This window comes from Pantherophis guttatus, chromosome 1 (assembly GCF_059756535.1).
Source record: "Pantherophis guttatus breed Tessera chromosome 1, ASM5975653v1, whole genome shotgun sequence".
Lineage (NCBI taxonomy): Eukaryota > Metazoa > Chordata > Lepidosauria > Squamata > Colubridae > Pantherophis > Pantherophis guttatus.
In genome coordinates this window covers 121,661,899-121,888,723 of record NC_142063.1, presented here as the reverse complement: position 1 = coordinate 121,888,723, position 226,825 = coordinate 121,661,899, and the positions used below count along the sequence as shown (strand labels likewise).

Genomic DNA, 226,825 nt, shown 5'->3' with positions numbered 1-226,825 from the left:
CAAGAATTGTGTTTTTTCTGGCAGCTCTATTTCATGTTCTTTCAATTTAGTAGGAATGTTTAAACAGGAAGAAAAGCTACTCCACTAACTGTTGCTCTTATATCGTCATAACGCTCTGATGTTTTCAAATTGTTCTGGAGAGTTTAGAAACTCCAGCTTAACCCTTTTGTTTTTCATTGACTTTTCCAAATTATTTGTTTATATTTTTATCCTGTCTTTCATTCACTCCATCCTTCAGTTTTTCCATATAACAACAATCCTGGGGGGAGAGAGATGGAAATTAAACCACATGAATTGTGAAATAGGCTGGTTGATGGAGGCTCTGTGTAGATGAAGACATGGACCCCATGACTTTAAAAAAACACCCACTGGCTCTTTTTGGGATGGCAAAGATTCATTGGTAGGTAAGACTTTGGCAAATTCCTGATTTGATGTGACACTTCTGTTTCATTGTGTCACTTTACATTGGATTCCTTGATATCTAGTTGGTTGAATGAATAATATTGAAGTATAGTCTCATTTAGTATCAACAAAAAGGAGCTTTAACTATAAAGCGACTTGCATTTCATGAACTCTGCCCTTAATTAAATCCAAGTGCTAAAATACATAGAGACTCAGAACAGAAGCTAAGTTTCATAACTCATTTCCCGAAAAGGAATGGTGTAGCTTATTTAAAGTTGATCATTAAAATTACCAGTGGGTTTACGATAGAGCCACAGAAAGAGAGGGAGCCATTCAATTTGGACTGGGATTGTGGAAAAAGCAAAAGACAAAATACATTTACACAAATAGCCAATTTTGTTTACCCCTTGGAAGGGCATATCTACATATCCATACTTACCATTTAAACTGCTTCTGTCTTGTACTCATGCTGGCTTGACTTAAACTGGCCTAAGAGATCCTTTGGACACAGCTTCCAAAGCATTCAGTCTAGACTGCAAGGTTCCTATGACCTCCTACAGGGTAATTCTTCTGCTGCTGTGCCTTCCTACCTTTGTATATCAGGAAAACAATAGTCACTCACTTTCTTTCATATAGGCAGGTCTTCTTGGATGTTCATATGTTAATCTGTGTTTGCAATATTAGTATGTATGCATGCAATGTAAAATTTATACTTTATGTACTTTTTTGTTATTGTTTTATCATTTTAATGTTTTAATGTTTGTAATCCACACAGTTGCCCCTAGACAATACTAGATGGGCAACACATAAATCTAATAAATAAATATTTACAGAATTGCAGTGTCAAAATGCAGGTGCCAATAGACCAAACAAGCATTTTGCATTTTTCTTCTTTCCAGCATATGGCTCTTATTGGTTCTCTATTCTCCTCCCTCCAGCATCAAGGTAAGAAAATAATATGGTGGTTAAGAGTTTCCACAAGGGTTCTTCCATATTCTACAACATTGCCTTTGAACAAATTATTAACACAGCTGCCTGCAATTACTGCTGGTTCGAATCTCTCCAAGGCTCAAGGTTGACTCAGCCTTCCATCCTTTCTAATGTAGGTGAAATGAGGACCCAGTTTGTGGGGGCAATAAGCTGACTTTGTATAAAAATATACAAAAGTATGAAGGCTATTGTTTAACGCATTGTAAGCCACCCTGAGTCTCCGGAGAAGGGCGGCATATAAATCAAAATTAAAAAAAAAAAAAGATAAGGGTGCCCCTGGAATGAAAAAAATATACACTGCTCAAAAAAATAAAGGGAACACAAGCAGAAGACATCCGAGATCTGAATGAATGAAATAGGCTTATTAAATACTTTGTTACATACAGTAGTTTGGTGTTCCCTTTAGTTGTTTGAGCAGTGTATAAACTACTGTATGTAGAGAACAAAATATTTAATAAGGCTATTCCATTCATTCAGATCTCGGATGTCTTCTGCTTGTGTTCCCTTTATTTTTTTGAGCAGTATATATGGAAAGCAGACACATATATCACTGCATCCAACACCTTGCTATCGGTAGCATAAAAGCAATCTCCCAAAGCATTAGAAGGCCAGAGAAGAAACAATGGTTGGAAACTAATCAAGGAGACAAGCAACTTGGAATTAAGGAAAAGCTTCCTAACAGTGAGAACAATTAACCAGTGGAACAGCTTGCCTTCAGACATTGTGGGTGCTTCATCACTGAAGGTTTTAAGAAGAGACAGGACAGCTACTTATCTGAAATGGTATAGGGTTTCCTGCTTGAGCAGGGTGTTGGACTAGAAGACTTCCATGATCCTTTCCATCTCTATTCTGATTGGCACCCTTGGGCAATGCTCAAGCTGAGCAATCATACTGGGAAGCCATTGCTTTGCTTTGCAGGAGAAGATTATACAGGTAGAGAACCTACTTTTCCTAGACATCTGAGGTAGAAAGCTCTCTGAGCTGAAAGGCCCATATAAACCAAAGAGCTAATTAAGGAGTAATTAAGGCTCTTCTATTCATGCAGTTTGATTGCCTGCAAAATATGGTTCATAGGCCAGCCATATAGACATATATCAATTAATGCAATCAAATAGTGCATTGGCAATGCTGCTGCAGCTCAGAGTATCTCCAGCCTGCTTTTTGCCTACTCTGCTAAGTAAGGAAACCAGTAGACATCATGCAATCTCTTGCAATTAAGCACTTCTATATCAGGTTCCTCTATCCTAAGTTAGAAGATTAATTAATTACAACAGCAAATGGATTACAAGGGCCTCAAATGCTAGTATAATTAACTAATTCATTATCCTGCTCACTTATACAGTGACAGCTCTTAAAGGTCATCATTCATTTTTATGCCTCCCTTTATCCCTCCCATATCACTATAGTTTCACCTCTATAGTAAAAGTTAAATGAGGAATGTTTTTTATGCCATATAAACTTGTTCAATCTGAAGGGATCATCACTGAAGATATTATCCTTAACAGCAAATATTTTGGATCAGTATCCTACGGTACTTTTATTGCCTTTTTGCTTTGCCATGATTTCCCTCCAAGGTATCAAAGCTGCTTTGAGGTTGTCCTTGGATATTGTGAGAAAAGAGAAAGCACTAGTACATTAGTGGACATTACTGCTAAGGATGATTTAAGAATCATTATTTTGAACATGAGCTGAAGACAAGATTTTGGACACAACATGGAGACACTACTACAAGCAGAACAGAAGAAATTACAAAATATGTTTAGGCCTTGGTTAGAAGCAAGAGAAGAAGAAAAAATAATCCTTGGATATGTACAATACATGTCTTTGGGAAAATGGTACCCAAAAATTATCAAAATGTTGCTTGAGAATCTCCCATTATATTTACAAATATACAGTGTATTCCTTGTGGCTCATTTTACTGCAAAATTCTGGAGTCCAATTAATATTTTTTTTTCTCTTTATCAAATGGTTGAGGAAGCCATAACATGCTAAGGGTCATAGAAAATAATTATTTTATCTGTTAAATGCCACCCAAAAAAAAAAGAGGCAGAGAACAATTCTGCAATAACTTCAAGTCATTGTGAAGACTCGTTTCTCCTGATTTTGAGTCACTAATTAGAGGAGAGGACATGATAATAAGCTAATTGTAGCATGACTTTACATGATATAAAACCACTTCCTATGACTCTCCAAATGGTGATACTCACACCTATAACTCTGAATGGCAGAGTGCCAGAAAACAATTATGTAAACTCTTTCAAACAAATTCATAACATTGAAGCAGGGCGGATAGCCTTGGTTTTTTTTTTTTGGTGAACTGGATTAAAGGAAATTAAGACAAAACTAGGGGACTATGGCATCTTAAAATGGTGCGGCATAAAATCTACTGCTAGCTCAAGGCAGTTGGTCATTGATGAAGGAGTCTGGGAGGTGTAGCTTTTAATACTGGATAGACACAACTTCCCCATTGCTGAACTGAAAGCAGATTTAAATCTCTCTTTACCTGCCAATCTCATGCTTTGCTTTATTACTTTGATTACTTTGCAAGAATGGGCTAGGCACTCTGGTTTCTAAGCAGCTTCCTCTAATGGGTAATACAATGAAGTAGATGTAGGACAAGTGAAACTCAAGGAAGATTACATGGGTGCAATAAAAGAAAGTGTCTTCATCAATGTGAATGGATATAAGGCTATCAAGATATGCCAGGGAAAACGTTAAAAAACATTATTTTTTTAAAAAAGGCATTGGTTCTGTGTCCTCCCTCCTCCCAAATGCATACCTCAGAAGGTGGCAAATCATTTCAAATTGGGTCAAGGCAAAGTTGCCTACTGCTATCGTAGGTTCTGCACATACTTTGCATGCAGAAAGATGCAATTATATCACCCCATCACAACCCTGTTAAATAATGTTATGTCAAAAAAACTGGGACATTACTGCTTAAAATAGTGGTAAGGAGACATCACTGGACTATAACGAGATAATTTAATAAACAAATGCAAAATAAAACATCTGTACGAACCAATGATCCTTTCTTAGACTATGCAGGCATTAGCTCCACATCTATTTGTACTTGCCTTTGTATAAACCCTGGGGAAATTGTCATCAAAGGCAGTTCTACAAACTCTTTTGTAACTGATGCATATTAACAAAAAAAATAAATAAATCAGATTTTAAATGAGCAGGGATGGCAAAAAAATAAGTAAAGAAAAATAGATTTCTATCATGCATAACCAACCAGTCCCTCAAGTGTAGAGTTCAAACTAGTTACTTTATTATTCTCCATCTATAATACAGGAATCTCCTCTGATCAGCAGCTTTCACCTTGGAAAGACCTAGATAAGGTCCAAAGGCATTTGCGGTGTGTGTGTGTGTGTGTGTGTGTGTGTGTAAGGGGCGTGTGTGTGTGTGTGTGTGTGTGTGTGTGTCAGACTCAACTTTCTGACTAATGAAACCAAAATAAGTAAACAATCTCAGGAGCTTTGAATTCCGTAAAGTAAAACTTTATTGGATATATCATTTTTGTACTGAAAAATCAAAACCAGCTCTGGTTTTCTCGCAAAAATGCTGATTGTTAAATGATAGCTTCCCTTTTCCCCATTCCTGGACGATCGCATTGTCCAATTATGGGACATCCTTTTATTATGGGAACAATCCACCTCCTTCTCAAGCCCCTGCAGTGGTGACCTTCATGGTTTCCAGGCTCTCACGATCCGTGCACAACTTCTCAACACTCCACTTCCCCCTTCCCTCCCCCCAGTTCAATGGCAAAATTGTATAGCAATGAAGTTTGCAGAAGCAAAGCAAAGGTTCAATCTTGACACAGGCATTGCTCCCTTGTGTTTACATAACGAGTCCAGACTAATTCTCCACTTGAGCCCTCTTCTTGACTGTTGCTATCCAACAATTTCACAGTGTAACGTCACAGAGATGTGGTGGTGGTGGGGAATGTTGCTCTGTGTTGTCTTTTCTTTTTCATATATTAGAACAGAACCTTCACACATGCCAGAATATCAATTACGCTTTTCTCCTTCTTGAATCAGGAGCCTGACAGGAAAGCAATAAATTCACATGGTCAATAAAGATTTGAGTCACTTCCCCAAGTAGCTTATTTGGAGTGATAATACAGCAGCCTTTTCTATGAGCCCTCCTCTGTTGTCCCACAGCTATCTGGAAAGCTACATCTACTCTGACTTATATGTTTTTTTCTTGAATGCACAAATTAAAATTTGCAGAAACTAAATTAGTCATTGGTATATAAAATGCTGGGAAATTTTTCTTAGTGTGGCCATTGTTCGTGTTCTTCCAGAAATTAAAATGTGGTTGTTAATGAATGCAGAATTAATTGTGTATGAGATATAAAATTCTACTAATTGTAAAAGGATAAATGCCTGATGTGGCATCAATGAGACGTGGTTACCTATTTGTCAAAGGTAAGTAAAAAAGCCATTGGGAAGCTGCCTCTAAAGCACAAAATTGGTATCAACACAATACAGATAACAGCAGAGTGAAATGTGTAGGGCAGGACTCATACTGGGTGTTGTAGTCAAAAGAAATAACTCTGGAAAAATAACCTCAGAAATCTGACTCTCAACCTTGCTAGCAATTTCTTATTTATGTGATTTACCATCAGGATGAGCCACAGAGAGAGTGAATGCATGTGAAAATCAATACTAAGAGGGGGAATAGAAAAATGGAGTGCAGGAGGAAAGTATCAGTAAAGAAACAATTTCTTCCATGAGGAAACTGTTGATGAAGCTCTCCATCCTGGTCTACCTATTCCATTAGTAACAGAGATATGTAGAAAAGTGGATGTGGTTATTCATTTGTGCTTGAGATGACCCTTTTGTGTTAATCCACTATTTGTGGTTAATGTCTCATAAATAAAAAGATTTAACAGAGAGGAAATGCAAACATTATTATTAGCTGAAACTTTTCTGCATATTTCTTTCTATGTCTTGTACAATAACTTCCGCTCTGCGTTATACTATCAAAGTTAACAATGTTTACTTTGTCCAGTGTTCTTTCTTCCAAGCAGATGATGATAGGAATACTAAGTAGGGCATGAAGGCAAAATCTTTCCTATCTCAACTATAAGTCTTCAGAATTGTCATAGTAGCAAGGCAAAGGATGTTCCTAGTACATTCTTACTACACTTCTGATGATATGATACTTCTGTTAATTTCTTATTCTCACATTCAACTAGAGACAAAAATTGACCTAGACACATAGGTCCATCAATCTAACCATCTCAACCTCGGCCTTCCCTTTCTCCTTTTGCCTTCAATCTTTCTTAACATCAGAGTCTTTTCCAATGAGTCCTTTCTTCTCCTTTCGTGGTGGCACAATCCTTTGTACCAGAAGAGGTGGATAATGCTACTAGAACTCATTTAGCAATGTTGAATGAATATCTTTGTAACTCTTCTCTAGAATATGGCCAATCATGTGAAACTGACAAAGCTGAAAATGATAAGAGTTTCATGTTTATTTCTCTCTGCTTGGCTACAAACCACGTACGAGCTCTGTGTTTTGATATGTTGCATAGAAAACACCCATTGGTCTTTCAAATATATCACAGCTAAAGCATAAATAAATCAACTTGCTTCTCAACACTGCCAACTTGAGGCACAGCTTCTGGACTTTAACTTAATACCTCTGGGGCTGCCACTCAAGAGTCTTCACTATTGTTTCTGAGAGCTAAAAAGGCTGAGGAAAGAGATAGATAATATAGGCTTCCAGCCAACCAATGGAAGAGCAGAAAAATTGAGGCATTAGCCAGCACCCTTATTTCCTTACTATGTTAGCCTTCCCATCAAGACAAATTTGGACAGGGCAATAAGGCATCAGGAAGAAGTGGGAAAGCCTGGAACTCTGCTGGGAATTCCTACCAATGGGAGACCCTCTAGGCCAGGGCTGTCAAACTCCTGGCCTGTGGGCCAGATCCGTCACGCACTGGCCATGCCCACACCCGGTTTAGCAAAAGGGAAAAAAGTTCTGATACATCATGTGACCCCGCCGTGACAACGTGAGTTTGACACCCCTGCTCTAGCCCACAAATCCAGAGGAAATGCTACAAAGCCTTTACAATGGCAGCTGAAGCTTATAAGTTCTATTTATAAAGACTTCAGGCAGGTCTAGAGCTGCTTTCAAAATAGCACTGAAAAAGAGGTTTCAACTAAGCTAGCTCAGGATGTTGGGAGAATCGGTAGAGGAAATTTTGAGTAGTTCGGAGAACCGGTAGTAAAAATTCTGACTGGTCCCACCCCCATCTATTCTCTGCCTCCCAAGTCCTAGCTGATCAGGAGGAAATGGGGATATTGCAGTAACCTTCCCCTGCAACGCCCACCAAGCCACACCCACAGAACCAGTAGTAAAAAAATTTGAAACCCACCACTGCTCAGCATACCCATGTGACACCCTGCTTTCAAGCTGCACTGGTTGCCAGTGTGCAGAATACAATTCAAGGTATTGGTTTAAAGGCCCTACATGGTATGGAGCCTAGTTATCTGAGGGACCATCTATTCTGTGGTTTCTATTCAGCCAGTTGTGAGTCAAGAAGATCTCTGGGTTACATACCACTCCTTAATGGGGAAGTGTGACTCCACAGACCCAACTAATGGTAATGCCCCCACTTGTCTTAATGCACCAACATGGGGCCTGGATGCAAGAAACATGTGGCCGAACTAATAGCGCAAAGAATTCTGTCCACTTCCTTAAGAGTCACCAATACTTTTAAATTTTTTTAATGGAAGTAATTTCCTGGTCAAAAATACCAAATAAGAAAGCCCGATTGTTTTACAGGAAGTCATCTAAATTAACATACTCTTTTTATTTATTCCTATAAAAAAAAATTCAGGATAACAGGCAAAGCAAGGAGGAAATTTTGAAGGACAAGAAAGAAAATCTTGAAAAAGAACTTTTGTTTTGGGCATGTTTGTCTCTTGTCTTGGTTCATAATACACACTGTGTTTTATCCCCCAGGCTGTATTATAGAAGGAAAGAATACGTAATCTTATTTTGCTTAGGCAATTTGGAAATCCTTGTATCTTCTACAACACCCCAGAAACAAAAAAAGAGAAGAGCAGCATTGTATTATCAACCCAGATATGCTAAAAAGAAACTTCCAATCTTTCCTAGCTGTCAGTTTAGGAAAGAATCAATTATTTCAAGTTCTTCTTGAAGAGGAATAATTGTGAACATTGCCCCTAGCACCTCTTCCACTACTTTAGTTAGGAGAAGCAATTAGCCTATGTAAAGTTTATGAACCATTACAGACAGAGATGGGGACATCTGGCTTTTCAAAATTGTCTATTAAATTTGTTGGCAGATAAATCAGCTGGATAACTTCTCCAAATTTCTCTAAGGGAAGGAAAAGTCAGCCAACAAGAGGTCCAGTAAGGAGGAGGTCCTTCATAATGTTTTCTGTTGTGTTCATCTGAATCATGGGAAGCCAAAGGAGGCTGCAGACATTTCGAAAGGTTGAAATGTGTTTGAATATTATTAGTTCGGGTTGGTAATTAAGCTGTTGGTTTGAGCTCTGAGCTTGGCAATTTGTCTGCAAACGTTTCGTCACCATTCGAGGAGACATTGTCAGCGCATTTTGAATTGTGCTCGTCTGTCAGAACACAGGTCTTTAAATACCTGTTTAAATACTGTATTTAAATAGGTATTTAAAGACTTGTGTTCTGACAGCCAAGCACAATTCAAAACGCACTGACGATGTCTCCTTGAATGGTAACAAAAAGTTTGCAAACAAATTGCCAAGCTTGGAACTCAAACCAACAGCCTAAATTCGAAAGGTTAATGTACATTTAAAAGATGAGCTTTCTCATATATAACCAAATAAGTGCAAGGAGACCTGATTCTACCCCCACAAATTTCTCTGAAAAGTTTCTGAAAGCAAATTCTATTGCCAGGAATGAATGAGAACGGAGGGAAAAATTGCAGGGATTTTTTTTCTCACAACACCACTTTCATTTGCATTTTGGAGAATGCAAATGAAATACCAAACTAAGGTCCCCTTAAATGGTTAGCACATGTTTACGAAGACATTTAACTGGCCACTTCTGAAAGCCCTCATAGTGATTCACAGCCTCTGACATGAAGCTCCTGTTTGTCATCTTAACAAGACAAAGGGTTTGATATTTATAGGAGAGTGCTCCTGTTGGATGGCACAAAAGCGATGAGGCTGTCTGTAAAGTAGGGGCACATAAATTCATTGCAAGGAAAACATGCACATGCAGACATATATCGTTCGAACAAAACAAAAAAGACAGGGTGGTATCAAGAGATAGCATGTTGTGGGAAGCCCGGGAAGAATTCTTAATCCCCTTCTGCTCACAATTAATCCAGAGCCAGTTCCACAAGATGGGAAATGGATTTCTCAGAAAAGTATTTCAAGGATTTAATATTAAATCCTTACAATGCTTTTCTGAGAAATCCATTTTCCATCTTATGGGAACTGGCTCTGTGTTCATTGGCAAGAAGGTGTGTGTTCCCACGCTAATTAATAAATTACAAATAAATTAAAAAAAATTATAAATAAATAAATAATTTATTTTTATTTATTTAATAAATAAATACAATTTACAAATAAATTTATAAATGAATGAATTAATTAATAAATTACAAATAAATAAAATAAAATATAAATAAATAAATAATTCTCACAATGCCCCCTGTGGTAGGCAGCATATTATTATCCCTCTTTCCCGAGAAGGGAATGAGTTCAAGAGGGCAGACAAAGCTTTTGTCTGAATGAGGATCTGAAATTTAAACTAGATTATGGAGTCTGTTCCTTCCCTCCATAGTAAAATAGTGGTTAAGGCACTAGGTTAAAAACCAGGAGAAGGTAAGTTCCAGTCCTGCCTTAGACATGAATACCAACTGGGTCAGAGGTGGGTTTCAGCAGGTTCTGACCAGTTCTGGAGAACTGGTAGCGGAAATTTTGAGTAGTTCGGAGAACCGGTAAATACCACCTCTGACTGGCCCCGCCCCCATCTATTCTCTCCTTTCCGAGTCCCAGCTGATTGGGAGGAAATGGGGATTTTGCAGTATCCTTCCCCTGGAGTTGGGTGGGAATGGAGATTTTACAGTATCCTTCCCCTGGGGTGGAAATGGAGATTTTACAGGATCCTTCCCCTGCCACGCCCACCAAGTCACACCCACCAAGCCACGCCCACAGAACCGGTAGTAAAAAAATTTGAAACCTACCACTGAACTGGGTGAATTTGGGCCGGTTACTCACTCTCTCAGCCCACAGGGCTGTTGCTGTGAGAAAAATAGGGGGAGAAAGGAGTACTGAATATGTTCACCTCCTTGACTTATTTATAAAAATAAAGGAGGGATAAAGGTAAAGGTTCCCCCTGTCCAGTCCTGTCCGACTCTTGGGGGAGGTGCTCATCTCCGTTTCTTAGCCAAGGGAGCAGTGTTGTCCGAAGACATTTCTATGGTCATGTGACCAACATGACTATACACTCAGGCTCTGTGGTGTTATCTTCCCACAGCAGTGGTACCTTCCTATATGCCAACATTAATCTATTTGCATATGCATGCTTTCGAACTACTAGATGGCCAGGAGCTGGGGCAAGCAACATGAGTTCACCCCTTTGTGCGGCGCTTGGTTATCGAACCCAGGCTGTCAGCTTTCCAGCTGACAAGCTCAGCATCTTTGACCGCTGATCCATTGTGGCCCAAAGGAGGGATAAAAATCATAAAGCGATTGAATTTCAATCGCTTAAGTGAGAGACATAGATTTGAGTGTGCAACACAGATACCTAACTTAATATTTTATTTGCTGATCCATTACAGTGGTGGATGTGATTTCCTACGCCTAGAAATACCATACTCATCGAAACCCAGTGGTGAACTATGATGAAATAGAGCCCTGGTGGCGCAGCAGACTAAAGCACTGTTATTAACATCAGCTGCCTGCAATTACTGCAAATTCAAATCTCACCAGGCTCAAGGTTGACTCAGCCTTCCATCCTTTCTAAGGTAGGTAAAATGAGGACCTGGATTGTGGGGACAATAAAATGACTTTGTATAAATATACAAAAGTATGAAGGCTGTTGCTTAACGCATTGTAAGCCGCCCTGAGTCTCCGGAGAAGAGCAGCATATAAATCAAATTTTAAAAAAAAATGCTTTCAGTACCTTTAACTGGATGGGCAATGGCTCATGTTCTTACTTCAGGCATATTTTTCTTTTCTGATGGGGTTCATGCATCTTGCTAAGCCAATTTGTTTGACCATGATTTATTTAATACATCACGTAAAGCTGAGTTCACACATTATGATAAATTGTTTGGGAGGGGGGTGGTCACATAAGAAGCTAAGTCAAAATCAAACAAACCAGTTGTGGTATATGAACCAGGTCTAGATTTACACTAGCATTTTGTTTCTTTTTGACTTGGTTCACAATTTTTACAAAACTATGCTTTGTTTAACTAAGCTTTATTGGATAAACCATAGTGAGATGGCTGTGAACCAGGGGTGAAATCCAGCAGGTTCTGACAGGTTCTGGAGAACCGGAAGTGGAAATTTTGAGCAGTTCAGAGAACCAGTAATGGAAATTTTGAGTAGTTTGGAGAACCGGCAAATACCACCTCTGGCTGGCTCCAGAGTGGGGTGGGAATGGGAATTTTGCAGTGTCCTTTCCCTGGAGTGGGATGGGAATGGAGATTTTGAAGTATCCTTCCCCTGCCACACCCACCAAGCCACACCACACCCACCAAGCCACGCCCACAGAACCGGTAGTAAAAAAATTTGGATTTCACCACTGCTATGAACAATAGACTTTCAAAAATAAAATACATTTTAATTTTTTTTCTTTTAATGGTCAAAGCCTATCAGTGATCTCATAGAAGGTATGTGAGGGTAGATGGGTTATGGGTTAATCAGATGCACATACTGTATACATCTAAATATGAATATTTCAAATTTGATAATAGCAAGAATCTTTTATTGATAGAGCATACTTGAGAATACTCTGGCATACCAGAGTAAAGGTCTTTTAAAAGGACAAGATTTTTGCCATTTGCAAAAATAAAATAAAATAAAAATAAATTACCAGTAGAAGATGATTTTAATATACACAATATGTGGAAACAATATTTGGATGGCAAATTGCCACCCACAATATTGAAGTTTGCCTTGCGTCTTGGAAAAACCACCTGGATTTGACCAGCCCTGTGCAATATAGACAACACTGAACCAAATGAACAACACTGAAAAAATCATGATAGATATGCAGATGCCCTCTATAAGTGGGGCGTAATCCGGGGTGAAATCCAGCAGGTTCTGACAGGTTCTGGAGAACTGGTAGTGGAAATTTTGAGTAGTTCAGAGAACCGGCGAATACCATCTCTGGCTGGCCCCAGAGTGGGGTGGGAATGGAGATTTGCAGTACCCTTCCCCTGCCATGCCCACCAAGCCACACCCAGCAAGCTACACCACACCCAGCAAGCTACGCCCACAGAACCGGTAGTAAAGAAATTTGGATTTCACCACTGGCGTAATACCATCACTGAATTCTGACAGTGGGGCTGAACAACAAACTATCCAACATATAGTGACAAAGTGCCAAAATAGAGTCTATAATGGAGACATTCTGATTTCCTGGCTGTGACAAATGAAGCAAAAAAATAATATCTGTAAGCTAAACGTATGTTTATAACATTTTAAATTTTATATTTTTAGCTCGTTTTTAATTGAAATGTGATGTGAATGTGCCATACAATAAATTAATGACTGACGATGATGATGATAATAATAATTTCCAATTGCAGAGCAGCAACATAAACTTGTCAGACAGTGTTGCATGAGTTCCCCAATTAAAAGGCAAGAGACTATCTTACCCATAGTTAATTTCCTTGCCCTGTGGGAGAGGTTGCTCATAGTCCAGCCCTGGCATGAAGGAAAAGGAGTGTGAACTTTTAACTGGTACTCCCCACATTTTAGAAAATGCTGCCCCAGAGATGAGCCTTTTGATCAAACTGAGCAGGGTTTTTGATCTGTGTATTATGTACAAAGCATATTTCTCTCTTGTTTGCCACTTAAGATAATATTTAAGATATTATTTCTGAAGCAGAAAATTACTTCCTTTATGGTCTATTGAACGGAGTTTTTAAAGTCATTCAATATTCTAATATCGAATTTGAACTCAGTAAAAGGTAGAGTGCATAGGGATGAAAACAAGTTTATTTTAAAAAGTGACGTTCTTGCCATTTTCATGGGGAAAAACAATTCATTACGCTTAATGACATTATAGATATTAGTGACCATCAGATTAACTAGAATCAGTGTCCTACAGTATCCATTTCCCTAAGGAGTTAGCAGAAGTCCTCAGGATCTGTTTGTAACAACTGTCAAGAGAGGATAAATCCTTTTGATTCCACTTTAGATGGACCACTGCATTTAACAGCACATTTTTTGCAAAAAAACCGCTACCAATTTAATTGCTTTCTCTGTGGTAAGCAGTTGAAATCATACAGAGAGTCTTCCTGAATTAGCAATAATAGCTTTCTGCCATTCCATTCCCTCAACTGTCAAAATGCATCCCAAGAACAAATTAAAATGAAAAGTAGTTTGTGGCTTGTTTGGTAAATTTAACATTTCATAAAGTATTTTTTGACGAGATTTCCAAGAAACTACAGCTAGAGGGCTAAATTAAGAAATACAACTTTGGGCAGCTGTTTCACACCCTTTAATAATAGAGATCAGCTCAAGATACTTCATTATGGCAATTTGTCTTTTGGGGGAGGGGGGTTGTTGTAGAGTGTCTTCATGAATTGGTGACATAGTCTTCCCAGATATAGACAAACAGCTTCAAGTCTGTTTAATAGCAACTGACAATTATGGGTCCCCCCTCCCCATTGTATTCTTACAGATTTCAATAATTGCTGGATATGCATTGGTATTCATATACAGTGGTATCTCAGTATTCAACTGCTTCAAAATTCCTTAAATTTGGCTCTCAACGCATTTTGACGTAAAAATGTTGTCCCAGTACTCAGCCTTTGTTTAGTACTTGACATGCTGCTATAGAAAGAGGGGGATGGCTTTGGGGAATGGACAGGAAGTCAGCCATGCTGGGAAGGTTGCTGCTAAAGGAGGGGGACAGCCACAGAGGGCGGACAGGACATCAGTGGGAAGGTTGCTGACATAGGAAAAGGGACCGACAGAAAGTTCTTCCTGGCCGAAACAAAGGGTTACATAGTAAGCCATGTGGTTTGCTTAGGACTCATCCTGTTTAGAACCTATCTCACCTCCCAGAATGAATTAACACTCTGAGTACCAAGGTATGGCATTCTTAATGCTTTCTTTTGGTCTTTGGTGCACCATGCTGACTTTGATCAGGATGTTTATTACAAACGGACTTAAAATCCATCTTCAGCAATGTTTGATCCAGCTCCATAGAAGAAGGCTGTTATAATGAAACAGTTGCTTCTTAATAGGAAAGTCTTCCTTCTTACCTTGGCCCAGGCTGACATTTGGGATAAATGTGCCGGCTGTTATCTGGATGACTAGGTGTTCAACAGCAATTATGAAAGAACCACCATAGCAACACAGTCTTGTGATGTTTCAACTGCTGTTAAAATGCCTACAGGTAGTCCTCGACTTAAAACAGTTCATTTAGTAACCGTTCGAAGGTTCAACAACATTGAAAAAAGGAACTTATGACTGCTTTGCACACTTATGACTGTTGCAGTATTCCCATAGTCATGTGATCAAAATTCAGCTACTTGGCAACTGACTCATATTTATGACGGTTAGAGTGTCCCAGGGTCATGTGATCATCTTTTATGACCTTCTTACAAGCAAAGTGAATGGGAAAACCAGATTCACTTAACAACCATACTGCTAATTTAACAACTACGGCATAATAGGTTGAAAAATAAGGCAAACTTCACATAACAACTGTCTCGCTTAGTAACAGAAATTTTGGGCTGAATTGTGATCATAAGTCGAGGACTACCTGTATTTGCAGGGATGGCCAAACACTAACAAAAGAGCAACAAACATCCTATTTTACAAAGAGATTTATCTTAAACCAGAGTGAGAAAAAAACAATCCCTTCACACGTTTTACACAATTTGCACCTAGAATATTTCACTGTTTTCCATAGTTCCACTATTTTTTCAATACAATACAGTTCTTTTCTAATAATTTTGAGACTCGTTAGATAAGACCAGCAAGTGCTTTACCCCCAAAATACTTGGAGTACAATTATTTGTGCCTTTCTTCAAAAGCCCATTGAGTTCAACGAAACTGGCTTTTTTTTCACCCAACAGCAGGGCCTAAATCTTTTTTTGGAGGGAAAATCATGCAAAACATTTCACCCAAATTTGTGTATGTAATTTCTCCACAGTGAGAAAAAGTAGTTTACAAGTGATAGAATTCACTTTCTGACTACCTTTTCTCCTATCCAATGGAGAGCTTATACCAACTTAAAACTCTGAGTAATCATCTGATCCATTTGGATAGAACTTCTTTTAACTTCATCTGATGGTTAAACCACAAAGGAAATCATGGAAAGGTTCCATCGCACAACTATAAACAAGCAGACTATACAGGCTCATTTTAGGTGTACCGCGTGAAACATGATGACCTTATTGGTTTGGGACAACACCGTTAACAAAATTAACAAAAAAGACATAGCATTTCATTTGAGGCATATTTCACTGTGCAAAATATAGGGTTGCATAGTTCGTCATTCAGCATGAGTGTATCAATTGCCTTAAAGAATCACCCAGCTTTTTGATCTGATGCTGGGTGATTGCTCTTCCTATACTGTGGTCTAATTGCACAGCAATGGCTGAAGGATGCCGCAGGACAGCACAGATTATTAGTGTGAAAACTGTATTTTCAGCTGTGCAACAGCCCTTTTCATATGTGAATACCCCCAAAGTAAAACAGTGGAGTTTTTTAAAGCTCTGGCTTGAAATTATGGGGTTCCCCTCTTGCTCTCATTATGGTGTCTTAATATACACTGTATATTAATACAGTACTATCACTGCCCATTCCTGCTGAACTAAGATAGCAGTTCAGACAGGCGATCATTTAGCTAATATTAAAATGGCTTATTGTCTCCCATGGAGTATCAGTGTAGCATAGTGGATGAGGAATAGCAGGGATCAAGGAAAAATAGGACGTCTTCCCTCGACCAAAAAGCTCACTAAGCTAGTTGGGACCAATGACTAGCCTTCAGACCCATCTCTTGTATTTATTGTTTCCAGGATAAAATAAGGAGACACCTCTATCCCAATGTGTGCCATTGTGCTGCCAATACAGTTTCTATGCTAATGGCAGAAGAAAGATGAAATATAAATGCAATAACAAATAAGTTAATCGCTTTATGGACAATCTCACATTTAACAAATTAATCTATTACAATACCTGTACATTTGCAGTCATTTTCAGAAGTACAGGTAGTCCTCGACTTACAACAGTTTGTTTAGTGACCATTTTTTCACACTTATGACCATTGCAGCAGCCCCACGGCCATGTGATTTACATTCGGATGCCTGACAACTGACTCACATTTATGACGTTTGCAGTGTCCCGGGGTCATTTGAGACCTTCTGACAAGCGAAGTTAATGGGGAAACCCGATTCACTTAACAACCGTGTTACTATTTTAACAACTGCAGTGATTCATTTAACAAATGTGGCAAGTAAAGTCATCGAACAGGGCAATACTCAGCAAATTTCTCACTTAGCAAGATAAATTTGGGGCTCAATTGTGGTCGTACGTTGAGGACTACCTGTGGTTTCTTTGCAGCAAAGGATGAGAACTGGCAACCTTAGGAGTAGTTGAGTGGAAATGCCTTCAGATACTAAAGTAAAAAATTGCTCCAAGAGTCCTGGCGTAATTTCCTGATTTGAGCAGCAGGTAAACTAGATGGATTTTTAGATGACTTTCAGTTGTATGATTCTCTAAGCAGCCTTGCCATTGCTGTCTTGCTTAAATGATATTGCACTGGTCCCTGTGAAAGAGGTCAGTTTAGAATGGATAATCTTTAATGTTCCTTGCCCTCTATTTCACATGGACTATCCTTACGGCCAACAAAAGAATGTGTCTAGGCCACATCCTATTAAAATCTATCCAGTTCAATTGATTCTCCTCAGGAGGGTTAACCAGCCTTTTTTCCCCCTGTCAGTATTACAATCTAAACTGACTCTAAGGCAATATTAAAGGGATTCCTCAGGCCAAACTCTACAGTTATGTTCTTTATTTGGGGGAGAGGGGGGGATTGAGAAACATAAATATTGAGTTTTCCAAGTGATGTCACAAGCTACTATATGTCCAGGTGTTCACATGTTTACTTCGACGTAACTGCCAACCTAATGAATCAACTTGGGTGTATTACGTATATATATATACATATACATGTATATGTGTACATGTACACAGGCACATATACACACATATATACATACAGACATACATAGATGGTATATATTTATCATAATTCAAGGCAGCTTGTAGTGGCACTTGTGAAAATATATATAGAAAAATGAGTATCGTGGTCAATTTACTCAGGAGATAACTATCAATATACATCATTGATATCAATTTAAATAGGATGGCTTCCTTAGAACAGTCTGGCAATTGTATCTTAGTGAGAGTTGTGAGAAGGCGCTTAGGAAACTCTGACTTAATTCATAGAACTCTAGTCCTACGCTATACGCCATGATTTTTAACTATGGCTGATGGAACAGGACATTATGGCCTAATCTGCACACAGAGTAAGCCAGTGTTTCTCAACATTGGCTCTTTGAAGGCTGGCAGATAGCTGGGGAATTCTGGGAGTTGAAGTCCATACAACTTCAAGTTGTTAAGGTTGAGAAACACTGCATTAGGCCATTGTGTGTGTTCACACATAACCTTACGTTGAAGACAAACAAGCTGAACGCAATGAGTATATCCAGCTTAAATTAACTTGTCAGTGCAATCCTGAGCATGCTTACTTAGAAACCCCCATAGGCCAGAAAACAGGGTTGTAGTGTGGGTGCTTAAACCCACAGGGTAGATTAATCAGAACTCCAGTTTCTCTTAAGTACAACATTTTTGATGAAATATTAAATGGAGAAGATTGCAAAACAACTTAAATGGCTGCAGACTGAAATCCAAGTGGATTCCATCCCTCTTTTTAAACAAAAAAACAAAAAACAAGACAATCATAGGGAATTGCACCAAATTACTCATACAGCGAAAAATGAATTGGCTTTGCAGAAAATGGTTGAAAGGTTAAGTAGAAAATTTGATATGGGAGAAGCCCATTTCGACAAATTTCTAAATCAAATGTCCATGATGAATCATTCATCTGTATCTTGTGCTTTGTCAGTTGTTCATATGTTTGTGGTTCAAGTGGAGAATTCCCTCCCCTTCTCCTCGCACTCCCTCAAAGAGGGCTGCTAGCTGATTCTATCTGAAGAGGAAAATAGAACCAGCAGGGGCATGTGCTATGTGATAAAAGCCTGGGCAACATTATTTCCTTTTATAAAACAAGAGCAATCAATGAATTGCAATTTCAGTGTGAACATCCTGGGGCGCACAAGTTGGCATATGCCACAAATAATTTCGGGATTTGAATACTTAAACCTCTGGTTAATACATTAAAAAAAATACCCAGACATACCTTCTTTCCCTCTTCTTATATGCATGTGTTTGGGTGTGCAATTCTTTAAAATCTTACTTATTCCATTGTATACATGACAAATTAAACCTTTCTGCTCCCCCGTGCCCCTTTTTTGAGGACTTGGTCCTAGTTCACTGTTTGCAGTATATATTGCACTTCATTTCACAGCCAAACTTTTAACCTCTTTTTGTGCTGAGCGGCTGGTCTACCTTGCCCCCTCTTGGCTGGGGAAAGGCCTCTTGTGCTCCTTGTGCCACTTCAGAAAATGGCGCGGAGAGGGCAGAGAGCCCACATGCCACTTGCTTTTGAGTTCCTTTCCCACTCGGTTGCATTAAGGCCTCCTAAATACTTTAGCTTAGACTGTTGTGACTCTCATGACAAGCTCTCTGTTTGTGCTAGAATGGCTTCGCTGTTCGTTAGGCCTCAGATGGCTGAGTATATGCAAGATGGTATAAGCACAGTGATGATCAGACAAAGTACCCGTGGCATGGCCAGCTCCTCGGGCAACACTGTCTTCCGCAGCGGAGTTGCTAGCTGCGCCATTAGTGGAGGATGAATGGTTGATCTGAGAGGAATTTCGTTGATTGCTCCTAGACCCTGATTTTTGATCCTCCAAATCCTTTGTTTTGTCATAGTTCAAAACTTTCCACTGTTGATTGACTGCTTGCCACCTTTTAAAAATCCGGTAAACCGAGGGTCCTTCGTGTATTATGAGACCTGCAGGACAAAGAGTATATGGGTTAGTAAAGAAAGACAAAGGAAGAAGGGTCAAAATTTAGTGTATTTCTCCCTGACTGCTTTTTTTCTCAGCATGCACAGCCTGGGGCAGCCTTCCCCAACCTGAGCACCCTCCAGATGTATAGATTTTAATTCCATAAATTCTTAGCAATGGCTTTTCTGGATGGAATAGAAGTCCAAAGTTTGGGAAGGTGTTGAGATAGGGGAAGCTGTGCTTAGAAGCTTCTCAGAGCATAAATCTCCCAATGTCATTATTTGGTAAGGTAAGGTTTGTTGCATAAGTGGTTCCCAAAAGAAGATTCCTAATCTAATTCCTAATGCTCATAATCAAAAGACATTCAGCAGGAAAAGATGCATGGTTCCCTGGAAGAAAAGGAATAAGAAGGAATGGATGTGGGAAAACACAGTAGGGTTACATATAATAGACAATATCATCTTTCTTCTATATAATTTCATGAATGAAGTAGAGTGACTTCCAGTGCTTCCTTGCCTGGAAGCAACCAAAGTCTTAATTCTTTGTATTAAAATAATGAAAGCGTATTGCAGAACCTTGAAAGCATATTAATTGCCTAATTGCCCTACTAGATCAGATAAAGTTCCCTCTAGATTATCATTTTTTTTCTTCATACAACAAAATATCTCCTGGCATTCTAAGTAAGGCATTTGTTTTCCAACATTCAGTATTCAGAAGAACAATGTTTCTACATAAAGGAAGCCCTTTATATTAAATTCAGCCATTATTTTTTGTAGCTATAATGGTGATTCCAAAAGAACGTGGGCCAAGAGAAGGACACATTTGCTCCAATTTTTAAGATTAGTGATTTAGCTTTAACCCTTCACCAAGTTATGGATTTACGACTCTTGTTGGCTTTCTTCAGAGAAATATATGGGTTACAAGCCTTAAAGACTTAAATAGATTCTCATTCCATAATCCCTAAGTGAATATACAATGTACACAATATATTACTATTTTACTACCTAGCTATTTTTTAAAAAATTGGTCATGAAACAGTACTTTGCTGCATAGTTATATACAGGAGAAGTGATAAAAACTGCATCATAATCCAAGCTCCATGACATACAAATAAAAAACTGGTGTTTGTGATGCCATGCCATACATTTTATTGTATTTTAGCTATCTCGGTTTATAGGGAATGTGCTTTGGTAAAATGTAAGTAAAGGCTTAACTAGCCTGAACTAGAACTGGGAGTGAAGGTTAAGAAAGAAGAGAGAAAAAACTATAGTTCGACAGAGTAAACATACTCAACAGATCCTCTGAATAAATGACAGACTGAATATAATACCTTCTTGTACATATCTAAGGTACTATGTTAATTAGAAAGAATGGGAGAGGTCAGGAAGTGGTCTCAATATAAAAATTATTTTATACTGCAGAGGTGATAATGACATTTTACACTATATTTATAAATCTCCAGCATAAACTGAGAAGAGATTATGCCACCAAATAAACTTGATTTTGCTTATGGTCAATTTAAAGAGTTTAGATATTCATCACTGGATTAATGCCCCCCTCCAAAAGTATTTTTTCCCCTCAGAATATAATTTCTCAGGTCAGATTGTGATTGTATGTTGTTTTGTTTTATAAAATTCTCATGTTGTTACATCTACACTCTTAACTTCCATCTCTTTCCTTTGGAATATAGGATGATTATATAATTAACAGACAGAATTACGCTTTCTGTGTATGTAGAAACAATAGTAGATTTCTTCCCAAATTCAAAGTCTGTAAATAACCTAAGGACTCCAGAGGATGGTAGAAGAAAGGAATACCTGGAGGAATGCTGTCCATGGGGTCGCAATGGGTCGAACATGGCTTCACAACTAACAACAACAACAACAAAATAACCTAAAACAGTATATAGTCAAATATGTCTAAAACCTAATTTTGTGAACCTACTCAAACAGCAGCCCTCATGATGTGCCAGAGTACCTCAAGGTGTGGAAAGTTGCAGTCCAATCTTTCTGGTGCTGAATATTTACAAATCAAAAAGCAGGAAACTCTACGGTCTATAAACAAAGTTTGCTGATAACAAAGAGAATAACTGAACTTCCTTGTGGCAAGCAGCACACAAAGGAATAGCAGCGACAGTCATCCTAAGAAGCAATAATAACCTTAATTCCTCCCAGTGTTCAACTACCAAAGCTTTACAAGTAACGTCATCTTAACTCCTTTCACAATACACAACTTCAGAATGCTGTGGCCACGTATGCTATGTGCTGCTCCTATACTTTCAATTTCATCTTTAGTTCCAGTACACAGCTGGCTATGTACACCATTATGTGCAAACAACTCAAAACACTTTCAGAGCTGCACAGTGGTAGGGCTTGAACAAAACAGAGAGTTTGTTAGCTGTTTTGGATTCCTAAAGGTTATAAAGCAGTGCCTGTTCTGAATGGTCACTCAGTTTATGTAAGCTCCATATCTATAGGGAAGCTGATTCTGCAAGAGACAGATGTACTATTTCAGTAATGTTTCCCTTAAAAGAAACATTTCAGAAATATTTCCATTAAGAAAAACAACACAGCAGTTGCTAAATACATCAGGCATTGTGTATTCCAGATAAGGAATATAAGCCATAATTCACAAAGATATCATCTGTCCATTTCCCATTCTGCTGAATAGATCCAACAGGTATGCATTTTAGCAAATCAGTTGTTCCCAGAATTCAAAAATTCATTTCAGAAGCCAAATACTGATTCTGAGGCAACATTCTATCTTCAAAATTAATGAGAGCATTCCTACAGATCAGTTAAGAGTTTGATAGGAAATTGTGAACTCAATTATTTAAATTCAAATACAAGTTCTTAAGAATCTGCTTTAGCAGATTATGGGTTAGATATTGAAAGTTCAATTTATTTTATTCCTAAAGCTTATCACAAATGTTTTATGTTTCTTTCTTTCTTTGTTTCACCTTCTAAACAAGCATATATGAATTCCGTGCAATTTATAATACAGCGTTGATGAATGGGTTAGTATATGAACTAAGCGCCTGTTTTCCCAGATAAATCAAGTTTCAAAATATTTACTAAAAGTGCAAAACATAACTTTCTTCTCCTTTGCCAGGATCCAAATTACTTATTGATTTCCTAGCACTCAGCTCAGGAAGCTGTAAAATTAAAAAGCAACAAGCGATGAAGTCGGCAGAAAGATGGAAATAATAATGCCAATCTATTTGCACTGTAAAAGATGAAGATTTAGTAAGGATATCTATCAGTTTAACAGTCATTAGCAAGAAGTTCCAAGATTTCATCAAAATAAGCAGCTTTAGCAAAACAGGCCTCAGATTTTCAACAAGTAACTGCGGCTTTTAATACTGAAACTGTGTCCAGATCTTTTTTTTTTAACCTTTTGCTTCAGTTATAGTTATCCACCTCCATCTCTATCATCTCTATTATTTCTATCTAACAGTCTGTGTGCCTAAAGATTTTGCAGGTGGTCTTTGATTTGCAACCAATAATTCAGCAACTGTTTGAAATTATGGTGAAGGGACTCATGACCAGTTCACCAAATTATAGCTGTTGCAGCATCCCTGCTGTCATGTGAACAAAATTTGGGCACTTGGCAGCCTACTTGCACTTACCTACAATCACAGGGTTGCTTCCACTCTTACCTCCCCCTCATCTATGCCCTTTTGGCCCCCTGCAATCTGCAGCCCTTGCCACCCTAGCTGACTTTCTCCATTTTCTTGCCCCCGTTTCTGACCAAGCACGTTTGGCATGGTCCTTCATGAGGCAGCTGCTGGGCACATGAGGCTTTCTTTTACAAGGTTGCATGTGGTGGTTTCCTCACAGGACCTGGGTCTCACATGGTTTCCTCATGGAGGGCCAGGGCAAGCGTGCCTCATCAGCAGTGGGAGCAAGAAGAAGACAACAGTCAACGGGGGCAGTAGGGGTCTTGGAGTGCAGGGTGGGGAGGGCAAATGTGACTGGGAGTAGAGTGAGGCACTTCCCAGATACTGTGGCTTTGGGTTGTGCTGATAGAGCTTCTTGGAGCATGGCGGCTTTGCACTGTGATGCTGGACTGTGTTGGGGCAGCTGAGGCTTTGAGGGGCGGCTGCAACGTTGTGCTGTGCTATGGCTCAGGAGCTTCTTTCAGGCCCAGACCCATGGTACACCAGGAAGCCTCTGAGCTGCAGCATGGCAAGCAACCCCAGAGCAGTGTGTTTCTAAATCTGCTTACTGCCCCACAAAACAAGGTGCAGGGTGGTCAAAAGGGCAGAGATGGTGAGGAAATAGGCAACTGCAAGGAGTTGAAGAGGAGGCAGTCTGTGAGAGAAAACTTCTCTCACAGTTTGCTGTGCCTATTGATTGGCTTTGATTGGCTTCTGGTTTGAATGTTTAAATGGGCCAATCAGCGCGTAGCTATTGACTCTAAGTTTCCCGGGCTTTGTAACTGACACTCACTTAGTATATAAGGAACTGCTCTCCAGCGGAAAACCGACCTAGCTGCTAGCTGCCTTCCCGGGTCAGAGACAAGAGCTGAAGTCTCTAAAGCCTCCTTCTGAGGAAGGAAGACCTGGGCTCCAATCGCATGGAGTGACTCCAAAAAGAGCTGAACAGACATTGCTGAAAGGGAGCAATAGATGACTACTGATATTCTTTTGTAGATTTTGTTTTGTTTGTTTTATTAAACTAGTTTGTTTTAAACCCCTCTAGCTTGTTTGTTTGATGCATTTGTAAGCGGATAAGGTTACGGTCTACAAAACTTCCACGACACAGTCCCTTACTTTGGAAGAATCAAGGCTGAAGGCTGGGAGGGATCAAGCCCGGATTGGGGCAGGTCCTCACCAAACAACTAATGGTATTCATTTAATGGCAGCAACAGGGAATGCCCAGATTGCCATTGCTAAGTGATGTGGTCTCATGACGTCACATTTTATGACTGTATCGCATAGCAATGGAAATTCTGGCTCTCACTGTAGTGGTAAGTCAAAGACTATCTCTCTACCTCTACCTCTATCATCTCTTTACCTCTATCTCTGTCCTATCATCTAACTACCCTACCCATATAACTTCAAGTTAACTCTCATATGACCATAGGAAGTGGTAACAGTAGGGAAGTGATTCACCATTGTTGGATATTATTTAACTTCCTACATTAAACTATAGCTCCAGGGTGACAAGGTCGTCTCCCACTGAATCCCAAAAACAGGTTTGACCCTGGGAAAGTCATTCCAGCTGCCCAGCTAAAGCCAACAGGCACCTATGTCTGGGAGTACCAGTAGCAATACAGCAGCAATACAGAAAAAGCTGGAAATGGGTGATTATTTCAGTGACAACTGCGAAGATATCATTTCATACTGCAGAGGGGAAGGCAATAGTGAAACACTCCTGTATTTTATATATAAAAAGCACATGGTTAGCAATATAAAGTGATTGATGATATAATGACAGATTATGAGTTGCTGAAGTTGGATGGCAGTCAATATGCTACTGAGGAAGAGCTGAAGATTTTTTGGAGTACTATTTATGAGGCAGATAGATTAAAGCCTTCTGGATGCCTAGTCATCAATACTGCCATGCAGAAAAAAAAAAAAATCCAAAGAAAGAATTAGAGGCGGAATATGGAACAGAGAAGGCATGAGCACTGGAAAGCTCAACCTAGAAAAAAGATGAAAAGAATTGACTATACATTAACATCTTAGGCGTCAGTGAATTTGAATGGATTGGAATTGCATAGTTTCTGTCAGACGTTCACAGGGTTTATTAGTCAGATATGAAAAATAAAGAATTGGCATTACTTTCATAATAAGGAAAGATATGGTAAATACAGTACTTGGATACAATGCTGTCTAGTAAACTTTGTGGACAACTTTTTAAAATGAGAGTTATTCAAGTTAATGTTCCTGTCGCTAATGTTCCAGAAGAAGAGTTGGTTGATGAGTTTTATAAGACTTTCAAATTGAAATTGGTAGAACATGCAAGGAAGGTATCTACTTATGACTGAAAACTGGAATGACAAAGTAGGAATTACTTTAGGTCCGTTCAAGCCAGTTTTGTCTCCTAGGAACTGCCTGGACCAGTCCCTGCAGTTTTCTTGGCAAGATTTCAGAAGTGGTTTGCCCTTGTCTGCTTTCTAGATCTGAGAAAGAGTGATTGGCCCAAGGTTCCCCAGCTGGCTTTTTGCCTAAGGCAGGACTAGAACTCACAGTCTCCTGGTTTCTGAACCTGACCACTACACCTTAACCACTACAAGTGGGCTTGTTAAAGTAGGAAATAGTAAAGAAGAAAATGTAGTTGGACTGTACTGTCTAAAAACAGAAACGAAGCAAGCGAATGACTTATCAGTTTCTGCCATTCAATGATCTCAGTGATAAGATAGCTTTCCATCAACCCCAAAAAATCTACATATATAGGCACTGATAAAGTATCCAAACATCAGACTAATTATATTATAGGTAAAAGGAGGTGGAAAAGCTCAACTACAACAGCAAAGATATCAACAACAAAGATGTCACAGTCAGAAGCCCACTGTGGTACAGATCATGAGCTGCTCATGTAAAAGTTTCAAGAGGAGGAAGAGGAGGAGGAGGAGGAGGAGGAGGAGGAGGAGGAGGAGGAGGAGGAGGAGAAGAAGAAGAAGAAAAAGAAGAAGAAGAAGTAGTAGTAGTAGTAGTAGTAGTAGTAGTAGTAGTAGTAGTAGTTGTTGTTGTTGTTGTTTCCAAGATAGAACTGGCTAAGGATAGATTGCATGGAGGAAATTCTACATGTTAAAAAGGAGTTGGTGGCACCTAATCAATAAATAATCAACCAATATGCCAGATTGAAACAAGATGAGCATGGTTTTAAAATTTGAAGACGAATAATCAATAATTCAACTCATGCTGATGACAGTATTCTGTTAGCTGAAAATGCAAATCGAGAAACTCGACAATGGAATTCATGCTTGTATCACAATTCAAATGTCAAATGCAAAGCATCGGCCAACAGAACTCACCATGACAGAAATTCTGGAAAGGTGGGAATGTTGAGCTGGCATTTTATATACTGACAAGAAGGTCACCAATACGAACGTCAGTGGTGCCTAAAAGCTATGGAAGCCAACAGACTGATAGCTTTTGCATTGGATGAAGGTTATTCAAGTACTGATACTTAGCTGGACTTCAAGAAAGCTGGACTTTTTTTTTTAATGAACCTTTTTATCAGTAAAACTGATTTGCTTGAAGTCAGATTGCCCTAACCTACCCTTAGCCAATTTAGGCCACCTTAGTTCTTGCAAACACTTCGTTTTACTCATTCAATTGACAGATACCACAGGCAATGCATTCAATACACATTAGGAAGAGCCCTTTATCGTGCTGTTTACGTATCAGTTATGGAGTTCTCTGCCACGGAGTGTGTTGATCACCAATTGCTTAGGGGCTCCGATCTATACAGGATGACTCTATCAATGCTCGCTGATCATTATGACTAAGTGCAACCTCCAGGGGAAGGCTATTGCCTTCGCATCTTTCTCTAGCTCATGAATTTCACAGAGACCTTTCACAGTGAAAAATAGGATGCTGGATTAGATGATTCAGCCCAACTCTTTTTATTTTCTTGGAACCATTTCTATCTTTGTCAGATTGATTGTTTCTTAAAATGGAAGGCTTCTTCCTAATATTAACCTAGAAGAACATTTCTTAGAGAATTTACTCATTCTTGGCTGACAGTGAATTGAGAAAATAGATAAGTACGTCACTGTGGAAACGCAGGAAGTTACATTGGTAGTGATATTTTGACTATGCAATAATATGACCAAATTTGGGGAATTATATGATGAAGTTTTTAACTTTGGTTGTATTTCACATAACCCTGAAGTCATAACTAGTATTCGAGGTACTTTTCATTTAAGCAGTGGATGCGTTCTTATTTTGGACAAAGACCAAATTTGGCTCCAAGACATTATAATTTGATTCCTATTATTCCTCTGTTACAAAATGTATGGTCAATTCCTTCCACCCTTCCCTGAATTCTTCTAAATTTGGGAGCCAATAGAAAAATAATCTAAAACTAATTCAGGAACTTATTTATTTAAAAAAAAATAAAACATCATAGCATTCTATTCCTTTACTAATTTCTGCATTTTCTTTCAGTTCCACTAATCTGCAACATTGCAAATAAAAATAAATTGAGGATTGTCTGTATCTTTGTATGAATACTCTACATTTTGGTGAGCAGACATATGTACTGCTGTATAATGGTAAAATAATACTAAGATTACTTTTTTTGTTTTAAGAACATTTTATCAATTCTCACAAATACACAGCACCCGAGGAATCTGCTGCCATTTCTGTGTATGATTATACTAGAATCTTCTCTACATGTTATCAATGTACAAGGAGGCATTAATAGCATTTCAGAAGAGGCAATACTGAATCCATACCAACCATGGTCTTCCCCTTTGAAGTAAGCAGTGATTTATTTTCAGTTAATGGGGTAAAAAAATGTATAGCTAATCTGGTTTATGCCAATGTAATTCATTATACTTCTCTATAATTTTCTTTTCTTCCTAAATATACTGTATATAATAGAAGAGAAAAAACTAAAATCTCAGGATAGAAACAAACCTTCAGAACATTCAGTAGAAGAAAAGGTAATAAGGAGTCTGGATAGCTCTGCAGACTAAGCACTGTAATTTAACACCAGCTGTCTGCAATTAAAGTAAATTCGAATCTTGTCAGGCTCAAGATTGACTCAGCCTTCCATCCTTTCTAAGGTAGGTAAATTGAGGACCCAGTTTGTGGGGGCAATAAGCTGACTTTGTATAAAAATATACAAAAGTATGAAGGCTATTGCTTAACGCATTGTAAGCCGCCCTGAGTCTCCGGAGAAGGGCGGCACATAAATCAAATCAAATAAATAAATAAATAAGAAAAAAAAAATGGATTGGGGAATAATAACCAGTTTGGTAGCTCTAAGCTGCATAGTTACATACTAAGATTCTATCATATAGGCACATCACAATATCGTTTTTTTTTAAAAACAACAACAACAACAACAACCCCATAATAACTGAATTTGGTTAAAGTCAAGGGTAATCTTTGAATTTTGGATATGGATTTTCTTCTACCTAATTTAAAATAGGTCACTTTATTTCAGCATATGCTTGAATTGAATGGCATGGTTGGAGTTTATTTTAATAAAAAGGAATTCAGACCTATCCTTTGAAGATGTTTCTCTGTGTTATTTTTTTAAAACAGTGTCCATGGGTATTTTATTATCTTATTTCTCAGACCATTTTAGACAGATAACACACTAAAAGTTAGAAGGGGTCTACACAGGGGTGAAATCCAGCAGGTTCTGACAGGTTCTGGAGAACTGGTAGCGGAAATTTTGAGTAGTTTGAAGAAGCGGCAAATACCACCTCTGGCTAGCCCCAGAGTGGGGTGGGAATGGAGATTTTGCAATATCCTTCCCCCAGGAGTGGGGAGGGAATGAGGATTTTGCAGTATCTTTCCCCTGGAGTGGGATGGGAATGGAGATTTTGCAGTATCGTTCCCCTGCCATGCCCACCAAGCCACGCCCACAGAACCGGTAGTATAAAAATTTGGATTTCACCACTGGGTCTACACTAAAGTTTTATCACAGCTCTGGACTTTTTAAACAATGCAATAAAGCTGCCATTAATCTTGATCCAGAACCTGAATTGTAAATGTCGAAAAGGCAGCAATTCCATTAATTACCCTTCACATCAAGCCACAAATGATCAAATGCCACGTATCAGTTTTAATTGGCTATCGATCTTCTCTTCTATTCCCTGTGGCCAGACAGTGATGTCTTTGGGATTTATTGCATGACTCTGGTTTCACTCAGCAGTCAACAGCCCTGCTCGGATCATGCTTTGCCTATGATTCCCATCTTGAGACAGATTATTCTTTATTCCAAGATGAATCATTTGTCTGAATAGTTCCATGAATGGCAGTGGGACTCTATCCCAGGCTAGTCGGGAGAAGGTAACAGCTGAATCTGGATTCTTTTTTACATGTACAATAACATTATTGCTCTGGATTGGTCCTTCTATTAGATAGAACTCAGGCAATGCAGCTTTACAATTCTTCCTCCTGAGCCTGGTTGACCAAGAACTTCTCTTTGAGAAAAGGGCAAAGGTAAAGGTAAAAGTTCCCCTTGCACATATATGCTAGTTGTTCCTGACTGTAGGGGGTGGTGCTCATCTCCGTTTCAAAGCCGAAGAGCCAGCGCTGTCCGAAAAGGTCTCCGTAGTCATGTGGCCAGCATGACTAAATGCAAAAGGTGCATGGAATGCTGTTACCTTCCCACCAAAGGTGGTCCCTATTTTTCTACTTGCATTTTTTACGTGCTTTTAAACTGCTAGGTTGGCAGAAGCTGGGACAAGTAACGGGAGCTCACCCCATTACGCGGCACTAGGGATTCGAACCTCTGAACTGCCGTCCTTTCAATCGACAAGCTACAAGCTGCGCATAATTTGAAAAATTTTCAGAAGTGCTTTGGGTCTTGGAGTCAGCGAAGTACCTCTAGGGAAGCCTGTATTTTCTCAAGCTTCCATGCAAAGATGTGGCTGCTTTAAGAGTTGCATTAATTTTAAGACAATTTCTTAAAGCAGAAGTCTGAAAAAAAGGTTGCTTTAATAAGGTGCAGAGAGATCCTGTGCCCTGTTTATACAAATCCAAAGCTTTTTTTTTTCCCCTCCCAAAACATGCACATCCCTAGGGTAGAGGTGTTCTGCATTCCCTGAAGCAGGGCTGGATCTAGTCTTAGGCCAAGTAGGCACCAGTATAAAAGTTCCAAATTTCAAGAAGTGACAAAATTGAAAATTCTTCCCAAAATCCAGTAAGGGTACACTCTGTGAGTCAGCACACCCACCTGAAGGTTAAATGTAATTTTGCAGAATTGTTGCCATATGAAAGCAACGGATGCTGGTGTAATTAAAATTACTTACTGTGCAAGTAGGGAGAAAATGTCTTAAGAAAAGAAAAAAGAAATGCCTGGGGCTGAAAATCATAAGTGTGAAGCTCAAAACCTCAAAGGAAAAAAAAAATAAACAAGCAAGGGGTTGTTTTTTTTTCTGAACTTCCTAACAAAATCAGAAGATGAGTCAAACAATAAGGGGCGCTAGGGTGCCAACATAGACAGCGCTATCCTGAAGTTCAAGTAGTCCTCATTTTACAACCATTCGTTTAGTGACCGCTCAAAGTTACAATGGCACTAAAAAAAGCGACTTGCGACTGCTTTTCTTGTGACTGTTGCAGCATCTCCATGGTCACTCGATCAAAATTGGGGGGCTTGACAACTGAATGGAGGAATAATAGAGTTGGAAGGGACCTTGAAGGTCATCTAGTCCAATCCCCTGTCCAAGCAGGAGACTCTACACCATTTCTGACAGGTGGCATTCCAGGCTCTTCCTGAAAACTTCCAGTGATGAAGGCAAGCTGTTCCATTAGTTGATTGTTCTCACTGTCAGAAAATTTCTCCTTATTTCTAGGTTGAATCTCTCCTTGTTCAGTTTCCATCCATTATTCCTTTTCTGGCCTTCAGATGCCTTGGAAAATAGCTTGACCCCCTCCTCTCTGTGGCAGCCCCTCAAATATTGGAAGACGGCTATCACGTCTCCCCTGGTCCTTCTCTTCACTAGACTAGCCATGCCCAGTTCCTGTAACCGTTCTTCATATGTTTTAGCCTTCAGGCCCTTAATCATCTTTGTTGCTCTTCTCTGCACTCTTTCTAGAGCCGTGATGGCGAACCTATGGCATGCGTGCCACCAGTGGCACACGGAGCCATATCGGTGGGCACACGAGCTCAGCTCCGGCACAGTGATTTTCAGGCTTTCTGGGCCCACCAGTCGGCAAACAGGCCATTTCCAGCCTCCGGAGGGTCTCGGGGAGGGGGGCGTTTTTGGCCTCCCCAGGCTACTAGAAAGGCTCTTGAGCCTGGGGAGAGTGAAAAACGGGTCTACCAGGCCCACTGTGCCATCACGTGCCAAAAGTGGGGGGAGTATGGGGGGGTCGTGTGCACAAGCGTGGGGGGGCGCATAGAATTATGGGTGTCGGCATGCGCACGCGTGACCCCCCCGTGCTCCCCCCACTTTTGGCACGCAATGGCAAAAAGGTTAGCTATCTAGAGTCTCAACATCTTTTTTTATAGTGTGGTGACCAAAACTGGATGCAGTATTCTAGGTGTGGTCTTACTAAGGCTTTATATTGGCATGTATTTATGACAGTTGCACTGTCCCAGGGTCATGTGATCGCCATTTATGACCTCTGCAGTCATCTTCTGACATGCAAAGTCAACGGGGGAAGCCAGATTCACTTAACAACTGGATGATTCACTTAAACTGCAGTGATTTGCTTAACAACTGTGGCAAAAAAAAGGATTGTAAAATGGGGCAAAACTCAGTTAACAACTGTCTTGCTTAGCAACAGGAATTTCGGGCTTAATTGTGGTCATAAGTCAAAGACTACCTGTAACCTAATCGTAGAACACCCTTGCTCCTTCTCAGTGGTGAAGAAGGACCTCAGCAGAGGGAGACAAAGAAGTCACAGCACAGTGGAATCTCTGGGTTTGTCCTTTTTTTTTGTATGTGTAACATGGTCCACATATGTTTAAAACACTTCGACTGTGCGGTTTTGGCCACCATCTTAACTTTTTCATCCTCGCCCTCCTGAGGCGCTCCTACTGCTGAGGTGTGTTTCAGTGGCCAGATTATTGGCCCTCTTACAGGGAATAGGAAAACGCTCAGCTCCATCCAGTTGCCCTGACTCTACTCCGAATTAAGGATTACAGGGTCATAAAAAGAAGACTTTTACAGGGAATAGAAATTGTATTCTTTGCATGGTGTCTTTGGTCGGCTCTGCTAACCCCCAGGTTGGTTTTCCCTTAGATAATTATGGCACTTACAAAAACTGCCAACTTGCAGGGAGAGAGAAAGCTGATTTATGCTGTTTTCCAAACTGTCAGATTCAGTAAAGATGTTTTTATAAATAGGTAATCTTCTGACTCAAAGAATGTATATTTCGTAGGTGTATACATATAACATATGAACAGATACAGAAATGCAAATGATGGGAGCTAGTGAAAGGGTCACTAGTGACTGAAATGATATTTACTCAGAGAGTTGTTGCTAATCAGAGTATTCTAGGTGGGAGGGACAAACAATCTGATCTGGGTTATGTCTCTATAGCTTCCCCAAATATGGTGGTGGTGGATGGGTTGAAAAACACAATTTTACAATTGGAGAGAATGTTATAAGCACTCAAAGAAATTACTGCCATAGGAGGCTTACTGCCCATTTACAAAATGTAGATGTGGTGAATCAGTCAAACAACACTGATCCACAGGACACTAAGTTGGTATAGTGGGTCCCTGTCATTCTTGAGAGCAGGGGGGAAATCCAGCAGGTTCTGGAGAACCGGAAGCGGAAATTTTGAGTAGTTTGGAGAACCGGCAAATACCACCTCTGGCTGGCCCCAGAGTGGGATGGGAATGGAGATTTTGCAGTATCCTTCCCCTGCCATGCCCACCAAGCCACGCCCACAGAACCAGTAGTAAAAAAAATTGAATTTCACCACTGCTTGCGAGTACCCCAATGGATGCTTCACCAGTTCAAGCATGTCTTTTTTTTTCCTCCCTGGGAAGAGGGGTACATTTGCAAAGCTACGGGCTGCTATCACTCCTCGTTCTTATTTTCCTCTTATTTATTTATTTTATTAAATATATATGCTGCCCATCGCACTATCCAAAGCAACTCTGGGCAGCTTACAATGCATTTCTTATTTTCCACGAATGCTTATAAGGCTGAGATTCAATCTCCGAAGGCAATCATGGAAATAAAAATAATTTCTGAAGTGGCTGTTTTTTTTGCCAGCATCCCACCTTGCTTTTTAATTAAAACAATTTGCAAACAATTAAACAATAACAACCACCAAGACTTGAGACATGAGGGTAGCATTCTCCAAAAATTGCTACCCATGGGGATCTCATCATTAGAAATCTCTAGTCTCCTCCGATTCCATGAGGAAAGGAATAACATAGAAAAACAAAGAACAGCATAGAATAACAGAATTGGAAGGGATCTGGGAGGTCTTCTAGTCCAACCCCCTGCTTGAGCAGAAGACCCTATACCATTCCAGACAAATAATTGTCTAATATCTTCTTAAAATCCTCTGGTGATGGAGCACCCACAACTTCTGAAGGCAAGCCATTCCACTGGTTAACTGTTCTAACTATCAGGAAAATTCTCCTTACTTCTAAATGGCTTCTCTCCTTGTTTAGTTTCCATCCATTGTTTCTTGTCTTGCCTTCTTGTGCTTTGGAAAATAGGTTGACTCCCCTAGGTGGTTCAGTGGCTAAGACGCTGAGCTTGTCGATCAGAAAGGTCGGCGGTACGAATCCCTAGTTTAGTATGGTCTCCTGCGTGAGCAGGGGGTTGGACTAGATGACCTTCAGGGTCCCTTCCAACTCTGTTACTGTTACTTCTTTGTAGCAGCACTCAAATATTGAAACACTGCTATTATGTCTCCCATAGTCCTTCTTTTCACTAGATTAGACATACACGATTCCTGCAGCTGTTCTGCATATGTTTTAGTCTCCAGTCCCCTAATCATCTTTGTTGCTCTTTTTTTTGCACTGTTTGCAGAATCTCAACACCTTTTTTTTTTAATATTGTGGTGACCATAACTTGATGCAGCAAGTTGTGTAAACTAAGTAAGTTGTCAATGAGGTTTTTCCTCATTTGCTCAACCTGACAACTTACTTAGTTCTATTCTGATTCAGGTCTGTCTAATTGCTTCATTGCCAGAGGCAGAGAATTGTTTCTGAGGGCAGAAAACTTCTGTCTTCCATTAATCTCCCAGTCTTGTCAACCCAGCTACAGGGTTAATTTATGGTCCAACTCTCAAACGCCTTCTGCTTTACTGAGTTATGTCACCTTGAGTGTTCCTTCCCCCTTGGGACAGCATGCTTCAGTTTCTGGAAGCCTGTCAGGAGACCAATAATCCACTGACTGCTTTGCTGTACAAAGAAGACTAGATTACTGGGACTATTTGGGAGCTGTAGGTGAAACCCTTCCGCTTCAGATGGCTGGAAAAATAGTGAATCAATACACCAGTACATCTTCTTCTAATAAAGAAAACACAGGAAAAGAAGGAAGCTAAGGGGGGGGGGAATCATTAAGAATAATTCTGTCAGGTTTTGAATCAGCCCCTCTGTACTAACAAGGCAAAAATTATAACTATTCTGATATTTGAGCATTCCTCATAAGGAGAGGAGAGGTCTAAGAACAAGAGAAGGAACAGAACAGTAAGAAAGTATTATTTTTTTTAATCGCTATTTGTTATCTCTGGCTATACAGTGTATGAATTTTGATTCTTGGTACACATACATTCAACTTAACTTTGCATACATATATGTATATGGTATATGAATCAAATAGATACATTTTATATTTGTGACCAACAAGACCTGTCCTTAAGGAGGAAAACAACTTACCATTGCTTTCAAGTAGAGAAAGGTAGAGATCACAACAGAAGTTACCAGTCCAGTGGTGGGATTCAGCCAGTTTGAGAGAACTGGTAGTTAAATTGCTGGCTGGTCCCTCCCCCCCTTTCCAGGAATCCTCACACGCCCCATTTTGTTTCCCAGGTAAGTGCAGGGAGGCCTCCTAGGCCCAAAACAGGGCACGGGGGAGGGGGGGCCATCCCCCTGCGGCCCGTTTTTGCTCCCAGGGAGGCTGAGTGCTGCCTGTCACACTCCCTGGCCATGCCCACCATGGCCACGCCCACCCAACCAGTCATTAGGGCAGAGAACCAGTTGTTAAATTATTTGAATCCCACCATTGTACCAGTCCTATGGGACAGTGTGGGTGCTCACAGACTGAATACCTTGCAACGTGCCACAAGAGTGTTTCAGACCAGACTGGAATTTCTTAAAATGGTTTAGAGTTCAGCAGAGACCCCTGCTGAAGAGGATTGTGATAGAGAAACAAAAAGCACCATCTGATAGTCAGCAAGAAGAGAACTTCGTGGAGGGATTTTTGTAGATATTCCTCCCAGCCTTTCTGGAAGGGGCCTTGGGTCAAATGTCCCTATGAAGAATGAGAGAGCCAACCTAGAACTAAGGTGAAATTTCCTGACATAAGAATTAATCAGTGGAACAGTCTGCCTCCAGAAGTTGTAGGTGCTCCATCACTGAAGGTTTTCAAGAAGAGACTGGGTAGCCATTTGTCCAGAATAGTATACGGTCTCCTGCTTGAGCAGGGGGTTGGACTAGAAGACCTCCAAGGTCCTTTCCAACTCCGTTATTTTGTTATTTCTGAAGCCAGTAAGAGCCTAGAGAACAGCAACTTAAATGGTAAATATGGATATGCTCTAAAAATGGAATATAGTGGTACAATTGTCAGAAGCACTTGCCTGAGGATATCTGTGACGGGCATGATTTGTAGAGAGGAAGATCTATTTCCCGACTTTGCTCATTAGGGACAAATTGGCTACACTGAGAAGGATCTTTGCTCTCTACAGTTCATGCCTGTGACAAGCACTCTAGGGCAGGACCTTGTGACAACTTCACCAACTACATTCCTATATATGTTCTTCCTCCCAAAAGATGCCCGTGCTTAACTTTCTTGCCATACAATCTCCTCTTAAGCGTGTCACAAATTGAGTGAGCCAGTGTGTAAACTCTCATCCAGCAATGTTCTTTCACGATAGGTCCTCACCTGAGGTGGTTCCATGATGCGCCACAATTTTTCACTGTACATTTTGTTATTTAAGATGATGCATTTTAGAGGGGAAAAAAAAACACCTTTCTATTTCATGCACTATTTGCTCCAAATGTATTTACAGGCATTTCCTTCCCAATCTGTTACTGCTTGTGGATGGAGAGAATAGACATTTATTTCCATTACTAAGGCAACAAGGCAATCACTCACTTCCATAATTTTCTACTTTGAGCGACAGGACCCAATTGGATGTGCCTCTTGTTGCACAGAAAGGTTAGCTTGTCATATAGGAACCAGGGTTCTCAGGATAACTCCAGGTACATAATGCAGGCATGTGAGCAGCTAAGAGTTTTCTAGTTGTAACAGACTGTACATGGGAGTCTGCAGTTCTGTCTGTTTTTGTCGATATCATGGAAGAAGTGTTGTGATTCATGCTTGCCATTTTTTTCACATGTGTGCAAGATCACTACACAAAGGACTAGGTCAGAGGTCGGCAGTCTGCGGCTCTGGAGCCGCATGTGACTCTTTCATCCCTCTGCTGTGGCTCCCTGTCGCCAGTCAGCTCTACAATTGATGGGGCTTTCAATTAGAATAGGTAGAGGAAAAAAGACGCCATACTAGGAGGAGACTCTATGATGGGGGAACCGGCTGGCTCCAGAATTGAATGGGGGGCTTCCGGTTAGGACCTTTGTGGCTCTCTGAGTGTTTAAGGTAGCCAACCCTTGGACTTGGTCTTGGGCTGCAGTAGTGCAATGCTGCTTTCGTCAGACAGTTTGACCCCCATCTTCACCCTGAGGTCACTGCTGAGCCTTCTAGCTCCTGCATCTCACCTCTTGGATGTCTTGAGACTACTCTAAGAAGTTAGGTTATATGCCCAGGTAGCATCATAATCATTTCCTAGGTCTTCCTAATGCTGCCATGAAGCAACAGTCCTGCTGACCATATGAGACTTTCTAAACCCCCCAATTCTTCTCTTTTTTGTATATAAACCATTCAGATTAAAAAAAAAATTCAGAAATGCATGTCCCAGATCTTGGCAATATGACAGTAGCACACTTTCCCAGTTTTCTAACACTGCTATTAATTATTTTGCATGCTAGCCTTCAAAGCACTTAGCCTTGATTCCTCACATTTCCAAAATTGTTTGGCCTTTGGGAAAAGCCACACATATTTTATACTTCCTGGAATTAAAAGCAGAAGCAATGAACTATAACTTCGAATTAAAATGCCTTGCTAGGAGGATTCCTTTTCTGACAACTAACTGTAAATGGAACAGAATCTCAGGCTGCAATTTTTTTTCCTCTTAAAATACTGTCTTATCTATCAGCAGTTTGAGATATATATTTTTTTTAAATCAGTAAAACTTTAGTGCATGATCCAATTTTTAATGCTCTTCGGAAAACACATAAAGGTTGCAATCAAATGAAGTGGAAATTAAGAAATCACACCCAGTTCTTAAATGCAATCAAAACATACCTATTTTCTGTCCCCCTCCAATTAAGTGCTGGCTTAGTTTGCTCCTATGGCATCCAACTCATGGATGAAAGGGGAATGTTTACTTCCTGCTGACAGATGAGCTAACCAGCTGCTTCCAGCCTTTCCTTCTTTATCAAAGTTATGTTAATCATGTAACTTCCTGACAGCCACTAGCTACCCACTTACTTCCTCTGTGTTCTTATCAGCAATCAAACACATAGGCACTACAGCTTTGCCTCTTTCCATTCCCTGAGAAGAACCATTGGAAAGAACTCCTCCCCCCCTCCTCCTCCATGAGGCTGCCATGCTGCCTAATGGGTGCATCACCTCAAACAGTCTGTGGTGGGCAGCAGATGGAGGAGAAAAGTGCAGGCTGTGCAGCCTGCCTGATACCCTTCAAAATTAATCTCACCTCCATGAACAACATTTGCCAACGTTGCAAGAAGACTCAACTGTTTGCTAAATCAGCTTTTATACATGTTAATAGGAGGTAATACCATCTTATGTGTTGTCTCTTGGGATTCTGTGTTTGCCCAAAGTGTTAGTTGGCCCTGCCTTTTGCTGTAGCTTTCTTAATGGACAGTCACTATGGCACAGTGGTTAGAATGCAATATTGTAGGCTGATTCTGTCCACAGCCTGGAGTTCGATCCTGACAGGGTTCAAAGTTGACTCAGCCTGCCATCCTTCCCAGGTCTATAAAATGAGAATTCAATCAATCAGAATAGAGTTGGAAGGGAACTTGGAGGTCTTCTAGCCCAACCCTGTGCTCAAGCAGGAGATCCAATAAAATTTCAGATACCCAGTCTCTTCATAAAAACCTCCAGTGTTGAAGCACCTACAACTTCTGACAGCAAGCTGTTCCACTGGTTAATTGTTCTCATTGTTAGGAAGTTTCTCCTTAGTTCCAGGTTGCTTCTCTCCTTGATTAGTTTCCATCCATTGTTTCTTGTCCTTTGGTAAATAAGTTGACGCCCTCCTCTTTGTGGTGACCTCTCAAATATTGGAATACTGCTATCATATCACCCCTAGTCCTTCTTTTCTCTAGACCAACCAAACCCAAATTCTACAACCATTCTTCATATATTTTAATCTCCAGGCCTTTAATCATCTTAGTTGCTCTTCTTTGCACTTTTTCTAGAGTCTCAACATCTTTTTTGTAATGTGGTGACCAAAACTGGATACAGTATTCTAGATGTGGCCTTGTTGGGGGCAATAAGTTGACATTGTAAACTGCCCAGAGAGTGCTGTAAAGCATTCTGGAGCACTATTATATAAGTTTAAGTGCTATTCCTATTGCTACTGCTAGTACCATGTAATTCCATGGCATCTAGGCTCCCAAAAAGAAAGATGTTTGTTAGATACTAGTTTGTAACAAAATGATTAGATACATGCAATTATACCAGCTTAAATGTGCTTTGTTTCAATTCACCATGGTATACAGTCGTCCTCACTTAATGACCGGTTGCTTAGCAACCATTCAAAGTTACAATGGACCTCTCCAGAGTTACTTAAGACACTTTTCCAAAGTTTTGAGGGCCACACCTCCCCCAGTAATTACAGGATTGCATTTTGGGCACTTGGCAACCAGTTTGGCCAATTACAACATCACATAATTTTTGGCATTTTTCGCTAGTTTACTTCTGGTTTCCAGCAAAAAACACACACTGAGGAAAACAAACTCATTTAACGACCATGGCACTGTCTTCATGACTGTCGCCATAAAGGTCATAAAATCAAGAGTGGTCAATATGATGATCTGCTTAATGACCACCACAATTTATGACCATAATTCTGGGTTCAAGAACTACCTGTAACGTGTGAACCCTAGTCATTCAATTCAAATGATATTAACCATTATATATATAAAAAGGAAGGTTAGCAAACCTAGTGAACCCAGCCATAGAATTAAACTTCTCTTTTGCAGTAAACCATGTCCTCAGCAGAGAGAGTCCTGCACAGAGGCGATACAATAATCTTAAGAATCAGAATAGACTGCATTTCAGTTATGCCATCCAGGACAATATCAGAATTTCCACTTCTAAGATGCTGAAGGAATAAAATTAAAGCTCTCCTTAACCAGCACTGCAGAATAGAACAGAATTTTGATTTCCAGCATCAAATATTTTTGGATCCATTCTGATATCTAAAACATCAGAAATTAAAAAGTGCATTCTCCCCAAATGAAGCAAACCTATTTAAGCTTATCTGTATATAAAGATAGGAGCATAAATAAGAATAACCACAGCTTTGAATCTTAACTATTTCATACCTTATTTTATGGAATTTAAGAGAGAAACCATAGGCCTGTGATGGCGAATCTATGGCACGTGTGCCACAGGTGGCATGCGTAGTCATATCTGCGGGCACACGAGCATTGTCCTAGCTCAGCTTCAGCGCGCATGCACATGCTGGCCAGCTGATTTTTGGGCCTTCTGGGCCCACCAGAAGTTGGAAAACGGGCTGTTTCTCGCCTCGGGAGGGCCTCTGGTGGGTGGAGAAGGCTGTTTTTGCCCTCCCCAGGCTCCTAGAAAGCCTCTGGAGCCTGGGGAGGCAAAAAAACAGGCCTACCGGGCCCACCGGGCCAAAAGCGGGGGGAGTGGGGGGGTACATTGAATTATGGATGTGGGCACGCATGTGCATGACGCCCCCCCCCCCCCCGTGTTCCCCCTGCTTTTGGCACGCTACGGCAAAAAGGTTAGCCTTCACTGCTATAGGCTATTCCAGCTAGGAACTATCCAATTTGATTCTGAATTAATACATTTAGGTTTAATCTCATACTGGGGAAGAGTTTTAGATGGTTTACAATGATTGACAAGAAGGGATACCATGTAGCAGAGGGGTTGGTTAGTCTACTTTAATCCACATGTTTTAGTTCGCTCTAAGAAAATCACCTTAGTTTCTACTTTCTCTTTTACACCTTGTCAAGAGGATAAGTAGCAATTGCTCTCCCCAAGGTCCTTTTAGAGTCAAATATTCCATTGGCCACTTCCCATACTTTGAAAGATTTATTCACCCACCTATACAGACAATATCCATGAAGCCATACATCCCATAACAGATCTGGAAGAGCAGGTCTTGGCGCTGCCACTTAGCAGACGGACTGAAAGTTGACCAGATAAGCCACGAGATACTGGCGATAAGGAAAAGGGAACCCAAGATGGCTGCTGCTATCTGAACTTTTTCGATGACGGTCAGAGAAATGGTCTGCCACTGCGTAAGGCCCCCGGCAACAGGAAGGCAGCGACAAACAAGCCAGAAAGAAAAAGAGAGATAAATGGAATTAGTTCTTGATTCATAGGCACCAAATCATGCTAATTAACATCCAATAATGTTTCCACATGGATTTTTTTGTACAAGATTGTAACAGCAATTTAAACAAAATGGACTTCATTGTTATGCAGTAGTTCCCAGAAGAAAGGGCAATTCTGAATTTGCGACAGCATCTGGAAAAAGACAGTATTAATTCCTGCCCTGGTTATCCCTCCAGCATTAGTGTTCCCTGTCCTGTCATTTTTCTACACTTTTATCCTGCTGCTTTCTTAATGATTTGTTAGGAATTAGTTGAACTCCATTGTTTTTAAAAAAAGACTAATAAAACATGAAATGTTAATTTTGATAATAATAGCCATGATTTTGTTGCATTATATTCTATTATATCTTGGTATTCATACCTCTTTTGCGTCATCTTGATATCTCAGCATTAAGCAATGGTTAAAACTATTTTTTACTAAACAAACACACATACTGTTAATTAGAGGAAATAAAACAGCATTTGGAACAATCCCTGGAGATCAGATTAGTCCTGATCCTGTTGGCTTTTGCAAGGCCTTGAAGACACAGCTCTGTTCCTGGGCCGGAGGGTGGTGGTGGTGGCAAAATGAATAGTTTTGCTGAAATATCTGTAGTATATGGGTTTTTTAAAAAAATCTGGTCTGCCAATAATCTATTTCTGTTGGCTTTTTGCTGTTTTATTTAATTATTGTTAGTCATCCAGAGTCATTTGTTTGAGATATATCAATTGAATGCATGAATAAATAAAATGGAGTTTTTTTCATTAGCTCATCTATTAACTTCTGTGATATTTAATTCTGAAAAATGAGAATAAATTTACTTCCTGGGTTATCTTGGAGATATCCCACAGCCCAAACCTACCATTAAAGGATTCATTAACACAGGAAAAGAAAAGCATGTCCTTGTTTTGGAGTACTAATAAGATAACATTAAAAAAAAAACCTGTTTTTTTCAGTTTCATCAGTTACCAGGATCGTATTAACATATGTGGTGGACATGTCCAGAAGCGAGGAATTATTGGATGAAAATTAAAGCATGGTTAGAAGAAATGATACAACAACATATAGATTTAAAACCTGAACTGTTCCTATTGGGTATTTTACCAGAGAAATTTAGTAAGGAAAATATATACTTGATTGTACATGTGTTAACTGCAGCAAGGATAGTATTTGCGCATAGATGGAAAGCAGAGAAAATTCCTATGGAGGAAGAAATAATTAAGAAAATATTGGATTGTGCAGAAATGAATAGACTGACTTTGATACTTAAAGAAAGAGAAGAATCGGAATATTATCAGATTTGGGGGCAATTTTATTATTGACTGGAGAAGAGATATATATAGAGTAATAGTGTAAAGAAAGGTGGGAGAAATGTTATAACAAAGGAAATGACAAATATCAAGTTATGAGAAATGATTTAGGAATAGGGAGAAGACACAAAAGATGTACTCAGATGATACACTGATGGATTGATTATGTATTGTTTGTTTGTTTATAAAAATAAAAAAAAACTTTTTGGAAAAAAAACTGAAGTAGTCGGCTGAAACAGTAGCACTTTCTTTGTCCTTGACCTTCAGCTTCTTTCCAAATTTACCATTCTCTCATGAACTGCCTCTTTTTGCTTAGGTGCCATCAGTAATTTTAGTACGGAGCCTGCAGAGGTCATTATCTAGTCTTTGTCCTGATTTTTTAAAAAATAGAATTGTTACACGGACTACAATGTAAAATCAAGATTCTTAATTGCCTCTTCCTCATTCCGCTGAAAGGGACGGAATGGATGGAAGCGAGAGGGAGGTTTAGCCCAAAAGGGGACGTGTTGGAATAAGTTGCAGAGTCAAGAGATACAAAGATCTGTATCAAGACCAGAGACATTGTGACTATTTCCATTGCCTTGGAATTGATCTGAAAAGCAAATAAAATGGCTTACCTAAAACAATAAAAATGAAGGTGCATCTTCTATCTGCAGAGGAAAGGAACCAGTTTCTCTCTTTCTTTTTGCTAAAATTCCTCTATTAACATCAAGATTAACTATTCACACTTGGCCAATAAAGAGTTGTGTTATGTTATGTTATGTTATGTTATGTTATGTTATGTTATGTTATGTTATGTTATGTTATGTTATGTTATGTTATGTTATGTTATGTTATGTTATGTTATGTTATGTTATGTTATGTTATGTTCTACTCTATTCTACTCTACTCCATCCCACCCCATCCCATAGGCTGCTTCATTCTAACTTGTCCCATAAGCCTTGCTCATTCCTCCTCTTGCTCCAATGAATATTGAAAGTACAGAATCATTCTTTGCCTCACGTTTGGACCCAGGAATAACCTTTTGTTCTTTCATGAGCCTTCCAGTCTGTCATGCATATGCACAGATAGCTCGCTTATTAAGATTATGTTTTGATTAGTTCCACCAGAGAGAAATGCAAGAACATTACCTGTCCCACAGAGGTAAGGGGTTTTTTTTAATAGCTATTTGGACTAGAAAATGCTCATTTAGTTTGAGCATTTCAAGTTAAATGGCCACCTCACTGAAGCAAGGAGGAATTTTCCCAATATGCTTTGCCTCGTGTGCTACATGGCTATACAAGGCTACTGGGAAATGTAGATTTCTTGACACATTATGAAGTTTCCTTGGAAATCATTGTGGAACCCATACAATTGGTTTTATTGGGAGTAGGGAGGAGGGGGGTAATTGTTTTTTAAGTGGAAGCATTGTGCATTGCGGTAACCCAAACTAATTTTTATCTCAAGCTGGGTATGTTTACAGCTTGCTATAATATCTCAGGCAAAACCAATTTCCGAGACTGAATTGGTACATTTCAAAATACAAGCAAGTATTATTTTGATCCTAACCAGTGGAGCCTAGAAAAGGGCATTGAGATCATATTAAACTCTACTGTTATTTTTGATGCTTTAGAATACTGGTAGGATGACAAAAAATATTATGACATTTTATAGGCTAATCTTTGAATAATGCCACATAGAGATTGAAACAATGTAGTGGCTATTTCCTTCCCATAATCTAAATTTTAAAGCGTAAAATCTTTGTGTAATTTGGCAAGTTTCTTCTCAAAAGTCATCATTACACTGTCCATCAAAGAACAGGGCTGAAAAACAAAACATCCACATACTACTCTAAAACTGTGAAAAATGTTGTACAAAACTCCTGGCACCCACCAATCAGAAACGTGCAAGCTGTATTTTACACAAGTGGCAACTTCAGCTTCAAATGCAATTTAATTCTATTTAATATGTCAAAACAGTTAAAGGACTTTCTATGTTTTAAAAAGCCTTTCAAGATGATGTCATCAACAGTCACCTGATTCTTTCAAATTTCATCCATTCAGATTTTGTCCCCTCAGAAAGATTTATGATGCCTGTATAGTCTACACAATTTTATTAATAAGTGTATTTATAGGAATGCTTACGTTTATATTCTCTCCTGGTCAGTGGTGGGTTGCCCCTGGTTTGGACTGGTTCTATAGAACCAGTAGTAAAACCGGTAGCACATGCGCGCTCTTCTGATGACATCGGGGTCAGTGGGTGGAGCCTCCCACCGGTGGGAGGCTCCACCCACTGATCCCGATGTCATCAGAAGAGCACGCATGTGCAGAAGAACACGCATGCGCATGAGCGAAACGAGTGCATGCACAAGGCCCCGTTGCGAACTGGTAGTAAAGGTAGGTAGAACCCACCCCGGCTCCTGGTACTAATACACTGCTCAGGGCAGCTAATAACAACAATCAGTAAAATATGGGGAAGAAGAAGAAAGAAAAGGAGTAAAAATCAAGCAGCTAAAAGAAAGCATGAAGTGAACATTATATTTCCTATAAAACAAAAAACTTCTGGAAGACAAAGAACAAGGTCTCTTTAACCAAGAAGAGAAGTTAGAGAACTTCCAGAAAACTTCCAATCCTAGAGAAGTACTGAGTAAACCTTCGTGGTATACTAGCTTCAGTGCATCTTCTTCACTGTCCCCTCTGATATTCTTCCAAAGCCATTTTTTCTTCTTTAACTATCTGATGTACTTGCAATATTCCATACCCACCTATTTGCCTTGGTAAGTAGTTCTATCAACATTACTGCCTGGGTGAAGGGCATGATTCATTCTCATTATTTTTCTGATCTTCCTATCCAGGGTTTTTAGTTCTGCTTGAGTCCAGTCCATTAATCCAGATGTGTATCTAATGACTGAATTTGCCCAGGTGTTAATTGCCTTGATGGTATTTCCTTCCCTGACTTTGGACTTCTTCATTCTTTTGATCTATTCACTTCCAATTTTCTTCTTGACATTAGTGTCCTTGATATTCGCAGCTTGAAGGATGCCCAGGTATTTATAGTGATCGTCTTCAAGTAGAACCTTCATATTTCCAGAGGAAAAATGGATTCTTCCAGTTTTAACTGTTTTTTCTTTGTTGAGGATGGGTGTGACACATCTGTCCATTGCAATATCGTGGCTGAATATACGACATGCTGAGAAGCAATTCTATTTCATAAGGTTTGGTTTTTTTCACACAGGTTTATATTGTCCATGTAAAGGAGGTGTGATAGCCTGGCAGACATGTTTGATTGCAGGGCTTGACTTGTTCAACATTGTTGACAGAGGAATCAGTACAATAACAACCAATGTTAGTGGTAGTGAGTCTATTATTATTAATCACACTGATGAAGTTTTGTTACCAAATTTCAGCAGTATGATCTCGAGATGCTGCCCTTCTGAAACTCCTGGTAAATCCATTTCTGTTATCCCCACCACTAGGCTTTTCATACAGTTTGGGCCAGTGGTGGGATTCAACCAGTGTAACAACCCGTTTGCTTTGTGCGTGCCAAATGGGCAATCTCCACGCACACAGTACATTTGAAAACAGCACCTTCTACTGCAGCTCTGGTGAATAAAACAGCTGAGGGGCGGCAATCTGCACTGCCGCGCCAATCAGCTGGGCTTCATACAAAGGAAATTAAGGTAGGTATAACGCAGGGGCGGGCAGGCCCAGCTAATCGTCAGAGCGAACTGGTTCGCTCTCAGCTGATCATCGGAACTACTGGTACGCCCGAACTGGAAGAATCCCACCCCTGATTTGGGCCAAATTAAATAATTAAACCTTCTGGGGAATCTGCTAAAACAGTCAAGTCATGATGTTTGCTCTACATTTAGCTCCGAGTAGAATGAGAGAATCTTTTAATTGGTCAAAGATACATCAAGCATTTTTTCCAAATCACTAAATCAAGCCCAAACAAAACTACAGAGCCACCACACACATCCAATGAAAAAACCTCTTCACCTATTTTCAGCCTCAACTGTTTTATCTTTCTGTGAAATGGGCTGAACTTGGAGCAGAAACTCCACCACCTTGTCTTTTAGCTTCACTGTTTACATTTATCTTTCTGTTTCTGTTTTGTCACCAATAGTGCCCACCGTGGCGATTATTTTATGAAATGATATATTTCACGACAGTGTCATCAGTCTGTTTTCAAACTTATGGAGGTACTAAACAAGACCCCGAAAGGTCAAGATTGAAGGAGTCAAACACAATCCTTTGATATGATTTTTCTTAAATTCCTTTCTCAGGGGGATGACATTTTTAATCTTTTTCTTTTAAAACTAATTGTTTAGAACTGCTTATTCTATAGAATTAAGAGAAGTGGGGGTGAGGAGAAACACAGGAAGATTTAGTTTATCCTGTAAATTAAGATGTTGATTAAACACTATAATAAACATTATATGTGGAAAAGAGATCACATTCATTTGATCTATTGACTGTTTGTAGGCTTTGGTGTGTGGGAGTTGTTGACATGTTATTGATCATTAATTTAGGCCTTTAATGGCATTCTAATTCAAAATGACATATTTCTTACTGGCGATTTCCTCCATTCTCATGCAGCTACGTGTTCCTGCATATATCTTCCCTCCATGAGTGATGATGTGATATAGCACACAGAGGACATATAAGGGAGATGGTTTCAAACTGCTGAGATCTGTTGAAGAGACATCCCCCCACCCACCCACAGCCACAAAATCTCCCTCCTACCCACGAGAGGTTATTGTGATGACCCAATAACGACTTTGAACATATGTTTGCTTTCAACTCTTCAGAAGAAAAGTGGGATGCAAATACAATTTGTGAAATACACGCTGCCAATGAGGCAGAGGGCTGCTTCCTTTCATTAAGAATGACAATTTCCAGTTCCTGATACACGAACTCTGAATTCAGCAGGGATTTGTGTTCTGAACAAGTTAAACGGGAATAATATTGCTGAGGCCACTATTTCAAGCAGGAAGGCAGTTGCCTCCACACTGTGTGCCTCAGAACCAAGTGGAGTATGTCTCAGGAGTCTCTGTATTTTGGCTGACTTGCAGTTTCTAATAGATCAAATTGTGCAGTTGCTATAAATTAAATTGACTGGGGCAACACAACGGCATGTATCCTTTCCACTAATTCAGTGCTGGCTTCTAAGAGAGCTACCTGGCAGTAGCTGGAGATGAAATGCTAAGAAGTCTGTAACATCAGCACATGGCGCTTAATATTTTGCTTCAATATTAGGAGTTTAGTGCATTTCGCTATTTATTACAAACAGAAGAGAGTATCTACAGTTCAGGGTTGAGTTTTGGCTTCTGGATCAGTGGTGGGTTGCTCCCTGTTCGGGCCGGTTCGGCCGAGCCGGTAGTGGTGATGATGTGATGTCACTGAACCGGTTCTCTTTGACTGGGAGCTGGGCCCTCCCACCCGCCCCCGCTTTATTCCTACCTTTATTTCTTGTTTTTTAGCCCAGCTGATAGGCGTGGCAGATTGCCGTACCTGAGGTGGGCAGAAACCTAACGCGCTTGCGCAGAGCGCAAGTTCGGCGTGCGTGTGAGAAGAGAACCAGTGGTTACACTGGTTGGAACCTACCACTGTTCTGGATACTCTCTGAGCTTGATTGTTTTCTTGCAGACGGTTCATTATCCACACTAGATAACATCATCAGTGCTACTAGTGAGTAGGGTTTGCTCTCATTTTATAATCTAATGGCTAGGATATTCTAGGCTATTAATTCTTCATTCTGCTGCCCCTGGCTAAGATCCAGACTTGAATCAGAGTTCTTCTGTATTGTCCATTAAATGCAGACTGGTAATACTTCAGGAAATGGATTTACAGAATATGAACAGATGATCTGGCCTTCAGCTCACCTCATCACTGCTATCCCAAATGTGGCTCATACCGGTGCTTTCTCGCTTCACTGCAAAAATGTCATGTTTTGACTTCTGTCACAGTATTTGACCATTCAGACACATAGTCGAGATCACTTTGCAAAACAACAGAATTATCTGTAGTATTGAATAATTTTACGTCATGGGTAAAAAGGACGCAATTGCTTTTAAGCTGATCACTTAAATCGTAGATGTAGAGCAGTGGTTCCCAATTTGGGGCCCATGCCCCATAGAGGGGCAATTTGATTTTTAATGGGGGCAATTGGAACCTTGTTTAAACCAAACTAATGGCCTTTTAGGCTTCCTCCAGGTGAGTAGAGTTCACTTTTTGATTAAAGTAAGAATTATATGTCACAGGGGAGGGCATCAGGATTTTAGAGATGTTTAGGTGGGGCATGGCCAAAAAAAGGTTGGGAACCACTGATGTAGAACAAGAAAAGTATGGGATCTAAAATGCTGCCTTGCAGAACACCACTGTCAACTGATGCAGGATTAGACTGCGAGTTCCCTATTTTGTCTTTCTGCAATCTATTAGACAGAAAAGCAGCAATCCACTTGTGCAAAGGTCCAGAAATGCCGTAAGAGTTTAATTTCAACAGCAGTTTATCATGTACTACTGTATCAAAAGCCTTACTTCATACTTAAGTGGTTAGTAGAGGGGGCGTGCATAAGTGCACTAACGTGCCTATCATCCTTGTCACTGTATTTTTATTCTTTTATTCTTGCTCGCATTTTTGTTTGACAAATTCTAATAAATAAAATAAAATACATTTGCTCTGAACTGAATCTTCCCAAGTTTAAAGGCAGAGGCTTGACCTACTCCTATTGGCCACCTGCAATGGACAATCCTTTTAGTCCTCAGCTGCTTGGCTTTTGGCAGCAAGAGAGTCAGGACTCTACCAGTATGGAAAAGAGGCATACCAGTAATATTCAGAAGTCTACTCCTATTTCTCTTGCCAACTCCTGGAGAAATAAGGGGAGAGAAGAGGAGAATGGACCTCTTCTATTTCCCCTACTTCTCTTGCCAGCATTTTGGGAGACAAAGATGGAGAGCCAATCAATTGGCGGCCTTCAGCAGCCCATCATTGCTGATGCTCAGACAGAACAGTTTCTAGCATCCGGCATCATCCCAAGCCTGAGGCAGGACCTGAAATCCAGACTTTCCAACCAGCATGAGCAGAACTGCTCTCAGTCTCCCCACCATCTCAACCTCAGGGCCTGCTGCTGACAATGGAAGGAAACTTTTTTTTCCTTCCCATTGCAAACAGCAGATGCTCTGATTCAGACCTATGCAAGTTAGCAACTGCGAAACTAATTTTTACTGTGGACGATGTGGCCCCTGATTAAAGCCACAGTTGGCAATCTTGTGGAGGCAAACGTTTGTGTTTGTTTGGCAAGATATTTTATTTCGAAATCTCCATTTATTTTTCACCCTGGTCACCTTGATGTGTTTTCTAAAAAGTAACTAAAGTGAATGGACCATTTCTTCACCACACACACAGGGCACCATATAATGAAAAGCCACACACGCATAATTTACTTTGAGGGGGGGGGGGAACGTCTATCGGTCATTTATGTATAGTATGAAGCATGTTTAAATTTCTCGATTGCAAAAAATATGACTTCAGCAACAGAGAGGTCAGTGCACTACCTGACTCTGTGGTTTCATCCCCAAACCCCCAAAATTTTAACCTAAGACTGTCTAATGTTGACCTTGCCCCATTCCTAAGAGATCTATAAGGGGTGTGCATAAGCGCACCAGCGTGCCTACCGTCCCTGTCCTAATGTTTCCTCTATTTGTATCTATTTTATGTATCCAATCTATGTTTATACTTATTACCTAATACATTCTTGACAAATAAATAAATAAAATAAATAAATAATCAACAGTGCAAATACAGGAAGCAGGGAAAAGCCAAAACAAGGAAAGGAAAGGACTTTGGAATAATCTCTAGTACCTTTACCTGCAGGGGGTTCTTTGTGCTTATGGCGATGACGTGATACTTGTAGTAACACAGCTCACAGCTCCAACATCCCCTCTCGCTGATCCATTTGATCAGACAAGGTTGATGTGTACATTTCACTGACCCGTCACATCGACATGGACTCAGCAACTCACCCTGGAAAGAGAACATTACATACTTAAGAAAATTCCTTGCTGGAATGTCTCTTTTCTTCTTATGGAGATGGTGGATTAAACATTCACTATAAATATGTAAATACAGTATATGGTATATAAATACATAAGAAAGCCAGTTTGGTGTAATGGTTAAAACACCAGGCTACAGATCAGGTTCTGGACCAGTGGTGGGTTGGTCCTGGTTCTCACCAGTTCGCAAAAACTGGTAGTAAAAATTTGTAGTAGTTTGGAGAACCGGTAATAACATTGGCTGCCCACACCCCCAAACCAGTTCCCGGCCCGGTCGCCACTCACTTACCCCGCCTACCTCATTTGAGGCTTTTTTTTTTACTTTTACTTTTAAAAGCATTTTTTCTACAACCTCTTCAGCCGAAAAAATGCTTTTAAAAGTTTTTTTAAAAAAAGCCTCTGATGATCACACAGCTCAGCTGGGATGTCAGAGGCTTCTAAAAGCATTTTTTTCTATAGCCTCTTAAGGTTGTAGAAAAAATGCTTTTAAAAGTTAAAAAAAAAAAAAGGTTGGCCACGCCCACCCAGTCACATTATCTCCAAGCCACGCACACAAAATAAGCCACGCCCACAGAACTGGTAGTAAAAATTTTTAGAACCCACCCCTGTTCTGGACCTGCTATAAGCATGAAGTCAGCTTGGTGACCTTTGGCCAGTCACTCCCTCTCAGCCCTAGGAAGCAAGCAAGGACAAACCAATTCCAAAATTCTGTGAAGAAATTGTCCAGGGTGAAGGGATTTGTCCAGGGTGTCACCAGGAATCAATACTAAAACAATAAACAGTTTAGATACAAGGATTGTGTTTATTTACATAAGGAAGGGTCTTAAGGGTCTTTCCTCATGCTGAAGTGCTATCACTCACCTTTGAATTGGAGGAAACTAGACCAACATTAAGTTTGTTAGCCTGGCTGGACTATCTCTGTTCTTCCTCACTCTCAGTCCTGCAATTTCCCTCCAATGTAATGGATGACAAAATCTACCAGATTTAACCTCCCCACCCCCTTTGAGGCTGCTGTCAGTTAATCTTTGAATAAGGGAGAAAATCCTACTAAGGATGACTTAAACCCGTTTCACTCCTTGGCTGGGGAGAAGACAGAGGAAAACTCATGGGTCCATAGCAAGAAATGATATTGTCAAGGCATATTCACTTGAACCTAACCTTGCTGTTTTTTTCCTGTGCTGTTCTTCTCTCTCTCTTTTTTTTTTGTTAAGTCTAACTACACTTGTTTCTTTGCAAAGCAAGCATGCAATATGAGGGAGCTGAAATGGAAAGGATCAGAAGTGTCCTAACTAGCCATACTTTAAACATTTTCCATAAAATGATTGTCCAACTGCATAAAGGCAGCAATTAGATTCATAAATATTAGTAAGCCATGATTTAACTATCAATACCAAGGCTGGAGGCTAAACTGGGAAGTGGAAAAGAATACAAGAAGGAGGAATGGAAAATCGCTTCTCTACTGCTGCCAAGAAATTTCCCATGAAATCAACAGCAACCAATCTCAATTTGAAGATGCTAAATTAAAAATGGCAAGACATTGGATTCCCATAACAGACTAGCTCATAGTTTACAAACTGGATTCTGGCAGCGTGCTAAACCCAAACTGAACAAACAGCCATTATAAGTTTTAGACTTGTGAAGAATTGAGTATGATCAATCCTTTCATTTTCCTGGAATTTGGAGAATGTGAGGGATATTTATGGGATTCATACAATCAGCTGGGTCAAGTTCCTTGAAAAAAAAGCTTAGCAATACTTCGTAGATACTTAACAAGCACAGCTGAACTGGGCCTTTAGGCTCAAACTCAGCTAAAGACTGTTAGACACAGAACAGAACACAGAAATCTAAGTATTTTTTTTTTCCAAATAATTGATTGCTCTCGGTTGACAAAAAGGTGCAGTCCCTTCAAATACCCTTTGTAATCTCACCCCCCTTCCCAGTTTAACACACTTTTGGGTTTGTGTGTTGTTTGGCCTTGGAACTGAATGAGTGTTCGTTGTTGCGCAGTGGTTAGGGTCCAATATTGCAGGCTAGCTCTGCTCACTGCCAGAGCTAGTCTTCGATCCTGACTGGCTCAAGGTTGACTCAGCCTTTCATCCTTCCGAGGTTGGTAAAATGAGGACCCAGATTGTTGGGGGCAATAAATTGACTCTGTAAACCACTTAGAGAGAGCTGTAAAGCACTGTGAAGCGGTATATACGGCTAAGTGCTATTGCTATTGCTATCTTCTAGAGGTCAACACACTGCATTCTTGTTTTAAAAATAAAATATATTCTTCTAAAAAGGTTACTGATGATTCTGTTGCTGATCCCAGACACTGGATAGAAAGACCAGAGATCCAAGAGTAATTCATTCCCTTCTGCCTCTGATATTATAGGCCAGGGGTCTCCAACCTTGCCACCTTTAAGACTTGTGGACTTCAACTCCCAGAGTTCCTCAGCCGGCTAAGCTGGCTGAGGAACTCTGGGAGTTGAAGTCCACAAGTCTTAAAGGTGGCAAGGTTGGAGACCCCTGTTATAGGCTGTTTACTATAAGCAACTGGCATTACCATCACTGCCTTTGTTTAGGCAAATCTAATTTCTTACCCCAACTCTCTAGATCAATTTTCTCAACCTTAACCATTTTAAGATGTGTGGACTTCAACTCCTAGACCCAGCCAGCCAGCAAACACCCCAGCCAGCAAAGCCTAATCTCTTATCCACTAATTCTCTAGGACAGTTTTTCGCCACCTTAGCAGTCCTGCCTGGAGTATTCTGGGAGTTGAAGTCTGCGTATAATGAAAGAGCTAAAGTTGAGAAGCACTACTCTAGAGGTGCTCTGAACACTCACTTGTTCTATATAACATGGAAGCCAGTGAATGTTATTATACAGCTAACTACATCAGACTGTTCAGGCTAGTGAGTTGAACCATATTGAACAGGGAATGGGTTGCCATCTTCAGTCACGGTCAACAGCTCTGGAAAATTATCCGCTGGAATATACATAATGGCAATCAATTCAGCTGAGAGCTAATTTGGTGAGAAATATATTATTAGGGTGCTATTTTCCGGTTCTGAACTCTCACCCCTCCGGGCTATTTGATTAACTGACTTAAAACGCTCAGACTCTGCCTTTCCAAATGCATACACGGCTGCTTGCAAATATTAGACACAGATATAAAAAGAAAAGAGGCAACCACTTTACTATTTCAGGGTTTTCACCTCGATAGCCCAATATCTCTTGCATGTGAAAACACATAATACTTAACGCATTGTAAGCCGCCCAGAGTCTCCGGAGAAGGGCGGCATATAAATCAAATTAAAAAAAAAAAAAAGAGGGAGGAGGAGAGACCAAATTCTTGAGGAACACCGCTTCATAGATATATAGCCTCCGGATTTATACAGGGGACAAAATATAAGTCCAATGGAAAGTCTGGCAATCTTTTCAGTATCTTCTGTTGTCCTTTCAAACCTGCGAGAGCAAATGTGGTGCTGAATCAGAAAACCAGCCAAAGCTGCTCAGCATTCAACTGAGATCACCATCAAGAAATGCCATTAGTATCCATTGCACAGTTCCAAATTACAACCAAGCTATAATGAGAAACTGTAAATTCTGCCATTCCTGGTGATATACACTCAAAAGCTCGGTAATGAATGGTTCTTACCATCTGAGACTAAATGCACCAATTTGTGCAATAGAGATCCAACATGGGAATGAAGATAGCGAGGTTATGTTTTCCTCAGTATGGTTCACTGGTCAGATGAGTTTGTTACTATCTACCAGAAGAAATGGAATGTCATCTGACCCAGTAGTGGGTTACACTTACCTTTGCTACCGGTTCGGAACTGTGAGCATGCACACACACTTGCTTCACTCGCACATGGCACTTCTGCGCGGCAGAACCTTCTGCACATGTGCAGAGCGTCCGTGATGACGTCTGGGCAGGTGGGCAGAGCCTACCACCACTGCCACTACCAGTTTGCCCGAACCGGGGTGAACCAGTAGAAACCCACCACTGATCTGACCCCATCCATCCATAGTAGCACTAGTCTGAATGAACTGCTGGTAAGGAGGCCACTCTTGAAATTGACAGAAGTTCAAAAATGGTTCTTACATGACTATGTAATCTGAGATCATGTGGTAGTATTTGCAAAGGTGAATAGAAGAGGGGCAATTTATTTGAAAAGAGCAATTGAATGTGTGGGATGGAGGTACAGTATGTGTACACGTGTTTATATATCTGAACATGTATACATGCAACCCAACAATTTCAGTAAAGTTGGTAAAAGACAGGAAATCTGTTAACATTGTTAAATTAAATAGTTAAACTTCTGGGTACAGGAATTGGGGCTCTTGGAAATGGTAGATAAATTTTGAAAGCTTTCCATAGGTCTGTTGATTCTAGATTAATACACCCCAACCAGTGGTGACATGTAAATTTTGTTACTACTGGTTCTGTGGGCATGGCTTGGTGGGGGGTGGGTGGGTAATATGACTGAGTGGGTGTGGCCAACTTTTTTTTTTTTTTTTTACTTTTAAAACCATTTTTCTACAACCTCTTCGGCTGAAGAAGTTGTTTAAAAAATGCTTTTAAAGCCTCTGATGATCCCAGCTGGCTTGCCTGATCGGCAGAGGCTTTGTTTTTACTTTTAAAAGCATTTTTTCTATAACCTCTTTGGCCGAAGAGGTTGTAGAAAAAATGCTTTTAAAAATAAAAAAAAAAGCCTCTGATGATTGCGCGGCTCAGCTGGGCATGGGGTGGGGGTGGGGGGCAGGGATTTTTGCTACCGGTTCTCTGAATCACCCGCCTCCATCGCTACCGGATCAGGCGATCTGGTCCGAACCGGGAGCATTTCACCCCTGACCCCAGCCCCTAACCTTGACAACTTTAAGACTTGTGGACTTCAACTCCCAGAATTTCCTCAGCCAGCTTTGCTTTCTGGGAGTTGAAGTCCAAAAGTCTTAAAGTTGCCAAGGTTGGAGACCCCTGCCCTAAAGGTTATTTGTGGCAGAGAGGAACAGAATGAAAAAAATAGGCTAGTTTTGGTGAGACGGCTGAAAACCAAACTATCTAAGATCCCAACCGTTAATTGAGAAGAAGAATAGAAAAAGAGGAGAAGAAAGGAAAATTATTTGAAAGCAGAAGCCCCTTCCCTTGGCTGGCAAAAAGACTATATGTGAACAAGAGGTCAAGTATCTCTTTAGAGGTAAAGGCAGGAGGCTCAGAGCAAAGAATTCTAGTTCAACAACTGAAGCAATGTGGAGAGTCAGAGGAGATGGAAATTCAACATGTGAAGGAACTGCCAATAGATCTGGCTGGAGGAAAAGTGGAAAGAAGGCCCAGTCAAGAAGATAATCAGAAATGAACAGTTATGTGACACAAGTGCAATTACAATCAGTGCATTTAAAAATGAGATGGGAGAGCTGGATAGTTTCAACATGTACTGGGTTCTTTAAATGTCCTGCATCTTTTAGGAGACTATTCAATATACTCTGTGTAGGACAGAGAGACTGGCCAAGACAGGGGGAGGAATCAAGCAGGGACTTAGTCTAGAATCCTTACGTGGGCACAAGAGGGTGAAGTCTGGCCATGCCTTGAATGCCATTGAACCTTATCTAGTTTCACTCAGTCAGAGAAGATAAAGGGTATAGACTTGAGCAATAAAACAGCTACTTGAACTCAAGTGTGGAACTGGTTGTTTGTGCTTGACACCGTGTGTGAGAAGCTCGGAGCATTAAATTCAACACCCAGCATAGTTTAGAGTTCTTCTTCTGTCTGTTCCTATCTCTGTATGCTGTTTCTTCATGATAAAAGTAAATACTGTAAGAAGTTCACAACTGGGATATTTTTTTTCCCCTTAAAGAATAGCCCAGGGAAGGAGGAGAAATCCCTCCTTCTGCTCGAAGATTTAGCAGTAGGCTTGATACGAATAAATTGTTTAAGAATGGAAAAAGACTCTGTTTAGGGGAGTCTTTGAAAGAATTCAGCTTTCAAATATGGAACTGGCTTCTGTATTACACCCAGGGTGGTGGTGGTAGGAAGTTATACACATACATACATACCCAACAATTATTTAAAATTGGTTAAATCAAACTTGGTTTGATGCCCTTCAAATAAGGATCTCTTACTCAATTCAGAGATACTTGGGTTATTTTCCCATCTCATGCCAAGATAGCCAATGCCCAGGGTGCCTCACCCGACTGAAACCTCATTAATGCACATGAAACTTTGAGGAATTCTGAAGGAATCAAAACTCAGACTTCAGCCAAGGTTCAAACAGTCTCAATAACACTATCTATCACCCGGAGTAATTCTTCACTTCTCCTCTAATTTATTGGCACTGGTGTTTCAAGCAGCATGTGTCTTCATGGTTCAGTGTAAACACTGTAATGGTCTACAGAGCAGAAGTACCATCGAGTGAACCAAGCAATTTTGTTTAAATGAATATGAGGAGAAAAGTAAACCAGATCACAAGGAAGAGGCACAGCGTGACTTTCTCAGCTGTTGTGATTACTCTGCCGTGAAAAGAAACAAGAAACTTTCTAAAGTTTTCGCATTCCTAGATTCTTCCGCATACAAAGAGTGGCCTCTTACTATTACCAGTAAGGGAAAGAAGGGCAAAAGGGGTAAGGGCTTACACAGTATTTGCCTCTGCTCATTTAAATACAGGTAGTCCTCGACATATGGCCATAAAAAGGTAAAGGTAAAGGTTCCCCTCGCACATATGTGCTAGTGGTTCCCAACTCTAGGGGGTGGTGCTCATCTCCGTTTCAAAGCCGAAGAGCCAGCGCTGTCCAAAGAAGTCTCCGTGGTCATGTGGCCGGCATGACTAAACAGCAAAGGCGCATGGAATGCTGTTACCTTCCCACCAAAGGTGGTCCCTATTTTTCTACTTGCATTTTTTAGGTGCTTTCGAACTGCTAGGTTTACAGAAGCTGGGACAAGTAGCTCACCCCGTTACGTGCCACTAGGGATTTGAACCGCTGAACTGCCGACCTTTTGATCAACAAGCTCAGTGTCTTAGCCACTGAGCCACCGTGTCCCTCAATAACAATTTCTGTTGTTAAGTGAGACATTGGTTAAGTGTGTTTTGTCCCATTTTACGACTTTTCTTGCCACAATTGTTAAATGAATCGCTGCAGTTCTTAAATTAGTCACAATGGTTAAGTGAACAATGGGGAAGCCAATTGTTAAATGAATCCGGCTTCCCCACTGATCTTGCCTGTCAGAAGGTCGCAAAAGGTGATCACAGGACCCTGGGACACAGAAAAGGTCATAAATATGAACCCGTTGCCAAGCATCTCAGTTTTGATCACGTGATCATGGGGATGCTGCAAAGGTTGTAATTGTGAAAAACAGTCATAAGTCGAGATTTTTTTCAGTGCCATTGTAACTTGGAACGGTCACTAAATGAACTGCTGTAAATCGAGGGTTACACCTGTGTATGGATGCACATTTAGAATTAAGAACTATACAGTAGTTCAAATGGAATGCAAGACCTTTCACCAGTGGTGAAATTTAAAATTTGTTACTACCAGTTCTGTGGGCATGGCTTGGTGGGGGAGGAGGTAATATGACTGAGTGGGAGTGGCCAACTTTTTTTTTTTTTACTTTTAAAACCATTTTTTCTAAATGCTCTTAAAGCCTCTGATGATCCCAGCTGACTTGCCTGATCGGCAGAGGCTTTTTTTTCCTTTTAAAAACATTTTTTCTATAATCTCTTCGGCCGAAAAGGTTGTAGAAAAAATGCTTTTAAAAGCCTCTGATGATCCCAGCTGAGCTGCGTGATCATCAGAGGCTTTTTTTTACTTTTAAAAGCATTTTTTCGGCCAAAGAGGTTGTAGAAAAAAATGCTTTTAAAAATTAAAAAAGCCTCTGATGATTGCGCGGGTCAGCTGGGCAATGGGGGGGGGGGCAGGGATTTTTGCTACCGGTTCTCCGAACCACCTGCCTCCATCGCTATCGGATTGGACGATCCGGTCCGAACCGGGAGCATTTCATCCCTGCCTTTCACCCTAGCAGGGAAGGCTGTATCCTTGCACTGTATTTTGGCAGCAGATACCCTGGCAAAAGACAAAGGGGTCCCGGTAGACCTGTGTGAAGAATAGGCTTAGCAAATGCCCCTTCATGCTAGGTATTGGCATTCTCTGGATGGGCAGCTGGTAATTGCTTTCCAGTGAGTGTAGTGCAAAGGATGGGATGCCAGTTCATGCCAGCTGTGCATATGGAACTATATACGTGCACAAACAGATCTCAGGTTATTTGGATTTCCTCCAGAATTCAATTAAGAGATGTGAACCATCAGCAGTCTTGGTAAGTCTCTATACTGGCCAACATTTTATGACCTGCTTCATTGAAAGCTTTTAAGTGGCTTGCAATAAATTCCCAGGAAAGCACAATAAACAACCATGGTAGCACTGCCCATTTTAAAGCCACGATTCATATATCATTTTAAAGAACTACGGTAAATATCGATGTCTGACTTCAGAACAAAATATTAATTCTTTTGCTAGAATTGAAACCCCGGGCTTAATTCTCTTTCACTATATTTTTTTCCCCCTGACTCTCTTGAGCATTGGAGAGCTTCCACAGCTCACTCTACAACTGATATCCCTTTGCATGTTCGCAGTTTATATGTTATAATTGTTCTTATTTCAAAGCCTGGTCCAAAAATGAACTCGCTGTTAAAAACAAACAAACATGAGCTTTCCTACCTGGAGGTTTTGCAATAGAACATGAATCCTTGCTGGGCTTATGTCTTTGGATGGTCCAAGAGAGTTTCCAATTATTTCAGCAAAGAAAAAAAAAGGCTTATGCATGTTTAAATTTAATAATTCTGTTGCATTATAAAATGTTTTGTGATCTAAATCCAACAGCGTTTTAGAACCAAAGAAGTCTCCTAACTTGATGAATATGCACCATATACTCATGTGGATAAAGAGGGAAGTAGATAGGCAAGGTTTTCTGGGCTTTTTTTTAAAGTTTCTACAGACTAAAATGGATGCAAACCAGAGGGGAAATGCTCCTGGTTTGGACAAACCAGTAGCGATGGCGGCCGGTGGTTCAGAGAACCGGTAGCGATGGCGGCGTGAGACTTCACCCACCCGCCCAGTAGTCGTTACTTACTGGTTTTAACCAGGAAGTGACCTGTTTTTTAACCCTCTGTGCATGCGCAGAAGGGTTTGAGCATGCACGGAGGGTCTGTGCAGCATGTGACGCGTGCGGGCGTGCGAAGCGAGAGTGCATGTGCAGCATGTGAACTTCCAAACCGGTTGGGAAGGTAAGTAACTTTCACTCTGATGCAAAGTTCCTGAGTTTTATGCCCAAAGCTTTGATAAACGGTTTGATGGATTTATCTCAAGTACAAAAAACAAAAAAAAAACCCCACTGTGATTTGTGGTGGTGGGATGGAGCAACAAAGCCTTGAGCTAGGAATAAAATGTAATGAGTAGCTTTAATGATCTCCACAATGTATGAAAATCCATGCTGACTTTATAAAGAATGGCAAGTGGAAATAGGCCGTTTTCTATGCTAAAAATATATCAATACGGTCTCTCACAACACTTTTTCTGCTGCCAATAACCATTTGATAAGAAAGTGTCATAGCTGAAGGTGTTTGGGGATAAAAGCAGGATTTTCCCTACTTGCATCTAACCACAGCACAAACATGTCTTGACAACATATTTCTTCTGCATATCCTAATGTAAGGGTTTGTAGCAGGGGTGGTATTCACTTACCTTCGCTACCGGTTTGCAAACGTGAGTGACTGCCATGCATGAGCAGATCATCAAAAACGGATACGTGACTCAGAAAAAGTGAAGGGTATTGTAATTAGACAACAAGACTATAGATTAAGAGCTTTCGCAGATGACCTGGTTATTACTTTATCCCAACCTATAGAGTCGGCCCCACATATATTGAATTTAATCAATCAATATGGGAAAGTATCAGGATTTAAAGTTAATCCATATAAGACAAAGATGATAGTTAAAAATATGACTATACTGGAAAGAGATAAATTAGTAAGATTGACAGACTTTGAAATAGTTAAAAAGGTTAAATACTTAGGGGTATATATAGCAGCTTCAAATGCAAAATTATATAAAAACAATTATGAGGTACTTTGGCAGAAGGTACAGAAGGATATGGAAAATTGGAAAAAACTACAGTTGTCTTTATTGGGAAGAATTGCAGCAATTAAAATGAATGTTTTACCTAGATTCTTATTTTTATTTCAAATGATACCTGTGCTTAAGAAAGACGAAAATCTAAAAGTATGGCAGAAAGGTGTTAATACTTTTATTTGGGCTGGGAAAAAACCCAGAATAAAAATGAAAATTATACAAGATATACGTGAAAGAGGGGGTCTTAAAATGCCTAATTTAAGATTGTATTATGAAGCAGCGGTGTTATCACATATTAGTGATTGGTTTAATCTAACTGAGGGTAGAGTTCTGAATGTAGAAGGTTATGATTTGTTATATGGATGGCATGCTTATTTGTTATATGATAAAAAAGTGGATAAAGTATTCAAGGTTCATATATTAAGAAATGCTTTGTTAAGGGTTTGGAAAAAATATCAGTATAAGTTAAATTACAAGATACCTGTATGGGCAAATCCTAGACATGCAATAGAAAATATAAGTATAGAACAAAAACAGGAGGTGATTACTTATAAAGAGCTTCTTACTATGGAAAGGGGGGTAATGTACTTGAAATCTCTAGATACGTTGAGAGAAGAAGGTATAATTTATACATGGTTTCAGTATGGTCAGCTTCAAGCTAGATGGAAGGAAGATCAAAAAACTGGCTTTGTGCAAAATGAGGAGAATTTGGTAAAACAAATTAGAGATCAAAAACAAATGCATATTAAAAGGTTGTATAATGTTTTATTAGAAATAGATTCCGAGACGGAATTGGTTAAAGACTGTATGATTAAATGGGCACAAAACTTTCAGGAACCAATAATGATGGAGACTTGGGAAAAAATTTGGATTAGAAATGTGAAATTTACACAAGCACAAAATTTAAGAGAAAACTTTTACAAAATGTTTTATAGATGGCATTTAGATCCCAAAAAGTTATCATGTATGTATCCTAATGTGCAAGCTAAATGTTGGAGATGTGACTGTGATGACGCAACTTATTATCATATATGGTGGACTTGTAGAAAAATCAAAGCATTTTGGATAAAGATTTGGTGGGTGATGCAGAATATTCTTAAAAAGAAACTGAAATTTACTCCACAGTTGTTTTTATTGGGTATAACCACAGATTGTACAGTTGTAGAGACTAAATTGATTTTGAACTTGATAACAGCAGCAAGATTGTTGGTTGCACAACATTGGAAGAAGGATTTTTTGCCTACTATTGATGATTGGATATTGAAAGTAACTAATTTAGCTGAAATGGCTAAAATTTCAGCATTTTTGAAGGATCACACACAAGAAAGATATATACAGGACTGGAGAAGATGGATTGATTATATACAAAATAAGTATCAGACCAAAAAATATCAAATAGCTTACGAATGATTTTTTTTTCTTATTATTTGTACAAGTGCTATATAAGTGATATTAGAAATATTATGTTTAAGAAATAGGATTTCATATATGGGGGGTTAAGGGAATTTTTCTTTTAGGGGTGTTAGCATAATTGGTTATGCAATTTAGCTTACTGTTAAAGCTTAATAGAAATACCTTGTGTTCTGCTCTGGGAAGTCGGGGAAGGGGAGGGGGGGTGGGGGTTGTGGGGAAATTGTATTTGTTGTAAAACTCTTTCAATAAAAAAAAAAAAACGGGACGTAATGACATCCGGGTGGGTGGGCGGAGCTTCCCGCAGCTGCCGCTACTGGTTGGCCCAAGCCGGATAGAACCGGCTGAATATCACCACTGGTTTGTAGGGATGATTTTGGGAAACAGGAGGAAGAGGTGTCACCTAAACAGCCATTGTGCAAAAGTTATCTCAGCCCACAGAAGGAAAAGGGAAGCGGGAAGTGACTCAGAAGAGATATGGTTGTTGTTTTGTTCCATTACCCAAACTAGGTAACATCATCAATGATACTAGATGATGCCGTAGCACCAATGATGTTACCTAGTTTGGGTAATGAAATGTCTGCAAAACATCAACCAGAGACCACCAAGGACCCCCCATTTCAACCCTGAGCTCCAAATATTCTCCTTTACTGGTAACAGAAGAGACCCTTCTTAGTTTTCTGGAAAGTAAAAGTAGATATAATGTTATCAGTGATGGGATTCAGCCGGTTCTGTCCGGATCGCGCGAACCGGTAGTGGCGACTGCGGGAGGCTCCGCCCACCTTCCCAGACGTAATGCACGACTACTGCGCATGGCACGCTCACGTTTGCAAACTGGTAGGGAAGGTAACTGAATCCCACCTCTGAATGGTATGTGAGAAAGATCTGGAGAAACAGGGTGAAGAAATGCTGCCTAGGGAACAGTCAGATAAGAATGGGCATAGAGATGGATGAAGAAAAAGGCTCAGAAGGAAGTCTCTGATTATGTTCTGTTTGCGGTTTTCCCCCCCCTTTCCTATATGATCACTATTTAATCTAGACTTTTTTTTATTCCACTATTTTAACAAATAAAACTTTAAAAAATTCTGACAAAACTGTTGGATTCTGCACATTGCGGACTAGGATAAGGGAGACCCAGGATCAACTCCACAATGAACTATGACAGTTGTGAAAAATTGCAAGAGTAATATCACCTTAGTGTAGTTGTCATTTTTATCAGCCACTACTAATATAAATAAGTGACAGTCTTTTTGCTGGAGAGCTAATATCATCGATTGTTCATTGCAGAGCCTGTCTAAAGGATCATCCTTCACTTAATCTAAATTTTCTTCAAAGAAACATACATTTGCTGTACAGAGAGTATGACTGACTTCATACCTCATATATGGTTTGCTTAAAATACCATTTTTATCCATAGAATCAAAGGTACATGATGCAGAAAACTTGCTGAAGCGAAGCATATTCTAGGCTCATTTTTATTATACTAGAAATCAACCTGCCATAGAATCTTAAGAGGTGGAGGCGACTATTCTAGTAATAGCAAGGCATTCACACAGAACCTTTGAGCAGCTTTTTGAAACAACTTTGTCTTTTTCCAGGCTACATCAGTGGCGGTGTATTGCCAGGAAAAGACATTTAAAATTAAAACAATCTGCCACAGGAGCTACATGCGTGTTTTTGTACATGCTCTGATGTACTTTCTCTCTTTGGAACATGAAAAGCTAAACTGCCCTATTAGTGTGTTTCTATAAAACATGCAATAAGACTTGTTTTTGACCATGCCAACCTAAAATTTGAAGATGTCTACAGAGCGATTTTTCATTTTCTCAGGTACTGATATTAGAGTGGTTGCTCTATAAGTCTCCAGGTGTGTCTTTTTTTTTTCCTTTTGAAGACAGGGAATACATTTGCTCTCTTCCAATCTTCCTGTTGTGGTCCGCCAGCAGCCTGCGGAGCTGGCAGCAGAGTCGGACAGTGAAGAGGCTGGGGAGGAACATGAGCCAGTCCTGGAGTCTGGGGAAGGCTCAGATGAGGGCTCTGTGTCGGAGGCAGAGAAAGGGCCATCTGGGAGGTACGTGCTCCCTCGGAAGCCTTCCGAGTCAGACCTCAGCGAGGCAGAGGGACAGGGGGAGCCTGTTCCCAGTGCGCACATACGCAGAACTGCCAGAAGGCAAGAACAGTTAAAACAAAAGGGACAACTCAGGAGTAGAGCTTGGAGATAATTGTCCCCCCCCCCCCAATAAGACTTAAAAAAGGAGCAAAGGCACGTGGGCCTTTGCAGGAAGCAATGTTGTTAATTCTGTGCAGTTTAAAGTCGGAAGCTTTGTTTGATTCTGGACTCTGCGGGGCTTTGCCAATTAGATGTTTGGCAGTGTGTCAAGGGAGATAAAGGTGGGTGATTATCAGCCTTATCCTGAAGGATTCTTTACAACTATTTGGGACTCATCTGTGAATGAACAGAATTCATAGCTGTTAAAACAAAAGGTTTTTGGGACTACTCATGTGTTTTACTGACTCAGGAAGTCTAGGTCAGAACACTTCCAGCATTTTACTCATTCTCTAGAGTTTCTCAAAGTTAATAGATAAAAAGTTTGATCAAGCCACCAGCAAGTTCTTTCAGTGCCTTGGGGGGATGGAAGAGGAATCTGAACTCATTCATTGTCAGAAGGTACTTTATAACTATGTTTCTGTCAAGGTCAAGCTTGAACTCTACCCAACCAGTGCTAACAATCTCTTGTTAGAATGAATACTGTTTTCCTAAGGAAAATCATTCTAACCTAGCATCTGCTACCAAATTGTTTGGTTTTTCTTTTTATGTGGGTTTGCTGTGAAACTTTAAATTAACAGACAGTGTTAATCTGTATTAACCCCACCCGCAATTTGGTGGATTTTGAATGCAATGGATGACATTTCCTTTGGACATTCCCTCAAATTCCAAATATCCATTGTGTCTGAAGAAGTCCAGATGAGGCATTAAAAATAGCAATACAATTTTTAAAAAGCAAAAATTGGTTTATATATGCTTTGTGTAATGACATGATTTGACAAATGTTGCAAACCAAGTAGTTCACAATGATTTGTGTCAAGAATACAGGTATATGCCTCCTTCCACTTCTTGAAGAAGAAAGTTGTCAATATGATAAGTCAAGAGTTGCCAAAAGTCTTGCTTGAATTTCAGTGTAGGACCTTAGATTGATTGATCATAGAACATAGTAGGAGAAAATGTTTTCTGAACTGGCGTTCTTCAAATATGAAATGCTTTAAAAGTGGGTGAGTTTCCTACCTACAGAATTTCTATTATGTGATTTATCATTTTTGTGCAAGAATTTGCTTTATAGGAAAAAGAACCATCTTTATGTGATTAATGCCAATATAGTCAATTTGTGCTAAAGGTCTAGAAACATACGAAGACATTTTTGCACCAAAACCACTTGGAAATTTTCCCACCAAAAACCCTTTCTGCCTTCAGTCATACATTTATCATTGAACTGTGCATTTTACTTTCATACCTACAATAGCTGCAGTTGGATGGGATTAAAGCCATCATCAACCTCTTGTCCAACTACCCCCCCTCCCCGATAAAAAGGAAAGGAACTTTGCTTAGACTAGAAACAAAGATTGACATATTATGTCATGCCAAAGCTGATGAAGGATCCTCAATCACAGGATGAGCATGGATAAATCTACTGTATACAACAAAATGCTAAAATAAGTTGCTTTTTAAATATATAATTTGTATTAAAACTTTTTAAAAGAAAGATGAAAACTAATACAAACTAATATATAGTAAGAAAAAGAAAAGAAAAATAAAGAAATCAAAGAGAAAGCTAAAAGCACAAGAAAAAAATAAGAAAAACAGAAAGCAAGCAAGAAGAGGCTTCCAATATTCTTCACAGCCATTATGAATACAATAATATTTTAACCTCTCTTTAAATCATGATTCTCTTCTTTCTATAACCTAACTCTGTCTGATCAAGGCCATAAATCACAATTTCATGTTTTTCTTTTTAATGCAAAATGTCTCCTGTCTTGGCCATGAAAGCCAGCTGGGTGCCTTTGGGCCAGTCCCTCTCTCTCAGCCCAGCCCACCTCACAAGGTTGTTGTTGTGGGAAAGTAGGAGGAAGAAGAAATATTAACCATATTTGCACCTGGTAAAAACAATAAAGGTAGGATACAAATAAATATACATAAACAAATTCTTCCATAGTGTAAGTCCAAGTCCATTAATAATTCTGTCACTATAATCATATATTGAAATAATCTTCCATGACTTTTTTTCCAGTTTATTCATCAATTTTAAAAAGAAACGTTCTGTCTTCAATAGAATATTAATCTTTAAAATCATTTGTATCAATGTATGTATTGTATTTGAATCCATATCTTAAAGATGCTAATCATTTCTATCTTTGTCTGACATAACTGCGTGCATTAGAAATCCATCTGTAGAAAAAAATTGAGAAAATGCTTTCATTCTATGTAGAACATGACAGAAGGAAGAATATATGTTCAAGTGAGATAGTGTTTAAGAATAAAGCTCTAAAAATTTATGAGCACTTTTATAAATACATCTGAGTTACTCCCCCAACCCTCCTTTTTTTCCACTGGTTTTCCACGTGTCTCACTTTATGGGAGTTGGCTATATGTGAGGTATAAAGCGGAACATAACTCGGCATAAAGTGAGAGAAGCTTATCTATGCCTTAGTATCTCCAACCTGCACGCCTTCAATTGTTCCATTTTAAATGGGATCACTGATGCATATTTTAAACGTTCAAAGTCTAAAGTTAATGCTTTCGACATACAAGCACCTTATAATATGCTCCTTATCGGCGATGCTTTTACAATTTCACCAAATTGAACTTTACAGCTACTTGTACGGGAAGCTGTTAGCAGAGAAAGCCACTCGCTAATGGACATTTTGGAAAACAATTCATGGGTCGGAGCGCTGAAAAAAACCAGCCAAAGAGAATTTCAGAAAGGGATACTTCTTAATGACCTGCGATGCCAGCTCTCCATATACAAAAGAGCCAAATGAAAGCAGCTCAATGCTTCCCCCCTTTCTTTTGTGGAAAGCTGGAAAACTGTTTGATAATAGAACACAAAGGATCATGGAAGAACCTCGGCGGGAACCCAGTCTGTTTTCTTTCATGCTTGGTTTATGTTCCCACTTTCATAATAAATTATCTAAGAAGACAAAGCGAGTGGCGGTGCACTAGCTGCTTGGGTGGCTCCATCCAAATTTTACTACTATGAGGAGGTCTGCTTTTGCTGCCACTGTTTTACTGCTTTGGAAAGCAGCACAGCTTCTGCTAACATATCCCAAGAGTAAGAGAACGGGAGGGAAATGAGTTTTGTTCAGCTGAGCGATGGCGAGTAGCAAATTTAAGATGGGAGCCTCTGGGAGCAGCCACAGGAGACTTTCTGGTTGCCCTAATTCAAGGGCTGGTTGATGGCTTCAATAATGCTGTTGTACTATACACACTTACCTCTGACCATTGTTGGGATTTAATGGCCCATATTTACGCTGGGAAGAGCAGCAGAATATTTTGTTGGGTTTAAAATAGTTAGCCTAAGCACTATTCTTTTTAAAAATAATTTTTCATTCAATTTTATAATATAAAATTCAAATGAAAGAAAAGATAGTAGGGAAGTGGGAAAGGGGAAAGGGGAAAAGAAGAAAAAAGCATGAATTACAACTCATTTCAGCAAAGTAGGATGAAAATAGTATGGTACAGCTTCAAATTTTACTTCTACATACTGAGTATACTAGCTACTTCTATAACAACAGACTTATCTTACCCGCAGATCCCAAACTTTTTTGCTGTCTCAAGTACAAAGTCTAGAAGCATTTCCAAGTAGAAACAAAACTATTGTTTTCTTTGATTACAGAAGCTAATTTGGACATCTCTGCAAGCTCGTTTTTTCTATCCATCATTCTTCTATTGTGAGGATTAATATATAATCCGCCCACTGTTCTAAAGATCTCAGGGAAGGTTATAATGAAACAAAAAGAAAAACATTTTAGAAAACTAACACAATAATACAGAAGTACACATTTGTTGCTATTTTAACATTCATGCAACTTGGGGCCACCTGACTGGGGCAAAAAGGCCCAGATTAATTGAGGTAAGGAAGTTTTGCCCTGACTTCATCCATGAGGACTTTCTTTGGACCTCTGGAAGGTGGGAATGAGTAATCTGGAAAAGATGAACTAAGTCAATTTTGGAGGCTGTGAGGAGACCTCAAAATGCCTTTTGGCCTAGGGACTAAATGGTGGAATTCTATAATGGCAGTGGTTGCTGGAGAGATGGCAGATGCCACCTCCCCCCACTTCCTGCTTCTGCTCTGCTGTCCACCCATCCATCTTTTTGGTTATCATATCAATTTATTCTCGTGTTCTTTTTCATTGCCTATTTTATTGTTCTATTAATTTATTTCTGTTTATACTCCTTTCATTTTCTTCTTTTTTTGTTATTGTAAGCCACCTAGAGTAGCCCCACAGTGAGATAGATGGCAAGTAAATTTAACAAATGAATAACAAATAAATAAAATATGGCTGCCTCGTGATTATCTTGGACTATTCACTTAAATAGCAGAATGAACTGAAGTAGTGAGAGAGTAACTAGTGTCCTCGGAACATAGCTGTTATAAACCTCTATATCACTATTTGAGATCAAGAGGAGAGAATATAAGTAGCTGAGCATTGAACTGTGGAGTCCTTGGTGGTCCCTAATGCATCGGGTTAAGGTGGCGCAGTGGTTAGAGTGCAGTATTGCAGACTACTTCAGCTGACTGCTAGCTGCAGTTCGGCAGTTCAAATCTCACCAGCTCAAGATTGACTCAGCCTTCCATCCTTCTGAGGTGGGTAAAATGAGGACCCAGATTATTGGGTGCAATATGCTGAATCTGTAAACCACTTAGAGAGGGCTGTAAAAGCACTATGAAGCAGTATATAAGTCTAAGTGCTATTGCTATTGCTATCTTCTTCTTGGTGCAAACAACCAATCTTAGAGAGCATCAAGGACTCCACTATTTGAGATAATTCCTACTACTATTCCTTAATTAAAGTAGTGCAATGAAGGATATGATAGCTGCCAATCTGAGTCCATTGTCCTATTGGTTTAATGGACTAACTCTGACTAAAGGCTTTATTTTCAGGCTCAGAATAAGCAAAGTGAAAGTGAGCCAGGATGCAGTCCAGGAGGGAGGAGACGAAGGGAGATGAGAATTTGTAAAACTGGCAGCAGATCTGAGGAGGCCTCTGATCTTCTAGCAATGCAAGGCAAGCCAGCTTGGCAAAGGATCACTCCATGACTGAACATTTTATATGAAGCTGTTGGAAATGTGCCTGAAGAACGCTTGCCAAGCAGGAAGAAATGCTACAGTAGTGGAACATTCCATCTTTAAAATCATCGTTGGATGAAGAGGAGCACAGCTTATCAAGGGAGAGAGACTGGCTGAACATCCCGGCTTTGGGAGTTGAATGAGCTCATAGTTAGCAGCGAGAAATTCTTGATGCAACAACAGCGACAAAACCGTGATTGAAATAGCAATGGCAACAGCAACAACTAAATGTAATACAGACATGGATGGGCACACAATAGATTTCTGTTGATTTTTGAAGAATGACCAAATAAGGGCCATCCTGTAATAGCGCTCATCAACTATTTGCAAATATTCTCCTTTTTTCAAGACATTAGAAAGGAGGGTAATAGACTTCATACATGTTTTGGGAATAAAACACATTGTTTGGATTTATTTCAATCTGGATTCAACTTTTGCTTGGATCTTGTCAAGTCTTGATTCCATGATGGGTGATGCTCAAAAAATGGGAAAATGTGAGTTCTTCATGATCTTTCAGTGGAACTGGATACTATCAAACATGGCACCTTGTCTGGCCCATTCTGAGGAATGGGTTTCAGTACGATAGACGATATGGTGTTTAATTTCTACCTATAATCATTTCAAGAAAATAATATTGCAAGTTTTGCTTCATGGAACCTTTGCAATAATTCTCCCATACTAGATAAACTCCTACTAAAACGAGTCATACCAGGTTTTAGAATAAGCATCACTGAGGTAATAACACCCTCAGATCTATTTCTTTGTCAACTGAGGTAGGTGATCCTATGCAAAGGATGACTCAGAGACAGAATTTAGAATAGACTGGATAAAGTTTTAGTTGACTCTTCATTTATTTATTTATTTATTAAATCCCTATGCCATCTGACTCCCAATGACTCTTATCCTTAGACTCTAAAGTAGCATATGATTGCAGGAGGTACTGCTAATTTCTTTGGTAGTAAATAGTTTAATCGTATTCTTTACAAAATTATGCTTTTGAAGATAGCTCAGACCCCTCACCATTGTTTACAGCAGTGTTTCTCAATCTTGGCAACTTTAAGATGTATTGTGTTTGATGTATTGGCTGGGAAATTCTGGGAGTTGAAGTCCACATATTTTAAAGTCATCTAGATTAAAAAGTGCTTAAGAAAATCTCAATGCAGAGTACGGCTACCAACACTTTAACTAGTACAGCCAGTTTTTCCTTATCATATCAATTTTAAAAGAGCTGCACTGGTTCTCTGTTTAGATTGGAATCCAATGAAAGATACTGGAATTTACTTTTAAGGCCATATATGTCTTAAGATCCCAATTCTTAGAGTCTCTTTCGTAAATCCAATATAGGAAAATTATTCAGGTCCCTCTCTTGGTTTGTTATTTATATACCCCTTTTAATTATTAAACTGGTGTAGCATTTTTCCATATTACTCATGTAGCCTGCCATTTTTAAATCCACTTTCAGATCAGACTCAGTCTTGTCCAGTAAAGCCTTCCATAATATCTTTTTAAGGGACATGGTGGCTCAGTGGCTAAGACGCTGAGCTTGTTGATCGAAAGGTTGGCAATTCAGCGGTTCGAATCCCTAGTGCCATATAATGGGGTGAGCTCCCGTTACTTGTCCCAGCTTCTGCAAACCTAGCAGTTCAAAAGCACGTAAAAAAGGCAAGTAGAAAATTAGGGACCACCTTTGGTGGGAAGGTAACAGTGTTCCGTGCACCTTTGGCATTTAGTCATGCCAGCCACATGATCATGGAAACGTCTTTGGACAGCACTGGCTCTTCGGCTTTGAAACGGAGATGAGCACCGCCCCCTAGAGTTGGGAACGATTAGCACATATGTGCGAGGGGAACCTTTACCTTTTTAATATCTTTTTAACAAAATGGTCTATAGAGATAGAAACTGTTAAAATTAATTTCTGGATTCTCCATTCAAAATTATCCTTCCAAAAGTCCAATGTTAAAATATTTTACTCCATTGTATATTAATAGGTTTCTTTTTAAACTTACTTTAGTTCTTTCTACTTCTCTTCACAGGTAGACCTTGATTTATGACCTGACAGTCATTTAACAACCGTTCAAAATTACAATGGCCTTCAAAAAAGTTACGACCCATCCTCAAATTTATAAGTATCGCACCACTCCCAAAGTCAACTGATCACATTTTGAGTGCTTGGCATCCTTGCATTTATGACTGGTTGCAGTATCATATGGCTACATGATTGCATTTTGTGACTTTAAGAATTCAAAACAATTTTCTCATGGGAAGGATTCTTATAATTAATTCAAAAATCTTATTTCAAATCCATCTGGACCTTTAGTCCATTTGTAACTTTTCAAAATCAAACTTCTAATTATCCTTTTGCTTTTTATTTGGGAAAAAAATAGTTTTTTATTTAAAAAACCCTCTTAAACTTGTATTTAAATTTTTTTTTGCTGAGGATTGAAGGAAATTCTCCTTGTGTTTTCAGATTTGCCAATCCAAAAGGTACTAACAGCTGAAAAGCAGTTAACAAGCAATTTCCAAAAATGATTAGAAAAAGAAGTATGTGAACCCAGTGTTCTTTTGAAGGTGTTGAATATGGTTTGAGTAAGTTCCCAAAAGTTCTAACTTCCCAAAGTTCCCAAAGCTCTAACTCTACTAGAGTCTGCTATCATGCAGTTTGCTGATGAGGAGCAACAGTCTGGAGCACTTATGGATGATCTCCAGTCCTCTCCTTGTCCAGAGAGGAATTACAAAGAGCCAATCTACTTGCTCACTCTTCATTCCACCATGATCTTCACCATTTCATTCCCAAAAGTGGAATTTTAAGATATTTTGTTTAGACTCTTACCTGGGTGCCTTCCTTGGTGGGAAATATGTACAAATTAACAACAGAGAAGAGGTTCCTTTGGTACTGACTCCATGCAATGGGAAAGCTTGTTCTAAAAATTGTGCCTGGAGCCTGTAATTAAGGCACCTCATTCAGAAGTATTTGGTGGTGGTGGGGATATAATTTGAAAAAAACCCTAATTTTCAATATATAGTTCCACTACTATTTTATTTTAGCCTTAATATAGTGATTTTACTTAACAGTTTATGATATATGGGTTGTTCTCAGTACTAGAACCTACTGAATGAAGAGTGGCATAAATTTTTTTTAGAGAAACAGTAAATAATAAAAGTTTGTGCCCCAGCAGAAGATAAATCATATTCCACAGAAGACAGCATTGCTTTATTGTTGCTTGAACAAACTCTTTTTGATAGTTCAATAAAAGATTAAGGTCTAGGATGTCTTAAGAATAAATGTCAGGGTATCTTTGGGACAGCGATATGCCCTTTTAATTAAATCTTATGTGCTGATAAAGCTAACTTAAGGGGAAAAAAATCTGAAAGCCATTAAAAAAAACCCTCCCATAGAAACAAATGTTAATGTCTTAGGTCTTAGTTCTTCTCCTGACAGTGCAAGAGTAAATTGAATTTTTATATCTATTTCTTCCCAGGTCAGTAGAATTTATCTCTATGGCCTCATCGAAGAGAGTTCAAGATGTGTTTTGCTCTGAGTTGGTTGAATTCCAATTTCTTGTATTGCTTTGCCTCTTTGGATAGGTTGTCTTGTAATGTGTGTTTTTTTGTGGATGCTTCTGAAAACCCAACAGGTCAGGGCTAATGTATTCTAACATTTCTTTTAGTACAGAGCAGGGGTGAAATGTAAAATTTGTTACTACTGGTTCTGTGGGCGTGGCTTGGTGGGGGGGTAATGTGACTGGGTGGGCGTGGCCAACTTTTTTTTAAAAAAACTTTTCAAAGCATTTTTTCTAATGCTTTGAAAAGCCTCTGCCGATTAGGCAACTCAGCTGGGATCGTCAGAGAGGCTTTTTAAAAAAATGCTTTGAAAAGCCTCTCTGACGATCTGGCAACTCAGCTGGGATTGTCAGAGACTTTTCAAAGCATTTTTTTTACCATCTCTTCGGCCAAAAGGTTGCAGAAAAAAATGCTTTGACGATCCAAGCTGAGCCGCGTGATCATCAGAGGTTTTTTTTAAAAAAAAAAATTTAAAAGCATTTTTTCATCGGAAGATGTTGTAGAAAAAATGCTTTTAAAAGTAAAAAGAAAAAGCCTCTGATGATTGTGCGGCTCAGCTGGGCATGATGGGGGGGGGGGGCGCGGGGATTTTTGCTACCAGTTCTCCGAACCACCCACTGCCATCGCTCCTGGATCGGGAGAACCAGGAGCATTTCACCCCTGGTACAGAGGTAGGTAAGATCCTGTGATACTGGAATGTTAATTTAGCTGGAGCCCTAGGATAATACACTTCTGTGGATTGGCGATTCCGGGTCTGGTGCCCGATTCTCTTGATTTTCTTATTGCTAATTCTTATTCATGTAGTTGCCCAAAGTTGTGCTCTACAAGATGGGCAGCTGCATTTTTTTTTTTAAATCAAGGGATGTTTGCCTTCAAGATTCCAGGCTCTTGTTTCTCACAATTCCTTATATTTAATCATCGTATAGAAAATGCCAGAGGACTATCTATCTGCTCTTAAGCAGAGATCTGTCTTCTGTAAAGTAGAACTACTCTATTGGTATTATAAATATGGACCATCTTGACTCCATTTGCTTATTCTGTATATCATTTAATATCATTTAATAAGGATCTATCATTTGGCAGAAGAAACTTGAAGTACTTAATGTCCAAAGTCTACACAATGTGTCACTGTGTCAGGTTAAGCTCAAGAACAACATAGAACAATTCAGCCAGAGTTCAGTTCTTTATTTCCTTACACACAACAGACAGAATCTTGCCAGACTAAACCCTTACTACTTTCTCCCTAACAGATAATCCCTGGGTGGTTCTAGGAAGTGCCTATCCTTAGCTCTTTTCCTCTTCCCACAATCCAGTTCCACTGTACTGTACTGTACTGTCTCTTGTCTCACTGCCCTCCTTGGAATGTGCCCCCTGGGAAAATGTCGCTTCATTGTAGTTCATCGATTCCCCCTCCATGGAAACACACATTGTTAGGGAGGAACAGAACATTTTCGACTTTTGAATGTAAATGTTGAAAAAGAGAGCCAACACATAAGGACAATAAACATAGTGGAAATCAGTGGCGAATGGCAACCCAATTTTTATCAAAGTTGCTCTCCACTGAAGTCTCCCTCAATACATATTTCATGTATGATAAACGTTATTTTATTACATTACAAAATTACAAAGTTTCCATGGTCACACCAAAAAACGTAAACTAAATTCTGTAAAGTTTCCCTTGCACTCGTGACACATGAGGAGAGCATAACATTACATTGCCACAGCAGCGTTTCAGTGTGTCTTGTTCCCTGACTTTCTGTAAAGTTGGGATACAGCTAGTCCTTGACTTACAACAGTTCATTTAGTGACCATTGAAAGTTACAACAGCACTGAAAAAAGTGACTTATCACTGTTTTTCACACTTACAACCGTAGCCGCATCCCCATGGTCACCTGACCAAAATTCAGACGCTTGGCAATTGATGCATATTTATGACAGTTGCAGCGTCCCAAGGTCATGTGATCAGCTTTTGCGACATTCTGACAAGCAAAGTCAACGGGGAAGCCAGATTCATTTAACAACCGTGTTATTAAGTTAACAACTACAGTGATTCAGTTAACAGCTGTGACACAAAAGAGGCAGAACTCACTTAACAAATGTTTCACTTAGCATCATAAAGTTTTGACTCAACTGTGGTCGTAAGTCAAGGACTACTTGTATAAGGTTCTTGGGGAGACTCAAATACTTACTATTTTCCATGTCATCATCGACCCAAATCTTTTGTCCGAGAAGTAACTGAACTGGAGACATATGTCCTTAATATAATTACTCTGCATTACATATTAAGGGGTGCTAGACAGAGCCATGTGGCAGCAGTTCTAACGCAACTAAGAAAATGATATGGATCATAGAAATGGACGCACCTTCCATAAATACTAAAAACGTATACAGGAAGGAGAACCTTATTAGTTTCAGCTGCCCCTCGAGCATCAACAATTGCTCTACTTCCTAACTTCCTCCACACTACCGGAAGTCTTTCTTGATTAGGATTCCCACTCATGCAGAAGTGTGTTGAGGTTTATAGCATAGTTCTTTATTCGGACCTTGAGATGAGCATTCAAAGGACAGGGCAACACTAAGTATAATTGTGGTAGAACTAACTGCTCCATTAGTAGTCTGCACTATACAATGAATTCATGGGAGATACTTGGGAAACAGCTTAGTGAGAGACAAGAAAATAGGCAAAGAAGAATGCTGATTTGGCACTGCTCTTTCAGTATTCTTTAATATTTTACAAAGGAACCTATCCATATTTTCATGCTTGACCTAGTTGGCCTGAATCCAAGAAGAAGAAGAAGCAAGTGCACCACAAAGCATCTGAGCAGCAATTTATATCAGAAGAAGGCTGGAAGGTGAGAGAAAAAAAAACCCTTACGTTTTCTTTGTACTTTATGACTGGAGGATAGGATTTATTTGCAAGAGCAGAGAGAACTCTGGTAACCTTGCTACATTTTTTGCTGGGCAGCAATTAAGTAAGTGTTCAAAATGGGGGGGAAAAACAAGTTTAAAGAAACCTTTATTCTCTCAGATATTTTTTATTTACTTTTCACCTTTTTAAACTGCCCATCTCCCTTTTGTATACTCCCTTATCGGTGATGTACGATAAAATATTAAAATATAAAAACGGCATATAAAAATTAAAAATTTAATAGGAGGCAAGGATGATTAAACCCTGTTAAAAATTAGTTTAAAAGGCAAAGGGAGGTTTCTCAGCGGAGGTGGGTTTCAGCAGATTCTGACCAGTTCTGGAGAACCGGTAGCGGAAATTTTGAGAAGTTCAGAGAACTGGTAGTAAAAATTCTTACTGGCCCCGCCCCCATCTATTCTCTGCCTCCCAAATCCCAGCAGATCGGGAGGAAATGGGGATTTTGCAGTAATCTTCCCCTGGATTGGGGACAGAATGGAGTACAGTATCCTTCCCCTGCCACGCCCAAGCCATGCCACGCCCACCAAACCACACCCACAGAACCAGTAGTAAAAAATTTTGAAACCCACCACTGGTTCTCAGGGTACCAAAGGGAAGCTGCAGAGTCATGGTTTAACTCCTTTTCAGAAGGGGGGAGGCCTGCCTCACCTTGGGGGGGGGATATTCCACAGGGAGGAGGCAACAGCAGAGGAGGCTGTCTTTCTAGAACCCGCCAGTCAGAATTCTTTAATTCTTTAATCAATGTTAACGAGGTAGTAAGATAAGGTGGGCAAGTAAATCGAAGAAGTTAAATGCAATGAAGACACATTACAGACATTAAAAAAAAAACACCATCCTGTACATTATTTCTGTTTACAGGTAGTCCTTGACTTACAACCACAATTAAGCCCAAAATTTCTGTTGTTAAACGAGACATTCGTTAAGTGAATTTTGCCCCATTTTGCAACCTGTCTTGCCACAGTTGTTAAGTGAATCACTGCAGTTGTTCCAGGACACTGAAATCATCATATGCCAAGCTTCTGAATTCTGATCCACATGACCATGGGGATACTGCAGTGGTTGTAAGTGTGAAAAATGGTTGTAAGTCACTTTTTTCAGTGCTGTTGCAACTTTCAATGCTCATTAAACGAACTGTTGTAAGTCGAGAACTACCTGTATTTTATACCTTCTGCATTTAAATCACATTTTATCCAGTTATATTGTAAACCTTCCTGCAAGAATAACTAAAAGATGAAGGTTCTTTTCAGCTATGACGAGTTCCTCCATCTCCCCAAAAGGTGATGCACACCAGTAGTGGGTTCCACTTACCTTCGCTACTGGTTCGGAATTGGGAACGCGCATGTGCAGAGCATCCATGATGACATCCGGGCGGGTAGGCGTAGCCTCCCACTTCCGCCGCTACTTGTTCGCCCGAACCGGGGTGAACTGATAGAAACTCACCACTGATGTATCTAAGGTGAGCCTCCATCCAAAACATTTACCTTAAGGGAGATACTCATCTCCCTGACCCTTGCCAAAAGAGGCAGCAAAAGAAGAGAGGTCCTTCAGTTCTTTTCAAGCTCTTACAATTCTGGAGCGGATGTATAAAGCTGAGTTCTTATCTGCATGTTAAATATGACACAACATCAAATGGTGCCTTGCTTGTGTTCGGCATTCAGCCCAGATAAAAAGTTCCCTCACATTTTACTTACAATGCTTCTCCATGATCTGTTTGATTATTCAAGAGTCACCAAATAAACCTTGATGGTCTGGATACACACTGTCCCTTAAGTCATACCTCATTCCTCACAGATCCCATTGCCCAGGTTTATACAACAGCTTAAATCAAAACAAAATGAACAGAATCAACCTACTTAATGTGATATATGAACTAAACTAGTACTATAAATTGCAGTCAACACTCCTATGCTGGATAATCAATATGATAGTGTGTAAGAACTAAACAATGGCATAAATTGACTGCCTATTTTGCCAGATATTTAGGTATCTTACATTTATCAGCATCATGCATTACGATCCTTATACATTCCAAGATGTAGACAAACTTTTATTAAGGAAAATGGACAAACTAAATGGAATTTGCACCCAAAAGAAATAGATCTATCTTTCCGATTTTCTAAGATCTAATAATCATAAGTACAAACTTAGTCTAGAAGGCAACTGGAAGTGCCAGAATGGCCAATGTAAGTCAACACTGTCATGTGGCAATAGAGTTGCCAGTCCCAATTATTGTTGTTAAGCGAGGCCTATATAATATGCTTTATTGTGATATTACAAAATTCTATTTTTATAGTACCTATATTTGATAGGAAAGCCTGTACAAGATTTGGTAGATTATGTGTCATAAGCCTATTCCTTTTCAAGAAACTCGATAATTATTCCAGAATTTGACAATTCTTTGCAAGAATTGCAGGAGGGCCACCTGGAGAGGAAAGCCAAGGCTGGGCCTATCTTTAAACAAAGGACGTAGACATCTCAGGTATCATGGGAATGGAGAAGAGAAATATGGTCAGTGACCTGGCTTGCCATTTCTCATCCAGTTTGCTGCTTTAAAATCCAGCTGTGTGACTATCCATCACCAGTTGATTTTGAACATTACATGAGAACAGATGCCATTTTGCTCCTGCCTCAGGCAGAGCAACAATTTGGGCCGAATGTAAAAAAGCAGCAGAAATCTTTCACTACCAAATTAAAAATTGAGAGGCTTCCATCTGGGTTTCTTCTGGTTTAATCAACATGGCTACATTGAGATTAAAGATACTCCCACTTAGTACTTAGTTGATCTCCTCCAAGTAATGCTCAGCCAGAATGGAGTCATAACCCAACTTGGCTAGAAGGCAGCACACTGAATAAAGTTATAGTCTAGAAAATAAAAGAGATGCTTGTTCGCAGTAAGTCGATATTCAAACGTTGCTTAGTTGTCTTTTAGTTTATTAAGCTGTAGTGTTAATAAATGTTCCCAGAATATATTCTGGCCAGACGCCACTAGTACAATCACGTCACTTTACCACTGATTTTAGCTGTACACAATCACATACCCGGCTACTAAATCCCATTTGGGAAATACAGCCTCCCCACCAAATTTCTCTAGAAAGGGCCTGGTATCTTATGAACCTGTCAGGCTTCAACCCCAAGACAGACATGTGGAATTACTTCTGAGCAGTTTCCTTTATTGTTCCTCATGTATAGACAGAAATCTTGTCAAACTAAAGCAACCATTCGCATCATCACAGATATATTCTGAGAATTGCTAGGGAGGAACTGCCTTAACTCTCTTTCTCCTGACCAAATTACCTAAGCTTTGCTGCCTCTTTGTGCTCTGGTACGCAGTCCCTCCCTCCTGGGAATCCAGACTACATTCCACCACACAACCCTTATATTAGGAGAGCATAAATAATGTTTTATGACATCATCAATCACCTCCCTACTAGCCAGGTGAGCAGCAATCAAAACGGAAAAACAGGCTGATATAACGAGAAAGAAAACAAAATGGAAGTTCTTCAGGTTTTGCGACCCAGATGCAGTATGCCTGTTGTCTTTTCCCTCCTATCTTCACAAGCAACAAGAAGCAAGAAGCAGCAGCAGAGAGCATTGGCAGCAATCGTAGGGGAAGCTACCAGGACCAAGAATTCCACTTCCAGCACATATCACCTTTAGAGCGCTCCATGGCTTAGGACCTGGTTATTTACGGGACTGCCTGCTACCACCAATAGCCTCCCACCGGCCAGTACGCTCCCATAGAGAGGGGCTCCTCCGGGTGCCGTCGGCCAAACAATGTCGACTGGCGGCCCCTAGGGGGAGAGCCTTCTCTGTGGGGGCACCTACGATCTGGAACGAGCTCCCCCCGGAGATACGGAGGATCCTGGATCTGCACACCTTCCGTCGTGCGCTCAAGACTTTCTTATTTCATCAAGCTGGCCTGGCCTAAATCTTTCCCCCTTTTAAATGTAAATTTTAATTTGTTTTTAAATTATTGGGTATTTTAAATTTGTCTCAGCCAAATTATTTAATTCATTTTTATTCTATTTTAAATTTTTGTATTTATGTGTTTTATTCTGTGCCTGTTCACCGCCCTGAGTCCTTCGGGAGTAGGGCGGTATATAAATCCAATAAAATCAAAATCAAAATCAAATTGCTTTACTTATAGAAGAGAATATTTGTAGTTCAGAGATGAACTATGGGGTCCTTGCTGCTCTCTCACCTTGGTGCTCTTCTTGCCAAAGTTTCATTATCAAACTAGGTAACATCATCAGTGCACCAGAAAGAAAGCCACCATGCTCAGAGACCAAGGATACCAGATAGTGTTTTTTCATACATGCTGCTGCATGACAATGGAGGAGAAGGTGGCATCAGCAGTGGCAGACTTCCCTTTAGTTGCTCCCTTCTTCCTTCCACAGTGCTGTTGTGTACAGCAACTTTTGGGCTCAGTGTTTGGACGACAGAAACCTGAACAACTATTAGACCTGATAGCAAAGAGTTACAAAAAATGCTAACCATAATAATGCACTCTCTTTCTATTTGGATGCATTCTTAAAAAAATTGGACAGGTGGAATAAAATCATTGTAGAGTAGAATGACGTCACAGAAACAAGAGAGAATATGCCAATTCTTAAGGGCTTCCATTCAGACAATACTTATAATGAATTAAATTACTTTACAGAGACCCAAACTTCTTTAGAGCAGTCCAGGTTTTACTTCTTATTTCTCTTTCCATGAATGCAGGTCTAATGCCTCTTAGAAAGACAGGATAAAGTCTCCCTTGAGTCGAGCTCAGCTCCTGGTGATGCTTTCTTGGCAACCATGTGGAAATGTTTTCTTGTTGCCTTATTCCAGGAATGCAGTTTAAGCATGATTCAGATTGACCCATGGAAAATACCACAGCGCAGTGTTTCTGGGAAAATGGAGAAAAGGCCAGCCTCAAATGAGAAAACCCACACTGCTCTTTCCCAAGATAGCAAAAACCTTCCACAGAAATGTCTTCTGTCTTCGCCACTTTTATGCTTCTTCATGCTTCTTAGCGTAGAGCAATCAGTGAACAGAAGTTTAGATGCGGTGTGGAAGGAGGAAAAATCATTTTGTGTCAACAATGGAAACAATCTAAGGAATGCATAGATAATCCTCACAATTTGGACCAGAACTTTTGTTCCTAAGCAAAACAGTTGGTAAGTTAGTCGCACCTGATTTTGCAACCTTTTTTTGCTGTAGTTGTTAAGCAAATCCAGCTTCCCCCATTGAGTTTGCTTGTCGGAAGTCAACAAGGAAAGTTGCAAAAGGTAATCACATGACCCCAGGACCAGAGGTGGATTTCAGCAGGTTCTGACCAGTTCTGGAGAACCAGTAGCGGAAATTTTGAGTAGTTCGGAGAACCGGTAGCGGAAATTTTGAGTAGTTCGGAGAACCGGTAAATACCACCTCTGGCTGGCCCCATCCCCATCTATCCTCTGCCTCCCAAGTCCCAGCTAATCAGGAAGAAATGGGGATTTTGCAATAACCTTCCCCTGGAATAGGGAGGGAATGAAGATTTTACATTACCCTTCCCCTGGAGTGGGGTGGGAATGGAGATTTTCCAATATCCTTCCCCTGCCACACCCACCAAGCCACACCCACCAAGCCACACCCACAGAACCGGTAGTAAAAATTTTTTGAAACCCACCACTACCCAGGACACTGCAACCATCATAAGTATATGCCAATGACCAAGTACCTGAATTTTGATCTGGTGATGGTGGGGAAACTGCAACAGTCGTAAATGCAAAAACCAGTCATAAGTCACTTTTTTCAACACCACTGTAGCTTCAAATGGTCACTAAACAAATTGTAAGTTGAATAGTACCTCTAATAGGTAACTGTCACAAGGCTCAGTAGCCTGTCTGATAAAGTATTGATTGTTGCAAGCTAATTTGTAGTCCCTTTAGTAAGCAGAGAGTTTTTGCAGCATGCTCCTTATCCTCTGTAGAGCAAGCACGTTTCCATATGGGAAATGAATCTTTTGAGTACCTGAAGTGGAAACTCATTGGAAGCAAAAGCAAATTAGGACGCACTGACTAGATATTGAGAAGATGAAGTCAAATTCTCTGAATGGGGACAGCCGCTTCTGTCCAAGTTGCATTTCCTGAGCGCTTGTTATTATGTATATATGTATACCTTATTGTATATCAATCATTCAATATTTCGCATGGCTGATTTTGGAGCAGGGAATTTCAAGAGAAGTACAGAGTGTTGACAAATGCGCACTGAACTTCATTGTTTGATCACAACGATTACTGTGGAAAAGCACAAACGCCAGGCTGTTCTATTAGGAGTCTGTCCAAACCCCATCTTGTATGGGAGACGATTTCCTTCCTGCATGCTGGCAAATATGATGCTAAGATGGCTAACAGCTCAGGCAGGGCATATGTTCTGTTTGAAAGCCCATATGCCACATTGATCAGGTCCTGTCCTAAAACTCTTCCATGCACCTACACAGACAAGAAACAATCTCAATCTTGCCTACAGAAGCCTCGTCATCTGTTCTAGCTTGGTTATGATTTGAATAGATTCAAGGACAAAAATCCTACTTGCAAGATTTTCTTCTTCTTTTGTGCTAATCATTCAGTTGTTATTGAATCTTGAACCTCAGGACTAAATTTTACATCGTTTAATGTATCAGTAGAAACCATGGCTTTGGGATATTTTTAAAAGACACTTTAAAAAAAAAGAGAGAGACATGGGAAAGCCTATATGTCAACTGCAGCTTGTAGTGAAAGGATTTCATGATCTCTTGCTCCCTAAAGTAAAACTAAAATTCTCTTTGAACTGAGCTCAACTTCTGATGACTTATCTGGATATACTCATATGGTTTTCTTGGCATGATACAGAAGAAGCTTGTCACTGCCACCTTCTAGGATGCTTTTTAACTTCCCAGGCTACTTGACATCTTGGACATCCTAAGCAATTCCTATCTAAATACTAATTGGTGCTGAACCTTCTTAAATTTCTAGATCAGCCAAGTATGGTCAGGTATAATTGTCACCTATTAAGGTCCTCCTTTCCACAGCCTTGACAAAAACGTTGCTTATTTGCTCAGAAAAGTCACAATTTGTTCACACCTTAGAACATCTTAAACTATAATTTTGGTTAGCTAAGCATAAAGGTTTAGCTAATTTAGTATACTTTTATCCATCTTAAATGTCCTGCTGTTCAGCTTCATATTATGAGTCTGATTATAGTACTTGCAAGAGAAAGGTCTCTCTGTTGTGACCGTTCATTAAATACACACACTGGGTTGTATAGAAAGTTCACACTCACCCCTTTCCTAGAAGAATGAAATATTCTGAGGAATATTTTAAAAAGGCAGGATAAAATATTTCCCCTAAAAGAGAAATAAAAATCTTAAAGGGAGACAGAAACTCAGAGCCCCAGCTCCCTGCCCCTCAGCTGGGGCAGTTTAGAAATGCAGATTTGGTAATCCATTACTCCCTGCAGCAAGGTCTGAACAAAGATAGGATTAACCCACTACCATCTACCAGCAGAGTTCACCACATTGCACAATCTCCTAAGGACATTGCGTCACCCTCCAAATTTCAACCAAACTTAGCTCAAACAACCTACAAAGCCTGGTATGACCCCTACAACAGCCAACAGAATACATGTTCTTGCACAGGAACAGGAAGCTCAAGTTCAAAGCCCAAGAGATGATATAAAAAACCCCATTCTCAACTTCATGTGGTCAGCTGCCCAGAGCCAAGTTAAGCAGAACTTGATGGTTCTGCTTAATCATTAAACCATCTTTCCAATCAGCCTCCATGTTTCCAGTGTCTTCCTCCCGGCTTGGAACTGAAGCAGATGGGTATTTCTTCCAACAGTTGATAATGGGAAGTTTACATTCATGCTTTTGTGACTGTGTACAAGACAGGTAGTCCTTGACTTATGACTACAATTGAGACCAGAATTTTCATCGCTAAGCAAGGCAGTTGTTAAATTGAGTTGTGCCAGATTTTATGACCTTTTGGCCATGTGTTTTAAGCAAAACACTGCGGTTGTTAAATGAATCATGTAGTCATTAAACAAATCTGACCGCTTGCAAATCATTTTTTTTCCAGTGCCGTTGTGACTTTGAATGGTCACTAAATGAATGGTTGTAAGTCAAGAACTACTTGTAAGTGGCAAATACGAGGAAGGATTTGATGCTCTATGAGCAGTGGTGGATTTCACTTACCTTTGCTACTGGTTTGCTTGTGCAGAGCGTATTTGATGACATCCGGGCGGGTGGGCGGAGCCTCCCGCTGCCACTGCTACCGGTTTGCCCGAACCAGGGTGAACCGGTAGCAACCCCCCACTGACTATGAGGCAAAACATTCAATGAAATTCTTGCCATCTGAATTCTTGCCATCAGTTCTAAAGCAGATACAACAGAGCACACCTGTGCTCCCAATACCTTTATATCAGAATAACAGAATCAAATTTTCCCTTCATAAATTAGAAGAAAATTTAATTCAAAGTGGGGAGGAGAACCCTGAGTTCCCAGCAGACAGCTCTGAACCTTCTTCATCCTTTCTGCCTATTCTAGCAACACCAGTGGCATGACAGCTGAATTCTTTTGTTTCCTCTTTATCCTAGTTACGTTATCAAAATAATAGCTGCAATACAAAAGGGAATCCAAAATAAGGGAAAGCTAACAGGCCTAACCCATTTCTTTTTTTTGCAATAATTGTTTTATTCCCAGGAAACCCTTACTATAGTATAATTTAATGGAGGCAAGACAAATGTGCCTATTCACTCTCCACCGCTTCTAAATTTACGCAGCTGATACTACAATGTGGAGCTTAACCTTAGCATAATTGAATTGAAATAGCATGCAGTTCTCTGAGGCAGACTAAGATATGCATAATAAATAAGAAGGGTGGGGGTGGGGGGAGGAGGAGGAGCTGTAGCTGTCCTGTTTGGTTTTCTCTCCTGAAATGAGAGGCTACATAATATATGAAATACAGAGAGCGCCTGGATACTGCATGGTGAGGTTACTTCTTTTATGGGTAATTTTTGCATGATTTGTTCCATTATTTAATGATTGTGGGGCTTTCGCCCAATGCAGTGCTCTGTCAAGAAGTGTTCTTTGCTTCCGGGTTGTTCTTTTTCCAGAGGAAAATTAATTTCTCAAGAAATAGCAATAGCTGCCAACCACATACTGTACCTTAGACAAGATACATTCAGCCATTTGGACAAAAGTTTCACAATTCCTACAGTACAGCGTAGATTTGCCATTTCCTCCGTTTTGCAGAAATTTGACATTGCTTGTGTGTGCCCGTGGGTTTCTCACAAAAACAATTCAGTCCTTAGTACCAATTCTCATTCATTCCCTGCCACTACCAAAGTAGGAAGGGCAAAGGAATATTGTCTCCTTCCTTGATGGCAAAATGAAAAAACTGAAAAAGTCTCAGAAATGAGTATGAAGGGCAAAGGTTAGGAGGTTATTTTAAGTAAAGGATTGTAGAAGTCAAGTAGGAGTGGTGCGGTGGCCTAGCGGTGGAGCTCTCGCCTCACAATCAGGAGGCTGTGAGTTTGATCCTAGGTAGAGGCAGATATTTCTCTCTCTGGGCACAATAATGAGGAACAAATCTTCGCATTGGCGTCAGGAAGGGCCAGTAAACACTCTGCTAGCTCCATTCAGTTGCCCAGACTCCACCCCGCAAGGGATTATGGGGTTGTTAAGCTAAGATGATGATGATGATGATGATGATGATGATGATGATGATTGTAGAACTCAAGTATAGAAGAATGAAAACGGGTGGGACGAGAAAGAGGAAAAATCAAAGGGCAGCAGAACCAGAGCTTGGAAAGTCATCATAGAAAGAGATGATGATAGGGCTCCAGATAAGGGATCCCAGGCCAGAGATTTGGATATTTTGTGAACCCTGCATGGAGTCTTTCTGAATGTTATTGTTGCTGTTTGCTCCAGTGGTTGTTTTTAATCGTGTATTTAAATTATGTATTTGAAATATTATAAGATGCTCAGAATGTTTTTAAAGTTGGGTGGCCTTCAAAAACAAATAAAGTAAAAAGTAAAGGAGAAGCAACTTGTACAGATAGCAGTGAGTGAGTAGTTTTGTTTTGTTTTTCCAAGAAAGCAAAGAAAAGCTAGGCGTCCTGGTCTTTTTATACTTTTAGAAAAATAAAGTTATTTTCTGACTTTAAACAGAACAGTCAATTTACCTTCAGGTATTTTATGAATACTCTGAACATAAATCTGTTGGAACAAAGGCCTGTCCTACAAAACAGACAGTAAAGCAAGTTGGATTTATAGCAATCTGCACTTCCGCAATCTGTTTTTCCTGAAGCATTTTACTGGCTGTAGAGGTAGAATGACATAGAGAGACAGGGGAAAAGAAAGAAGAAGGAAATAAGGAACCATAGAATAGATGAGGAAGAAATGAATAGATTTTGGATTTGATCCTACCTACCTCTAGTATTAACCTCTGACAGATTTTCTTAAAAGGGAGGTAGCTCGTAAGAGAAAAACAAAAAAAAACATTGGACAAGTGAGAGGCTCAGGTTAAATTCACAATGCTCAGTGAATGATCTTGGCAACGTCTTCTTTCCTGGTCATTGATGGGCTGTATGGTAAAATAAAGCCAGATCATAACACATACTTGAAAATAAATCAGGAAGCCTGTAATTGGGGACTGTGTCTGGCAAGAACAAAAAATGCTTATCCACAGGGAATATGCATGTGTAAACCTTGTAAAAGTAACAAGAGTTGGACAACTTGCAGATCTCTGCTAACAATTAGGAATACAGATGGCCTGCAGCCAATAAAATGTGTATTAGATAACTCTTGGGGCATTCATTAGCCAAGGTTTAGGAATAGGGACAGCTAGAGATCAATAGAACAAATTGTAGAATTATTACTCAAACGTTTATTAGATTATATTTCTTATTATCTCGCCTTGTCCCGCTTTTTCTTTTAGTGAAAATGTATAAAGCTTACTTAATCCTTGGTTCTTGGTTCTTGGCATTTTGGTCAGGAGCCTTTTTCCTTGGAGTACTCCTTGGAGTACTTCCTTGGAGTACTCCAATAAAAAGCAATCAGAAAACCTGCACCTCATGTCTGGCATCCATCATTGGCTTCGGCACCAGGCTCAGACCCGAATTGGGGACAACACCATGTAGTATCTTGATGTGATAGAATATATTCCTTGCCCTCAGGATAGTTTCTAATCTATTTCTCAGCCTTTATTTTCCTGATGTTCTGCAGCAGCAGTTTCTTCCTTTTTCCTTCTCTGTCCCTTCTCTATCCCTTTCTCTGCTCTCTCCCAATTGTTTCAGAAGCAAATCCAGAAAAGATGAGGTAGGATGAGAAAGGTTAGTGGCTTTAGATTCCATTCACTGTGCGCAAGGTATCTATATAGCTCCTAGATATCTTTCTGTAAGGTGACCAGACGTCCCGCTTTTGGCGGGACAGTCCCGCTTTTGAGCAATTTGTCCCGCGTCCCGCGGCGTTTCAAAAAAGTCCCGATTTTTCTTGAGCCCCAGCTGATGGCTAGAAGAAAAAAAAAACTGTTTAAACTCTTGCCCGGGGCTTCAAAGGGCCGCCCTACAGGCAATCAGTGTAAAGCAGTTTTTTTTTCCCCTAGCTAAGCTTCAGAAACGAAACCGAAACCAGGATCTTTGGTGCAGCGTGACAAAATGAGGCAGAGAGAGATTTATTTTTATTTTTCCTCCCCAAAAAAGGTAGGTGAAAAACTGCAAACAATGGGAAATTTAGGAGGAGAGTTCAAGATTTTAAAACACAAAGGAAAAAAAGCTGTATTTAACTAGGGAATTGTAATAATTGAGATACTATTAATTGTATATTGTGTTGAAAGCAGAAATGGTTAAGTTGTGGTTCGGAGGAATATATGGGAGAAATTATTTGGTTTATTATTATTGGTAAATATAATTAATTGATTTGTAAGAAATTGGATTGCATGGAAATAATTGGAATATTCATGTTCATATTGATTAATATACAAAAAAGATAGTTTTATAACTAATTGATTTATATTAAAATGTTGAATTTGTATTAAACAACTGTATTACATAATTACATAATTAAACAATGTGAGGATGGATATAAAAATAGATGACAATGGGAAGGGGTATAATATAGAATAGAAGGGAAAAATTGAATTTGATTAAGATTAGAGATGAGGATGAAGGGTAATATTGGTTTTTTTAAAAAATAGATGAGGAATAAATATGGCAAAAAGGAAATATAGAAATTGTAAATTTAATTGAAATGACTAAACGCTGTTTAAATTTGTGAACCAGCCAAATATTCTGTTCAAAGAAAATACATTGTATGTTTGTATGTGTGTTTCTAATTATTGCTATTTATTCATATTTGTTCTCTTTTATTCTTTAAAGTTTAACAATTCATTCTTTATCTTAATATCTTTATATTTGCTTGGGGTTGGCTTTCTTCCCTTTCATCTTTTTTATTGTACAGCAATCTTTCTCCTCAAACCTACCACCTCTCTCTTTTCTTTCCTTCTTACTTTCTCTTCCCCCCACCCTCTTTTTCTCCTCCCTACTTCCTCTTTCTTTCTCCTTCTCCTCCTCTCTTCCTCCCTCTCTTACCCTCACTCCTACTCTAATTTCCATTCCTTCATCCCTCTCTATTGCTGTAATCCTTTAATGCATATGGACTACTCAGAGGGCTGAAAAAGTTATTTTTGACTGGTCCTCACACTTTTGACCAGTCCTCGAACTTATGACTGTCCTCACATTTTACATTTTTGCCCTATCTTGTCATCATGGTGAAGAGAAGCAGTTGTGAAATGAGTGACATGGTTGTTAAGAATGCTGCACGGGCATAAATGTGAGGATGGTCATAAGTGTGAGGACCAGTCAAAAGTGCGAGGACCTGTCAGAAATGACTTTTTTCAGCTCTCTGGTTAGTCCTTTTGTGCATATGGACTACTCAGAGGGCTGAAAAAGTTATTTTTGACTGGTCCTCACACTTTTGACCAGTCCTCGAACTTACGACTGTCCTCACATTTTACATTTTTGCCCTATCTTGTCACCATGTTGAAGAGAAGCAGTTGTGAAATGAGTGACATGGTTGTTAAGAATGCTGCACGGGCATAAATGTGAGGATGGTCATAAGTGTGAGGACTAGTCAAAAGTGCGAGGACCTGTCAGAAATGACTTTTTTCAGCCCTCTGGTTAGTCCTTTAATGCATATGGACTACTCAGAGGGCTGAAAAAGTTATTTTTGACTGGTCCTCACACTTTTGACCAGTCCTCGAACTTACGACTGTCCTCACATTTTACATTTTTGCCCTATCTTGTCACCTTGTTGAAGAGAAGCAGTTGTGAAATGAGTGACATGGTTGTTAAGAATGCTGCACGGGCATAAATGTGAGGATGGTCATAAGTGTGAGGACCAGTCAAAAGTGTGAGGACCTGTCAGAAATGACTTTTCAGCCCTCTGAGTAGTCCCTATACACATAGCCATGGCCACCCGGTCACATGACCAGGTAGCCACGCCCACCCAGTCACATGGCCTCCAAGCCACGCCCACACAATAAGCCACGCCCACAATGGTGTCCTTCTTACCAATGTTAAAATCTGTTCACCTTACCCTATAGACATAGCCATGGCCACCCGGTCACATGACCAGCTAGCCACGCCCACCCAGTCACATGACCAGCTAGCCACGCGCACAAAATAAGCCATGCCCACAATGTCCCTCTTTACCAATGTTAAAATCTGGTCACCTTATCTTTCTGGAAAGTAGGAAGTAATGTTAAGGAACCTCTCCTGATACTAATTCTGCTCTAAAGCTTAGAGAAACTAAGATTCACACAGAAGTGGTAATACAGAAAGCATGTTTGAAGATAGGTTAACTTCACAAACTTGCAGTGACACATTAGAAAGAGGATAAGGTTAGATTTTGCATTGTCCTCCAGATCTATCCCTTTAGATAGCAGTTCTAGTTTTCTAATGTCAAGGCCAATTTCACCTGTATTAAGAAGATGGATTTTGTTCCTGCAAATTTCTAACTTAATCTACTTTATGTTTCTACTGCAAAGCATATTGTGAAATGTGATGTACTATGAGACTAGGAGATAATGATTTTAGCTCTTCCTTTATGTGTTAACAAAGCGTTTAAAACTACTAGCTATATTTCAGCTGAAGAAGAAATTCGTAACACAATTTGTTTTAGTAGGATAGACTTTGACATTTTACTCATTACATTAAGATGTAATAGTTAACAATAAAGTCCTGTATGTAGCTATTCTTTTAACAATGTCCAAGACGGTTGAGGGATCTTTGTGTGATTTAGTATTAGAATAAGCTATTAAAGTGGGGTAAATGCAGAACACTTGCTCCTTGTTTATTCTGAGGATTAGGAAGATATGGATAGAAGATTGTGTCAGAGGAAAACTCAAGAGTCCTAGCCTTGGGAAAACCTCCATCTATCAGGGATAGGTTTATGGGCATATTTTAGGGAAGGCCTTAAGACAGGGGTGTCAAACTCAAGGCCAGGGGCCAGATCCAGCCCACTGGGTGCTTAGATCTGGCCCATGGGGCCATCCTGGAAACAGCAAAGGACTGGCCCCCGGTGCCACTGCCAGTGAAAACAGAGCTCGGGAAGGCCGCAGGAGGGTTGTAGGAGGCTGTCACAGCCAGAAACGGAGCTCAGGACCCCATTTTTGTTGCAGATCACTTGGGCCACCACAGGCGCCCCTGACACGAGTGATGTCGAGCTGGCCATGCTCACCCAGGCCACACTCACCCCAGCCCCCCAAGGTCAAACACGGCCCTCAATGAAATCGAGTTTGACAACCCTGCCTTAAGATATTTACTCATGCTATGGTTGCTTTATGTGTGGATTATTTGTGGATTACTGTGATGCATTCAACATGGCACTGACTTTGAAAACCACCTGGAATCTGCAACTGGTCCAGAATGCAGTAGCATGTTAGCCCATGTAACATCTCTGCTCTGGATGCTACTTCAGGTTAACTTCCTGATGTGATTTGAGATGCTGGCTATTATGTATAAAGCCCTTCATACTAAACGACCTGGTTACTTGATGGATTGCTTGTCTTCACAGCTGCTGTCTGCCCTATACAATTAAGCAAAGACACTTATTGGGATCCAGGAAGTGTTGTAACACCTGCTCTCTGGAATGACATGCCCCAGAAAGTCAAGTGCCCACCACTGGCTTTATTTAGATGAGCTCTTTTCCCAGAGCTAGAATAGTCCCTTGTGGAGATGGTGGTTATTTTTTCTGGACATCAATTTTATATTTTTTATTCTGTAGATTTATAAAAAAAAAAAAATCTATGCCTTTTGTTGCCCAGAGTTGTAATTATATTTGTGTGACTTATACATTTAATAAAATTAAAACTGAATTGAATTTAGAGCCAGGGAAGGCAAGAGCTGATGGTAATAATTGATGGACAGCTATAAAGCTTGTTATAGAAATGAGAGCGTCAGCTGCAACAATGCAATGGTTCTGAATGGAAAAATCTTTCACCTTCAAATCTGTTCTTCAGGTTCCTTAAATGGGTGTATTAAATAGGTATATATACACACAACGTATACCAACATATGCTGCAGAAACTACAGTATATATTTCCTTATGGGATAATTTTAAAGCAACTAAACTTGTGAAGGCCTCTCAGAAATAGACCTAGAAAACAGCTTTGGAGTTTCAGGATTTCATCACTTGTTTACTCTCAGACAGTCAGTTGTTCTAAAAGATTCAAGGAATTTAAAAAATGGTTAAGGTAGATCTCTGCCCACCTAGCATTTTGAAAGCATGAAAATGTGAGTAGATAAATACCGTATTTTTCAGAGTATAAGATGCACCTTTTCCCCGCAAAAAAGAGGGTGAAAATCTGGGTGTATCTTATACACCGAATGTAGCCCCACCCACCTGCTGGCCCCCACCCTTTGGAAGTTGTCGGCCTCCGCGCGTAGCATTTTCCGGTGGTTCCAGGTGGCGGAGATCCTCATTTCCACTTGGATTTTGATAACTAGCAGCACAAATCTTTTTATCTGTTTAAAACAAATCCTATCACCTACATGCATTTAACTGGAGGGGGTAGGGTGGGGTGGGGGATGATTTTCATGGGGGCAGAAGAGGGATTTGGCACTGAAGACGTTTTTGGATTTGAGGAGGGGATCTCTTTCCCAGCTAACTTTGTTTATTCAATAAACCATATTTAAATAAACCATATTCAGTCTGGCATCAATCTAGTCTATGTGAATTAGGATTCCCTTGCAGCTCCTTTCTCCCTTTTTATGGATTGTCTGTGATAGGGGAAAACATCAAGGGAGAAAGTAAGGGGAAAGCATGGTTATTCTAACTCTCAGTATAACTCCATCATCTAGAAAGAATGGTTACATGCAGGGGTGAAATCCAGCAGGTTCTAACAGGTTCTGGAGAACCGGTAGCGGAAATTTTGAGTAGTTCGGAGAACCGGCAAATACCACCTCTGGCTGGCCCCAGAGTGGGGTGGGAATGGAGATTTTGCAATATCCTTCCCCTGCCATGCCTACCAAGCCACGTCCACAGAACCAGTAGGCAAAAATTTTGAATTTCACCCCTTGTTACATGGCAGAAGAATACTATGGACCACCATCAAAAATTCTGTAGGGTTCATGTATGAAGGATTATCCAGTATAATTTTACTCTACTCTGTATACAGGTAGTGCTCAACTTACAACCGCAATTGAGACTGGAATTTCTGTTGCTTAAGTGAGTTGCACCCAATTTTATGACCTTTTTTTGCCGTGGTTATTAAGTGAGTCATACGGCTCTAAAATGACTGAAGCTTCCCCCATTGTCTTTGGTTGTTGGAAGCTGGCTGAGAAGGTCACACATGTCTTCATCGTAAATACATGCTGGTTGCCAAGGGCCTGAACTCTGATCATATGACAGTGTGTGTGTGTGCAGCAGTTGTAAGTGCAAGAACAGATGATAAGTCGGTCCTTATTATCAGTGCCTTATCATCAGTGCCATTATAATTTTGAAAGTCACTAAACAGATGGATGTAAGTGAAGGACTACCTTTATATGGAGAGGTGAATCCTACATTGGAATTGTCTTTCTGTCTAGTAAGTGTTTCTAGACATGCAGTTTTCAATTATTTTAATAGCCAGAAGAATGGCTGGAATTTTAAAATAGAATAGAAAGTGTGATAGAAACTTTCAGAACCATGAAAATTCTCCACAAGAAATCACTAAATCGACTGTTCGATACATTAAGCAGGCAAAGATCCAACATAGATTGAAATACGCCCTGCCAGTCCTGTTAGAACCTGAACTCGCTGTTGGATGATACGGTTATTGTTTCTGAAAATTCTTCGGAGGCCTTTTAACTTCTTTTTGCAGATATAAGAAATTGTATCTACCAAATGAGACTGAGCATCTCTATCTTCAATTCATCTCTCTCTCTACAGCAGACCTTGGTGAATAAATGTATGCAGATGGGACTGATCATTTTTTATTTAAATGAGACCCAGACAGTCATTTATACGCATTTCCAAACTGTGCCGGCACATTTACACGTACTGAAAATGGTAGTAATCTTTCTATGGTATCCTATTACATGGGAAATGAGGAAATAAAATGCATTTTCAGTTCCATGGCAAAAATCAGTTAATTCCCCAAAGCCCCCCAAATACACATGTTTCTGTGGATGGACATCTGGTAAGAAAAAGGAGGAAAGACGAAACTAAGAATAAATTCCCATTCTTTTTTTGAGATTTCTTCTCTCTAAATACTGTTTTCCAAGAAATCTGACATATGAAATCTCAAATCAATTTACGCACAACAATCATGAGAGCATGCAGTGCAAATCTGCACTCATCTTCAGACTATAAATGTGCAGGTAGTCCTTGACTTACGACCATTCGTTTAACAACAATCTGAAGTTGTGGCGGCTGCAGAAAAAGTGAATGGCAACCAATTCTCGAAGTTGACTTTTGTGCCACCTCCAAAGGCATCTGATTTCAATTCGGATGCTTAGCAACAGGCTCACATTTACGACGAATGCAGCATCTTCGGTTACGTGGTCAACATTTGTGACCATCCAAAACAGCTTCTGACAAGCAAAGTTAATTGGAAACCCGGATTTGTTTAATAATTACATGGTTCACTTAATAACCATATGATTATCTTAACAACCACCGTGATTCATTTAATGACTGTGGTAAAAAAATGGTTGTACAATGAGGTCTGATCATGCGATGACTTGCTTAACAACTCCATTGCCTGGTGACCAAAATTTAAATCCTAAATATGGACGTAAATCAAGGACTATCTGTATCTTTGAAAAAGTTCTGTTTAAAAGGAGAAAATAAGAAAGCTCTGCTTTCTCCTTAAAAAGAAGCATTAATCCAAGTTGCTGAGCCAAGATTTAAACTGAACTGCTTCTTGCTTGACATTTATTTCCTGCATTTATATTGCTGCTCATTAACATGTACTCCAGGTAGTCTACAGGGTAGAGCATAAAATATAATGCAATCTTTTAAATACCGCAAGGCACAATAACAGCATCCTAAGGCACCTTTTCCCTTTTAACAACAGAAGAGTGTGACCATTTAAGACTCATTTAAGGTCTTTGTAGATAGAAAAATTCTCACTTGTACTGTAGCGATGTGTGCTCCTTGGCCTTAGGTTTCTAGACTCTAGCCTTGAGGGACTATATCAGCAAATATTTGTTGCAGCAATATCTAATTTTGGAATGTCTTTCTCAGAAATTAAATTACCTCCACTTTATTTTCTGTTTTAAAAAATGGTCAGACTTCTATTTCTCTGTAAAATTTTGTTCCCACCTTGTTCCAATTTTCAGGCTGCTCTTGAATATTGCAGTATTGTAGCAGCATATTTTGGATCATTTTTTTTTTCTAGCTCTGGTGTTTTGTTGCTTCTTAATACCACCACATTTAAAGGAGAAATCTATTGCATGTTGCTCCAAGCTTAGAAGGTTGAACGTATAAATTACATCACGTACAGGTATTTATGACCATTCAATCAGCGACTGTTTTGAGCAGTCCTCAAAGTTCTGGCCATCCCATCATCTTCGTGGTCATGTGGTTGCCATCTGGGCACCTGGCAACCAAGCCACAGTTACGACGGTTACAGTATCACATGATTGTCACTTGTTCCCTGCTGGCTTCCTCCAAGCACAGCCAATGGTGAAGCTGGCAGGGAAGGTCACAATTTGCCCTGGGAAATTGCTCACACCCTCCCCTGCTCAAAAGCAGCCACTCCCAGCCCTGCTATGCTTGTGGGTCCCCTGTGCAGCCTCTCCCACCTGGGCCACAGCCTCCCATGGCCCTGCCACACTTGGACTGCACCAGGGTTCTGGTGGGTTCTACTTACCTTTACTACCAGTTTGCAGCAGGATCACGCATGCGCAGAAGCTTCTGTGCAGATAGCCTGTGACGACATCCAGGGCGGTGGGCGGAGCCTCCCGCCAGTTTTACTACCGGTTCTTCCGAAACGGTCCGAACCAGGGGCAACCCACCACTGCACTGCACCTTACCTGCCTAAGCACCCAGGACTTGCTTAATGACCTGTAATCCTCATTTAAGGATAGCAGTGAGGATTGCTTGCCATCAGTAAGGGATTGTGGTCGCATTTTAAGACAGCATCACTCAGCAATGGAGATTCCAATCCCAGTTTCCATCATTAACCCAGGACGACCTGTAATGCAGTGCTCCCCAGCTTAGCCATCTCAAGATATGTGAAGTTCAACTCCCAGAATTCTCCACCAGAGTGATTAAGAATTCTGGGAACTGAAATCTATAGCTCTAGGCAGTGGTGGGATTCAAATAATTTAATAACCGATTCCCTGCTCCTCCTCCTCCCCTCGCACCAACCGCTCCGTTTCCCGTTTCTCCATTGCTTGCCCCATCCACTACTGCCCAGATGCCCTCTCTTCCCCCAAGCATTTCTTTGCTAACCTGATTTCCAGCTCCGTTGCATTTCTCACCATCGTGTGCAGGAAACAAAAGTTTGCGGGACAACAAAAAAAAGTTCAATCAATCAATTCTAACTTTGTGAGACTTTTCTTTTTTAGCGAGAAGTTGGAATTGATTGATTGATTTTTTTTTTAGTCCTGCAAACTTTTGTTTCCCTGCACACAATAGCGAGAAACGCGTCGGAAAAACACGACAGAGCTGGAAATCAGATTAGGAGAGAAATGCTTAGGGAAAGTGAGGGCATCTGGGCACCAGGTGCTGAAACAGGGCCATCTCTCTCCAGCAGCTGCTCAGGCCCACTGGAGGGAAGGCCGGCATCTACCAGCACTTAAACGTAGCGGCATCCCAGCTCTGGCCGGGAAGGGGCAGCTGGCATAGGCATTGCAAGCAGGACACCTGCTCACTTCAGCATCATCCCCAACCCTCTGGCGTGCCACCAGTGCTTTGGGCCTGGGCTGTTTCTTTATGCGCAGGCCTCGCCCCCGCCTGCTGTAAAGTAAGATCGGGTGAGATCATCCGTGGTTTCGGGGTGAAGTACCACCAGTACGCTGATGATACTCAGCTGTACATCTCTACCCCGGACCACCCCAATGATGCCTTTGACGTGATGTCCCGGTGCCTGGAGGCCATGCAGATCTGGATGGGGAGAAACAGGCTCAGACTCAACCCCCCCAAGACTGAGTGGCTGTGGTTTCCGGCGTCCCGTTATAGCCAGCTGGTTCCATCGCTGACTATTGGGGGTGAGATCTTGGCCCCCTCAGAGAGGGCTTGCAACTTGGATGCGCGGCTGTCTCTAGAAGATCATGTGACAGCTGTGGCCAGGGGGGCTTTTTATCAGGTGTGCCTGATTCACCAGTTGCGTCCCTTTCTGGATCGGGACTCCTTGCTCACGGTCACTCATGCCCTCGTCACTTCCTGTCTGGACTACTGTAATGCTCTCTACATGGGGCTCCCCTTGAAGAGCACCCAGAGGCCAGAACTGGTCCAGAATGCGGCCGCGTGGGTGATTATGGGAGCGACACAGCACTCCCATGTAACACCTCTCCTGCGCTAGCTGCACTGGCTCCCGATGGTCTTCTGGGTGCGATTCAAGGTGTTGGTTACCATCTTTAGAGCGCTCCATGGCTTAGGACCTGGGTACTTACGAGATCGCTTCTGTTACCTATAGCCTCCCGCCGACAAGTACGTTCCCACAGAGAGGGACTCCTCAGGGTACCGTTGGTCAAACAATGTCGACTGGCGACCCCCAGGGGGAGAGCCTTCTCTGTGGGGACACCCGCCTTCTGGAATGAATTGCCCCCGGAGATACGGATGATCCCTGACCTATGCACCTTTCGCCGTGCCCTCAAGACGTTATTGTTCCAACAAGCTGGGCTGGCCTAAATATTAATTTTAATGGGTTGTTTTTGTTTTTAATGATGTTGGGGCCAAATCATTTAATATGTTTTAAATTGCTTTTATATTTTATATGTGTTTGTTTTATTTTTGGCTGTGCACTGCCCTGAGTCCTTCGGGAGAAGGGCGGTATAAAAATTAGATTAAATAAATAAATAAATAAAGTAAGTAAGAGTTTTTGCCTGAGTGGCGTGATCAAAAGTGCCACCTCTCCATTTGGTTTCTGTCGCTCCTCTCTTGGACTTTGGGGAAGGGTTCCCCTCCCCCGCCTGGAAGTAAGTTGACCGAAAACCAGATGTGTTCCGGAAAACACAGATTTATCATAATCGATTTGCCAAACTCAACAAAAAAATAGGTATTGGTTCTGCTGAACCGGTGCAAACCGGATGAATCCCACCACTGGCTCTAGGACTCCCTGGCTAGCAAAAGCTGATGTAAAATATTACTTTGATAAATATATACTCTCTGTATGTGGATCTATAAGTGAGATCTGCTATTGCACACTTTTCTGCTTTCTGAAAAAAGAAGTAAAAACATATAAAAGTCACCACATTTATTATCACCGTGGCTGGGAAATACATCTATTGTAAACTCTGGAGAAATGTTGCTTTTGGCAGCATTACTATAGAGGAAACAATTAGAATGGCAGCTGTTGAAAATCCATTGCCACAAGAGCGTCACAACAATTGCAAATGTCAACCCTGGGCGAGACCACCCAGCTGGCCATTTAAAATCACTCTGCTAGTGGCAGAGAACAATTCCCTCATGACTCCAATTTAAAAGGGGTCAGATCGCTTGCTTCTGTTCTATAGTGGTCAGAGGGGAGCCCGCATTCCCTCCCCACCCCCACCCCACCGTATTGCTCTTTGCACACCATGGAGAGATTCTGGATCAGAACATTTTATTACAATTGCCTTCCTGCTTTGAAGGGGGAATTGTTTGGCAGCAGCTATCTGAGATTTTCAGTGCTGACCTGCTGACCACTGAGGCTTCATCACTGGCCAGATGGAGCATTGGCAGAATAGGGACATCTCCTCTTTAAATTAAACCAGTTTATACCAATCGGTCCAAGAAAACTCATGTTCTCCCACCCCAAAAGCAGGCAAGGAAGAATTTCTGGAATAGCGGATGGTGTGGAAGTGAGAAAGATATGCCATTTTTGTTAATCACCCAATTACCGTATTTTTTGGAGTAGAAGATGCACTTTTTCCCCTCTAAAAGAGGGTGAAAATTTGGGTGCGTCTTATAAACCGAATGTAGGCCCCACCCCACTGCCCCCCCAAAATGGGGCGGGTGGAGGCAGCAATAGGCTTTGGCAATCCCTGCAGCCTGAAACAGGTGATATTCGGGAGGCCGATCCAACTGACAATCAGCTGCTTGTGCTAATCAGGCTGTGCTGAAGCTGAAACAGGCTGTTTGCTGCAAGGAGGCAAATTGCTGGGAGGCAGAGGCAGATTTTTTTCCTGTGCTAATCAGACTGTGCTGAAGCTGAAGCTGAAACAGGCTGTTTGCCACAAGAAGGCAAATTGCTGGGAGGCAGAGGCAGATTTTTTCCCCCCTTGTTTTCCTCCCCCAAAAAGGTAGGTGCGTCTTATAGTCCGGAGCGTTTTATACTCCGAAAAAAGTATATATGAGACACTAAGATCTGAACTCAAGTTTTTTGCAAGCAACAATATACTATACTATTATGTTATGATATGCCACTTCAACAAGTGGGGTTACTCATTGATAGAAGCTGTCTACACAGCTTTCTACTGTTTTTTTATACCATCACAATTGCCACAAAATACAGGTACTCCTTGACTTATGACAATTGAGCTCAAAATTTATGTTGTTAAATGAGAAATTAGTTAAATATATTTTTTGTGTATAAACAACCTCCTCTTCTATACTATTTGATTTTTCTACAATTGAGGATAGTTTGTGGGTAAAAAAAATGATGTACTTTGCACTTGTATCACTTTATTTTCTGGCACCAAAACCAGATTGTGGATAGAATCTTGCCTCTGTCTGGATAGAATTGAGATCCTTCCTGGATTGAGGAATCAGGCTCCAATATATTCCTAATCCCCTCATTGGCTCTCCTTCAACTGTCAATGCCTTAACATCATTGACCAGGAGAGGAACAGCATAGAAACTTTAATTTAGAGCCTCTCTCACACATACAGAGAATTCCACTGCAATTAACAAACTCTTGGCATCTCACATCTTAACACAATTTCTGCCCTATACATCATTGCAACTGTCATAGCAGGAAAGTGGTAATTAAACTTTTCATTTTATTTTCTGTATTTCTGAAATCATAATTAAAACTAGGGTTTTTCTGCTGTGCCCAAAATGCCCAAATGTTTTGACATTTTTGTGTCAAACATCTACACTACTCTAAAAAAGACTCTTATGAGGCAGCTAACTGTTTCCTAACTCTTGGAATACTCCCAAAATATTTTTTTCTGCATTTTTGCCCTTTTTATTTTTCAATCCATACTGTATATTAATTCAATCATTCAAGGCTCTTGTATCTTCTGTTCATCACTCATCGCCAGTGTTTTCTGGCCTAAATGCTGTAAAAAAGATTTATTGTTATTACTATTCTGATGTTTGATTTAAAATCGCATAATATTATTAAAACAAAAACACCAAATTGACCGATTCATTTTATTATTATTTTCTGCCAGTTATAAAGCTGTTTCATCCAGTGGTGGGTTTCAAAAAATTTTACTACCGGTTTGTGGGCGTGGCTTGGTGGGCGTCACATGGCTTGGTGGGCATGGCAGGGGAAGGATACTGTAAAATCTCCATTCCTTCCCCACTCCAGGGGAAGGTTACTGCAAAATCCCCATTTCCTCCCGATCAGCTGGGGCTTGGGAGGCAGAGAATAGATGAGGGCGGGGCCAGTCAGAATTTTTACTACCGGTTCTCCGAACTACTCAAAAGTTCTGCTACCGGTTCTCCAGAACTGGTCAGAACTGCTGAAACCCACCTCTGGTTTCATCCCTTCCAACCTTATCTCTCTATATAATTAACTCTCTAGCACCAATCATTCTTGAACAGCGAGGACATTAACTAGTGGAACAATGTGCCTTCAGATGTGTGGGTGCTTCATCACTGGAGGTTTTTAAGAAGATAATGGACAGTCACTTGTCTGAAATGGTATAGGGTTTCCTGCTTGAGCAGGGGGTTGGACTAGACGACCTCCAAGGTCCCTTTCAGCTTTATATTGATTCTGATTCTGAAAGAAGCACAGTTTCCAGACAAGGTATTTATTGTGCCATTGCATTAATTAATTCTCCAGATCAGTGGTGGATTACTACCGGTTCTCCCTGGTTCTTGCAAACCGGTAATGGAAATTTTGAGTAGTTCGGAGAACCGGTAAATATCACCTCTGCCTGGTCCTGCCCCCAATCTATTTGCTGCCTCCCGAGTCCCAGCTGATCGGCTAGAAGGAAAAAATCAGGGCTCACTTGACAAAGAAGAAGAAGAAAAAAAAACAAGACACTTTAGCTTTAAATTGAGAAGCCAAGAAGCCTCCAAACTGATCGGCTAGAACTGATCTGCTCCTTGTAAACCGCTCGGTGGTGGTAGATTGGCAACTGAGGCCAAGCTGCCTGAAAGCGGTTTCTGATGCTCTCGGTGGTGACAGAACAGCCAAAAACTGTTTAAACTCTTGCCGCGGTGCTTCAAAGGACTGCCCTATAGCTGATCAGCGGTAAAAGGCAGTGTAGTGGTAGAACAGTGCGCTCCAAAAACAAATGGATTGACCGGTACGCCTCTGCAAGCAGTTAAAAGCCTGGTAGACCAGTACCTCTGCTAAATCCTAAAGAATTGTTTGTCACATGACTATCAAACCACACCCACAAAATAAGCCATGCCCACAGAACCGATAGTAAAAAAAAATTTAGAACCCACCCCTGCTCCAGATATTACAGAATTTGGGTGGTAGAGGGAGAAATATCATTGTCTTCTACTCTATATATTTCCCACCAGGGCTTCTTTTTCTCACTGCAAAAAGAAAGTGCATTAAAGAGGACAGGACAAAGGGCTTTCCCTCACTGCTGAGCAAAAGTGCTAGCCAGCCATCCTTGAGTCGGCGGGAAATGATGCCAGCAAGACACTGACTGCCCCAACTGCTGATCCCTATTCTGCTTTTATAGTATCTGTTCTCAACTGGGCGAGCCTGCTGCAAGGCTCATCATAGGTCTCCCTGTGCCACTTTTTCCGTACATCTCATTGTATTATAATCAGTGCTGTATAAAATGGAAAAGCCACTGGAAAAGGAGATTGAACAGGGCTTCTGGAATTCTCCCCACAACCCCTTAGTAGCAGTGGCTATGGAAGGCGTCTATATTTTTGTCTCAAAGGTGCTTTTTCAAAAGGCAACTGGACTTTCTTTGTTTTTGCTTGAAGACGTTTCGCTTCTCATCCAAGAAACTTCTGTTTTGTTCTCATACGTTGCCTGTGGAGGTTTTTTTCTGGTTGTATTTTGGCCTGTAGGCCTCAGACAGTTTCAGCCCATTTTTTTGAACCCAATCCTTCTTTTGCAGCTTTACCCACCATGCTAAAGTCTCTCGCATCCTTTTGGGTTTTCAGAAAACTGTTTGTTGACAGACAGATGCCCAAGTCCTTTACATAATTTCTCTCATACATTTCACTAGTTTGAAGAGTATAATAAAAATAAGCCCAAACCATATTGAGACCATAGGGAACTGAATTACTGATGGGTCTTTTACTTAAGACTTTTCTCTCCCTTCTTTTTCCTTCCCTATTTACTTCCAGATTCCTCCCTGCTCTCCGTTCAGGGAGGCAATATGGGGGTGGGTTGTTCCATTTGTAGGAAGTTAAAACCCACCCCTCTCCTAGAAAAATGAAATATTTTAGGAAATATTAAAAGGGCAGAATATTTCCCCTAAAAGGGAGGCAGAAACTCAGTCCCCCCCCCTTTGTTAATGGGCCATTAAGGCCTGAGCCAGTCCATTCTACGTAATAAAGATCTACCTCCTTCAGGCAGAGCCATTTAATTGGCCTTCATTGCATTACCCAACAAGATTCAACCAAACTTTGCACACAGACAACCTACAAAGCTAGCCATGACCTCTGAGAGCAACCAATCAGGATACTCTTCCTGTGCCCCAGGAAGTTTAAAACCAAAGAGGGTATAAAAGCCAGGGAATCTCAGCATCTCTTCCCCCCCCTTTTTTTTTGCCTAAGATCTCCAAGGCATGTGATCCTGTTCATCAATAAACCTTCTTTCCAAGCAACTTCCATGAATCCAGTGTCTTTTTCCCCACTTGGAACTGAACCCAGAAGGATATTTCTTCCAACACATTCATTTCAATAATGTCATTTTTCAACCTTCAACCTAGTAAGAGTCACAGAGTTAAAACACTTACAGTACTGCTGGCTGAGCACTACTGTCCAATTCTGAGTGAACACCAGGACCACAATGTTGTGCTTAGCTCTTTGGGAAAGACAACAAAAGTGTGGAACCAGACAAAGGTAACTGTCATCAGCAGAAAGGAAGATGCTGAAACTATCAGTAAGCAGCTCTCTAACCTCACACAGATGTGTGTCATGCATGATGTTTTCATCTCAGGTAATGGCTGGGGAAAAAAAATAACCCTAACCCTGAGATGGCTGTTAGATGTGAGGGAAGACCCCCTCTCCTAGAAGAATGAAATATTTTGAGAAATATTAAAAAGGCAGAATATTTTATTTCCCTGGATGAGAAATGGAGAAGCTCCTGGAGACAGAAAGAGACAGCAGCCACCTTTCTTAATAGCCCCCAGCAGATATTTTTTGCACATTAAGAAAGACTGGGCCATCCTATCTACAAAACAAAGGATCTTGAGCTCCAGGGTGAAGGGATTAAGACATGACCCTCCAGGACATAATAGGAATAACCCACTAGCAGCAGAGCTCACTACATTGCACAATCTCCTAAGAACATTGCATCAGAGTCCACATTTTCAACCAAATTTCTCAGACAACCTACAGAGCTAGTTATGACTCCTACAACAGCCAACAGAATACATGTTCTTGCACAAGAACAGGAAGTTCAAGTGCAAAGCCCAAGAGAAGGTATAAATAACCCCCCCAGCCCCCCACACTCAACTCCATGTGGTCAGCTGCACCAGGACCATGTGCTTGGTGGTTCTGTTCATCATTAAACCATCTTTCCAATCAGCCTCCATGTTCCCAGTGTCTTTCTCCCAGCTTGGAACTGAACCAGATGGATGTTTCTTCCAACAGATGCTTTAAGACCAGTCCAGTTAAGGTAGATTTAAACCTGTCATACCAATGGGCTTGAGATATGATGAAGACAATGTTGTGGGGACATGTTTGTGTCATGGTGAGTGAAATTCCAGAGTCTTGAGTAGTGCTGTCACTTTTCCAAAGTAGCTCGCTCTCATACAATTTCTACTGGCTCCAACAAATCCTGTCTGTTTGTCAGCTAAACCTATTTTAAGTGTGTTCAGCTCGCAAGTCTCTGTGATCCTTAGCACTCTATATGCTGAGATTACAGAGAGCAGATCTTTATGCTGCGGCACACTTAACATTTGCAGAATACTGCAGTTGGCTAAAAGCTTACACAGAACCCCCAAATAGTTCTTTATTTCTAAGCATCTGCTAGTCTTAATCTCCTGATATTGATCCAAGAAAAATCTTGCTTCATGAATTGGTAATGAGGAGTTAAGTGCTCTCTTGATCAGGCACAAAAAAGGAGTTATGTTGACCCCTCCTGCCCCCACCCTTACCTTAACTTGAGATTTGATTGCTTGTTTCCTTTCTAATCCCTGTAAAGTGAACTTTCATCATTGGAGGGAATAATAATTTATAGAGAAGACTGAACATACAAATCTGCTAAACTTTCCATAGGACACATTTCCTTCAATCTCCTCCAGAACCTTTAACAGGAAGGGAGGGAGGGAGGATTGCCTTGCTCCCAAACAAATCATTTGTGAATGTCTGAAGGTTGAAGGACATCTGAAATAATACATATCAAGGCTACAACAATGTGTGATACATCTAGTACATTCTTAATAGGGATAGAGTAATTTCTAAAGACAAATAAAATCTCATAAATGCAAAACAATATGTAGCAGGGGGGAGAAGGGAAAAAGGAGGGTTTGGCAGGAAGGAAAGGAGACAGAGGGAGTGCAAGAGAAGGAAGGAGGGGCTTTGCTGGATGGAAGGAAAAAAAAGCGGGAAAGTGAGGAGGTGGAGGAAGGGATGCCAGGAGGGAGAGGAAGCATAAGGGGATAGGATAGCAGAGGCTTCTGTGGGGCAAGCTTGGGGAGAGAAGTGGGATAGGATAGGAGAGGCTTCTGTGGGGCAAGCCTGAATGAGAAAAGGAGATAGGAGAGGAAAGGTTTCTTTGGGGCAAGCAAAGGAATCCATGAAGGAGCAGAGGTGGTGAAAGGAGAGCTCAGCAGGCAATTCAAGAGAGAGAGAGAGAGGAGAGAGAGAGAAAGGAATAAGAGCTGACTAGCCACATGAATACCATCTCATCACTTGACCTGCCTGATGAGAGGAGACTGATCACTATGACCCTACATGACCAAGGCCAGTATTGGTGCCTGAGAGAGGGACCAGTGTGGACCAGTGGCCATAAGGGAAAAAAAATGGCCAGGAGATCCCAGACTCCAATGCCCCTTACGGGGGTAGCGCTACAAATATATTACAGAATTAGCCTATTAGCATTTTGATATATCCTGGTTTCGGTGAATCCTCCCTCTAACCTGTTTTAAATCCTGTGACTCCTCTTCTATTTTACAAGGTTGACTTGATCAAATCCAACTATAAATGCCTCCCAACATTATCTTCTGAATGATTCTCCTGATTACAATTCTGGATTTTCTAGCTGTCGCTTTGATAGATCTTGTGAATGAACACTTTAACATAATCTCCAAGTCTTTATGTCCAATTCTACATATATTTCCATGTAGTTTCCTCATTTCTTGGGGTTTCAATCGTCTCACGTCTATCTCCTTGCATCTGTTCAGCACTCTGCTGCCAAAGTACTTCATAGGACCTTATATGATACCACTATTTAAATTCCTCTTCCTGTCCATCCACAGATCTGTCTTCTTTAAAGCCTTCTTTGGATTGTCCCCACTTTTATTTTTGCTCTAACATCCCAAGACATAACTGCTTATGTTTGCTTCTCCAGCACAACCTACTGTTTGAAGATCTGTTCTTTGAAAATATTCCTACTTATATCCCAGGACAATCTGGTGTCTGTGTATTCCTTAGAATCTGCCAGCTTCTGTACCCCACCAAATTAACTGAAAAACTGGATGACATCATCATCATCAATCTTTATGTACATAGGTCCATTGGTATTCTTAGAAAATAAACATGGCTAGGAGTTGCTGCAGGATGTTTTGATCAGAAAACAGCCACCCAAAAAAAGACTGAAATAGCTTTTAGAGCTAGGAGGTTATATAGATTTCAAGGAACATCATCACAAATTTGGGTTCTTATAAATGGACGGTGTGGGAGTGGCAATATATATTGTGACAGTCATTTTCTCAAGACTATATAGATAATAATTTGTGAGCATACCCAAAACATTATTAAATCCTGTTAATTTCATTATGGTTTCCAATACTATTTTATTCTGCTGCATCTCGAGCTGGTCCATAAACTTCATCCTATCTTCCAAAGAATGTCAAAAATTCCCTTGATTTACAGATTCTCTGTGAGGGCACCATGGTTCAGTGATTAAAGATACTGAGTTTATCAAATGGAAAGCTGACAGCTGAGATTCGAGACCTGACCATCACACAATGGGGTGACCTGCCTTTCCTTGCCCCAACTCCTGGCCGCCTAGCAGTTTGAAACCATGCAAACAGATTAATATTTGCATGGTTTCGGTGGGAAAGTATAGTGTTCTGTATGTCTTTGGCATATAGCCATGCTGGCCACGTGATCATGCTGGCCATGTCTCCCTTGGCTAAGAAATGAGATGATGACTATGCCCTAGAGCAGTGATGGCTAACCTTTTTGCCATCGCGTGCCAGGGGCGGGGGGGCGGGGGAGGGTCGTGCGTGCACGTGCCCGCACGCATGTATGCGCAATCCCCTCCCCCCCGCTCCTGGCACATGATGGCCTGGTAGGCCCGTTTTTCTTTCTTACCTGGTTCCAGATCTCTGTGTATCTGGGAATGGCAAAAACAGCCTTTCCCACTCCCTTGGAGGCCCTACGGAGGCTGAAAAGGCCCATTTCCCAACTCCCAGTGGGACAGGAAGTGACATTTTTTGCTGTCCCCAGCCTCCAGAACCTCTCTAGGAGTCTGTAGGAGCCTCTCTAGGAGTCTCTGGAGGCTGGGGACAGGAAAAAACGTCACTTCCTCTCCCACCGGGAGTGGGAAAATGGGCCCTTTGAGCCTCCGTAGGGCCTCCAAGGGAGTGGGAAAGGCTGTTTTCGCTGTTCCCAGATACACAGAGAGGATCTGGAGCCAGGTAAGAAAGAAAAATGGGCCTTCCCAACCCCCCCTGGCCCTCCAGAGGCAGGAAACAGCCTGTTTCCCTACTTCTGGTGGGCCCAGAAGGCCCGAAAATCAGCTGGCTGGCGCGCGCATGCGCCCCAGAGCTGAGCTGGCGTGCCCACTAATATGGCTCCACGTGCCACCTGTGGCACGCGTGCCATAGGTTCGCCATCACGGCCCTAGAGTCCAGCATAACTAGACTGAGAAACCTTAACAAATCTTTCTTCCAAACCCATGTTTTCCTCAGGGCTATTATATATTCATTTTTATTTCCCATGCAGTTTTGCCAATAACTAAGTGTGAGTAACTGGAACAACCACCTTGATTTCCTGATTATCCCACTTTTGTCTCCTCTTCTTCTGTTTCCTCTGCATTGAATATCACTCAGTTTTTAGGGGCAGAAATTCATCGTCTTAGTACTCTAACATACCAACTCCACTGATAATGTTTTAGACATAAATATATTTGACAGTAATCTAGTGTGTGTATGTGGTATGTGCATGCACACACACACACACACACAAACAAACACACACACATCTATGTCTAGATCTGTATCTATGTTTAAGCCTATGTCTATGTCTAATCTGTATCTATAATTCCTTTAAAATATCTGTTTTAGCTGCCAAGAGTCAAATTTGTTGCTACTGACACAGGCATAATTTAAATAGCAGCTATTCTAATGAAAAATAGAATAAAATGGATAATATACTCCCTGGAGCAGAGAGAGAAAATCTATGAAAAGACAAATCCTGCTGAGAACAAAAGATAGCTTGTTAAATTGTTTGACTACAGTTGTTTGGAAATAATGCATAGATTATGCAGCACGTGCTTGGGAAGCAAAGATGCAGCTATCTGGGGAATATCTACATAAAGCTTACTGTAGTGTAGACTGAAAAGAATTGTGTAGACTGAAGAGAATTGAAGCTGTAGTCAAGAAACAAGTTCCTGCATTTATCTTTAAATTTTGCTGGTGGCTATCTTCATTAAGAAACTTAAACTTTTTCTGGATGGAGGCTTTGTCAGAAACATTAGAGGTAGAGAACTGATATTCAGCACCACGACTGCCAAATTTAAAATGTCCATTATAGCTGTTCTTTAGGCCATCATCAACTTCTTACTGGACTTTTAAATACCCCACCAGTTGATTTCTGTATCTCATTACCATTTCAAGGCACAAAGGGCTATTTAAAGTCACTTAATTTTATCCAACAAAGTTGTTTATTTAGATAGATTTAAGCAACCTATTCTTGGAGAAGGAACATTTACGAGATCGCCTTCTGCTACCAATAGCCTCCCACCGGCCAATACGCTCCCACAGAGAGGGACTCCTCAGGGTGCTGTTGGTCAAACAATGTCGACTGGCGACCCCCAGAGGGAGAGCCTTCTCTGTGGGGGCACTCGCCCTCTGGAATGAATTGCCCCCAGAGATACGGATGATCCCTGACATATGCGCCTTTCGCCATGTGCTCAAGACGTTATTGTTTCAACAAGCTGGGCTGGCCTAAACATGAATTTTAATGGTTGTTTTAGTTTTTTAATAATATCGGGGCCAAATTATTTAATATATTTTTAAATTGCTTTTAAATTTTTTGTATATGTGTGTTTTAGTGTTGGCTGTACACCGCCCTGAATCCTTCAGGAGAAGGGCGGTATAAAAATTATATAATTAATAAATAAATAAATAAATAAATAAATAAATAAATAAATAAATAAATAAATAAAATGTAAGTATATTGTATAAATGCTGTAAGTTATTTCCTCATATAAAGTAGAAATGGGAGGAAGACTGTCTTGTCCTTGCTCAGTAGGGCTTACTTTTCCTTGCTAGCACATCCCTCTCCTTTATACAATCTTTAAGTACATAGACAACAAGCAACGAACACCAACTTTGTCTTGCAAGAATGGCTATTTACAACTTGTGTAAGGGAATGGCCAAAGGTATGTAGTTTTTTTTCATCAGGCGCTTCTAATTTTTCAAGAAGCACAACAAGGATGTCCCATCAAAACTTTTGGTTAAGTGGGAGGTCCTTGGTGTTCTCTGAGTTTGGTTGTTTTCTTGAAAATGTTTCATTACCAGATTAGGTAACATCATCAGTGCTGGTAGAGAATGGGGTTCGTTCTCATTTTATATTCTAGTGTGCTTTGCTCTGTCAGTGTTGGTGGGTGTGGGCTTCGTGGTTCCTTGATTGGGCTGTTGTTTACTGTTAGCTTGTTTGGCAGTTCCTTGATTGGGGTATTGTACTGTAAATGCCAATCCACTACAAAAACTAGACAACTGGATCATGAGACCTCCCTGAGATCTTGCCAAGAAAGGTAAAATCACCGAAGAAGACCAATGTCAGATGAAAAGTAGTAGACCCATACTCCCATACTTCTATGAAGGCCCCAAAACACACCTACAGCATTGTCAAAGAATTGACAAAAAAGCTTGGACACCTCACAAGCTTTTGGGAAGCAACTCCCCACTAAAAGAATAGAATGAAGAATAGATGAAGATGAAATCATGGTCTTAATTTATGTCACAGTACCATAGACCCCAAAGTAGACAAAAAATCCATGACAGCCCTATTACACAACACACCCGACCTAACCAAAATATACCAAGATTGAAATACCCAGAAACACATATCTTATCAACCTTTGCCTATGTATTTTCAGTTTGATGGACCAGGGGTGAAATGCTATTGGTTTCGGTTGGTTCTCTCGAACTGGTAGTAAAAATGCTATTGGTTTGCCTGAACCAGTAGTAAAAAAATGCTTTAAAAAGTAAAAAAAAAAAAAGTTCTGAGGATCGCACGGCACAGCTGATCATCTGAACTTTTTTTTTTTTACTTTTTTAAAACTTTTTTAGCATTTTTTTTTACTACCAGTTTGGGCAATAGGTAGTAAAAAAAATGCTAAAAATATTTTAAAATGGTTCCTACAATCAGCAGTGATAATCAGCTGTGCTGCGCGATCCTCAGAACTTAAATTAAATCAAACTTGGTTGTACATTCAAGCACTTATAGAAAATACTTTTATGTGACTAACATAATATTTTAAAAATCTACAATATCTTTCCATGAGAAGAGGGTTCTAAGCAGAAGAGGAGGTCAGGAACTCCAAATCCTGGGTGAGACAGAAAGAAGGACCACTATTTAAGGAAATTAGTAGAGTAGATTCTTCCTGGTTCCATAAATTTATGATCTCAAAATAGAGACATGATACATTAATAAGACAATATGGTCAAAGGTGAAATAGTTTAATAAAATGAAAGGTGAATAGTGAAATAATAATTATTAAGATTGAAAATACTTACTCATATTTATAATGCAGTATTTGGATGAGAAAGTTCTATCACAGATTTAAAAGAACCAGCTCAGTGATGCTATTCAGCCGGTTCTATCCGGAAGTGGTGGCTGCGGGAGATCCCGCCCACCAGCCTGGACGTCATCACATCCCATTTTTGACGCTCTGCGCATGCGCGCACACTCCCATTTGCGAACCGGTAGCGAAGGTAAGTGAATACCACCCCTGAACCAGCTGATCCTGGATTTGAAAAATTTCTTTAAGCACAGGTTTTTCTCCTGTTTTTGATTACAGCAGCTTGATCATTTGATAATATAATTTTAAAATATGACCATGAAAACTCTGTCAAATCCTTTTAGCACAATCAGTTCACCAAATAATCCCATCTGCCATTCTGCTTTCAGGACAGTTTTTAAATATATTGTATTGCATTAGTAAGTAGATAATTTCTGCAATGTGCTTGCGGATCAGAAAAGAAAGAATTCTGCACTAATCACACTCAAATCAGTGACTCTGTTCCTTTCTGCTTAGTTTTGGCTTTGGGCAAGTTTTCTTTTTTATTTAATTTCAGAGCCATCCAGGGGATTTAATTTTCAAGATTTTAGGAACCCATGTGCAGGGAATATTGTACTTGAAAATTGTAGCAGCTTTCTTGTAACTTCACCATATGATGTATGCATTATGTGCTAATTAATCTCCTATAACAGCTGTTTCCTCCAAACTAGCATCTAAACTAGACTACAAATTTTTGGTCTATATCAAATAATACAAGTACCCCAAATCAGTTACACCTGATCTATGCAATGTACTCCAAAACCAAAGCCTAAGAACAGAGGACAACATTGTCTTGCGCCAGTGGAAGAGATCAAAGTCTTTATGGTAGCTATAAATCTCACCACAGTGCAGTAATATGAGAAACAAATCAGCTTGCTTCAAAAGATGAAGTTCTAGAAGGAGAAATCCAAGATCCAGGAATCAGAGCTAAGTATAGTCTTCTACCACTCAATCAGAGAATCAGAAACTGCACACAGTCAGAAACTCAGTTCCAAGGTTAGAAAGTTGTTTGCCAACAAAACTCTGATTGCCAACGTCTTCTTTTATAGTCCTGACTCAAGCAGACCGATTTTCCTGGGTCATGTTTCCTTGTTTTGAGGGAGACTTATTGCTTCATGGGGGTCTCATTGAACATCTTTGTTCCATTTGCTTGACCTTTTGGCATGCGCAAGAGTTGATTATCTTTTTCTCACTGTTCTCTGAAATAACTTGTTGGAAGAAATATCCATCTGGTTCAGTTCCAAGCCAGGAGAAAGACACTGGAAACATGGAGGCTGATTGGAAAGATGGTTTAATGATGAAGCAGAACCACATGGGTTGAGGTCCTGGGCAACTATCCACATGGAGTTGAGAGTGAGAGGTATTTATACCTTCTCTTGGGCTTTGAACTTGAGCTTCCTGTCTTAGATTTTTATTTCTCTTCATTAGCATTTTGCTTCCTGAATTCCTTTCATACCCATCACCATCTCCTCACACCCATTTTTGAAGCCACTTCTTTCCAGCCTTCTAAGAAGAGAGAGAGATGCATGCCAGACTTCTTCATTTGTGTATTTACAGAATAACAGAAATGTACTTGTTTAATTCCATATGAACAATATTCTGTCATGGCATCAGGAAGTGCCAAAATAGACAAGGATGCTTTATGGTTGTTTTAAAAAAGAAGCAATGATAAAGGAAATGAAAACATTTGTTTGGAAAATGAAGCTTGATTGCTTTAGGAAGTTACGTTGTCATTTTGAAAGCTGATTTTTGCCCTATCCCTGGGTTCGTTAACTCATTGCACAATATTCTTGCACAAAATTTTATAAAAAGGAAGATTTCGAGGAGGGGATGGGAAATGATGACTGAGAGCAAGCCAACACTTTGATTGACAAGCCCACCATTAATGGAATAATGCATACTATTGTTCGTGCTGCTGGCTCCCCATATTACAGTTTTTTTCAGAGTAATTATTCTGTTTCTTTCATGAGTTCTTGCTCTTCCAATCCAAACGTCTAAGCACTAAAGTAATAAGCAGCAGATTTTTGCACTCATTATTGCACTTTTAGTCTGAAAACTTTACTCTACCTCAGATATATTTGTAGGTTTCCACATTCTCATCCTCCTCCCTGAGTCCTCTATTTTTTTTTATTGAAAAGTTTTACAAAAAACAAAAATTTTCTTCCCCCCCATATTCCCCCCACCCTTTCCCTCCCCTCATCCCACCCTCCCCCCCAGACTTCCCAGAGCAAAATACAAGGTGTTTCATTTAACAATCATAAACTAGATTAACCTATTTATCCTCAGACTACTAACTCCCCCCCTGAAACCTTAACTCCACTATAGATAACATAATACTTCTAATACTTAATGTTCATTCATAAGCTATTTGATATTTTCTTGTCTGATACTTATTTTGAATATAGTCAATCCATCTTCTCCATTCCGATACATATCTTTCTTGTGTATAGTCCTTCAAGTACACTGAGATTTTCGCCATTTCTGCTAGGTTCGTTACTTTCAGTATCCACTCTTCAATAGTAGGCAAAGAGTCCTTCTTCCAATATTGCGCTACCAACAGCCTAGCTGCTGATATTAGATTCAAAATCAATTTAGTCTCTGATACTGTACAGTCTGTAGTTATACCCAATAGGAACAATTGAGGAGTAAATTTCAACCTTCTTTTCAGAATATTCTGCATCACCCGCCAAATTTTTATCCAAAATGCCTTGATTTTCTTACAGGTCCACCATATATGATAATAGGTTGCATCATTACATTCACATCTCCAACATTTAGCTTGCAAATTAGAGTACATACATGATACTTTTTTAGGATCTAAGTGCCATCTATAAAACATTTTATAAAAATTCTCTCTCAAATTTTGTGCTTGCGTAAATTTAACATTTCTGACCCAAATCTTTTCCCACGTTTCCATCATCACTGGTTCCTGAAAGTTTTGTGCCCATTTTATCATAGAATCCTTAACCAATTGAGGTTAGGTTAAAGAGTCCTCTATTTTTGATAGTCCTCTCTAGAACTTTGTCTCAGGCCTTGGGGTAGGTTGGCAGTAGAGCCTGTATAGGATGGATTTTTGTTTAGAGGTCTGTCTTTGAACCATCTACGTTTTTTTTATGACATTGTTCTTGCTTTTTAAAATGTACATTGCCCAGAATGGTTAAGAAATGGGTGGCCACTACATTGCTTACAAAAATTATTACATCCAAAGCATCAGGAATAATAGTTAAGATTCAGGCTAGCTTACACCTACAAAAACCAGGTCAATTCTGGATTAATTGATTAGGCCAGTTAACTTAATTTCTGAAGTTCACATGACATTCTTCCTCCCTATCACTATGAACCAATTAAATACAAACATGGCCCAAATGTTTTGCTTCTACAAAATGTTATACTTCTACAAAATATATAGTTTAGGTTTCTTCAGTGTAAGATCTATCTCTCTATCCATCCATCTATCGATCTTACCTACCTACCTACCTACCTACCTACCTACCTACCTACCTACCTACCTACCTACCTACCTATTTTATATAGCCACCTATCTCACAGGCAAGTGATTCAGCACTGGCAAATGCTGAAGCACTGGCAAGCATTTCTAGCAATTGAAGTCTGCTGGGACTTGTATTTGGGGGAGCCATAGATTCTCCACTCCCGCTTTAAATAAGCTTGCAGACTTTTTCAAAGACTTTTTGAAAGTTTCCTTAGATTTTAAAGTTTCTTAGTATAGAAAGGATCTATCATTGCTAGTCAATCTAATTATTGGTTGAAGAAACAAAGCACAAGCAGAGTTCTTGTTCAGCAACAAGAAGTATTTAATAACAACAGTCATGGTATCAGTGTAAGACAGTACAGTTCACAAAGGTAAAAGACAAGTCACATAGTTTATGTATGGAAATTATATCTAGTTAGAAATCCTTTAATTTGCTTCAGTCTCTAGTTTGTTTCTAAAGTCAATGATTAAATCAATTACTAGTTTGAGGCATGTTGAAAACAATTGAGAAAGACCTGATTAATGGCAGTCTTTTCCATTGCTCAATTGTTTGGGTTGACATTGCAAGAAATATGTTGGAGTTACTTTCATAATGGTGGTAGTGCTCAGAAGACAATATCCATCCCAGTTGTTGCTGTGCATATGTCTTACTCCAGCTTCTTCTTTGTGATCAGGCACAGATTCCAACCATTGTTCCTTCACCTCCCCTCCCTCCCTCCCTACCTCATCCATCAATTGCTTAGAAATACAGAGATGGGAACAATTCTTCCCCCCATCATCTCCTTGATCCTTTGCTTTTTCTCAACTCAGTTTTATAATTTGATCCATTTCCTAATCCTTGCTCAGTCTCATCCTGTCCTCCCAAGCCTCACCCAGGCCTGATTATTTTCCGGTGGCAGTACCTAACTCACTTTGGCCAACCCCCCCTCCCCCCAGGCTAAGAAGGATTCAAATGGAAGACCATTTGGATAGAATACCACTATGAAATCTTAGCGCTGGACTGGGAGGTTGAAAAATAAGCAAAATGAACTTGAGCTTTTAGTACAGAAGAGCATGGAAGTTTTTATAACTAATATACCTTATACATTTGGGAATGTTTGCATTTGGGAATGCCACTATTAATCTTCTCATCTTCCCATCCTTCCCATCACCCATCTCCTCCCACTTATGACTGTATGACTGTAACCTTGTTGCTGGTATCCTTACGATTTATATTGATATTGTTTCCTGATTGCTTATTTGTAACCTATGACTATCATTAAGTGTTGTACCTTATGATTCTTGATGAACATATCTTTTCTTTTATGTACACTGAGAGCATGTGTACCAAGACAAATTCCTTGTGTGTCCAATCACACTTGGCCAATAAAAATTCTATTCTATTCTATTCTATTCTATTCCATAGAACAGGAGTGTCAAACTCACGTCATCACAGAGGCATCACGTGACGTATCGTGACTTTCCCCCCCTTCGCTAAACCGGGTGTGGGTGTGGCCAGTGCGCGACACATCCAGTACATGGGCCAGCAGTTTGACAGCCCTGCCATAGAGAACATCATCATCTGAGTTAAAATAAGTAGAAAGACAAGTAAAAATACCGGTGGTGTCTTCCGTTAGCAGGCCAATGGAGCAAGTATGGATTATGCTGCCCACAAGCAGATTGCACATTTCTCAAAGTGTTATGAAGTTGTAATGATAAGAGATTTTAATTGCTGTAACATCTGTTGGGAGATATAAATGCATGGTCCTCATGGGAAATTCCTGAGTGGTCTTGCTGACAACTTTCTCCTTCAGAAGATAAAGGAAGGAAAAAAGGCTCAGCCATCCTTTAATGTACTTTCCTTCAGTCTGTGAAGTAGCACAAAAACATGCCAACATAACATGCTCTGTCCCAACAGCCAATCCACCTCAGTAAATAGACAGGGCAGTGGTGGGTTTCAAATTTTTTTACTACTGGTTCTGTTGGTGTGGCTTGGTGGGCGTGGCAGGGGAAGGATACTGTAAAATCTCCATTTCCTCCCAATCAGCTGGGACTCAGGAGGCAGAGAATAGATGGGTCAGAATAGATCCCAGTCAGAATTTTTACTACTGGTTCTCCAAACTACTCAAAATTTCCGCTACCAGTTCTCCAGAACTGGTCAGAACCTGTTGAAACCCACCTCTGAGACAGGGGTGTGATGTTATCTAAAGTTTTAATGTAAGATAAATGAAGGTCAATAATTGGGGATTTAATTTAATTTAATTTAATTAATTAAATTTATATGCCGCCCCTCTCCGAAGACTCAGGGCAGCTCACAATACATTTAAAAAATCATTATAAAAAGACATTGAAAAATTAAAAAACATTAAAAACATTAAAAACTCATTCACACCATTTCATGGCCGGATCTCGCCAGATCAATTTCTCTCCCGCAGCAGTTCCAATGCCACTCAACAGTTTTGTGATGAGGCGAAGCTGGATACAGTAATAAGATCCTGGAAAACCTGGCACATTTTCCTCCATCAGAAATCTCTAAATGCCCATGTTGACAGTCTAACATTCAACAATCATCATCATTTTCTTTTAATGACTCCATAATCCCTTGCAGGGTTGAGTCCGGGCAACTGAATAGAGCTAGTAGAGTGTTTTAATGGCCGGATGCCCTTCCTGTCGCCAATGCGGAGTTTTGTTCAGCAGATACATTCTCAGTGTGCCCAGAGGGAGGAATAGGAGCCTTGGTAGTACAGTGGTTTAATGTGCCCTGTTATTAACACAGCTGCCTGCAATTTCTGCAGGTTGGAATCTCACCAGGCTCAAGGTTGACTCAGCCTTCCATCCTTTCTAAGGTAGGTTAAATGAGGACCCAGTTTGTGGGGGCAATAAGCTGACTTTGTATAAATATACAAAAGTATGAAGGCTATTGCTTAACGCATTGTAAGCTGCCCTGAGTCTCCGGAGAAGGGCGGCATATAAATCAAATTAAAAAAAAATATATAAAAAAATATCTGCTTCTACCTAGGATCGAACTCACAGCCTCCTGATTGTGAGGCAAGATCTCCACCTGTAGGCCACTGCACCACTCCTAACATTCAACAATCATGCTAAAACTAAAATAAAAGCCCTATTCTACCTTTCAAATTGTCCAAATATTAAGCCACTGGCATGGAGATACTCTGCAACAGTGCATGGTCATTTGGGCTAGTTCTGAACCTATGACTTGCACTGTTCAGGAGAGCGGTAGACCCATGTCCCATATCCCCAAACAATGGTTTTTCAACTACCTTTGGTTTTTCTACATATAAGTGTATTCTCCAACCCTTGCTTTCACATTATGTTTCCAACATATGTAAGCTTTGTATGAATACAAGAACTTCATAACTAGTTCTTCCAGTGAGCAATTTGGTTTTCCTTCATCTCATGCTTAACAATCTGTTCTTCTGGTGCAATTCTGAACAATTTTCTCCACTCAGAGGTGTTCAAAGGCATCTGTTGTCTTTATTCAAGGTCTCTTGATGGTCCAGCTTTCATAGCTATAGGTTACAACTTGACAGGTCACGTCTTTGTTGTCAATATGATATTTCTGCACTTTCTTATTTCATCTAAGCTTCTCATAGTCTTTCTCCCACATAGTAGATGTCTCTTTATACTAGCTCATTCCTCTCCTGCAGGATCTGATTAAAAACCTACCACCTAGGGCAGTTCATCTTCTTGACTTCTATTCTATAAAAATCCGTTGGCTTGGAGGTGTTTTTTTTTTTTTTTTTTTTGGCAAAATGCTGTGATAGGTCGTATTTCTTTCTCTAGTGGATTATATGCAGCTGATCCTTTTACTACAATCTGCCCATCATAAATGACTGTTCTAGACACGTACATTCCCAATGGTTTAGCTCATAAGGCCATTGAGATGTACAAGGCCTTTTAGCATTAAAAGGTAACAATCCATGAAAGGCATCTTTACTTTTGGGTAATAAATTGATATAACATTGATGTTCTTATTTATATAAAAGCTGATGCTGACAATGCAAAAGCCAAGACCTGAAAATGAACATCTGGTTCTCTTGTAGCTTTACAATACTAATGAGGTATACTGTCAGGTGCAAAAGATCAGGTCCACACATGAAGGTCTAATTAAACTGATTTATTGCTACTCATGCCTATGTGCAGGAATATTCTCAACTAAAGGTTAGCATCTGCTAGGAGTTAGATACGGGTCAAGGGAATTCAAGGGAAGCTGGACTTAGTCTGCATGTGGCTACTACATAGAGATTCTAGGATGATCCCTCTTTTGACCCCACCCCAAGTTCTGCCACTCCTTCTCCTACATATACTACATCCATACAGCTGCAGCTTCTCTTCTGCATGCAAATTTTAACTCCCCACCATTACCACCATAAGTACATTTTGGGTGGGGTTCCAGGTTCCTATAATAATCTTGGAATAAATCATCCTGAAACCCCGTGAAAACATCAGGAGTGGAGCTCAAAAGCAGAGAAACAATAAATAGAGATGCCAAGTGATCCAGTGAAGAAACGGAGTGGTGTAAAGCTAGAAGAGAACAAAAGAGACTCTGTGATTTAAGAAATAAGTAAGAAAATGAGCAATGCCCGTATTAGCAGTAAGTTCCTCTCCTACTGATGTTAGGAAGCTGCCATTAGATGGGCTGAAAGTGGAGGACAAAGCTGGAACAACTGCATCCTGGCCCATTAAGCTGGCAAAAGGACCAGCAAAGCAAGTAGCACCACAGGGCCTCCTCAGAGCTTTGAAGATCTAAATGCATAATCAGCAAAGGCAGGCTGTATATTACTGGCTCATCTCCTCCCAACTGCCCTGCAGCTCTGTTGCTCGGATAAAGGAGGAAGTTGCTGAGCCCTTTTGTTTTCCTCTTATAATGTACACTAAACGTTCCTCCAGTTTAAGCAACAATGTTGTAAGCAACAATGCCACACTATGTTTGTCCTTCTTCATGCAAAATATTTTCACTCTTATTTATACCAACATCCAGCTGGCCCATGTGGGCAGCTGGCCCAGGCTCATTAGAGGGGACAGAGGATCCTTTAGGAGCATTTCTCCACTTACTCACCTACCAACCCAGTCACATCTGGAGTGAAGAAGTATTACCAGTATATATATCAAGAACAATTATGAGTTGAGCATTCTGATTATCCCTCTTCTAAAACAAATTCTCTCTTGTCTATTAATAAGCAGGTGGAGTGTATCTAATCAATGAATGGTCCTGGTGACAGATTGTGAGTCAAATATACAATGTAACTTCTTTATTTCCACGATTAGTGGTAAGATACTTCATATATGCAAACACCTCAAATTGAGGTCTACATTCATCATTTGAACACACGGTTTTCCTTTTCTAACGGCACCATTAAATTTAGATCAGTAAATAACTTGCCCTTCTTGAGAATGGTAATTAATGCTGGAAGGGAGAAGACAAAATGGTTAGCCAAAGCCACTTCCCCAAACAGTGGCAGCTGTTAAACAATCCTTTTTATCTGAGCTCCCTAATTAGAGAAGAGTCTTAAATATATTTTCTCTGCCATGTTAAACAAGCTAATTATTGGCCAATATAATCTAGGATGTTTTTCTCTCTCTCTTTTTACACACACACACACACACACACACACAATATTTAAATTAAAGTTAAAATGCATTTTACAAAAGCTAACATGCAACTCAAGGTGATAGAAAAGAATAAACTGTTAGCAAAATATCTTTGTGCGTTTCATTTTGTTGATGATTGTTTATATAGGGCAAATGTAACAGATGCCTACAACGATTTTGTAACTTCTAAGAGGTAGAGAGGAACAAACTGGGTCTTTAAGTTAAATCTCTTTTGTCAATTTCTCCTTTCCTGATGATCTCAAATAGTGTTGGATTACAAATCTAATCATGCCAACCACAATAATCATTGGCTGCATTGGGGGCGGATTACATGATTTATAATCCAATACAGTTGGGGAGCATTAATTTTAAAAAAACTAAGAACATGGCATCTAGTCCCATCACTTCCTTGCAAATAGAGGATGAAGAAAAGGAAGCAGTGACACATTTCATTTCAAAATCACTGCAGACGGTGAAAGCAGCCTTCAAATTAAAAGACACTTGTTCCTTGAAAGGAAAGCTACGGCAAACCTAGACAGCATATTAAAAAGCAGAGACATCATTTTGATGGCAAAGGTCCGTATAGTCAAAATTATGGTTTTCCCATAGCTTTGGGAAAGTATGGCTGTGAGAGTTGGACCATGAGGAAGGCTGAGCGCCAAAGAATTGATGCTTTCGAACTGTGGTGCTGTAGAAGATTTGGGAGAGTCGCTTGGACTGCAAGGGGATCAAATCAGTCAATCCTAAAGGAAATCATAATTAGAATAGAGCTGGAAGGGACCTTGGAGGTCTTCTAGTCCAGCCCCCTGCTCAAGCAGGAGATCCTATACTATTTTAGACAAGTGACTGTCCAGTCTTTTCTTAAAAACCTCCAGTGTTGAAGCACCCACAAGGTCTGAAGCAGGAAATGTTCGGACCGGATCAGGCGATCCAGTAGCGATTATGACAGGTGGTTTGGAGAACCAGTAGCGATGGCGGCGTGAGGCTCTGCCCGGGTGTCGTTACTTCCTGGTTTTAACCAGGAAGTAATATATTTTTTACCCTCTGCGCATGCACAAAAGGTTTTGCAGATGCACAGAGGGTCTGTGCGCACATATGATGCACATGGCGCTTGCACTTCTGAACTAGTAAGGAAGGTAAGTAGATTTCACCCCTGGTCTGAAGGCAAGCCCTTCCATTGGTTAATTGTCCTCACTGCTAGGCAGTTTCTCCTTAATTCCAGGTTGCTTCTCTCCTTGATTAGTTTCCAACCATTGTTTCTTGTCCTGCCCTCTGGTACTTTGGAGAATAAATTGAGCCTCTCTTCATTGTGGCAGCCTCTCAAATACTGGAATCATGTCTCCCCTAGTCCTTTTCTCTAGACTAGCCAAACACAAATCCTCCAACCGTTCTTCATATGTTTTAGCCTCCAGATCTTTAATCATCTTAGTTGTTCTTCTTGGCACTTTTTCCAAAGTCTCAACATCTTCTTTTGTAATGTGGTGACCAAAAATGGATGCAGTATTCCAGATGTGGTCTTACCGAGTCTTTATAAAGTGGTACTAATACTTCACATGATTTTGATTGTATGCCTCTGTTTATACAACCAAGGACTGGCTGTAAATTTTGGGATAACCAAGGATTGTATTAGCTTTTTTGGCTGCTGCTGCACACTGCTCACTCATGTTTAAGTGATCATCCATTAAGACTCCAAGGTCCTTCTCACAGTTACTGTTTTGTACCCTGACTGTTCTTTGGAAGGACAGATGCTGAAGCACAAATACATTGGCTACCAAATGAGAAGAGAGGACTCACTGGAAAAGACCTTGATGTTGTAAAAGCAGGATGGTAGAAGATGAGCTGGTTAGATTGTGCATTCGATGCAATGAACATGAATTTGGGCAAACTTTGGGAGATAGTGGAGGACAGGGAGGCCTAGTGTGCTATGGTCCATAGGGTTGCGAAGAGTCAGACAACAACAACAACAAAATTTCAGGAAGGTTGCCTTGTGTGGTTATTACAAATTATTACAACTTTTCAAAAAATAGTTGATTGTGCTTTATTGAAATCGCTATGAGGTCTGTTAATAAATTAATCAACTGCTAAAAACAATTATTAGATATCTATTAGATGAAGAACTACTGAACATACTGTAGTCAAAAATAATAATCTATTTGGAAATATACATACTAAAGTTACTGGTTTGCAAGAGAAGATTTAGCAAAGAATTACTCAATGCTTTAAAGACTCCTTGACCACAACATGATGACAACTGAGCCCTGAATGCTGGTCGTAACTCACTGCAGTCATTAAATGGTCACCATGTGACTTAACTTGATTTTATAACTGTTTTATGATGGTCGTTAAGTAAGTCACTGTGGTTGTTAAACAAATCATGTGGTTAAGTGAACTACATGGTCCTCAAGTGAATTTAGCCTATCCAATGGGCAGTTTTTACTATTTTCTGATGGAAAACTGCAAAAAACATCACAAATTACAGGTAGTCCTCGACTTAAACAGTGTGACCATCAGTGACCGTTCAAATTTAGAACGGCACTGAAAAAAGTAATTTATGACTTTTTCACACTTATGACCATTGCAGCATCCCCATGGTCACGTAATTTACATTGGGATGCTTGACAAGTGACTCACATTTACGACGGTTGCAGTGTCCTGAGGTCAAGCAATCAGCTTTGGTGACCTTCTGATGAGCAAAATCAATGGGGAAGCCAGCTTCTCTTACCAACTGTATTACTAACTTAACAACTGCAGTGATTCACTTAACAACTGTGGCAAGAAAGGTCATAAAATGGAGCAGAACTCACTTAACAAATTTCTCACATAGCAACATAAATTTTGGGCTAAACTGTGGTCGTAAGGTGAGCTGTATGACCTTTATGTTCACATGATCATGAGATGCTGCAACTAGTCGTAAGTGCAAACCAGTCACTAAACACCTAAAATGTGATCACTGGAGGTGAGAGTCTAACCGTTGTAACTTCAAGGACCGGTTTTTAAAAAGTCTGTTGTAACTTTGAATAGTTGGTAAACAAGGATTATCTGTAATAGTTCTTATTTTGCCCCATTTTATGACCTTTCTTGCCGCATTTGTTAGGTGAATCACTGTAGCTCTTAAGTTAGTAACACAGCTGTTAAGTGAATCTGGCTTCCCCATTGACTTTGCTTGTCAGAAGGTCGCAAAAAAGTGATCACATGACCTTGGGACACTGCAATCGTCATAAATATGAGTCAGTTCTCAAGTGTCTGAATTCTGATCACATGACTAAGGGTATACTGCAACGGTTGTAAGTGTGAAAAGTGGTCATAAGTCACTTTTTTCAGTGCTGTTGTAACCCTGAACAGTCACTAATCAAATTGTTATAAATTGAGAATTAGCTGTATATGATGTTCATGTATATGTATGTTTTCTTATCTCTTTTTTTTCTTTGACTTTTCCTTTCCTTTCCTTTCCTTTCCTTTCCTTTCCTTTCCTTTTTTCAGTTACTATATTTTTCTTTGAATGTATTTACCGTAATATATGTATAAAATCTTTTAATGAAAATGTGACATTTATAAAGATTAATATATACTGTATCACTACCTTCCCTTAAGCCCTCAGAGCAGAGAGACACAGATGTGTGTCTGTGAGTTCAATTCTTAGCTGAGGTTTGAACCAGGGGTGATATTCATTTAACTTCACTACCGGTTCGCAAATGTGAGCGCACATGCCTCCTCCACACATACGCAGAGCCTTCTGTGCATGCGCAGAGGGTAAAAAACGGTACGTGATGACTTCCGTGTGGATGGGCAGAGCCTCCCGCAGCTGGCGCTACCGGATCACGCGATCTGGATAGAACCGGCTGAATTTCACCACTAGTTTGAACCCAAAAAAATAACATCAGGCCATCTGTGTCTGATCAATTCTGATAGGATACAATGGGTCTTGTGCTGCATTACAAAGATCTTTTTTAAAAAATCAGGGTATATAAAAATTCCAGTGCGGAGGCAGAAATAAAATTAGATATGGGAAACATTAGAACATAAATTGTTTATAGAATGAATAAAAATAATAGAAAGATTAGAAATTTATAGATGTTAGGCATTTTTCTTTTATGCACATTTAAATAATATAATGAGGATTACATAAATTTGATTACTGTGATAGACATTATTAACAATGTTAGCGTGAATTGGATCAATATGAATGATACCTAGTTAAATTTGATCATATATAATAGAGAAATGTTTAGATTGAACAAGAAAGATACAGATGAAGATAGAGACAAAGATGAGGAATTAAGCATTTTTTGTTTATGTATGTTTGAACAATATAATGAGGATTAGTTAAATTTGATAAATGTGATATAGAGACTGCTAATGCTGTTATTAGAAGAGATGATGTTAGGCATTCTCCTTTTATGTATGATTAAATAATATAATGAGGATTACTTAAATTAGATAAAGGTGATAGAGATTACGAATACTGTTACTGTGAATCGGATTAATATGAATGATACCCAGAACCAACTCTGTTCACACACAATATGGATGTATATTTAAAAATAATAATAATAAAAAATATATTTAAAAAAAAATCCCAGTGACTGATGGAGGTTTAAGGGAAAATAACATTCATGTTTTGATGCTCTGTAAGGGTTTTCCCAATCAATATACTGGGGTGTGTGTGTGTGTGTGTTCAGTTTTCATAATTCTACTTGTGAAAGAGGCAATGAAGAGGAAGAGTTGAAGCTGGTCTGTGAATTCAACCTATAGGGCCCAAGTGTAGAGAGGACTGTGCCTATGATTACACTAAAGGCCAAAATTGCTAGTAATTACATGTTCATTTTATAAAAAGGCTGACATGAAGCCTCCCTCCCACTTCATTGAAACTGCCACATGCCGGAAAATAAGACTTAATCTTCACTTTCCCTCCTGCAATCCTGATTAAAATTGCCTTCTTCCCAAGCTATTTGGCTCCAGCTGTTTCTCTTGAAAATGAAGGATGCAGCCTATTTTGGGCCACATCGTTAGCAACAACATTTCCAAATTATACAAAGTTATAATTCTGATCTATTTTATGCTGGTCAAACGTCAACCCATGTCAAGTGCTTTATTCTCAGCATTTAAAGAATGATACAGACATATCAGAGAAGTTTCAGAAAAACCTCAGAAATATAATCCGGGCTCTGGAAATTAAGTGCGAAATAGGAGAGATTAAATAGATTTAGCCTTGGGGGGGGGGGGAATGTAGATTTCAGTTGGACTCTGGGAAAACTTCACTAACAAAATAAGCTTTTCAGCAATGGAACAAACCATCTCAGATGCCGATAGATTTCTCCTCTGCTCCTTCTGGATGGCCATCTGTCAAGGGAGCTATCGTAGGAGCTGCCTGTACTCGGCAAGGGGTTGGATTATTCAGGGGTGTCAAACTCGCGGCCCGTGGGCCAGTTGTGTCATGCCTTGGCCACACCCACCCATTTTAACGAAGGGGGAAAAAGTTGTAATCGTCACGTGACAACAACGTGACGCCGCGAATTTGACACCCCTGGATTATATGATCTCCAAGGTTCTTTCCATCCTTACATTCTATCGTTTTATGTATGCATGATGAACAAACATTTTATTACTGTCCAAAATCAGGTCAATAAAGTTAAAACAACCAAATACAAACTGAGAATACAGCAAAATATCACAAATTAAGTAAAGTACCTGCTTCTGATGTTGGGTGTGAATATAGCAAAGTATTAAGGCTTGGGCACAGAATTCAGCAATTGTATAAGTTATTTCAGGGTATTTCTCTTTTAAGGGGGAAAAAAATTCCATTGGTCCAAACTACCAGGCAGTCCATCCTGGTTTCCAACCCGAAGGGCTTGATTCATTGGAAACACAATGTTTGTAAAATCTCTACCTCAGAAAGATACATTCTAAAACAGGAATGTCCAACCTTGGCAACTTTTCGACTCCCAGAATTCTCCAGCAGCGGTCCACAAGTCTTAAAGTTACCACGGTTGGACATCCCTGCTTTAAGGTTTCAATTTTATCAAAGGCAGAGGACCATTACTGTGTGAAAGGAGTATGATGGCAAGGCAATGGATAATGGTTTTTAAAATATGGGAAGAAAGATCCCAATTGAAAACTAGGAGAACCTTCCTAATGATCAGAGCATTTTGGCAATAGGAACAAATACTGGTAGAGATGGTATATTCCCATCAATGAATGTGTTCAGTGGATGGACACTTCTGTACTGGAGAGGTTTTAATCTGGGTTTTACATGAAGCAAGAACATTCATAGCCTGAATGTCTTCTTTCAATACTATGATCCTAAGACATATCAAGAGCAGGGGTGGGTTTCACTTACCTTTGCTACCAGTTTGCTCATGCGCCACTTCTGCGCATGCGCAGATCGTATTTGATGACGTCCGGGTGGGTGGGCAGAGCCTCCCAGTGCTACTGCTACCAGTTTGCCCGAACTGGGGTGAACCGGTAGCAACCCACCACTGATCAAGAGATTATATAACTAATACAATCTCAAAAGATCACTCAACTGTACAGACTCTTTCAGAAAGCCTGGCTATCAAATGCACAAAACTCTTAAAGTTAGACCACAGCAGAAGAAACCACAGACAGCAGTTGTGACACCCTTCTTGATGTGGGATATTTATTTTTACTGATTTAATGTGCATCCCACCTTTATTATTTTTACAAATAATGGAACGTATCCAACACACCTTCCTCCTTCTATATTCCGCACAACAACAACCCTAAGAGCTGGGCTGGACTGAGAGAAAGTGACTGGTCCAAAGTCACCCAGCTGGCTTTCATGGCTAAGGCAGGACTTGAACTCACGGCCTCCTACTTTCTAGCCTGGTGCCTTAACCACTGGACCAAACTGGTATGTAGGAAGCTACAATACTTGTAGTCATTTTAATTAATTCAAAACTTCATATGTAGGAGACAGCGTGACAAAATTCCCTATGGCTAAGCTATAGCTGGCTCAGAAGCTTTTCTCCGCAATGAATTCTTGCTAAAATTATGCTTACCTAGCTTTCAAATGGCTCTTATCTTACAAATACTGCTTAATACATAAACAGAGTTAAGGCTATATAACTCCATCCACAATTATGCTACTCTGAAGTGGGGGTTAAGATAACAATTCTATACCCTACTGAAGTCAACAGTGCTTAAAGTTCAGCTTAGTGAAATATGCAACTGCATCTTTATTTAATATCTGCTGAAACCCTGGACTGCATTTGTTTTGATTCAGTGTAAGCAAAAGAATAATAGTGTGTAAAAACGATAACACCTTTCATGCATTCTCGAAGAGCTTATCAAAGATCTATATAGATTGTTCCCCATCTCTGTGTTTGACTCTCATTATCAGCCTGGCACATATCAAGAATTGGAATTGGATTTAAAAAGAGGGAGAACTTTCATTCGTTGTTTTACTTGTTGCATATATTTTTAACCGTATTTACAGAACAGGGCATGAAAGCTGTGGGTCCAAAATGAATGGAACAGCATATAGGTAGTCCCTGTCTTTTAACCATTCATTTAGTGACCATTCGCAGTTACAATGGCATTGAAAATAGTGTCTTATATCCAGTCCCTACACTGCCACTGCAGCATCCCCATGGTCAAAATTTAAGTGGTCGGCAACTGGCATGTATTTATGACACTTACAGTGTCTCAGGATCATGTGACAGCATTTGCAACTCTCCCTGTCGACTTCTGACAAGGTAGGTGTCAATTTCCAAGTAATGAACCCAACCAATTCAGTATCTCTGAGACTTTCAGCTTTTTCAAAGAACTGCTTTATTGAGTACATCATTTCAGCACGTTTGAAATGCAAAACGCTCTTTCAGTATATTTAAAGAATAGACAATTCCCTCCCTCCTTGTCATAAGTCACATTGTCCAATTAGGTGTTCTGGCATCTCCTTGGTAACCTCTTCCAGCCTCTCCCCAGCACCTGTTGGGATGACCTTGGTTCCTATGGGATAGTAGGTTGTTGATGTATGGTCAGACATTCCAGAGCTCCCTTCTCCCCACCAAAGTGTGTCAAGCTGAGAAACAGAGAAAATGGCTGTGACAGGCCCAATCTGTTTCCAAGTTGACAGTAGGTTAAGCTGGATTTGCTTAATAGTATGGCTCACTTACAATGGCAGTGATTCTTTTAACAACCATGGCAAAAAGGCTGTACAATAGGATGCAACTTACTTAACAATTGCCTTGCTTAGCAACAGAAATTCTGGTCCCAGTTACGGTCATAAGTTGAGGACTACTTGTATATGCCGAACAAAGACATTTTTAAAAAAATCACCCAATAATTGTTGTTCCAAGGTTTTGATGGAATTTGCTATCCAAATAATAAACTTAAGGACAATATATCCAAATGATATCAACTATTTCATCTTAAGTTAACATGGCTGCAGTTTTTTGGTGCTTGAAACCAACATTGTCAGAGTTATGATCTGAGATCTGGAAACTGGTTGATATATGACCTTGAATTTAAAGTCACTGAGAAGGCATTCAGAAGCTGAATGAAAAACACAGAGAGCATCCATTGTGACAGTCATATTATTCATGGTTATTCTAGGTTGACAGCTCCAGGACAGTTCAAAGCAAACAGCCTTTCATATAGAATTTTCCTTCATATATTTTCCCCCTTCATTTACAATACCCTAGTGCCTGCAAGATTAAATATCCTCAGGAGTTATTTTGTTCTTTCCAGTTTTATGCATGGTAAAAACCTAAGCTCTGGAATGCATCCATTTTTGTTAAATAAATTAATTTTAGAACAGAATTTTATTTATTAACTAAAAAAATACACTGGGTAAACCAAGTTTAATTCTTTGGGGGATCCGCAAAGAGAGATTCAGCTCATTGCTAAGGTTATCTAGGGATAGTATAATTATTAAATTTTAGAATTCATGTCTAAATGTTATAGAATAAAAGCAACAGGTCAATCCTCTCTTTCAGTTTTGAAGAAACAGGACAGAAAGTATAGTGATGTTTTTGGACTTTGGTATTGGAAAAGACTATAAGAAATGACCAGGCTGACCCTTCCCTCAGGCTCAGTGTAGTCATCTCCTATATCAGTGATGATTAACCTTTGTGGTGGCGACAGTCCAAAGCACGCGTACATGTCCCATTTTGGGCCTGGAAGGCCTCCTGCACCAACTGGAAGCCAAAATGGGGCATGGGGGCACTGCATGAGGCCCCCACACCCAATTTTGGGCATTGAAAGCCTCCTGCACCAACCTGCCGCCCCGCACATGCACCCTACCCCCCACACATGCGTGCATGCGTTCCCCATATGCACCTCGTTCCCCATGCATGTGTGGCAGAGACCTGAAGACCAGCTGACTGGTGGGAGGCACCCATGCATGCGCGGTGGAGCTGGGCTGGGGCGACGCTGGCGTACCCGCAGAGGGCTCTGTGTGCCACCTGTGGCATGTGTGCCATAGGTCCGCCATCACGGTCCTATATCAACTGCTGAAAATACCACAGATAGCCAATAAAAAAAATGGCTCACAAAACAAATCAAGTTCTCATTCAAAGCACAATTAATTGAGCTCAGATTATCATTTTTGGACACATTATACAAAGACAGGTCTAACTTGAGAAGTCCATGATGTTGGGTAAGATAGAAGGAGAGAGAAGAGAATCACAAGCAGCAAGGTGGATGGCCTTGACTGCAATGAGGATGGGGACACCATTGGAAGACCAGAAGAGCCAGACTGAGGACTGTTTGCCCTGGAAAAAAGTCTATCTATTGTGGTTGCTAGGAGTCAATGACAATTTGATAGCACATTATCTATCAATCAATCAATGAGACAACGGAACTGCATGCCGGAAAAATAGAGCTGTTAGGAACAATCACAATCCTGCACTAATTTTGTCCTCGCTCTCTCTTTAGATTATTTAAAACTATATTTATACCAATCCTAAGAGACTCTAAGGGAAGTACAACAAAGCAAAAAAAAAAAAATCCAATAAAATATAATGTTCAGGGTTTTATCAAAAACTATTAAAGCAAAGGCACTAGTCATCTATTTTCACTGGAAACTATTGCTTTGGCCTGTTTTTTTTTTTTAAAAAAAATTATTGTAGTGCAGGGGCCATCTCTGAGGAAGAATATTCTATAAAATGGGGCCTAAATTATTTGTATGTAATATAACAACAGGGGTTTTTTTGCTCATAGACAAAAGCCTTCACAATCCAAATTTTAAACATTAAAAAAGATTAAAATGACACATACATAGAAGTATGTATGTACCTACAAGATTGCCTTCTGCCACCGATAGCCTCCCATTGACCAGTACGCTCCCACAGAGAGGGACTCCTCAGGGTGCCATCGGTCAAACAGTGTCGACTGGCGACCCCCAGGGGGAGAGCCTTCTCTGTGGGGGCACCTGCCCTTTGGAACGAATTGCCCCCAGAGATACGGAGGATCTCCGACTTTCGCACCTTTCGCCGGGCCCTCAAGACGCTTTTATTCCAGCAAGCTGGGCTGGCCTAAAAAAATTTGAATTTTAATTGGGAAATTTTAGTTTTTAATTATGTTCTCGACCAGATTATTTACTTTGTTTTAATTAATTTTAACTTTTATTTACTATTGGTCTTATTGGTTGTGCACCGCCCTGAGTCCTTCGGGAGAAGGGCGGTATAAAAATTCTAATAATAATAATAATAATAATAATAATAATAATAATAAGAAGAAGAAGAAGAAGAAGAAGAAGAAGAAGAAGAAGAAGAAGAAGAAGAAGAAGAAGAAGAAGAAGAAGAAAAGGCACAAAACCACAATCAAATATAAGATCAAACAATCAATATTTGCTACATATTAAAAATAAAATCTGTGTAGAAACTTTCCTTCTACCTCAATTTGTCTTCTGATTTCTGTAATATTTAAAGTAGAAAGAGATGGGGGGGAAAAAAACCCAATCTTGTCAGGATAAAATCATCTGGGTCCTATAGTTCCAGCTGGGCTTGTTACAAACACTTTCTTCCTGCTTTTTCTCAAACCAATAATAAAAACTTGATCCTGGTGGGTCTATCTGAATTTCCCAAAGTGAAATGTGATGATGGCATCCATGGCATTTCGAGATATTAAAATGACAATTTCCTACACATTTTGACCACACGGCTGCCAAGTGAACATGCCAGTGCTCATCAGAAAACATACTGAAAATCCATTTGTACCAGACACAGTCGGGGCCTATAAAATCATCTCAGCCCTCCAGAAATTCACCAGCCCTGCCTCTCCAAGACATTACTGGGAAAGAAGGAATCCATTAGTTTTTTTTTTTTTTTAATAGTTATAGCTGCACCTGATCAACCTAATCTGGGCTTGGAGATAAGCAAGGTTGGACTTGATCAATACTTGGATACGATAGGAGCAAGAAATTTAAGAACTATAGGCTAGACTGGAAAGCTAAAAACATTAAGTAAGGAGGCAGGGAGTCAGTGACAATCCACTTCTGTGTTTCTATTGCTGTATCCATGTACAAGCTTAACAACTATTTGTTTAGCAACTGTTTAAAGTTATAACACCACCGAAAAAAATGACTCGCATTTCTAACCATGGTAGCTTCCCCACAGTTACATGATCAAAATCTGGTTGCTTGGCAACTGGCATGTATTTTCGACCACGGCAGCATCCCAGGGTCATGTGATCACCATCTGCGCCCTTCCCAGCTGGCTTCTGACAAGCAAAGTCAATGGGGGAAGCTTACTGAATCTGCATGATTCACTTAATAATTGCACTGATTCACTTAACAACTTGGCAAAAAGGTCGTAAAACTGGGTGCAGCTTACTTAACAACCATCTTACTTAGCAACAAAAATTCTGGTCCCAATTATGGTTGTAAGTCAAGGATTACCTGTAATCAATAGCAGTTCACTATGTTTTATGTTGGTCATCTAGATAAACCTCTTGCTCCCTTGATTCACAAGAAGTTTTAATTTCTGCCCATTCAGCTCTACTGATTGTTATGGAAGTGACCTGCTTTATCACAGTGAGTGAACCCTATTTTATCTGGCAAGAACCGACCAATTCTGCCCCTTTATCAAAACGAATTTCTCTTCCCCAAAGCTCATCATAAATGGATGCTTTCAGCAGGTTTCTTTTAGGCAGGAATCTCTCATGTACTGTGGGAATGGAGGATCTGAATCAGAAGAAAGAGATACGTTTGGATAGGTTTGGAAGAGGAAGACCAGCTGACTTTACCCTAGAAACGTACAATGAAATAATCAACCAAGATAATCTAAAGTATTATGAAAATACAGCCTATGTTGGCAGTTTATTGGTCAACAAAAACAGAAAATTGGACTGAGCAGACCATGATGGCACAAAATCAGTCCATCAATATTTAAGATGAAAATATCTGGACATCAAGCCTATGGTATTACTGTTTTTTTTTTTAATTGTTTGAGACTTCTGCATGCAAAGGATTGGAATAAAGAATATCACTGAGTAGCAAGGATATCTGTGTGTAGCTGTGTCTCTCCCAAAAAGTCAACAAAGTGGCAGTGAATTCTATTTTTTACACATGCAAATTGAAAACATGTAAAAAAATATTTGGTTGCAGCAACCATTTTGACTTTTTCAAGTCCTTTTTCTTGCAGATATTCCTGCTCAATACCTTGAATGATTCAACTCACTGTAAACAGTTGCAAAAGCCATGATGCTGGTAGACAGGTCTACAAACATCACAATCCTTAATGATGCTTTATTTTATTTTATTTTATTTTATTTTATTTTATTTTATTTTAATTTATTTTATTTTAATTAATTAATTAATTAATTAATTAATTTATTTATTTATTTATTTATTTATTTATTTATTTATTTATTATATTTCTATACCGCCTTTCTCCCGTAGGACTCAAGGCGGTGTACATTCAAGAAAAAATATAGAAGAATGAAGAATGCAGAAGGAAAAGTTCCTATTATGGGAAAGACATGTCAAGAAACCCTAGTTAATGAAAACCAAAGTATACCAAAAAACACACCAGTGGCCGAAAATCTATGCAGTAGTTTATTCCTACCTGAAGGCATTACAAGGCTTATAGAAGGATAAAAACTATTCCAAAGACTGACACAATGGAATGGGCAGCATTTCATTATTTTCTTCCAATATTGCCAGCTGGATGTCCAAATGTTCTGGAGTCACATTTAAGAATTACATTTCGTACTGTATTACATACACACCTGGGCTCTTTAGATATCAGGGAGTTAAAGAGTTATATTTCCCATGTGCTGAAAGCCAGTCTTAGTTTAACTAAATGTGGTTAGTCCCATGGTGGTCTAGACCACGGGTCCCCAATCCCCAGGTCATATCCTGGTACTGGGCCACAGCCCGTTTGGAACTGGGCCGCACAAGCAGCTGATGAGTCTGTGCAGTTGCATTGGCATGAGCAGTGTGTGTGTGCACTCACATATGAAGCTCCATATGTGCAGGGGCTCATGCAAAACCATCCCTTCTCCTCCCCAACCTCCACTACCACTACTAGTCCACAAAGACAGAAAAGTTGGGGACCACACTTTTTTAAGGTTAGACCAGGGGTGAAATGTAAAATTTGTTACTACCGGTTCTGAGGGCATGGCTTGGTGGGGGGGTGGTAAAGTGACTGGGTGGGCGTGGCCAACTTTTTTTTTTTAAACTTTTCAAAGCATTTTTTCTAATGCTTTGAAAAGCCTCTGATGATCAGGCAACTCAGCTGGGATCGTCAGAGACTTTTCAAAGCATTTTTTTTACCACCTCTTAGGCCAAAGGTTGCAGAAAAAAATGCTTTGAAAAGCCTCTGATGATCCCAGCTGAGCCACGTGATCATCAGAGGCTTTTTTTTTTTTTTACTTTTAAAAGCATTTTTTCATCGGAAGAGATTGTAGAAAAAACACTTTTAAAAGTATATATATAAAAAAAGCCTCTGATGATTGGGCAGCTCAGCTGGGCATGGTAGGGGGGGAGGCACAGGGATTTTTGCTACCGGTTCTCTGAACCACCCACTGCCATCGCTACCGGATGGGGTGATCCAGTCCGAACCGGGAGCATTTCACCCCTGGGTTAGACCTATTTATCTCAATTATATAATCAAGACTATGAGACTCCTATGCTGGTTTGGTTCTAACTACTTAGTCAAATTAAAGTTAAATTCTATGTTAATATCTATATTTCTCGTTGACAATCTCTAAAATGACAGCTAATAATAAAGAAGAAAGAGCTTTGGGTTAATTCGGAATGATAAGTATAGTGAGTGTTGATTGAGAAGTACTTATAGATGCCGACCTTAATGCTCTAATGAGCTGAAATGACACCAGATTGTGTGCATGGCTTAACAATATACAAACAGATTGTGATGTGGTAACTGCACTTCAGGTCAGAACTCAAGATGTGTTTTGTAATACAGCTGGATTATGCCTTGCCTAAATGGTTTATAAACTGAATATAATCATTTTAAGCAGACAATCAGACACAACCAGAAAATATACTTTAGTCTGGGTAAAGAGCCAGTGTCATTGATATGTTAGTCTCACAAAATTTGTTTAATCAAGCAGTTCAGAATTTAAACTTGAATGCTATCATGATCCTAACCTTAGATCTTTAGCTGGTCATTTATAATATACATTTACCTATGTACAAGTATTAGTTCAATGGAGAAGAGATATATGAGGGTTAGGCGATCTTCATTTATGCAGAAAACTGTTTTGCACAGATCACACCAACTTCAGTTTGCAATTAATATCAGGATTCAACACAAATGCTTTTTGGACAACTGTAGATTTTCAAAACTTAGCACTGTCCTGTTGAGAGAATATTCAAGGAGGTTACAATTGCAAGTGGTTGCAATCATAAATGGTAGAAAACAAAAAAGGTCCTAATAGCCAGCTATAAGAAATTAATCTGTAAGGAATGGGGGTGGGGGGGAACGGGACAGGACGGACGGACGGACAGGCCCACTCTTAAATGTAGTATTAAGTTTTAATTAAAAGGAAAAGATGACCATCCCAAGAGAGGATTGGCAACAAATAGCCTCATCTGTTAAGCTGAAAAGTTCTGCAGTTTTCTGGCATCTGATTAGAAGAGGTTCATTAGACAACGGACACAGCATTCACTGTGGGAGTTCAACAGATGCTTGGAAGAAATATTTTAGCTCCATCTTTACTGTAACTTCTGGAATAAACCCCTAATTGAACCTAAGGTAAATCTATTACCAGATGGCTCTCTGTTACATCTACAGAGATACGTAAACTTGTTCCACAACTGAAGCTGAGGAAAGCTCCAGAAGGAGAGGAGACTATCTTCCCAGAATCACTGAAATCTAATTAAAATGATGAATCCTGCTTTTACCCTTGCAAACCAGAAATCAATCAAATCTCTCTCTCTCTCTCTCTCTCTCTCTCTCTCGCTGTCCTGAGTCATGTGCTGACTGGGAAACCATATAATTTGATTTAATAAATAAAATAAATGTTAATTTTTAAAAATAGAATACATTTTAATTTTTAAAAAGGAATTCATATTTTTTAAAAAGAATACATTTTCAATTTTAAAAATAAAACACATTTTCAATTTTAAAAACCAGTGTCTATTAAACATCATAAGCAAACTTTGTATCAGGGATCTGTATTGAAAATTCTTATAATGGCTGCTAGAGAGAATACTCTTAAAGTTGAACGTCACTACTGGTTCGCTCATGGACGTGCAGAGCCTGTGCAGAGACATACGGGCAGATAGACGAAGCTTCCCGCCACCGCTGCTACCAGTTTGCCCGATCCGGGGTGAACCAGTAGCAACCCACCACTGAACTCCACTAGAGAGGTGGTGTGTACAACCTTTATAGATTTCAAAACTGCATTTAGTTCCATTCCTAGGTATCAGTTCTGGGAGTATCAACATCTATTAACAGACATTCTATTTCCTACTCAGTGATTAATGAATTATGCTGTTGGGTTTGCGCTCCGAGCTTGGCAATTTGGTTGCAAACGTTTCGTCACCATTCGAGGAGACATCGTCAGTACCAGTGGTGCTGTTCAGCTGGTTCTATCTGGTTTGGGCAAACTAGTGGCGGCTGCAGAAGGCTCCGCCTACCTGCCCGGACATCATCACGTCCCGTTTTTGATGCTCTGTGTATGCGCAGAAGGTCCTGCGCATGCGCAAAGGTGGCACGTGCACTCCCATTTGCAAACCGGTAGCGAAGGTAAGTGAATACCACCCCTGGTCAGTACGTTCTGAATTGTGCTCATCTGTCAGAACACAGGTCCTTAAATACCTTTTTATGAGATGCAAATTAGTCTGAATGTTCTTTGTTCGGATGTTTGTATCTCTTCGAATGGTGATGAAATGTTTGCAACCAAATTGCCAAGCTCGGAGCTCAAACCAACAGCCTAAGTACCAACCCGAGTTACTAATATTCAAACACATTTCAACCATTAATGAATTATAACCAGGGGTGTACTGAAGGAGGCTATTGGAATCCCTCATTATTTTGCATTATGACACTGTGTGCCATCACAAGGTCACAATGCACAATTTAGCACTGTCTGTTCTGACCCAGTCTTAACAGATGGAAGAAACAGACTCCTTATCCCACAAAAACCCCTCTTTATTTGCCTCTTGTGAATTAATTGCATTCACCCACCAAAAAGTCCAGGCAATTGTCCTTCAAGGAGTTAATTGCAGTAACAGACTTATCAGTTCCTTGCGATAATTGCAAGGCTCCCAGTCAAAAAGCTGCAAATTAAGTTCTGGCAAGCAGTCTTTGTGGCACTAAACACAATAAGCAAAATCTTCAGAAATACGATCTGTTGTCTCCTACGACAACCACTCCTCTTTCCTTCGATTTATTCCCTAGCCAGGGAGGGGCCATTCAGCATCCATGTGTGCTTTGCTTCCCGAGTCAACTCCTTGTCCTCCGTTGTTCACCTCATACGTGCATCTGGAACAGGCCCCAGCTGTTCTTCCTCCTCACTCATATCAGCCTCCCAAAGCAGCTGCCTCTCTGGTGGCTGGGAAATGTCGGATGACCCTGGCTCTAACTCTGCGTCCGACGCAGAGCATCCATCAGAGCCTTCCCCAGACTCCAGAATTGGCCCAAGTTCCTCCCCAACCTCCTCATTGTCCAAGTCTGCCACCAGCTCTGCTGGCAGCTGGCAGGCCATAACACTGTCCTTTGTGGTGCCTTTCCCACTGTCCTATCTATGGTGGGAAGCTATTAGAGGGATGTAGAAGAAGAAAGGAGAAAGAGAAGAATGAATAAGAGAGAGATTGCTGAGCAAGAAGATGGACTTGCTAGCAAAAGAAATATGAAGAACAAGTAGAGAGAAAATGAAGGAGGAAGAGTTTGTTAATGAGAAGAACAAATGTGCATTGTGGAAGGGCAAGGAAATAACAAAAGATTGTTTACAACAGTTTTTGTTGATCTTTGTGATTTTGAAACAAAAAGACCCCCCCCCCCGCTTTTGTCTTTTCTTAAAGTGAAGCGAATCAAATCAAAACCAACCAATTTATCACTACAGAACAGAGTGATGGACCATTGATAGTGATGAATACAGAAGTCTCACTACGAAAAGTAGCTCATCCAAATTCCACTTTGTTGGCATCAAATCCACCCACAGTATTTCAAGAGAAAATATAAATGGTTAGTTGTTAAGAATAAAAATTGGGACAATAATATATTAAGCATTCATAGTTTGAGTCCATAAAAAGGCCAAAATGTCCACCTGTCCAGTGAATGAATAAACAATTTGATTGGTGCAAATAATAAAGCCTCAAAAAGTTTAATGGGGGGAGAGAGGGAAAGGAAAAACATAAAACCCCCACATTTACTATTAAGTGACATTTACCAATAATAAAAGTTTCAGAAGGATGGAAGTGTTCGTGCCTTCAATAATTGATAACAGAAAAGACATTACAATTCATATTTTAATATAGTTTTCATGCTATAATATTGATGATGCCTTTGAACTGCAAAAGAAAAATAGGAATTGATATTGACAATCATCTTCCCTCACAATTTTCAGCAACTCATATTGTTGAACATATATTTTTGCCAAACAATAAAAAGCAATGAATAAATAAAAATGCAAAAGACTTCATCATAATTGATAAAGTCTTAAAAGGTATGTTTTTAGGGCTTAGAATTGACTCAGCAGCTGAATTAAAATTTATTTTTATGGAATCTAGTTGGTTTTTCTTCTATAACAGCTGAGAATATAATCAGGATTTTTATTCAATGTTTAAAACTGCAGTTTTGATGAGCAATATTTATGTTAAAAATCTCATCAGATTTTACTTTGATGATGCCAGTACAAAATTGGGCAGAAAAACACAGAGGCTTTTCAAAAGGCTTGTTGAACATCTTCCAAATATTACCATAAAGCCTTGCTTAAACCAACATTTACTAATGGCTATAGATGATGCCATCCACAATATATTTTAAAAGCACCCAAATATTTCAAGAGAAAATATAGTCCATTGATCTTCAATCTTATGTCAATTAAAAGTCCAGCAAATTGCTGATTCAAAGGTTAAAATGAATCCATTAAACAGGTTCTAGATTAGCTTTAATCAGCATAAAGGAGAAGACAAGAACTTGCCATAGATAGGCCTCACTTACTTACTTACTGCCTTACTTAGTGACCATCTGAAGTAGGAAAAAAATAGCTTTATGACCAATCCCCGCATTTACGACTGTCATAGCACCCTACAGACATGTGATCGCCATTTGGGTCTTCTGCACCTGGCTTGCTGTTGCAACATTTTATGGTCATGTGATGACCATTTTTGGACTTCACATCTGGCTTGCAACAAGCAGAGTTACTATAGAGCAGAGGTGTCACACAGCCATGCCCACCCCAGCTCCACGAAGGCAAAAACTGTAGCGATATATCACGTGACATCAATGTGACGCAGCAAGTTTGACACCTGTGATATAGAGGTTGAAAATAAAATTCTAAATTGCGGTCACATGATGTTTTGATGATCATGATGTTTCGTTTAGCAACCAAAAGCATAGAAGCGAAGTATGTATGCTGGTCCCAAATGTATTTGCTAGCTGAAGACTAGTTGTATATCCAATTGTATATATGCACTGAGATAAGCAATAAAATCTCTGCAAAATATATGAAATAATGGCAAAATTGAGCTTTTAGTTCATTAATAGCTATAGTAATAGCAATACCACTTAGACTTATATACTGCTTCACAGTGCTTTGCAGCTCTCTCTAAGTGGTTTACAGAGTCAGCATATTGCCCCTAACAATCTGGGCCCTCATTTTACCAACCTCAGAAGGATGGAAGGCTGAGTCAACCTTGAGTCTGGTGAATTGCCAGACTGCTGGCAATCAGGAGTCAGCAGGATTAGCTTGCAATACTGCATTCTAACCACTGTGCCACCACGGTTCCTAATGATTAATGGTTTGGAAATTTCTGCGCAGTCAAATGTTTTGAATCAAATCTTACGAGTTTAAAAGCTGACACATCTAAAAGAGCCATAATTAATGCCATGCAGACTTTTAAGGAAAGTTTTGGTAAACCCGAAAGACAAGTTTTCCAGTTGGTCAAATGCAGAATTTCAACAGAGGGCCGCTCAAAAATAACTTTGCAATGAAAACTCTGCTCTCCTGAGGGGGGGGGGACGACATATACAGTATCTAAATGTCAATTTGACAGCCTGATTTTTGTCAGCAAATTATTTTATGCTCAAACTAAAAACAATCAGCATGAAAACAACACTAGTAATTTACAATATTAAGAGCTTTTAGGCCTTTTTAATTTGTTGGAGTCAATATATGGAAATATGACAAAATAGTTTCATTATGGCTTGAGGGTAAAAAGAAATCAGCTATTAAATTTTGAAATTACTTTAATGACTCCAGGGATTTTGTGAATATAAATCTGGATTCAAAATTATATATTCCTTTAAAAAAAAAAAGTAAACATAATAGCAGTGCAGAAGCAGGACAAGGCTGATGAATAATATTAGTTAACAGTAAATTAACAGTTGGTATAAAACAAACTTTATTGGATTAACTTCTTGGTGGCTCCCAAGTGAAACTTAAAGAGCTAGTTTTGACCTACAAAGTCTTTTATCGATTGGCAACAAGATACATTGAGGATTGCCTGGCAAATGCAGAATGAACACAACAATGACAAAAGGTTTTAGGCGAAACTATTCTTAAACTCCCACCTTTGCAAAGTAAAAGCCAGAGCTGTGCCACCCTCTGAAACAATCTCCTAGTAGTGTTCAGATGGTCCCTCTCTGATGGTATTCAGGATGATGCTGAAGATGACTTCTTCTGTTGAGTGTTCAAGCTACACTTGACCAAACATTTTAATTTTTTATTGATTAATTGGATGGGGAAGAATTGATTCTATAATTTTTACTGTAGTTTTTAAAATTCTATCAAGTAAACCGCAGAGTTGATTCTGATTGACTCAAGATATATATCTGACAAACAACAAATAAACCTAACAACGGTAAAAATGCTGCCCAGACTCACTTTGTAGGGGAGATGGGCAGCATAAAAATTTAATGGAAAAAATAAATAAATAAAAGGAAAGTCTTTGGCAAATTGTGACATAGAATCTTTGTCAAGATTTGGAACTCAAAATTTTGTTGAATGCCCAACACCACAGTTTACTCCAAAACTTTGAAGAACCATCTGTATGAAACCTGCTTGACCAAAACAATTATTTCAAAATCCCAGGAGAGAGGGGATGCATTCCAGAAGATAAGAGGCAACTCAGTCCAGATATTTTGCGTGAGAGAAATAAGGTGAAGACAGCCCCTCCCTAATAAATCACAGAGTATATTGTATGTAGATAGTGGAATCTTCAGTCTGGCAAGATTTTGTCTATAGGTCTGAAACAATAAAGAATTCAGCTTGGAAGAACTGGCACATGTTGTCAATTTTGATTCTGGGCTTGACATACATCTTTCTGTACCATTCTTTTTAGAGACACTCATGCCTTGGTTACAATACCTAGTTTAAGGTATCTTCCAGAAAGAGAGAATACATTTTATACAGGTTATCTTTTAGCAGATTGATAAAAGAGCATTGACTCGAGTGTGACCAAATTCTTCACAGCTGCTGACTTCTACTAGAGGGATGAATAACTTTAAGTATCGCTGGGTTGGCTTGCTGAGGAAAATCTGTTGAATGTTTATCATACATATATTCCTTTGTGGCTAAACATCACTGTGGTCAAATGACTGTAATATTACAAATGACTATAATAATCTCAACTCTTCCTCTCTTTCTTTCCTGTCTACCACCTTACATGTATTTATTACTATCTTATTATGTCACATTTTCTACAGATATTTTTTAAAAGTCATGAAATTTGAGTGTAACTTTTACATTACTTGCTCTAATTATTTTGTTTAGCACTATTCTACAATATATACTTTTAAAAACTGAATGCCTCTAAAAAGCAATTTTCCATCAAATGTCCCTTTTTCCACATGTAGCGGGGGGAGGAGGCAGGGGTGGGTTCTAAATTTTTTTACTACCGGTTCTGTGGGTGTGGCTTATTTTGTGGGTGTGGCTTGGAGGTCATGTGACTAGGTGGGTGTGGCTAGCTGGTCAGAGTCATTTCTGGAAGGTCCTCGCACTTACGACCAGTCCTCGCAGTTACGACCCAACTCATTTGTTTGCTTTTAAGACTGATCAGCTGTAGGACGGCCCTTTGAAGCCCCACGGCAAGAGTTTAAACAGTTTTTTTCCCTCTAGTCATTAGCTGGGACTCAGGAGGCAGCAATAGATTGGGGGTGGGACCAAATAAAAGGTAAGAATAATGTGGGTGTGTGGGAGGGCGGGGGGAGGGGAGAACTGGTTCGGTGACATCATATTGTCACTGCTACCGGCTCGGCCGAACCGGACCGAACCAGGAGGAACCCACCACTGGGAGGATGGAATAAAAGGAGGGTTTGGGAGGAAGGGGAGGAGACAGAGGGCGTGCAAGAGAAGGAAGGAGGGGCTTGGCTAGAAAAAAAAAGCGGGAAGGTGAGGGATATGAAGGGATACCGGGAGAAAAGGAGGGATAAGGGAATAGGATAGCAGAGGCTTCTGTGGGCCAAGCCTGAGGGAAATAAGGGGATAGAGAGGTATTTGTGGGCTAAGCCTGAGGGAAATAAGGGAATAGGATAGCAGAGGCTTCTGTGGGCCAAGCCTGAGGGAGATAAGGGGATAGAATAGGAGAGGTTTCTGTGGGCCAAGCCTGAGGGAAATAAGGGGATAGGAGAGGTATTTGTGGGCTAAGCCTGAGGGAAATAAGGGAATAGGATAGGAGAGGCTTTTGTGGGCCAAACCTGAGGGAGATAAGGAGATAGGATAGGAGAGGTATCCGTGGAGCAAGCCTAAGGGAGAGAAGAGGATAGGATAGGCGAGGCTTCGGTGAGGCAAGCCTGAGGAAGAGAAGAGTTTGAGTGAAAGAGGCAAGCAGAGGAAACAACGAAAGAGCAGAGGCTGTGGAAGGAGAGCCCAACAGGCAGTTCAAGAGAGAGTGAAGAGAGAGAAAGTGGAAGAAGGTCCACCAGCCACCTGTATACCACCCCACCAGATGACCTTCCTGCTGAGAGGAGGCTGATCACCACCCCATCACGTGACCCTGGCAAATAGAGGTGCATCAGAGAGGGACCAGGGTGGACTGACAGCCATATGAAGACGGCCAGGAGAACCCAGGCTCCAGCGACCCTTACGAGGGTTAGCGCTACACACACAACTTTCTAAAATATCCTTATAAATCCTATTAAAAGAGATGAATCAGATACTTCTGACGGTATATCTGTTGTGGTTTGCATGCTAACAATTGTGAAGATTATAAAGGAAACAAAAGAAAAAAGAAAAAGAAAGACACAAAAACATAATTGTCCTTGAGAACAACAAAGTAGTTTACCATAATGGGGGATTTTTAATCCACAATGGGGAATCTAAAGCAGAAATGTGCAACAGTTGGGAGAAGAATACACTTTTTAAAACTAGTGTTTTCAATTTCTTGCAGGAACCAGGGGGATGACCTGACTAGGGAGAAGGGAATTAAAAATGCCAGCTAACTAAGGGTGGGGCTATTACACCCTCTAATATACAGAGTTCTCTTGAAGAGTAACTTATTACTAGAAAGGAAGTCTATGATGTGTGAACTTGATCACACTTATACCTGATGCATTTATTTATTTATTTATTTAGTCGCATTTCTATGCCGCCTAACTCCCAAGGGGCTCTGGGCGGCTTACAACAAAGAATAAAACAATGCAAACAATCCCATTAAAAATATTAAAAGAAAAACATTAAAACATTAAAATTTTTAAAAACATTAAAACACATGCACTCCAATTCGTGGCCGGGTCTCGCAAGATCATTATAACGAGATCAACGGCCCCAGACCTGCCGGAAGAGCCAGGTCTTCACCGCTTTGCGGAAGGCCAATAGGGTGGGGGCATTTCTTTGGGCATGATCTTCGGGCACTTGGACTATAGGTCTTTTTTTGTCTTGATTTGCTGAGCCTTTAACTAGGGCTTTAGTTTTTGACTTCTAAACACTTCTAGAAGTGTCTCTGGTATTAATCCTTTGGGGAATTTGATTTTTGACTGACTGAACAACAATGCTTTTTCTTTCTAGCCCTGACTCAAGATATGAAAGGAAGAGTGGCGGTTAAATAATATGGTCAAGTAATGGACTTATTTTGCCTATAAGAGAGATTTCCGGATAGTCTCATCTCTCCCAGTAACCCAAGTTAAAGGGACAGGCCTCTTCCCTGTAATCCGATCATAGTTACAGATATGGATTGTGAGATGGTATCTTCAAATATTCATCCAGATTTTAGGCAATGTTTTGGAGAAAAGAATGTATCTGACCTCTCGTCTTTGAAGCATGAGTTTTCCTCCAAAGGAATAGGCTTTTTAGAGTTCACAAGTATTTACACTGTTATAATCAACTGGTAAATTTGGGATTGATGTCAATAATCTGACAAATTTTCAGGCTATTATCTACTCAAAACCAATGGTTTTTTTTTTCTGTGCTAAAAGCTTGAGTGTGCTGTGTTTATCCAAAGTGAAAAAACACTAACACCCAACAGCTGCCTTGTGCTGCAAACTATGGTAGTGTAACTTATTACCTTGCTGCAGCCCTTTTCTATATCAAAGATTAAAGACTCCAGCATTCACCTTGTCAGCAAAGTCTAATTCTTTTACATTGGTGGCTGCACACAGATTGGTGGTAGTATTATTATTATTCTGGTTTGTTGCACAGTCAGCCAGATGTTTAGACTGGGTTTTTAAAATTATTATATGGTTCATTGCAGATTTTTAGACTGGATTTGGCATTTTTATCTGCGTATCAACTTGTTCCTAAGGACCTAGAATAGGTAGGAGCTGTTTGATAGCATTGCCCAATCTTTCTTGGCATTACACCCAATGTAGTCATAACTACTGGGACCACTATGGCTGGTTTATGCCATACTCTTTCAATTTTGATTTTTAGATCTTAATACTTTGTGATCTTCTCCAACTCTTTGTCTGCTATTAGAATATCCCTTGGTATTGCCACATCAATTATCCACACTATCTTCTTTTCAACAACAGTTACTGTATATCTGATGTGTTATGAATGAAAACTTTAATCTGTATTTGGAAATTCCATCATTTTAAACTTTTCACTTTGGGCTACTTTTTCAATTCTAAGTTCCTACTGGTACATAATTTTTACTCCAGTAAATCATTTTTGGCAACTGTGTTATGTCATTGTTTATAATCAGTTTGTATGATCTTGTTCCAGATAAGTATATGATTATTTTTTCTTCTGCTTCTTTGCACAATGAATCATTTGATGGTTTTTCAATTCTGGCCTTAAAAGCATTAGTTCAAATAGCTGATTCTTGTGCAACCAAAATCAAGCCTTCAGTTCCTTTTTTTTTACAACAGTTCTAGTTGTAAGCCATTGCCAGATTTATGATTGTTATTTATTTAGCATATTTTGTATATATTTATCTCAAAACATCCCATTACATATTTTTGTCTAAAACAAATATATATATTGTTTACTGCCATCTATCAAACTAATTAAAACTAAGGATACCCAATAATATTTTTTTAAAAAATAAAGTTGCTTCAGAATATGAAATTCGGAAACAAAATAACTTTTGGATTATTTTCTCTACCAGCTAAATAATCCATTCAGCTATTTTTTTTCGCCTGTAGAGTACCATATTTTGCACCTTCTCCTTCATTATCACTGCTGCCAGTTCCTCACCTGTGACTTAGTGTCTTGATAGCATCATCAACTATTGTTTTGCCAAAATTGTTTGGATGACTTCAGACCACATAAAAATTGCTAATATGGAAATGATCTGAGTCCATAGATTATCTTAACCTGCAGTGCGGAATATTTGGGTTTGGCATGTTTTGTGAACCCAAACCATTTTATTTTACACAAAATTTATCATGATGTGTTAACCCAGTCAATTGTAGCTAACTCAGTACATTTTGCTTAAAGAAACCAGGCTTCTTAATCAGATGATTTGATTGTTCTAATTTGAAAGAAGGGGTAGTTAGGGCTAGTAAGTTCTTATGAGGAGAGATATATTTGCTATTGTAAGAGAAACATTATATACCATAGCCAGTAACACTTGTTCTGTCTCCTATTTACCTTTTTCAAGATACAACATAAGATAGAGAATCACAGAAACCAAGTTTATCCTACAACTATCAACTATGTGTGTTAACGTGATAACTAACTGCATCTAAGATCAAGTTTACACCCAGCAGAAATCAAGTAGCTTTATGTGTACAATGCACAAAATCAACACAATATTCAAGTCCAAGGTGATGAAAGCAACTGCATCCACATCATGATTTTGCATTTCTGAGTACACATTTCAACACAACTTTCTTCTCTGAGTTAATCAGCAATTTGTACAGCACCACAGCCTCCTTTAGGCAAGCCTCTTACATAAGCTCTTCTTCCTCTCTCACCCCACACAATGGCGATGATTCTCTGACAGGGTTAAAGCTTACACCAGCAAGGATCTCTTGCCACTGCTGTATCAGGATCAGCTTTTTTCCTCGCTGCCTGGTGCACCCTGCCAGCATAAGAAAGCTGTGAGCACAGCAGTCTTGCCAAGCAGACATCACTGAAGAACGGGCTGCTCTGCTATCGCACAGGATCAGAATAGCTACATGAGAGATTAGTCTTCAGTTCTTGCATAAAACATGGCATTTGAATTGGGTACAGAATTTTTTTAAAATGGGAAGCCGGCATTGATAAACGACTGTAAGCAGAAGTGTTAAGACCTTAACTTAATGAATGTGAAATGATTTCATATGAAAGGGACTACTGTGGTTTATGCAACAAAACATGCTTAAAAATATTATCTTGGGATGTATAATACTGTACCAGCCCTTGATCTGATTCACATAACATACTAGCTTTAATATGTCTTGTTTGCTTTTAGCTTAATTGCAAGTCTGTCCCATCATCCTCCACCCACTAAGTGGTTTGTACACCATGATTTACATCAGAGGTGGCTCATCTTTTTCAGCCTAGGAATTAATTTTTTTTTGCCTCTCCGTATTTTGACTTGCACAGGGGCTGCTGAAGCCATGACTGGCGAGACAGACCAAAATGTTTATACTTTTTCTTGCTCTCTTTTTTTTTTTTTTTTTTTTGCCAATTTGGAGCATCCACTTTACTTTTAAAAAAAACTTTGAAATGGGCAAGTTTTTTTTTGAATTCTCACTTTCAGTGATTATATGTATATGTGTTTAAAAAGGACTATCTTGTAAGGTTGCCACCTACAGTATGTTTCAGAACTCTACATGTGATGAGAATATGACCACTTGGCCTTGTAAATTACAGCTAAGGGCTCATCATTATGTGTAAGACTAGCCAACAATGGCTTATTTGACAAACTAGAATTAAATTATGGGATAGCATAATGTGGGAACCTAGACTCAAGACCTAGCCTAGTGTATTGCTGTTGGAATGGAAGAAATTTGAGGTTCTATACCCAGAGAGATAACCAAGCATAGTGAAACTTTTTTGTTGTTGTTACTGTAATACAATTGAAAGGTTTACGCACAAGAAAGATACAAGTAGGCAGGAGAGCTAAGCATACAGAAAGCTACATCTTGCCAGGAGGAGGGTCATATGGAAAATGTTGCTGTAACCACATGGTCAGGGAACAAATCCAAGAAAGAAGAGACCCTGAGATTAATGATTTTATAAACAAAAATTATTCTAACAGTAGTAATAATAACAAAGGTCATGGTCATGGTAGCAATAGCACTTAGACTTATATAGCACTTTACAGTGCTTTACAGCCCTCTCTAAGTGGTTTACAGAGTCAGCATATTTTCTCCAACAATTTTATCCACCTCAGAAGGATGGAAGACTGAGTCAACCTTGAGCCTGGTAACATTATGAACTGCCAAACTGCAGTCAGCCAGCAGTCAGCAGAAGTAGCCTGCAGTACTACACTTTAACCACCGCGCCACCTTGGCTCATGATGATAGGTAAAGTAATCAGTCTAATCAATTGACAATGAAGATACCAAAGTAGTAGCTATCTACTGCCTTTTAGGATCAACCAACAACAATACAGAAATCAACAGTCAAGAAATAGGTGACATACTAGTATTTGATAGAGTAGCCATGAAGAGATACTCAAATGCTGGGAAGTGTCCATACCTACAAAGATCAGAATCACGCACTTATTTGTGGGGTCACTAAGAATCAACACTTGATGGAACACAATCAATCAACGCAAAAAGTAGGCAGAATAAGAAATAAAGGAACACAGACAAAATCCCTAAGTCTCCATCTGTACCCAAGTTTCTTTTATGGATAATAAGTTGGGAGGCACTAAGACACCTCCACATGTCAAACTTAAGGCCTCTGTTGAACCTTCACAGAGCTTTCAGTTTTTGCCTTTCCTCTCTCTTTTACCCAGCCTGAGTATTAGCAGAAGCCAATCGGTAAATTCCGTAAGTACCAAGCAAACCTCCAGGGAAGTCACTTGGTTGGGAGAGAGTGAACTTTGCATACATTTGCAAACTTTGCTTCTTTTGCAGAGTTATCACTTATGCTACCCACATGGATTTTAAAGAATATCAATCTCCTAGAATTAAATGTGTTACTATTTTGAATCGAGAGCAAGCAGTCTAAAGCGAGATCTTGGGGAAATTGCAAGTGTTGCCTTAGAAATCCTGGGAATGATTAAAAAAAAAACCCAGATAAAAAGAAAAAGAAGAGATTTGCCATTACTACCCACACAAAGCACCACAATTTCCATTTTGTTTCTTGTATGCCTTGTTTAAAAATTGTGCTGAGTGGTTTTTTTTAAAGAAAAAGCAACATAATGAGGGTTTTATTGTTTTCTTTACTGCTTGCTTTACTGTTTTTTTTGTTTGTTTTTTTCAGTCTGGGGATTACAAGAAATCTCATTGTCGGTGACAAAGATTTAATATTAATATTTTACACTTCCAGCCTAACTTTCAGTTTCTGAATTATTAGGAATATTATTAGTCTTACGATGGCGATGATGATAGTATTGAACTTGAGTATTACTCAACATCAATTTCAGCATATTCCAAAAAAGATGAGAAGAGGAACATCTCAATGATAGAAATTGTTCTCTTTCTTTAGAACAGCGGTCTCCAAACTTGGCAACCTTAAGACTTGTGAACTTCAACTCCCAGAATTCGTCAGCCAGTTGAAGTTCACAAGTCTTAAAGTTTGCCAAGTTTGGAGACCCCTGCTTTAGATCAAAAGCTGACCTTTTGTATTCTACATGTCCCACTTGAATTCTTAGATCATATTTCCCACTAAATGAAGCTCCATGTAGGTCCATGATATGCTCATAACCAGGTATATACATTTAGTGGTTTGACATCCCCTACTAATATATATTCCATTTTTACAAGTCCTTTTCTTTGTTTTTGTCTTTGAATGCCATTCAAATGAAACTAGAGAAAAGAAAAGGGCAAGACTGAGAGCAAGAAAGACTTCACACTCAAGTGTACTGTATGAATTTGACAAAATGTATAGGAAGACATCACTATTTTATGCTCTGCTGGCTTCCAGACTTGAAGAAAGCTTTGATGGAGTTGCCCTTTCAACATAAATGAGAACCAACCAGAGAACATTAACTGTAGAAGGAAAGTTTATGCACTGCTACATTTGCAATTTTGCCACCCACTGAAGTGAAGGAAGCTTTTTTTCCTTGTTACTTCTTGTTTTTCTGATGACCTCTTTGGCTTCCTTCCAGATGAGATGCAGACCTATTGAGTACAGAGTTACAGTTGTCAAAGCGTCTTATTTTCTTTTTTTAATCCAAGCTAAACTTTGCCAACATGGCAGGCAAAGCTTTTAGAATGGATATGAGCCAATAATATGAGAAAATAATAACAACAACAACAAATAGCATTGCTATTAATGAATCAAACTTTCCCATGAATTCTGCTGCCAAAATGCAGAAGCTCCAGAATGCCTGCATTGGGGGAAAATGAGAAAACATCCATACAATCACCATAAACAATTTGAAATGGATCTGCGGTGGTGCCAACTTTTTCTAACTTCGATACACTCAGAAAGCTATTGATGCTGAATCTCTGTGGGAAGATGAAGACAAAAAATGTGGGATTAGGCCAGATTTCTTGCCAGTAGGAGAACTACTCCTATGCCTAGCAAAGATATAGTGCTTCAAGTGAAAGGACCAGCTTTATTGCAATTCCAAATACATTGTTACCAACCCAGCAATAAACTGAGTCAACTCTGAGAAGCCATCTTACCCCATTGGGACTAGTCTGCCCCACTCGTTTCTGCAGAAGAAGTCTACTTTGCATCCCATTGCCAAAGAATTTTGGCTGGCCGGGACCAGGAGAAGAGCCTTTTCTGATGTGGGCCCTACTCTCTGGAACCTTCTCCTGCTGGGTAAAGTCCACCCCAACATTTCTGGCCTTCCAGAAAAGCCTCAAAATCTGGTCCTACCATTTGATCTGAGCCCGAACAGGGATGTGCTATGTTGATAGTGGCTGACAGTGGTAGAGAAGGTTCCCGCCCTCAAACCAGCCACCATCTTGGTTTTTAGCTTTTCTATTTAACTCTCCTAATTTTAATTTCCTTGTATTATCTATTACTATTTATTATATTGTAAGCTGCCCAGAATGTCTATATCAATGAGATAGGCAGCATACAAATTTAGTAAACAAACAAACAAAAAACAAACTCCTGGATGAAACTTTTGTCATGTAACTGGACTAATGTAGATTTGATTCTTAACTGGTACAAAGATCCCATATGGGTGTCCTCAGTCTTTAATATTTATATGTTACAGAACAAAGTGACACTTAACATCATTTGAAATCCTGGTGACACATTCTGTGTGACTATCAAAATCGGTGATAGTTCTATATGCACTGCCTATTCTTACCAATGTTTCCACAAAGAGACTACGTCTTCAGAATCTCCAGGTACAATTGCTTCATGGAAAATGATTTCAGAGAAATATCACATTTTTTAGTGAAAAAACTACTCTTATATTTCCAGAGAGTTAGCCGTGTTAGTTGATTACAGAAGAAATATGGCATTTTAAAGGTTAGCAATATTATTTCACATATTTGTGTGAACTAGAGTCTACTTCATGACAAACATATCTGCGTCTGGTTTTCCACAAAATTGCTTTTGAGTCAAGCATTTTCAAGTATTTAATCATGTGTCTGGAAGATTATATGTCAAGCGTAGGCTGGAAATTCTTCAAAATGGTAAATGTTCCACAAGACACTTTATGCTACATAACACATGAAGAAAGAAAGGAGGTTGGGATCCACTGGCAGATGGACTAATAAGGGATGCAGTCTACTGTTCACAAGCATCAAATCTTTCAAGTCTAGGTATATTATTTTGGAAACATTATTGAACTTATATATTCAAACATATATATCAATGTCTTTTGAAGTCTACATGTCCCTAATATATTGTGATCCACAGATTAGGAAAACCACAACATTTGCAGAAATTATATATTTTATGGGCTATGCACAGTTTGAAAATAGCTTGGGAAAAAATGCTTAGATATCATAACAGGCGCATAACTTCTTTTCATGCCCATCAGAAGAGATTTCAAGCATTTCTGAATTATTTTCAAAGCATACACAACTCTAATAAACAAGTTATTATTTGGAGCTAAGAAACCAAGGCAAATAAGCCAAAGAATACAGAACATGGAAATAGCCAAAATACATAATTCAAAAATGTAATAATCAGTTTAAACCATTCTTCCATATTTGGTCACAAAATTATAAAGTCCAACAGTTCTGGAACATAGTTCATTTTAGAATGAAACAAATTTTAAAGACTGAATAGTTTTTCTTGGCAGCTAAACATAGTTAAACTTTGTATCTCTAAAAATATAGAGTTTGCTTTGTATACAATAACAGGATATTTTACATCTCTTATTAGAAATCATACAATTCCCAAACTTATCAATTGTTCATTCTGTTTGATGTTTCTTATTACACTGGCTGTTTTTGTTAATTATTTATTTAATTTTTATAATGGTTTTGAAGTGCCAAATTGAGATAAGATCATTTTTATATGTAATACTAATAAAAGATCATCTAAACATTCTTATTTGATTTTACAATAGCATATAAATTGTTTCGCACTTTCTTTTTGCTTTTTTCAAAATATTTATCTTGATCCAGCTTTCAAATCTATTAAAACAAAATGCCGTATTTAACAAGAAAAATAGAAAAAGATACTTGGGAGCGCAAGCATAGAATCAGTCTGCAGCTCTTTAAAGCAGCTATGTTTTTCCTCAGAATGATGTAGCTATCTTCTGCAAGTGCTATGAGATCCTGGAAAACGATGCAGCTATTTTAAAACATTACACACAGAATCTGACTTTGTATTACCCATCCCTTCTGAGGTACCTATTTCCAAATGTTCCTAAAGTACAGATGCAGTACTTGAATATTGACCCTTCACTCACTTAGTTATGTAATAGCTTTTAACTGCTTAGGAAAAGGAAAACTCAAAGCAATATTATAGGCTGGCATCAGGCAAGGGTAGTAAAGATCTCTCTCTCTCTCTCTTTTCCTTACTCATTTTACCCAACATTGTGTTTAGTTGGAGCCACTGGCTTACACATAAAAGCTTTAAACCCATGTGCAGAGCTTATGATACAAACAAGTCAGTAGCTTCAAGTCTGGCATATTTTTCAACTGTCAAAAAGCTTAAAATCCCTACAAAATCCTTGGCTCGTTATATAATAATTCCTTTAGAAGGCAGATTAGGAAGAAACAGCCAGAAATCCTATTTGGGTTGTTTATAAAGAAAAACAAAACAAGATTGCATCTTTTCCTGTCAGCCTTTTCCATGGATAGATGGATTTTCCTCCCTGAAAGTTTGCATTTCTAATCAAGAATGCTGGTCTTTTCTTTCAACCTTCTCTAAGATATGTTTTTCTTTACAACTATCAATCCCTCAATGGGAAGAGGAAGGAGGAACAAATAATTCCAACTTTTCTTTATTTCCTAATAAAGCCTTGTTATGTAACAAAGCTTTTTCTTTGTTGAAGGAGCTTCAGAAATAAAAAGCTTGTTGTTGTTGTTTTGTTGTTGTTATTGAGAGAAGTTTACTTAATAAATGGCAAAGTGTGGTTAAGGCTTTGTTAGTATATTTATATTAGGAGTACAATGCCATGGAATATTATATTTCAGTTAGATATTTACTTTAAATCTCTTAATCAACATCTCATCTTGTTTGAGATTATAGTTTTTTAAATATATATATATATAATTTGTATGTTTTTCAAATCTTACTCATCAACTGTCACATAAATCACAATACATACAGTATAACTAAGAACACGCTCATGCTTTACAATCAGTACATTCCATCCCAATACACACCCAAAAACAATTTCTTTATTTCAGAGAAGATTGCCACAGAGAAGATCGAAGGGCTCTTATTCAACTATATTACACATCTGTAGGCTACACTAGAGAGAACTTTCCATACTGTTGAATCTACAACCATTAAAGTGCTGTTCAGCTGCAACAGCTCTCTTGAGCTGTGCATTTGTAAAATGATGTCATCCCTTGATCTGAAAGCAATGAAGAATTCCTTCAAGGAGAAATATCTAAGTTAACTCTGGGCTAGTTAGGATTTTCAAAGCTTGACCCTGTCACTTGTGTTCTTAATATAGTCTATTTGACTGGGACAGGTTTTTAAAATGCCTTAAAACACCCACCTGTATGTTTTAAGGTGACAGAACAGTTTCTGAGGACAAATTTGTTGAAATAATGGTACTCTTCAGTAGAGGATTAGCTTTTCTAAAAAAAAGTGTTCTTTCTGTTGTGGACTTACACAACACTTTCTAAACACATGAAAGCATAATAAAATTCCACAAGGTATCACTTATCTTGGATAAGGCTTTGTGTGTGTGGTTTTTTTTTTAATGCAGTGATATGTATATGTACACTGAGCAGCGTAGTGATCTAGTGGTGAAGATGCTTACTTCCCACTCGGAAGTTTGAGAGTTCAGTCCTAGGTAACAGATGTTTCTCTCTCAGGGCGCAGAGAAAATATATCTGCTGCAAACTCCATGTGGTGTCAGGAAGGGCATCTGGCCAGTAAATGTTCAGCTCCAGCCAGTCACCTTAACTCTATCACAAATTAAGGGATTACAAGGTGATAAAAAGGAAATTTATATGTATAGGTACACTTCATTGTTTTAAGATATTTTGCTTGAGCTATCGGTATGGAAACTATCATCACAAAAATCTGTACATCAATAATCGTGTATCTCCAGTTAACTTCCTGGTCACGTGAATCATCATTCTATTTCCGTACATGGATTAGCTTCAGAAGTGCTATTAGGAGTCCTCAGTGCCCACTCCCAACAACATAGCAGGTAGCATCATTAAGACTCCCTCCAAAAGACCTAAGTGTCACAGTTGTGTGATTGTGTAGCATCTTCAAAGACTTCTATTCACTGAATAGAATCTTATTCTACTATTTGTTGCTGTCAAAGTAAAATTAGGACTAGCTTCACCATTAGTTAAGGTAAAGCAATAGCAATAGCACTTAGACTTATATACTGCTTCACAATGCTTTACAGACCTCTCTAAGTGGTTTACAGTGTCAGCATATTGACGCTAACAATCTGGGTCCTCATTTTATCAACCTCGGAAGGATGGCTGAGTCAACCTTGAGCCGGTGAGACTCGAACTGCCAAACTGCTGGCAGCCAGCAGTCAGCAGGAGCCTGCAGTACTGCATTCTAACCACTGCGCCACCACAGCTCAAAAGCAGTTAGCACTGACAAGTGCTTTTGATGCCATGAAATAGAAGTATAAATGGTTGGGTTTTTTTCGTTTGTCGTTCTTGGATTTTTATTGTCAGGGATTAGGAAAAATACCTGTGGGATTTTCTGTCTCGTTATGCCAAATTAACTCAGCTCACCTTGGATACTAAGAAGCTGTTTTTGTAGAAACATTGAACTACAAATTAGCTAGCCACATTTCAGTTTGGCATGTTGTACAAACCCAGGGCATTTAATCAGTTTATGGTTTAGTGTAATTAGATTAAAATTAGTTTACTTTAGTTTAGTGTATCAGGAGAAGCTAGAAATTGGAATTACCGTAATCATGCAAGGTGTGATTATAATGACCCCGGATAAGCATGCTGTTATAAATATAAACAGAGTTTTGATTTGGGAGTTTGTTCCATCATCTCAGACCCTCAAATATTCTTGGATAACCTCTGTTAAAGCCAGAGGGCCTTTCACCTTCCGTTGTTTTCCACTCATCCTTGAACCAGCAGGAAACAAGGTCTGCATAAAATTGGTTGCTCCACTGCTGATTTTCATTCTGTATCTGCTGCATCTAATCTGAATGATGTCCTCCTGATTGTCCATGTGCAAAGGATTGTAAGCAAAGCAACAGGTTGATTCCTCTGGTTTTGCTGTCCTTTTTTCAGCAACTCATTAGCCCATAGGAAAAGCAGCTGCCAATGCCTGCTTCAAGAATGAGGCTAGATTGGCTGCAGCCAGTCAGCCCATCTTTTTTTTTTGGCTCCACCCTGTGCCATTCTTCCAATACAGGTGGTCTTCAACTTATGACCACAATTGAGTTGAAAATTTTCCTTACTAAGCAACATGGTTGTTAAGTGAGTTTCGCCCCATTTTACAACTTTTCTTGCCACACTTATTAAGTGAATCACTGCAGTTGTGAAGTTGGTAACACGCTTGTTAAGAGAATCTGGCTTCCCCCATTGACTTTGCTTGTCAGAAGGCTGCCAAAGGGGATCTCATGGCCCAGGACAGCATGACCCATCATAAATACATGCCAGTTCTCAAGTATCTGAATTTTAATCATGTGACCATGGGGACAACAATCATAAGTGTGCAAGAGTCGTAAGTGTGAAAAATGATAATAAGTCAGTTTTTTTTCAGTGCCATCGTAACTTTGAACAGCTATTAAACAAAAGATTGTAAGTCGAGGACTACCTGTACCTCTCTGGGTCATAACCCAAGTTGAATAAAGATAAAAAAAAATGGAGTCACAAAGAATGCTGAATCACAAGCAACCCTTTTGTTTAGGATTTCTTTTTCTTCTTTCCTTCTTTCCCCTTTTCCTTTTCTGTCCTGTCCTTTCCCAAACACTGAGTCTACTTTCTTCCATGTCCATTTGGGAGGCACAGAATAACAGAGTTTGATCAATTGCTTCACAATTTTACCCTTGTACAAGGTCAACAAAGTTTACAGAAATCAAACAGCTGCACTAACTTTCAGCTTGCAAATTCTGATAGGGGGTGTTTACACTGATCAGGGTGGATATCAATGATTTTTTTAAAAAAATCAAAATAAATCAGATTTTTTTAATTTAAATCAGATTTTTTTGATTTTTATCGAATTTATTTTAATAAAAAAACTTTGGGGGTAAAAATCTATCATAAGATAGTTTTCTATTTAAGATACATAAATAATTTAGTTTATTCAGCATGAAATGGAGCTTAGTTATGTAGCATGAGGCTATATATTCTGCAACACTGGGACTATCGGTGAGTCAACAGTGGGTCAAAGGAATAGCAGAGATGACAGTTGCTCTTTAAAAATTATGATTTAAATCGAGTTGATTTAAATCAAGCCTTTTTACTAGTGATTTAAATTGTGATTTAAATCAACTCGATTTAAATCAAATCCACCCTGACACTGATTAACCATCATTTCCACCATTCCACAGAAGCTGACTTTGTAGAAACACCGCTTATGGGGGGCCAAAAGCCCTAATAAGCAGGTATATACAAAAGAATGAAGGCTACTGCTATAAGTGCATTGTAAGCCACCCTGAGTCTTCGGAGAAGGGCAGCATATAAATTGAACTAATAAATAAACTAATAAATAAAGATATAAAAGGGCAACATTCTTGTGTCGTATCGGGCTACCCAGCATGACATGTATATGTGGCAGGGAACCATTTGCACACGGCTAGAGCAGGGTTGCTAAACAAGAACCACGACCGCAGTAGTTCTATTGCTTTATTGGTATCCAAAGGAGTGTCAGCCATGGATGCTGTGTCCAATGCTTTCAGCAGCAGGATGGTGAGCAAGTTTGATGATTCATCAAACCATTACCAATTAGCACCTCTCCTACCCATTCCACCTATATTCTGGAAGATCTCAATAGCCAACCTCAGTGTTCTGCCCCAGCTCTGGATCCCAAGGAGTGTGACACACACAAAGCTCCAAAAATTCCGTTTAATACAAACAGACCCCTTCCAAAATGCAGGCTTCCAGTGCAAATGTCCTTATCAGCCTGCTATGAATTACAGAGAATAAACAAAGTCCAACAAGGGTTGGCAACCAGCCCAGAAACCAAGATATAACAAGAAACTCACTCTCAAAATGCTCTGCGTAGTAATTAAATGTTGTTTCCAGCAGTGTGTTCTATCTGTGAGTGAACTTAAATAGGCTAAGGGAGTGGCCAATTAGCCCCAAGCCTTACTCTCGAGGAGACCTCCTCCTGAGTAGCCACTCCTGCTTTTTGGCAGCCCTGCGTGCTCCAGCATTGAGAAGAGGCTCCTCCACTTCACTCTCTTCACTTGAAGGAGCCTCTGGAGGTTCTGAAGGCCCTGGCTGAGTCTCTGCCTCTGGCACCACATCCTCTTCAGCCTCTTCGCTGTCCGACTCAAGCGCCGGCTGCACAGGCTGCTGGCGCGACACCACACCAGCCTCCTCGTCGTTGGGATCAGCCACAATCCGTGCAGGCCACTGGCGGGCCACAACACTCAATGAGTGGAGCAAAATCCAAATCTACAAATCTGTAATATCTGAAAAAATGCTCAAAACTGTAAACTCTGCAGTTTTACCACAAGAGGCTGATGCAGAGGGAGCCAAGCAGTTCTTCAAGTTCTGACAGTTCCTCTTAGCTAGCCAAAATAGAAGGAAAAGGGATAATTCAATACCCCCCCTTTTTTTTTTGAATAGCTAGTGGCATTAGCCATCTAGGGATATGAGAGAAACCCTAGATAAGCTTACTGAAGAAGGAAACAAAGCAAGTGTATTTAGAATAGCCAGCAATTCTCAGAATGTCTGTTTTTTCTTTATCATGACCCTTCACAGAAAACCTGGCAGATTTCCTAACTCCATTTTTATCCTCCTCCTCTCTATAAACAATCTACTGAGACAAGATAAGCTGAAAGACATTGACTGGCCCAAGTTCATTGTCACTGGACTTACACATCTCTTAACCTTGCTTAACTACGGCTCATTGAATTCCACGCAATTGGTTGAGTTTGTACAGTATATTAAACCAAAAGCTATATCTGCCAAACATAATATTTGGGTTCACAGTGCGTAGTAAGTCAAAGCTAAACAGTGACATGATGGCTTAGTGTGACGGGTATAAAGGTATATGAGAATCAGAACTTGACTCTTTTTTTGTCCAAGGTCAGAATGTTAGCATTTGCTCTTCATGACTTATTTAGAGACAGGATTGAGGTCTTGGTATTAATATCAGAACGAATAGGCAGAGACTCCTGCCTTGACTCCTATTTATGGAGGTCATTGTCTTATATAGTGAGGAGAGAGAAAATATCCCATGAGGTTCAGATAGAAAAGAGATAATAAATCAAAACTAAATTTGTCAATTTAGATAGAGGGCAGGGCCCAGCAAAGTCCAGGAAATTGAAAATCTAAGCAACCAATCAGCTTACCTCTCTCTCTCAGGTACGTTTTAAGAAATAGAAAGGGAGACCAGTTCTACCGTGCCTTTGCAGCCTTGGCTTCAGCAGGTAATAAATCAACCCAAGTCTGGAAGATTAGTTGTAAGCCTATAAGTTTAAGGAGTCGGAATCTTTTCTGTATTCTCTTCTCCTATTGTCTCCAATCTTCAATTAGTTCCTGAACCATAATCTCTATAATAAATAATTAGTACAGGTATGATTTACAACCATCCATTTAGTGACCCTTCAAAGTTATAACAGCACTGAAAAAAGTGACTTAACAATCAGACAACTATAGTAGCATCCCTCAGAATCATGTGATCAAAAGTTGGGCGCTTGGCAACCGGCATGTATTTACAAAGGTTTCAGCATCCCGGGGTCACATGGTCATCATTTATGACCTTCCCAGTCAGCTTCAAACAAGCAAAGAACATGGGGGGGGGGAGGAGCAGGATTCACTGAGTGACCACAAGGTTCACTGAACAACTGCAATGATTTATTTAACTATGGCAAAAATGGTCGTAAAATCGGGCATAACTCATTTAACAAATACCTTGCTTTTTAGCAACAGAAATTCTGGTTCCAATTGTGGTCGTAAGTCAACGGCTGCCTGTATCTTTTTCTGAAATCAGTAGTCTCATTCTGATGGGGAATGTTGCCTACCTGCATCCCAGCCACTTTGCTAGCTACAGAAGATCAAGAAGCAGACAGAGAAAAGAAGCTACATGTGTCTTTCTAAGAAGAAGGTGCAGAGATTTCTTTTCTGCAAAAATTGTTGGTACCAATGACCCCCACTGAAATCCCTTACCCGTCAAGGGAAAAAGTGCAATAGTAAAACCTATAATGGACAGGCTTAGAGACCCTCTACACCTTTCCCCATGCTCAAGAGAGAATCCAGGGATCCAACCGATTACATGCCTATCCATACATAAGCAAATATCTGTGCCACTACAGTATGCAGTGCATCTAAGCTACACAGTTGCCTGTGTAAATTCCATTGTCTTGTCTCTTCTGAGTAACAGCCACTTAAGTTTCAGGCAGAGATCTTTCCAAACATGGACTACTACTGCAGATTCATTGTTTTTAGCTAGTAGTTTGCATGGAGGCTATGCACACAAACAATATACTTTGCTACCGAGCTATATAGATCAGTGGTGGATTGCTACTGGTTCGCCCCGGTTTGGGCGAACCGGTAGTAGCGGCAGTGGGAGGCTCCACCCACTCTCCCAGACATCATCAAATACGATCTGCGCATGTGCAGAAGTGGCGTGCGCACGAGCGAACCGTAGGAAAGGTAAGTGAAACCCACTCCTAATATAGATTCCTCTTCCTTTCTTCAGCCCATGCAGAAATCCTGCAAAGCTCTGCCATATCTTCTAAATCTCTGCCATATCTTCTAAATCTTCTCCCCTTTTTGAATGTAAATTTTAATTTGTTTTTAAATTATGGGGTATTTTAAATTTGTTCAGCCAAATTATTTAATTCGTTTTTATTCTATTTTAAATTTTTGTATTTATGTGTTTTATTCTGTGGCTGTTCACCGCCCTGAGTCCTTCGGGAGTAGGGCGGTATAGAAATCCAATAAAATAAAATAAATAAATAAAATAAATATGGCTGTATCTTCAGGAGCTTACCTGGGTTCACCCAACAAGCTACACCAAACAAAAGAAGCCCCTTGATGGATAAGCAGTCTTCAATTATAGCCATGGATTATAATTTAATGTAATGTGTAAATGGAATTCATGATAGTTTATTCAACAAAAACATGGTTAAAATCATGGTTTAACAGAATGCAAAGAACAGCTCAATAACATTCAGAGAATCTTGTGTTGGTGTCTTGTTATGTTGTTCTAAACAGGTTTTTGGAGAAAAAAGTGTGCAGGATCTTTTCAGAATTTTTTTTTTCAGCTATAAGGCCCAGTCTACCTCAATGATACAAATTTGGAGGCACTATTAGAAAGTTTTTTGTTGTTGTTGTTGTTGTTTACACATTTCCATTTTGTGATAGAAACCATTTAGGATTTAGCATGACAAATCAATTCCTTACAGTGGAATTGTAGGAAACTGCTAAAATCTCAAATTTAATCTATTCTATGTCCAACTAAAAAGCCTATATAACATCTGATAGAAATCTGTTGGCTGCTGCACTAACAATTAATAGGATTAATCTGTTCAAGTTCAGGCTAATTTTATGTGCTGCAACTTGAAGAGCTTTCCTATCAAATGGTATGTTTGCTATGCCTAAGATTGAGTTTGCCTATGGTATTAACAGCCCACGTTAAAGAGACTTTCATGGAAGCTAGTTATTCAAGAAGACTTTCGTCAATTTCTGAATCAATCTATTTAAGATGCAATTCATTTCTCTTCTAAATACCAGCATTCTACTATCCCAATGGGTCTTTTTTAAAAGATATTTTTGTCCTGCCTTTATTATTTTTATAAATAATTCAAGGCAGTTATTTGGAAAAATAAAAAAAACAGGACAAAAAGGGTAGTGAACATATCTAACATACCATAATCCTCCCTTCTCCTATTTCCCCTAGGATAACAACCCTGTGAATGAGTTGGGCTAAAAGAGAGAGATTGGCCCAAAATTACCCAGCTGGCTTTCATGTCTAAGGTGGAACTAGAATTCCAAGTCTCCCGGATTCTAACCTGCTGCCTTAACCACTAAAACAAAATTGGCGTTTAACCTTTTTGTGTCATTAATTCCTTTTAGAGACTGGTGAAATCAGTGGTGGGTTGCCCCTGTTTCAGACCGGTTCGCAAGAACCGGTAGTAAAACCGGCGGGAGGCCCGGCCACAGCCCTGGATGTCGTCATCAGCGATCTGCACATGTGCAGAAGCAAGGCGCGAGCGAGCGAGAGCGAAGCGAGTGCACGATCCCGTTGCAAACCGGTAGTAAAGGTAAGTAGAACCCACCCCTGGGTGAAATCTACAGTCTACGGTTTACAAATATATTGAAATTCATGGACAGAGACTGTAGTACTGCTGATTATGCTCAAATATAATTATCAAAATATGAAAAAATAACATGTAATATCATGATATGCTTCTTTATTAATCCATTAACTCAATGATAAGACAATACCTTTTTTGGGAGGAAGGGTATTATAATTTTAGATAGTAAAATATCATTTTTGGAGACTATAGGCCATAAATTACTTCACTGCCAAACGCATTATTGAATGAAAAGCTAAATTTCAGCGACAGGTTAGTGAAAATAAAGCTGATTTTTTTTTCTCCCATCCAAGTTCATGGACCCCCTGGAATTTATCTATGAACTTTCAAGGGATCTGTGGCTCCCTGGTCAAGAACTTTGTATTATTCCCTTGTTTGGAAGCTAAACAACCTTTTTGGATTAGTGACACATTTAGAAGTCTTCTATAGTCCCTTGAATGATTTTTAACACATCTTGTAATCTTTTTACAAAGCGGGAGCAGGGAGGTAACATTTCCAAATAAAACTCTGGGATGCAGCTACCCAATAGTTTAATTTTCTAAGCGTAAGGCTAATACAAACCCAGAAGCATTACTGGTAATAAAGATGATACAAGCAAATTTGCCACACGCCAGCTTCCCATTGATTTTTTTTAATTAAAACAATGTAAGGAAAAGTACAAGGACAGGGAGTTTAATATATTTGATATGATACGTTTATTATACCCCAGAGTTTTAACAAAATTATTTACCAGGAAAACTTTTTCTTAATCTACATATTAGTCCAAACATCTGCATTTAGTTATTAGTCAATGTGTAAATTATCTTGTAAAACAAAAGGACTTACTTGGCCCAAGGTAAAAAAAAAATCCACTGTATAACTGAATATGTATAGAGGTAGGAAGCCTATGGCCCTTCTGGTGCTGCTGAACAACAATTCTCAGCATTCCTACATTTATCATGTTGCCTGAGATTGTGTGAATTGTAGTTCAGCCATGACAGGAAAATGGTGAATTCCCTATTTTGCTGTAAAATATAAGTACCCGATGGCAAGGATGATTTAGTAGTCAACTGTTTTATGTAACATGGGCATCTATCAACTATTGTGCCTATTGTTGCATATTTGTCTACTATACCTACTACTACTACTATTTACAAATAGTTGTAAGCAGTAGTCCCCCACTTACAATTATTTGCTTAGTGACTGTTCAAAGTTACTACAGCATTGAAAAAAGTTACTTACAACCATTTTTTTCATACTTAACAGCCACTGCAGCATCCAATGGCTGTTGTAGACACGTGATCACAATTTGAGGGGTTGGCAACCAACATGTATTTACAACTGTTGCAACATCCTAAGTTAGTGCGATTGCCATTTGTGACCTTCCCAGACTACTTCCAACAAGCAGCATCAATGGGGAAAACTGAATTCACTTAACAACCACATGATTCACTTAACAACTGTGACAGAAAAGATCATAAAATCTGGTACAACTCACTTAACAACTATCTGTAACTTTGTAACTTTGTTGCTTGTATCCTTACGATTTATATTGATATTGACTATCATTAAGTGTTGTACCTTATGATTCTTGATTAATGTATCTTTTGTTTTATGTATACTGAGAGCATATGCACCAAGACAAATTCCTTGTGTGTCCAATTGCACTTGGCCAATAAAAAATTCTATTCTATTCTATTCTATTCTATTCTATTCTATTCTATTCTATTCTATTCTATTCTATTCTATTCTTTTATAGCAATGGAAATTGTGGTCCCAATGTGATTGTGGGTCAGGGACTACCTGTATATAGCCTAATTTGTTCTAATTAAAATATATGCGAAAAAGTTTTACAGCTAGTTCACTGCCATTTTTAAGATATGAAAATCTATTAAATAAACAAACACTCCGCAGAACCATCTACTTGTTAATATTTTATAGAGCAAAGCTACAGTGAGCATCTATCACCTGAAACAGAATAAAATCATTGCAACACAAGTTAATTCTTTCATTATGATTCTGAGATACTAGTGACAGTCTGTCAATAATTGTATTCATTTTATGAAGTTGCATTGCTGCATTGCTAATTTTTTACAACTTTTAAAATATCTTTGTTTATTTTTAAAATATGATATAAAATATTCAACAGGTTTACTGAAACTCAGTAAACCAACCTGTGAAATAATATCTAAGAACAGAGGAAAATTCAGGCTATTGCTATTCAAATTCAGGAGACTCCTCTGTCTCTGTGGAGTTCATCTCCATCTGTAGATTCTGTCTCACAAGTTTTTAAACAACTTTAGAAATCAACTCAGGAATATTACAATATATAACCATTCATGATCAGAGAAACATCCCTGTTAATACAAAATAAAAGGAAGTAAAGTATGACTCCATGATACAACAGGCTCCATTGATTTCAAGAATTCTTATGCAAGTATGTGTCAGATTGCCAACAAGGTACACACAGTCTAATAAAAAATTATCCTACAGAGCATTTTGAAATTCAATGGAAATTACAGATATAAGAATCTCCCTAGACTGTAGATCTCTGATTGTAAGCTCTGATACCTGATATGAAAATTGGGAGCTTCTTTTGCACAATCTTAATTATTCATAATTTCTGAAAACGTGCCTCCTAAATATTTAATAGTTTTCATTAATTTTCTTTTCATAGAACATTTATTTGGTTATTTGTTTTTATTTTATTTTGTAGACTTCAAATATGGGTTAAAGGGGAATTGATTATTGTTGAAATGCAGACTTTAGCATTTAAACAGTTATTAGGTATTCTATTCTGATCAATTAACTGAACAACAAGAGATGTATAGTTGAAGATTATAAAAATTACATTTCATTCTGGGCAGATTTCCAACTCATGAAATGGCATGCTGTTTGCAATTGTTTCAGTACAGTTAGGAGAAGCAGAAAACCACGCCTTTCTCCATCAAGATACACATCCATCAGTTCAGCAAATGTCATGGAAATATCCAGACACAACATGAAAACAGCAACCAGAAGACACAAATAGGATTTAAATTGGAATGATGCTTGGTTATATCCAAGGGAGTTCAAAGTTGAAATAAAGTTGATATTTTTATATAATTGATCTAGAGAGATAACATAAGCATATTAACTTTTAAAAAGTAGTATTTTAAACTTCTTACAATAAAGAGTTTCAGTTTGCAAAAAAATCCACAAAAGAATAGGTCTTTTCTTTCACCCAGATCTGTCAGAGGGAAGTACACCCCTTAACTTGCTGTGAACTAGCATTGATTTCTTCTTCCAATACCCTCCAGTTGTATAGGAACATATCTGCTATCATCCCCTGGCAGCATTTTGAAGATTGTGGATAATGGATATCATAGACTAACACAACTTAAGTGAGAACACCAAGTGGAGGGAGAAGGATAACTGTAACGGAAAACTGAAGTAGAAGCGAAAGAGAACAAGTTCCATTACCAAATCACCTATCAAAATTGATCCCTTCTACTATAAGCTCCTTGACTTTAGCTTTGTGTATACAGGCAATCACACAAATGCTTGGCCTTGGGGTTACAGCCTTCCTTCATTTGTACATGGGTGTCCTGAGCTTTTCCTGTTGCTATGCCATGGGCTTTTTCTTTCTATTTAAAAAGTTGCAAGATGGAACATTCTGCTCCCTAGTTCTTTCTCCCCAAACTTTAGAGGACAGACAAGCTTGGCAATCCCCATCAGTTGGTGTCTTAATGTCAAAACCTTAAGGCAGCTTTGGGAAGGAATGAAGCTGGAGCTGTCCCAAGTGAAGTGGGGATGGGGGGTGGGGAGAGAAAGTAGAGAGAAGACTTCAGCTAGAAAGGTGTGAAGGTCCCAGCTCACACCTACTTGACAGACTTTACCCGGGACCCCACTGGTTTCATATGTACACTCACCTGCTCTGGGCCCTGAAAGCAGATCCTGCAGAGAGGCGTTCTCATTCCACTATCCAAACTGCTCCCCAGCGAATACCCATCCTCCGCCTTCCCTTTGCAGAAGTCGTCGGAGGAGGCGCTGCTCATCACAGTCGTGGGAAGCTCTCCCTCTCCCCCAGGGCTTTCCCACTCTTCTTCGGGGGGGCTCGTGGTGCCCCCTCCTCCTCCTCCATCACCCCCACCATCCCCGTCCGTCGGCGCTCTCCGAGGAGCCCATCGCCCTCCATATAGCGTAGTCAGCGTGTTGTTATTAGACGCCTGTAAACTCAAGGCTTGGTCTGTTCTGCTCATGGGAGGGAGAGGCAGCGGCGAGGGCGGAGGAGGGGCCGGGGGTCTCCGCAGAAGGAAGACCTTCAAGTCATTGAACAACATGCGGCAGCGGCACTTGAGGAGACCCTGATGGTGCAACATCTGTCTGGGGATCAAGAGTCCAGAGCAACAGTACCAGAAAACGATCACGCGAGTTGATATTAACATGTGCCTTTTCTTTCAGACAGTCGCGGGCAAGAAAAATGCAGACCGGTAGAGGGCGCACAAGAACAAGAGGGCTGAATTGGTTCACTTCCGCTTCCTTTCCCTTGGCTGCCCTCACCGAGACAGACTAGTTTGCTAACAAAAGTAGGAAATTGGCAGGAGGATATTTTTTTTTTCCTCTTGTATATTTCACAGCATGCGGGCAAAGATAATGACTTTTTTTCCTCTTCCCCCCCAACTCTCTCCTTTTTAAAAAGCAAAGGATTAAATTTCAGTCTCTTTTCCACCCACCTTTTTAAAAAATAAATAAATCCGAGAATTTTTTTTGGAACAAAAAGAATAAAATAAAATAGGAACAAGCGTTCTACCCTTTACGTGCTGGGTAAAGCTCGTTCAAAGAAATATCGAGAAAGGGACCGATAATTCCAGAAGCAGAAAGTGGATGAGAGAGAGAGAGAGAATTCAAGTCACTAGAAAGTGTGGAGAGAAGGGAGAAAACGGTTCGTTCAAAAGTATTTGACATATCAAACAATTTCCTTATTATTAGTTTTTAAACTTAGTAGGAACATTTAAAAATGTGCTTTTGATAGAACAACAGGAGAGACGATAATTATTAAAATGCAAAAATAGTTTCTTTTGCTATCGCCATCATTAAGAATAGGAATATCAAAACTGGATTTCATTGACCCAAAGGGGAAAAAAGCACATTTTTCATGAAGAAAGGGAGAAACACATGCTTAATTTTAATTCCTCATCAGATGTTCCATTTACTACTTTATTAAAATATTCTGAATAGAAATAGAAAAAGTCCTGAAAGGAAGTGAGTATTAGAGGAGGTTAATTTTGACTCCCAAGACTGACTGGATTTTGCTTTACCTCCCGCGTTCGAGGAACTGTCTGGACCACACGCAACCACTGGGGGAAAAAACAAAAACCCAACAAAACAAAACCCGGAGATTGAGGAGGAGACCCTAAAGCGGAGTTATTCCATAATTGTTTTCCGCCTTGGATTTGACACACATCCGTCGAGATCTAAGAGATCCTTTTGCATGACATTGATTCAGCGAAACGTGGATCTTACATTGTCACGTTTCCTTTCCCCCTTTCACAAAACAGGAACGTCATCAAACGCAGTGACAGTCCTTACAGACCATTGTGGCTGACGCGGAAGAAAAGGTGCATTCAGCAGATGCAGGGATCTCCTTTTGATGAATAAGACGCCGCTACAACTCTCTCCCGTTGCATCTGCCTCGTCCTCTCCTATCCTCCTCTTCCTCCTCCTCCTCCTCCTCTTTCTCCTTCTCCTCCTCCTCCTTCTCTGATGCTTGTTTTCGCTCAATGGCATTGACGCTCAACCATTGCAAGTCTTTAAAATAAAAGGAGGAAACACACAAACCAACAGCCGTAGATCGGATCCTCGCTTTGCTAGGGAGGATTGCCAAAAAGAAGGCGAAGGTTCGCTAGAAAAACGACGCGCCAGACTCAAAGCTCCGCGACAAAAGAAGGGGGGGGGCTTGTTTCGCTTGCAGCTTGTCTACCTCCCCTCCCCGTCTCGGCAGTTTGGCTTCTCTTGGTCGGCAGCCTCCCTCAACTCTCCATCCGGCTTTCCGTGATGATGTGGCTGTTGCTACCTCCTTGGGATGCAATGGGAAAGAAGGATAGTTTTGCGGTGCAAATGGGGATGTTGAAGAAGGGCGGGAGTGAGGGAGGCTGGGTGGGACGTGGTTCTTTCTCCGCCTCCTCCTCCTCTTCCTCCTCCACCTCTTGTCCAATCCTTAAATAAATAAAGCTAAGACAGGAAAGGAAAGGGGAGGAGGAAAAATTTAAGTTGCAACCCAGGCTTGGTCTCCCGCCCCACGCCATCTCAATGGCCGGCAATCGCTGTCAATAAGCCGTTTGTGGTGCGCGCGGGGAAGAAACATCTTCTTCCGATAGAAAATGAGCCTGGGAAATTGGCGGCAGTAGCGGAAAGAATTGGGGAGGCGGGGCGGGGGAGTGAGAGAAGAAGAGGGGAGAGGGCGCCGCTGAGTCGAAATCGCGGCCACGATTTCAGCACTCAACGCCTCTGGACAGCTCCCCTCGCCGCTCAGCACCTCTAGCTATGGGGAGCTGACGCAACTAGCCCAGGCGGAGCCAGAAGGAAGGGGGCAGGGCCAGACAGAGGCCAAACCTTCCCGAGTGACCCTCCGCTTGGCGAGTCGCTCGTGTCCAAGCTAAACGTGCGTTATTTACACTTCACGTTTCCGCCTGCTTATATAGCGTGACGGAATGGGTCCTTTTTTTTTTTTTTTTTTTTTAGAAGGCAGAGGTGGTCAGTATTTGCTTATATGGCAAATATATAGGCAAGTGTCTGTGGAGATTCTCAGTCATCCAGGTTATGGTTGTCCCAAAGGTGCTTTCCCCCCCCACCACCCCCAAGAGGTAACTGGATTTTCTGGTTTCAACTGGACTCTCTGTTGCCTCTTGAGTCCAGTTGCCTCTTGGGGGTGGGGGTGGGGAAAGCACCTTTGGGATATATAGGCAACTATTTGCCTATATGCGGGATGGGGTTTTCTCCGCGGTGATGCCTTAAGGCTCTTTAAATCCGGTTTCTGCCTGTTGCTAATTTATGTGTGGCAGGACTTACGGTCCTTCCTTTCGGCCTCCGGCTTCGGAATGATTTCTCAACGTTTGCTCATCCCTGTATGCTTAAAAAGGAGTGCATTTTGTACACGTGTGTCTTTAGGAAGTTAGGAGTTCTGCTAACTGCTTGGCTGTGGTTAATTTGAGGAGCAGGCGATGGACTATTTGGGGGGGGAAGGCTGCCATTCTCCCGCAGTTCTTAGGGATTTGGGAGATATGGGAGATCTGCAATACCACATTTTATTTTATTTATTTATTTTTATTTTTATTTGATTTATATGCCGCCCTTCTCCGGAGACTCAGGGCGGCTTACAATGCGTTAAGCAATAGCCTTCATACTTTTGTCTATTTATACAAAGTCAGCTTATTGCCCCCACAAACTGGGTCCTCATTTTACCTACCTTAGAAAGGATGGAAGGCTGAGTCAACCTTGAGCCTGGTAAGATTCGAACCTGCAGAAATTGCAGGCAGCTGTGTTAATTACAGGGTGCATTAAACCACTGTCCACCAAGGCTCCTTACCTATTGATATTTGATTTGACAGAATGACAGTTGGAAGGCACTTTGTGGGTCATCTAGTCCAACACCCTCTCCTTAGGAGACCTTACACCATATCTGACAGATGGCAGTCCAGTCTCTTCTTGAAAGCTTCCCAGTGGTGAAGCTCCCACAACTTTCGAAGGCAACTTCTGTTCCATTGATTGATTGTTCTCACTTGTCAGAAAAATTCTCCTTATTTCTAGGTTGAATCTCCTTGATCAGTTTCCATCCATTATTCCTTGTCTGGCCTTCAGGTCTAGCCTTCAGGAAAACAGGTTGACCCCCCTCCTCTCTGTGACAGCCCCTCAAATACCATGTCTCCCCAGGTCCTTCTCTTCACTAGATTAGCCATGCCCACTTCCTGTAACTGTTCTTCATATGTTTTAGTCTCCAGTCCCCTAATCATCTTTGTTGCTCTTCTATGCCCTCTTTCCAGATGGACTGAAGCCGAAAGGGTGTACATCCAATGCAATACCTCCACCCGCATCTGTGAGCTCTCTCTTAGGCTGCTGCTGAACACAGATTTAGCAATCAAGAGTCATAAAACTCTGCTCAGAAATAGCCCAGCTGACAGAGGAAGAATGTAGGGTGAAATGGGAAGGAGCTCCCGATGTCTAAAAATAATGGAATACTGCACTTTTGGGAGAGCCCAGCCTTATAGTTAAAGGAAGATGGATTTAAAAGAAAAAAGAAATGAATTGTTCTGACAATCCTAACCTATAACTAGCAAAACCTGACGATTCCTCTATTTTGGGAACATTTCCCCATGCCTTACTACTATCCCTTTCTTTCTCGTCTTTCCCTTTCCTCTTCCTTAGATGAGGGTGCTAATTTGTAATCATATGGCCAACTTCAAATGCTCAGTTTTGTAATCTCTTATTCAGCAGAAAGAAACAAGAAATACTGTCTGATTCTTAAGCCTCGTGCACACCACTTACATCAATAAAATAAAAGGGTGTAACTTGAACATTGTGGCATGGCCACGACAGAAAGAGAATGAAGCATGTCATTGGGATACCTACATAGTGCATCTTATAGCAAATCTGATAGGAATGTAGCTCTAATATTTTGAGAGTAAAATAAGTGTTCGTCTGATATTTTGGGGCAGAACTGATGGCAACATCTCCACAATTCTTCAGCTCCATTTTAACAGTGACATTTCCAGAGGGCAGAACTACCTGAAAGGCCCAAGCTGTTAAAAATGCTATTCTTACCCAGCAGGTAAGATCCAGTATGAGATCCAGAAACATTTGTAGAAGTGGAAAGGAAAAAAGGGGGCATGTAGTGCCCCTTAAATCCAGATGAAGCACAGCAACTGTAGTAATTGATGATTGTTTTACTCTTGGTAGCTAATGCTCTGTGATAGAAAACAGAATCACGGAATCTAGCAGTCATTGTCCTTAAACTGTCCTGGTTTAAAATGTTAAGGGTAGCATACCAATTGTCAGCCTCATCACCCAGGCAGAATAGAGGTTATTGTCCTGTCAAAGAGCACAAATTATGCTTGGAAGGGATAAATGGACATTAATGAGTCCAGGAGGGCTTAGTGCTTCCACTATGAGAGTATATTGATCTTGTATTTATTTTTGTGTGACTGTGTCCCCTGTTCTTGATTTGGCTAGCAGCGTTTCATGGTACATTTATCCTTGCCCATCTTCAGAAATACCCCCCCCCCAAAAAAAACAGATTGACACTTCTGTCATGAAGGTTGCTACAAATTATTCCATGGATATGTTTTTATACTTGAAAAAAATCATGCTGCTAGAATTTAGGATATTTTCCTTAATTTCTAACAGTCAAATCCCAGTAAGTGATAGTACTTTAGGATTCTGCTAAATCACATGACTTGATTTAGTAATTTAGAAGACTTCAGAAAGATCTATTTATATAATTTAGTAATTTTCATTTAAAGACAGGAAAAACTTTGGCCATAATAAAGGCATTTATTTTATTGGAAATGTGCTGTCCTTTTAAACTTTATTTCCTTATCACAGAACCTGATGATACTGATTTTGGTGATGAGAATATATGAAAAAATAGATGTTATGATCTGATCACAGAATATTGTATATGAAAAAATATGGTAGCAAAATATGTCATGCAGTTGCTTTACAATGCCATTTTTACAATGGGCGTGCAAGGATGCAAGTTAATGAAGAATCAATAAAAACAACATTCTACCCAAACCAAATATATCAAATTATCTCACTGTCCATCCAGAAGAGGCAATAATTTGAGGATGAAAGGTAGTCATAAATCTTTCATAGATGTTTACCTTTTTCTATATTGTGACTAGAAAAAAACTGAACAAAAATTCATTTGTATAAGAGCATGGAGGGAGGGAGGGAGGGAGAGAGGGAGGGGAGGAGGGAGGGAGAGAGGGAGGAAGCAAGAGCAGAGAAATATAACAAAAAGCTTTAAAAGAAAGGCTAAAGAAAATGTATCAGTCCCTTGGCTAAACAGAAGAATAGTTGTTACCTTCTTTTGAAGGAATATGGCTCTCTTTATATAAGTAAAGCAAGATGAGACCAAATCAGCATTATTTTTGATTTCATTTCTCTCAGCTGCATTTGGATATTATGTGGCCTTGCTCTTGAAGTCTGATTATTTAGGATGCACCAATATGAGTATCTCTAGGATTCATATTTTCATCAAGAAACTCTTATCTAGGTATTGGATACGAGTGGCATTTTTATTTTGGGAGCGATGGAAGATTTGAATGCTTTGACTGTTTAATCAGTTTATTTTGTATTTAATTAGTTGTACACTGTTTTGAACTAACATTCTTAATATGAGAAGCAGCTTTCCAAAGTGAATTCAATAACTAATGCATAATGGGTGCCATTAACATGCATATCACAGAGAGCTGAACAAGACAGATAGGATTCAAGTATCACTTAGAATTTGTATTTTCTTTTGTGATCTAAAAAAAATAAATAAGTAGGCTTTGATGAGGAAAATCATGAAAACCATTGAGGCTTCTGCACTGATGCCTGGTTAAATAGATTTTAAAACACCACCACCAATTGCTTGGCACAGTTAAGTAAAATCTACATTAATTTACTGCAAGTGTGTTATATGCTAACATGCCAAAAAGTTTGAAATGCTTCATCACTGAGAATGTTGGAAACATTGAAAATCTTATCTTCATTTGACTGTTGTTTTGCCAAAAACCCACTGGAAGTATTTCAAATATATTTAATTTTAGTAAATGGCTAGTAAGGTAAAAAAAAAAAACCCCACAAAAACAATAATTAAACACAACAAAGGCAGTGTAAAGGTAATGAAAAAGCTAAAAATTAAGATTTAAAAATGAAGACGGGAAAATGGACTAAGATACAAGAACTAAAAACAGAAGGTAAAACAGAAATAAAATTATATATATATATATATATATATATATATATATATATATATATATATATATATATATATATATATATATATATAATAGACTAAAAGAGAAAAGAAGAAATACACTTTCTTCTTTTCTCTTTTAATCTATTATATATTTTTATAATACTTTTATAATACTTCATAATATAATTATTTCAAGATTTGGCCATCTTATGTCTTCTTATAGAAATAACTGCAGAGAGAAGAATATGGCACCTCTGCCAGTGATTGTAGAGCTCTGATCTGTGAGTTGGAAACAAACTGCTTCTTCCATATAGCACATTCAGGTTTTGTCAGGAGGTGTGTGTCCGCACATAGGTTGGTGTTAAAAAGGCAGTGAAAAAAATACATGCATTAGATTTATTTGGACAGACATCATCTCTCATAAATGGAATCGTACTGTACCTCTGTACAAATACTGCTGAGGTTAAGGCATTGAAACAACTTGCCCCCCTCGCCCCCAAGTCTCTACAGTTTGCTAGGCAAATAAAGTTGTGTAAGTGGTTTATGGGTATAAATGATTTCCAATTTGGATTTCCACATCTGAAAGTTGACTATCATATTGAAATCTGTCTGTTGTACAATGTCAAAGCCTCTTCCATAGATTTCAGCTTTAACTCTCTGTAAACCTACAAGCGGCAGAAAGTAGAAAGACAACAGTAAGACTTGTCAGCTAAGACTCTTTTCTTTTCAGTTTGATGAAAAGCCATAATGAAGAATCAAGGAGAACAGGGAGCAGTGGTGAAATCCATTTTTTTTTTTACTACCGGTTCTGTGGGCATGGCTTGGTGGGTGTGGTGTGGTTTGGTGGGCGTGGCAGGGGAAGGATACTGCAAAATCTCCATTCCCATCCCAACCCAATGCTTAACACATTGTAAGCCACCCTGAGTCTCCGGAGAAGGGCGGCATATAAATAAATAAATAAATAAAAACCAGGGGAAAGATACTGCAAAATCCCAATTCCCTCCCCACTCTGGGCCCAGCCAGAGGTGGTATTTGCCGGTTCTCCAAACTGCTCAAAATTTCCGCTACTGGTTCTCCAGAACTTGTCAGAACTTGCTGGATTTCACCCCTGCCACGGAGCCATTGGGAAAACAGGACTTATACTAAGCCAGTAAATCAAGCGCAAATGCAGACTCTCCCTTGCAATGGAACAATGCCAATTTCTATGTGGATTAAAACATTTGAAACACAGCATAAGATGTGGGAGAGTGCTCGTAAAAACCTAAATTGGACAATATCTGAGGACTTTAAATCACTGTATGTGCATACCTGTGAAACATACGGCATCTGAGATATATCTTTAGCTTTAAAAAATGTGATGGTGGCAAATAAGCTTCTTTTCCCTTTACAAGCAAAAAAAAAAAAAAAAAGCCTCTGATGCTATTGTTAGCTTTGGCAGAAATGGCTCTAATTTGTCCCCATCAAGCTGCAAAGGTTTGAAAGATTCCACCAACATTTTTTAAAAGCTGGAAATCGTTCAGTTTTATTATTTTCAATTTGCCATTAGTGTTTGTAGAGTCTAAGTCTTTTCAAGAAAACCATCATTTTGATCTTAGGGTGATTGTAAGCTCTTTCTTTCTTCTAAGAAATCTGCCCCAGACTTCTTCTGAGGCTCAGTTATCTAAGTAAAATAACTGTTGCATCTTTAGCATAAAGCAATATTTTCCAATGCCTGTCACTAAATTTAGGAGGTTGGAATTCATTTTGGTTAAGCAGCTGCTACCAAATTCACATAGCTGTTAAGCAAAATGGGGGCCAGGCTACAATCCTGTTTCACTCTTTGATGGGCTATTATGTCTGCAGTAAGGTGGACAGCTGTATCCCATCTAACTTGGGTAACTATTTTCAGACAACATTCAATTTGGAAACAATAACTGCCAATCAATAGATGTGCTGCACGGCTTCCACCAGAATTTATTGCTTAGCATCAAATGCTGGTTATAAAATAGCATCAAATGCTGATGTTAAATCAACAAAGGAAACTTATAAGGTGTGGTATTGTCCATGTGTATTTCTCTGTTAAAAAATAGTAACATGACACACTGATCTACTGCTGATCTGGTCTCCCTAAATCCTGCTTGCTCATAAACTAGGAGTTTCTTCTAATCCAGCCAATCCAATAATTTATAATATGAGAAGTAGTATAAGAGCCGCAGTAGCACAGTGGATAGAAAGCAGTACTGCAGGCTACTTCTGCAGATTGCCAGCTGCCAGCAATTTGGCAGTTCAAATCTCACTAGGCTCAAGGTTGACTCAGCTTTCCATCCTTCCAAGGTCAGTAAAATGAGGACCCAGATTGCTGGAGGCAATATTCTGACTCTGTAAACCGCTTAGAGAGGGCTGTAAAGCACTGTGAAGCGGTATATAAGTCTAAGTGCTATTGCTTTTGCTCGGCTGAGCCCGAGGGAGGGATCAAATGCATCATCAGTCCCAACTCCCTTCGCACCCACAAAAGATCTAAATCCAGTCCAACTTGAATTCCATTGACTCTTATCTACCACCAATTTGCTTTGAATATTCTTAGAGGGAGCTTAAAGCTTGCAATAAACCTTTATATTCATTTGAGCTGCCTGGATTTTCTAATTTCTTACTCTTGCTTAACAAATAGCATATTGCTTATTAGGCATGCTTAATAAGCTAACTGGATAATAATGTCAAGGACTTGTGCTGTTGCCATTCTTAGTTATAGATCAGTTCCAGCCATCTGGCATTTGAAGTGTATTGTTGATAGGTGTGAAAGGGGAGGATAAGACAGGGCCCCATTGATTAATATTTCCCTTTAATAACTGGTGGTATTAGGTCACAACCTGGGGCTTTCCAACTTTTTGGTTGATTAATTAGTTTAAGAATTTGCTTGTGGGAGACCGGGACAGAGGGAAGATGCAAGGAAATATGTCTGTGGTATATCATATCCTGATTGGCAAATAAAAAGAGAGAAGCTATATATTGTACCATAGAACTCTTCCCATCTAGCAGCTGGAATCCTAGTCTCCAAACACTGTTTCTCCTCAAGCAATAAGTAAGTAATTAGCTTCCAAAATAGGGAAGGTATTTTTATCTTCCACAGCCTGAAAACTCACTCTTAATTTGCTTGAGCAAAAGTTTTGGTTTTTTTCCCTTTCTTTTAATTAAAATTTTATAAAGCTTCTTCTGGACAATTAACTGATTTCTGGCATGGAAACAATTGCTCAATCTATAAGCTTTAAAAGCTGTCATTAATCCTGTTCTATACATCCTGAACAAAGCAAAGATTTGGGGAATATAAGCAGGTCTTCTCCTAGCATGTTAGAAGGATATTTATAAGGGCTGGGTAGTGCTTATGAGGTCTTTATACATGGCTAGGGCTACTATTGGATTTGAGGTTGATTACTGGTGATCCTAAAAGCGGCTAGAGTTAGTGCTAACTAACTTAACTCATCTTAAGTTAGTGATTGTTCTATCACCTGTGCCCACTTTATGGTCCATTGAACTTAGTGGCTAATTCTCATTACTCTTAAAATTGACAAGGCAAAGTGAGCAGGGGCTCAAGCTCAGGAGAAGCAGAAAGGGAGGGTCATCATATGGCCAAAGTCCAACTCCAAATGTGACTATTTTATTAAACAGATTGGGTGAGGTCAGCCCAAAATCAATTGTATTCAACCCTCAGATCTCCAGCCCATGAACTCAATGTCAGAATTGCTTTGCCACACCATTTAATATTCAGAAGTGGAAACTCCTGGCAAGTTGTTCTGTACTAATCAACAGCTTGCCATATGGATTCTGGGGTCCTTTGAATGATAAAGCCTACTATCTGAATACCTTTCCCTTTGGGAAGGGAAAAATGACTGCCACAGCAGGAAAAGAGAACCGAGTCATTGGGGCTAATCTATTAATATTGCCTACTACTAGTATTACATGGTCACCTTTGGGTGGCCAAGCTTGGAAATATAATTTTCCAGTTCATTCCAATGGTCCTTGGTCATGCAAGGCAGCCTACATGATGGAAGATAGATATTAACAATTAGAAACTCTTGAGGGGAAACTTAATTATAGATGCTAAGGTTAAGTTCTCACAAGATTCAGACTGTATATTTATGGGCTCAGTGTTGTTTGAAATCAATGGGCAACAACATTGGAAATCTGAACAGTTACCCACAGAAGACAAAATAATAGCTAAAATTACAGAATGTGCAGAATTGGATAAGCTCACAAAAGAAATACAAGAGAAAGATGATACTGATTACTATTTAGTATGGCAAAGATGGTACAGTTGGCTGGAGGCAAAAATAGGAATATAAAGATGATTTTCGACTATTCAATAGAAATGCATAGAAGTAAATAAGGAGTCAATTATATATATACATATATAACCAAGTAAACAGGTGACTGTAGATATTGATACAAATAGAAATATGAAAAATAACCCACCGTTGTAGTAACTTCTAAGAGTCAGTCATTGGACTGAATTGATGTGTGTTCATTTTGTATGTTGTTTCAATGTATTTATGTTGGTTTTGTTTTTTCTTTTTATTATTAATAAAAATTATTAAAAAAAAAAAGAAATCAATGGGCAAAATCCCTTGGCGATGACCTCTGAGACCTTCTGTTGGGACTTCAAGAGAATATACAATGAAACACTGCAGCGCCAATGGCTCTTTCTGCTTTCTGCAGCACTTTCTGCAACAGAACTGAGCCACAGGTACCAATTAAATCCAAGAATGAGGGGGTTGTTCATTTTGATCTCCCATCCCATAATATTCAAGGAAACTAGAGACAATCCATCGTGGTTAGTTCCTGGTCAATCTACCAAGTGTGCCAGACAGTGACTTGTCACTTCTAGGGCAGGTTGATAACCACTTTAAGGAGAGGAATAGATTGAGGGTCTCTGGCATCTAAAAGATAATGATCAGCCAACTGAAACTCTGATATTATGAGACTTGGCAGTTGGGTATCTAATGTAGGAAACCCCACATATTTTCTGAGGCTGGCAGGAGTGTGAACCAATAGCAGAGATCTTTATCTGGCTTTTATGAAGAACTGCCATTGTCAAAGACAGATGTGGGTTTAAAGCCATGTTTTATAGAACTGAGATCTATCAGTGATGAGATCAGGAATGCATTAATATGAACCACAGCTTGCACCGTAGGTTGGTCTGGGATAGTCTGTTTTTCAAAGAAGGTGTGCTTTTGGATTATTTGTTTTCTGGAAGTTTTGAGAACAGCTTGCAAGCCTAAACAGATTTAGGATTTTCTCTGAAGTTCAGGAGGTTTCTAAGCAGTGGAGTTGTCTCGTGAACTAATTGCACAGCCTGTACAAGGCCTTGAATTCTAGACAGTAACTTCAGCTGCCGATCTTTCATCCTTGAGCATCATTGTAATGGAGTTGGTAGAATAATTAACTGTTGCCTCTTTTGCTAAGGGTTTGGTGTTCTGCCTGTACCGGCACTAAATTGCAGGATGCTGCTAGTTTACAGCCTTAAATGAAATAGAATTCATATTTATATCTGGAAATAATTCAGTAGGATAAATACAGCTGAGTCACAGTTAATGCATGTTCGGATAACACAATACCTGATTTATGTAAATTGTATAATGATAACAGGTTGCGTTTAATGCAAACTAATACTCAGTTAATGCAAGGTTAGTACATAGGCACAGCTGAGTTTACCAGGATATCGCTGGAGTTTTAGATACGGCTATTTCAGCCTGTACTCACCTATCTTCACGAGTGCAAAATGGATAAAAGAAAGATTCTTTCATATAAAAACATTACAAAAAAGGAGAGACTGTCAGAATTTCTCAATCTAAGAATCCATCTTATTCTTTACGTAAGAAGTGTTGCAAAATCTGTTTTGGGGCTGCTTATTAGAAAACAGCATATTGGGTCTGGCGATGTTCTGCCCCAGCTACGGACCCCAAAGAACCAGGGGTGGGTTCTAACCGGCTTTACTACCGGTTCTCTTTGTGTGCGCGCTTTGTGCGCGATTGCCTTTTTGGTCGCGCGCATGCTCATTTTGCTTGCCTGCATGCCAAACTTGCGCTTTGCACAAGCACGTTGCGAATCTGCCCAGCTGAGGTGCGGCAATCCGCTCTGCAGCACCTCTCAGCTGGGCGAAAAAAGCAGACATATAAGGTCAGAATAACGCAGGGACGGGCAGGAGGGCTCAGCTCCCGAAGATAGAGAACCGGTTCGGTGATGTCATATCGTCACTGCTACCGGCTCTCGCGAACCGGGCCGAACCGGGAGGAACCCACCACTGCAAAGAACGCAGCACACACAAAATCTATACAAAGCTTATTTTACTCAAATAACTCAGTCTTTTTCAACCAAAGAAACTGTTAAGAAACTGTCTTATATAAGGGCCTGGTGGCTCAGCAGACTAAAAGCATTGTGATTAACACCAGCTGTCTGCAATTACTGTAAGTTCAAATCTCACCAGGCTCAAGGTTGACTCAGCCTTCCATCCTTTCTAAGGTAGGTAAAATGAGGACCCAGTTTGTGGGGACAATAAAATGACTTTGTATAAATAGACAAAAGTATGAAGGCTATTGCTTAACGCATTGTAAGCCGCCCTGAGTCTCCGGAGAAGGGCGGCATATAAATCAAATTTAAAAAAAAAAGTCTTAACAGCCTACAAGAATTCTAAGATAAGGTAATCATAGTCTTACTAGGGTTGGCAGAAAGCCCAGAAGCAATTTTGCAGAGAATCCAGATGTGAAGGAGAGTGAACTAAAGTTGTTCCCTACAGCTTGCTGCAATCGGCATTTCTCCTTAAATAGGCTAAGGGAGTGGCCAATTAGCCCCAAGCCTTACTCTCGAGGAGACCTCCTCCTGAGGAGCCACTCCTGCCTTTTGGCAGGTCTGCGCGCCCGTGCATTGAGAAGAGGCTCCTCTTCTTCGTCCTCTTCACTTAAAGGAGCTTCTGGAGGTTCTGAAGGCCCTGGCTGAATCCCTGTGTCTGGCACTACATCTTCTCCAGCCTCCTCACTCTCCGACTCGAGCGCCAGCTGCACAGACTGCTGGCGCAGCACCACACCAGCCTCCTCATTGTCAGAATCAGCTACAATCTACACAGGCCGCTGACAGGCCACAACAGGCGACCAAATATGGACCGTAAGGGTCCTGCCTCTTTGATGGAATTCTGACATAAGTATTCATTTCTCAAATCCACTTTTTGACAGAAATGGTTGAAAGTTGACCAAACGGTGCTACCACAATCTATGTAATTAGAAAGCTGTAATTAGCCATCGGGTCTGTAACAGATTTTCCTGACAGCCTCTTGTTCACATTGAACATATATCAAGGGCTCTATAAATTCTCTGTTTTAATGGAGTTGCTTAAAGAAAAGTAAAACTTAAAAGAATTTTGGATGGATAAAAGAATCTTTCTAGGAGATACGTAAGTGCACTGAACCATGGATTCTGGCAGGTACAAGATGTTTCTTCTCTTAGTTGGAGCTACTGTGGTCCTTACTGAGCAAGTGCGTTCTACAGGGCTTGAAGTGGGAACATACATTTTGTGTGTATTAAAGATGTGCACATGTTTTAAACCTGGATACTAAACTTTCCCTATTGACATTCAGGCTGTTTGGCCATTAGACACAATGACTATGTGCATCATGTTGGTTCATATTAATAGTTCCATGGTGAAAGAATTTGCTGGTAACATCATCATTGCTCGGGAGGCGCCTATTTGGGGCTCCTTTTGCATCCCTGTGAAATTGCCCACTGAAGTGGTACCCATTTATTTACTTGCAGTCACCTACTTTCAAACCACTGGATTGGTGTGAGCTGGAATGTATGACGGAGCTCACACTGCTCCACAGCAGCAATGGATTTCAAACACGAGGCTGCTGATCATCAGCTCAGTGTTCTAACCACATCAGTCACGGTTATGCCGGATTCGAGGTATGGCTTGATAAAAATACACAAAAGAACCATAGATTGCCTTTAAGATTACACGTTTATTCAGCTGAACAAAGACAGCCCCCTTTTAAAGAATAGGAAGCCCCAAATGACAAGAAATCCTTATATTTATGCAGTTTGATTATACAAGCAAACCACCCAGCAAAGCCGGCACACATTAGATAAGGAAGTTACCCAGAGAGGCTGGTGTACCATAGATAAGTTAAGAGGAAGTAGAAATTTACAGAAATAACTAAAGATGTTCTTTTGGGTGTTTCCCTAAAAACACTCCATGTTCTGGGATGACTCGGGATTTTGGGTGCTTTTCCTGGTGACCTCCCATGACTCTGAATCCTTGACTCTGCAAGTACCTGAGGCAAGGTGAGCCATCTGCACATATACTGTATCATCAAGGCCTGGGTCAACACCAACACGCTCATCATGTTGGTTATAGGAGAAGGAAGCAGTTTTTGTTGTAGAGTGGATAACAGAAAGTGTCTATCTCCAAGCTTACTTTTACAGTCCTTGAGTCCCACCTTCATATGACAATGTGATCTTCCATCCTTATGAAGTGGAAATTGGTCACCTGTGGTGGCTAAGGTGCTCAGTTAGAAATCAGGAGACTGAGAATTATAGCCCTCCCTTAGTATAATGATATGTAGAATGTCCTTGGTAGACAAAAGGAAGAGCTACAGACTAGACAATAGTTACATGACAGGCAGTTGAAGGGTGTGGCAAACATGTCAGAAAAATATCTCTCTAGTTTCTTGGATAATTCAGGCAAGATAGGAGAGATGTACCTTCACCCTTGCAAGTTTCTGTTATTGTAACATTACAATAAGGCAGAGCTAGTTTTTCTTGATGTGCTTCTTGTCTGGACTACCTCACAAGGCTGATACTTAGGCATGAAAGCTAGCTGGGTGATTTTGGGTCAATCTTAATCAAAGCCCACCTTAAAGGGCTGCTCTTGTGGGGAAAATTGGAGACACAATTTTACTATGTACATCACATTGAGTTGTATTAATAAAGGCATGGTATAAATCTAGTGATAACGATGTACTAAGCCTCTAATATATATAACTAAAATAGGAACTCCAAATTCTTCCAAACACAGTGAGTTTGTTCTTCCCAATGTAAGGTGGTCTTGGTCTCCCAAAGGTTTATATCTTTATATACATCTTTATATAGAAGAACAAGAGGAGGATGGAGAATCGTTGGTTTTTGTGTATTGGTAGCAGTCTTCCCAGAAGTATAATTTGCTAACTGTATAGATGTGGAAATAGTTATTCACTACCTTAGCTGAGTTCAAAAGAGGATTAGACTAATAATAGAGTATTAATGAAGGATCAGCTTATGAACATCTATTAGCCATCTCTCTCTCAGTCACTGCTGCTGAGAGAAAAACAGCAGGGAAGAGCTATTGATTTCCTGCATTACTTTGGAAAAATGCGTCTCTGGCCTGTTGGTAACAGCATGCTGGTCACATTAGCCTTTGGTGGGACCCAGTCATGTCCTCTTTTTTTTTTTTTTTTTTTACTCAACAGCACTTTGTTTTCAAATTTTTGATTCCAAGTCCTGTGTCTTCTATCCAATGAAGCTCTGCCTAAGGATTGGGAGAAGGACTCCCACCTATTTGCATCTAAGCAGTGGCGGATCAAGGCTCACTGGTGCTCTAAGCACTGACAAATCTTGGTGCCCCCCTCCTTTCAATGAAGAACCAATCTTCATTGGGTTTTTTCTTTCTTTCTCAGCTTTGTGGTTCCTCCTTTTGGCCTGGTGCCCTAAACACGTGCTTAATCTGCTTAATGGTTAATACACCACTGCATCTAAGTGTGTATCTATTGCAACATTATAGGCTACTCTTCAGTTTAGGGAGTAATTTCTGGATGTACTACATTTATTTTTAAAAATATGAAGGTTCCCATAAATTTTGTTTACAGGGTGAGAAATATCAGGTATCACACTAATTTCTATAGTAGTTAATTCATAGTAACAAACAACAATGCCAAAGTTGCCTTCAAATTGAGTAGAATCCTGAAAACAGCATCTTCAAAGCATTATGGAGTTTGCAGTTGCTTCTTTTTAGATTTTTTTGTCCCCCATCCAGCCAACAATTGTGGAATTCTCAGGTAGCCCCTTCCAAGTATTAATCGGAGTTAAGCCTGCTTAGCTCCCAGATCAACCAAAATCAGCAAGTGCTGCCACCTGCTGAGGGTCGCTCTTTCAATTGTGCTAATGCAGCTTGCTTCACTGTTGTATAACTAACAGCTTGGAATGAAGTTCCTTTAATCCCACTGACTTTAATTAGATGAACTCCTTTAAATGCAAATGTTCTAGAAAGACTAATTTGAAGAGTGATCAACTTGAAAGGGCAACAAAAAAAGGAGGAGATATTAATGAGCTGCTTCTAATATTATTGTTCCAACAGCTGCCATCCTTACTGGTCAGGAGAAAATACGGCCAGATTCTGCCTGGCAAATTCTCCCTCCATCCTCTCAATATTATGTAAAGCTCTAGAGTTCCATAAATCTTATGGATAAATCTTAGGCGGGATGTAAGGATTTGCATCTGGGTCATGGACACTTTTCTAAATAAGCATTTTCTCTCAGTCCAAATGATGAAAATCACAGGCCTTAGTTAAAGAGCTGCATGAAGTAAGGTGGAAATGGAATAATATGCAGGTGGGCTTAATATGTTCACCTGAACACATTATACTGAACCATAACATGGTTTGTGGCAGGGGTGAAATTCAGCTGGTTCTATCCGGCTCAGGTGAACCGGTAGCGGCGGCTGCGGGAGGTTCCGCCCACCCGCTCAGACATCACGATGTTGCTTTTTTGCATCATTTTAAGCCTCTGAGCATGCGCAGAAGGCTTTGTGCATGTGCAGACGACGGCGCATGCACATTTGCAAACTGGTAGGGAAGGTAAGTGAATTTCACCCCTGGTTTGTGGGTTATAGCTTAGACCATGGGTGTCAAACCGGCGGTGTCACATTGCCATCATGTGACATTTCGTGATATTTTTCTCATTTGTGGAGCTGGAATGGGCTGGCCTGCAAGCTTAGGCACTTATATGAACTGAACCTTGGAGGTTTGTTCAACAAACTCTGATTAAAACTCAGTTTTATGAGCCTATTTATGTACTGATCCCTCTAGATGGCTATTATTTAAAATCAGCCCTCTGAAAGAATGAACCTATTGCCAAACTAAATATGGTCTAATTTGATGGTCCAGGGTCTGACCGTGAGATGAACTCTCTCAAGAATTCTGTTTCTTGAGTCCTCCATTTGATATACCACAAACATTTCTTTCAGGCCATTGTGCTTTCTCCTGACTTTCAACAACCCAGAGAGTTTCTGTTTCACTTAAGTTTCCCTTAATGAGAGAGAGGTAACCTTGATTGCTTTGTTCTCCGCTACATCCCTCTGGCATGTCATCATTAAAGTTACTCCTCTGAAGGTTCCTGATCATCAAGAGCCCCATCAGGATTTCGGCTCATGTTGTGTCACAGCAAGACTTTCAGTGTTTTCATTGGATAAGGATGCTCTTAAGGAAAATCCTGAATGTGATAATTAAGCTGAGCATATCAGACCAAAAGCAGTGAGTTGAAAGATTTGGACTGCACTCTGCTCCCACTGAGAGTTTTATCTGCTGTAGGCAACATTGATCTTGCTGGCTAGTAACAAGGAATGGCAGGGAAGGCAAAACAGAGTTAGCTTAGCAAAATCTTAGTGAGATCTTAGCAACTATCTTAGACAGACTCAGCAGGTGACAGCACCTAACTAATCCCTCTTCAAAAGTTAAGTGGGGTCAGACCTGGTTAGCAAGACTCTACTTTGCATACAAAAGCAAAAACCTACTTTGAAGCACATAGGGAAGCTAAATTAATGCAAATTCATTATGAAAACTCTCCTAGGTGCAGAAGAGAAGTAGATAAGTGTCTCATTTCACTAAAAAGCATCCCATAACTCTGGTTCCTGTAGCTGGAATATAGAAATACAGTACTGAATGTGTAAATGCTATCGGATAGACTGCATGAGTGGGACCTGAATTCAGAAAGTGCATGCCTGCGTGCATAAGAGACTTTGCTTTAATCCTTGGCAGTTCAAGGATGTGGCAGCAGCTGACAGGAGGGCATAATCTTTTCCTTGGAAGAAACAAATAGGTTGAATTCACACATTCTGTTCAGTCATAATGTCGTTTTTTGGCTGTTGTTCTTATTGTTCTAGTTTAGGCTTAGGCTGTTGCATGAACCCAATCAATTGTAGCTGATTTGATCCATTATGATAAAAGAAACCACAGGAACAGGGGCCTATAAAATAAGCAAATTCAACCAGCCCTCTTATGATTCCTCCCTCCCTATCAGCTCAAAGCATTCCTAACCCTGTTACTTGTGTAAAAAAAAAAAAAAAAGGGAAGGAGGAAGCTTGGGATCATTCCTGTGGACTTTTTTGCAACATTCTTTTTTTTTTTTTTTTTTTTTTGCTGAATGATAATTTTTAAAAAGGTATATAGGTTGCCCTCAACTTACTATCATTTATTTCATGATGGTTTAAAGTTACAATAGCTACAAAAAAGTGATTTGTGACCTGTTCTCAAAGTTATAACCATCACACAACGTCTGATGGTTGCATGATTGGGATTTGGGTGCTTGGATGCTGGCTTGCATTTATGATTGTAGCATCATAAATGCAATAGTGATTTGAGACCTTCTCAGTTGGTTTCCAATAAGCAAAATCAGTGGGGGAAGCCACATTCACTTTGGTCCAATATCTCTGTCCAACATTTAAACTATAAGTATGTAAAGTGGAGGCAAATACAAAATGAAAAGCAAAGCACTCAAAACTAGTGAAGAATTCTAATTATGTGTCAATTTGGGGTGATTAAGTCATTTCAAGAAGAAAAGGTCAACCGTATGAAATTCAGTGAAATACAGTAGTGCTTAAAAGTTTGAGAATATTTTTGAATTTTCAATATTTCTGTATAAACCTGTCTTAAAAAATGATCTGTTCTCCACACAAGAATTACACACACTTGAACAAATGGGTGAAACATTTACTTGTTCATTCATTTATTGACAAAAATGATCCAAAGCTCCATATTTGTGTGTGTGGAGGAAAAGTTATTATAAATATAATATTTTCATCAGTGGATCAGAGTATTTATTTCCCTCAGTTCTACTATGGGATTTTCTCCTGTACATTTTAAAAAAGATAACTATATTTTCCACAGATTTATTTACAAATATATAATATAGGATCATATTTTAAATACAAATTATCCTAAATGAAAGTTATAAGCATCATGGCACACGTGTATAATGAAATTTGAGAATTTGTTGAAACGTAGTAATTGTTTCCTGAACATTTGTGTTCATATAGTGGGAATTCACTAGGTTGAATGTTGCAGTTTCATATAGTACAGTAATTCTCTGCAGATAAAAAACAAAACAAAAACAAACATCCTTGCTACATCAGTTTTCTTCCTGATTTGATGGGAGAAAACCCATCATTCTATGGATAAAACATATTCATAAAATATATATACTTGTTTTATTTCTCCTGTGCAGGATAATTCAAACACATGAATTCCCATCATATATATAGTCTTGCTGACAGGGCAGAATGAGCATTTTAAATTGAAATGTGAAGAATTAGATTACTAAATGGAAGTTCGCATCTCTTACTTCCTTCACTTATAAAAGTTAACTTTTATAACTAATGCCTTGTCCTTTGCAAAAGATGGTAAGGCATTTTTCATAAAATAAAACACAACGCAAAAATAAATGTTTAGGGTAAGATGCTCAAATAAAGAACTTTTTTCGGAATATTTCCCGCCTCTACCGGTACAATCTATCTATATTATGTTTGTACAAACTGTAACTGAATAAAGGTTGTACAACGCAAAATAAATGGACATCTAATAGGTGTTATTCCACGAACGTGGTGTAGATTAAGAACCTCAGATGTCGCTCCTTTTAATGCGACTTTTCAGCAACCAGCTTTAACTTTAGTCCTGACTTGATTTCTCTACGTATAAACGATCCCTTTCTCTCCATGCTCGGTCCGTACACTTTATCAGGACGTGGCTCACCGTAGCGCCCGAGCTGAAACTAAACTTCATTTCCCATGATGCATTGAGGCCTTTTCTCCCCGTGACGCTTTCCTTAATGGACGTCGCCGCGAGGGGGTTGGCGATTGGTGACTTTAAGGTTCTGTTGGGAATTGTAGTCAACGGCTAGTAGGAAGCTTGAAAGGCTTCAGCCTGGGAGGTGGTTCCTGGAGATGGGACCATGAAGACTTGCCGGATGTTTTTCGGCGAGCGCAGCTTCTGCTTGCTGGTGAGAAGTAGCAGCTGGATGCTGCTTAATTGCTTAAAAGGGTGGACGGGTGGGGGGAATCGGGGTCAATGCTTTAGATAGAGTCACCGGGACCCAAGCAAAGTCCAGAGTAAAAGTCCCTTAAAAGTTGACTTTTAGAGTCTTAAATTGTTTTGCCTTCGCTTCGGTGGTCAGGATAATAAGCTGACTTCTTGGGTACAATTGGATTAAACTCTTTCGTGAAGCAGTGTGCTCGGATGGATGTAACCCTGAAAACAAAAAGCTTTTATTTAGACTAGGCACGGGTGTTATATTTGCATACTGAAGTAGCGGCTCTTGAATTAAGTTTTGCAGAATAAACTATGATTTCTGCACAACCCATAACGCCACAGTGGCTGGTTCACCAAAGCTAAAACCAAGCAAAGTCCATTGACACTTCAAAGTGGCTTGAAAGAGGAAAACTGCTTCTCAGTTCTTCCCTTTGGCATGTTGGTATTGGAAGACTTGTATTGTTTCAAAATTTCTTCTGGTTTGTTGGCTTGCAGGGTGACACCGGAGACGTTGGAAAAAGATGCACTATTCCAAGAAAGGCTGAGCCCTACTCAGATTTAAATCGACTGAAGAACTTTTGCTAGCCTTTTAAGGTTGTCATAAGGTACATTTTAATATTTACAAATACTTCAGTTTTTTGTGGCCTGGGTTGCTAATATTCCTATAAATGTTCAATTTTTGAAACACAGTTGAGATTCTTAAGAGAATATGTAGGTCAGTTGTAGCAAACTTCTTATATGCCAAAACGTCAGAAATCAAACTTGATTCTTGCCTTCTTTGGATTTGGCGGTCAGTTTTTTTTTCTTAATTCCATATTTGAAAAAATTGGTTGTGGCTTTCAGCCAAATTTACCTAGAGTTATCTATCTTAGTTGTAATTGTAAGGGGCATTACATCAAGCCATATTGTGGCTTATCTTATTTGGTGAATAGTTCCTTCCTGTTGCCAGCAGTGAAGATTCACTGGAGTATGAGAAGGGGGAGAAAGTACAGCACAATCTGACAAGCAAGATTTGGTTATTATAGACAATCTTAATAAAATTAATTTTAGCTTTCATGCAGGGTAGATTTTGTGGTCTGGTCTAGCTAGTGGGACTGACATTTCTTTTCTAGAATTGAGGCCTCCCCCTGTCTTTGGAGGGAGAGACTTAAAATATCCTACAGTCTCTGAAATCCCTTCATAAATTATAGGACTGCAATTTCAAAGTTTTTATTTCTGGATTCATTTGTGATCGGTGTGGTGGCCTAGTGGTGAAGATCAGTGGTGGGTTTCAAAATTTTTTACTACCGGTTTTCTGGGTGTGGCTTGGTGGGCGTGGCTTGGTGGGTGTGGCAGGGAAAGGATACTGTAAAATCTCCATTCCCACCCCACTCCAGGGGAAGGATACTGTAAAATCCCCATTTCCTCCCGATCAGCTGGGACTTGGGAGGCAGAGAATAGGTGGGGGTGGAGCCAGTCAGAATTTTTACTACCGGTTCTCCGAACTACTCAAAATTTCTGCTACCGGTTCTCCAGAACTGGTCAGAACCTGCTGAAACCCACCTCTGCTGAAGATGCTTGCTTCCCATTTGGAAGGTTGAGAGTTCAACCCGTGGTAGCAGCAGATGTTTCTCTCTCAGAATGCAAAGAGAACATTTCTGTTGTGAACTCCACATAGGCCAGTAAATGTTCAGCTCCAATCATCTGAAATCTATCTCAAATTAAGAGATTACAGGGTCGTAAAAAGAAAAAAAGTTGGATTCAGTTAAGATAGAGTACTTTTCCCTCTAATTATTTATTTGTATCTATTTTACAGTTTCAATATCTTTTTGTTTTTGTTTCATACATTTTTGCAAGAATGAATGAGTAAATAAATAAATGAAAAAGAAATGTGTTAAGCACCATCTCAGAAGAAGTATTACCCCTGTTTTCTAATAAAAAGAAGAGGCTACTTCTTTAAAGGTGCGGCTAGCTGCATTGCCCAAGTACGTTATCTATTTAATGAAATGTGCTATTTGTTTCAAAAATGTTGGTTTTATTTTATTGTGCGATGAATCTCTTAATAGATGCTATAAACATATGATTAATTAAGGTTTCTCCAATTTGTTAAAATAACTGGTTTTTATTGTAGATTCATCTCCAGTTCTAGCGACTTTCGGTGAGGACCCACAAAAAAATGTTGCCTGGACTTACTGAAGAGCAGAAAAGGAAGATTGAGGAGAACCGGCAAAAGGCTTTGGCAAGGAGAGCAGAGCGACTGGCAGCTCAGCAGGGTGGTGTTGCTATGAAGCTCTCTGACATGCAGAATCTTGATAGCTGTCAAGGAAACCTGCAGCAGCCTTTGAAGAAGCAAAGCTATCACACCATCCTTGGTAACCAGCACCTCCAGGGCCCTACCAGCCATTTGATGCAGAGAAATCCTCGGATCTGTTCTGACCACTGTAGTTCAAATCAGCAGGCAACTATTTCGTATGGAGGCCAACAAAAAGATGATTCAGTGGAGTCTAGCTCAAATTTATACAGACAGTTGGATAGCACTAAGAAGCCCGCATCAGCAGTGCAAAGCTCTCTGAGTAATTCTCATTGCCATTCTCCTGAGCGTTCTTGCAGACAAGGTCAGCTAATCCAATGTAATTCTGATCCACTGCAGTCACCTACATGTGGTGCAGCAGGCCAGAATATTGGAGAACAGCATCAGACTATCTTGGAAGCTAATATGAATTTATACCCTGTAAAGAATGTACAGATTCAGAACAAATCTCCCGGCAAGCAGGGTCTCCTTAAACAGGCAACATGGCTGGATGCAGGTGGAACCACTGCAAGGAATTGTCCAATGCAGGCAGGTACCAGAAATCTAGATTGTGCCAAGAAGGAAGGAAATAATGCATTGCAATTTTATGGTACAAAACCCCTTTTGGCTCCTGTAAAAGGAGGCAGAGAACAAAATTCTACTGTTTCTAAGGTTTCGGGCGATGTGCCTGAGATGTCTGTACAGAAAAATAACAGAATTCTCAAAGGAAAATGTATAAACCATTCAGAAGGTCGATTCAGAGTTGAGATTGGATACAACACAGAGCTCATTGAGATATTCAGAAGCTTACCAAGCAAAAAATATGGTAAGTAGCTCTTGCTGTTCAGTTCACTGTGTTTTTAAAGACCTTTCCAATTGAGATTGTGCTAAATATTGTAAATTATGCAGAAATAGCTTTATTTTTAGGTTTTGCCTTTTTTTTAAAAAAAAAAATCAAGTTTTTACCTTGATTTTGGCCATGGAGATGCAGTGATTAGAATGCAGTATTGCAGGCTAATTCTGGCAACTGCCAGTAGTTCAATCCTGACCAGCTCAAGACTGACTCAGCCTTCCATCCTTCTGAGGTCAGTAAAATGAGGACCCTGATTGTTGGGGGGCAATATGCTGATTTTGCAAACCCTTAGAGAAGGCTGTAAAGCATTATGAAGCAGTATATAAATCTAAGCGCTGTTGCTACCTATGTTGAAAAAGTTCCAAAAATGGTGTGCTGTGGGTGAGATAGTTTCAGGTCATATATAAACATAAGGGCACAAAAAACAGACTTCCTTTCCCACATACAGGTGGTCCTCGATTTATGGTTACAATTGAGCCCAAACTTTCTGTTGCTAAGCAAGGCAGTTCTTAAGTGAGTTTTGCCCCATTTCACGGTCTTTCATGTCACTGTTATTAAGTGAATCACTGCAGTTGTTAAGTTACTAACACACGGTTGTTAAGAGAAACTGGCTTCCCCATTGACTTTGCTTGTCAGAAGACTACAAAAAGGGATCACAACATTGAAACCATCATAAATACATGCCAGTTGCCAAGTATCCAAATGTTAATCATGTGACCATGGGTGCTGCAACAGTCTTAAGTGTGAAAAAACGGCCATAAGTCATTTTTTTTCAGCTGTAACTTGTTACTAAACAAATTGTGGCAAGTCAAGGACTACCTGTACTGTACTCACAATCGGGTGTAGAACAGTAGCTAAAGAAGAAAAGCAGTTATACAATGAAGGTTGGATAATCTGTGCAACTGTTTTAGTGGGTAAATGAGAGCATCATACAGCAGTGATGAAGAAGCAGTACCCATCAGCTTAAAACGTTGGATGTAATAAACTCTTAAATTCAGTTCCATGCTAGATTAAAGAGCATATTTCTGATTCCTTAATGGGGACGATGCCCAACATCTGTGACTCCCCCATTTCAAAATGCCTATTTTATTAGTCATGTCATTGCTATTAGTTTTAATGTACAACCTTTCTATTTATTAATCTAGGTATATATTTATGCACATCTTATTTCTTATTCTTGCTGACTCCTGTCTGGGAGCAAGCAGGACTATAGGATGGATTAGGAAACAAACAAAAAAAAAAAACAAAAACCAAGAAGAAGTGGTGGCAAATAAATTATGTACTGTTGCCAAAAAAATCTACATGGACTCATGTTTGTTTATGATCATCAGGGCTTGAAGTATCTTTAGCTTTTTGGAAAGAAAAAAAATTATACTGTTTATCATTCTTGATATCTGTAAAAAAAGGGAAAAATAGAATTATGTTTCTGGTGTAATAGGACAATTTTGTTAACAAAGAATTATGATTGGGGTGCAGAGGCATGGGAGTAGCTATCAAGAGGTAGCACTTTCACAGAGACCAGAGCTGGCATAATGATGATTCATTTACATCTCCACTAAGGAGATACATGTGTATTTCTAAGTACAGTGGCCTTTTCTAAATGGCACTTCTACTCCTAAAATTAGACTACTAATATGATAATATATACTATCATTTTCAGTCATATATATTGTCTCTGAAGTAATGTGCAAAACACTATTATATCTGATTTTTTTACAATGGCGAGTGCTATATGGAATGAAAAAAATATTCAATTTAGCTACAACTAAAGGTTCATATATAATAAAATTTAATAAAATAAGTTATCATATACAAGAGACCTTATTTATCATTATAGTCTTATATTTGGTCTTATATATATATTTGATATGTCAAACATAGATTATTTTGTGTGCCTTGGCGTGCCAATTGTGAACTCATGTGCAAAGGACCCTCTACAATTATTCAAATAATCTCTTTATGGGATCTCATAAATTATAATAATTAGCCTCTGGCTTGTGCAACTCTGGTACATGGTTGATCTATGAGCCACGGTGGCGCAGTGGTTAGAGTATAGTACTGCAAACTACTTCTGCTGATTGCCAGCTGCCTGTAATTTGGCAGTTCAAACCTCACCAGGCTCAAGGTTGACTCAGCCTTCCATCCTTCCGAGGTGGGTAAAATGAGAACCCAGATTGTTGGGGGCAATGTGACTCTGTAAACTGCTTAGAGAGGGCTGCAAAGCACTGTGAAGCTATATATAAGTCTAAGTGCTATTGCTATATACACTGTACATTCTGTATAATTAAATAAGTTATCTTGATACAAGGAATTCTTATGCCAGTGGTCTTACTTTTATTGTTCCTTTGAGTCAGTATTCATTCCTTGTGACTATCTGAACAAGTCCATGCAGCTTTCTTGCCAAGATTTTGGAAATGATTTGCCCTTGCCTGCTTCCTATGACACAGAGAGAGTGACTGGTATAAGGTCACCCAGTAGTTTCATGTCTAAGGTGGGACAAGAACTTGCAGTCTTCCAATATCTCACTTCGTATCCTAACTAGTACACCAAACTGACCTTGGTATGTTTTAGCCTTTCTAAGTATAATAGAATATTCCTGACTTCAAATTGTTGTTGTTTTTTTAACTTTCCTTTATTCCAGATCCAGAAACAAGGATGTGGAATTTCAGTCTTGAAGACTATGGCCATCTCAGTAAGTAATTAATCAGTTGGAATTCTATTTTGAAATCCTCTGAATTCAAAAGAGTTCAGCAGGAAATGTGGTTTTGGAAAGCCTATGAGACGATTAATATTATTTGCTTAATTAGTGGTGGAAATAGTTTATATTCATAAATTTATTCAAGGATACATACAAATACTTTTATCTGTAAAGGAGTTCTATTCAAAGAAACAGAACTATATTTCAAAAAAACAGAATCATAGTTTTGAAAAATGGATAGTTTAAAATGATTTCAACAGTTCCGTTTAACCAGTTGGAAATTTATCAGGCTTATTAAAAAAAAAAAAAACCCAGAGGTTATAGCTTAATATTTCAAAGAGGTGGCTCTGCAATATTGGAAAGTTTTAACTAGCTGTAAAATTTTATTTTTTTAAGTGCTATTCAAATCATAAAACAATGCTGAATTCAGAGGGGAGTAACTGATTGTGATACATTTTCTTAGCTTCCTCAGTGGGCATTGGTGGGCACTGATAGTAATCTCAATCCAGTTCTGTTTTTCTTCTACATTTGAAAGTCTCTCGTGTTTCTTTGATCCTTCTCTTTTCCATTCTTCCTGGGAGATGATGTTCTGATTATCTGTTTTGTCTTTCTTTTTCTCTTCTTTGAAATCTGCATTTTATCCCCAGTGGAAAGAGTAGAGCAATTTCCCTCCATCTCTTTGACATCCCTGGAAGGAATGGAGAAAATGACTGGGGGTGGAGAATCATCTTCTGCTGGTCAAAATTCTCAGCTAAAATCCCTCTTGAAGACATGTACCGGCTGGCAGAAACCATCAGCAACCCTCAAAGGAAGATGCGTTCTGATTTCCTATTCTCGCTTTGAAGTAGATATTGGCTATGCTGCCAACATCGTAGGAGTGTTCAAGCAAGTGAATTCCAGGATTTATGGTGATTGAGATAGCTGTTACCTGAACTTGAGCCGTGCAGCAGTGGTTACTATATCTTGATTTAGTCTTTGCTTCTGATACTTAGAAAGCTGCTAGAATTAATTAAAACCGTATGAAAATTCTAGCGTAAGTTTGCATTTGTGATACTCGTTTTGAAGTCTGGTTATTTCGCATGGTTTTTGTTTCATTTTACTGCTTTGAAGCCTGATGTTTGTTCATTCCTATACTTACCCAGATTCTTTATTATGATCCTTGCAGATATGAAGACCAGAAAATGGAATTTCTTACTGGAGGATTACCTAAAACTAAGTAAGAAATGTTCTCTTCTTAGTTGTCCACATATTTTGGAAATATTTGTTTTATTTTATTGATTAAAAAGACATATGTAGCCACCCATCTTATGTACCATAACTCTGGTCAGCTCACAAAACAGCTCACAAAATACACTTCTTAGCATTTGCCTCTAAAGTAGAGATAACTGACACAGTAATTCATTTTGTTGGAATTCTCTGATTCTTTAGCTAAAAAAGATTGCTTACAGCTTTCACATGATGGCACTAGAAGCAATTACTATGATTGACAGGTTAATTTTTAAAAACTACTTTTTATAACATAGGAGTCCTGTGTAGGAAGACTTTGATGGGGATATTTTGACTAAATTTTATTCCAAAGACTTTCCAAAGTTTATTCTGCTTTATTCTTCAGTTCAGTTTGAAACGAGGCTATGCATCACCTTGAAACATATGTCTTGAAAACAATGCAGTTGTCTGCCAAAGTTGACACATTTGCTAATGAGTCTTCTGCTTCTATGTGGGCTGACTGGAAGCATACCACTGCAGAGGTTTGAGAGGTGATCTTCTAGAGTAGTCAAGCTGCTGAACTTGATAGAAATATACCAGCTATTGCTTTGGTGTGGAAAAGAACACAAGACACTGTTGAGGCTCTCCTTGTTTTCTTGAAAAGGTTATCTACCCAATTATTTCAAATTAGTTCAAATCCAATGCACACTTTGCTTTCACTGCTGTGTTTAAGTAAGGAACTGCATGAACACCATCCATTTAAGCAAGCAGTTTTCTTTGTGGCTAGGGATGTGAGTATGGGAAATTGGTTTGATAACTTTTGGTTGCTTCAATGCATTGTCTTGGATATGTTTCATCCTTTTACTATGAGTATTTCATTATATCTATATCTATCTATCTATCTATCTATCTATCTATCTATCTATCTATCTATCCATCCATCCATCCATCCATCCATCCATCCATCCACCCTCTATCTCTCCCTCCCTCCCTCCATTCTGTCTCTATAATCAGCTATGCACATTTAGCTATTACCTAAATTGCTTCATTGTATTAAGATAAAAGATCATTTGGAACAAAAAATAAAGCATCTCCTGAATGAATCATTCCAGCTACTGAGACATTCTAATTTCCTCCACTTTTTCAAAGTAGTAAAAGGAGTATAATAGCTGCAGTTTGCCAGCATATAATTCTAATGTGTGGCTTTCTAAGCAGCATAACCCTATGGGGTCTCTGTTTCAGCCGAGACAGCCTATTTGTCTTGTTAGTATAGTATAGATCCATGATGGCGAACCTATGGCACGCAGTGCCCTGTCTGTGGGCACGCGAGCCATTGCCCACGTTCAGCTCCGCCACGCATGTGTGCACGCCTCCTGCTGACCAGTTGGTCTTTGGGTCTCTGCCGCGCATGTGCGGGGGGGGGGGCGGGGGCGGGGTGCATGCACAGGAGGCTGCACACATTGCATTTTGAGGGTTTGGGCGTGCACACGCGCATTCACGCATGTGGACGCTTTGGGCACTTGGTCTGGAAAAGGTTAGCCATCACTGGTATAGATCAAAGCAAAGGAAGCATACTTAATGCTTAGCATATGTATCCTACAATTACTAATATAAATCTTTTCATATATTTATGTGATTTTGGAATAAAGGATTTTGTCTGGATAGTAGGAGGTCTAATCTGGCTACTTTGGAGAAATAAACAGCCTGTAGTTTGCTGTCAGTACTAAAGCTCTTATGATGAACAAAGTGAGTACAGCTTTGAATTCCTGAGTAAATTGTCAGAATTACTTTTTACTTTCCAATTTCTGTATTTCAGGACTTTCATTTCTTTTTTCAAAAAAGATTTGAGAAATGTTCATTGGTTGAAAGACCTAAGACAATGCAGCAATATTTTCATTGCTTAAAAGTAAATTGCTAGAATTAGGGCTTGACATAAAATAATGCTTGGATTTTGGTATCTTTCTGGAGAATTGTCTTTTCCTCCTTATTTGTAGCTGCCCTGCTGAAGTTAGGAATATTATTCATGAAATAATTTGAGGTGGTTTGGAATCCTTTCTTAATTGGATATTCACTTACACCTATACACTTACACTTTACAAACACACACACACACAGAATTTCTAAGAATTGAGGTGAACAGGCATAATCTTTGTGCTGATTTTCTGTTCATAAATTATAACAGATTAAAGGTTGTTAGCTGACCAGAACTGATATATATAAAATGGGTGACTATAAGATTTTCTAAATCGGCCAATCTGTTCTGTCTATATTCTTTCCAGTGGAACTAGTAAAGAGCCTTCCGGATGTTCAGCTGAAACCACTACCCAAGCCAGTAATAATGGCCTTTGTGACACAGTTTGAGAAATCTCTCTCAAAAGCAGCAGATCCCCTGGAAGCAGACCTTGTAGGAGTGGATCCTAAACTTGTGACGAGCCTTCTGCCATTTCAGAGAGAAGGTGTAGAGTGAGTCAAGTCCTCAGTCCTCTTGAGAGAGCACAACCTTTGCTGGACATGTTGGCCCTGACAGACTTACAAGCAACAGCCTTGCCTTTTTGTTTTATCTCCTACAGTTTTGCTATCTCCAGGGAAGGTCGTTTGCTCCTTGCAGATGACATGGGCTTAGGGAAAACTATCCAGGCAATCTGCATTGTTTCCTATTATCGAAAAGAGTGGCCCTTGCTGGTGATTGCTCCTTCTTCCGTGAGATATACATGGGCTGAGGTAATTTCTTTATCTGCAGAGCTTTGCTTATCAGCAGTGCTTAGCTTCTAATTCTGAAAGATGGTGGGATTTTTTTTCACTAGCCTCAAATCTGATAAAACCATAGGAAAGTGCTATCCTTGAAGACTGTTCCTTTATTGCTGTTTAGTTTTTTGAAAAGGGCAGTAATTTTATTTTGGGCTTTTGGAATAGATGTCTGAAAAGTAAGGGGAAATTATTTCACCTTTTGGGTACATTTTAAGAGCAGCTCAAGGTTTTTTTTGGTTTAACCTTGGCCTTTCCATTCTTCATTTTGGACTTAGAAGAGTGACCTGAAAAATGTTACATGTTATAGTAGCTCTGGTGGCGCAGTGGTTAGAATGCAATATTGTAGGCTAACTTTGCCTACTGCCAGGAGTTCGATCCTGACCGGATCAAGGTTGATAGCCTTCCATCCTTCCAAGGTCAGTAAAATGAGAACTCAGATTGTTGGGGGAAATATTCTGATTCTGTAAACCGCTCAGGGCAATGGTGGGTTGCCCCCGGTTTGGACAGGTTCTGTAGAACCGGTAGTAAAACCGGCGGGCCCACCAACCCTGACGTCATCAGAACGCTTCTGCGCATGCACAGAAGAGTGCGCGCACGCGGCCCTGTTTCAAACTGGTAGTAAAGGTAAGTAGAACCCACCCCTGGCTCAGGGCTGTAAAGCACTGTGAAACGGTACATAAATCTAAGTGCTAAGTTACATACCCCTGGCTTATAGTTTATTGTGTGTAAATAAGACCACTGTGACTTGTGCAACAAATCATGATCAAAACAAACTGTTGTTATGCAAACCATCCTTATCAGATTGAACATTTTGGATGGTACGCCTTATGGGGCACCTGCCACACCCTTTCAACCCTGATGCAGATTGGGCCATTTCTGTGAAAATGTCTGCATTGTAAGGCATCTTATGATGCAATATTTTAAGGAAATAGTTATTTCTAGATGGGTGGGAAAAACAAGAAACGAAGTCTCAAAACTAGCTTACCATCTGAAAAGTAATGGAAGTATATTATTATTTTTAAATTTTGCTGCTTTCAATTCCGCATTTATATTTTGACTAGGTTCAGGTATTTTTTATTTATTTAATTTATTTATATAAGAAAATTTATGCTCACGCTTGGTGACTCCAGGCAGCTTACAAAGATAAAAACCTAATGTAAAAAACAATAAAAAGCAATGATCGCTGTATGATGCAAGGTAAATACAGTTAAGAAATGCATAGCAATTTGTAGACTTAAAAGTGAGCTATATAAATTATAACAAGTGTTTTTTTAAATTAGCTATAATCTTTAAGCTACTCAGATGGGGAAAAAATATATTTTCTTTGCCTTTATTTTCCCCCCTATTTCTTTAGGCTTTCCATAGATGGCTTCCTTCTCTCAGCCCAGACACCATCAGAGTCATAGCAACAAGCAAAGACCAAGTCTCGGCAAAACCAATCAACATTGTCAGTTTTGACCTTCTTAGCAAGATTAAGAAGCAGCTCAAAACCACCTTCCAAGTTGTGATTGTTGTAAGTAGCCTCCAGGAGGTGACCTAATTTTGGTGGACTGTTACAGATAGAGGTGGGAAACCTGTTTCAGCATAATGGGAATAACATGCAGTTGCTTCCTATGCATAATCGGGATTTAAAACTGTCTCAGCTGTCGGCCTGATAGGATAACTCACCTGCAACCTAATATTTGCATAGAATACATTAATGTTTTAGGTTAAGCTTCGTAATTGTAAATCACCATTTCAGGTAACATAGTTGAACAATCGTGACAAACGGCTTAAATTTATTGCCGAAAAAATAACTGTAAACAACTCTTTTTGTATCTTTAGAAGTACAAAAAATTATTTCTAGTCCAGGGGTGTCAAACTGTCAGCCCATAGGCCAGATGCGTCACGAGCAGGCCACGGCCACCCCAGCTCCGTGAAGGGAAAAAACTTCGTGATACATCATGTGACAGCATCGTGACGTAGGGAGTTTGACACCCGTGCTCCAGTCTACTATAGATAAAGGGTGACCATGAACTCTGTTCTTGTATTGTTAACCTTGCATGTTAGAAGTGCACATAGCAAGATGTGCACAGGAATTATTCTGTCTTACAACCAAATCATGACTTCTTGGAAACTGACTGCCTTCCCTTGGTCAGTAGCTTCATGTTAATACAGAATAAATATAGGTAGCCCCCAATGGTAGTTGTGACTGGGAACTCCGTTGCTAAGCGACATGGTCATAAAGTGTGACATCACATGACCACACCAATTTATGGTGACAGTTACAGCAATCCCTGCTGCAGTCATTAATCTTGTATGGTTTATTAGGCACAACTTTACACGATCACTATTTGCAACTTGGCCTCCCCATTGTCTTCGCTTGTTGGAACCCACCAATGAACATTATAAATAGTGATCACATGATCGCAGAACGCTGTGACCATCATTTCAGGATGGTTGCCAAGCACTCAAATCATGATCACGTGTCTGTGGGGACCCTGCAATGGCTGCAACTTTGAGAACTGGCCTGTTCTGACCTAGGCTTCCTTAGAAAGTATACAGTTCAATCTTAGTCCCGGCAAACCTCTTTAATTCATATGGCTGTGAATTATTGTCATTCCCAGTCCGAAAGGTTTCTCAAACAGTCTTACAGGGGAGTGTTTACAACCACCCACCTTATCTCCCTTGGAATGCTGCCAGAGAACTACCATATTTTTCAGAGTATAAGACACTTTTTTCCTCTCTAAAAGAGGCTGAAAATTTGGTTTTATACTCCAAATATAGCTTTTTCGAAGCTTTATTTCAGCCCTAACGAGGCACTAAAAAGTGATGCGATCTCTGTGCTTTACCTGCTTTTCTCATTGCTTCTCTCTCCAAAGATCAGTTGTGCTTTAGAAGCTGTTTTTTATCCCCAAGCAGGGGATAAAAAGCGCGCAAGCGCGCTGAAAACCAGCAAACTAATGTGCTGAAGCTGACCAGACTAAGGACGCTAGCCAGATGAATACCTGGTAGGCAGATTTTTTTTTCTTTTTCCTCTCCAAAAACTAAGCTGCATCTTATGCATATGTGCATAAGATATGCACATATGCATAAGCACACCATATGCAGTGTCTTACACTCCGAAAAATATGGTAATTGCCACACGCAGGGCAGGGCCAAACTTAGCACAAAGTCAGACAGAACTTTTCTGTCTTTTACTAACTAGATGAACTAATTGCTTCCTGCAAAAGCTCACGTCCTGTTCGCTTCTCTTTTATGTCTTATTGGAGGGGCCAATCATTTCCAAGCCTTACTCCCAAGTCAACCCTATTTTCTTAATTGTTCCTGTCTTCTAGCAGCTCTGCGCATGCGCACACTGGGAACAAGCTCCTGCTGTTCTTCTGCCTCGCTGATGTCAGACTCTGGAGGCAGCAAAGAACTACCAGATGGCCTTGGCCCCCTCTCTGCCTCTGACTCAGAACCCTTGTCCGAACCTTCCCCAGACTCCAGGACTGGCCCACATTCCTCCCCAACCTCCTCAATGTCCGAATCTGCTTCCAGTTCTGCTGGCCTCTGGCAGGCCACAACATGGCCCTCTTCTCCTCCAGCTCTATTAATAACATTGAACAGTCACTGGATGAATGGTTGTTAACCAAGGACTACCTGTAATTAGGGCAACATATGAATCTCTTATATAAAACAATATGGTTTAGTGGTTTTCCTGTTGACTCTCTTGCAGAGTTCTGAGTTTCTTTCACTGTGAAATAGCCCCCATGGAGGGTTCTGCTCTGCCATTTCTGTCTTCAATCCTCCCTCTGCTGGTGACTGTTATTAGCATAAACTTATCACTAATCAAGCTGGAGAAAGCAGCATCTTAGAGTTGAAGGGGGGCCTATTATCCTTTCTCTGCATGGCTGCTTACTTGCTGAAATGCAGACAAGATGAGTATACTTCCAGAGACATTTCCAATTTCCTCCTTGTCCTGAAGCCCCATCTCCTAACAGCACTCGGGAGAGAGTTCATTACCGAAAGGGAGCTCTCAAATGGTAGGTTATTATCTACCTGGTGAGCCTTTAACAGCAAACCAGTTGGTTCCTAATTAGATTTCCTCCTTTCTGATATTTCTCATTAACCCCTTCATTTGGAAAGGTTGGTATAGTAGAGGGACTGACAGTTATCTGCATATAAGATGAGATCTTGTGATAACAAAAGAATAGTAATTGTTTAGAATCATTTTTCTTCCACTTCCCTTGTATGCCTGGCTGCGATTGTTGATTGGAAAACACAGACTTGGGTGATTGTTATCAATAATTTACATTTCCAATAAATCACCTTGTGTTGTGTTGGTTTTTCATTCAGCATATTGCTAGGCATTGAGATTGATCTATTTCTGGGCTCAAAACACACAGCGCATAAAATACTTCAGAACTATTTATTCAAAACCAGGCCCCAAAGCAGTTTTCCTACTGTTCAAAATTTATTGTCTTTCCATTTCTCCAATTTCAGGATGAATCCCATTTTCTTAAGAATGGTAAAACAGCTCGATGTCGGACTGCAATGCCTCTGTTAAAGGTGAGTATACGAATTGTGAATGTAGAGACTGTTAGGCCCTGTGTGTTCAGAAGCCTGGTGTATGTGTGTGTACATGTACTGGTTAGAAACTTATGAGAAAGTTATAGATATTAAAGAGCAACATTACAGAGGCAACTCAAAGGTTAGAGTTTAAACATCCCCCTGAAGAATATACTGAAATGGCCTTGACTCTAAAGCCTTACCTCATCATACTTTCTCCCTGTTAACTAATGTAAGTAGGAGAGCAGATTTGCTGGCATTGGATTGCATCTCATTTAGATGAAAAAGAAAAAAGATTTAATTATCAAATTCTGAGATATGGAAAGCAATTTTAGATACTGAAAAATTCTTGGACAAACAGTCAATCATCAAGCTATGTTTTAAACAAAATTATCTTGAATAATAATGATCCATCAGTGTTGGTTATCTTAGTCACTAACAAAGCTACCCCTTTTTATCTGGATTTTGAATCTAAGGTGGGTTGGATTTGGCTATTTGCAAAGGAGCCTACTCAGAGCTTTTAGTCTAGATTGAAATGTTTTTTTTGATTTCCCAGGAGGAAAAAGTGCCAAGAAAATGGCATAGTTGTTTCTATGTAGTCACTTTAAATTAAATTTGACTTGAGAGGATCTTTATCTTTTCCTTTTTATTTTCTATAAATATTGATATGCTAATATTCACAAAGTTATTATTCACCAATTAAAATGAAAACACCAAGTTCCTCTTCCAGGACTATTTAACATGGTCCTTGTAAGTATTAAAAGTAATGTGAAAATGATGACATGTAATCAAAACTTGATTAAAAAGCAAGGTTGAAGTTTCAAATTGAAACTGTTGAAGAGCAGATATGAAAATTGCATTGGGGAAAGGAAAATTGGCACGATTGTAACATTAAAAGTTTATCTTAACTTCAGGATCAGTTACACATTGATAGCTTCTTAAGATAAAGTGGTGTTTTTTTACCATCCATTTTAAATATAATTTGCTAAGGAAAGGGCTTTTGAGCAGTGATATATAGACACTTCAAATAGGCCCATGTATAAAACATGGGCCCAAAGTCTAAAATTCCATAAGTTTCAAAAGCAATTATGAAGAGAAATATTCTTGGTATATCCACTGTAGATTTCTCAATCATCCATGATAAAGTATTGATGCTCCCTTGCTAAAGATTTAGGCAGATATATGAAAGGTATGAATATGAATGTATAATACCGTCTCCTGAGTTGGTTTCATATCCCAAATTGGAATATGAATCACAAACAGTTGGAATTGGACAGGATCCAAATTGAATAAAATAAATAAATGCACTCTCATCATTGAAAATACAACTTGCACAATTTGGGCTGGCAACAGCTCAAATGCTCTAAAGTGCATATCTAGGCCATGCATAGATTATCTACCTATTTTTCCATCTTTAGAACAGTTACTACTGTATCAAAAGTAATTATGTAGCTTCTAGATCATCTAGATCAGGGGTGTCAAACCCTCATTGTCACTGCGTCGTCACATGATGTATTGGGACTTTCCCCCCCTTCGCTAAACCAGGTGGGGGCGGAGCCAGCACGTGACGCATGCAGCCCGCGGGCCGTGAGTTTGACACCCCTAATCTAGATTCAGAGTTTATCTCCTCTACTTCTGTATCCTGTTTTATTTTATTTATTTCAAGACTTACAGTATATGGCCTCCCAATTCACAAAAAACCAACTCTTGGTAGCATACAACAATAAAAACAAATTATAGTATCCCAACAACAACAACAAAACATACTGGGGGAGGGAGCAATATGCACCAGGATATGATATCATTCATCCTTATCACTTTTAATGGCAATTTACAACAGGATATCCAAAATAATTTTTTTTGTGTTCAGCCTTTCTATAACTGACTTTTCCTGTAGTGTGTTAAAGTTGCTTTGTTACATAGAGGAATTGACTGATTGCCCTTTGTTCATAATTAAAATCAATCCTAACAAATACACCTACTCAAGTTTCTTCTCTAGATGCAGTGATCCTTCTTGGATGTAATCTGTTTAATGGCATATCTAAAGCCAATGTATTGACTTCCTCCTTTGTTCCTGGGAGAAAGTACAAAATAGACTAGTGGAATATAGAACTCTATTGATTGATACCCAGAGATGGTAGAAGTTCTGAAATTCTTAATCTGTAATCATTTATCATTGAGCTATAATCCTGTGCCTTGAATTATCTAGACAATGGTGATGAGTATGGAATGTCAATTTAATGAATTACAAGTCTCAAAATTTTCAATGGCAAGCAATGAATGAAATTTGTATGAAGATGCAGATTAATGAAACATTAAGTTTTATTTTTAATGCTGTAATGCCATATTATGCAACTTTCCAGTGTATAATGACTTAACATCCATCCACTGAAATACAGGAAACAATGGCTACTGAATTAGTTCTCTGCATGTGTAATGGCAATGGCTTTGGAAAATATAAACCCTGTATGCTATGCAATTATAGAAAGAGTGTTAATATGGCTTCTGAAAGTGTTTTACAGCATTGGTTTACCTCTGAAAGTACTGTAAAAGCTACTGTGAATCTGATTTTTGTGTGTGTTTGGGCTTCAAGAAGTATTCTTTACAAGTCTGGAAACCTAAGAACTTAATGCTCAGTTTTACCTATCAGAATACCACTCGCTGTTATTGGATAATTAGGGCTTTAATATTTTTAAGGACAGATTCTGTCAGATTTTTTTTTTAAGCCAATGTATTCATCTACTCCTCGTGGCTTTCTTTTTTCTTACCTACAGTTAAGTGCTCACTCATATACTTTTATATATTCCAATACTCTTTATTCTGTTTAAAGTTGGAATATATGTTGCTGTCGAAAATCAAATGATAGCTATTTTTGTATCTGTTCAGTTTCAGGTTGAATTTGGATGCTTTGTGATAATGATGGGACACACAATAATAGATTTTGGATTCTAACCTTGGGCTTCTTTCAAAGTTAACACTGTAGCTTTGCATCTATTTTCTTTTTATGACAGGAATGAAAACCAGATCCAGTCTCCCAATTAGTCTTTCTTTAAAGAAGAGTTTCTGTATTAAAATCGTTATCAACTGTTTCCATGTGTCAGTTAGAACACCCTTGACTTTAAATGCCAAGCAGCTGATTAAGGCAGGAGAGATTGGCATCTGGAAGATGGCTGTAATTGTAGCTCCAGTACAATATGGATTTGAATAATTACCATGGTGCAAAGCACAGCAAATAGCATAGTAACCACAGGCTATGGATTTTTTTTTAAAAAACCCAGTAAATCACTGCACAGAGATAGGGCACTTTTGCACCTTCAGTGGTTTTACTTTTTAAAATGTTCTTTGTATGCTCTTCATTTAGTCCTTTCACTGTAGGTTGTTGGATAAATTATGTGAAAATAAGATATTCTAGAATTTATGCAGTCTCTTACCACTAATATTATAGCCAACCTATTTGCAAAAGAGGTTCAAAAATAAAGGTTCTATCCATTTCCTATATTTAATTTTTGCTGTCGATTTATGTAGCTTAAAATTTCCCCTGAGTTCTTCTTTCAGTGCAATATATGCCATCACCTGCTGGCAGCGGCTGCCTTATTTCAATATAAATGAGATAAGCAATGAGGAACTTTGTAAGTGCTTTGGACTTCAGTTACCAGCATTTGTGATTAGCCTGGTTACAGGAGAGAGTTACAAACTAAGATACCAAAAAGTTACCATGTTGTTTCCCCCTCCCTAGGACAAGTAGATCAGGTTTTTTATATATATAGGTAATCTTTTATATATAGGTAGTCTTATATATAGTGACTACAATTGGGACCAGCAGCTCTGTCATTAAGCAGGTGGAAAATCACTAGGTGGAAAATCACATGACCATAGCTGCATTTTCCTTTTCTCTACTTCCCAGCTCCTTGGAATGTTTTTATCTAGCTCTGGGATAATTAGTAATTAATTCTATTTACATTCATTGGAGAGGAAGGGATTATAAGAAAGTAAACAAACTCATAGTGGGGAATACACATCGAAAGCAATGCAGTAGCAGCGACAGCCTTGAGCACACTATAACAATTGATGTACTCCCCGTGTGCCTCTTAACTTTTTTGTAAACCCTTCCTCTTCACTCTGCAAAGGGAGGGAGGGAGGAGAAAATAGCTCAGGCACAGGACAACACATACTGGCTGTAATGGTGAGCCCTTGACTGAGGCATGTGAAGATCATGTAAATTATAAATTTATTTTTTCAGCATCACCGTGACTTTGAATGATTATTGAACAGGGTAAGTTGAGGGCTACCTGTACACAGAAATGATAATATTCAAAAACCAGAGGAAGACCATTTCCATTTTCTTGCATACGACTTTTGTTGATCAGATAAGTGCCCCTTTTCATCAGAAACGTTCCAAAGGGAAGCTCCTATATGAAATGGCTGGACTAAGAATAACACTAATCAATTGGGGTTCCCTTTATTTAACTGAAATCAAGCATCAGCTAACAGGAAAAAAAATGCTTTAAGGTACTCTGTTTTGACTGCTGTCTATCATGTTATTTGAATGTTCAAAGTACGATGCTACCAAGAGACTTAAAACTGTTGTTTTGCACAAATTGCTTCCATATCTGAGTAAGATTGCCTTGCCTACGGCTGGCTACCTGTTGAATTGTCAGTAGAGGTGAGGTTAAAGCAAGTTGGCACCTAAGTCCACCATTTCTGGCCAAGAAAGTTTTTCCTCCTCATTGCTTGGTATAATTCACTTTTGTGACATCATTCCCATGCAGGCTGCCAAACGAGTAATCTTATTATCAGGAACCCCTGCCATGTCTCGTCCCGCCGAACTGTACACGCAGATTGCAATAGTCCAGCCAACCTTCTTCCCTCAGTTCCATGACTTTGGGGTCCGCTACTGTGATGCTAAACAGGTAATCTAGGTATACTTGTATGTCTGCCAGAAAAAAGGCTATTTGGAAATAATAAACTATCATGCTGGAAAGCATTTCATGCTCTATAAAGATTTAGCAAATTTGGTTTGCAGGTTCCTTTCTGTAGAGAGAATCACTTTTTACAGCACCAACTGGCTGTAGAATGCATGCACCAATAATTGTCTTGCTTTAACAAAAAAATAAATAAAAATGAAGCCCTTAATGGAAATGAAATTCAGTCCTCTTGAGCAAATGATAAAAGCTGAGAAGCCTTAGGAGAATCTGATCTTCTGTTGCCATGTCGTACATCTTGTCTGTGAACTTTAATGTTAAATTCTTTGTCCAGAATCTTCTTTTTATCCAGAATGACTCTTTAATAGCATTTGTGTTGTAAAATGCCACAAGTTTTTCCAAAGTTCTTTGTCCATTCATATTCATATAAAGATTCATTTGTTTACCCTACAGAAAAGTTTCATTCCAAAATTAACTGTAACGACTTCCTATGTAATTTATAGACATGTAAGGCATGGTTCACAGAATTATTAGCTAGGATTTCCTAGTTATTGTTTGTTGATCAAATGTAGCAGCCTTGTTTATACATAATGTGATGTATTTGATAGGTTATGTCTATGTGTAACCCACAGCATGGAATGAGCAAAGTAGAAAAAGAATCTATTGTAACCGTGCCTCTTATCTTTCTGAAATAGGACCAAAAATTAAGAAGGATTTACAATGAGTGCTCAGTGCAGCTAACTTGCTCCCCTAGTTTTCTGCAACATCAGAATTCATTGATTTAACCCTCTTTCTCCAGGCATGGAAATGTTTGTGGTTATATTAGCCTATATTAGCAAAAAGATAAGTGAATTGCATACCCTGAATAGACGAGGGTATATTGTTATTGAGTTTTTGGTTAAATTTCAAGCGCAGTTATAAGGGGTAGTGTTTTAAGGATATCGGGATCTAGACGTTATGTCAACATCCATAAATACATTCATAGAAGAGAGCCAGTTTGGTGTAGTGGTGAAGGTGCTGGCCTAGAAACCTGGGTACTGAGAGTTCTAGACCTGCCTTATGCATGAAAACCAGCTGTGTGACTTTGGGCCAGTCATTTTCTCAGCCCAACTCACCTCACAGGATTATTGATGTAAGGAAACTAGGAAACAGGAATATTAGGTATGCTTCCCTCCTTCAGTTATATATTAAAAAGACAGCAATAGTAACAGCAATAGCACTTAGACTTACATACGACTTCACAGTGCTTGTCAGCAGTCTCTAAGCACTTTACAGAATCACCCTATTGCCCCCAACCATCTGGCTCCTCATTTTACTGACCTCAGAAGAAAGGATGGCTGAGTCAATCTTGAGTCAGTGAGATTCGAACTGCCAAACTGCTGGCAGTCAGCAGAATTAGCCTGCAATACTGCATTCTAACCACTGTGCCACCATGGCTCTTATAAATAATATAAATAGTTTATATTTATAGATTGGTCTAATGGTTAAGGCACCAGTCTAGAAACCAAAAGACTGGGACTTCTAGCTCTGCCTTAGGCATGAAAACTAACTGGGTGACTTTGGACCAATCACACACTCTCAGCCCACCCCACCCCATCCCACCAGATTATTGTGAGGAAAAGTTGATGAGGAAGGAGTATTAAGTATGTCCACCTTTCTTATTTATAAAAATAAGGAAGGTGGAATAAAAATGTAATAAATAAACAAACAAACAAAATGCATGCTTCCCGGAATGGACCTGCCATTAGTTAGTGTGAGGTGTGAGTGAAAAAGACATTTCTAGAATAGAAAAAGAAAGCACTCTGTGACAGGGATGGACCAGGTTTGTATTTGTGGAATCTTTACTAGCACCCAATTCTACCACCCATCATCAAGTGTAACAACAGTTTCATTGGGGTATTGGGTACCTTTTAAGCTCTGTGACCTGTATCTGATCCTAGTTGAACTGTTCCTCCTTCATTCTCCTTACCTATTTGTTTTAAGTAAGAAGCTTTTTTGTTGCTGGTTGTAAAGAGCCAGTAATTCCATTATACTTATCCAATGAATTAGACTTGCCAACAGGACTACAAAGAGACTGATATCCTTAGAATGCTATAAAGGAAAATGAGTACTGAAGATCTCCTTACAATTCAAATGCAAGTCCTTACAATAGGGAAAGGGGGAGAGAGTGTATATAATTTTTATTAGAAGTTTTAAACTAGAAGATAAAAACTAACACAAACTAATATAAAGAAGAAAAAATACAAAAAAAAGAAAAGTTGAAGAAAAATAAGAAAGAAAAAAGTATAAAGAAGTGGCTTCTGATATTCTTCACAACAGTTATAGATCAAATGTATTTTGATCTTTCTCTAAATTTACATCATATTGCTCTTCTTTATATAATCTATCCTAATAATCAAACCTATAAATCATAAAAAAAAATTTTTTTTCATTTTTATGCAAAGGGTCTATAGGAGGCTGAGGTGGGTGTTTTAAAATGTTTATTGTGCTGATGTGGGAAAGACTCTCACTCTGCACTGCAACTCAAATTAATGTCCTGCGTGAATTTCAGCGGCCCTGGGGATGGGATTATTCTGGATCTTCCAACCTTGGGGAACTGAAGCTCCTGTTAGAAGAAACTATCATGATCCGTCGCCTGAAATCTGATGTGCTTTCTCAGCTTCCTGCAAAGCAACGCAAAATGGTAGTGGTAACCCCTGAAGGCATTAATACAAGAACCAAGGCCGAGTTGACAGCAGCTGCAAAAGAAATGGCAAAGGGTTTTAAAAGTGTAAGTCGAAAATATTGGTCTAGAATAAGGCTGCATTTAATTAGAATGCTAAAATAACCGTTTGAAAGTGCAAAACATGATTCCTTTATCTTCTAAATGAATTTCTGCTTGCTAACTGTAATTGTAATTTATTTTTTTCAAATTCTAGAATCTAGAATTCTAGAATCTCCACATCTCAGAATGGTACTAACCCATGAAGAAAAGACATATCCACTGAGTTTCTAAAGCGGAGTGCTTTAAAACCAAACAAATCTACTCTGTGCTTTCTCTGAGGTATATTTGAAAGCTCAAATCATAGTACTGATTCATAATGAAGGTTAGCATAGGGCAGTGATGGCTAACATTTTTGCCATCGCGTGCCAGGAGAGGGGGAGGGCAGGGGAGGGTCACACACCCGTGCGCCCACACCAATAATTCTATGCGCCCTGCCCTGCGTGCGCAACCCCCCCTTCCCCCCTGCTCCTGGCACGCGATGGCCACCTGGCACCCATTGTTCTTTCTTACCTGGTTCCAGATCCTCTCTATTTATCTGGGAAGGACAAAAACAGCCTTTCCCACTCCCTCGGAGGCCCTCCAAAGGCCTGAAACTGCCCATTTCCCAACTCCCGGTGGGACATGTTTTTTGCTGTCCCCAGCCTCTCTAGGAGTCTGGAGGCTGGGACAGCAAAAAAGTCATTTCCTGTCCCACCGGGAGTTGGGAAATGGGCTGTTTCAGGCCTTTGGAGGGCGTCCGAGGGAGTGGGAAAGGCTGTTTTCGCCCTTCCCAGATAAATAGAGAGGATCTAGAACCAGGTAAGAAAGAAAAACCTCCCCCCCCCGCACTCCGGAGGCAGGAAACAGCCTGTTTCCCTACTTCTGGTGGGCCCAGAAGGCCCAAAAATCATCTGGCCGGCGTGCACATGTATGCCAGAGCTCAGCTGGCGTGCCCACTGATATGGCTATGCGTGCCACAGGTTCGCCATCACGGGCATAGGGTTTGGCATGATATGCTTGTGTTTGTCAGGTGAGAGGAGTGGCTCTGTTTGAATAGGTTTGTTACAGGGGTGAAATGCTCCCGGTTCGGACCGGATCGCCCAATCTGATAGCTATGGAGGTAGGTGGTTCGGAGAACCGGTAGCAAAAATCCCTGCCCCCCCCCATGCCCAGCTGAGCTGCGCGATCATCAGAGGCTTTTTTCTTTTAAATGCCTCTGATGATCCAAGCTCTGATGATCCCAGCTGAGTTGCCTGATCATCAGAGGGTTTTTTAAAAACCCTCTGCCGATCAAGCAGCTCAGCTGGGATCGTTTTGAAAGCATTTTTTTTTAAAGCATTTTTTTACAACCTGTTCGCTGAAGAGGTTGTAGAAAAAATGGTTTTAAAAGTTAAAAAAAAATGGCCATGCTCACCCAGTCACATTACCCCCCCCATCAAGCCACGCCCACAGAACCGGTAGTAACAAATTTTAGATTTCACCACTGGTTATGAGGCAAGATCACTAACTATGCAGGTTTTAATGAAGGTTTGCCCATTTGGCAGATTGGAGAAGAGACAGGTGACTTCGGTTAAGCTTTGCCATCATTTGAGAGGCAACTACCAGAAGTTAAAATTCATGGTTGGAAAATCTTAAACCAGGCCCACTTTGCATGTTATGCATTGAATGTATCTTTAAATGGATCTAGGGCAAAAACACACAGATTCCCCGGGGAGGAGGGCACCTAAGAAACTTAAATAATGAAATGTTGCAAGTCTCCATGTGCTTGGTCACCACTACTTTAGAATAGAAGAAAATCAAAGCATTTCATAAACAGTCACAGAAGGATTTCTTTTCCTATTAGAGTTATTTAATGTTCGTAGGATTTCTTTGGTGCTTTAATCAAAGCCTTATGATTTCTAAAATGTTTTGAGTTGCAAAACTGATAAATAATACATAGATGTTGTGAAATCCACTAATATTCATTTTGTTGAAACTGATAAATTATAGGACTGTGGCTATAGAAATATGCTACGTTGATAAATTTATTTCAAATACTATATACATTTTGATACATTATACATGTATCATTAGCCATGGGATATATATTTTATATACATTATGTATATACCCTGTTTTCCCCAAAATAAGACACCCCCTGATAATAAGCCCAATCGGGCTTTTGAGAGCATGGCAATAAAGCCAAGCGCTTATTTCAAGGTTCAAAAAAATATAAGACAGGGTCTTAGTTTTGGGGAAAAACGGTATATATAAGTTATATATTAGACATGAGATAGACATTAGCCATAGGGAAAAAAGGAAATTACTAAGGGACTTCCAAACAGATCGCTGCTTCACCTTATGGTAGCTTCCCATTCCTAGTGACTAAGAAATTAGTTGCCCACAGTCTCTTTGATAGTGAGATGGGCAGCATATAAATTTAACAAATAAATAAATTGGTGCCAAGTGTTTTCAGAATTTCACAGTTGTCAAATTTAGCAAATACTGCTAGTTTAGGGGCAAAAAAAAGGGTTTATAAATTTCTGAAAACTGTTCCTTTTGGTTCTTGGTTTAATGAGACTAGTTTTTAGCATCATTCTTAATCCTAATTCACCTAAAAGTGAAAACCAAAAGGAGGATAGGTCAGAGTAGTAATTAATTTGCATTGGGTTGAATATGCAATTCAGAGGTTATAGGATTAAAAAAAATGGTACTTCAAAAAAGTTGTTGTGAATCTTTCTTACCCTCTGAGTTTGCAGGTATCACTAATGAGTTTTTCAAATAACTTTTTCAGAAGCAAGAACAGAAGGAAGCACTCATTATCTTCTACAACAAGACTTCAGAAGCCAAAATTCACTGTATCCTGTAAGTTGCTTTTTTTTGGCTTGTAGTGCAGTTAATTATCAGATCAATCCTGGCTATAATGAAAAGATGCAAGATAACCTTGATTTGCGGGGATCCTAGAGAAATATCTGTTAAAAGACTTAAAAATTACAATGGAAATATCTGTAGTGAGACAGTCTGATGAATTTTGTTAAGAGTTGTGCTCAATAATACAAACACCAATTGTTCCCATTATTTTTATTTAACATTAATCGTTTTGATCAAGCAAATTTGTATGTGAAGATGGCAAACAGGAAGATGAACTGCCAATCAACTGAAGTAACTGTTTCCTTACCTTAGAGCAGGGGTGTCAAATTCGTGGCCCACAGGCCTGAGGTATCACTCCTACCCCGGTTTAGTGAAGGGGGAAAAAGTTGCAATACATCATGTGACGATAATGTGTTGTCACCAGTTTGACACCCCTACCTTAGAGCAAAAGGTGCTCTGCCTTTCTTTGCTTAGCTTATGCCTAATAGGCTTTGAATCCTTCAGGCTATGAATTTGGGAAATGGCATAAGAAGAGATGCTAACTGTTACAAGAAGTCATATACAATATATAGGAACTCATTATAGAAGTCATAATAGAGTAATGTGTGAGGCCAGGACCCAGCAGCACCCAGACTTCTCTTTGTGAAGGAATTTTTCTGTATGTATCCTCAAGAACTGCTAACAGTAAGATGTCAAACTGTTGGTATAAATGTCTTTTGGTATTTCTGAAAGGTAAATTCCTCAAGGTATCCTAAAACGGATCTGATTTTCCTGTGCATTCTTTATTGAAATGTGACCAAGTTCCATGTGAAATCCAAAAGCCTTTGCTTAAATTTTGTCATGGCCTGCTCATGACTTCAAGGCCAGCAACACGTGGAGATAGTATCTACAGTATTGTAGTTGCTTCAGGAGTTGGTTTTTATTGTTTATTTTTTGGAAGATTGATAGCTATTGGCTAGAGTTAGCTATTGACCAAGCCTTTGGAGACAACATTTAGCTTTAACAGATAGGGTACTTGACCATACCCTCAGTTCGACTTTATAGAACATTACAATACCTTTGTGTAAATACTTTTGATTTTGTCTTGTAGTGCCAAATGCTCTGGTCTAAATTATCTTGTTTCCCTGAATCTCAAGTGCATGCAAAAATGATACTATTTATGTTTATTGAGCTTTCTCTCTCCCTAAATGCAGAGAATACATCCTAGATTTATTGGAAAGTGGAAGACAGAAATTTCTGGTATTTGCTCATCACAAACTAATTTTGGATGCAATCAGTGAAGAACTGGAGAAAAAGGTGCGATTGCTGCTACATAACTCCATTGTCAGGTCATGACTTGAATCCCTGATCCTAATTCAATTCTTTAGTTAGGATTTAGTTAGAGGATCTTCTCTTACTTTACCTCTGAAACAACCCTGTGAGGCAGGCTGTAATTGAATATAAGGAAAACCGAAGGTCCTGTACTAGTTTCCCTAGTGAGCCCCCCTTTGCCGGATATTTTCAAGTAAAGGCTGGATAGATATTTGCCATTTTTAATTTGGATACCTGCACTATGCAGGAGGTTGGAATCGCTAGTCTAAATAATCTCCTTTACATATGAATTCTCCACATTTTAATTCTATTCATGAAACTGAATCCAATAGCTCGCAATTATTTTGATTGCTAGGTGATGTAATAACTGAAAATGAGCATATATAGATTTTGCCTAATATTTGACTATGGGGACACCCAGAAACTTTCTTTCCTTGAGTTATTACATCTCGGGACACAAATGGAACTTATTTAGATACAAATTCAGGAATGTGATTTGTAATCTCTTGGTTCTGAAAAGCTCAGCTTGGCATAGTGAGAACAAATCTTTACATTTTCTTAGACAGGAGCTAAGAAAAAAGCAAACCCTGATGATAATTTATTCTTCGTTTCTTCATCTTCTCTTTCAGAACGTTGGCTTCATTCGTATTGATGGTTCCACTCCCTCAGCTGAACGTCAGTCCCTCAGTCAAGAATTCCAGTTCTCTGAGAAGCTGTCGGTGGCCATCCTCTCCTTGACCGCTGCTAATATGGGGCTTACTCTCTCCTCGGCCGATTTGGTTGTATTTACCGAACTGTTCTGGAACCCTGGGGTAAGAAGACTCTGTCCAGTACTACTTCTGCTTAAATAAGTTATCCATCCATCCATCTCATATACATAACTGTGTACAGCTAACACTTTTAAAAAAACCAAGCTAAAATAGCCCAAAGTTAAAACAATATCATTCTGTTTAAAGTAGAAAATATAGAGGGAATTGAATTTCACATAGAGAAGGAGGAATTTTGGCAAGGAAGAAGTAATTTTGCTTCACATAATTTTCTACAGAAAGTAGTAGCTCCAATTCCTTTATGCTGACCTTAGCCTTCTAGCAGAATTGCTTTGTAGCTTTGGTCATTGATGAAATTTAGGGGAAAAATATTGCCTGCACATAAGTACTATGTGTAGGATTCTTTCACCTCAAACTCTTTGATTGATTTTTATGTTAGTGCTCTTTTGTCAAAGGGAGTTAAAGTCAGTTTGCTTTATAAGCTGTTCTACTATTTTAAAAAATCCATTGGAAATAGTGGTAAGCATGCTAAGTCTGCTTCCCTTAGCATAGAGAAGAGAAAAAACTTACTTAAGAGTCTCCCCATGTGATTTAAATGATGAAAAATATGCTGGAAATTATCGTGTTAGTCTTCACTGATAGAGATTTTTTGCATATGGAAGAAAGAGGAAGGAGGATAAGGTAAATGTATTTGTTTCTGCTTCTCTTTCTTGCATGTAAAACATCCATTTTGCAATGTCTGAAGAAGGTTAATGAATCATTTTTCTAATATAAATGGGAATACACCAAATAATCAACCAATCCATTTAAACATTATTATAAGAACAGCCACATACTCTCTGAATCTTGTCTGTAAAACGGGTACATTAGGAATTTCACCCACCAGTTCTCTTATTTTTAAATATATTTTTCTCACCCACTTGAAATGGAAGTACTATCACATTATGCCAAATACATTATATCACTGGTTTATTGTTTATTATTTATTGGAGTATTGTTTATTGGTTCATTGATCACAACTATTCCCTTTGTTTTTGTTTTTTCTAATTTATATATTCTACTTTTAAATATAGGTTCTGATGCAAGCAGAAGATCGGGCACACCGAATTGGACAGACTAGTTCTGTGGATATCCATTATTTGGTAGCAAAGGGCACAGCAGATGATTACTTATGGTAGGGAGAAGAAAGTGGTTTTATGCCACTATAGATTATGACTTATGATCCTGAGAAAATAAGGGTACTTCATTAGGAGTCGAGTTCATTTGTACTTCTGTTGTAATAAAATGGCACATCAGCACTGTTTCCTGATCTTCCTCTTGCTGTCTCTAACTTCATCACTATGACAGATAGTGATAAAGTACTTGGATTCTAGAAACATGCAATTGCAGAATTTTATTGCAGAAATTGAAATTGCTTTAATGTTGTTACTAAGAGCCAGGTGATCTAGTTGATAAGGCACCAGGCTAGAAACTGGGAAATCATGAGTTCTAGTCCTATCTTAGGTATAAAAGCCAGCTGGGTGACTTTGGACCAGTCAGTCTTTATCAGACCAGTCAGTCTTTATCAGCTCAGTCCACCTCACAGGTTTGTGGTAGGCAAAATAAGAGGAAAGGGTATTAGGTATGTTCACCAGCTTGAGTTATCAATAGATAATAATACTGGGTTATAAATAAATGCAAAATACTGCTGAAGTCTAACACTGCAACACTTTCAATAGGGAATTGAAAACCTGAGTTTTGAGAGGGGATGGACCTATTCTTGGCCAAAAATGCTTCGTAACTTATTTATTTATTTAAAAGATTTATATGGCTGTCCATCTTAAGCAACTCTGGACAGTTATCTTATGCTCTTCAGTAATTCATAGGTTGTAAATTTCAGATTTGTGCAGTGCATTTATGTGCTACTTTTGCATCAGGAACTTAAGGCATGTATATGGAATCCCCATCCAATATTATTTTCAAAGCAGCTGTGTGAGATAGTATAAGTTGAAGTTCAGTGATTGCTTCAAATCGGTCAACAGGTTTTATGGCTGAGTGAGGATATTAAAATACTCCTGGTCCCAATCCAGTACTAATGATTGTATTACACAATCCTCTACAAGAGAAATTGAACACATTTAATGCATGACATCTGTTGTTTTATTACAAATAATTTTCAATATTTTTCATGAACTGCATGATTATAATAGTAACTAGATGTTTTAGCTTAATTATAAATATCTGCATTTTTAGTATGCAAACAGTACTGAAGGACTGGCCCTCAGAATATTTTGATAATTGAAGTTACTGTATTTTCCATAGGCCACTGATTGAAAAGAAGATCAGGGTGTTAGGTGAAGCTGGTTTATCAGAAGCCAAGTTCTCTGAGACAGCAGAAACCACAAATTACTATACCTGCAAGGTAAACTACTGTGTGGCAAACAATGTTTCATAATTTAATGTAAGGAAGTTCTTCCTGAAACATATAATACTTTGAGCAGCAAAAGAAGGAAGAAACTGGGGATTATAATACATATATTATAAATATAATAAATTATAAATTATAAATGTATTTAAGACATTTAGACATAAATATGACATTTAAGACATTAATGACAATCCTTTAGAGCAGGATTGGGGAACCTGAAGCTCTCCCAGAATCCTTCATCCTTGCCTGAGCTGGCTATGATTGATGGATAAATCCAGAAGGCCACTGGTTCCCAAAATTAATTATGGGAGAAAGAACAGAGACATGTGAGGGCTGTAATTGAAATAACAACAGTAAACATTTCTGATGTGACCAAAATGATGTGGAACGATTTTGAAGTAAAGCCTGCTTACAGATATTAACCATTTACTGAGCCTGAGATTGGCGGTTTGCAGATCTGTGGGCACAAATGCACTTCAGCCTAATTTCAGAAGACTTCCCCAGGCAATAAATGCAAACCTCTATTAAGAATTATCTCTCTCTTTCCCATAGCCTAATGCTTCAGGAGGAGAGAAGAGAGAGGCCAGGAAAGAAAGGGTGCTCCAGACAAAGAAGGAATGCACTCATCCACTTTTACTTATAGTCCTATTCAGTTCTTTCTTTAGCCACGCCCACTCATTTGACCTCCAGCGGCTAATCTCCTGTCTAGGACAGCTATGTAAAGTTTAATCAAATAAAACTTGTCAGTTTGTATGTACAACACCAGTGAATCAATCTTTTCCTAGGAATACACCACAGTTAGGTAATTTACAAGTAGTCCTTAACATATGACGTAATGGAGCATGCCCATTATGTTCGCAGGTCATAAGGCAAAGATTTTACAACTTTTTCGTGGCATATGTTAAGTGGCTGCAGCAATCATAAAGTGACAGCTGTGGTAATTAAGCAAATGCTGCAATCGTTAAGCAAACCAACTGTTTGCTATCAGTGCAGTTTTGTTGAAAACTGGGATTAAGTGCCAATTTTTGGCAAAACCATCATAAAATGAAGTTCACACAACCACAAGATGCTGCAAACTGCCATAAATGTGGCCGTGTTGTCAAGAGTTTGAAAAAGGCTTTCTCTTTAATTCCATAGGAGGACCCCAAGCAGCAGACCATGTTGGACCTTTTCCAGAGGACTTTTTCAGAGGATATAGAGGACATGGATGAAGCCTTGCTTGGGGAGGCAATGGAGACATGTGAAGATTCTGGGCAGGAAAACTCATTGAACAATAGAGCAGGACATTTTTTCTCAGCAAGTCCATGTAAAAAAAAGCGTACTCAGTAATTTCCATGAATACAAGGATATTGTACAATATTATATAATTATGTTTATTTTTATTAGTTAAAGTGTAATTTAAAGAGAAAAAAATCAGTGTGATCAGTGAATTATTTGGTTGTTCAAATAAACTTTATTTAAATGAATTTTGTGTTAATAAGGATAAAGACATATCCTTAATTTGATATAATAAAACGAATCCCTATTTTACTCAGTCATTTGTAGTTCAAAGCTCTGCATGCTGGCACATAACAGAACTTGAGTCTCAGATAACTGTGTTTTCAGATTGAAATTCTAATCCTATCAACTATTGAAAGACAAATCTCTCTAATCATAAGAGTTCCAAAAGTTCCTGGATCATCTATCCAAATATTTACTTTAAAGCAGTATTTTTTCCTCAGGATACGCCAGAGGCTCAACATGAATAAAATATTTTGCCAATGGAAATCAGCATTTGGCCAAAATTTGAGTACTACAATTTGTCAGGTAATTTCACTGATTGATTTTTGTTCAAATTTTAAATGTTGATATTCTACCAGAAGAGTAACCGATACATGAATGTTTTTAAGCTGTTTTCAGAACAATTAGTGGATCCATAAAATGTTTTGAAGAAATATTTGATGGGAGGAAAAGTTAATATTAAGAATTATAAATATCAAGCAAATAAATAAGTATATAATTAAAAATAATTATTCTTACTAGACATCCAATAAAAAGAATAAAAGTGTATATTATTAATTCATATTAAATTGAACAGAAGAAGCAGTTTGTAGTCGTAGTTAAGGCTAGAAATCAGGAGGCTGTGAGTTCTAGTCCTGACTTGGGCTCAAATACAGCTCTATGGCCTTGGGCTAGTCACTTTCTCTCACCCCTGGGAAGGGAGCAATGGCAAATCACTTCTAAAAAACCTTGCCAAGAAAACTACAGAGACTTGTGCAAGCAAAATCCAAGAAGAATCCAACATGAGTGAACGGAAGGAAAACATGTTTTAATAGGCTTCTTGGAAAATTGAGCATAAGATTGCAGTTAAACCCTTAATTAAAACTTCACTTAAAAGGTATAAATTTTGAGTTTAACTGAACAAATATTAACCAAAACCAATATATAGCTGATAGTTTAGTTTCTTTTATTACATACAATGAAACATCTACTGGCATAGTCAATTGTTGTGAAACTTGTGATGTTACCTTCATCTTGATCTCAGCTTGTGAGTGACAGGCTTAAATCATTCTGAGCAGTACCATAATTGAAATAACACTTTCCCTTTTATCCAAATATAGCCCAAGGCCAGCCTCAAGGTATAAAGAGTAAAATCTTTGTCATCCACTAGTTTCAGTGGAAATCTAATGATTGCAGTGATTTGAAACCAGAGTCTGTTTATTTGTTATGGGTATGTACTACATATGGTATTTTTCTTTTGGGACAGAGCATGTTTGCAATTTCAACTTTACAGCTTCCGTGCATTTTTATTTATTTATTTATTTATTTTATTTTTTAATTTGATTTATATGCCGCCCTTCTCTGGAGACTCAGGGCGGCTTACAATGCGCTAAGCAATAGCCTTCATTCTTTTGTATATTTATACAAAGTCAGCTTATTGCCCCCACAACTGGGTCCTCAATTTACCTACCTTAGAAAGGATGGAAGGCTGAGTCAACCTTGAGCCTTGGCGAGATTCGAACCTGCAGTAATTCTCCTGCCCCACAGCACCAAGATATTCTGTGCTTGCTGTTTGTTGAGGACATATGCTCACAACTGAACCTACATCCCGGTGCCAGCTTAGCTGCTTGAAGCAGATCAAGGTGATCCAGCAGAAAATTAGTATCATCCTTTGGAAACTACAACAACTCTTTCAATGTATAAATTATCTATTCCATGTGGAAGAGGAGCCCAGGGTGGTTGGTTATATGAGAGGCTCCAATTGCCCATTGCAGAAAGGGCCCCCTGGCATCAGGCTTTGTGATCATGTCTCCTTTGTCTGCTGGAGAGACCAGAGGCATTCTGGCAACCAGTTTATTTATTTTTTTTTAGAATTGGGATCCCCGAACTTGTAGAATATCTTCCATCAGAATGTTATTCTCAGTGATATCTGCACGTCCCTTCACTGCTTCCCAGGAATCCCCAGTCATTTCTCTCCTATCTGCCTACATTACTTATCTTTTAACAGCCCCAAAACTAGCATGATGCTTTCATTTCTCTGCTGCACTATGGTGTACAACCGATGGCTTCACATATCAAACTGAGGCAAATGCAATTATCTCAGCTTTTTTAAAAAAAATACCAACATGAAGTTTCTGAAAAGTTTTTGATAATAACCTTTACAAAGCTGATTATAGCAATCTGGTCATGCTGTAAAACAGTGTTTCTTAAAGTGTGGACTGAGGACCTCATGGGGTCCCTCAAGACTAACCTAGGAATTTGTGGAATCAGTTATTTGCCAGATATTGAAAATATTTGCAAACGTTTAAAAAAATATTCTTTTTTTTTTTGTTGTTAAAATATTCAGGGGTTTTTTAAAAATGAAAAATGTTATTATCTATGGGCATAAGTTATTTTTACATGATACAATGAATATACCTGTATCAAGTTTAATTTTTAATTTGGTAAGCAGTGATAAATATAACTCACACAAGCCAATGCTTTTTTGGGGGTCCTCTGTAATTTTTAAAAGTGGGAAAGGGCAAACAGTTTAAGAAACAGGGCTGTAAAGAAATGTATCGACATTAATAGAAGTGTTATGCGCAATCCTAGCAATTTTTCTACAGTAAAAATATTGTTTATAAATACGATGTGTTCTATCATTTTATTTTTTAACAAAAACCCCATTTCACCCGTCGAACAATACTTTTTATTACACTTGCATGAACAGCAAAAGGAGGCATTGCGGGGTGGGAAAAAATCGAAAACATGGGATGCTAATTTTTGGAAGGGGGGGGGAGTTGGTCCGCCGACGTTGTCCGACTACTACAGGATAAAATGGAGCGCAAAGGAAAGGCCAGACTCTATCGTTGTTCACGTGTGTGCATTTTTTCTTCCGGTCTCTCCTGGCAGCGGCACGGACACTGCGCATGCGCAGAAGGCACTTCCTTCTTTCTCTCCGCGGCCTGTTGGAGGAGCAAGATGGTGAGTGGAGTTGTAATTTGTATTTATATTCGTTTTCATCTGCTGCCATCTTTCCCGTTACTCGCGTTTGCGGGGCCAGCATCTGGAAATATGTGGGATGAAATATCTGGGGAAACGATATCTGGGGATATTGGGAATATTTAGAGGTGATTTTAGGGCGGGCTCGCGGGAGACTGCCGGGTATAGCCGGCTTCGGTAAGAATCGCGAATTGGGTATGTGAATGCGGGAGTCTGTATTATTATGATGCTAAGACATCAAGGTTTCGCGCTTGCTCGCTCCTTTCTGCAAAACGGCGCTTGAATGGAAAGCGCCTAATTGGGGGGGTAAACAATTGTTACTTGTTTTCTTCCTTCGCATACAATTAAACGCTGTAGGTCTTGTTGATTAATTGATTAATAATTAATTAATTAATTAATTAATTAATAATTAATTTTTTTGCACAAAGGCGCTCCTGTTGCAGGAGGTAACCCATATTTGCATTATAGCCGCTTGCACTTTTTTTAAAAAAAATGATTATTTGTGGCTGAAACTTTCCAATTTCACGTATAGGTTAAGCGCTTTGCCAGCCAGCCATTCTGTTGTTTGCTCCATCCTTCTCCGCTCTCCCCTTTTTTTCCTGATAATTTCCCATCAAGTTTTAAGTCTTTTTTTTTAAGGTTTCTGTAGGGAGAGAAAAAAATTAGTTTGTAATACTCGGAGCGCCTGGACACGATGCTGCTAGCCTTATTTGTAATACTGAGAGATCGGTCCCTATCCAGAGGCAATTATTTGTATTGGGGTCTGGAGTTAGGGATAATAGATACAACTAAATACAATATTTAGTACATTTTGGGTAACAAGGCAAGCAAGTGTAAATATTATCTTAAGTAATAGTTAATATGCAATAATTATATAGTGATTAATATTATGCACTTGTCATCTTTAGTCAACAAAAGTTATCCTGTTGTGCCACTTGGTTGTTTGGGTGAAGTACTGTGATTAGAATCTCATTGACTTGAACAAGAATTGTATTAAACTCATTGAAACAATAGTAAGCAAATACGGAATTAGGCTGGTAATGCATATTATCTTCCCCAATATTTAAATGTGCTTAGTTTGGTAATTGTTTGCTTCTTTAAAATTGATTTCATTTGTATTTCACTTACTCTTAAGGCTTAAAATTGCATTCATTGGGTTATCGCTTCATTTTTTCCCCTCAACTCTGAAGTGGATTAAGTTGAAAATATTGGCTTGTAAAAGATTTATGCATAGATGAGCCATGGTTCTAACAGGTTAGACAAAAACATAGTTCATAGTTTGTAATTCAGTGTGGCATGCAAATACATCTGAAGTTATATTGTGAAATTAATAAATCAACTGAAGACCTTGGGTCTTCCTACAGTCCATACTTGCAATAATACACAACAATATCTCTCATTCTATGTACTTATCTTGATGAGAACAGATAATGGTAACAGAAATGAAAAATGTGACACTTTTGTTGCTCTGCTGTAACAGGCCAAGCGTACTAAGAAGGTTGGGATTGTAGGTAAATATGGTACCCGATATGGAGCTTCCCTCAGGAAGATGGTGAAGAAAATTGAAATTAGCCAACATGCTAAGTATACATGCTCCTTCTGTGGAAAGGTAAGACTCTACTTTATAGCAGCAAATGTATGAAAATATTGTTTTTAATTAGAGGACGTCCATGTCTTTTCAGTTTTAAGGGGTCAGTTATTCCTGAGAGACTTTACTTTAGATATAAATTTATGAAATGTAGGAGCTGATACATATATTTTTAAATATCTCTACGCTAATGTGCCAGTTTTGGAAATTCTTTTAATTCTCTGACATGTTTGAAGATGCTCTGAATCCTCCAGAATGAAATAATCAGGCCATTTCTGTGTGAAACCAGATGTATGGATGTATGGATAGTTACTTTGTGGTTTATATGGGGATTTCAGTTACAAGGAAGAAGTTTGAGTTGGACATTCCACCTAATCCATTCTTTCTTATTTGGTTGTTCCCATATGTATTGGGACTGTGGTTTATTAAGAACTATCTTAATAAAGGTAATTAAAATTCCTATGGAAAAGGAAGGATCTGGAAAAATGCTTTGCTTCATTCTCCTCAGTGTACAGAATGCTTCTATAAAATCCTAGTAGAGCACTGTCATAATATTAAGTCTAAAATACTTTTTACTATTGTTTAGGTTAAATATCACTAGTAATTGATTTTCCAAATGTTTTGAAGCTTCAGAATTAAGGAATTTACTCAGGTGTTATGAAAAAAACCCAGGAAAAAAATGTGTTTTAAAGAGATGATATAATATTTAATTGGAACTTTGTTTATTGCTGCACATGTGAAAAATAACCAGTGCAAAAAAAAAGAGAGAGACTCCCCATAGTTATTACTAATTTATGTCAAACGTAGGATTAATTTGTAATTACTGACCCTTGTATGAACCAGCCTGCTTAATCGTACCATTTATTGTGCTTGGAATTTTTACATTGGCTATCTGCTTGAGGAAATTTTACGTTCTTTCTTCAAAGTGGAGTTAGCAAAATCCTTTCTACTTTTTTAATAATAAAACTGATCCATATTACTCTTATAAAAATAAGGCATTGTAGTGTTCCTTATTGGAGCAGTTCTACAGGAGAGCTTCAAAAATAGTTGCTTTTGACAACTATTTGTCTCCTTTGCCCCAAGGCATCGGTGGGGATTATGTGACTCCTATGATTTGCTTGCTGCACTCTGGGATGTGCTACGGTATATGACGCATACTTATATATGCACGTATTGCCAGGTGAACCAATTTATGAAAACACAATGTGTGCAGTTAGAAAATGTGCATTAGTACAATTGAATGTGTAGTTTGAATACTTACCAAATGGGAAAATACTTTTCTTACAGACCAAAATGAAAAGGAAAGCAGTGGGTATTTGGCATTGTGGCTCATGTATGAAAACAGTGGCTGGTGGAGCTTGGACCTACAAGTAAGATAACAGCGCGGTGTTTAGACTTAAGTTTTGAGTGAATGTTCCATTTTTACCTATGGTGGGGTATGCTGTATAGACTGAGGGAAATATTCAAATGCAATTAATAGATTATTCTTTGGTGATTGTAATTGAAATGACCTGGTGTAGAGTATTTGGGGCCATGGTAGAAGTATATAATTTGAATTATTTTATTTTTAGTTGGTTAAGGGGTCTGTTGGGTTAGTCCTCTTATCCCTTTCTGGGATGAGTAGTAGTATTCTAGGTACATCTCAATTGTGGCCAAACTCCTGACTCTAATAACAACAATACTTTTGTTTATTTCCAGCACCACGTCAGCAGTGACAGTGAAATCTGCCATTAGAAGACTGAAGGAGCTAAAAGACCAATAGAAATATATTCTTATTTGAATGCTATCTTTTATCTCACTATCTGCCAATTAAACATGGCTATGAAAATGTATCCGTATGCAGTTGTGTCAGTACTGGCTTTCTGCAAGCCTAGAGTAAAACATGTTTCTTCTCGTCATTCCAGATCCATTTATACCAAAATAGGAAGTCAGCACATAAATGATGCCGTAGTAATAAAAATGCAGAATTAAAACTTTAAGGACTCTCACATCATACTGAATTAAACTATTATGTTGATATCAATGTTTAATACTGATCCTTCAGTTTTATTTATAATAAATAATCTGTAAATCCTTAGTAATTTTTCAAAAACAATGAGTAAAATATTGAGACAGACTTGGAAATACCTGCAGAATACAGATAGTCCTTGACTTACAATGCTTCATTTAGCAACCATTTGAAGTTACAATGGCACTGAAATACAGGACTTAAGACCGTTTTTCACATTTATGACCATTGCAGCATCCCAGTGACCATGCGATCAAAATTCAGTCGCTTGGCAACTCTCATATTTATGACAGTTGCAGTATCTCGGTCATGTGATGTTCTTTTGCAACCTGACAAGCAAAGTCAATGGGGAAACTAAATTCACTTAGCCATGTTACTAACTTAACAACTGCACTGATTTACTTAACTATGGTAAGAAAGGTGGTAGAATGGGGCAAAGCTCACTTAACAAATGTCTTAACAAATTTTAGACTCTATTGTGATTGTAAGTCAAGGACTCTGCATAATTTTCAGGATCATTAATCTGCAGTCCTTTATATTTGGAAAGACATTCCAATTAACTATTTGCTTTTGAAGAGAGATGAATTTTAAAAATTACTATTTTGGGGAAGAGAGAAAAGTAGATACGGGTAGTAGAGTAAATGTGTAAAGAAGCTGCTTTTGCCTCACAAGGATTTTGAGTTTTCAGCAAAAATGTAGGAGTGCCATTTGTATTTAGCCTCCAGTTTTTCCAAGTAAATGGAATGTTGAAAAGGAATTATGTAAAATGGCTCAGAACTTTGCCCATCACCAAATAGAACAGCATTCAGTAAAATGTAGTTGGGGAAGGGAGAAAATTTGAAAATTGGATGGGTTTGGTTGGGGGAAGCAAGGGAGGATGTAGAGAAAAAAAATTCTATTAAACATCAGTACTAGTTTGGATCCTGTTGGCTGCTTCAGATCTCTTTCCATCCTGATTACATGAGCTAAAGCACCATATGCATCTCACTTTCTTGTACACATATACCGTTTCTCCCAAAATAAGACCCAACCGGAAAATGAGCCCCAGAATGATTTTTTTCAGGATGCTTGTAATATAAGCCCTACCCCCAAAATAAGCTCCAGTTAAGATCATCAGCCAGTTGGGACACATTTAGTGCCATGTTTTCCCGAAAATAAGACCTAATGTGTCTTGGAGCAAAAATTAATATAAGACCCAGTCTTATTTTCAGGGAAATGGGTACTATGGGTAATTCTTACTGGTGATAATTTGGGCTGGGAACTTTGACACTAAGCAACACAGTCATAAGTGCAACGTTGCAGGATTATACTGGTTTACAATGGGAATTCTGTCACTACTAATTGCCGTTAGGCAAATCCCATGCAGCTGCAGCATCCCATAGTTACACAATATTTCCAACTGCTTGCTGGCTTCCCCATTGATTCTGCTTGCTAGGTGGCAGTAAAGGTTACAAAAGATGATGTGACTGGGATGCAACTGTTGTAATTGCAAACCTATTGCCAATTGCCTGAATTGCAATCATGTGACCGGATGCTGCAACAACTGCAACCATGAGGACCCAGTAAGTACTTGTTAAGAGCTGTGGCAACTTCAAACAGTAGCAAGCAATTGGATATTAAATGAAGGCTACCTTATACAGCACAGGTGTCAAAACTTGTGGGGTCACATTGCTGTCACATGACGATGTTTTCCCCCTTTGTGGAGCTGGGGTGGGCGTGGCCTGCGTATGACGCATCTGGACCGCCAGTTTGACACCCCTGTTACACATTAAATATAGGAAGGGAGACCAGAAACTTAAAACAGGAAAAAATGCAAACACCTTCCATCAATGCTACTGTAAAAGGGCTGGGAAGAAATTCATTTGCTTTCCCTATCCTTCGGTTTCATATAGAAACCTGATCTTAAAACACCAGGTATTAAATAGTCCCTGGCTATTGAAGATCTTCAAATATGGTCAACTCAGTTCTAAGATCAAGGCATATTCCAGTTTTGCTCAACTTTTAAACTTAAGTGTGATTGTAAATATTAAGATACTCTTCCCTAGTAGATGTCTATGGAGATTCTCAGTCATCCAGGTCATGATTGTCCCATTTTCAAGAGGTGACTGGACTTCCTGGTTTTTCTTAAGACGTTTCACTTCTCATCCAAGAAGCTTATTCATCTTCTTAAATGGGTAGCAAAACGTCTTCAAAGAAAAACCAGGAAGTCCAGTTGCCTCTTGAAAAAGCACCTTTAGGCATCTGTTTCTACCACAGTAGATAGTTTCAGGATGTAAGACTTACTCATTTCTGATGTTTAATGAGAAAATGCTGTTAAGAAAATATGTTTTTAAGCCTACTGTTGTGTATAGTAGCTACAGCTATTGATCTAGCACGGATTAGCAACCAACAGGCCAGATACCATCTGCTACCTGAAATCATCCAGTTCATGCTCCCCAAAAGAAATACCTGGCCTGCAAGAGAATGAGTGCTCATTACTTCCTTGGGTTGCCATTTTAGCAATAACTTCACTTTTAAAAGATGAATTAATTTTGACAATATGCTAGTCTTTCTTATAAAAATTTATAAAAATGTTAGGAATAGACTCAGCCTTCCACCCTTCTGAGGTTGGTAAAATAAGGACGGGGGGCATTATGTTTACTCTGTAAACCATAAACTGGTTAAAGAATGCTGTAAAGCTCCATGAAGCAGTATATAAGTCTTAAGTGCTATTGCTACAGAATATATATATATATATATATATATATATATATATATATATATATATATATATATTATGTAGCAAATACTAATTACATACATGAATGAAAGATGGAGGTTATAGCCAGGAGCTCAATCCTCTCAAAACGAGCCAACCAGTGGTGGGTTTCAAATTTTTTAACTACCGGTTCTGTGGGTGTGGCTTGGTGGGCGTGGCATTGCTTGGTGGGCGTGGCTTAGTGGGTGTGGCAGGGGAAGGATACTGTAAAATCTCCATTCCCTCCCCACTCCAGGGGAAGGTTACTGCAAAATCCCCATTTCCTCCCGATCAGGTGGGACTCAGGAGGCAGAGAATAGATGGAGGCAGGGCCAGTCAGAGGTAGTATTTACCGGCTCTACGAACTACTCAAAATTTTCGCTACCGGTTCTCCCGAACTGGTCAGAACCTGCTGAAACGCACCTCTGCAGCCAACCATTTGCCCAACCAAAAAATACCTGGGGAGGGTGCTCACTCTCCCTTCTGAGGTACAATGGAAAGGAAGGGTTTTCTTCAGCAGCTCCCCTCCAGTGGCATGCCTCCCCCCACCACCAAGAAGCATAAAAAAGATTATACTCTCACTTTTAATTTGGGAATTCAAAAATAGTGCTTTAAAAACGTTTTTAAAGCATATATTTGGGGATTGAGGCAGGACTAGGCAGAAGTGTCTGTGTTATGATTGCTACAATGATTTTGATTGTATTAGGATTGTGTGTTTAATATGTTTTTATTGTTGACATTTGATTTTTTTTGTAGGTAATGCATGCTGTGCGTAGTTACAGAATACTATCATTTTCATAATGATCAATTGTACATGGAAAAATTACTGAGTTGCAGTGATAGGCTTCAGTTTTGCAAGTGGCCTCATGTGGGTGCTGTAATTCTACTAAATCCATTTCTCTCTAGCTGTAGTTCTATCCCTGCTTTCAGGTGTGGCATCTGGTTTCATGAATGACAATATATAATGTGAATTCTAACACTGCAACTGGGAGTTTCTTGGAAAGATACTAAAGAGGACCTAAAGATTTTGCTTACTGCTTCCCTCCGCATGGAAAAAGGCATGTATGGCTTGCCTAGAACTTTAATTTATATACAGACGTAACTTTTTAAAGTAAAATGCAGTTGCCCTTTACTAGGTTTGAACAAATCTTACC

At 39.4% G+C, this 226,825-nt stretch overlaps 3 protein-coding genes across 5 annotated transcripts; 2 read left to right on the top strand and 1 right to left on the bottom strand.

Moving 5' to 3' along the window:
- Positions 1 to 4,876: 4,876 nt before the first annotated feature.
- On the bottom strand, positions 4,877 to 166,823 carry MARCHF4 (membrane associated ring-CH-type finger 4). Of its 2 annotated transcripts, XR_015731098.1 has the most exons (5): positions 164,245 to 166,823; positions 50,388 to 50,543; positions 40,957 to 41,149; positions 19,032 to 19,748; positions 4,877 to 5,436 (listed from the first exon to the last, which is right to left on the bottom strand). XR_015731098.1 is itself a non-coding variant. In XM_034421960.3 (4 exons), the coding sequence occupies exons 1-4, from the start codon at positions 164,758 to 164,760 to the stop codon at positions 19,387 to 19,389; spliced, it is 1,227 nt and encodes a 408-aa protein (XP_034277851.1). In that variant the 5' UTR covers positions 164,761 to 166,823; the 3' UTR covers positions 14,079 to 19,386. The 2 variants fall into 2 exon arrangements, 1 of the variants encoding a protein (XP_034277851.1); XM_034421960.3 differs by lacking the exon at positions 4,877 to 5,436 and having other exon boundaries at positions 14,079 to 19,748.
- An 18,537-nt stretch (positions 166,824 to 185,360) lies between these two features.
- SMARCAL1 (SNF2 related chromatin remodeling annealing helicase 1) lies at positions 185,361 to 216,405 on the top strand. 2 transcript variants are annotated; one of them, XM_034421915.3, is made up of 18 exons: positions 185,361 to 185,541; positions 186,066 to 186,175; positions 187,681 to 188,665; positions 191,334 to 191,384; positions 192,038 to 192,298; positions 192,556 to 192,606; positions 194,876 to 195,059; positions 195,167 to 195,317; positions 196,699 to 196,857; positions 199,812 to 199,877; positions 204,647 to 204,787; positions 207,351 to 207,569; positions 210,316 to 210,386; positions 211,586 to 211,688; positions 212,333 to 212,515; positions 213,544 to 213,644; positions 214,772 to 214,871; positions 216,015 to 216,405. In XM_034421915.3, the coding sequence occupies exons 3-18, from the start codon at positions 187,726 to 187,728 to the stop codon at positions 216,204 to 216,206; spliced, it is 2,973 nt and encodes a 990-aa protein (XP_034277806.2). In that variant the 5' UTR covers positions 185,361 to 185,541; positions 186,066 to 186,175; positions 187,681 to 187,725; the 3' UTR covers positions 216,207 to 216,405. The 2 variants fall into 2 exon arrangements, with proteins under 2 accessions (XP_034277806.2, XP_034277815.2); XM_034421924.3 differs by lacking the exon at positions 214,772 to 214,871 and having other exon boundaries at positions 185,370 to 185,541.
- A 2,753-nt stretch (positions 216,406 to 219,158) lies between these two features.
- RPL37A (ribosomal protein L37a) lies at positions 219,159 to 222,956 on the top strand. The gene is made up of 4 exons (XM_034421937.2): positions 219,159 to 219,320; positions 220,819 to 220,947; positions 222,214 to 222,296; positions 222,625 to 222,956. Exons 1-4 carry the CDS (start codon positions 219,174 to 219,176, stop codon positions 222,686 to 222,688), a joined length of 423 nt encoding a protein of 140 aa, XP_034277828.1. The 5' UTR covers positions 219,159 to 219,173; the 3' UTR covers positions 222,689 to 222,956.
- The last annotated feature ends 3,869 nt before the right edge of the window (positions 222,957 to 226,825 follow it).

Coding starts and splice junctions, on each gene's coding strand:
- SMARCAL1 (XM_034421915.3), top strand. CDS start 187,726: ATGTTGCCTGGACTTACTGAAGAGCAGAAAAGGAAGATTGAGGAGAAC. Junction 192,299..192,555: donor AGTGAATTCCAGGATTTATG/GTGATTGAGATA, acceptor TGATCCTTGCAG/ATATGAAGACCAGAAAATGG. Junction 204,788..207,350: donor GCTACTGTGATGCTAAACAG/GTAATCTAGGTA, acceptor CGTGAATTTCAG/CGGCCCTGGGGATGGGATTA.
- RPL37A (XM_034421937.2), top strand. CDS start 219,174: ATGGAGCGCAAAGGAAAGGCCAGACTCTATCGTTGTTCACGTGTGTGC. Junction 219,321..220,818: donor CCTGTTGGAGGAGCAAGATG/GTGAGTGGAGTT, acceptor CTGCTGTAACAG/GCCAAGCGTACTAAGAAGGT. Junction 222,297..222,624: donor GGTGGAGCTTGGACCTACAA/GTAAGATAACAG, acceptor GTTTATTTCCAG/CACCACGTCAGCAGTGACAG.
- MARCHF4 (XM_034421960.3), bottom strand. CDS start 164,760: ATGTTAATATCAACTCGCGTGATCGTTTTCTGGTACTGTTGCTCTGGA. Junction 41,150..50,387: donor GCACAAAGAACCCCCTGCAG/GTAAAGGTACTA, acceptor GGCCTTACGCAG/TGGCAGACCATTTCTCTGAC. Junction 19,749..40,956: donor CATGGATATTGTCTGTATAG/GTGGGTGAATAA, acceptor TTTGTCCTGCAG/GTCTCATAATACACGAAGGA.